This window comes from Pleurodeles waltl, chromosome 12 (genome assembly GCF_031143425.1).
Source record: "Pleurodeles waltl isolate 20211129_DDA chromosome 12, aPleWal1.hap1.20221129, whole genome shotgun sequence".
Classification (NCBI taxonomy): Eukaryota; Metazoa; Chordata; class Amphibia; order Caudata; family Salamandridae; genus Pleurodeles; species Pleurodeles waltl.
Window position 1 is genome coordinate 84,703,342 of NC_090451.1, and position 288,358 is coordinate 84,991,699.

At 46.3% G+C, this 288,358-nt stretch overlaps 1 protein-coding gene across 6 annotated transcripts; it reads left to right on the forward strand.

Annotated features, from left to right (window-relative positions):
• The first annotated feature begins 25,645 nt into the window (after positions 1-25,645).
• On the forward strand, positions 25,646-163,431 carry ZNF414 (zinc finger protein 414). Of its 6 annotated transcripts, XM_069217130.1 has the most exons (8): positions 25,671-25,803; positions 56,526-56,685; positions 61,495-61,602; positions 82,916-83,021; positions 105,632-106,167; positions 123,587-123,736; positions 129,249-129,352; positions 163,296-163,431. In XM_069217130.1, the coding sequence occupies exons 1-7, from the start codon at positions 25,801-25,803 to the stop codon at positions 129,326-129,328; spliced, it is 1,143 nt and encodes a 380-aa protein (XP_069073231.1). In that variant the 5' UTR covers positions 25,671-25,800; the 3' UTR covers positions 129,329-129,352; positions 163,296-163,431. The 6 variants fall into 6 exon arrangements, with proteins under 6 accessions (XP_069073232.1, XP_069073235.1, XP_069073231.1 ...); XM_069217133.1 differs by lacking the exon at positions 123,587-123,736; XM_069217129.1 differs by lacking the exon at positions 163,296-163,431 and having other exon boundaries at positions 129,249-129,737.
• Positions 163,432-288,358: the final 124,927 nt, after the last annotated feature.

The following is a 288,358-nucleotide window of genomic DNA, read 5'->3' on the forward strand; positions in this document are numbered from 1 at the left end:
TTGCGATCCCACCACAAAACGGAGATACTTCCTGTGAGATCTGAGGATCGGAATATGAAAATACGCGTCCTGCAAATCGACCGACACCATCCAGTCCCCTTCGTTCAACGCCAAAAGAACCTGTGAGAGGGTCAGCATTTTGAACTTTTCCTGTTTGAGGAACCAATTCAAAATCCTCAAGTCTAAAATCTGTCTTAGCCGACCATCCTTTTTGGGAATCAGAAAGTATCTTGAATAGCACCCCTGACCCCTCTCTTGCTCGGGAACCAACTCTATTGCACCTTTTTGTAATAGGGATAATACCTCCTGCTGTAACAGGAGAAGATGATCTTCCGAACAGAAGGATGGGTGGGGAGGGAGGGTGGGAGGAAATTCTCGAAAGGGAAGAGCGTACCCCTTCTTCACAATGTCGATGACCCAGGAGTCTGAAGTTATGACCTCCCACATTGGAAGAAAAAGGGAAAGTCTCCCCCCTACTGGAGACAAATGGACAGGGAATGGTGGAGGACTACAGCTGCTTTCCTTGCTGCACCCCTCCCGAGGAAGAGGCAGAGTGCTGCAAGGTGGCTCCTCTCGTACGGACTCTGGCCCTGCCCCTGTAGGATCTGTAAGGCAGGGTAGAAGCAGTTTGTTGTGGTCCTTGCAGTCTTCCTCGAAAGGAAACACGACCAAAACCTTTAAATCTGCGAAAGCCTCTAAAGGTGGATGAGGCCGACGTCTGGAGTCCCAAGGATCTAGCTGTTGCTCTGCTCTCTTTAAAGCGTTCTAAGGCAGAGTCAGCCTTAGAACCGAAGAGCCTTTCCCCATCAAACAGGAGATCCAGGAGCATAGCCTGCACATCTGTTGAGAAGCCAGATGATCTGAGCCAAGACTGCCTTGTAGAGACTATGGTCGTGCCCATAGCCCTAGCCAACGAGTCCGAAGTGTCCAAACCAGACTGGATGACTTGCGTCGCAGCCGCTTGAGCATCCGAAAAGAGTTGCAGCATCTCCTGTGATACATTAGGATGGCCCTTTGCCTCTTCCATAAGGGCATGTATGTAACGTCCCAGTATACATGTGGCGTTAGAAGATTTCAAGGCCATACTGCACGATGAAAAAGTATTTTTAGCCGTATGGTCCATCTTTTTCGACTCTCTATCAGCAGGAACCCCAGGAAACGAGCCAGAAGAGGATCTGGAGGAACATGATGCTTGGACAACAAGGCTCTCCGGAGTTGGTTGCCTGGAGAGAAACACCGGATCCCCAGGCGCCGTCCTGTAACGCCGAGCCACCGCCCTGTTGACTGCAGCGGTGGATACAGGCTTCATCCAAATATCCTTTATAGGGTCCAGCAGAGCCTCATTGAATGGAAGAAGAGGCTCAGCAGAAGCAGATGTTGGATGGAGGACCTCAGTCAGCAAATTTCTCTTAACCTCCGCGGTGGGAAGAGTAATATCCAAAAAGTCTGCAGCTTTACGAATGACCTTATGGAACGTAGCTGCCTCCTCTGTGATCTCTCCAGGAGAAGCTAGATCCCACTCCGGGGTAGTATCCAGGCCGCTAGCTGAGTCTAGACCCTGGAAGTCACCTGAGGGCTCAACAACTTCTCCTTCCTCCAGGTGTTGCCTTGCGTACTCTTCTTCTTCCAAGAGACGGAGGGCCAGACGCCTTGATCTAAGTCTGGACTCCAAACCTGGAGTCGACAAGGCATCAGCCGACGCCGAAGACCTCCGTCGGCGCCGAGCCACGGATCCGTCCGAAGCCAGAGGCTCCGGCTCCACAGCGATCCTAGACGTCGTTGGGATCCGAGGCGAATCCACCGGCGCCGTAACAGGTGTAGCCATCGGCGCCGCTTCAGATGCAGTAGACATAAACGGGGTGAACGGCGCTGACTTGAAAGACTCCGGAACACCCAAATCGTAGGCCAAAGGACCAGACGGACCTGCGTGACTTCCACCCGGCACCATGGAAGCAAAGATGTTAAACATAGCGTTCAAAAACGCTGCAGGATACGATCCCGGAGTCGGGAAAGCCGGGTACTGTTGTTGCTGCACCGGCGCCGGCAAAGCCTCCGAAGAGGGTCCGGGTAACTCCTGGCCAGGAGAACCTTCAGGCCTCTGGAGAGGCTCGACCTCAAAGACCGACCCGGGTGACGTCTGGGTCGTCGGAGGAGGAGGGGTGACGGTCGGGCTTATCTCCCACATCGGCCGACGCCGAGCCGACGGAGAAGCCGATCTAGACCTGGACCGACCCTTGCTCGATCGGCGCCGAGATCCATGACGGCGCCGAGAGCCACTATGATGGTGGCGAGACCTCGAGGATCTCGACGAAGACTCCCTCCTATGACGCCCCTCTTTCTTCTTCTTGGACCGAGCGAAGAATAACTTCGCCTCTCTTTCTTTGAGCGCCTTAGGGTTCATGCGCTGGCACGAACCGCACGCCTCGACCTCATGATCTGAACTAAGGCACCAGAGGCAGTTATCGTGGGGGTCGGTAACCGACATCCGACCCCCGCATTGGTTACAAGGTTTAAAGCCAGATTTTCTGAGCTGCGACATCGTAACCGTCAGTTGGTAACAGTAGCTCCCTGTGAGCCTCAAAGTAACAACCGTTATTCGGCCACTGAAAAAAGGGAACTGATGTCTGCACGTCGACGAGGGCTTCTTATTGCCTGGATGACGTCATGTGGCTTCGCGTGGAGTCGGGCGTTTGTGACGTCATCGTTGACGTGCAGAGCTAGAAGAAATTTCCGTCGAGGCTGGCGCGAGGGGAGAATTCTTTTGGTGAGGAATCCACAGGTAGGTGTATCCATCAGAAATCAAAAAGCTTCACGATGTTGACCTCCTATGATGCTTCAACGTTGATCTGCTCCTTGACGTTGTTCTCTATCAGCTCCTTGGTGTCAAATGACTCAACATCACTAAGAGTGTGTCTCAACGTCGACCTACTCCTTGGCGTTGATCTACCCCTATATGTCGACAGCGTGTGATTCCTCAATGTCGACCTACCCTGTGGATCCTATTCTCTTTCTCAACGTCGATCCAGACCTTGACAGCGAGCAAGTTGGTACCGTACCTTATCACCCCATTGATGCCCTCGACAGGCAGGGACTGACAGGGAATGATGTTGTTTCTGGGCTGGAAACCACTTTTTGGACCTTGCACATCCACCAAAGGTCGAAGACAGAGCCATGAAAGAGGACTGACCATCTCCTCGCTCTGAAGGCCAACTTTCAAGCTTTGTCTGCTGCCTGTGATGTTCTTCCACACCATGAAGGTGAATCTTCTCTCTTTCCTTCAGGTTTCACCTGGAAAACTTCCTGCAGCAATGACAATCTCAGGGACATGACTTGGTGGAAGACAAATAATGCAGACATAATGGGGATTTATTTTAGCTTTCTTTCTCCCATAGGCTTGGCATTTGTCAAATAAAGATGGCATTTTAATGACAAAATATCACAAATCCCTATCAGAAAATTGCAGAAAATGCAAGGGAGATGAAAAAAGTTGAATAAAGTCGTTTTCACAAAACTTCACAGGTGAATTTGAAGAGAAAGCCTAAAAAGGCAGAGTTTGGTGCACCCAGGTCCTGCCAGCAGGAGCTAGAAAAAGAGAACTGAAGCAACTGTCACCTGCTAAGCATGATGTGAAAGTGGGGGTCCCTAGGTTCTTAAAGGCACAACCTCTACTTGTAACTCTTGTAATGACAGCGTATGGGGCTGCACTGTCCTGCTCTCCTTCATCTCTATACTCTATTTAAAAAAAGGTTTTGTGAATGAAAGCGATTTATGCTGTTTTACAGAAACATTATGCATTTATATGCATATACAGTTCTCCTGGCACCTTTTTTAACTATAAGATGAAGAATTGGGCCACTGTAGCCTACTCCTATAGGCTGCATAAGTTTCTTTAAGTGACTCTGCAGGCCTTCCCGAAGAAAGGCGAACATCTACACTTAAGAAGATATATTGGAAAATGTGTTCTGGGTCCCCCACACTTGGGGAGGACTATTCAATGCTTATGACTATCAGTCAAGATCCCCTACAAGAGAACTGTTTTATAACAACCATTAGCTCCACTGATAAAGATTCACACCCAAAACTCAGTCTAATATGGAATAACTGATATGAGAGCTTCAAAGGAATAATGCATAAGGCATAGTGAAAATTCAGTGTAAACAAGCATTTGCAACGCAATAATTGCAATTCCTCCACCTTCCCTATTTGTCTCATCATGTCATTAGATGTTAAAACTATCTGGCACTAAAACATCAATGGTGGTAACACCCAAGCTAACCAAGTCTCTATAAGAAACAATAGTTGAACACAGTAGAGAGGAAAAAGGTTAACAACTGCATAGCAGCGTTTGAAAACACAGCGCTCATTATCGAGCATAGTTTTTAGCATGTTGGTAAGAGGATATTTTTTAAGCAAAGCTGAGAAGACTTACCCGTAAAGGTAATGACAGATTTTTTTCTCTTAAGTGGCTTATGGCATCTACTAGAAGAGCAGCCTTATTGGGGACAAGAGACAGCAAACACTCAGGAGATTTTTATATGAATGCTTATCACACTTGTGTGAATCTGAGGTGTAACTGTGCACAGACACACTGAGGCTGTATTTAAAGAGACTGTAGATAAATGAGAAAAACGTTCTGGATGAACGATTTTGTGTTGAAGTCAATTTCATTTAAGTCATGTGGCTATCCTCTTAATTTATTTTACTCTTATTTATTTTGTGGCTATTTTCCAAACAGCATATTTTTTCTACATTTACAAATACATCCATCTTTATTTTAAGCTACTTTTGGTCAAAATTATCTAGTGCTGGTACAAAATGAGATGTGTTATATTTTATTTTCGTTATGTAGATAAGTCTATTAAAGAGAGTCATAAACTGATCGTTAGGCTGTCAGGTACTCTGTTACAATGTTATGCATTAGATCTAGAGACATTAAGGCTTGGACATGGGGTTTCCATGTAGTGTGTATTATTCAATTTAGTCAAGCTGGAAATGGGTTACTGAAAGGGTGGGGCAGTACGATGTTACGCTGAAAATCTTCAGACTTTTGTGAAGCTGCATGTGGTCCAACATTTATTTCTACGAGATTGCCATCATGCTCTTGTATAAGTGGTCAGGATTTTCTGGCAATTAGGCGTATTTAGGCAGCAATTGTCTTTACAGGAGAACATGTCCTGCAGTGACCTCAGTGGCAAAATAAGAATTTGGTAGCAGACTCCTTGGTAGGTGGCTCTGCAGGCATATGAGAGCAGCTCAGGCTTAACAAACTTCCATTTCCAATGCTTAGTATATCAAGAAAGCAAGGGCCAGATGTAGCAAGCAGTTTTGCCCATTCTGTGTCTATGGGAAAATGTGTTCCTACATATGACCCTAATCTCTTACCTCCACCACCAGTATTGATGCTCTGGTGCCTTCAGTCATCAGCACTGACCACTCTTACTCTCAGAAAGAGTACCAGCTGTAGAAGTAGTTAGCAAATGTGCATCCTCATGGCTCAACTCTCTTTCCGCACAGGGATGAGCCACAGTATAGCTGATTAAATTCTTATAAAAAGGGAATTTCAGACAACTGATTAAGAAATGTAATTGTACAAAATTCAAATTTAAAAACACGCAAATCTGTTTAAAATTGGCAGGGAATGGTCATAACTAAAGGGGACTGACAACCTTATACGTCTAGGCACACTTTACTAGACAAAAGGGTTTTGAACAGACTTGAGTGTTTTCCTCTTTTAAGATATTAACATATACCATAGGATTAACCAAGGTATAGCAACACTTCTGAAATTAGAGATGCAAACACACCGTGCATGGCAACAAGAGATGAGCAAATGAAAAACTGATTCTCTCATGGATTTTTACATAATCCTATGCAGATCACCACAAGACTATGAATATCGACCAGATAGGATACTGATTATTATTTGTTTTTCTCAACATTGTGCTAGCAAAACAACATCATTATGTTAGACACTGCACATGGAGAACAGTGTTTGCTTTAGCAGTTAATTGGCCAAGAAGAAGAACATGAAACAAATCTAATTATCTATGTGCCTGAAAATGAGTTCTATAAACAATCTGAGGACACAAAAAGCAAACAGAAAGTAGGAAGGCAGTTAAATCAGCACAAGGAGAAAGAAAATGTAAATGCAAATCTTTCACAGTAACATAGCAGTTGAAATCAAATATTAGCTACTACAAACAAGAAGGAAAAAAACATCATACCATGCAACCAATGGCCTAAAGAGATAAACTCTTCTGCTGCAGTCATTATGATACATCCAACAGAATCACCAAAGAATCATGAGTTCATTCTACAGTGTGAAACTAGCTGCAAATTAGTAAACCATAATACAGCAAGGAAACAAAGACTGTTTGATGCCAAAGCAGTGGTGTGGAATTCATATAGCCCAACGTCCAGGACATATTGTTTGGGGTCAAGGACAATAAGTTTTCAGGTTTATTTTGTCCATGGGACAAGTAGGCCCAACCCCCTGCAGCACAAACCCTTTAGCTGCCAATTTACAGAACCACATTACAGAGCAGGGAAATAAATTGTCTGTAGTTGAGGTAATATAATACAACGCTTTTATTATTAGGGCGAGTGTTCTTAATACATGTTTTAAGCTCGGAATGCCATACAGACAGTAGTTCCAGAAGAAAAAAAAATGTGTGCACAAGTTTGTGAACTTTGAGAATATGAGGGGGTCATATTATGCTCCCTGAATGCACTTTGATTAAATGCAAATATTTGCGGAAGATTGAAAGCAAGATTAATGTTTTGTTTTTATTTCAAAACAAAATGTTCACAAAAAATGCAACTAGGAAAAAATGTTTTGCTAAACTACTGTGAAATTTTAGGTACCATTTGTTTGAAGCATCATTTAGAAAAATGTCTTGATGCATGCTAGTATTTCCCAAAAAATATTCATAATGAAAAGTCAGTGTAAACAAGCATTTGCAACGCCAACAGGTCTGACACTGGTGGGCAGTCTTGCTTTTGTCAGTGTGTGTCTTGTTTTGACATGGTTTTTGTAAAACGTTAGTGTGGGAGCTGCTGGGCCCTCACCATTGTAACAAATATTAGCAAAAAGAAAACATATTTTTTGGTCCTAAAATGCACACATTGCCACAGTAGTTCTTGGAACTGAGCAAAACTACCTTGTGTGTCGATATGCTCCTTGTGAATGAGCAGATTGCGAACATTGCAATGTAACATGGATTTGTAGAGTGCAGAACTTCTCACGCCTGAGGGTAAACAGGTGCTGCGTAGGAGCAAGTGAGATCAGTCACAGTGAAGCCAGCCGATAGATGGATAGAGAGAGATACAGAATTTTAAGAAAACAAAAAGGTCTTGGTTAACGCCAGACCTAATTAGGGGCCAATTATTAAATAAAGTCAAAAAGGTGCACCCATGGTATTTGTCTGTGCATTAGTGCAGATTTGCGTATTTCATGAATTCACAGGAATTTACAGAAGTAGACCTGGAAATCGTACTCTTAGAAAATAATTTTGATCTATACTTTAGCACAAGCAAATCTGTAGGTGCAGAATTGCTCATGTGAAAATCTGTTGAGCATTTGCAAGTTCACTTTCCCTTTAACCACTTTTTCCCCAACCCTGGAATAAGTTTACCTTTGACCCTTGTCAGGAGTACATTTTCAACTTTCTAAGTATGGAAAATGATTAGAGAAGAGCTGTGAAAAATGCTTAAAATCCGCAAAGCTGTAGGTTTACACAGACTCAAAAGGTCATTCTAACCCTGGAACAATTGCTTACCGCTACCTCCAGCCCTACTATGTAGACCTGAGGAAAATAAAAAAGCTGTTAGTATTCAAGTGAGTATTCATGCCTTACTATAGTATTGGCCCTGGCATAATCAGAGAGGCTCGTATCAGAGCTCTTATATAATGAGATTGGTGCCATAATTTGTTGCTGCACCACTTGGCACCAAAGGGACAAGTAGATTTTTTTAACAGGACAAGCAGATTTATAAAGTAACCTGTCCCATGGACATGTAGATATTTTATTAAATTCCACATCCCTGCCAAAAAAGCACACAATGAAAAACATATCTAGAGAAAAACTATGGAAATATAATAACATAAATAACAAAAAGTATCACTGTCTATAGAGGGAAGAAGGAACTAAGCAACTCCCAGAGGATTGTGTTATTCAGCATATGCTCACCCCGGATTATAACACATGAGAATGCTAAACAACGTGAGCAGATAAACCCAGCATGGAAATAAAAGTTGTCAGTTCCACAGCAGCTCACAACCTTGGAGTTTAGGGAAGGAAAGAGGGGGTGATTTCAACAGTAGCAATGCACTTACAGTTCTGAAGTGACCAGTGTGGCTCCTGTGCCTCTGTGAACATTGATCCTGTTAGTTTTTGCATGCTCTGTTCAAGTAAGATCAGGTGACTGCTGTTTCATAGCAGCACCTAATCCTGGAATTTCCTTGAATTTTAGATATCCTTACCACTATTCCCTTCACTTTTAAAACATAAGTAAAATGTGGCGTGTCTCACTATAGTGTATCTGTATGGTCCAAGTATTGTGCGATTCTTTCTTTCATGCTAAGAAACTTGGGAGGTAATGTTCACAGCAAATAACAAAACTGTCCATAATACTAGAGGTAACTGGCACATTTGTTTCACCCTTCCAAAACCATAGCTGGAAGGAAAATGCATGTGAGATATTAGGTCTGGAACGTACGATACCAAGAACTGGGTAACAGGTCCTGGATACCATAGGAATGGATGTGCACTGTAGGTGCTATATTCCCAATAACCACAACAAACTGCATTTACATGCTTTTTGACCATTACTGCTGTTAATGGTCTTGGATAACTTAGTGTTTTCTCTTGGTGGACAGGAGTAGGGCATGCACCAATAGGACTGTCATGTTATCAGAGCCCGCCTGTAAATCACTTCAGTCTTCACAACTAGGTTTCAGACTCTGATAGAAGTACAAACTTCCACATGCAAGAACAAACCTTATTTGTGAACTGATCTTAGGATGCAGCAAAATATGAGTGTCTCATTTGCAATGGTGTAACAGGCAGAATCAAAAACAAGCATTTGCAATGCAACAGGTCCCACAGTTGCTTGAGCTACAGCTATTGGCATTGTAAATATATAACTGGACTTTTCTTGCCACATAAATTGGTCAACCCTGCTGAAGGCATGAAAGTGATGGGTGTGGTCAAAGCCCACAGTACTGACTGCATGCTGACTAGGCTTGACCTAACAAGAGACCAAAATGAATCAGATGCCAATAGTGTGCAGCCATCAGGCGGAGATGCTTTCATCTCAGGAGCCAGTGAGCCCAGATGTGACCAGCGAGGACCCACTGGGCACATGTCCTGGTGAACTGACCTCCACCACTGACAAGTGCACGTAAAACTGATCGGAAGTGCACTTACACCTGCAGTCCAATCACCCCATGTAGCATTAATCATGGCAAGATCTCATTAACCCTTCAGCATGTAAACCCCGTAAAACATTTTTTAATGAAAACATTTGTTGGCACATTCTGTGACAAGTTGTGAAATTCTATCAAAGCAAATATTAATACATTCTTTTGTACCAAATTATGCAACTCCTGACTCCTTTATATTTTTATTCGAAATAAGCATTTCCGGTTTATATATCAATGTCATATCTGTCTTGCTCTCAGAAATGTGATAATAAATACATTATACCAGCCGCTGATATCTTCAAACATGAATTCCTCACGAGAGGTTATTTAAAAGTATCTTCATCTTAAACAAAAAGAAAGAATGTGGCTGAGATTACTAAAAGAGCTGAACCGTTTCGGTACAAAGGCATGCTGCGGCAGGCCCTTCATGTCCGGTTGTAATTGCAGAGAATGAACGAGCTCTGTCTCTGAAACTGCAAGCCAGAAGGAAGTAGGAAACTAAAGACAGCTCTTAGAAAAAATACAAGTACAACACAAGCAAGCCGCCTCGTATTCAATAGTCAGTCAATCTCTCCATCGTACATACAGCTCTTAAACTTTTCCATATTTATCATTCACCATCATTGGCCACAAGACGCTAACCATTACATTGACTGCATAACACATCAACGCATTCAATACACATGTATATTTGTTATGTCAGTCAAAGTTTCAGAAAACTTTAAATCTAAAGCAAACTGTATTTTTTTTTTACTTAAGTAATGAATTCGGGTCACAGTACATACGGAGAATTTTGCAGTGAGAAAAAGCACAACATGAGAGACACTAGAAAAAACAAGCATTTGCAATGCAATAAGTCTCGCATTTTCTTGAGATAGAGCTATTGGCACTGTAAATTCATAACTGGACTTTTGAATTGGTCAACCCTGCCTCATAATGTCATCTTTTCCTGCCATATAATTCCAGTGGCCCAGCGTTTAACTAAAGCACTTCCATTCATGTTCTTCCTCTATCTTAAAACATATTCAATTATCATATAAACCTTTATCAGAAATAAACTTTCGGCATTAGAGTGTAATGCTCAAAACACCATAACAAAAATATAATTTCGGATGGACTTGGGGGTGAAAGGAAAGAGGGAGTCTGGAGTAAAGACGAAGAGGACAAGTGGCGTAGTAACAGTATCATGGGCCCTAGAGTAAGAAAGGAAAACGGTTGACTGGAATTTCCGTAGGAAAATAGAGCAGTAATTAGAGTTTAGTGAGGTCCATAGGTATCCTGGCCCCAGTGCTACTGCACCTGTAGCTCCACTGATAACAAGGACTCAGGAGAGAAAGCTGATGGGACAGAAAAAGAGAACTGAGAGGAATACAAAGGACAAAAGGAAGAAAGAGAAGGGATCACAAAGAAATAAAAGAAAGAAGGGAAAGAAAGAACGAGAAAATGAAAACACAAGAGAAAAAATATAGCAAACGTGTGAGACAAAAGAAAAAAGGGAAGGAAGCTACCGAACAAAAGATAAAGACGAAAAATAATGAAAGAAGTGTGAAAAGAAAGAGAAAAACAAGCATTAGAGAATAAAGGAGATGGTTTGAGAAACAAACAGCGAAAGAACTAGGGCATGTATGTACTGACACATTTCCCCCGGACACAGAATGGGAAAACCAATTTGACACTTCGAGTCCCGCCAAGTAACTTGTGGCTTCCACATACAGTCGGGGAAAAAGGGATTTATAGTAAAACATAAATTGACAGATAAACATTAGAAAAACACCAGAGAAAGGAAGGAAGAGAGATCTAAAAAAAAAAAAAGCGAAACAATGCATACCGAGTCAAAGGAAAGAGCAAATAAAAAAATACAAAGAAAGAATGAAGGGAAGAGAAAAAAATTGTGAAAGAATGAACGCCTGATGAAGAAAAAAAGAGAGGAATGAAATAAGGAAAGAGATAACCAAGTTTTTGCAAGTTTGAAAGAGGAGGTAGGAAGAGGAAGAGGGAATTTTTTTTTTAAAAGGGAAAGGAGTAGAAATAAACAGCTGAAAGAAAGAGCAAACTTGTTAATATCTGGATTTTAAGAGCTGGAAAAAGAAAAGTGAGAGAGCAAAAAAAACTTTGAGAGTAAACAGAGTAAAGGAAAGAACGAAGTGAGTTAGGTGAAACAGACCTTCCCAAATAAAGATGGCAGCTAAGAATAGATTTAATTTGCTCCCCCACATACTCAAACAGAAGTCAGAGCGTGGAACAGCAGGGGACACTGCAGAACAGCAGGAGGTGCATTAACCGAGCTGTATGTGCACTCCAATACAGCAATACTGAGGCACTTCAGATCAGGATTGGGGGTATAGACAGAGCTGTGTCCCTGCCCAGTGCTGGAATAACAGAAAGGCAGCGGGTGAGGAATGAGAAACGGAGCACCGTGCAGTTCCTGTTATTGGAATAATGGGGCGCAGCAGGTTAGAGTTGAGGTGCACTGTCAGAGTTGTATGTGGGCTGCAGTACTGGAATAGTAACGACCACACAAATTCAGAAGTGAGGTATGTTACTCAAGATATATGTTGGACCTACTATTGGCCTGCCAGTGTTGCTGCCACTGAATGTTAAAATTGATGGATTCTGGTGGAGCTGTGGTGGTTCCCATCAACGGTGGTGCTGGATGTTATACTTGCGGTGCAATGGCTGGACTACGTTTTGCTCTTTTGGGCCCAGTTTTGGCTTGGCAGTGAGAATGAATATTAGAATTGAGCTGCTGTAACTGTATGTGAGCGGGTCCAACTTTAGGAAATGAGCTGACATCGCCAGGGAAGAACAGCAGTGTGTACTGACTGTAAGAAGTGAGGTGCCCTGACAGACAGCGTGTGTGGGGTTCCTGGCATGGGCACGGATGAGGGGCTTGGGGTGTGTGGACTGATGTGCACTGATGGAGCTGTGCATGAGGTCCCAGTACTGAAACAGCAGTGTGTACTGATTGTAAGAACTGAGGTGCCCTGGCAGACAGCGCGTGTGGGATCTGGCACGGGCGTCACTGCGGGGATTGAAGTGTGTGAACTAAGGTGCACTGATAGAGCTGCACCCGAGGTCCCAGGACTGAAATAGCAGTGTGTACTGACTGTTAGAACTGAGGTGCTCTGGCAGACAGCGTGTGTGGGGTTCTGGCATGGGCACCGCTGAGGGGCCTGGAGTGTGTGAACTGAGGTGCACTGATGGAGCTGCGTACGAGATCCCAGTACTGGAACAGCAGTGTGAAATGACTAAGAACTGAGGTGCTCCAGCAGACAGCGTGTGTGGGGTTCTGGCACGGTTGAGGGGCTTGGAGTGTGTGTGAACTGAGGTGCACTGATAGAGCTGTGTCAGAGGTCCCAGTACTGGTGCAGCAGAGTGTACTGACTGCAAGAACTGAGGTGCTCTGGCAGACAGCTTCTGTGGGGTTCTGGCACTAGCACGCTGAGGGCTTGGAGTGTGTGAATTGCACTGATGGAGCTGAGAGAGGAATTCCAATATGGAGCAGAAGTCAGCACTGTCTAAGGATTGTGGAGCCCTAGTAGAGCTGGGTGCCTAGGCTATAAACAATTACAAGCGATGCACCGCCCTCGGGACCACAGGCAGGCACACTTGGTAAAGAAAATCCATGCCAACGAAGAGCGGGAGCCAGGCAGCTGAGAGAGGGTGCAGAGTGCCCACAAAGACCAAATGTGACCAAGATAACAGCCTGATTTATAGCCTTGTTTACAGCAAAGCTCAGAGCAAGAATGCTCTGCAAATGAAAAGGGACGCTTCCCTGGACTGGAAAAAGAAGTCCCCTACAGACTAGATAAACAGGACAAAGCATAATTATATAGAAGCTGGCCCCTGCTCCCACACAGAAGAAGGAAGGACAAAGAGGCATGACTGACCACTAGCAAGCAAGGATATTTAAATGACACTGAAACTAACAAATGAAATAACTAGAAGCCCACAGAAGAAGAATACTTCAAAGTATACAAGAGATCGTATGCTTACACTTGACCTAACAAGGACGGGTGCCTACATGAGCAGGAAATGCAGCAACTGGTGAAACTTGGTGGGGGAACTGCACCGCTAGCTGAGGCAAAATCAACACAGAGAAGTGGTAGATGGCAGGGGAAAGAAGAAACACAGGCAGCATTTGACGGAAAACACAAGTGCCACGAGCAAAACAGTTAAAATAAATTTTAAAAAAATACTAAATCACAGCATGAACATGCCAATAACAAATAGAAAAACAGGCGGGAGGGTTTGGTGGGCACAGGTGCCATACTTAAAGATAAAGCACGGAGTGCTGTGCTGCAACAACTGCAAAAAAAAAAAAAAAAGAGTTTCCCCAACACCAGATGAAGAATACAAGCGGAAGGAAACTGTAGTTGAGCAGTGTTTGTCTGTGAAAAATGTAAGTGACGTATCGCTGCATGAACCAGTTAGAAGGCAGCAAAGAAGGGTGACACTGGACTAAACCAAAGGCAAGCAGCAGGTGGGAAGAAAGTCCTTTATTCAATACAACAGGTCTTCCAGACAGCGCATGCACGCTGCCTAGGCTCGACCTAAAAAAAGACGCTGCATTGGCAACAAGCATATGTAGGCATTACAAAGATGTGAGAAACTGATTTTCATGTAACAGGAGGAAACTCAAATGGCAAAACATGTACTAAATTTAAAGGACCGTCAGGTCCTGCGCCAGAGATTGCATTGATGGTGGAGTGATAGCAGTTTGTGATAGCTGGTGACATTAAACCACTGGCTATCAACAGGCAGAAAGATCCTGCTGATAACACAGGAAATAACTGGAGAAGAGTTCTCCTTTGAAGGAGTTATTCTATATCAAAAAAATATTGATGTACTCTACTGAACATAATAGGCCATAGGTCAACTGAAGTCAGCAACATGAACAATGTAGTCTACAATACAGGTTTGGACAGTTCTGTTAATACCTAGGAGAAATCAACAGTTGTATTAAATCAGCTCTGTCAGAGTTAAACAAGAAAAGCTTGTAGCTGCTACTCAACCTAGCACACAATAGTATCTGGTGTAGAAATACACCAGGACACGAAAAGTTAATTGTCACCTGTGGACTTCCGCACTTTGTATGCCATCCGGCAGAGTGACAAAAGATAACATGGCTTCAGGTCTACCATTGTGGACTGACTGCTGCAGTATAAAAATCTGCAACATGACCTGCCAGATTTCTGTCTCTGGGTTTGTTGTAGGTACAGTGCCTGTCTCAAACTGGACTTTTGTTTTAGTTGTGGAGGACACTAGGATTACCATGGCACACGCCCACTCCACACACCCACAGCGCCCAAGTACAGTGTGACTGAAGACATTTCCATCATGAAAATGCCCTAGCACATTTTGGGCCTGCCTATATTCTATGTATCGAGTGTAAATATTGTTGTATGTGTCCATTAAGAGGGTCTGCTTATTTTAATGGACACATATGTTACCTCTCAAAAAGAATACATATTTGTCACCATGGAGCTGAGTGACTATTATTTAAAACCTACACTGGCTCCAAAACAGCCTTTATATTTGATGGTGAACTATTGCACGCATTTACATTTCTTTCAGGTAGCAGGTACCTTAGTGAGAAGGCATGTTTCCTCTTCAGTTCTCTACTCTCTGTTTGACAGCACAGGAGCCATCCTCTGTGAGCGGGCAATTAATCCCCAGTTATGGCAGTCTTACTATGATAAAGAACATAGGATGCATTTTCCTTGCTAGCATTAGGGCCCAGCTCACCACTGCTGCACACAGAACAGGTTCCATGCAATTGGGGGAGGGGTTTACACAAAGAAGCAGAAAGCCTGTGTATGGTTTTTGGCCTAGAAGTAATGCTCTGTTGAGTGGGCAGTGTAGGCAGCCTGCTTTGCAGAGCTGTAGGTAGAATTGGTGGTGCTGCAGCTGAATTAGAGGCCCAGGGCATACTTCCTGTGCCAGTGTTTCTTTGAGCGTTGGAGCAATGGCCTAAGGGATGGGAAAAATGAACTAAAGGAGACATCTTGATTTGGGCATCTGAAAGATGAGATGGAGAGGGATGATGAGAGATGGGAGGGAGAGAGATGGTGTGAGATGGGGGCCCATGTTGTTAACAAAGGTCTGAGGCGACAGCCAGGCAATAGCTGTCATTAGTGGAACAGGTGCAGTGACGCTTTTGCCCAAGGGACCACTGCATCACAATTATGAATGTTTTACTAAAAAAGTGCGTATGGGGGCTCATTTACCTTCCTAGCATTAAAGCAGGTGACGCATGTGGCGTAAAAAGGGGGCCGCATGCAATAGTTAATTTTCTTTCACCAAAGAGACCAAACTTGTTTAGCAATCAAAGTGGTTGTCAGACATTGTAGGGAACGAGAGAAAGAAAGGATATAGCCTGCTTCTATGGGCTACATTCATCATTAGTGCAGCAGGTGGAGTGCTTTGGGGCCCACAGCATCCCAATAATTGGGAATAGTCTTTTTGATCAAGTCTGTTCTTGTCTGATATCGTTATTTATTCATATGTCCCACAATTATTGTGGATTATAAGCTACAGAAATGCACCCCTAAAATGATCTCATGATCCCGGCCCCCCCCCCCCCTCCCCTGCTATCATCGGCCCCACTCCCAAATTCTTGCCATATAGTTTAGAAGGGGGGCCCAACTTAAAAAAAATATATATATATTAGAGGGTCTCAGAGCAAATAGTGTGAAGACCTCTGTTTTAATGTATGTGTGTAGGAAAGTACCCTCTTTTGGCATGCTAATCCCCACTTTTTGCCTGCTGTCAGTGTGTTTTGACTATGTTCACTGGGTTCCTGCTAACAAGGCCCCCAGTGACTGTGCTCTCTCCCTCTAGATTTGGTTGTTTGGGACTTCACAGACCACACATTTGGGATACCAATCCCCCCCTCTAAGTCCCTAGTATATGGTACCCAGGGCACGAGGGGTTCCCCATGGGCTGCAGCATATATTATTCTACCCATGGGAAACCATGTAAAATGTGTCTGCAGGCCTTCCATCACAGCCTGTGTGAAAAGGTGTATGCACCCCTTCACTACAGGTCACTGAACCAGAGGGCAGGGTGCAAGTACCTGTGTGTGAGGGTACCCCTGCATGAGCAGAGGTGCCCCCACAAACTCCATCTCCATTTTCCTGGACTTCATAAATGCGGGGAAGCCATTTTACCTGTGGACTGGACATAGGTCACTACCTACGTCCAGCTACATAATGGTAACTCTGAACCTAGGCATGTTTGGTATCAAACATTTCGAAATTATACCCCAATACTGTTGCCAGTATTGTTTGTATGATTCCATGCACTCGGGGGCTCCTTTGAGGACACCCAGCTTTGCTCCTACTAGTTTGCAGGGTTTTCCCAGGCAGCCCACGCTGCTGCCATCCTACAGACAGGTTTCTGCCCTCCTGCTGCTTGAGCAGCTTAAACCCAGGAAAGGCAGAAAAACGGATTTCCCTTGGGAGAGGGAGGCAACACCCTCTCCCTTTGGAGATAGGTGTTACATGGCTTTGGGGGCTAGCCTCCCCAAGCCACTGGTACGCATTTATTGCCCTCCTTGCATAAACCCATTGTCCCTGATCTAGCGTGAAACTGGACAATGGAATGGGGAGTTACCACTCCCCTGTCCATCACCACCCCAAGGGTGGTGCCCAGAGCTTCTCCAAGTGGCCACTTGATTCTGCCATCTTGAAGCAGAGGCCTCTAGGAGCATCTGAGTGGCCAGGTCAGTAGGTGATGTCACAGCCCCCTCCTGATAGGTGGTCCCCCTGCTAGGTGACTAATCCCCCTTTTAGGGTTATTTAGGGTCTCCCTCTTGGAAGGGTCCTCAGATTTGACGTGAAAGATTCCACCAGGACTCCTCTGCATCGTTTACTTAGTCTTCTGGTCACTGGAACCGCAACTGGATTTCACAGGAACCTACAATCTGCAGCTCCAACAACAACTTCACTCTGCAATATTGTTTCTCCAGCTCCATCCAGGAACTGCAACATTTCCCAGGCTGTGCATCCTCTGAGAGCGGCACGTCTTCAGTCTGCACCAAGAAGCAAAAAGGAATCTTCGTTGGAGTGAAGGAGTCACTCCCCTGCATCTGCAGGCACCAACTGCAACAACTACCGGCTGTGTGGGCCCTCTCTCCTGCAACACTGCGCGGATCCTGCAACAAAGGTGGTGGGCTTGAGTGGTCCCCTTGGTCCCCTCTACCTGCTGTCCAACTTTGGAGGTGGTGAATCTTTGCCTCTCCTTGCAGGACAGTACGCCTGTGCACAGCGACTCTTGCAGCTACCAAGGCTTGTTGGCTCTTATTCCAAGGGATCTTCAGACTCTGTGTAGCCCCCGCCTCCAGCACTGTTCTCTGCAACGCATAGTCTACTGCCTGCTACTCCGGTGAAGTGAGACTCCTTTCTAGGTGTGCTGAGTGGGCCTTATTGCAACTCCTGAGCCAGCTGCCTGCGAGTTGCCTGTGGGGGCTGCATCCACGACTTCTTGCTCTCCTGACTGCTGGGGGTCTCCTAGGATTCCCTGCCATGGGTTGAGTCCCCTCGGACCTTCCTGGTCCATAGCAGTTCTGCAAATCTTTTCCTGCAACTCTTGCCTTTGCCAAGGCTTGTTGGTGGGTTTTCCACACCACTGATGGACTGCAACTCTTCTTCCTACGTGGGACATTGACTGCATCACTTCTGGAATGCTTCTTCTGCTCCTGTGCTGCATAACCGATTTCTTCTATGCTCATTCCTGACAACTGAGGTGTATATAATAGTGTGTTTCTTCACCTGCTAGTTGAGTATTTTTAGTATTTGTGTTACCATAATAAAGTACCTTTATTTTTGTAACACTGTGTGGTTTTTTCCTGTGTGTAAGTGCTGTGCAACTATAAGTGGTATTGCATAAGCCTTGTATGTCTCCTAGATAAGTCTTGACTGCTCATCCACAGCTACCTCTAGAGAGCGCTGGCTTTCTAGACACTGTCTACACTTCACTAATAAGGGGATTCCTGGACCTGGAATAAGGTGATAACACCACACACCAGGCCAGCTTCCTACAATGTGTATGTTTTAAAGCCAAGTAACAAGGAGAAGCAATCCAGGAGCCCGTGCATACATGATATCAGGTATATAATTTGGATTATGACATTTGTAAAGTATAAACATCTGTTAGACATGTGATAAACAAGTAAATACAATTCCATTCACAAGTTTTAAACGTGTTGTGTTTTACAGTGAAATTTATATTTTTATATTGCATCCTCCTCCCCACTACAGCTGATATTTGCAGGGTTATGGATACTGGAAAAGATGGTAATCACTGCACTGCAGGAAGAGGGCAGATGTACACCAAGTTGCAGCAAAGCTGCACGGAGAACGCAGAAACATCCCATCATACTCTAAGGCTGGAATGCGCAATGTCGTCTTACAAAAAAACTATTCGTAATCACGGCGTTAGAATTCATATTTTAGGTGGGAAAATATCCTTTCATCTACACACCTCCATGTTCCTATCACAAGCTTGAATTTTAGCTGAGTTGCTGCACCTCGTACATAACTCCAGTGTGATTTCACAGGTCTTCTCCCCAGGGCCAGACTGTGGGCCCAATGAAAATGTAAACAGGGACACACCCTTACTTACTAGTATGCCCTCAGCATTTTATTTTGTTTAGTGTGTTTAGTGCCTTCGCTGCCGGATATGCATACATTTTGATTTCTGTAGCAGCACAACATTTAAAAGAAAAGTCAGGCCGCTGTAATGTAGCAGAGTGCATCCACTGTGTCATGCTTAAGAATTAGTTTGTGCTGGCTCTCATTCCAATGTCATCCACAGACAGCCTTTACATAAACTGGCTGTTCTCACAACAGGTATCACTCTGGCTGTCTCCAAACTGAAGAACACACATGATCACAATGAAGGGTAAGATCTATGCACATTCTGTCATCAACCTTCCAGAACCAGTATGTAGGAACAGAAAAAAAGATCAGGCCTAGCTTCGTAAATGCCTCATTTAGAACAACAGAAACGGCTACCCTACCCCACAACCCAACCATCTACTAAATGACCGTGATCAGGAAGATATAAAGAGCAGCCCTTTACAAAGTCTTCATGGAATTTCTAAAGGTATCCTTGATGCCACCCTCTAAATTCAGTGTCCAAGTCTCTGCCCTCCAGCCTCAGTAATGCAGACAATACACTTCCACTGTGTCAGGAGGCTATCCTCACCATCATACTGTGCCATAATAAACCAGGGGCATCCAATGGGTCCCACTTTGCTTTTCTGATTAATACTGTGTGCTAAAGTTTAAAGGCAGACATCAGCTTCTGTGTCTGCAGAATTTCTTCTTTTGATGTTTTCATTATTTATTCCGTATATTCTCTAACACTGCTATGATCGTGAGCTTATAGTTTCCTTAGAAGTGCATCCTGAAGCCCTCAATAGCTCAGCGAGTATGTGTCCACCATTACTTTATGCTACCAATCCATTAGCTGTTCAGTGTCCTTCCAGAAATTATGGTCTTACCTAGAAGTGGACAGACAGTTCACCTGCTTCTAGTGCCCACCAAAGTACCTAACATAACATTGCCTCCTGTTTCTTTCTACGGTTTTGCATCTTCAAATTGCATGCCATCTCAAAAAACCTCCACTATATTCCTTAAATCCTGAATGAAAATCTAACCTAGACTTGAAACTTGTGATTACCACTTTTTCTTTTCTTTTTCTTATTTACCCCTTCACCTTCCATCCACTGTGTGTCTTCTCCTAGCGCAGCCTATTTTAAATCATATGCATATTAATCTTCCACAAAGAATGAGGAATGAATCTATGGAACTATTTTCTTGAGAGCACAAAACGAATGCCTGCCAGTAACCAACAATAACCACCAGATTAAACACTAGCAGCGGATTCCAAAGCCAGGATCGGACTGGGACACAAAGTAGTCCCAGGCACTAAAATAAAAGCAGCCCAATTAGTGAATCAGATAGCTAAAAACATGGACATATTTGTACACTGGGGCAGTTTTGAACTCGTAAAGAGAGGGTGTATAAGTGTTGTGCAAAGTATGGAAGACTACATGGATTTGTGCTTGCTGCAGGAAATGTTCGTTTTAATATCAGGGAAATCAACAGTAAAAATTGGCCCACCATACCATAAAACAGGCAGACAGCTCAAAAATGAAAATAAATAAATAAATAAATTAAAAAAACAGCCCACCACTCACCTCATTGCCAGCCTTTCAGGCACTGCCGATTGCTCTATAGGCCAGTCCAACCTTGTGCAAAGCAGTGTGCAGCCTGCCTTAAAGTGTTTCAATGCCAGTAGAGGTGAGTGAGCTTTCTTGTGGTTCCTGTCTGCTATCCTTGCTTTACCCAGGATGTGGCGTTATGGTCACTGATGCAAACAGTGGAACTGAGGAGTCAGATTTGAGTCTCAACTTTGGCTAAACATCTTAGGATTTTGGGCAAATCACATAATCTCCCCACGCCTATAAACAATGCATGTGACCTTGTGTTATGTAACTGGTGCTCATGTAAAATGCTTAGCCTTTGGATCAAGTTCACACTGCACTTAAAATCTGCAGAAAATGAACTAAAAGGTAAAGAAAACAAAGCCTTAACATAAAGAAGATGAATTCCCATTACCTGGCTGATTTGTACAAAGTGAAAACAGAAATCCTGGATAAATCATGGCTTCCCAGCTTAAACTGTGTGATCTTAGGCAAATATTTTATTTCATCAAAACTCTTTTTCTACATTATTGCGTATGAAAGCATTTTCAAATAAGTGGATTCAGACTACCAGTTGTACAAAACTACCACTGGTGATAACTGCACAACCTTGTGTCTGCAAGCAATAACCAACTATTTGTTGGTCACGGTGCGCTCTGACACTAGATTTAGTTAACCTTTTAGACACCGCTCTTAACCCCTTTGGTGCCGTGGATGTAATGGTTACGTCCTCGGCAGCACCACTCGGGTGCGAGGATGTAACCGTTACGTCCTGTACCTGGCCCAGGGGGGGGAGTGCTAGCGCTCCCCCTTGTGGGCCTCCCACCCCCCTCCCCTGGGCTGGGATGGGAGGGGAATCGCTTCCCCTTCCGCCCCCCAGTGACGTCTGATGAAGTCAGTGCGCAATTGCAAGCTGACCTCTTCAGACGCCGCCCCCATCACTCTGGAAGCTCAGCTTCCTGCGTGATGGGAAAATAAATGCTTTGCATTTCTCTTCTGATCCTGGGGGTGGAGGCAAGCAGAGGCATCAAAGGAAAGGAAAGGCCTTTCCTTTCATGTTTCTGAGCATTTCTGCAGCCTGATCGTGAAGCGATCGGGCTGCAGAAATGCCCACTAGACACCAGGGATTTGTGTAAATAAACAATGAATGGGAGCGACCACTTGAGCAAGGGGCGCTTCCCTATTCTTTTTTTTTTTAAGGCCTTTTCTTTTTTTATATCAGTTACACCAAAAGGGGGGTGACCCCTTAGCCAAGCATCGCTCCCCAGAGGGGGTGGGGGTGGATGTGTGTGAGGGCAAATTTATTTTAACTCATTTCTGCCCCCCTTGGGGTGGATCGGCCTATTTTAAGTAGGCCTATCTGCCCCCAAGGAGGGTTGGTGGAAACACTAGGCGCCAGGGATTTTTTTACATTTTTTTTTTACAGATGGGGAGCGACCCCTTAAGCAAGGGTTGCTCCCATGGGGCGGCAAAATTATTTTAGGCCATTTCTGCCCCACTTGGGGGCAGATTGGCCTATTTCTATTAGGCTGATCTGCCCCCAGGGATTGTTGTGTCTGTTTTCGTTTGGGGGGGGGGGGTGCAGACCCTTGGGCAAGGGTCGATCCCCATGGGGGCACATTACTGTTGGCCATTTCTGCCCCCTCCCCCCCCCCCCCAGAGCAAATCTGCCTATTTTTTAAAGTCCCATCTACCCTGAAGGGGGGCAGAAAGCCCACTAGACACCAGGGAATATTTTTTTTCAGAGAAAGAGGGCGGTGGTATTACCCACAATCCACTCCACGGGGAAGGGGCAGAAAGCCTACTAGATTCCAGGGAGTTTAAAAAATATATATATAGTGGGGTGGTGTCTACCAACCAGTATGGGCATGGTTATGCCCCACCCCAACTGAAGGGGGTAACAGTCTTTCAGCTCTCAACCCGCACATTAAAACATCTTATCCCATGCAAAGCAAGAGGATATTTGATTAATTTTGGGTTTTGGTTTTACATTTGGGTCATGAGAGCTTGCCTAACTCTCAAAATCTTCCCACTTGGAATGGTGAGGGCTACACTTTTTGGACTTTGGGACACTGCCATGTAGAAAAATCTACGAGACCTAGACACATCTGAAAACTAAACATCTTGGTGAGTCCAGGGTGGTGTGCTTCATATGGACCCCGCACCATTTTCCTACCCACGATGTCCTGCAAACCTCCAACTTTGCTTGAAATCACACATTTTCCCCACATTTTTGTGATGGAACCTTCTGGAATCTGTAGGAATCCACACAATTCCTACCACCTAGCATTGTCGCATCTATACAGATAAATATTCTGCCCCACTTGTCAGCCTAAAATCTTTTTTTTTCAAACTGCCATTTTGGACCCACTTTGGTTCCCACTCAATTTCGACATGTTTTTGTCTCTTCCCTGTCACAGGCACTTGGCCAACCCACACAAGTGTGGTATCATTTTTATCGGGAGTCTGAGGGGGAACACTGGGTGGTAGGAAATTTGTGCCAGTGGTGTGAGCTCACTCAGAAATGTGGGAAAAATTTGATTTTTTTTTTAGCTAAATTTGAGGTTTGCTGAGGATTCTGGGTAAGAAAGCACTGGGAGATCCACGCAAGTCACACCTCCCTAAACTTTCTTGGGTGTCTAATTTTCAGAAATGTCTGGGTTTGGTAGGTTTCCCTGGATGGCTGCTGAGCCCTGGACCAAAAACGCAGGTGTGCCCCTTTTTCCCCGCAAAAACAGGTAGATTTGTATTTGATAATTTTGATGTGTCGATGTAGTGTTTTGGGGCATTTCCTGTTGCGTGCACTAGACCTACCCACACAAGTGAGGTACCATTTTTATCTGGAGACCTGGGGGAATGCTGGGTGGAAAGAGGATTGTGGCTCCCCTCAGATTCAATAACTTTCTATCACCGAAATGTGAGGAAAAAGTGTTTTTTTTTTTGCCAAATTTTGAGGTTTGCAAAGGGTTCTGGGTAACAGAACCTGGTGAGAGTGCCACAAGTTACTCCATCCTGGATTCCCCTAGGTATTTAGTTTTCAGAAATGTCTAGGTTTGCTAGGTTTTCCTACGTGCCGGATGAGCTAGATGCCAAAAATCGACAGCTAGGCACTTTGCAAAAAACAGGTCAGTTTTCTTTGAGAAAATGTGATGTGTCCATGTTGTGTTTTGGGGCATTTCCTGTCCTGGGCACTAGGCCTACCCACACAAGTGAGGTACCATTTTTGTAGGGAGACTTGGGGGGAATGCTGGGTAGAAGTACATTTGTGGCTCCTCTCAGATTCCAGAACTTTCTGTCACTGTGAGCAAAAAGTGGGTTTTTTGGCCAACTTTTGAGGTTTGCAAAGGATTCTGGGTAACAGAACCTGGTGTGAGCCCCACAAGTCACCCCGTTCTGAATTCCCGTAGGTGTCTAGTTTTCAAAAATGCACAGGTTTGGTAGATTTCCCTAGATGCCAGCTGAACTAGAGGCCAAAATCCACAGCTAGGCACTTTGCAAAAAACTGGTCAGTTTTCTGTGGGAAAATGTGATGTGTCCATGTTGTGTTTCTTGTCGCGGGCACTAGGCCTTCCCCACACATGTGAGGTACCATTTTTATCGGGAGACTTGGGGAAACACAGAATAGCAGAACAAGCATAATTGCCCCTTGTCTTTCTCTACATATTTTCCTTCCAAATGTAAGACAGTGTGTAAAAAATATGTCTATCTGGAAATGCCCAGTAATTCACATGCTAGTATGGGCACCCCGGATTTCATAGATGTGCAAATAACCACTGCTTCTCAACACCTTATCTTGTGCCCATTTTGGAAATACAAATGTTTTCTTGATACCTATTTTTCACTCTTTATATTTCACCAAATGAATTGCTGTACAACTGGTATAAAATGAAAACCTATTACAAGGTGCATCTCCTTTATTGGCTCTGGATACCAAGGGCTCTTAATGAACCTACAAGCCCTATATATCCCTGCAACCAGAAGAGTCCAGCAGACGTAACGGTATATTGCCTTTGCAATTCTGACAAAGCAAGAAAGAGTTTGAGAGTAAAACGTGGAGAGAAATGGCTGTTTTTTTCACCTCAATTTCAATATTTTTTGTTATTTCTGTTATTTTCTGTAGGAAAACCTTGTAGGATTTACACAAATTACCAGTTGCTGAATTCAGAATTTTGTATACTTTTCAGAAATGTTTAGCTGTCCGGGATCCTTCATTGGTTTCCACCCATTTCTGTCACTAACTGGAAGGAGGCTAAAAGTACAAAAAATAGTACAAATAGGATATGTCCCAGTAAAGTGCCAAAATGATGTTGAAAAATGTGGTTCTCTGATTAAAGTCTGCCTGTTCCTAAAAGCTGGGAAGATGGTGATTTTAGCATCACAAACCCTTTGTTGATGCCATTTTCAGGGGGAAAAACCACAAGCCTGTAGTCCTTTTTCCCCATTTTCTTGAAAAAAATGAAATTTCCGCTGTATTTTGGCCAATTTCTTGGTCTCCTTCGAGGGAAACCCACAAACTTTGGGTAACTCTAGAATCCCTAGGATGTTGGGAAAAAGGGACGCAAATTTGGCGTGGGTAGCTTACATCGGCAACAAGTTATGAGGTCCTAAGGGCGAACTGCCCTAAATAGCCCAAAAAAGTCCAGGCAGCGAAGGGGTTAATTAAACCACACCAACACCCTTTTCATCCTAATTAAAGTATTGTTCAATTTCATTACCTGAAGCCCTGCTCCGCGCTGCTCCCCCTCCTTCAAAACAGCGGATGGGGGCAGCATCATAACCTAGCATGTACTAGACTAACCCAACCACGGGCTGAGAATAACTGCCCGCTTTAGTCCAAACTGGACTGCACCCGCCGACTGTAAAAACAACAGATCCGTCCATGTGCGGACTAAACAGCCAATCATCACTTCAGAATCCTAGCTAGCGCTCTGGGATTGGCTGAGGCGAACCAACGCTCCAATCTTAGGTCACCTTACATATTATCAGTACCAGCCATTCCCAGCAGATTCTGACAATATGTTCAGCTGTGGGGTTGAGTTTTCAGCGACCCGGAAGCCGTAAGATTATAAACAAATGACATCCGTGAAAAGATCAGCTCCTTGCGGGCTCACTGAGGGCCCGTGCAAGCGGCGGACAGGTGGCCACCTTGGGGTCGCACCTTATGGTAAGGCAGAATCGGGGTTAGCGGCTCTTTGTAGCTCTGTGCGCATGGTAATCCGAATGTTGCGCCAGTGGTTGTTTACTCCTGCATGGTGCCTAAAGTACTGCTGGTGAAGTATTACTTTACATTTAATCCTGACGCTTAATCGTGTCGTCACTAGTAGCATCTTCTATTGTTTCTATGGGATGAAGCAAATACAGTAAACTAGGCCGACAGACTACTACTTTACGGTTTACACGCAGCTGTTATTAATATCCGCCATCTGACGATCAGAAGGGCAGCCGTTGCTTCGCGGTTGCACACTCACGTTGTTTTAACTACAAATTGACAAACTCAATAAATAAACCACGCAAGCTGTAAACATTCACTCGTTTAGTTCCTTAAGTATACCCGTAATATGTTTCAGATAAATTAGTTCCAGCACCAGGGCTTTACATGTGATGCAAAAATAGAGGGTCCCTGAAAGGACCGTGGCCTTTGTAGTTCAGGGCATAGCTTAAAGTCGTATATTACTAAATTTCTGTGGTTTCCTCAGTCTACCAGTATTTTGGTGCAGCTCTGAGCTTTTGCGTATTGCATCCAGATAACACAACAAAAAAACATAGACCTGCAACCAGTCAGGACTATTGGCTTTGTCATCGATCGTTAGCTATGGAAGATAAATGAGTAACGCCAATAACTGTGTTGGAAATAATACTGAAAATGTCCCAACTCTGAAATTATGAAACTTTGAATTAAATACTACTGAGATCTTTTGAACATATAGTGGTCTTCAGTGTCTTAATCATTCTTGTTATGTTCATGCCGTATTAGTCCTGCACACCCCTTTTCTCTCCACCTCTCCCCACCGACGTGACACCTTATCTCTTTCCTCTTCAGCACACTTTTTGCTCCCTCCTGAATGCTCTTCCTCGCATCTCCTTCACTTACCCACAACACACAACGCCCCCACTCACCTGTAAGCATTACATTTTCTTTTATTTTCGCCTTGTCAACATTTTGACAGCCGTGCAGCTCCTTCAAGCACATTTGCTCAGAATCACAACTGTAATACGCGCCCATTGCTCTGTGTGCTCTGTAGAGGCCAAGGATTGGATGACCATATATTCTAAAGCCCTTCCTGGCCCACTGACAAGCGCTGTGAGAAACTCCCACCGTCCTTCGACCTCGTCGTGCCCAGCGCTGTCAATCGTGGCCCGATATAAACACAGCAGGAGGAGACTCAGTTCAAAGTATGCAGTTTACAAGGTTAACCTGCTAAACGGGAAAAAAAAAATGCAGAACACAATATCCTGGAAATAGCTATCACATTTTAGGGAATGCAAGGTTAAATAAAATAAAACCTATGAAATATAGATAGGAACTAATTCACGGACATGGATTACTTTAACGTTTTTGCATTAATTGTTGAGAAATTGATCAGTGTTTGGTCCAGTCCTGATAGGGACCCTTTCAATGTCCATTCTTAATTGCTAACCGGGCCCGCACCACTTTAAGTCCTGTACAGCACATAATAGGAGAAACGGGCCTTGAATATTCTTCGGCTTGCAGGTTAAAATGGCTTGTGCATTTTTAAAGAGTGCCTAATTAAATGAACCTGTATATTTAAAGTTAAAAAGCTGTAGTTTGTAAGTTGACACATACAACTTTACAGTTCTAAAATCGTTATAAACTCAGCTTTCTAAATAGTGAGAGCTGAAAATATTTTTTCAGTGGAACACCCACATCATGTCTTTTTCACCTTTTAAAAAGGTTCTATTTGTTTTTAAAGGCCACCACACAGTTCTATCAAACCAGTACACAGTGCAAACGTTCGAACGTGATTTTACAGTGATCTACAACGTAGCTCCCATCTCAACATTTCTTGAAACTACTTGCACTATCATGCACCTACCCACACACTGTTCTAGACTAAACCTACTCTCGATATTAATGCTGCCAGGCTCAGTTATAGATCAAAATATATTGGACAGAAACATGCCTCTCCATTTATATTGTATTGGCTAGATGTTCAAAAGACTCATACACAGGGCAGTGGATATTTGCAAAGCTGACTACTGAACCACTTACTTTGACAGTATTGTGAAGGCTGATAAAAGGAATGCGCAGTTCTGTACTAAAAACTCAAAATTTTGATAAACAGTATCCCACACATCTGAGTATTGGTATCACCAGAGTTGAAAGGGAGCCAAACCACTGACCTATTTGGAAGTAAAGACGGCCTCCACTGCTTTTAGTGTGTGTGTGTGTGTGTGTATATATATATATATATATATATATATATACACACACACACACACTAAAAGCAGTGGAGGCCGTCTTTACTTCCAAATAGGTATATATATATATAGACACACACACCCCAATCTCAGAGAATATGCATTTTTATGGAAGGTGCTGTAGACCTATTAATGGAAAAACTATTTTAATAAGCAAGATAGCCAAAATTAGAATAATTACATTGAAAACTAAAAAAGGATGGTAATTACGTTTAAACATTGAATTATCCGATATTAAAAGAGCAACAGTTTGCAATTTTTATGCTAAATTCACAGTCTACAAGGGCTTCCTACCTTTCCAGACCATTATTGTTTAGGGGGAAGAATTGAATACTACCCTAAATTAGTAGCTAAATAAATGTGCTAGAGGGATTGAAAAAATATTTTAACTCTAAACGAAAAGCACAAGAGTAAGTAGATGTCTGCAGAGTTGCTATTCTGAGTTACGTTACGTATTGTACTCTGGCAGACATAAGTATTATTGTCATGCATTGGTTTATTTTGTTTTCTATAGGTTGTGATGAATAGAGACTAAACCTAAGTCAGATCATTGACCCGTGACTTCAGAAATCAAGTATCAAATGTAATGGTATGGGCAGTTGAATTTAGATCTGGCGTAAATGTACATTTCATTATTGTAAACAGAAGAAAATTGGTGAATATGAAATGATCCTACTGATGTTTTGAAAATACAACTTAGATTAAACTGAACATAAGGATTGACAGAATCATCCTTTGAACTGTATTGATAATGATGATCATGTGGGCACTAACAAGGACAAGGTTTTTTTAGGTCGAGCATTCAAGACCTCTTGTCTATACTTTAGTATATACTTCTTTGTGAGCTCTCTGCTTTTTCACTGGTTTGTTTCAGTGTCCTTAAAAAATCCTTGCTTGCTAGTGGTCAGTCCTTCTTTGTCCCACCTTTCCACAGTGGTACACTCCCCTGGAGCATGGCCCCAGTACTTGTACCCTTCCATTTGTGCCAATGTAGCATGTGCTTAGGGACTACTTTATTCCTAGGCTAATAGCATTTGACCAGAGCGCTGGATGTTTTCAAGGGCTCCAGTCTGTTTCTGTTAACAGGGCTTTACATCATGTTCTTCTCTGATGCTGTGCATTCAAAGACCGAGGTCAAATGTTAAAAGGCTGTTTTATGAGGTGCCGGTTTCCACCCCCTGCCGCCACAGTGCACAGACAATCATCACAACAACTATGTTTACATTGATTTTCCTTACGCGCTGTCAATGCGTAGAGAAAATCGCTACCATTACAATATTTAATGTATATTCCCCCAATTTAAGATGGCCGCCTCACGTCAAGCGAGATGACATAATTGACGGCATGACGAGGCCGTCCCTATTCCTTCGCCGTTGCTTGTTACTTTTGCCACTGGTCATCGAATTAATTATTTCAGCAGGGCATGTGAACGTAGTTTGCCTAGTGTTTGCAAGAAGCGAGTGGCAGTCTTATAGCTGGTGCTATTTTAAAATGTTTTTAATGAGCAGTGTTTACAGTGGAGCATTTCCACAGGTAACGTATGTAATGGTCGCTAACAAATGTCATTAAAATATTAAGGCGGCTGCTTGCCCTCTGTCGGTGTCCTGCCTATCCATTTCCAATCTGTTCAAAATAAAATGTATTGGTCTGTGCACAAGATGAAAGTATGTTTCGTGACTTGACTGTGTGACGCTGCTACTTTTAAACTGCCTCAGGATTTGCAGTAAATTAGTTATTCACTAGCATGTGTGGAGCAAGGACATACCTTAAACAAGATGATGCATTTACTAATAGTAGAACATATTATAATTTACTGCCATTTTAAAGGAATTCACCTTCAGTATCCTGCTCCGAACCCAGTATGGAACCATTTTATTCTATTTCAAAATATTAAACTATTTTTGTGGGTGCAAATTGGCAAATAACTTTTGACTCTGGCTACGCAATGGTTAGTTTGAAATGTTTTTTTTTTTTAACCTTTAAAATACCTTGTTCATTGAAGCATTCTTGTGTATATTTAGGCTGCTATGAGCAAAGAAGCTTATTGATTAGGACTTTCAGGCTGCACTCTTAACAATGGCGCAAAAAATAAAAGTATATGCCAAAAATACCAATACCATGCTTACACGGGAAAAGCATTTTTTCAAAGATAGGGCATTTTGCATAATACTCTTGTGCAGGAGGTCGACAAACCCATTGTGATAACCCTTCAAATAAAATATCATGGCTACCGTCAGAGCAGGTAAAGATCGCTGTTTTACATAAAATGCTCTCAGCACATTATTGCTCTTTGGGACAACTCTTGAGGTAGTTATGCAGTGACATGGGCATTACTACTCCAAAGGACCTGAGAGTCTCTACTAGAATGAGGGACTCTAAAACAGGTGACCCTAACTTGAGACTGCATCACTCCCTGCAAAGATCGTGGGCCTGAACTCTGGGCATATTAAATAATATTTGTGCAAGTTTAGGCAGTAAATATCAGGTACAATCTCCTGTTACAGAGGTGCACTGCGGACCCCTAGATACACATGGCGCACTGAGTGGGCCCCCAATTCCTGTTCGCCAGTGGTTCGCTTGTCCAGAGGATAACAATATACCTGTAAACCACAGATCACAAAAAATATGAGGATGACATGTAAAGGCTCCATCCTCGGGAATTCTGAAATAAATGAAATATTTATCTTCAAGACTTTGAAATGTGCCAGAGAGATATTCCAAAATAAGAGGATACAGGCCACAGTGCTCAGAATGAACATATGTGTACAGTGTAGAACTGCTCAAGTGTGGCGTGGTTGTGCAAAATCAGGCAATCAAACTGACTTTGAGTCTGAACACACTCTACCTCTGGCGAGAGTCACGGAAATGAAATAAAATTCCATTGGAAACAAAGAAGATCCGTGCATTTGTGAAGCTCCTCTATTAATGCGTTCATACATGTTAAAACAATCTCTACATTTTGCATGTTTATTTCATATGTCCGTGTTACAAACAGAGAGAGTTGCACTGAAACAACTTTCCTGTGAACCTTTTCCATTACATTTCAAAACATATATACTGGGCCTAAATTATTTGTGAGATTTCTATATGTGGTATATGTATAAAAAAAAAACTATGTAATAGGCAGTGGAGTGCTGGACAGGGCCAAAGGCAAGCATACAGTGAAAGAGTGACAGGAGGGGTAGCTAGATTATGGGAGCAGAGTTGAACTGTAACTGCTTTGGAAGTAGTGTACTTTAAAGACTCTTTCAACTCTTTTCTAAATTAGAGCAGTGTTGTGTTAGAGATTTAAAAGATCTTCAGCCTTTTATTTTTAATTTCCAGCCTGTTTGTGTTTAGGTTGGGGTATGCCAGAGCAACCAAAGATTGTGAGCTTGGCTGAAAGATAAGCATGAATGCTTTCGATATGATACAGCCGGTTTTTATGGGCGAGCGCAAAGCGCTCTCTCCATTCTGTAATCTCTCTTTGGGCTTCAAACTACACCCATGTCACGTCAGTCACTTACATTGGTTTGTGGGCTTGCCTTTTAAAATCCGCTTGCTTTCATTTGTGAAAGGCATGCATACGTCATGCCTTTTCGGGTGTTTAGCCCACCTATACATCACCAGTAAACTACTAAAAACATACGAGGCTCGATGTTTTCAGCCTGGGGTCCAGATTACTTTATTTAAAAAGAAAAATAGGGTTGCCTAACACCTCTAAAATACTACTAGCCCACTAATTTCTGTAAAATTAACTTGTATGTAAATTCAGAAGTTTGTAAAATTTCCGCTTGTGGAACTCTAGCTCTGAGTAATAAAATATATAGGTATCAGAATATGTTGGCCATGTTTAGTAGCAACATGCTGGCCATCTTGCAGTGGTAAAACAATGATACCCTATGGACTGTACAGCATTCCATAATGATTTCCTGATTAACTGGAAGTGGCCGTGTCGGACGCGGGGCACTGCATATGAAATGAGTGGCAAGCAAGGTGACCAGTTGGCAATGCCTGGACAGCTGTAGTATCCTTTTACAAAACAAAGTAAAGAGTAGAATTAAGGAAGGGAAAGTGAAACAGAAAAGGAGAAAAATGAAAACTTAAGGACTGTCCAGCCATCCCTGACACTGAAGCCCAATCATTTTCGGATGCATGTATACATCTGATCAGAAAAGGACAACTTTAACTGGGCAAGAGAGCCAATGACTGATGTGGACTGGATCATTACTCCTTGCAGTATTCTGTCATGAATGGAAGCAGAGTGTAAATGATACCTAGACACACCAGTAGCAAAGCAGAGATGACCCAAAGACTCTCTAAGTATCTAGATGGAGATATAGATCTCACCACAAGAACCCCTCCAAGGAACACTCACATGGGGCAGATGATTGAAAATACCACTTTATTTGGCAAAACCATTTATTTCGGCAAATAAAGTAGTTTTAAACCATCTGCCCTGTGTGAGCGTTCCTTGGAGGAGTTTTTGTGGTAAGAGATTCATACAGGCACGTTCTAACGCTGTGGCCACAATGGCTCATGTCCCTTTTGGGGGCGGGGTGGAAGAGAGAGATTTTTTACAAGATTCTAGTAGACAGCTAAGAAGGTACACTAGCAAGAATATTTGCAGTGCAAATCTTCCACCTCTAGAGTTTGGCAGAGATGGTAGCCAACACCAAAAAGCTTCACTACAAAGGTAATCAATCTGATGTTTCATGTAACAAAAAATCTATCCGCAGGCTTTAATACAGAGAAATAACAATCCTCCTTTAAATGCTTACTGATTTTATCAAATACTATTCATAATCAGTATGCCAGGCATTCTATTAAATTGTAACTATTCTTAATAAACAATCGGGCCTATATTCTTTATTGTTAGGTTTTCACCATGACCAACTAGCTTTCCTTGAGGCTACCATCCAGCATACAGTCATAGAAGAACAAGTTACTTACCTTCGGTAACGCCTTTTCTGGTGGATACACTAGCTACCTGCGGATTCCCCACTCATTGAATTTTCCCCCTGTGTCAACTTCCAACGGAAATTTTCTTCCTAGCTTCTGCACGTCGACGAGGACGTCACAATTGCCCACGCGACGCCGTCTGACGTCATACAGGCAATAAGAGGTCCTCGCCGACGTCAATACCAACATTTTTTACGTGCCTCTGAGACAAACAGGCAAATACCAGCGAAATATATATATATATATATATATATATATATATATATATATATATATATATACACAATTCATACAAATACTTATACAACAATATTTAATTAAATCAAAAAGATAAAACATCAGCTCAAATATGGAAATATGCAAAAATATATATACATATAGACTATGTATAGCATCTACACAAATTCTTTTTTAAAAAAAATAGTTTTTTCTTTTTTTTATGTTAATACATATGAAAATAATAAAATACCAACAGGAGCTCACCCAAGGATAACTTGGTAAGACCAGACAGGCAACAGGGAGGCGGGTGGGACCGTGAGGAATCCACAGGTAGTTAGTGTATCCACCAGAAAAGGCGTTACCGAAGGTAAGTAACTCGTTCTTCTGATGGATACAACTACCTATGGATTCCTCACTCATTGAATAGAGTCCCAAAGCAGTACCGCACTCAGTGGAGGGTGCCTGAATGGTCAACCAAGAAATCCTGCAGCACTGACCATGCCAAATGGGCATCCCTCCTAACCTCCGAATCCAAGCAATAATGTTTTGCAAAAGTGTGGAGAGATGACCAAGTTGTGGCCTTGCAGATGTCAACCACAGGAACACCCCTAGCCAAGGCCGAAGAGGCCGACTTAGCTCTGGTGGAATGAGCTCTTATTCCATCAGGGTGTTCTTTCTTTGCCAGAGAATAACACAGATAAATGCAAAGAATGACCCACCTGGAGAGTGTTCTCTTGTGGACTGCCCTTCCTCTCCTCTTTCCCACGTACCCGATGAAGAGTTGATCCTCCAATCTAAACTCCTTCGTTCTGTCTACGAAGAAGGTCCGCGCTCTTCTCGGGTCCAAACGATGTAGTCTTTCTTCCTCTTTCGAAGGATGAGGTGGAGGATAAAAAGAGGAGAGAGTAATAGTCTGACCCATATGGAAGGGTGAAACAACCTTCGGCAAGAAAGTAGCCTTGGTCCTCAACACCACCTTATCCACATAGAAGGATGTATACGGGGCTTAACAGAAAGAGCCTGCAGCTCACTCACTCTTCTAACAGAAGTAATCGCAACAAGGAAAACAGTCTTTAAAATCAATAACCTTATGGGGCAAGAATGCATCGGCTCAAACGGTGAGCCCATAAGAAACGTTAAGACTAGGTTCAAATCCCACTGAGGCATAATGAAAGGAGTGGGAGGAAATTTATTAGTGAGGCCTTTTAAAAACCTCAATACTAAAGGAGATTTAAATAAAGAAGGCTGGTCTGGAAGACACAGAAAGGCTGACCGAGCCGACAAATAGCCCTTAACTGTAGCAACTGCACAACCCCTCTGTGCCAGGGACAACGCAAAAGACAAGATATCTGATAAGTGGGCACGTAAGGGATCAATTTGCTTCTCTCCACACCAATTCACAAATTTAGCCTACCTGCTAGCGTAGATAGATTTAGTGGAGTGTCGCCTGGCCGATAAAATAACATCCACCACCTCGGGTGGGAGAGAAAAGGAACTCGGGTTGCCCCGTTCAATCTCCAGGCATGAAGGTGCAGGCTCTGGAGGTGGGGGTGTAAAACCTGCCCCTGCGACTGCGAGAGGAGGTCCGCCCTGTGAGGGAGACGGAGCTGGGGGCACAGAGAGAGCTGGAGAAGATCGGAATACCATACCCTCCTTGGCCAATCCGGAGCTATTAAGATGACTCGAGCCCGGTCTCGGCGAATTTTCCTCAGAACCCGAGGAATCAAAGGTATGGGGGGGAAACGCGTAAAGCAACTGGTCGCACCAGGATATCTGAAACGCGTCCCCCAACGCTCCTTGCACCGGATACTGGAGGCTGCAGAACAACGGGCAGTGCGTATTCTCCCGAGTGGCAAAAAGATCTACTCGCGGGATTCCCCACATCTGGAAGATTTGCCGGACTAGATCTGGATGAAGACGCCACTCGTGATCGGTCGAGAAGCGCTGACTGAGACCGTCCGCATGCACGTTCAAGACTCCGGCTAGATGATTTGCTACCAAGCAAATCCGATGGTCCCTTGCCCAGGACCATAGCCGCAGAGCTTCTCTGCATAGAAAGTACGACCCTAATCCTCCCTGCTTGTTTATATACCACATTGCAGTAGTGTTGTCCATCAGGACCTGAACCGACTGACCGCGAAGGGAAGGGAGGAAGGCCCTGAGAGCCAGACGTATTGCCCGCAGTTACAACAGATTTATGTGAAACATCTGTTCTACTGGAGACCATTGACCTTTGACCTCCAGGTCCCCCAGATGAGCTCCCCACCCTAGAGTGGAAGCATCCGTAATCACTGTGGTCACTGGAGGGGGCAGCGAGAACGGCCTTCCTTGGGAAAGATTGCTGTCCGCAACCCACCATCTTAGATCCACTGCAGCGTCTCTGGAGATCTTTATCGATCCCTCGAGATCTCCTTTGTGCTGAGACCACTGCTTTCGGAGGCACCACTGAAAGCCCTCATGTGCCAGCGAGCATGCGTGACCAACCGAATGCAAGAAGCGAACAGACCGAGCAGACGAAGGACCTTGAGGACTGGAATGACCGCTCCACTTTGAAACATTGGAACCAACGCCTGAATGTCTTGAACCCGCGGAGGAAAGGCACGATTCAATGTTGTGTCCAGTACTGCCCCTTTGAACAGGAGGCGCTGAGAGGGCTCCAGGTGAGATTTGGGCACGTTCACCGAAAAACCCAGATCGAACAACAACTGGGTTGTCGACTGCAGGTGACGCAGCACAACCTCCGGAGACTTGGCTTTGATCAACCAATCGTCTAGGTAAGGAAATACTGCTATCCCCTTCCTTCTGAGCTCTGCTGCAACCACCGCCATCACCTTTGTGAAGACTCGAGGTGCTGAAGTAAGACCAAACTGAAGGACCGCAAACTGATAGTGCTGCGATCCCACCACAAACCGGAGATACTTCCTGTGCGACTTGAGTATCGGGATATGAAAGTAAGCAAGTCGACAGGCACCATCCAATCTCCTTCGTTCAACGCCAAAAGCACCTGAGCTAGGGTCAGCATCTTGAACTTTTCCTGTTTGAGGTACCAATTCAAAATCAGCAGGTCCAGGATTGGTCTCAACCGACCATCCTTCTTGGGGATCAGGAAGTATCTTGAGTAACAACCCTGACCCCTCTCCTGCTCTGGAACCAACTCCACTGCACCCTTTGAAAGGAGGACTAGAACCTCCTGTTCTAATAACAGGAGGTGCTCTTCTGAACAGTAGGATGGGCGGGATGGGGGGCGGAAACTCCCGAAAGGGAAGGGCATAGCCTTTCCCCACAATACTGGTGACCCAGCAGTCCGATGTTACTACCTCCAACATGTGGAGAAAGTTCATTAACCTCCCCCCTACAGGAGTGGTATGTAAAGGAATTGGTGGATGACTAAGGCTGCTTCCCATGCTGCACCCCTCCAGAGGAAGAGGAAGAGGCAGAGTGCTGCTGGGCGGCTCCTCTGGTTCGGATCCTACCCCTCCCCCTGTATGACCTATAGGGGAGGGCAGTGGCGGCCTGCTGCTGAAATCTGCCCCGAAAGGAGGAGGATGAGCCACGACCAAACCCCCTAAATCTTCTGAACAGTCTAGAAGAAGCAGAAGAGGAGGCTTGCAAGCCTAACTATTTCGCTGTGGCTCTACTCTCCTTAAATCTTTCAAGGGCTGAGTCCGCCTTGGATCCAAAATGTTTATCCCCATCAAAGGGAAGATCCAGCAAGGCTGACTGGACATCAGATGAAAATCCAGAAGAACGAAGCCAAGCCTGTCTCCTTGAAGCAACAGCAGTGCCCATAGCTCTGGCCACAGAATCAGTCGTGTCCAGCCCTGACTGGATTACTTGCGTTGCCGCAGCCTGAGCATCCGAAACCAGGCTCGACACCTCCGAATGGGACGACTTTATCTCTTCCATAAGGGCGTAGATGTACCTGCCCAAAATGCATGTGGCATTAGTAGACTTGAGAGCCATACTGCAAGATGAAAACGCTTTCTTGGAAGACTGGTCCATCTTTTTTGAGTCCCTGTCAGAAGGCACCCCCGGAAAAGAGCCTGGGGCAGTGCGAGATGAACATAAAGCCTGTACAACCAGGCTCTCTGGCGTCTGGTGCCTAGACAAAAAGCCTGGATCCGCAGGAGCCAAACGATATCTGCGTGCCACTGTTCTATTAATGGCCGAAGATGACACCGGCATTTTCCAGATCTCTAAAATTGGGTCCAACAGAGCCTCATTAAATGGCAGAAGCGGCTCTGCAACTGTCGAAGCAGGATGTAACACCTCCGTCAATATATTGGGTTTAGATTCAGACACCGGCAAGGGAAGGTCCAAAAAGTCAGCTGCTTTTCTTATTACAGAGTGGAAAGAAGCAGCCTCCTCTGTATATTCTCCAGGAGATGTTAAGTCCCACTCTGGAGAGGTGTCTAAACCACTTGCCGTATCCAAACCCTGGAGATCTCCCAGAGGTTCTTCAATCTCCCCTTCCTCCAGGGCCTGCTTCCGATACTCCTGCTCCTCAAGGAGGCGAAGAGCAAGCCTCCTTGAATGAAGTCTGGCTTCAATCCTCGGCATCGACCGGGCGTCAGCCGTCGTCGATGCCTGACGCGATCCTCCGATCCATCTGACGCCGGATCTATCGGTGCCGTGGACTTCATCGGCACCGACCGAGGCAAAGGATGAACAGGAGAAGAACTCTCCGGCGCCGGGACAGCAGATCTACTCGGCGTCGCAGGCTGTGAAGTCGACGCCAAAGGTACCGGCGCCGAACCAGCAGCTCCCAATGGAAGGAAGGGCGTAAGGAAATGCCCCCTGACTTTTTGCCTTTGCTGATGCCAAGTTATGATTTGAAAGTGTGCTGAGGCCTGCTAACCAGGCCCCAGCACCAGTGTTCTTTCCCTAACCTGTACTTTTGTTTTCACAATTGGCACACCCTGGCATCCAGGTAAGTCCCTTGTAACTGGTACCCCCGGTACCAAGGGCCCTGATGCCAGGGAAGGTCTCTAAGGGCTGCAGCATGTCTTATGCCACCCTGGAGACCCCTCACTCAGCACAGACACACTGCTTGCCAGCTTGTGTGTGCTGGTGGGGATAAAATGACTAAGTCGACATGGCACTCCCCTCAGGGTGCCATGCCAACCTCACACTGCCCATGGCATAGATAAGTCACCCCTCTAGCAGGCCTTACAGCCCTAAGGCAGGGTGCACTATACCATAGGTGAGGGCATAAGTGCATGAGCACTATGCCCCTACAGTGTCTAAGCAAAACCTTAAACATTGTAAGTGCAGGGTAGCCATAAGAGTATATGGTCTGGGAGTCTGTCATGCACGAACTCCACAGCACCATAATGGCTACACTGAAAACTGGGAAGTTTGGTATCAAACTTCTCAGCACAATAAATGCACACTGATGCCAGTGTACATTATATTGTAAAATACACCCCAGAGGGCATCTTAGAGATGCCCCCGGAAACGATACCAACTTCCAGTGTGGGCTGACTAGTTTTAGCAGCCTGCCACACACCAGACATGTTGCTGGCCACATGGGGAGAGTGCCTTTGTCACTCTGTGGCTAGTAACAAAGCCTGTACTGGGTGGAGGTGCTTCTCACCTCCCCCTGCAGGAACTGTAACACCTGGCGGTGAGCCTCAAAGGCTCACCCCCTTTGTTACAGCACCCCAGGGCACTCCAGCTAGTGGAGTTGCCCACCCCCTCCGGCCACGGCCCCACTTTTGGCGGCGAGGCCGGAGGAGATAATGAGAAAAACAAGGAGTAGTCACTGGCCAGTCAGGACAGCCCCTAAGGTGTCCTGAGCTGAGGTGACTCTGACTTTTAGAAATCCTCCATCTTGCAGATGGAGGATTCCCCCAATAGGATTAGGGATGTGCCCCCCCTCCCCTCAGGTAGGAGGCACAAAGAGGGTGTAGCCACCCTCAGGGCTAGTAGCCATTGGCTACTATCCCCCCAGACCTAAACACACCCCTAAATAGAGTATTTAGGGGCTCCCAGCAAGATAGATTCCTGCAACCTAAGACGAAGAAGGACTGCTGAGCTGAAAAACCTGCAGAGAAGACTGAGACACCAACTGCTTTGGCCCCAGCTCTACCGGCCTGTCTCCCCACTTCAAAAGAACTGCTCCAGCGACGCGTTCCACAGGGTCCAGCGACCTCTGAAGCCTCAGAGGACTACCCTGCATCTAAAAGGACCAAGAACTCCTGAGGACAGCGGCTCTGCTCCAAGAAAGAAGCATCTTTGCAACAAAGAAGCAACTTTGAAAGAACACACGTTTCCCGCCGGAAGCGTGAGACATTGCACTCTGCACCCGACGCCCCCGGCCCGACTTGTGGAGAAACAACGCTACAGGGAGGACTCCCTGGCGACTGCGAGCCCGTGAGTAGCCAGAGTTGACCCCCCTGAGTCCCCACAGCAACGCCTGCAGAGGGAATCCATAGGCCCCCCCCTGACCGCAACTGCCTGCTTCAAAGACCCGACGCCTGGTAAGGACACTGGACCCGCAGCCCACAGGACCTGAAGGATCAGACCTCCAGTGCAGGAGCGACCCCCAGGTGGCCCTCTCCCTTGCCCAGGTGGTGGCTACCCCGAGGAGCCCCCCCCCTTGCCTGCATCGCTGAAGAGACCCCTTGGTCTCCCATTGGATTACATTGCAAACCCGACGCCTGTTTGCACACTGCACCCGGCCGCCCCGTGCCGCTGAGGGTGTACTTTTTGTGCTGACTTGTCCCCCGCCCCCCCGGTGCCCTACAAACCCCCCCCCTGGTCTGCCCTCCGAAGACGCGGGTACTTACCTGCTGGCAGACTGGGACCGGGGCACCCCCTTCTCCATTGAAGCCTATGCGTTTTGGGCACCACTTTGACCTCTGCACCTGACCGGCCCTGAGCTGCTGGTGTGGTAACTTTGGGGTTGCCCTGAACCCCCAACGGTGGGCTACCTTGGACCCAACTTTGAACCCTGTAGGTGGTTTACTTACCTGCAAAACTAACAAACACTTACCTCCCCCAGGAACTGTTGAAAATTGCACTGTCTAGTTTTAAAATAGCTTATTGCCATTTGTGTGAAAACTGTATATGCTATGCTATTTTGCTAATTCAAAGTTCCTAAAGTTCCTAAGTGAAATACCTTTCATTTAAAGTATTGTTTGTAAATCTTGAACCTGTGGTTCTTAAAATAAACTAAGAAAATATATTTTTCTATATAAAAACCTATTGGCCTGGAATTGTCTTTGAGCGTGTGTTCCCCATTTATTGCCTGTGTGTGTACAACAAATGCTTAACACTACCCTCTGATAAGCCTACTGCTCGACCACACTACCACAAAATAGAGCATTATAATTATCTCTTTATGCCACTATCTTACCTCTAAGGGGAACCCTTGGACTCTGTGCATGCTATTTCTTACTTTGAAATAGTATATACAGAGCCAACTTCCTACAAAGGGCATGAAAGGTGCCGACGTAAATGAGCCGGAGCACCCATATTGAAGGCCAATGGCCCCGAAGGACCTGGAGCCATTTGTTGGAAAATGGCAAACATTGCATTTAAAAATGCGGAACTGTCAGCACCTGGAGCCGGGAAAGCCGAATACTGCGGAGCCTGAGCTCGAGGTGACAACGGCACCGGCCCCGGCGTCTGAGAAGCAGGTGAGAACTCCTGATGTTGAGAAACCTCGAAAACAGATGGTGGAGTCATAGGCGAAGTCGGCGAGGCCGGTGAAGTTGGTGATGCAGGAGGAGTCTGCGGTTGAGGAGTGATGGTGGGACTAACCTCCCATGTCTTTCAGCGTCGAACTGAAGGCGACCTCGAGCGTGACCGCTCCCTACTCGACCGGCGCCGAGATTCACGACGGTGCCGGGAGTCACAGTGACGCCGGTGGGACTTAGGTGAAGATGACTTGCGCTGATGCCGATTCTCCTTCTTTTTGGATTTCGCCTAAAAGAGTTTCGCCTCGCGCTCCTTCAACGCCTTTGGGTCCATACGTTGACAGGAGTCACATTTCTCCGCGTCGTGGTCGGAGCTGAAACACCACAAGCAGTCTACATGTGGGTCTGTCACCGACATCTTGCCTCCGCACTCCCTGCAGGGCTTAAATCCCGACTTTCGCGGAGACATCTTTTTTTCTTTTCGAAGAAAGAAACAGTAACTGTAACTACGCAGAGTAGAAACAGTAGCCCCCTCGAAGAATAACAGTCGTTTGAAGGCACGGAAAAAAGGGAACTGACGTCGGCACGTCGGCGAGGACCTCTTATTGCCTGTATGACGTCAGACGGCGTCGCATGGGCAATTGTGACGTCCTCGTCGACGTGCAGAAGCTAGGAAGAAAATTTCCGTCGGAAGCTGGCGCAGGGGGAAAATTCAATGAGTGAGGAATCCACAGGTAGTTGTATCCATCAGAAATGCACATGTATTCAAACATGCATAGTCTTAAAATTATGAAGTATACACAAGTACAGTCTGAGATTGCCTAATAAGGTTTATTGTAGTGCATATCTTCTATCCCACAGTTTGGGGGGGTGGGGGGAATCACCCAACAACAAAACCCATGTATTCTATCTATGAACTGTCATGTTACAAAATACCTGCCTAAATGTTTTGCCCAGGTGTATGACAATCCATCCTTAAAACCCTATTTTCTGATGGATACACCTACCTGTGGATTCCTCACCTAAAGAATTTTCCCCCACACGCCAGCTTAGATTGACATTTTTCTTCTTCTAGCTCTGCACGTCGACAATAACGTCACAATTGCCCGACTCCACGCGACGCCGTATAACGTCATCCGGGCAATAAGAAGCCCTCATCGACGTGCAGACGTCAGTTTCCCTTTTTTCCGTGCCTTCGAATAACGGTTTTTCTTCAAGGCTACCAGGGAGCTACAGTTTCACTTCGGTGTAACTATGTCTCAGACGAGAAAATCTGGTTTTAAACCTAGTAACCAGTGTGGGGGTCGAATGTGGGTCACGGACCCCATAAAAATTGTTTATGGTGCCTTAGTTCTGACCATGAGGTCGAGTCATGCAGCTCATGCCAACGCATGAATCCTAAGGCCCTTAAGGAACGAGAGGCAACATTGTTTCTTGCCTGTTCGAAGGAGAGGCGTCATCGGAGAGAGTCTTCTTCGCGATCTTCGAAGACTCATCGACGTGGGAGATTAGCCCGACTGTCACGCCTCCACCTCCGACGACTCCGGCTTCTCCGACGTCTCCTCTGTCGGTGTTTGAAGTCGAGTCTCATCAGGAGCCGACGGCTTCTCTTGAGCAGGAGATGCCTGGTCCATCATCGGCTTCTCCTCCAGCGCCGGTTCCTCAGATTTATCCAGCTTTCCCGGCGCCGGGTACGGATCCAGCTGCATTTTTAAATGCAATGTTTAACATCTTTGCCACCGTGGCGCCTGGTGGAGGGCATGCGGGTCCGTCAGGTCCTTTGGCCTTTAACGTGGGTGCCCCGGCTCCTTACAAGCCGAAACCCTTTGTGCCCTTTCTTCCTTCTGGAGCTGCTTCGGCGCCGATGCCCTTGGCATCGCCCAGAAGGCCTGTGACGTCGACGACGTCTGCTGTACCGGCGCCGATGGATTCGCCACGGATCCAGTCGACTGAAGTTGCCTGTGGCGCCGGAGGGTCCGGCGTCGGATGGATCCGAGGAGCGGCGCCGTCGAAGATCTTTGGCGTCGGCCGACACATTATCGACACCAGGGCTCAGATCCAGACTCCGATCGAGGAGATTGGCTTTACGGCTCCTGGAGGAAGAGGAGTATAGCAGGCAGCATTTAGAGGAAGGTGAGATTATGGAGCCTTCGGGGGACCCACAGATACAGCAAGTGGCCTGGACACTTCCCCCTGAATGGGATCTGGCTTCCCCAGGGGAGTATACAGAGGAGGCTGCTTCATTTCATGCTGTGGTGAGGAAGGCTGCACACTTTTTGGACCTTCCTCTTCCTGCTGCGGAGGTGAAGACAAACCTCCTGACCGAAGTGCTGCATCCAGCGTTGGCGGTGGCGGAGCCTCTCTTGCCTTTCAATGAGGCTCTTTTGGACCCCATTGAGGACATCTGGAAAAAGCCATTGACTTCGGCAGCCGTCAACAGGGTGGTAGCGAGATGGTATCGTGTGGCCCCAGGTGATCCGTACTTTCTCACCAAGCATCCAACTCCAGAGAGTTTGGCTGTTCAGGCGTCGTGCTCCTCCCATTCAGCTCCTGGTTTGTTCCCCGGGGCCCCTGCGGACAGGGAGTCTAAGAAAATAGACCAGGCAGCAAAAAAGATCTTTTCTTCTTGCAGCATGGCATTAAAGTCTACCAATGCGACTTGCATTTTGGGGCGTTATATTCATGCCCTTATGGATGAGGCTAAGGGTCACCCTGGTTTGCCACAGGAGGTATTGAACCTATTGTAGGATGTTCAGGTGGCGACCCAGGTGATTCTGTCTGGGCTGGACACCTCGGATTCAGTGGCAAGAGCTATGGGCACATCCATAGCGACGAGGCAGCAGGCCTGGCTGCATTCATCAGGTTTCTCCCCAGATGTACAGACTACTCTCCTGGACCTGCCATTTGACGAAGATAAACTTTTTGGGGCAAAAGCCAATTCTGCTCTTGAACGTTTTAAAGAGAGTAGAGCCACTGCAAGGTCGTTAGGACTTCAGGCAGCCACTTCGTCTACTTTTAGGTCTTTTAGGAAATTTAGAGGTTTTGGTCGTAGTGCCTCCTTTTGTGGCAGGCTCCATGCGGCAGGACAACAACCTGCAGGAACCCTACCTTACAGATCCTTCAGGGGCAGGGGTAGAGTACGAACTAGAGGAGCCACCCAGCAGCACTCTACCTCTTCCTCTTCCTCAGGAGGGGTGCAGCAGGGAAAGCAGCCTTAGTCCTCCACCACTCCCTGCTCACATGTCTCCGGTAGGGGGGAGACTTGCCCACTTTCTTCCCATGTGGGAGTCCAGAACATCAGACTCCTGGGTCATCGGCATCGTGAAGAAGGGGTATGCTCTTCCCTTTCGGGAATTTCCTCCTCCCTTCCCTCCCTGTCCCTCCTTCTGTTCGGGCGACCATCTTCTGTTATTGCAACAGGAAGTGATGTCCCTTTTGTCAAAAGGCGCGGTGGAGTTGGTTCCAGAGCAGGAGAGGGGTCAGGGCTGCTATTCAAGGTACTTCCTGATCCCCAAAAAGGATGGTCGGTTACGACCAATCTTGGACCTGAGGATTTTGAATTGGTTCCTCAAGCAGGAAAAGTTCAAGATGCTGACCCTGTCACAGGTTCTTTTGGCGTTGAACGAAGGAGATTGGATGGCGTCTGTCGATTTGCAGGATGCGTACTTCCATATTCCGATCCTCAAGTCGTACAGGAAGTATCTCTGGTTTGTGGTGGGGTCGCAGCACTATCAGTTTGCGGTCCTTCCATTTGGTCTTACTTCGGCACCTCGAGTCTTCACAAAGGTGATGGCGGTGGTTGCAGCAGAGCTCAGAAGAAGGGGGTTAGCGGTATTTCCTTATCTGGACGATTGGTTGATCAAAGCCAAGTCTCCGGAGCTCTTGCGGCGTCACCTGCAGTTGACAACTCAGTTGTTGTTCGACCTGGGATTCTCAGTGAATGTGCCCAAATCTCACCTGGAGCCCTCTCAACGCCTCCTGTTCATAGGAGCAGTACTGGACACGACATTGAATCGGCCTTCCCTCCGCCCCAGCGGGTTCAGGACATTCAGGCGTTGATTCCAATGTTTCGAAATGGAGCTGTAGTTCTGGTCCTCAAGGTCCTTCGTCTGCTCGGTCTGTTCGCTTCTTGCATTCTGCTGGTCACTCATGCACGCTGGCACATGAGGGCTCTTCAGTGGTGTGTCCGCAGGCAGTGGTTTCAACACAAAGGAGATCTCGAGGATCCGATCAGGATCTCCAGAGACACTGCAGTGGATCTCCAATGGTGGGCTGTGGTCAGCAACCTGTCGCAAGGAAGGGCGTTCTCGCCGCCTCCGCCAGTGGCCACATTTGTGACGGATGCTTCCACTCTAGGGTGGGGAGCTCATCTGGGGGACCTGGAGATCAAAGGCCTTTGGTCTCCAGTGGAACAGAGGTTTCACATCAATCTGTTGGAATTGCGGGCGATACGTCTGGCTCTCAAGGCCTTCCTCCCTTCCCTTTGCGGTCAATCAGTTCAGGTCCTGACGGACAACAGTACCGCGATGTGGTATATAAACAAGCAGGGAGGAGTGGGGTCATATCTTCTCTGCAGAGAAGCTCTTCGACTCTGGTCCTGACTTCAGGACCACGGGATTTGCATGGTAGCAAATCATTTGGCCGGAGTTTTGAACGTGCGTGTGGACGTTCTCAGTCAGCGCATCTCGATCGATCACGAGTGGCGTCTTCATCCGGATCTGGTTCTTTACATCTACCCGCAGATAGATCTGTTTGCCACTCAGGAGAACACGCACTGCCCGTCGTTTTGCAGCCTCCAGTATCCGGTGCAAGGAGCTTTGGGGGACGTGTTTCAGATGCCCTGGAAGGGTCAGTTGCTTTACGCGTTTCCTCCCATACCCTTGATTCCTCTAGTTCTGAGGAAGATCTGCCAGGACCGGGCCCAAGTCATCTTAATAGCCCCGGGTTGGCCAAGAAGGGTGTGGTATTCAGGCCTTCTCCAACTCTCTCTGTGCCCTCCGCTCTGTCTCCCTTACAGGGCAGACCTCCTCTCGCAGTGGCAGGGGCAGGTTCTACACCCCCACCTCCAGAGCCTGCACTTTCATGCCTGGAGATTGAACGGGGCAATCTGAGTTCCTTTTCTCTCCTGCCGGTGGTGGTGGATGTTATTTTATCGGCCAGGCGACACTCCACCAAATCGATCTATGCCAGCAGGTGGGCCAGATTTGTCAGTTGGTGTGGAGAGAACCAAATTAATCCCTTGAAGGCTCACTTGTCTGATGTATTGTTATTTGCTCTTTCCTTGGCACAGAAGGGTTGTACAGTTGCCACAGTTTAGGGCTATTTATCAGTGCTGTCGGCTTTTCTTTGCCTCCCAGACCAGCCCTCTCTGTTTAAGTTACCTTTGGTATTGAGGTTCATTAAGGGTCTCGCTAATAAGTTTCCGCCAACTCCGTTTGTTATGCCGCAGTGGGATCTTAATTTAGTATTGACATTTCTAATGGGATCGCCATTTGAGTCGATGCACTCTTGTTCCTTACGTTTCCTAGTTTTAAAGACTGTGTTTCTAGTGGCCATAACATCGGCCAGAATAGTGAGTGAGCTCCAGGCTCCTAGTGTAGAGTCCCCATATCTTTCATTTTTTAGAGACAAAGTGGTGTGAAGGACCAAGGCGGCTTTCCTCCCCGAAGGTTGTTACACCCTTTCATTTGGGGCAGGCTATTACTCTCTTCCTTTTACCCACTGCCTCATCCATCCAAAGAGGAAGAGAGGCTTCACCGGTTGGATCCACGAAGAGCATTGAGCTTCTTTGTCGACAGGACTAGGGAGTTCAGGCAAGATGATCAGCTCTTCGTTGGATACGTGGGGAAAGATGAGAGGCAGAGCTGTCCACAAGAGACAGCTGTCCAGGTGGGTCATTCTCTGTATCAAACTTTGTTATTCCTTAGCAAAGAAAGAACCACCTGTGGGGCTTCGAGCTCATTCCACCAGGGCTAAGGCTGCTTCATCGGCCTTGGCTAGGGGTGTTCCTGTCGTTGACATCTGCAAGGCGGCAACTTGGGCGTCCCGCCATACTTTTGTCAAACATTATTGCTTGGACTCTGATGTCAGGAGGGATGGCCATTTTGCACGCTCAGTGCTGCAGGATTTCTTGGTTTGACCATTCAGGCACCCACCTCCGGAGGTGGTACTGCTTTGGGACTCTATTCTTTAGGTGAGGAATCCACAGGTAGGTGTATCCATCAGAAGAACAGGTTACTTATCTTCGGTAACGCCTTTTCTGGTGGATACATTAGCTACCTGTGGATTCCTCACGGTACCACCCGCCTTCCCGTTGCCTGATTGGTCTTACCTCAAATTCCTTGGGTGAGCACCGTTTTCTTGTATATTTGTATATAATGATGACATGTATTTCTTTCTATATATGGTATTTTTCAAAGGAAACATGTTTGGATTTGAATATATGTATATTTGTTTCCATATGAGGGTGTTGTTTCCATTAGTTTCATTTTATATTATTGCAATAAATGTTGCTATATAATTTTACTTGATGTAATTATATTTCTCTGCAAGGTCAATGTTCACCTGTTCGCCTCAAAGGCATGTAAAAAATGGTGATAACTGACGTCTGCACGACGACGCGGGCTTCTTATTGCCTGGATGACGTCATACGACATCGCGTGTAGTCGGGCAATTGTGACGTCATCGTTGACGTGCAGAGCTAGAAGAAGAAAAATTTCCGTCGAAGCTGGCGCGTGGGGCAAAATTCTTTAGGTGAGGAATACACAGGTAGCTAATGTATCCACCAGAAAAGGCATTACCGAAGGTAAGTAACTTGTTCGTCTTTAACATATGCTTTTCACAATAATTAGGTGAGGCCTTCTGGCTTTGTCATAACTTGCCATAGTAAACGGATCATAGTTGTAGGAGGCTGGCCTGGCTTATAGTGGGCATCTTGTGGTACTTGCACCTTGTGCCAGGTCCAGTTATCCCCTATTAGTAGATTAGAAGTGTTCTAGCAGCTTAGGCTGATAGAGGTAGCTATAGCAGAGCAGCTTAGGCTGAACTAGGAGAAATGCAAAGCTCCTACTATACCACTTGTATCATATAGCACTATATCATAAGAAAACACAATACTCAGAGTTACTAAAAATAAAGGTACTTTATTTTAGTGACAATATGCCAAACGTATCTCAGAGGATATACTCCCTTAGGAGGTAAGTAATATACACAAAATATACACACACAAACCAAAATCAGGTAAGTAACAGTTAGAAAAGTAGTGCAAACAATGTAGAATCACAATAGAATGCAATAGGGTGAAATAGGCCTAGTGGCAACACAAACCATATATTCCAAAAGTGGAATGCGAACCACGAATGGACCCCAGGCCTAGTGTAGTGTGTAGAGGGTCACTGGGAGTGCAAGAAAACACTAAGGGTGTCCAAGATACCCCACCCCAAGACCCTGAAAAGTGGGAGTAAAGTTAACCTACTACTCCAGAAAGACAGTAAAGTCGAGATAGGGGATTCTGCAAAGACAACAACTGACTGCAAAGCACTGAAGACGGTTCCTGGACCTGTAAAAGAAGGGGACCAAGTCCAAAAGTCACAAACGTGTCCGGGTGGGGGGGGGGGGGCTATAGGGGCCCACTAAACCCTGGATTAAGGTGCAAAAGGGCTGCCTCCGGGTGGAAGAAGCCAAAGATTCTGCAACAACGGATGGTGCCAGGAACTTCTCCTTTGGTCAGAAGATGTCCCACGAGGTGCTGGAGGATGTAGAGTTGTTCCTAAGCAGAAAGACCGCAAACAAGCCTTGCTAGCTGCAAGAGTCGCGGTTGAAGGTTTTGGATGCTGCCAGGGCCCAGGAAGGACCAGGAGGAGGAGACGGAGGGGGCGCTCAGCAACACAGACAGCCCACGCAGAAGCAGGCACACCCGCAGAAGCACCTGAACAGGCACTTAGAAGATCTGAGGACGATGGTCGACTCAGTCACAAAAGAGGGTCCCACGACACCGGAGTCCAACTCAGCGAGTTGGGCAATGCAGGACGGAGTGCTGAGGACCTGGGCTAGGCTGTGCACGAAGGAATCCTTGCAAGAGTGCACAGAAGCCCTAGCAGCTGCAGTTCACGCAGTACACAGGATTACTGTCTGGCGTGGGGAGGCGAGGACTTACCTCCACCAAATTTGGGCAGAAGGACCACTGGACTGTGGGGGTCACTTGGATCCAGCTCCTGTGTTCCAGGGACCACGCTCGTCGAGATGAGAGGGGACCCAGAGGACCGGTGAAGCAGAAGTTTGGTGCCTGCGGTAGCAGGGGGAAGATTGCGTCAACCCACTGGAGATTTCTTCGGGATTTCTAGTGCACGGTGAAGGCAGACAGCCCTCAGAGCATGCACCACCAAGAAGCAGTCGAGAAAGCCGACAGGATTAGGCGCTACAATGTTGCTGGTAGTCTACTTGCTACTTTGTTGTGGTTATGCAGGCGTCCTGGAGCAGTCAGCGGTCGATCCTTGGCAGAAGTCGAAGAGAGAAGTGCAGAGGAACTCTGGTGAGCTCTTGCATTCGTTATCTGAAGAGAAACCCACAGGAAAGACCCTATATAGCCCTCAGAGGAGGATTGGCTACAGAGAGAGGTAAGCACCTATCAGGAGGGGTCTCTGATGTCACCTGCTGGCACTGGCCACTCAGAGCTGTCCATTGTGCCCTCACACCTCTGCATACAAGATGGCAGAGGTCTGGGACACACTGGAGGAGCTCTGGGGGGTGGTCACTCCTCTTTCCTTTGTCCAGTTTTGCACCAGAGCAGGGCTGGGGGGGGATCCCTGAACCGGTGTAGACTGGCTTATGCAAGGAGGGCACCATCTGTGCCCTTCAAAGCATTTCCAGAGGCTGGGGGAGGTTACTCCTCCCCAGCCCTTCACACCTATTTCCAAAGGGAGAGGGTGTAACACCCTCACTCAGAGGAAATCCTTTGTTCTGCCTTCCTGGGACTGGGCTGCCCAGACCTCAGGAGGGCAGAAACCTGTCTGAGGGTTCGCAGCAGCTGCCCAGAAAACCCCAGAGTGCTAGTTTGGCAGTACCCGGGCTCTGTGCTAGAGACCCGGGGATGCATGGAATTGTCCCCCCAATACCAGAATGGTATTGGGGTGACAATTCCATGATCCTAGACATGTTACATGGCCATTTAGTATTAGAGGGGTGAGGTATTGAGAGTGAACTGGCGCTCTTAACTTCCCTGTCTATGTATGTACCACTACAGAATTCAATTACACACGGTGCTCAAAACATAGGTTCCACCCCCAACAAGAACCTCACTCGATAACCAAAAGGATATTTGTGTTATCTATAACAAATGTATTCAGTTAAGGCACACGTGAAAATTCTCTTACAACAGTTGTTTTTTTGAGAGTAAAGAATAACCAATATATTAAATAATCTGAAATTCCCTAGGCTAAACTTTGGGAATAATATGTATATATTGAGCTTTCATTAATCCAGATCCTACAGTTTATTCAGAATAACTAATCTAATCCTCCATTTCATTTACAACATACATATAAACCTTCATTAACAGTCTTTATTCTGTAAATCATCCCAGCAGTTCACATAATTGTGTAAATCATCCAAACAAATCACATAATTGTCCATGTAAATTACTTATTGTTCCTCCCATAGGTAGCATAATCTTCCAAATGGATTACACATCAAATAGATCACAAATCCTCAAGTCCCAAATCAAAATGGATCTCAGGTCATGGATTGCGTATTCATCCAAATAAATCATGAATCAGATATATCACAAATCCGAAGTCAGATAGATCTCAGGTCCAAATCAGATAGGTCAGGTCTAGGTCAGGTCAACACGTGTTTCATCCGGGGTGTCCCCCTTGACTTCCTCAGGACCTCCTACAATAGTATCAGCTACCATTAATAATCACTAAACTCAATGATAATGTCAATGACAAAATTACTCAAAGTATTAGTCATAGTGTCAATTCTTATCTCCAATCCTGGGAACCAAGCAAGTGATCTTTTTTTTTTATAACATCTGATATTATCTTCCACATGATATAACAATACCACATTTTGACAAATACACCGTGGACACAATCACGCTGTGCATATGTAACATATTACTTATATTCCCTGATATCCTGCATGCGTCTAGTATTATGTATTATAACATAAGGGTGCCAACAAATTCTCCCTAGTTACATAATCTCCAAATGTTTTAACCCAAATAGTCCGTGTGAATTAGTAGGTGCGCATAATTGATATCCCCAAAGCTTTGAATATCTCATTTACCTTGTACGCTACTCCAGTTCTAGTTTGCTTTCATACATCCAATCCTTTGAATATATATGCTGAGAACATGTAAATAAATCCAATAATTAAAAATCTGTAAACCACCTGTCTACTCCAATCTTTTTTACTCGTATATATCAGTGCCACTCACCAATTGTTTACTATCGTTTCGTGCGGGCAATTAGTTCCCCCTGGTCCCGATTTGCGTTAAACGAACGTCTAACGCAAATCGGGTTGGACATAGAGGTCGGCGTACTCGCGACCAGAATAGCTGAATAACGGTAAGAAAGAATACAGACAATAGATAACAAAGACTTAATAGCTAGATAGGAGTGGAAGGGAATTCATGAAATCCCTCATATTATTTTAGATTTTGAATCGCACGCGGACCAGGGGGAACTAATTGGCCGCACGAAACGATAGTAAACAATTGGGGAGTGGTACTGATCTATACGAGTAAAAAAGATTGGAGTAGACAGCGTGATTGTGTCCACGGTGTATTTGTCAAAATGTGGTATTGTTATATCATGTGGAAGATAATATCAGATGTTATAAAAAAAAGATCACTTGCTTGGTTCCCAGGATTGGAGATAAGAATTGACACTATGACTAATACTTTGAGTAATTTTGTAATTGACATTATCATTGAGTTTAGTGATTATTAATGGTAGCTGATACTATTGTAGGAGGTCCTGAGGAAGTCAAGGGGGACACCCCGGATGAAACACGTGTTGACCTGACCTAGACCTGACCTATCTGATTTGGACCTGAGATCTATCTGACTTCGGATTTGTGATATATCTGATTCATGATTTATTTGGATGAATACGCAATCCATGACCTGAGATCCATTTTGATTTGGGACTTGATGATTTGTGATCTATTTGATGTGTAATCCATTTGGAAGATTATGCTACCTATGGGAGGAACAATAAGTAATTTACATGGACAATTATGTGATTTGTTTGGATGATTTACACAATTATGTGAACTGCTGGGATGATTTACAGAATAAAGACTGTTAATGAAGGTTTATATGTATGTTGTAAATGAAATGGAGGATTAGATTAGTTATTCTGAATAAACTGTAGGATCTGGATTAATGAAAGCTCAATATATACATATTATTCCCAAAGTTTAGCCTAGGGAATTTCAGATTATTTAATATATTGGTTATGTTACATGGCCATGTTTGGAGTTACCATGGTGATGCTACATATAGGTCTTGACCTATATGTAGTGCACGCGTGTAATGGTGTCCCCGCACTCACAAAGTTCGGGGAAATTGCCCTGAACGATGTGGGGGCACCTTGGCTAGTGCCAGGGTGCCCTCACACTTAGTAACTTTGCACCTAACCTTCACCAGGTGAGGGTTAGACATATAGGTGACTTATAAGTTACTTAAGTGCAGTGAAAATGGCTGTGAAATAATGTGGACGTTATTTCACGGTGGCTGCAGTGGCAGACCTGTGTAAGATTTGTCTGAGCTCCCTATGGGTGGCAAAAGAAATGCTGCAGCCCATAGGGATCTCCTGGAACCCCAATACCCTGGGTACCTAGGTACCATATACAAGGGAATTATAAGGGTGTTCCAGTGTGCCAATGAGAATTGGTAAAATTAGTCACTAGCCTGCAGTGAGAATTTTAAAAGCAGAGAGAGCATAAACACTGAGGTTCTGGTTAGCAGAGCCTCAGTGGTACAGTCAGGCACCACACAGGGAAGACATACAGGGCATAATTTATGAGCACTGGGTCCTGGCTAGCAGGAGCCCAGTGACACAGGCAAAAACAAACATACACACAAGTAAAAATGGGGGTAACATGCCAGACAAGATGGTACTTTCCTACATTGGTAAACAATTAAATTTGTCATGACGTTTCCCAATGAACCGATAAAGCCTTTACCCTTTACCACTGGCTTTTCACCGTACCCTGCACTGGCGAATTCAGGTGCTCATAAACTGTCAACCATCATCCATGAAGTTCTGAAACTGTAACTTTGAAGAAAAAGAAACCTTGGAAAACAATATATGAGACCCACCACGCTTTGTCAGAGTGGGTCGCCAATGTCAAAACCATCCACTGCAGTAATCCTTGAGATTACATGTAACAAAATACCACATTATAGCCTGTAACACAATTAGATGACAACGAATTATTAAAGGCGTACTGGATTTAACAATTCCTTGTCTTAATTAATAAGTTAGACCAACTGCATTTGTCATTCCTTTTCATAAGCAGATCTTACCTCTGGCATCGGACATAATGTTTTCTAGAGCACCAATCAGGCCTTGAGGGTAAGGCTTTCCACAAGGCGAGCCATTAGACATACCATCTTAAAATTAGAAAGTTACGCAAAATTACAGTTGGCTAAACAAAATACTCTCCCTCCTAAGAGGATCAAACAAGAACTCTCATATGGCAAACCTATAGCCACAGTTTGTCACCACAACCATTGCCACTATGGTAATCTTTCAAATTCCATGTAACAAAATACTTGTAGTAACCTTTAATCTAGAGTAATAATAGTCCACACTTAAATCCCTATTGACATTAACCTATGCTTTTCACAATAAATCAGTCCGTCTAGTGCCTTTAGCATAAACAGATCAGGTCTATAGCCATGCTCATTGGCTGGCTAACTGAGTCAGTCCCTCCGTATTGAGAATGTTTGCAAAACAAGCAGTCTTTTTAGGGGAAGCACAAACATCAGCCCAAGCCTGTAATCGGGTGAACAGACGTGGGTGGAGCCTAAAACTCTGCTGCAGCCACAGAAAAACAAATCGCTGCAGAGTCTCTCGTATCTAAGACAAACTAACAGCATTACAATGTCATGTCTTTGCCACGGAAAGTTCAAGCTCTGACATACATATTGCTGCTGGCTCATGCAGCTGAATCAAAACTATGTGAAGGGCTAACCACTTCTTTCTGTGGACCACACAGCTTCTGCCCAATCAAAACATGTACTCCTGGTTCCCAACATAGGAGTAGCCAAAGCCCCTTTCTGTATTACTCCTCAAAGCTCTTTTTTACGTTGATCTAGTGACGGCTGCACCGTCAAGGCCGACATAAAACGATAAACAACTGAAAGGATAAGGCATTTGCATAAAAATATCGCTTGCCAATAAAGTGCACTTTCGGTAGATGTGCACGTGATGCACTAACATGCCTTTACTCACAGTACAAAAGAGCCAAGGACTGCAGCATGCTGACCCACTGCCACATGCTGTATGTGGTGGTGTGGGGAAGCAAAATGTCAATAGACAAGCTGATGCAAAGCTCCTGTGTGTTTATTGTCGTGCTTGCATTTCTTGTTATTTAGGTCTGGTGTTAGGCAGCACATTTGATTTTACAAAAACTATTTTTAATATACTTACACAAAGGGCTTTCAGGCAGCCCTCTTCATCCATTGGTTTGATATTCTGCCATTCATATTAAAGAAGCTGGCTGCCATCCTTTTGGCTTTGTTTATTATTACAAAAGAATAACAAAATAAGCACAGCTAAAGGCTGGCAGACAATCCCAGACCTATTTGCTTTGACGGTGCTTGTTTAGTTAGAGGCTGGAACGGATATTGATTTTTGAAAGCAGCTCCTCGATATTTAAGAAGCCAGCTCTACTTTAGGGGAGAAAGTTGGTATTCGATATATGCTAATCATGGGACGAAGCCTGCTGTCCATTTTAGGACTGCAGAGTTGCAAGCAGGTATCTGTCTCATGAATGTTAACCAGGCAGTAGTTATTGCGAATGGGCATTTTGGGCTGCGACTGATTAGTACATCAGATGCAACCCAACGTGAAATGTGTGTGTTATCTGCAAAGAACAGATTAAAACCACTCCATTGTTTCCGTAGCTATGTTTGTGCCATTTAAATCCCCCTACGTACATTCATGGGAATGATAAATGGTTTATAGGTAAAACACGTGAGCAATTTCTAGTTTCCGCTACTTCATTCGAATTTCCCCTTACCTACTCACTCATTCCTGCATTTGCAGAAGGTAGGGACGCACAACTGACAGTTCAGGAACAACTCAGATTTAAACTTGCATGTGGTTGCTAACCCAAAACGATATTCCAGTTATCCTGGTCTACAATTTATATAGGATAGATGATGCCACCCTGCAGTTCGAACCACAGCCACAAACAAATACTTTAAAAAAACATTTTTTTTTTTTCATTTTTTTTGCTCTTGAAGCGTTTACTTCATCCTTGCCTAGGAACCAAAGTCTAGTCTGTACAACAGTCTTAAGCTTCGCCGCCTGATGCACACAAAACAATTTGACAGAGCCTGTAATATCAGATCACCAACCACATTACAGGACCAAAGCCTTACATGTATTTTTAAAGACCAACCTTGGTTGCGAGTAACTTATACACTGCTAATCCTAGGCAATCATTGTTTAAATTTTTTTTGGGCATTTCACCTAATTCTGGAAACGTAAGTGGGAAAATAAGCCAAACCGGCATGCAGAATGGGCACATTTTACAAAGGTCTATGTAAACCATAAAGTTCCTGTTTTTTCGGTGGACCCCCTATTGCGTTCCTAAATGCATCACAGTGCAACTTTTTTTTTTTTTTTTTAAACATCCCACCACTAACACAAAATCACTCATGAGTCGTCTTTTTTAAATTATTTGTGAGTTTTACAGTAACGAGTAATACAAACCATATTTTGTTATCCTTAATCCTCATATTGACTCAACTGTATGTATACATTCCTAATAATTGAGGAGTATCACACCGTCTCGTGGTGAAATGTACAGGCCAATGAGTCACCAGGTATCCCTGATCAGGGTCTAATACAATCAGTAACATGAGAGGTCCCTGCCGTGGCCTAGGAGAGAAACAGGTTCTGTGTAAGAACAGATGGTCAATGTGTAATGGTGGGACACTTCTATCCACGCATGGCACCCGAGTTGTGGGGGTCACTAGGGGGTCGGTTGTTGGTAGTCGGGGTTGGTTCCCACTCGTCTCCAGCTTTATCTTCATGGTGGTGATTGTCGTTGAGGGAGCGGAAGTAGGATATAAATGGTTCCCATATGTTTCTGGGGCAAAACTCTGGTGGCAGTAAATCCCCGTCACTTATGACTCTTAAAAACAAACCTACTTCCTGAGGTCCAACTAGGAATCTCGAAAGGGAGTGTATGAGGAGAAAATATATGGCTATTAGGATAAGAGGGCATATACTCACAAAGTTTTATGCATATGTGAGTATTGTAGTTATTGGTAGATCTTTCCAGCTAATTGGTGTTTTGAACTAACATCCACCTTGGGTGAATGTATGAGGGGAATTTTATTTTGTAAAATGTTTTTGTCAGAAACAACCCTTATGTTACTTTTTCCATTCTTAAACAGCATCGTCAGGAGAACACCGTCTCCTTTGTATGTGGAATAGAGAACCAGTCAACCACCAATCTGATGGTCAGTGAGTTAAGTGCCTCTTCATGGACAGACGAATTCCAAGGCAGTAAGGTAGAAAAAGGAGGCCTGCTGCCCCGCAAACTTCCTATGGGAAGTAAGTATGCTAAATGAAGACTGGTTCTAGGATCAAGATAGATTTTCTTAGCCAATCTGAAGTAGCAGACGTCCCTTTCTATTGTATTTTTGATGCTTTTAGTCTGTAGAGTTTTCCGGTTTCCAACCTGTTTCTAGGTAACTTTTTTTGTCTAATACACAAGCAAGCACAGCCTACCCCTTTATCAGTATGATAATTTTGCCCATTGCAAGTGATTTAGGTGGTAAGATGTTGGGAATAAAATAGCGCTTTCAGGCCTGGAATACCATTATAAGTAGAACTTTAACAGTCCTTCATTCTTACTCTCTCCAATTTACAACCTGTCGGTATATTCAACTGCAAGAGAAAAAGGGCCTATGGAGGAGGGAAAAGGCACCACCGCCATACATTTTGTGAAAACCGCTTTCTTTAATTACACATCCTCTCATGAAGAAGTATCAGTTTACAACTTGAGGATTAAAGAGGGGAGAGTAGGGTTCAGTGTTGAGGCACATGGGGCCTGTAACTCGCTAAGGCACCTGGCTGATGCAAATGGCCATTAAAAACAAACAGTTTTCCATGAGAACCAGTCGATTTGACAGGAGAACTCGCTGAAGGCCATTAAGTGAAAGCACTTGTGTATACTCTGTACCAGCACTAGGCTCAGGTCTTCCATGTCAGTATGAATTCTTGTTGGAGGATTCAAATACAGCAGGCTAGTCAGATTGCGTTTAAGGGCCTCAGGAAAAGGAATGCTTGGTCTATTTTTGTAGTCTTCACGGCTTCTAAGTAAGTGTACTGGTGTCAGTTTGCACACCTGCAAGGTACTCGTAGTATGGCATCTTAATTTATCCAGCAAGTTAGGGCTCTTGGTTTGGGTCGAGTAACAAAAACCCACAAGGTTTTAAAAATCACTCTATCACCTTTGGGCATACAATTTGAATAATTTAAGATTATTAAACCCACAAGGTCTCGATTGAACCTTTGTTATAAGTAGGAGTAAAAAGTATATTTTATGTAGAGATGTTTACATTTATTGCACAGACCAGGGTAAGTGGCTAACTAGACCAATGCATTCACTGCATTGGCTTGTGCTTGACCCCTTAGTCACATATTTACATCCCAGTGGCTAATAAAATGAATACCATGTAATGGAATTGTTATGTCAACAGTATCAAGAGATGCTTCATGGTGAAGGTTTTTTCCAAGTTTAATTTTCAGCTTGTGATGCAGTGGTGTTGGGTTAATCTTGTGAACGAGAGTTTGGGATGGTGCTCGTGCCGCCTCTCTTGCCCTTTCAGATGCACGACTATCATGACTGATTCTGCCCCATCAGCTTTTTAGATTTGATCCTCAATCTAACTGAATGTGCCAGCACTACTAATTCAGTAACAGTTGTGACCTGAAACGGAACCTGCTGTACCAGATTTTCACAAGCAAACGTCATATGATTCAACTTAGGTAGCCTTCCTGGTGTTTTACAGGTGATCCTTGCACGTGCTACTGCTGCTCTAACCTGCTAGAACAACAGTGGTAATGCCGACATGTGACAGACTCTGCTCAAAGCCTGTCAGTATTTCAGAGATAATCATGATGGGTGACTCAGGGCTGCCATGTTGCTCCTGTTTTGTGCTACACTTTCAGCCAGTCTGGACATTTCAGCAGTCAGCACTTATCACTGGCAAAGTATCTCCCTGTTACCATAGGTAACTTGACTTAAATTATAAGCAGGTCACTATCACTACGTTGTGCATCAGCTGTACCCTAAAATTATAAATCTGCTGCAACAAACCAGGCGCTCAAGCATAAGGAGAGAAACTATGTGCTTAAAACTGTGGGATGGAAAGGGCAATTTACAAATCTTATGTTGTAAGGTAGACCAAGGGTATCACTAGAGTGCATTAGAAGGCAGTTTGGGAGTCTTCTAGTACAAGGGAGACCGAAAAACTTGAGACAAAAAGGAAACTTGCAGGTGAACTTCAGGGACAAAAGAATACATTGTGGGGATGGCACCGCAAATACAGTGGGAATCTTTCATCCTTGTACATAGATTTCACTCCTGACTTTGTCCTTGGTTGTCCTGTCAGTCAAACCATTCTGTTCCATGTTCACTTGTGCGACCTGTTACACAGATGAAACACTGTTTAGTTCTTTTCCCTAAGCTACAGATAAGATGGAGTAGGAGGAGGATTTTGACATTTTAATTTGTCTTTATTGGTTGCCAGTACTGTGTTTTCAATATGGATGTTATGAGGTTAGACTTCTGTCTGTAGTTTGATTTGTTGTTTTGAAGGGGAATTTCCATAGATACCATTACTACAGTTTGCATAGGAATTCATTGCCATGAAGACGAATAAGATCCAATGTGATGAGCAACCTTTGGAGGACCCACTGAAGGTGGTAGAAAGCACTTTTCTGTTGAAGACAGACAGCCTTGATAATGAGCAATAGAATGGTACTGAATAAGATGCCTGTTGTCCAGGGGTCTCCAACCTTTTCAGTAGTGAGAGCTACTCTTGGTCTGTGAAAATCATCGTGAGCTACTAAATGCTAAGCAACTTGCACGTTAAACCCAGAGCGCTCCCACGCTCAGCTTCACTGATTAGGGATGAGGAGATACCCATCTAGTGTCTGCAATGCACAATTAAATGATCAATTTGAAACCAGAGAGCCTGGGATTAATCCCAGCTTCCCTCTTTAACAAATTGTGTGCTCCTGACCTATGCAGTAACCAGCTAAGAAGACTACAATCATAAGAAATCATACGAGCCTGCTGAGCTGTTCAAAGCTCCCAGCATACTAAAAACCATAAAATCCACATCTGTCAGGCTCACCTTTTCAACCCCACAGTACTACTTTCCATAACTCGGTAACCACACGTCAGTGGCCATCATGCACAACATGGAAACACTTTCCACAGAGTATCACAAAATAAAGACAACATCTTTCCAACCACTCGCTTTACATGTATTAGCCTGCTGACCATGTAGCTAAGTGCTTCATTGCCCCACATAAGGGTAGTAGGCATTATATAAATGCTGCAATGCAATTATTTTATTGCACCATGTCTCCTATTTTTACATTATCACACTACGGGACCTCTCCTGTCAGACTAAATTTGCTTCAAGTAATAAAAACCAATACCACATGTATTGTGCACATGACTTGTCACTTAGTTAATTAATATAGCATTTCCATCAGGGACGGTGGCAGTCCATGATTGATTCATGTTCAAACGTTATCACTTTTATAAATGCCTCTCAATGTAGTGGCATAATCTGATGTTCATATGAAATGTTTCTACATGTAGGAGAAATAAGCTTTGTCATTTATTTATTTTTCAAAAAGCTTCCATCATATTTATGTATGACTTTTATGTCACTATTTGGATTATTTTCAGGTCTTTGCTCTCAAGAACAGACCTAAGCTTGGCCCATGCTCTGTTCTCCTGGATAATGTATTAGCCTCGCTTACAGCTGAAAAATATGGTCACTGCAGGGGTCAGGTACTTTTTTGAATGGGATAAATCTAAAGCCAAGTGTTAAAGCCAATATAGCCATTGTGCCATAAAAATAACAAATAATTGTACATTTCTTCCATTATATCATCAAATTAGAGCATTTTTTTTTTTTAACTAAAGCACCTCTTGGAAGTTCTCTCTGGGCAAAAAACAGTGCCAGAAACGCAATTAAATAATGGGAGAAATGTAAAATTAACATGTAATCAAAAGACATGTAAAAATATGTTCCTGGTTCCAGTTTGTGCTTGGGAACAACTTGCAAGGTACCGTATTTATTTAAAATAAAAGATGCATGTGAAATGCTTTCACTTAATGATTAAATCAAAACAGTGTTTCAGATCATTTTAAAAAAAATAGAGTACTGCTCGCGTTTCAGATGCCTCAAATAAAGCACTGCACAGGCATCTTCTTTGTTTTTTTTAAATAAAATTAGTTTTTGCACAAACCTGATGTCTGTCTGGTTGTGCCTAAGATGGTAGTATGTAGAGAGAATTGTGACTTCACGGCTGCCGCTCCGGCTGCCAGGTCGCACAGGATCAAAGTGTGACACTGGGTAGCAGAAGGCAGGCATTGTGGCTGTCCGTGGGCAGGGTAACACTGCTCGTGCTGGGCGAACGTCAGCTGCTGTGCCCCACCCCAAATAGGCTCAAATAGCCAGTGAGAGTAGCTGATTTGTAAGACGAGCACAGACAAGAGGCCTGAAAAGGTCTAAAAATAAACAAAATGACGGCAACAGGGTACTAAAGTGATAGTTAGGCCATGAGCTACTGACAGGGTGTTGGCGAGCTACCAGTGGCTCGCGATCGACCGGTAGGAGACCCCTGCTCTAGTCCCTATCCCCTGCTGCATGCTGACTTTGTGCAGGCATAGTTTTTGTTGAAACCGCCTATTGTCAATGACATATCTTCTAGTCATTGATCAATATTTCCTTTAGAAAGCCTTGCAAATACTTCACAATTAACTCAATGAACTTCAATTCCTGGTTTGAAGACTACTGATGTAAAGCTGCAGAGTTAAGTATGATATTACAACACTACTGAATTTCCATCCACTGTTCTTATAGTTGGTTTGCATAAATGTCAAATCATAACTAAAGATGCTATGTTACTCAATATATTATTCCCTATTTTAAATGGAAACTGTCAGCTTTATATGCACTATGACAGAAACAAAATTACGATTACATTTTTTTTTTAAATCAATTATTGCAAAATTTAAACCTCCAGGCCTTTTTTATAACCTGTCTGTATGAAGTAATGAAAGAACATGCCACTTTTAGAATTCATTATAACTAATGCTGTTGTTTTTAGGTAAGCAATTTAAGTGTTCAACCCACGGATGTCAGTTGGCCTTCAACAACATGCAGCAACTGCTCCAGCATTCAAGAGTCCATAGCAAACCTATCCAGTCTCTGGCAGGTAAGGTGTTCAATTTATTGATTTTTGGAAGGTGAGTGTGCTGTGGTGGGCCTCCTTATTCTGTGGCTACATTACCTAGAAGTATCAGTGTTGGCAAGGGCTCAGCCGCCAATAAATTTTAACAGATACATGGTGACCTTACCTTCCGAAGTGTGGCCTACAGATTGGTAATTCACATAAGAATCTGAGTATTGTATGTACATTCTTCATCACTACCATCAAATCATCTGGGTAATCCCGGAGTCCAATTTCCTTTTGGCTGAAATGGATAATGGGAAAAGATATCTTGTTGAAATAAAAATACACATCCGTTTTACTGTATGAGCTCTAAAGGAAGAAGAGAAAAGGCACACCATCAAATATGCTTCCAGTACTAGTTTGTGGCTCTTTATTGAGTGTAGTTTTGTTTATATATTTACAAATAATAAAACAGTTTCTGCACCATGGGTAAAAAGTAGTGTATCTTCCTTACCTAATTCCTCCTTGGTAAGCCATGCTTGTAATGTCTAGTAAACCATAAAGCAAAGGGTACTGGAGCATTTACACTTACGTTTGTTCATAAACAGACGTAGACTAAAGAGAATACAATTTTTGTGCCGAAATTTGGAGATTGATTGGCATTTAAGTTAGTGACCCGACTAAGACAAATACAAGATGCCAATATTATTTTCTGATTATTTTCAGATGCATAAAACACACCCATTCTGTTCTACTTGATGCATTTTAGTATACATTTTAAACGCAAGAACTTCCCACCTATTTATAATTTCAGTTTATTAAATTTGTCTATTAAAATCACAGAGTGAGTAAAACAAATTCATTAAAGAATCCAATTTCCGGTTCATTAATATCCATTTTAATAAAAAAAAAAGCTATATTAACCTTTCTGGGCAAAGGATGGAACAAACACCAAAATAAGGATTAGAGTTTCTTTTTTGTAGCTGCATATGCCGCAACAAATTGAACAGTGTTTATATGCTGACTGCTGTCTGAATTCCATTAATGTGATGCATAAATGGAAAAAAAAGATGTCTTGTTGCTTTAGATCAAAAGTCTAAAAGAAACTTTGGAAGAATTTTTGATGTGACTCCGCAAAACATATTGTGTTATCCATTCTCTGTGTCTCTTAGGACAAGGCTTTCACTTACTACTTCGCCACCATTTTAAGATTCCCCACAGTTGAAGAGCCCCAAACTGCTTGCAAGTTCTGAATGTATTAAAATAATTTTACCATAGATTTTATCTGAATTTACCCAATGAAAGACCATATCAAGTGATAGTTTTAAAGGAGTTTACCATTGCGTGCAGCATCGTGTTGCAGCTAGCTAAATAATAATTAGTAAGTATTAATGATGGTTGCTGCAAATTTAATTCTAATCTGATGTGTTGTTAACTGAATCGATTAAAAATAAAATTTCCCTTAATAGATCACATTGCAGTCTACCTTGGCAGATATATATCTAGCCAGTGGGCCAAACTCACTGGAAAAAGAGAAAAGCCATAATCAGTGGATGGAAGTGGTTTTGCTAGAATGACAGAGTATTGATCAAAAGAAGTCCAAATTGTTGTTGAGGCGCTGGATAGCATAAGCCACATAAATGGACTGAGGACCAGATTACGAGTCTGACGGTCTAAAGACCACCAGACATGCAGTGGCGGTGTTGGCGGGCGGACCCGCCTACCGACCGACATCTCCACCGGGATCCAAGATTCCGACAGGCTGGCAGCGTTCTTGGTTGTGATCAGCCAGGGGAGCGCTGAACTTGGCGGCGCCCGGCTGATTAGAACCTGTTCTCCGCCAGCCTTTTCATGGCGGTCGGACCACCATGAAAAAGGTGGCAGAGAACAAGTGCAGAGGGCCACGGGGGCCCCCTCACTGCCCATGCCTATGGCAGTACAGTCCTTCTTGTCTATTTTGACTGAAAGCAGAAAGGACAGCTGGAAGAGGGGGGAAGGAAGGAAGGGAGGGTAGGTGGTGGCAGTTGCTTAAGGATGGCAGGTAATGTATTTGTATTTACATTTGGGTCAGGGAGGAGAGGCCGAATTATGTATGGCTCCATTACTCCTTTGCCTGACTCCAGCAGTTATATGCAGGGGCTTTAGGAGCCATACATAATATGAAGTTAAAGAGGAGTAAGTTACTGGGATGTTTTTCACCTCTGGATTCTGAGTGACATCAGAGACCACACAGACCAAAAACATGCCTGTGACTCAGTTACCCATCTCTAATTCTATATGACATAAATTTTGTTAGACAACTTCCTAATCTCCTTCACCTTCCACTTTAGCAGAAATGCACCACCCCTTTGCTCTATACCAGAGACTATTTACAAAAGATAACATAAAAAAATAATTATTTATTTTTTACAATATTGAAGGTTCATTCTCAAACTAAGTACAATTTGCACCTCTGGTTAGTACTAAACCCACTGCTCAAAAATGTAATACTTGGATTCTCAGTTGATTTTTTTCAAGCAACAAAACAATCTACGGATTCTGGACAGGACCTGGTGCTCAAAGAAAAGTCTCCCCACGCTTTCACAATCCTCAAATCACCAAGAAGAAAATAGTACATAGTGGGCAATTGTAAAAGACAAAATAAACAGCTGTATTAACGACCACAGCAATCTGATTAAAGGGTAGTATCTAACTCCACCACCTCCAACACAACCACTTCAACAGATGCAATGACTTCCCATCAGTGTTTTCTGTCAAGATCTCACAAATCTGAAGTTAGTTGTCTTCCTCAATAATTTTACTTACATATCTCTATTACTGTCACAATCCAATGGAACTCCTTCTCAGAGAGCTCTAACTATAATTTAGCAAATACTATTTGAAAAAACCAAACCAAGCTTTTAACATGATGGTGCTATTCCCTATTAAACAAAGGCAAATTTCACGTTTTCACCACCTTGTAGTTTCGCTCGGCAAAAGTTTCCTTGAAAGAGAGCATTTCCCAGAGTAACTCAAAATGGGACGACATATACACTTCCTTTAAACAAAAATAATAAGGAAGACCATCAAAACCATTTAGAAAACTATCAGCTTGTAAGCAACTTTCCTGGCTTTGGAGGAGGTGGGGCCTCGTGGAGGGGGGGCTCACTTAAAATGGGACAAAATGGAAAAAATATACACTTCCTTACGCGAAAAAAAAGGAAATCCAAGCCATTAACAAAACTATCAGCCTGCAACCAAATGCTCTGGCTTAGAAAGACCTTGTTAAATGTGCAGCTATATTGCTCAATTGACATACTGAGAAATATATTCTAGTTCCGTATCAATATGGGTCAGGAGCTAATATGGACAGAAGCCACAACACTGAAATTCTTAAAGACAGCCACTCTTTGTTCAACGATGACTGCCAGTTTCCGTCTATCAGACCTTAGCAACGTTGAACACAATTGATCACCAGGGACTACTGCAGGCTCTAGATCGTGAGCATAGATCGTGTAGAATTTAAATGATGTGCATCCTTTCTGACTCACTTAAAAATCCTACATCAAAAGATGCATTGGTAACCTTGAGTATTCCTCAGATCTACCTTAGTTCTGGTGCCACTTATTCTCTACGCAGTGCCGATCAGAATAAAGATAGAAGGTACAGGTGTCACTGTTCATCAACAGCTGATAACACAATCAAAAAACTGAAACTCTTTCTTCAGCTAAAGAGTTTCCGATAGGTAGTGCAATCTCTAATGCTCTCAAAAACAGACTATGAAAACTCTAAATCAGCTGAATGTGCCTTAAATCTCCCCCACCCCCCTCCCCCCAAAATACCCAAATCACAGAGGCAGTCCACTATGTGGACAGAATCATCTCCGGATCATAAAAATTAGAACACAACTCCCTTGTCCTTCATTTGCTCTTGTTGAAGTCCAGAATGAAATCCCAACTGATGTGCAATACGTTCAAGGTATTAAACCTCAACAGTCCTGCACGTGTAATCTCTAGCATCAAATGACCCGGAGATACCAAGATTCTAACCAGCTCACAAAATCTCACCTGTGAAATCAAGACATCCAGTACTCTGAAAACAATGGGCCAGATGTACAAAAAAAGCAATTTGCAACTTGCAAATTGCGAGTCCCTGCGACTCGCAATTTGCAAGTCGCAAATTGCTATGCAGTACGGTGTCTGAGACACCGACTGCAACTCGCAATGGAGTCGCAATGACCCACCTCATGAATATTCATGAGGTGGGTCGCAAATTGCGGCCCCATTGCGAGTATAGGCACTCGCTAACATGGAGGCCTGCTGACGTCAGCAGGCCTCCATGTTAGCGACCTGCCTTTTAAATAAAGCATTTTTTTTTTTTTTTTTTGAAGTGCAGCCCGTTTTCCTCACAGGAAAACGAGCTGCATTAAAAAAAAATCCGAAACCTTTAGTTTCGGATTTTTCAGGGCAGGGAGTGGTCCCTTGGACCACTCCCTGCCCTGAAAAATTAATATGGGGTCCAGTCACAAAGGGGAAGGGGTCCCATGGGGACCCCTTCCCGTTTGCGAGTGGGTTACCATCCACTTCAAGTGGATGGTAACTGCGACTCCATTTGCGACCGCGTACGCGGTCGCAAATGGAGTTGCATACCACTCCGACTCGCAAATAGGAAGGGAACACCCCTTCCTATTTGCGAGTCGCAAATGCATATTGCGAGTCGGTAACGACTCGCAATATGCATTTGTGCATTGCAAACCCACGTTTGCGAGTCGCAAACGGCGATTTTCGCCGTTTGCGACTCGCAAAAGGGTTGCTACATCTGGCCCAATATCTCTTTGGTGTAGCAGCCCCTGTGTGGAACTCCATTACCAACTGAAATGAGTACGAATGAATACTTAATGATCTTTATACTCAGTACCCATCAATATATATCCAAATAAAAGTCTCTTTTCATCTGTTTCCCTAACCCTCATATATTGGATATCATCGCATTCTGTTTAATGCTTCTACTTCACCATGTTGTACGCACAATGCACTTCTAGTCTTGATGGGTCAGGCTCTATAAGAATAAATAAATCTTTTAACCACTTGACCATTTGAATTCTAGAAGCACACCACCTTCACATATTGTGCATAAGAAGTTTGATACCTCAACTTCATTTGCCAGTATTCATATCCAGAACTCAAATATCACTCCATTCCAACCATAGAAATACTGTCCTCAGTGAGATTAAATTTGAATTATCTGCAGTTGGCTCACTATGGTCAGCAAATGGTTGTTTCCATTAATGATCCTGCATCACCGTTATTAGCAAATCTGTAATCTCTTGGCACGCTTTTAAATTTTGCACTGGGCTTAACGTGTTAACAGCTTGCCAAACAGCATTCATATTCTTTAAACATCACCGAAGTAATTAGCACTTGGACACCTTTTAGGCCCTGCAACCCATTTAATTTTGACCACCTTGATGAATCTGTATAAACTAACAATACCAAGAGTAAGCTAAACAAACCAAGTATCTGCCAAATTTCGTGCTCATCTACAGTCGGCTTTGATGTTACAACCCAATAAAACATATTTTCAACTAATAAGATAATCATAATTTTTAACCCATTTAAGAACTTAACACATTGTAATGATATTTTCCTCAAAACTACTGAAAGAATTTGCATCAAACCTAGCAAAGGCACTTTTCTCACTAAAGTCTTTGTTTCATGACAGGTTTGGTGTACTTCCCATTCAGCACCCTTTTTTTGTAGCGTGAAACTAATATTTCTGTGGACGTTACAATTGAAAACCCTGCTTTTTTCACCACACACTCATTTCCCCACCTTGTAAAATCGGCACAAAGTCATGCCATACCCAAAACCGGTAGGTTTTTGAAAGATTTGTGCAAATTCCATATATTTCGTAAAAACAAATTAGAGTTTTAATGAAACTATGATCTAATCATAACTACATGTTGACTACAGCCAATGTGAAAGTATATATGTGTGTGTGTGTTTAATATATATGTATGGCTGAACTGAATGGTTATGGTTAGCTTTCGTTATTACATATTCATTTAAGATGGAAGTCATAAGAATTGCATGGTGTGAGAATCATGGTTTGCATAGCTATTTTGTTAGGTACAGATTATCCTCCGGATTTTCAGTGATTTTCAGTTTTAGTTCATAAAACTACCCCTCAAGTGTATTTTGTTTTTGGTACATTTTTCTTTTTTTTCTTTTTAAACATACATTGAGGTATTTTGACCAAGCCTTCCAGTTTCCATTTTACAGATTATTATTGACAGAAAACTATTTATTTTCCTCTCCGTATTCATTTTAATTGTAGTAAAATCTTAAATTGGGTTGTTTTTCGAGTCCTACCAAATGCTGTCATAAATGAATTCCCAGACAGTTGCTGCTGTATTTGACATGTAACGGAGTTAGAGACACTTTCCCAATGAGGCTTAACCAGATGTCGATGTGCATGAAGCTGACACTAAAGTGGGCATGTTTTAATAAAAGTGTTTTGATTTATCATGTGTGGGTATGTACGTTATTAAAACTTGATAGGTTTTGCTTTTTGTTTTGCAGTAACTTTTTGAGGTTTTTATGGCCTGATACCGATTCTAAGAGTTCTCTGCAACAAAACCTCTGCAAACGGCCAAACTCTGCTGCGCACAGCTTCAGCATTGCAAGGCAGGGCCTCAGCCTAGGCCCTACGCTAATCCTCTGCGGGCAGCCAACATCTCCACAGCCATGAGTGGGCTCAGCCCTGCACATAATCCAGTAGGAGTGGCCAATTCCGGCAGATGCAGCCCTGGGCAGCAGGGTTGGCTACACAGCTATGCCATGTGCCCAAATCTCCGCAGGCTGCCAATTCTAGCTATGCATGGCCTTTGGCTGGGGTGGTCGCATCTCCTGGCCTGTGTCCAGGATCCGTCCCAGCCTGCCAAGTTGCGACAAATGGCCACACATTGCCATTTGCCAAGCCCTGCAGCAGTGCACCAAATTCTTTTTCTTTTTAAATGTTTTTATATATTTAGGCTTTGTGAATCATCAGGTGTGTGGGGGCACCAGGATTTAAAAATATATTAGCATATTACACTCTTTAAATCTGTGTGTGTATACACATATTATCCATATTAAACCCCTAACAAAATAAATATGCACATTCTTTCAATGTTGGTGCTCCTATAATTTATTATTTTACTAGGCACACTGGACCGTACCCATTGCTGCTCTGAACTCCATCCTTGATCTCCCTACTGGAGACACCACAAGATAAAATACGACAGTGTAAGCAGACTTTTGTGAATTTATATATATTCATTCACTGAAAAAAACAAAGGGTACAAGGATGTTATAGTTAGGTTCTGAACTTACCTGTACAAAACCATAAAAATTCAGCAGTTATAGTTTGTTATTTCAGTAACTATAACTCTTCCCCTAAGGTAACGATAACTCGTGCCCTTGCCATGCACAGTTTTCTTATCACTAATTGTATTACAAATGTTGCAGAGATAATATCAAAGATGCCATGGAAGATGTCATCAATGATATATGTATAGTAATTAGCTGAGCATGGCGAAGTAACGAATAATAGTTACCTTATGGTGTGAGTTATAGTTACTTGAAATAACTCTATAGCTGCTGAATTTCTATGGTTTTGTATGAGTAAATTCAGAACCTAACTATAACGTCCCTTTAACCTTTTTTCAGTGAATTTCCATACTTTATGTTAAAAAAACTCATTTTAATTACTGTAAACTAATCCAACCACAGCTGCACGCAGCCTTTGGCTGTGTGTGCCGGGAGTTGGCCCCAGGGCCTGGCCGCCCTTATAACCACTCAAACCCGCGCCACGCAGGCCTTTGCCCGTGTGCAGTGGGGTTGGTCCCAGGGTCTGTCTCTGTCAGTGGATCTGTGAGTGGGTGCGTGAGTATCTTAGTGAGTGTGTGAGTGGGCACATGAGTTTGAGTGCCTGTATGAGTGAATGAATTAGAGTATGAATGAGGCTGTAATCGAGAATATCCTTGAATATTCAAGAACATCGCACATGCTGAAGAAAAATAATTTTAAACCCATAATTTGTCCCTAAAACAGCACTGTATCACACTATCACACCTGTGGGGCCAGGGAACCTCCACCCTGACCACTTATAACACTTATTTCTATTTTCAACCCCAGGAACCCTCTCCCATACCATAAAATGGTGGCAGCAACTTTCTAGTCAGGTTGTGGCAAGCCAATTACAGTGCTTCTATTCGCATGCGCCTCTGCAAATATTTGCGGCCAGAGATATACAAATTTGGATGCACACCATATAACCAAAAGCACAATCTGCATACCAAAAGGCAGCTTTCTGCCAAATTTTGCGAAATTCCGTCCTGTGGTTCAATCAATCAATCAATCAATCAATCAATCGCATTTATAAAGCGCGCTACTCACCCATAAAGGGTCTCAAGGCGCTGGAGGGGGGGGGTCAGTGCTCGAAGAGCCAGGTCTTGAGCTGCCTTCTGAAGGAGAGGTGGTCAGGTATGGCGCGAAGGTGGCTGGGCAGAGAGTTCCAGGTTTTCGCTGCTAGGAAAGAGAAGGATCTTCCTCCGGCGGTGGCTTTGCGGATGCGGGGTACGGCTGCCAGGGCCTGTCCGGTCGAGCGTAGAGTGCGCGGAGGGGTGTAGAAGGAGACGCGGTTGTTGATGATTTTGGGTCCGAGGTCGTGGAGGGCTTTGTGTGCGTGGGTGAGGAGTCGGAAGGTGATCCTCTTGTTGACTGGGAGCCAATGAAGTCTCTTCAGGTGTCCGGAAATGTGGTGGTGGCGGGGTATGTCCAGGATGAGTCGTGCGGCAGCGTTCTGAATCCGTTGTAGTTTCCTCTGCAGCTTGGTGGTGATGCCGGCGTATAGGGTGTTCCCGTAGTCCAGGCGGCTGGTGACGAGGGCGTGGGTGACGGTCTTCCTGGTGTCGGTGGGGATCCAGCGGAAGATCTTGCGGAGCATGCGGAGGGTGTTGAAGCATGCCGAGGTCACCGAGTTGACCTGTCTGGTCATGGAGAGGGATGAGTCCAGGATGAAGCCGAGGATGCGTGCGTGGTCGGTGGGTTGGGGAGTGCTGCCTAGGGTGGGGGGCCACCAGGAGTCGTCCCAAGCGGCGGGAGTAGGGCCGAGGATGAGGACCTCCGTCTTATCTGTGTTCAGTTTAAGCCGGCTGTCTGTCATCCAGTTCGCTACTTCCTTCATTCCTTCATGTAGTCTGGTCCTAGCTGAGGTGGGGTTGTTTGTGAGGGATAAGATGAGCTGGGTGTCGTCGGCGTAGGATATGAGGTCGAGTCCGTGTTTGCGTGCGATGTTCGCCAGGGGGGTCATGTAGACGTTGAAGAGAGTGGGGCTGAGGGAGGATCCTTGGGGTACGCCGCAGATGATCTCCGTGGCTGTGGATCTGAAGGGGGGCAGGCGGACTCTCTGATTCGGGCTGTAGTCGTGTCTAAAGGTCCTATGGAAATTAACATGGGAAATGCAACTATTATAACCCCACCCTGCTTTTCCTATGCCCCCGATTGACGGGTCGCCCCGAAACATTCCGTGAAGATTTGTCAAACGGTGCCAAAGATGTAGGCAAGTCAAAAAACGATTTTTCAATGGCAACATGGTCCTAACTATAACTACCAAGGCGTTTGTTATTTTTCAGCTTGCTGTGGATGTCACTTGCTAATCCTATATTTAAAGACTCAAATGACAAAAGTCTTTGTCACTCTCTAGCTCAGCGTGGATGGCATTGTCCTAATCCTATGCTTAAAAACTCTGCTATAGAAACAGACATTTGAGATGAGCAGATTCAGAGGGTTGGTGGTGTTGTAGGGTGCTCCATTTAGGATCTGCTCTCCACCTATACTTGTGAGCTACCCAGAGTCCCATGCTTCTTTTTTTGCATAATTTATGCGGCAGCTCTAAGCTTGAAAGGGTAGTTTCTTTATATATGTGTGGGTAATTTATGTATTTATTTAGACAGCTAAAAACTTGCTTATGGTTCTGGTTCAGACACAAAAAGAGCACTGAAATTTATGTTAACCAACGCACTCAACACATGCCACCTGTGGTGTTGTTTTCCTGATAGGTGTTTTTGTATTTGTACTGTTGACAGATTGTTTTCACGGTATGTTATTTTCAGGGTTTAAAAAAAAATTTTTTTTAATTTTTTTACTGTACATATTTTCCAATCCCCGCTACTCATGGTTTTCGGCTATGTGGAGTTGGGTTGGGGATACCGGCAGCCTGAAGCAAGACCCTCTGCAACGAGTGACAAACCTCCACAGGGATTGGGTGCAGGACCTTTCTCCAACCCACAGCAGGGAGCCAACCTCAGCTTCCCATGGCATTTGGCTGTAAACAGAAGGGGTTGCGAACAGGACCTGTACCAAACTGTCCCTCCCAGAAGTCAAGCCCTTATGTGCATGGCATGGCCAACCAGAGCCCTTCCACCTGTTCCTTGTGATAGTTATAGTGTCTGTCTTTGGCAGTTAACCTCACCTTTATTCCCCCAACAGTGTGAAACTTATGCTTGATAATTTATTTGACAGTCATTCATAAAATGAGTTCAAATTTCACACCCAAAAATGGCGGCTCATAGTATTGTGATATTTATATAACTTGTAAGTCGCTTGCCGGTTTTGTATGTTCTTTCGGATTGTGGAACTTGAGTTTTCCATACCTCTGGATATGCCTAAGCCCAGTACTGTAGTTGTGCCCACAAAGGATACCTTTTTTTTTCCCTTGCAATGAAATCTACAGTTGTCTACAATTGTCATGCTGTGCCTTAGCAAACTACTCAAAGCAGTTGCCAGATTTTATGCAAATCTGTCAACCGGTCAAAAGATAGAGACAAATCAAAAATATCACCTTTTCAATGGAAAGTGCAGCTGAACCATAACTACACAGTAGTGGGTTTGCACAGGCATGGCCGGAGGTCATGCCGTGTGCCCAACGTCCGATGGACACTGACGAAGGCTGTGGGATTGAGAGGCTCAACTGTGGTTTGGCCGTCTGCATTGATTGGACATACATACAGACAAGGCCCTTCCTCCACTGCGCATGGCCAAAGATGGTTGGAAATTAAGTACATCAGTGAAAAAAAAAATATGAAATTCCTAGGAACAAAATTAAATGTTGGCTCAAACACGCAAAACCAAAGATATTTTCTAATTTTGGTTAACAATGTATACTACACATGGCATAACTCATGATTCCAGGCATGCTCAACAGGGTTAAAAAAAAAAAAAAGAGTTATTTTTAGGACTTACTCGCCCCTTCTGGAAAGTTGACAAAAAACAGGTGTTCTGTTCACTTGAAAAGCAGAGGGGCAATAAAAGAGGTCTTTAAATCTTGTTATGTCACATTTGCTCTGTGTTCACAGACGGAGGTTAACAGTCAGTTTGTCTTAGAATTAATTTTCCTTCTGACTGCAGAGTTCCAGGACTTTGTAAGGTGAACTGTGTGATCTGCTGTAAAAAGGAAATAGGGTGTTAGTTTTTTCCTAACACACAGCATTTAATGGACTAAGTCAACTGTGCAAACATTTCAAAATATATTTCAGTAGTTGTGAAAGCCCATTTTTTTGTATTTCTTTGTGATGAAAACATAAGTTAATAGGATGAAAACAAATCAGAATACTTTACGAGATGATGTGCAAAGGATATGTTTTCTGAAATCCAATTTTCATATTGTTAATATAGTTTTTTCAATAAAGTTGCAAGTTAGTGGAAAGTTTTTTTTCGATATTTCTTGGAAATTTACTGTGTGTAGACGACAAAATGCAACTACATCATAGTAGCATTAATAATAGCTATTAAAAGTAAGTGTTTAAACAAACTGAGAAACACTCCTGCCCTGATGGCAATGCTGTTTGTAAACCAAAAGTCATGGGTCATGTGTCCCCTATATGTGGGATAGATTCTTGTGAACTATTTGCCTAGGATCACACAATTTGAGACCCGTTTACGGGTCAAGAACAGTTAGGTTGAGTAGATTATTTAAGTTACTCGACCTGCAGGTCTAGTAACATTTTAATGATTTTTTAGGCCTGCTCAAAATACTGATTTGCCTGCGATGTACAAAGAAAAACCTGGAGCAAGTTAGGGTGTGGTTTGCGTGCATTGTTAACAATTGTTGAATTTCTTTAGCTTTACATTTTTGAGCCTGAACCATAACTCAGTTTTTTTTTTTAAGAGGGGAAAATATATTTACTGAAAAAACAACCATGGTTAAAGTGACTTTATTATTGGGTCTTGAAATCAGATAAAAACTATTGTTTAAAAAGCAAAAAAACTGAAATTCACCAGTTATAGTTTACTAAGGTAAGTATAACTTACATCCGCACCACACACTGCTTATCAGCACACATTTTACGTCACTCTTGACCTGCTAAATGATATCTTTGATGATGTTACTGATATGATGTTAAAAGTTATATGGTGCCTCATTTGAATATCAAAGTTTGGGGTGCAGGTGGTACTCCATGAGAAAGGCCAAAACTTCTGTTGCCAAGAGATCCACCCCTGCCCCCACCCCGAATCTTTTAACCTCTGGGACCGAGGTCCCTCTGTGTCCCCATACAACTGAGTGAAGGTCAGGGTGTCCCTACCGTGCCCCAGTATTCTCTTTTTAAAAAATCTTTTCAAGGGCACGAATTCTGTAATGGTGATAGTCAGATTGGCGGTCAGCCAATCAGATTGCCCAATACCAGAGCACCAGTACTGCAGCATTGAAATGGCTGAAGGAAGGAAAAGCTCCCTTGGCCGATAAGAAGGGACTTTTTTTTTTCTTTTTAAATCCGGTAATACAGGACCCTGCGTTAAGGTATGCCTAACTTTTTAACCCCTTCATGCCCAAGCCGCTACTTTCTTAAAAACAGCTGTGTGACTTAACACCAAATCACTAAACCACACTTATTATTACCTTTTTGCCAAATTAGGTATAGTTCCAGTCAGTTGTGTCTTTCTGTATCATACAGCAAAGTGTAGAATTAACATGGGAGATCAATGATTTGGGACCATCCACCCCAAAACCGACCCCTCCACCCCCAGCTTTTTCACCAAACTTATTAGTGAACACAAAATGCTCTTCCTATGGAACATTAACCTAACAATCACTACATACATACTGTATATGTATTTATTTTTACATATTTTGGGTGCTTTTATTGCTACAAAAACGCAGTAGTAAAAAACAAATATATACACTTCACAAAGAACCTCGAAATCTGGAAATATTGCACAGCTCGCTGTGAAATACTGGTTTCATCATCATGACTCCCCCAAAACTACTCTTTATTGTTGTCAGGCCACTAGAATTATGCAACAAGGTTAGCTAAGGCATGTGTTAAACAAGCATTGGCAAAGCCAATATGTCTCGGCAATGCCGATTGGGTTGGGGTATGGGGGTGCGAATACAGCATTAGTGAAGGGGAGCTTGGCACATTTTATACTGGACGACTCCTTTAAGAGGCTGCAAGAAACCACAAGGAATGTAAGTATCTTTGCCTTCCACAGTACACATGCCCGTGCACGCAGGGGCAGTCACTGTTTGCCATGTTCATACCTCGGGCCAGCTGCTTCAGAAGCATTTCTGTTCATTTTTAAAGCGATCCAGGACTGTTCCCCAGAGAAACCAGTAAATGTGCTATTTATAAACGTAAACAAGAAAGAGCTGAGAAATGCCTTAGCTGATACCTGTTGTTAGAAATGGGGCTTCTGGTTGGCTAGGATATGCATTTAAGCAAGGCAGAACCCACCACTCTAGTCAGGGCAGGTAAGTTACACACCAAGATAACCTGTGTTCACCCCCGGTAGCTTGGCACAGAGCAGTCAGGCTTTTTCCCCAGAGGTCATGTGTAAAGCGTTTGCACAACACAGTCACACCAGTGACACAATAAATACACCACAAAAGAGACTCCACACTAGATTATATAAAAATAGATTTCTGTATTATTATATGTATCAGTAGACCAACAACAATCTAAATCATCAGAACTGTGCATAAGGTACCACTCCCGTCATCCTGACAAGACAGGGTAAAAATGGCATAGCATCAGGTCACGAAATGCAGCAGTAAAGCATGTGGGCGGTAACTCTTGTGCCTCATAAATCATTACTGACAATAGTACTTGTTACCCCGAGTAAGGAAGTAATCTAAAGTTACATAAATCCCAAAACTAGGGACTACTCACGGCATGAGAAAGCAACAGTAAGATGTATGAGTCCTAGACATTGTGGGAATGAAGCATTAATGGGTAGTGATCACATAAATTGCCAACTCACCAGCCCCAGTATACCCCAGCACGTCTATTGCACACAATAGGTGCTGTTCTCTTCGTGCTGGGGGGGGAAGTCCTCACACTACCGGGCCCATGCCGTCTTCCATCTAGGGAGATTTGCAGAAGGTAGACTCCCCCCCACATACTACTTAATTACGGCCCTTAGGGACCGGAAACCAAAGAGGAGGAACTGTGGAGACCAACTTATGCAGGCATGGCCCCTAGACAAAGTTATTTGCCTTGGCAAGTTGCCTTTGATCCCCGCCAGGTATCGGAACTTCAGTCACTGGAGATTGCCAGGGGCCGGCAAGGACAAGCCACGTGTATGCTGCCAGCTGCGAGGAGCGCAGCAAACTTGTGCAGGACGCTCTGGCACACTACCAAACCACCCACAGATCCAGAGGTGTATTCCTTATGCTCCCCCGGAGCCTGACTCACTACAGTACTTTTGGAAGGAATGGGCTCTACTCTGTAGAGGTAGGCCCACAGGCCTTTGGTGTCCTTTCAGCTGTGAACAAATCAGCAGAGGCCCTTGCAGCGTCCCTTAATCAGCATGCTTGGGAGGATGGGGCCACACTGCAGAAGCTTTTGAGAGCAGCAGTCACTTTACTTCAGGTGGCACGCTGATCCGTCAGACAGGGCCTCTCTGAAGGGGGTTCTCGCTGTGCAGTGGTCACTTAAATGCAAGTAGCGTGCTGAGCCCATCAGAGGCGCTTTTCTCCCGGAGGCTCTGACAGACGAGAAGGGCTGGTGATCCCTGTACTTTGGAACCAGTACTACAGGCCTTGGATGAAGCACCCCCATACGCGCTAGCGGCAATGAAAAAGCTCCTCGCACTCCAATGAAAAAGCTCCTCGCACTCGTGAAAAGGAGCAAGTAGAAACTGAAGCGCTCACCATGCACTAGTTTAAAGAAGGGAACAAGAAAGGCAGACCCCAACACGCGCTGTTTAAGGGGACAAGTTGAATAAAAATAGAATGCTCTCACTGTGCGCTTTGTATTGTATTATATGTATTTGTAGAGCGCATTCCGGCCATAGCATCGAAGAGCTAAAGGAGAAAGGTAAATCGGAGAAGTCTTGATATGAGCTACACCAATCACTGAACCTACATAAAAGCAACATCCTTCCTAATGTGAAAACAGCCAGGTTTTAAGCCACTTCCAAAAGCGGAGGTATGTCTCCTCCTGCCCGATAGACAGCGGAAGTGAGTACCAAAGTCTTGCTGCGACCACCAGAAAGGCTTTATCCCCCCATCTAGCCCTACTGCAGCGGAGAACCAAGATAAGATGAAGAGCAGACGATCTGAGCTGACGACAGGGCAGGTAAGGCTGCAAGACGGAGCTGAGATAATGACAGTCTTCCTGATGGAGAGCCTTATGTGTGAGGCAGAGTGCCTTGACCAAAATCCGCTTTTCCACTGATAACCAGTGCAGGTGTCTCAGACTACTGCTGGCCGATGCTGAGCGCGGAGATCCAGAACAAGGCGAGCCACAGCATTTTGCATCGGCTGTAATCTATGTAGGGAGACCTTACTGATGTTTAACATCAGAGCATTGCAATAGTCAAGTTTAGAAATAACTTAGGCTAAAATTGCCATGATTTTAAGTTCTTCCTGAAATAAGGGAAAGATGTCCTGAAGCATTTTCAGAGACCAATAACAATGTTTAATGGTATGGTTCACTTGTTGCTCAAAAAAAGTCCTATCAAATGTAATTCCAAGGTTTCTGGCCGATGAACTGGGGACTGGGTGCTCATTACAGAACTACGGCCACCAGCGGGAGCTCCATAAACTGGTGTCTAAACCAAAGAATTTCCGTCTTCTCTCCGTTCATTTTAAGCCAATTATGGCTCATCCAATTGTTAATCTTACTCATGGAACTGTAGAATCTGTCTGCCACCTCCTCCAAGTTCTGGTTGACAGGAATGATCAGCTGAGTGTCATCAGCATAGGAGACCACATGAAATCGAACAAGCAGACCAGTCTGGCCAGTAGGGCAACATAGAGATTAAACAAAGTAGGGCTGAGTGAGGACCCTTGTAGAACCCCACAGGGAAGTCGAAACTGGGTTGTCTTGTAGTCACCGCAGCTAACCGTAATGGATCTATCCATCGGAAAAGATTTTAAGATATCAAGTGTCTTTTCTCTAACTCCTGCCTGGTAGAGGGGTTGGATCAACAAATGAGGGGAAATGGTATCAAACGCCTTTGAAAGATCCAATAGAACAAGAATGGTGCCCTCCCCCTGATCCACTCTAATATCAGCTGAAGAAACAAGAGTGGATTCCGTGCTGTGAGCTTTACGGAACCTTTGTTAAGAGGGATTTAGTCCGCCACTGGCCTGAAGAAAATCCGCCAGTTCTATGTTAAGATGTTTCTTGGCCATGGCAGGCAGTAAAGAGATGGGTCGTAGATTTTTCAGGTCATTTGGTGCGCTGCCCAGTTTCTTTGTAAGTGGAATCACAATGGATTCCTTCCAAGCGGGAGGGAAACACCCTTCCTTCAGAATGTCTAGGTAAACTGGTTCAAGAGCGACCGAGACCAGGTCAGGTACTAGCTTTAACAACCTAGGAGGGCAAGGGTCATTGGGAGATCCTGATTTAACTCCCCACAGCAATTCCTTAATTCTATGTGCATGTAAAGGTGAAAAACAGGTAAGCTTCGGTCCAGAATCTGGGACCAAAGCTGCCCCCTGATCTCCCCCACTCAGCTCCGGTGGGGGCTGCGCAAAGTTGGCATGAAGCTTTGAATTTGTAACACTCTTCCCACAGGCACTAAGTGATGCAAGGGCCAACAGCGCTCAGTAGGAATTAATTCAGACCCTGGGATTCCTTAGTGGGCAGGAGGGGCAGCCCAACAAGCCCCTTGAGAACACTAGGCCTAGGGTAAGAAACTGCAGGCAGGCCAGAACACACCCAGGCCAATGGCTCAAGTGGTGGTTCCTCCTGGCAGTACCCCAGAGCCTGGGGAGGTGTAGGGGGGGAGATAAGGGGGAGAGAACCACAGTCAGGGAGCAGTAGGGCAGCAAGCAGAAAAGCTATTCAAGAAGTCCTTTGTGCCACCCAGCAGCAACAGGCATTAGGGCAACAAAAGAGAAGCAGTCCAGATGAGTCCTTTTGCAGCTCAGCAGTCGTTCGGACAGAGGTTCAGTCCCAGTTTCAAAGTGCTCTGAAAATCATGGGGTGAGAGCCCCTGTACTTATACTCAAAAATGCTTTTGTTGAGAGAGTGACTTCAAAGAAACCCTTTCAAGTGAAACAGAACCCCCTTTCAACCCAGCCCTGTCTCCAGACATCAGTAGGGGGTAATCAGCCTATCGTGCAAGGGCAGGACACAGCCTATAGACATGTAAGGTGTGAACAATCCTCCCTCTCCCCAGCCCAGGATGACTATCAGCATGCAGATGGATGCAGATGCCTCTTCTGTCACACCCAGCCCCTTCTGTGTTATGACTGTCTAGAAAGTATGCACCAAATGGAGCTGTCACTCTGCTCTAAATGTGGACTGCAGTCAGGCTGCAGAGGATTAGAGTTATAAGCACAGAGAAATGCCCCCATTCTAAAAGTGGCATTTCTAAAATAGTAATGTAAAATCCACTCACACCAGTAAGCAGGATTTCTTGCTACCATTCCAAACATACCAAACATGCCCATGCTACTCCTCACAGATTAGAAATTACCATTAGACATACAGTATATAAGGGAATTACCAATGCAAACCTATCAGAGGAGCAGCCCTCACAGTAAGGAAAAATGAAATAGGCTGTTTGCCACTAATAGGACAAGTCACACATAAACGTATATGTCCTACTTTTCACATACATGCACCCTGCCTATAGGGCTATCTATGGCCTACCTTAGGAGTGACTTAAATGTAGTAAACATTAGTTGGAATTGCCAAGTCGGCGTGGCAGTAAATGGTGCATGCAGACACTACACTGGTAGACCTGAGACAAGTTTGAAAGGCTACTTCTGTGGGTGGAGCAATCAGTGCTACAGGCCCGCTTGCAGAATTTAATTTACAGGCTCTGGATATATGGTATACCACTTTACAAGGGACTTTGAGGTAAATCAGATATGCCAAACAGATTATACCAAGTTTTACCAATTTTAGGGGAGAAAGCACATGCACTTGAGCACTGACTAGCAGTGGTAAAGTGCCCCGAGTACTAAAGCCAACAAAAAGAGGGTCGGAAAAATAGAAGGAAAAAGGCAAAAAGTTTGGGGCTAACCCTGCAGGCAGAGCCATTTCCAACACACACCCAGATCCATTGCTACTATGCTGTGTGACATACTCCCACGGTGAAACCACAGAACTGCTGTGACCCGTTGTTCCTGCACTTCCCCAAGTGTAGCCAATAATGGACAGAGCGACAAAAAAACGGGACGGGATAATTAATAAAAAAAAATAAATAAAAAAAAAGGCAAACCGAGCGGAATAAAACCCCAGCACTCCTGAGGAGGGCTGTTGAAAAAAGAAAATTGTGTACTTAGTCGCTGCTTTCACAGAGGCGGCCGGCACAGTACAGCTGGCGGCATTATAAGCCTGCCTACCACCATGGTTTTTGTGGCATTAGCAATGCCACGAAAACCATGGCGGTAGGCCCTACCGGTGACAGGGAATTCCTTCCCTGTCACCGGTAGGTGGCTTCCCCCACCCCCCAACACACACCTGAAACCCCCAACACACACACACACTAACCCCCACCCCGATATTCACATACACCCCCACACCCCGGATCCAAACACAACCCCCACCCCATCTGATCCTCTCACTCACCCCCCCATACATGCACACACCCAATCTCTCACACTGGCATACACACATTCTTAAACACACTTGCCTACACGCATTCATGCACACATGTCCAGACATGCTCGCACACATTCTTACACACAATCACGCTGACATGCAGACACGCACTCACCTCACCAATCATAAACGCATTCATTCACACACATACAACCATGCAAACAACACAGACACATTCACACACTCACTCACACATTCATTACTACACACACACACACACACACACACACACACCCTCTTTCCCTGTCGGAAGCCTGACTTACCTTTGTCGATGAGGTCTTCCTACAGGGAACGGCAAGGGTGCTGCTACAGCCAGCAGCGCCCCGCCAGCAAAACACCGCCAGACCGGATCTCAGGTCATGATATGGCTGGCATCGTTCTACTGTCGTGGCGGTGCTGTTGGTAGCGGCGTCACCTTACTACCGTTCACCACCATGAACACTGCCGGATTTCCGCCCTTCTTGTGGCTGAAGTCCGGCAGTGCTCATAATATGGCAAACAGATGGTAGCCGCAGTGGCGGTATTTTGGCGGTCGTCACGGTGGTGGTAGGTGGTTTCTACTGCTAAAGTCAAAATGACCACTTAAGTATCTGTCAGATTTTATGCATAATCGTCAAAGTTATAAGCAGTTTAACAAACTGGCTTTTCATCTGAAAAGCTATACAAAAGGGTTAACCCATTCAGGCCCACAAGACCCCATTCTCAAAAACTTGCCTTGAAAGCTACTGAACTGATTTACACCAAATCTAAAAAGAAAACACCATGGCAGTCATGACTTTGGCGGCCTTCCTTGAAGACCGCCAAAGCCACGGGTGCCAGAAGACCTTCCACCCACATATTATGAGTACTGCTGGATTTCCGCCACACTTTGGGCAGAAATACAGCAGCAGTTGTGCTGGCGGGTGAAGACGCTGGGGAGGTTCCACCACCGCACCCGCCCCGCCAGAAGGACATCGCCCACCGTATTATGAGCAATAATACAGCCTGGCGGTGTCCTGACAGCGGGGCGCTGCCGGTGGTGGAAGTTCACATTCCCTGCCAGACGACCTCCTCCCCGGACCAGGTATGTTGATCGTCCGTCAGGGGAGGGGGGGATGGGAGGGTGTTGTGTGTGTTGTCTGCATGTGTGCATGAATGTGTGGTTGTATGCGTGTCTGAATGTAGACGTGAGTGCGTGTATGCATGTAAGTGTGTGTGTATGAGTGTTATGGTGTGTGTGTGTGTGTGTGTCTGTGTTTGGATGGATGTGAGTGTGTGTTTGGATGGGTGTGAGTATGCAAGTTCAGATGGGCGTGTGCTTGTGTGGTTGAATGCGTGTATGAGTGCTGAGGTGAATAAGAGTATGGATGCGTATGAGTGAATGCATGTATGTAAGTGTAGGTGATTGAGTATGTGTTGTGCGTGTGGGTGTCTGTGTGCGTATATGTGGGGAGGGGGTTGCTGTACCTGGAGGTGGGCGATCTAACTGGATTGTGCTTGCTGGGGGGGGGGGGGGAAATCTGGGATTAGTCTACCGATGACAGGGAAGAAATTCCCTGTCACCGGTAGCATTTCTGCCAGGGTTTTCGTGGCATTGCTACCACCAGGGAAACCCTGGTGGAAAGGCAGCTCATAAGACCGCTGGCGGTGTTCTATGGACCACCGGGTCAGAGATGCTCATCCGGCCCAGCGGCTCCGACCACTCTGGCGGTATGGAGGAGATGTGGCGATTTGGCAGAGGCCAACCTGCCACACTCATAATGTGGCGGTCTTCACCGCCAGCCTGTTAGCGGTGAAACCCCCACCTTTACCCTGGCGATCAGAAGACCGCCTGGGTCATAATGACAACCTACGTTCATGACAACTTTGAAGTAAATCTGTGCAGCAGTCTTTGTTCAATCTTTTGGAAAATCTGTAATTTGTAAATGGAGCTAAAATGGGAAGAATACACTTTCACCTCAGAAAACGCACTTGGTTGCCTAGTTGCATGCAAATTCGTCCAAGGGATTAACGTTTGCAGGCCACTCATATCTAATGATACAGGGTTTTTATTATACTCCTATTACATGTCCTTTCTTTAGCATCAGACACAGTGCTTAATTTTGCTACTTGCAACAGTTTGGACGCAAGTGCCATCCAGTTTACGTTCCTTTTAAAAATTCCATTAGATTTTATTAAACTGCTCCTATCCTATTACTTTGACTGGATGACCTTTAGAACATCATCATGTTGATGGAAGCTAAGTGATTTCTAACGGAATTATCTTCTTTTTCTGCTCCTTCTAACATTCAGGGAAGTTATTCCACTGCTCCACCTTGGGGTGTAAAGAGGTGCTACCAAGCATGCAAGAACTTTTGACCCATCAAAAAACTCACTACAAGCCAAATCGGTACTTTAAGTAAGTGCTCCGAACTATTGTTTTACATTATCTTGTTTGTGTATGAAAAAAAGTTTCATGCATACCATAAGATACCTTTGAACAAAATGTGAATAGCTCTATTTTAACTGCATGCTTGTGTCTCACACATGCACCAGTTATCGTGATGAAGAGCAGTGACGTTGGAGTTCAGAATTTTGAATCGAACACTATATTATTTGGGGCGGGAGGAAGAGAACATTAATAGGAATCTGTACAATTGAGCATATTTTAGTGTTAGCTGAAGTAGACATAGCCCTTGCAGTGATCGTGAATTTGCTTATGTATATGAAGCATAGATGCCTTGGCTAGCCATTTGTAAAACTTGATTTGTGCCTGGTTTTCCTTTCTGTTATAAAGTATAAACCACATTTCTCATCTTGTTCTAATGAGGGCTATTTGTGTTTTGGAGGAGCTCTGGTCACTTGAAATTGAATCCTTCAAAAACAGATTCACGTTACAGACTCCAATCACTCTTCATGACTCTCTAATCTATGCATGACTGCCGCACTCCATTAAGCGGTGTAAAGAACCTCATAGTCAAACAGGAAAGGAACATATTTGTAATCTTTCTGCATGACTATCTTAATTGAAGTCATAAACACTGAAAGTTTCGGCCCACTGGAGAGATCATGGAGCACGGTGTTTCTTCCAAGGAGATGCATTGTTTAAGAAAGGGAACAAAAGGCACCTGACTGTTCTCAGGAAGTTAGGCTCCTAAATTGTTCTGACAAAAAAATATCAACCTATCCCTTAAAACGGGACGTTCTTGCAAGTGAACTATCACATATATTGTGCTTGGATGGTGTGGTGTGACCATACCATGGTGCTTCGATGGTGTGGTGTCAGCATACCAACAATGGTAATGGGTAGGATTGTCTACTGGCTTAAATCCATTTGTCTTGCAAGAAAATGTTAATAGAGAAATAGGAGGGACATGATCATATCCACCATCACTGGCATATGCCTCTTTAAATTGCTCATGCAGATGATGCTGCTGTAATAGAGATACATCTAGCACTGGCTGTAAGGCTCTTTAGCAAAGTTGACTTTGAGCCTCTGAGAAACAAAATAGTCTACCACTACAGTATTGTGTATGATCCTTGAATAGGGCAAGAGTTGCTTTATACAAAGTTTGTAATATTTGGGATTGTCTTTTAGTAAGAATAGCAGGCTTCCTCCAGTTCAGAAAATTAAATAGAATGCAATACAGAATATGGGTAAATCAATTTTGCGTCTTCCACGGGATCGAAGGCCAGGCTAGGGAACATATAGTTTAATCAGTGTCTTGTGCTGCGGGCTGAAAGCCTTGTTTTTATTTTATTTTCACCAGTAGAGAAGCATTCCATTTTATCAGCTAAGTCTGTTTTGGTGCCCTCACTGGGTCTAAACCAAGCTGGTGGTCGTGAATGAAATGTTTTCATTCGAATCTCTCATCTCCTCCTTTTCCTTGATTTTGCTGAGGAAGGACGTTAGCCATGATTTTGAGATTTACACTTTTTTCCTCCGTGGGGATAGAAAGTGATGACATCATGCTATAGAAGGGTAGGCACAACTCAGGGCGAAGTGAGGCAAAGATCATATTTACAGTGCAAGAGATTTGAGGCATTGTTTAGGTAAATGGCTGAACACAGCTACAAGTTGTGTGCTTTTATTTTGGGTGCTAGACCGAGTTTCTCATCAGTCTGAAGGGATTTGAAAAAACTGAATGTATTTAAAAGTGAGGGTAACAAGGTGTGTGGGCATAAAGATAGTTCTGGAGTGTTAAAAGTGTAGTTGCATAGTTTGCATATGAAGAACTCTAATAGGTCGTCATAGTGTTATTGAGAAGCGAAATGACTAATTGGGTTTTAGGGTTCCAGGGTTTACCAGCTCATGATAAATGCTAAACAACTCTTTCAGTTTAATGAGTGTCTTAGTCATACATTTTTCACCGTATGTTTTACCTCTTTAAATTGCCCTGTGATCAAATTCCAATTTGGCATCTAATTTTTGTTCTCTTGGTTCTCAGACCTGCACATCTGGCATTCTAGGTTGCTGTTAACTCATTTCAATTTAGCCAGTTTTTCTGTTCAACACACCTGTTGAATCCTTTAATAACATGTTGGGAGATTCGACAGGAGCATGAATATCTCAGACACAGCTAAAGAAAATAAGTTACTTACCTGTAACTGGTTCTCCAGCTTGAATCATTCACTGTCGTCAAAGTGGGAGTCCCAAAGTAACCTAGAAAGCAGTAGATAACATTTTAACCATTGTAATCAATGGAAAAACATTCACTTTTACAGCTTGTTATTACTAATAAAAATGACCCAAAGTCCATCCAATCAGGTGACAGCACCCTTTAGAACCCTCATCACAGAAGCTCCAATCCCTCAGATTTCCCTGCACAAGGTGAGGTAGAATCAAAGAGCAATAAGGAGAGCCACTATGGGGTGGAGGGTGGATCACATGTGAATCTATGAAAGATGATAATACTGGTTACAGGTGAGTAACTTATTTTCTTCTCCAGTATTGGATCCATCATAGAGTCACATGCTTGAATCAGAATAGTCAGCAGTTTGTATAGGTAAATAGCAGTATTACCAAAAGGAAGCGGATGATGGGAAATAAGGAGTTCGATTTTGGCTTACCTTAATGGAATAGATGGCGTAAAACAACTTGCCCCACTGCATTATCAGACTTGTCAGCCGTGTCCAGACAGTAATGCTGGGTGAAGGTGTGTCTGCTGGACTGTGTTGCCATTCTGCAGATCTGCTGAATTGGTACTCCAGTAAACAGGGCTGTGGATGTAGATACGTATCCTGTAGAATTTGTGACCATCTTATCGGAAAATGCCATCCACCCATGATGCTTTCTGGTGAGTCAGCTTGCGTAGTACTGGCATTTGTGGTTGTTCCTAGTCAGAACTAGGTCTAGTCGCATTGTGCCCCATCTAGTGAAGATGTCTTGCAGGAGCTGATGGTCGAGCTCCGACTCGTGTCAAGTTGAAGTCAACCTGCTTAGTGTGTCTGCCAGCACATTTGATGCCAGTGGCAAATTCTACACCCTCAGTGGTATTTTTTCTTTATAGCCCACTTCCTGATTTCTTGTGCTTGTTGTGACAGGACTGTTGATCTTGTTCCTCCCCGTTTAAGGTGTGCATGCTGGTGGTTTTGTCCATTCTGATGAGGACGGATAAGGTTGCAACTCTGGGAAGTAATGTGACGAGAGCTAGAGCTATGGCCTTTAGTTCCAGAACATTTAAGTGCAGTTTCTTTTCAGAGGTGGACCGTTTCCTGCTGACTGAGAGATCCTTGAGATGAGCACCCATCCCTCTAGGGATGCAGCTGTTGTGATGAAAAAGTCTGTCACCAATGGTAGAAATGTCTATTCTCTTGATTTATTTTCTTTCAGAGCCCACCATTACAGTGATGAAACCGTTATTGGGGTAATTCGAATGATATCGTCAAAAAATCCCTGTGCTTGCGGCCACTGCTTGTCTAATTCTTCCTTTAACAGGCGCATGTGCAGGCTGCGATTTGGGATCAGAGGAATACAAGAGGATAGTATTCCCAGGAGCTACTTGGACAGTCAAACGGAAATGGCCTCTTTTTTTGGCAAGCTTTTGGGCCACTTGCTGGATCTTGTTCTGTCGTTCTAGAGAGACAGAAGCTTTTTCTGTTTCAGTGTCTAGAACAGCGCCAAGGAAGCTTAACCTTGTCTTCAGATTGAGAGAAAACGTTTGTATGTTTGTTGTGAGACCTTGTTTCTTGAACAGCGAGAGGCACAGGTTTGTATGGGCTGTGGCTATTTATTGGAGCCTTGATTAACCAATCGTCCAAGTATTGGAATACTTGCACTCCTTTCTGCCTCAGGTGAGCTGCCACAGGTGTGAGACATTTGGTTAATGTACTTGGGGCTGACATTAATCTGAAAGGGAGAACCTTGAACTGGTAGTGGGTGCCGGCTACCTGGACTCGCAAGTACTTTCAATGTTTGGGATAAATGGTGATATGGAAATACGGGTCCTGGAGGTTGAGAGCGGTCATACGGTCCCCATGATTGAGAAGGTGTAAAATGTCTTGACTGTGACCATCCAAAATGACAGTTTTTTTAAATACTTGGTTTAACTTCGAAAAGTTCTAAGATCAGGCGCCAGTCTTCTGCTTTTTTCCTGTTGAGGAAGAAACAGGAGTAGAAACAGATTTCCTTCCGAGACTTTGGAACCTTTTCTATTGCCCCTTTTTTTTTTTTTATCATAAGAAAAACTTCCATCAGTCACTGTTTTAGATGAAGCGGAGGTGGTCCTTTGGGTGGGATATTTGATTGTTTGTTGACACATTTGAGGGTATGTCCCCGAGCTATGACGTCCAGAACCTATTTGCCCATTGTTATAGCAGACCATTGATGAAGGAAATGGGAAATACAACCCGAAGATGTTTTGTTGGAGTGTAGGTGGTAGCCAGCACCGATGTAAGGTCACTGTTTCTTTGCAGTGGCTCATCCTCTGGTGGGCTGCTTCCCTCTTGCTGGCTGTCTGTAAGCTGCCTAAGGTGGTTGCACATATTGCGAATTATATTGACCCTGATGAGGATGATATTGCTGCCTATAGGACTGCAATCCTCCTCAATAGGATTACAATCCTCCTCGATAGGTCTCCTGCCCCAAGCTGCTCGAAAGGGTTGCCTCTTCATTTGCAATGTTCCCAAGGATCTAGCAGTATCCATTACAGTCTTGATGGCTTGGAGAGCATCACCATTATGTTTGCTGCACAATGCTTCGCCATCATAAGGCATGTCCAAACTTTTGCTCCATACCTCTGGTCTGAAAGATTTTGGTTTCAGCCAGGCCTGCCTGCTGCGAGCAGCTGCTCCCGCTAACTGCAGAAATCCTGTTCTGGAGATATCAATAGCGCAGTCTGTTATCTCCGGGGAACATGGCTTTTCCACATGGAGAATCTTTCTGGCTTCTTACTTAAATTCTTCTGGCAGAAGGTCTACAAATTGGGACATATACGACCAGATTTACCTGTCAAGTCTTCCTAGTATTGCTAGTAAATTAGCTGCCCGCACAGCGAGTGCTGTGATGCTTGAAAACAGTTTCCCAATTGAGTCAAGGTGACGCTAGTCTCAAACAGGTGTAGTGATACGTGCAGAAGGGTTCTTCAAGCACCTCAGAGCCGCTTGACTGATAACGGAGTCTGGCTTGGGGTGACCCACTAGGCATGTTGGTGTATCATTTGGCACCTTATTTTCTGTCCAGTCGGACATGACTGCAGATACAGTGGATGGATTCTTCACAGTGCAACTGCCCTCTTGCCAAATGAAATCTGTTGTGGGTATTGCCTTCACCCTTCTTCTTCATGGGCTCCTTAAAGTCACACAGGAAGCAGTTTGCCTGCTTGGTAATTTAAAGGTAATTGGAAGCACTTTGCTGCTGATCTTGGATATTATGGAAGCCACCTATATCATCTGCTGGCGAGTCTACTGGAGGTGGTAGAGGTGGAGATGTACAAGTTAATTACCTTCGGTAACAAATTATCTGGTAGAGGAATGTTCTAGTTGCATATTCCTTACTTTAGAGTTTCCCCTCCAGATGTCAGACTGGATCTTGAGATTTTTCTTCGAGCAGTACGCTAGTGCGCTGTCAGTGGACTGTGTGCTTCGTTGGCATCATGGTCACCGTGATGACATTGCGGTCGTATGTAGGCACCACCCCGGCGCACTGACGTCAGTTTCTTTCCACGCCAGTAGCGCAGAGCCATGAAGAGCACTGATATTGGTGCGCCAGAACTAGGGCCCTCCAAGGAAGCTCCTGTCCCTAGAAGTCAGTTCGCAAGCAGGGAGGATGGTTGGGTTGGTAAGGATTCTGCAACTAGAATCCGCAAAAATATAATTCCTTACCGAAGGTAATTCATTTGTTCATCTGCTAGAGACTTCTAGTTGCAGATACCTTACCTTTGAATAGATACCCCAGCAATACCATCCTCAGCTGTGGGATGCAAACCAAGATCAGACTAAAAAGTCCTGCACAGCCGAATGGACAAAGTAGCCGTCTCTGCTGACCTGACTGTAATGCTTTGTGAATGTGTGCATAGGCGTCCAGGTGCGAAACTCCGCGTGCCAGCGCTGTGATTGCAGCAGTAGCTCTGGTGGAATGAGTACGCAAACCCTCAGGGGGTTGCTCCTTTGCCAAAGCGTAGCACATCTCGACACAGAGTACAACACATCGAGAGATGGTCCACTTTAGCACCACCCGTCCTTTCTTCGCACCCACAAAACCTATAAAGAGTTAATCGTCAAGCCGGAAATGTTGTACAATTGAGGTATAACGCCAGTGCTCTTTGCGGATCCAGACGGTGGAGTCTCTCCCCATGAAGGATGTGAGGGTGAATAAAAAGTAGACAAAGTGATGAATTGGCCTACTTGAAATGCAGCGACCCTTTAGAAAGGAAGGAGGCCCTCGTACTAAGCACCACTTTGTCAGGATGGGCAGATTAAAATAGTGGCTTCGAAGAAAGAGCTCGAAGCTCACTCTCTTTGCAAGCAGAGGTGATGGCAATAAGGAAAGTGGTTTTCAGGGTGAGGAGCCGCAAGGGATGATCATGTAGTGGCTCAGAAGGAGCACACAAGGTATGTAAGTGCCAGGTTTAAATCCCACTACAGCATTATGAACGGAATTATAAAGAAAGGGAGCACACTGCCTACACTCCAGCAACAAAGTCCAACCCCAGTGCATCATGGTAAATGTAGTCTAATTCGTAGTCCATCCAGAAAGTAATAGTCTTTCACCTCTGTAAGCGTAGCAAGTGCTGTATATCCTTGTACACGTGTTTCTGGGTTTAGCCAGATATCAGCAGGGAGCAGCATGCTATAGGGGCTTGCTTGAAATGCCCCCAAATGTCTTCTCAGGTTTATGTACCACTCATGGCGCACAGGTGCCTCCCAAGGCTTGTCAGCTGTGGCTCAAGGGAGTCATACTTTGTTGCTGGAGTGTAGGCAGTGTGCTCCCTTTCTTTGAAACTGTCTTATTGACTGCGTCCTGCAAGTCTAACGTTACCATCCATTCTCCAGGGTCCAGGGCAGAAAGAACCTGAGCTACAGTGAGCATTTTGAACTTCATCTTTCAGAGTAAGAGATTTAGGGCCCGGAGGTCTAGGATAGGAAAAAGGCCCTTGTCCTTTTAGGGCACCAGAATATACCGGGTAGAACAACCACAACCTACTTCTGGCACAGGAATCCTCTCTATGGCTCCCTTGGTCAGGAGAGTTGCAACCTCCTCGTGGAGAAGTACCAAATGACCCATCATGAGATCGTAGGATGGTGGCATGGCAGGAAGGGAGTCTCGAAGGGGAGGAAGTAGCCCCTTCGGACTATTTGCAAAACCCACCGGTCTGTCATGATGGATTCCCAGTGGGGCAGGTGATGGTGGATCCTGCCTAGAACTGGTCCAGGATGGAGCGACAGACTAGGAAGGTTTGGAGGCTGCAGCAGGGGCAGTGGTGGACTGGGCAGGCTACTGGCTCCCTGATCCACAAGCACATGGGATCCCGCGTTCGTGTCCATGCAGAGGCTGTTCAGCATCCGTGGCTCAGTCGCTGGAGGGGAATGGACATAGTTGGTTTCCCCTTCCATAGCCACAAAAGGAGCATAAAGAGGATTTTAGGGGGGGTAAGGAGCAGCTGCGAGGCCAACGGACCAAGCCGTAGCCGGGACTCGTGAAAGCGTTTAAGCGCCTATTCCCCTTTGTCTCCTAAGAGACGGGTGCCTTTGAAGGGTATGTCCATGAGTGATTGTTGGACGTCACCCAAAAAGCCAGACATCTTCAACCAGGCGTGGTGCCATAAGGCCACCGTCAACGCAACCGATCTGCCCAGTCAGTCATGTCCAGCGTATTGTGAACTTGGCTGCATCCCTCCCATTTTTAACGGCTTTGGATAGAACGGCCCGAGCCTCCTCCGGGACCTGCAGCAGCACCTGCGCAAATGTATCCCAAATGGGATGGGAACAGCGGCCCAAAAGGCATGCAGTGTTCAGACCGCAATGCCAGACTAGAGGAAGGGAACATTTTCTTCCGAAAGTTGATCCAGTCTCTTTGATTCCCTACACGGGGGTGTGGAAGGGAATTTGATTCCCTACACGGGGTGTGGAAAGGAATGCACCAGAGGAAGAAGAAACCTGGATGTCAAGACTTTCAGGTGTAGGATTTTGGGTTAGGAATGTAGGGGCGCTAGGCGCAGGCCAATGGCGGGAGACAGTTTTCCTATTCACAGGATATCCTGTGCTGGGTCTGGACCAGGTACCCAGTAGGACATGAGTAAAGGCTTCACTAAAAGGTAGAAGGGGTTCCGAGGTGGAAGCCCCAGGCTGAAGCACCTCAGTGAGGAGGTAAGTCCTGACTGCCACAGATGGTACCTCAAGGCTGCGGACCTCAGCTGCCCTTCTCACCACCATAGAATACGACGCTCCTACCTCCGTAGGAATCTGGCCTGCTTGCAGGTAAGTATCTGCATCTTCGGAGGGGTATATAGGAGGGGCACAGTCCAGCACCAAACACACACCCTCAGCGGTGCACGGGTGACCAGATGCAAGGTGCAAACACAGCCTTGGGGTTCCCAATGCTTTCCCACAGGAGAACCCCGGGGGTCAAAAAGAAGCTGCAGGTGAAGTTTAGGGGGCCGGTTCCAGGCAACCAAAGGCTGGATAGGGAGGAGGGCTGCTTGCTGGACGTTGCTGCACCAAAGGTCTGATTCCCCCAATGCCAGGGGGCTGCAGGTGCAGGGGTACCATGTGGTGTCGGGAATCTGTCTGGTTCTGCCACGGTCGGGGCAGGGGGTGGGGGGGGGGGAGATCCTCTGGATACAGGCTGCAGGCATCGTCGTGTTGGACAGGAGTGGTCAACCCAGGGTGGACACTAGATCGGAATTGCCTGGGTACCAGCTCTAGTCGATTGAGCCACCCGGACACGGGTCGTGGGTGTAGAGTGGGCAGGACTAGCAGATCCAGGGCTGTTCTGGAGTAAAAACTGTAAACCTTTGTTGGTGTCTCTTTCCGGACTGGGCCACTGTCCACAGGAGTTCTTGGTCCTCTGGGGTGCAGGCAGTCCTCTTGAGGCGTTTAAGAGGTTGCTAGTCCTGCAGTATGCGTTGCCTTTTGGTTGCAGGGTTTCAGAAGCTGGAGACCAGCCTGTAGGGCTGGGGCCAGGTCAGTTGATGTCTTCAGGCTTCTCTGCTGGGAGTCGGCTTAGCGGTCATCCTTCTTTCCTTCTTTCCTCTTCTTGAGGTCGCCAGGAATCTGACAAGCTAGGTTCGGGGAGACCTTAAGTCCTGGATTTAGGGGCGTTCCAGGGGTCAAAGGGCAGTAGCCAATGGCTACTCTCCCTGAGGGTGACTACACCCTTCCGGTGACCTAACCCTATTTTTCCCTGCCTCCAAACCAAGATGGAGGATTTTGCAAGGAGTAGCATCACTTCAGCTCTGGACACCTTAGGGGTGGTCCCAGCTGAAGCGCACACTCCTTCTTGTTTCCCTAATTTTCCTGCCGAACTTGCCGCCAAAAGTGGGTCTTTGTCGAGGGGTGGGCATCTCCAATAGCTGGAGTGCCCTGGGGCACTGTAACAAGAGGCCTGAGCCTTTGAGGCACACCCGCCAGGTGTTACATTTGCAGGTGGGAAATGTGAAGCACCTCCACCCAGTGCCAACTTCGTTTCTGGCCACAGGGAGCACAAAAGCTCTCACCCCATGTGGTCAGAAACTCGTCTGGAAGTGGCAGGCTGGCACAGACTGGCTAAAATACAAGGGGCATCTCTAATATGCCCTCTTGGTGCATTTTTCAATAAATCCAACACTGGCACCAGTGTGGGCTTATTGTGCTGGGAAGTTTGATACCAAACTTCCCAGACTTCAGTGAAGCAATTATGGTGCTGTGGAGTTCGTAATGATAAACCCCCAGCCCATATACTTTATATGGCCAAACTGCACTTGCAGGGTCTAAGAATGGACTTAGACGCTGTAGGGGCATATTGCTCATGCAGCTGTGCCCTCACCTGTGGTGTAGTGCACCCTGCTTTAGGGCTGTAAGGCCTGCTAGAGGGGTGACTTACCTATGCCACAGGCAGTGGTTTATGCAAATGGCACCCTGAGAGGGGTGCCATGTTGACTTTGCCTTTTTCTCCCCACCATCACACACAAGCTGAAAAGGCAGTGTGCATGTGCTTGGTGAGGGGTCCCCCAGGGTGGCATAATACATGCTGCAGCCACAGGGCCCTTGGTACCATGGGTACCTTTTACAAGGGACTTAACTGTGTGTCAGGGGTGTGCCAATTGTGAAAGCAATGGTACAGTTTTTGGGAAGGAACACTGGTGCTGGGGCCTGGTTAGGAGGGTCCCAGCACACTCTCATACATGATCCCACAACCTTCAGTCTGATAATCAGAGACCTTAGCCACTAGGCCATAGGTAACTCTTTTACTTTGCAGTGCCCAGATGTAACTGTGAAATCCAACCCACAGATTTTATAAAGACATACATGTTCCATCACTACGAATGTTAAGCATTTAAAATACAAGAAATTATACAGACATATATCCATGAGATATCAGGATTTGAATCTTCAGCCTACTGAGTGACAGTCCAACAGCTTTACTAGTGGCCCACAAGTGACTCTGTGTTGCTATGCTTCAAAACTAAGTATAACATCTGAACCAAACATTTTGCTATAGTGATGATTTGAAGTCACTTTATGGAGAAACCATTGCATTATCAATCTCTCTCTTTCCTCCCATCACAGGGTGGAAGAGAGAGAGAGAGAGAGAGAGAGTGTGACAGGACCGCAGGGGGAGCCGGAAGGCCCCCATGGTCTTAGCCAGCTCCCCACGACCTGTGGGAGCTGGCATTGCTCCCATAAGCAGGGAGCTGCTTTTAATAGCAGCTCCCTGCTTGTGGCAGCAATGTTTTCATTTGTCTTTCCCACACACATTTCCGTGCAGGGAAGACAGATGAAAACTCTCCTTTCTGCAAGGGAGAGCTTTTTGACAGGGGACCCAGGGACATTGCAGGAGCCAGCCCTGGTGAATAGGGGTCATAAGGGCCATCTGTGGCTACTTGAGTGGGGTGCCTGACCCTCTCCTCCAACTCTGCATTTAGCCCCTCACCCCAGCATATAATTTTCAATTAGTTCCCTGGGGAGGTGGTGGTCCCTGGGGCTGTGAGGGGGTCTCATTTGATTCGAGCTGCGGGAAGGTGGAGGCCCCCGGGGCTGTGGGGTGACCAGAGCATCCCCTGCTAATTTAAAAGGAAAACACCTTTTTTTTTTTTTTTGGGTCGGGGAGGGTTGGGGTGTGGACCAGAGCTAAGGGGTCAGTGTGTCCCTACCCTGGCCCCTTTTCTTTTACCTTTTTTTCCAGACGTGGCTGAAGCAGAGTCCCAAGATGGCTGCCATTATTTCCTTGTTGAAGTGTTGGCACCCAATCGAATCTCAGCACAAGATTGTGAGGGGTCGCAGAGCCTTTGTGTCCCTATATATACAAATGTGTTTTCCTTTACTTTCTCTACAACTACTGAATGCATTTATACCGAAGCACAAAATGGTCACTTTCTGGACCAAGAGCCACCTTTCTGCCAAATTTGGTGTAATTCCGTCCAGTGGTTTGGTACTATTGCTGTTCAAAATCCCAATGGAAAAATGAATGGAGAAAAGTGCCCCATCCCCCCCCCCCCCCCCCCCCCCCCCAAACCTTTTTTTTTTTCCCCTTGGCCCCGCTTGACGGATCACCCCACATTATTTTCTTTGGCCGGGGGGGGGGGGGGTGAGGGAGGGAGGATATTTTGTGAAGATTCGTCAACTGGCGTCAAAGATATAGGCAAGTAAAATAAGCTTTTTCTATAGAAACTAGGCAGGGATGTGGAATTCCTATCGCCCGGGACATATTGTTTGGGGTCAAGGGCAACAAGTTTTCATGTTTATTTTGTCCTTGGGATAAGTAGGCCCAACCACCTGCAGCACAAACCCTTTAGCTGCTAGTTTACAGACAAGGGAACTGTCTGCAGTTGAGGTAATATGTATGGCCATATGTTAATGCTGTTTGAACTTGTATTTATGGTAGTAATGAAAAGCCTTCATTGTTAGGGTGAGTGCTGTAAATAAAGGCTTTAAGGTCACACTACACTAATGACAGTGATTCCAGTATTTAAAAAAAACAAAACGTGTACACACGTTTGAAAAGTTAACAATATGAGGCTAAGTATAATGCTCCCAAAATGCTCTCTGATTATGCAAGTAGGAAAAAACCGTTTTGCTACTATGAAATTGTAGGTGTTATTTATTTGAAGCATCATTTAGTAAAAGCACAGCACCTGCCCTGAGTGAGTCTTGGGGGTGGGGGGGGGCAGCTCCATGTCCTTTGCAATAGGGCTCCTTCCAGTTTCATTATGGCACTGATTGCCACAGTAGTTCCTGGCACTGAACAAAACTACTTTGTGTGCCAATATGCTCCTTGTGGAAGAGGTGAATGTGATCACTCACAGTAAAGCCAGCCGATAGCGAGAGAAATAGAAGTTTAATAAAAACAAAATGTCTTTGTTAACACCAGACCTAATTAGGGACCCAATTCTTAAAGAAAGTCACAAAAGTGCACCCATGGTATATTACTTTAAATTAGTGAATTAAGTTAGTAGGTTCGCCGACTCAAAGGCATTCCAGCCATTGAACTATTGCTTACTGCTTCCTCCAGTCTCAGTATGTGGTTCTGCAGAAAGGAGTAAAAATATCAAAATTGCTATAGTAGGGTTGAAATAGCAAGTATTTGATCCCTACTATAGCCCAGGCATAATCTGAGGCTAGTGTCAGAGCTCTTACATAATAAGATTGATGCCATAATTTGTCGCCGCACTACATGGCACCAAAGGGACAAGTAGATTTTTTTTTTTACTGGACAAGTAGATTTAAGGAGGAACCCGTCCCATGGACAAGTAGATATTTTATTAAATTTCACACCCCTGCTAGGGGTAGCTAACTGTAACTACCTAGTTAGCATGCGGGCAGGGAAAGAGATGAAAAACATTGATTCCACGCTAAGGGAGCTGCTATTTGAAGCCTTCTGGCTCCCCGCGGTGCCCATATCCTTACACTGGGTGCCCTGGGCACCCAGTAACATGTGGCCAGGCACGGGGGATGGGGTCACTGGGGCCAAAATCGTCCCAGGAGAGGCTGAGTCCTTGAATCCCATCCCCGTTTAGAATTCTTTTTTTATAAAAAGACCAAGGGAGGAGGTGGTCTTCAGGGGGAAGTGGGGCAGATTTATTTTTCTTTTATGTTGTCCGGGGGAGGTGGTGGTCCCCCAGAGGAGGGTCCATGTGTCCATCACCCCCCTTATGTTTGTTTATGTTGTCCCAGGGAGGTGGTGGTGGTCCAGCTGTTATAGTAAGAGTTATTTCAAGTAACTATAACTTGTGCCTTCAGGAAACTATAACCTGCGCCCTCATCATGCACTGCTTAATACCCCAGATGTTACAGCACTCATGACATCTTTTATAACATCATTAATATTGTCACTAACATTTGCTGTACAATTATTGATGAGATAACTGTGCTTGGCAGGGGCAAAAGTTACAGTTACCTTAGGGTACGAGTTCTAGTTATTTGAAATAACTAACAGCTGAATTTCTATGGCTTTGTACGTTTAATGTGTTGATCTATGAAAGATGTCAATGCTCTAGAACCACAGTGTACAGGTAAATAACTTGTATTTCTCTACTATTGGATCTTTCTTTGATTGAAGCATGTGAATCAGAATAGTAAGCAGTAACAAGCTTGATCCACTGTAGATGTTATGTGAAGGTGGGAAAAAAATTCCTATGCATTGTATTCTTATATCTACAATGTACCAATCATCAAAATAATAATTACTACGATAATGTTTGTAATAAATATAATAATAATAGTTGTAAAGTAGCTCACCTCATTGAAATCCATTAGGAAATTATGCTGCCTCTGTATGTGCTATTTTGGTGGAAGATAATAATGAATTTGTAGTCAAACATTTTTTTAAAAAAATGAATAGATTAGGAAGAGCTGCTTGACCCACTGCAGCGTCCTGGTTGGAAGTGGCATCTAGACAGTAGTGTCTAGTGAAGGTGAGCTTGTTTGTCCAAGTTGCAGCCCTACATATGGCAGGTAGGGGTACTCCAACAAAAAGTGCTTTGGAAGTTGCCACACTCCTTGTGGAATGAGGATGCACTGTAGCTGTAAGTAGTCTTCCTGCATTTTCATGGCTGCTGATGCTCATCTTTCTATGCTACTTCTCGACAAGTCTTGCCCTTTTCACGGAGGTGCAAAAGCAACTAGAAGTTGGTCAGATCTCTGAAAGCACTGTGTTCAATATGACATTTTCAAGCATCTTTCAACGTCAAGAGTATGAAGAGTGCTATCTGCTGCATTGGATGTATTTTGGAAGTATTCTTTTATAATAATAGGTTTGTTAAGATGAAAAGCTATTGGCACTTTAGGTTTGAAGTAAGGATTAGTCCACAAACCAACTGCCATGTTTGTAATTGCTGGTATGGCTTTTGCATTGTAATTACCTGTAGTTCACTAATTCTCCTTGCTGAAGTAAGGGCCAAGTGTAGAGCCGTCTCTATGAAAGATACTTGATTTCTGCTTTGTGTATAGGCTCAAAATATGTGTTAATTAACTGAGCCAGTACTGTGTTTAGCTGCCATGTTATTGGTGGTTTCTTAAATGGAGGGCAAACTCTAACCAGTCCAAGTAAAACTTCTTTCTCTCTTAGTCTATCTGACAATAGAGACCTTTGATTCCAGGCCCTTTTGAATCTGGATAGTGCAGCAAGATGAACGCTGATGAACGTTGATTGAACTATGTGATAAGCACAAGTGAGCTAAGCTGAGCAAGCCCAAATGAGCTAAGCTGAGCAGGTATGATAATATCTGCACAAAGGTTGAAGAAAAAGGATGACAGTTATTCGAAGAACACCAGTTACAGAACCTTGTCCATTTTGCATTCTAGGATTTATTTGTAGATTTAGCTCATTCTTTGGCTAGTTTGTTTCTGTGCTGTTGTGAAATATTCAACTGGTGGAACTTGCTGGATTCAGGAGTTGGGCAGGTAAATTGAGTGATTCTGTATTTGGGTGAATCACCTGGATACTCTTCAATGAAAGCAGCCCTGGGACTGGTTTGAGTGGAATGTGTTGCTGTTATGACTTGAGGATAAGTTCTGTGTACCAAAATTGTCTTGGCTACGCCAGAGCTATTAGAATAAGTTGATACAGTTCTCTCTTCAACTTGTTGAGGGTCCACAAAATACGACGAATTGATGGAAAGGCGTATGCAACAATTCCTGTCCATGCAATCTGAAAGACGTTTCCCCAAGATTCCTTGTGGAAAAACCTGCTTGCGTAGTATTGGCATTTACAGTTGAGTGGAGTCGTGAATAGATCCAAGGTTGGTCTTCCCCACTTGCTGAATATCCTTGAAAGTTGCATTTGTGATAGTTCCCATTCGTGGCGTTCCTTTGACGATCGGCATAAATCATCCTCCCTCTAGTTGTTTATACCCTGCACATGCTCTACGTTCAAGGAAAGAATGTGACTCAAGCACCAATTCCAGATTTCTTGCGCTTCCCTGGATGGCGCCTGCAACCTTGTTCCTCCTTGCTTGCTTAAGTAGAACTGTCGTGTTGTGTTAATACCTTGCTGGGGCACATATATTTTAGCTTGCCTTAGGCCTGCGGCCTTGTGCCCTTTTACCTAGATAATATGCTCTATTCTCATTTATTCATTTTAGAATTGCTTGCTTTTCAGTGGGGATGTTTTAGTTTTCCTAGTCAGCTGCTACTCTGCGAGAGCCTTATTGTTATTATTATGCATGACATTTCTCATCATATTCCTGACCCAAAGTTGCCAAGGAACAGTACGAGACTAACATGAGATAATGTTTGGTATTGCCACCACAAGAGCATGCACACAGTCTAACACATTAATACTCAAAGTACGGCCTGGGGGGGCGCATGCGCCCCCCCTGACCTTTACATGCGGCCCCAAGGTAAAAAGCATCAGTGGGCTGAATCAGCGCTAACACTGAGCAAGCAGTTATGTAAAGGTTAGCTGAAATTAAAGAAAGGAAGTAACTAGGTTATCCTGCACTGTTAATCTTTAGAAACACCTTTATTTTTAACTCAATACTGTAAAAATATGATGAAATCCACTCAAAATTCAGAAAGTGTATTTCATTAACATATAAAACCGTTTCACCTTCGTACTTAACATTTTATCAGTGCATTGAGAACTATTTTTTTTAAAGCAATATTTTTTAAACATGAATTTACAGTCTTTTTCCCTCACCTTGACAACAGTGTCAATAGTGAGCTAAGATGCATCTCAACTTTTAGGTGCACCCTGTGGGTTGGGTTCCTGTTATACACAAACATTTTAGTTTATTAAATCAAACACAGGAGAAGGTTTTGCACATTCCACATCTTGAAGTAATGTATTTCAACATCCTTTTGTATGTGATAATGAAGAAAAAAAGGGAAAGTGGAACAAAACAAGTGCCCAGGATCACACAATTTGATCAAGTGAGGAAGCTAGGATTAATTCTGGTTTGCAGCTGTTATGTGTTTCGCTTCCAGTACCCCCACTTTCTGGCACCACTCCTTGGAACTTTCTCCTCATGAGTGCTACATTGCTGGCATCAACGCGGCCCTCGTCACATCATAGACAAAAAATGTTGGCCCCCGGGAAAATGTTTGTGAGTACCCATGGTCTAACACTTAGACATATGCCCACATTATAAGTACATATTCATTGCAGTATGTTGGGATTGTTCATCTTTTTCTAACTAACCATCACGATCATAATTTTGTTATGCCTCATTTCTCTAATAATTGCAGCTCATATTTTTTTTATTGCACATTGCAGTGTTTGATTGGTTGAGAGAGAGAGAGAGAGAGAGAGGAAAAAAAAAAAAAAAACACGCTCTGTTCACCGCAACTTCCCCGAGCGGTCACTGGAGTGTCATGCAGTAGGCTGCCACAGGTCACCTTCCCTTCTTCGGTTGGGTGAGGTGCAGCGAGCAAGGCAGTAAGGTTGGACCAGCAGCCGCCAACTGGTGTTGGAATGACTGTCAACCACAAGTGGTGGTGTTGCCTTCCCAAGTCCAGCACTCTCATTTGAATAACGAGAGTACTACGTAGATCCTTTTATTCTTCTCACAAAAAGCGCAGAGCCCCAAAGTCACCACTCGATTCCAAGAAGTATATATACATCTTTTCCCAGCTCGTTAATTTGCAACTTAGATTCAGGTATTGGAGATGGGCTTCCCAACCTTCCATAGACTCATCTGTTGTGATCACATTGTTTGGTGGTTTGTTGAGAAACTTCAAGCCCTTGGGATATTGCCTTTTTTCATACTCCATGTTATCACTGCCATGTTACTTTGATAACATCAAGATAACCGGTTTCCAGTATTCATTATCTTATCTGTCTACTTAATCTTGCAGTGGTCTCATAAATAGACAGTTGGGGATCAATGGAATGCAAGATGATGTCATCCCAGAAGCGATTTGTACTGTCTGACTAAATGGATTTTTTTTTTTTTTTTTTTTTGAGAGGGTAAATGCTAGAGTTATTACCTTTGCAATTCTCTCTTTTGTGGGAAACAACTTGCAGATCCTTACGTCAAGGATCACCCCTAGAAATGTAATTGTTTTGCTTGGGGTAAGGCAGAATTTTTCCTGGTTTAGCTTGAGACCCACGTTTTTGAATGTCTGGAGGCAATGTTCTGCCGAATATACGGCAGCCTTGAACGAAGCTGCTTTTATGAGCCATCTTGAATGACTTCTTTTGAAGGTATTGGTTTAGCTGTTTCAGACCTAATACTTGTCTCCACTTCAATTTTTTTTCCCTTTAGGGGGAAAAAATTATGAGTAAAAACCTGTGCCTGTGGAACTTCTTTGATAGCTTCCTTGAGAATAAGAGACTTGATTTCCTCCTTTAATAGACAAATATGCTGACGCACTTTTATGCAAGGTGAATTCCAAGGAGTTTTTTTTGTAAAATTTAGGGTATGATCCTTTTTTATAATGTTCAGTACCCATCAATCTGAGCAGATGGCTCTCAAAGCATCATAATCATTGTAAAGAAAGTCTTTTACAATCAACTGCACTGTTTGTAAAGAGGTGACCGGATTGACATAGTTGTCACTGCCATCTGGTGGGCTCATACCCCCATCCATCCTGCACCTGATGGCTTTCTTTTAATAGGCTGTCTGGAGTAAGCTGCAACTCGTTGTATTTTATATCCCTGTGTAAAATGCTGTTGGTAACCCTGCTGGGCATGACCATAAGGCTGGCCCCTGTTGGATTGAAAACATCCTCTAAAAGTGTTTTGACCTCTGCCCTTTGTACCAAGAAATGTCTGCAGCACTTCCAATGATCTTGCAGTCGCAGTATCCGCTTTAATTGCTTGAAGTGCATCATTACGTGTTTTCCAGAGAGAGCGTCTCTGTTCTAAGGCATATCCAGTATTTTCAACCACACTTCTGGGTGAAAAGAGGCTGCCTTTAGCCATCCCCGTCGGCTTAAGACTGCTGCTCCAGTCATCTTCCTGAAGCTAGTCAAAGCCACATCCATTGCTGCATCAATCATTTTGGAGGATGAAGAAGAGACTTCGCCTCCCACTGTTTGTCTTCTGGCAGGTGTACTATAAAGGGCGCTAAGTCTCATCTTACCACATTTTGCAATCGTACCTGCCCAGTATGGCTAAAGTGTTATATTTTCATGGTCATAGCGGCCATTGTAGAAATAAAATCCCTATATTATCTAACCTTTTTATTAGGAGGGGCTGTGCATGGTGTAGTTGGATTTTTAGATCTGATGTGCCACCTGCATCACTGCTGAATCTGATTTAGGATGTCCTATCAAGCAGGTGGGAGCTCTTTCAGGAGCCCGCTGTTACAGTAACTGTTACAGTAGCTGGGTTGTTCATGACCGTAAGGTTTTCTGCCTCGAGATAGTTGACTATTGGAATTGATCTCACTACTTTCCCTGCTGTTCCTTTGAAGTCGTAAAGAAAGCAGTCTGTTTGCTGAACCATTGCTGGCAGGTCAAAACGTTTGGCAGCCCTTTCCAATAGAGCATGGAAAATCCCAATGTTGTTCTTTGGAGAACTAGCTGCTGGAAGCATTGGAGGGGCTGATACTGGAGCCACATAATCATCCCATTTGCTTCCTGTATTTGTAGCCTGGTCATTACCACCATCCCTTTGACCTACGTAGTCGTCATGAATTAGGAACCATCTGCCTTGATTGGCGAAAAAAAACTTTGCTGTGTGACTTGTCTTTTTTTCCCTGGCTCAGCAGTCTAGGAGGTTGTGAAGAATATCCTGCTGAGGATGCCAAAGTTTGCTGTTGTTTTGGTGGAATGTCACTTTCTGGTAAAACAATTGTAATAATCATTAGGCATTTGGTAAAGGTCTGAGACTAGAGGAATAGGAACCTGCATCATTGGTTCTTGGAATGACTGCTCCTCAAATGCTACTTTAGAAGGATCATTTTCATGAAACTCCTCATAAGACCTTTCTCTATCTTGTTATCTGTCTCTAAGGGAGAAATCTCCAGTTATGCAAGATGTTTCATCTTGCTCATACTCATCTGTTTCTTGACATATTTTACATTTATCTGGGAAGGGCTACTTGCAGCCTCAAAAGGTCCTCATCCGTAACCCCATTTCCAATATTCAGACTGGTTGTAAACGTGACACCTTACTTGGTGAGGTCTGATTTGATCATTTAACAGTTGTCAAAAGGCCCATCGTCTGTGCTGTCCTTGATGAGGCAAGAGAAACCTCAATTATCAGAGTCTAATAGCCGACGCCGAACTAGTTAACTGGGATGCCAACACAACACTCATCGACGAGGTCGTAGACGGAGTAGCATTCGCCAATTTGGTTGATTGAGTTGCTGTCTGCCTTCTCGTCATTCATCAGTACTGATCTTGCTGACAAAGAGATTGTCATCATCGTGGTGGTAATTGTTGACTTCATGCCAGCAGATGCTAGGGCAGATTCAAAAGGAGTAGAGGGTTCTGACCTTGTATTCCTTATTTTGGATGAGTCCTAAGGCAATAAATGCCACTTCTTTGACTGGTCTGAACTCTTGTTAACCCTGATTTTCTTCTTTTGATATTTTTCTTGGTGGCTATTTACCCAACTCCTTTACAGATCTTTCTCTCCTTGTTTTATTTGGTTGGAATTGGAGATCCCCCTTTTCCAAAGGCTGGAGTTCCTATGGTTTCTTCTCTTTTGAAGCCACAAAAGGAGCCTTGGCTCCTTGTCCTTGAGAGCTTTATGCTCAGGGTATAATCAATAAAAGCACTCCTTGTAAGGGTCCTCTGAAAATAGCCTTAGCTCACCACAAGACCTGAAGTGCTTAAATATGCCCTTATTTGATCCCTCTGATCTGATGGATCTCTGGTGGCTTCAAATACAGGGCAACTGAAGTCAAAGTAACCGTTTCTCTCAAAGAGCTGAGCAGAGCTCAAGGAGACTCCCTTTAACACAACGTGCAGTTTGAAATCTGAGGTGTAGTGGCTCTGAAGGTGAGGAATGAGGCAGGAGCTGCCATTTGGTTCTATCTATAATGATATGGATTGGCATACAATCGCCCTGGTTTTGGTTTTACTGTTTAAGGCTATGCTTTATACTACTAATTTTAATTACCATGGGACTCCCCCTTCGACGACAGGGAATACTGAAGCATGTGAATCTATGAAAGATTCAATACTGGAGAACCTAGCCTTATATGATATAAAAAAATAATGAAGGCTTGTGGCTGGTGCTCTCGGGGTTGAAATAAACCTCACTGACTTTAAAATATTTCTTTTGAAGAGGAGATGCACTTTAATCTGCTCTTCTTTGATTTCCCAATTTGTAGTTTTGGGTGCTTCCAATATCCATCCTCCGGCTGGGAATCATTCTAAAGTCAGAGTTTGGGAGTATAATTTTTAATTGAGATTGATTATCCCAGACATATAGAAAAGTGGACACAATAATGATGACCAGTCTTTCCACTTGGACAATTTATTGAAACCCAAACCACCTAGGAAAAGATAAATACCCATCAGATTCATTGCACTCTTACAATAATATTCTGCAGCCTGGCTAAGAAAAAAGGTCAGCTGCATAAATTGGACCACATCTGGAAAAGCCAAGGTATTCAGACTCATTCTGGCTCTGCCCTAAAGAAGTTGATGCAGTGGTCACTGGACAAGATATCCGAATCAAGACAGGAGAAGGACATTATATTACCAAATTAGATCAGAGACAGGTACTGGCACAGACCATGTGACTGGGACACCACTTTTCCTGTCTAGGTCTTTTCTCTTTTATAAATAGTCCTATGAGCTCCATTCTAATTGGTCTGATTGACCCAGTGCTATTTTCCCCTGGGTGTAAAGAGTTGTTAACTCAAAGCCAAAAACTTGGAAGCATGAGGCCTCTGATAGGGAGCCAATGGTTCACCCGAACAATATATACAAACATAATAAAAAGCTGTGCTTTCCCAACAGTAAATATTATATTTCAAAGGACTACAGATTAGTTTCAATTCAGGTTTTTCAAATTGACCACACTAGATTCAGGTGTAGGGGAGAAAACTGTCCTGCCAACTCTGTGCCGCCCACCAGGCAAAATCACTGCTGTCATTACCGGTTAAAAAGGTTTGAAGGATAAATTGGTATTCACTGAAGGATTACATTTAAATATACATATACAAACCAAACATCTTTCAAACAGCATTAAACTAGATATCAATAGATGATACCAGTTAAAATGGAAGCATTGCTAATCCATGTGGACTGACCCTGTGTGACACAAGTGCAACACCTCTTCACCGAGATCCTACTATGTAGATCCAGTTGTCTCACAAAGTTGGTCTGAGAAAATCCTTTCAGGAGGAATGCATAGTGTATGTTCCATATTAATTTACTATATTGTTTCAGATTATCTTTTTGTCTCATCCCAAGACTGTGATTTTAAAATATATTATTTTTAAATGGCACTTCTCTGTGGGGTTCCTTATTTTTAAGAACTCTTCCTTCCCCCTAGAATTGTAATTAATGTGAGCATGCATCAGATTATTGTGTAGGCAAGAATATCTTGCTATGAGGATTGTCTGAGCATGAGAGCAAACAAACTAAATCTTTCAGTTGGTCAGACCTTAAATGGACGCATACATCATTTTTGTTTAAAAAGTGAAAATTTTTTGTATTTTATATTTTAGTGGCCACCATTGTAAACGAGAAAGGCCAGGCCCTTAATATATATTTTTTCACCTCGCACTGTGGAGACTTACAATTTGAAGCAGACATCATTAGAGGAATATGCAATTCAGTGGTATCTTAGTGGGCATCAGAGTAACAGGGAAGGGTCAAGACGAAAGAGTAAGATGACCCTTACTCACTGAGCAGTCAACACTGGGCTAGGTAAGCAATTGTCAGGACTTGCATTCAGCCGAATATTTATATTACAGCCCCCTATCATACTTAAATAATCTTTTAAGTGACAGTAATTTTCTAAATGATTTCTCTTTAACTTTCCTAGATGTGAAAATTGTATGGTGCGTTTTAGATCACATCGATCCCTCTTCAAACACCTCCATGTCTGCTTTGATGTATCCACTAGACCGTCTACACAGAGAATGGAAAAATCTAAGCTGGACTCTGCTGATGGGCTAGAGGCTTCTGTTAAGCCCCTACTGTTGGAGGGTCTTCCTAAAATGCAGAGCGTCATCATACATCCTGAAAAGAAGGCCATACTTCCCAGTTCAGGGGCTGTCACTACAACAACCTCCACCACGGTCACCTCATTGCACCCAGCAAGCTCACTTGATAATGTGCTTCCTATTATCCAAAATGACACCCCAGAGATTGAAAGCAAATTGAGCTCGTCCCCAATGAATTCTCCAATGCCCCAAACTTTTTCTCCATTGGAATCGTCCATGTTTGGGTCATCAACTTTGCCTCAATTGTGTGGGGAAGCTCACAGTCCTACATCAGAGCGTTTTATCTCCTATGGGCAACCTTCTCCACATAACTCATCTCAAACAGTCTCCAACGCGACACGGAAGAAAAATCAAGGTAAAACTAATTTAATTTTTCTGCTATATGTGTTTCATACTTCAGTATAGCTTTAAGTGGTCTAAGAAATAGTAAATTTTCTTTTGTGATGCTTCAATACTAATTTTTACTTGATTAATGTTTGCTGACAAGAGTACCTTAGGCAAATGGTGTCCTGTTCACTTGATTAGCTTTGTGTCTCCTCCCTGTTGTAATTTTTCCTTTTCATATTGTTCCTCCGAACTTTTTCCATGTCTGTAATATCACTTTTCACTCAGGTTTAGCTGTGTCTGCACAAAAGGTTTCATAATTTATTCTCCTTCATACTTTTTCTGGATTGTCTAAATTTAGAGCTCAACATCTTTAAGCCTGCAATAGCTTTTAAACTTCACACTGAAACGCATGCCATACATCCCAACTGTTTCTGTATGCTATGCTGGCCACAATGTAACAGCTACAGTTCACAATTGTTAATTATTTCTTTACAATCAGACACTGCATTTATTCTGCTCGGGGAGTGCCTGGGCGAAGCAAAGGATATAACTTGGTCAGCAGGACTTGGAGAGGGATGTAAAAGTAGTAGAGGGATGAAAAAGTAGTAACCTGACTGATTTTGAAAATCAAAAACAACCAGAGGGATTGGGATGCGGCACTAGCAATTGCCAGTGGCTGAAAGTAATTCAGGCATTCCCTCATTCACCTTGTTGTTTTTGCAACAGCCACTCTAAGTGCTCTTGGTATGCCCAGCCGTGGGTCTTGGGCTCACTGTGCCAATGGATTCAAGCTAGCCTGGCCGATAAGGGGTGATACCCCGAAACCAGTCCCAGGATGCTTGTTTCTGGTCAAGGGAGGACCTGGCCTGGCAGTTCGGGCTGGACTGTTCCCGTGGGGAGCAGGGTCAAAACGGATTTACATATGGCTGGGTCCAAATTGGGGTGGCATTGTGGGCTAAAAAACAAGGGATTGGGACGCAGCCCAAGCAATTGCCAGTGGCTGAGATTCATTCAAGCATTCCATCCATTACCTTGCTGTTCTTGCATTTGCCGCTCTAAGTGCACTGGGTATGCCCAGATGTGGGTCCCAACCTCACTGTGCCACTGGATTCAAGCTAGCCTGGCCAATGAGGAGTGATACCGCAAAAACAGTCCCAGGATGCTTGTTTCTGGTCCAAGGTGGACTAGGCCTGGCAGTTCCGCTGGACTGTTCCCAAGGGGAGCAGGGTCCAGGCTGAGTTGCATATGGCGGGTCCAAACTGGGGTGGCATGGTGGGCAAAAAAAAACGATGGATTAGAATGTGGCCCGAGGATTGCCAGTGGCTGAGATTCATTCAAGCATTCCATCCCTCATCTTGTTGTTTTTGTATTTGTGATTTGAAAATCAAACAACCTTGGTTAGAAAAGTAGGATGCTACCACATGTTGAGCAGTGCGAGTCTAACCCACAAACTGTGCATACATTTCACCGTCCCCTCAACGAAATGCTCATTGGAATAGTAGTTCTCCAACTTCTCTATCTTCATTGAAGTCTTAAACAGTATGCATTTGAATCCTGGTGCAAGCAGATATTTTTCTCACTTTATTTTGTGATAGATATGATAGCACAGAGTTTATGGATATTAGTCAGTTATTCTAATTAGAATGTTGTAACCCAGCTGTTAGACTTGGAAATAAAACTCAAGACTAAATTTCCAGGATTTAAATCAAAACACCAGCGTCTGTGTATAACCCTCTGCAAAAGGTAGAAACTGTGACTCCTTCATAGTTTCTAAATGGCACTCTTGCTCAGTCAGCATGTTCTCTCAGAGACAAACCGCGTCCCACACCTGCAATCAAAAGGAAAATGTCAGTGCAAAAAGGATGCACTGATAAACATCTAAAACTACGTTAACAATTGCAGGGACAAAAACCTCTCAAACATTGGACCGGACTAAGTGCACAGAAAACCATGGTATGTTCTTTTGCCAGAGGGCAATCCAGGGGCTTAGTAAGCAAGTGAACATAGCCTAATGTGTGTTACTCTCCAATGTACAGTGGGGAAGGGGACCCAAGAATTTAGTGGGGATTGAAAACCACTAATTTACAACAGTGCTACTGCTTCGCCAAACTCTTATTTTGAACTCTACATTATCCACCAGAAACAGCATTACCAAATGTAAGTAACTTATTCTTCCGATGGCTACATCTTAGTTCAGGTGCCTCACCTCAGTCCCAAAGCTGTACCCGCAGGGAGATATGACAGAATAGTCTCTATACAACTAGAGTCATGCGGAACAGCTCTAGCCAAACAGCCAATACAGAACTGTTGAATGAAAACCAAGGGTCTGCTTTGCAAATAACCGTCATGGGAACACGCCAGGGCTGTAGAATCCACCACAGTTTTAGTGGAATGTGCTTAAGTGCTTTCAGGTGTATCTTTCTTTCCCAAGGTGTAATGGACCTTAATTCAAAGTGTGACCCAACAAGATAAGTTACAATTGGCACTTCTTTACCATTCTGTGAACCAGCAGATCCAATGAAATGCCTGTCATGCACTTGATCTGATCTCCAGTCATGCACAGGAAAGCCAACTTCGGGTCCAGCATGTTCAATCATTCCTCCATGGAAGTGTTAGGGAGGAGAAAAGATTGAAGAGCACATAAATGAAGGTTACCACCAGTGGCAAAAAGTGGGGCAAGTACACAGAACCAACTTATCCCGGTTAAGCATAATAAATAGTGGCCAGACCAACAGTGTCTCTAAATCACTGTCCATACAGGCTGAGGAAATCAGCACCAGAAACCCCACTTTCAGAGTCACAAGCCAAACACAGACTGCATTGACTCATACGGTGATGCCATAAAATGGTCAGACCCAAATTTAAATCTCTGAGTAATCATGAAAGGCCTAGGTGCAAACACGTGAAGAACCTAGAACCAAGAAACAAATGGTACAAAGGCGGCTGGTCACGAAGGCAAAGAAGGGCTTCCATGTCAATGAATCTCTCTAATCTCTGCGAGGGAGAGAGCAAAGCACAGAATACCCGACAGGTGAGGCTTGCCAAGCCCTCATTCTGACACCACAATACAAATTTGCACCGTCGCCCAGCGTAAGTATATTGGCTGCAGGTTTCTGTGTGGCAAAAAAGAAAACCGCCACCTCCGATATTAGACTCAAAATCACTACTTAGCACTGCTCAATCTCCACACATTATATTGAACAATCTAAGGAATGGGGTAGATGACCCGGCCTCCTGCAGTAACAGCAGATCATTTGTATCTGGATGAGAAAGGCAAACACACCTCCTACACAGCAGCATTACCAAATTGTCCTCCCACAGTCGGGCAATGGGAATACGTTGCCCAGTCTTTGCACACATTCTGTAGCTCCTGCAAAATGAGCACGATCAGAAACAACACATAACAGGAAGCCATTTGTCCATTTCAAGTGGAAGGCATACCCCAGTGAGCCATGTGGAAGCAAGTGCCAAGCATCGAGGCAAGGCACTTTATGTTGAGGTATGTGCACTCATCAGACAAACGTCATGTGTGAGAGGCCACTACCTTAGATGCGCAGCCTCCCAGCAGAGATTCCAGGTCCTGCTTGCAAGTTGAGGTGGTAGACTACCGTAGTGTTGTCTGAGTAGACAGATAGTCCTGAAGGCATTCTTTTCCACTACCTCGTGCTAAGTGGGCTTCCCACAGCTCCAGCAGGAAAATGTGCTGTTGTAAATCTTCTGTGGCTGAATGGCCCTGCACCATAATGTCCCCAGATCACTTGCCCAGTCTCAGAAAGAGGTATGTATCACTACGCAGTTTGAGACATGATAGGTCTACACTCTAGCAGGAATAATACCCTGATGCAGTTATGCAGACATAACTGGAGGGAACTCATTCTCAACCACAGCTAGAGCATCAGAGTGATTTGAGGCATCCTACCCAAAACGCGTATGTCTTTCAGGATCGAAATAGGTACTGGAATTCGAACCATTGGTATCATATTAATAAAGTCGCTGTTATGAGTAGAAAAAGCCCTCATGCAAGCAGTGCCCAGTATCTCTAGGAACAGATATAAAAGATTCAGGAACTTTGGCTCGGAGGCCCTTGCCTTTCTTTAAAAATAAAAAATAAAAACTGGGGGAGAAAAATCCTATATCCCGCTCCTCCAAAGGCTACCTTTTGATGGCCCCTTTTCTCAAACAAGGCCAAGACTTCCATCTCCAAAAGCAAATCCTAGGCTGAAGGAAACCAACTGACAGTTGGTGTATGTTTTGTCGGAGTGGCTACAAAGAGAAAGGACATGGTTTTTACACAGCAACTGATAAGGACATCGGCTCATGGTAAAGGCATCTTTGTGTACCTGAAAGCAGAAGCCTTCCCCTGCTCAGACATTGATGGTCGATGGAGGTCTGTCAGGATGCAATAAACGTGTTGGAATGCAGCTATAGCAATGCACTCTTAAGACTTTCACTGTCTCCACCAGTCACCCTACACAGAAATATGTGGTCCAGTGGTAGAAACAAGGAAGGTGGGATGGAATAAAAGAGAAAACAGAGAAACTGGACTCCACCACACAAACGCATCACTTCTGTTGATCCAGGATGTCCTCCGTATACAGTGAAGATATATAGTGTAGAGATTTCTCAACTAACTTGCAACAGTAGGTTCTATGCTTTACTCTAATAGTGAAATGGACATATATATCTTAGCAATCACGTATGTACTTTAATGTAGAACTTGTAATTCTTAAAAACTAAACCCACAAACAGTGAATATATGTTGATACATCTCCCAATGACTGAGTCATAGTTTTACTTGGTTCTAGGAGGATTACGAATAATGTTAATATTCCGTTGTTCACTAGCCTTGGTAATTGGTATGTACATTTATAATTGATATTCCTACATAACGAGATATGTAGTCCAGTCTAAGAATCCTTTCTGTTCTATCACAAGATAGTCTTGAGTAAATCTAATAACCCACAGTCTTCGAGTTCAGATAAGTGTTTAACAATATACCTTTCTGAATACTCCTGTGCATTCCAGATGCCCTTCAGTACTAAGGCCCTCATTATGAACTTGGCGGTCGCAGTGGAATTTACCACCACCGGCATGGCTGTCTTGACCACCACATAATGAAGACAGTGGGGACCGCCGCAGGCAGCCTTCCACCACCTCCAGGCTACCTCCGACAGGCAGCCTGATGATGGCGGAATTCTTCATCTGACAGGGCAGCGCCGCAAGCAACGCTGCCCTGCGGATAAGGAACCCTTGTTCCGCCAGCCATTCCCTCACGGGTTCACCCACCAGGGAAAGGCTGGCGGAAGGGGTGCTCCCGATTTACGGGCAGTGATCTGCGCAACGGGTGCTACTGCACCCGCCTCACATCACCATGTGGAGCCGTCAGCAATGTCCTGGCCACAGCAGAATGTATAATATTCGGCCGGCGGGGTCCCAAGGGGGCTGGCGGTCTGTGATAATACCACCAGCATGAACACGGCGGGGAATCCCGCCGTGTTCATAATGACCCCCTAATTCCTAGAAATCAAACTGGTCTTGGCAAATAAATGAAACATTACATAGCAAGGTCTGGCTGCAGTATTATTGTAACACAATTGCCTAGCGAAGACGTCATGGCCAATGAGAGAAGTTATACCCAGATATCCTGGATTGCGGCTATGTTCTAAAACACAAGAGTTCATGGCCAGCAAGGAATTTACTTCATTTTCAGAATGTTGCTGGGTAGCAGTGCACAGCCTCTGTCCAGGCATCATCAGCACTGTATGATGCCTGCCATCCTTTCCTTCGCTGGGGAAAAAAAGTAAGTGCCAGCAGTTTTTAATTAACACTCACTCACAATGATCCACTATCAAGCTGTAAGTAACTGCGTCCAGACTCTCGCCCTAACAATTGCAAACAATGGCAGCTTTGCAGACACAATCAGTGGTTTGGGCCTACAGGGTGTGGAAGCTGAAGTTGCCTTTTTCTGGGGATTCTGTAAACCTAAAGATTTATGGTGCATTTTGCTTTTTGCCCTGTACAGTTAAATTAAGATCAAGTCAATGTGGTTTACCAGATTAGTTGCCTTTCTGGTTTAGCACTGGCTTGGGCGACACTGTTGGATGATAACCAACTGGGATACTTGTTTATAGTCTAATGATGAACGAGTATGATATCCAGCAAGGAAGAATTGATGTATTGACATATGACTCTTTCCTTCAGTCTGCAGTTTAAACTTGGGTTGAAAGAATTCAGATGACATTGTATTATGTGGCCTAAATTAGGAAAATATGGATGACTGAACTAAACAGATTAACTTAAAAATATTGATTTTAATGTAGATAATGAGAAAGGTGATGTAAAAAAAGATGAAGAGAAAGAAAAAAAGCCCCATGGAAGTTACTTTAATTTTTCCTAGAGTCCCTTCGTCTAGTTAGTCTAAGAACCCTGTGTCTCAGGAATAGCCACTACAAGTTAAAGCAGCAAAGGATTCCTTCAGAGTGAGAGTGCAGCTGTGAGGCTGGTTTATGCCTATTTAGTGGTGATACAGACCATATATTACTGTTCTGTGATAAACTGGCTTTGAGGAATGCTGGAACATTTCAGTCTTCTCAGAAGACAGTTCTGTGGTGGCTTACCTATATAGGACCTTCTGTAAATAATGTTAATAATCAATTGTCCGTCTTACCAGCTGTTTAAAAGTACCAGCGAAGGGAAGATAATAATTCTTCGGCTTGTTTAGTGGTGCCTGTAAGTGTTCTTGATCAGGACTGGGCTACTATAATTCGTATTCCAAAGATTCCTGAAGGACTAGAACAGTTGATTGATCAGTATTAACTGCAAGTCCAACTTTAGAAATCTCATCTTCATTGCAAGTCTGTTTTTGTGAACATACAGAAATGTTACCATTTGATAATATTGCCTCTTCTAATGACGCTGTAATATTTAGAATTCCGTAGTTGAATAGCATAATCCATATGTAGGTAAATCAGTCAACTCGGATTTCTAGAGTGCGTCCAATCACCCACAAAAGTATCCACGCACTGGGTTGCTAGGATCAGTTGATAAGCCAGGTCTTGAGTCCCTTTCTGAATTCCGGGAGAGAAGATTGCTTGGAGATGGAGGAAAAGATCATTCTAGGACTTGCAGCGTGGCAGGAGAAGGATCGTCCTCCACTGTAGCTTTGGCGGATGAGGGGAGTGTATGCGAGGTAGGCAGAGAGCAGGTGTCCGGAGGGTTGGTGGAAGTTCAGTCGGTGGTTGATGTATGCTGAAAGGACTTCTAGGCATGTATCAGCATTTCGAATTGGCATGTTTTCTGGATGGGGAGCCAGTGGAGGTTCCTGAGGTGGGAGGTGATGCAGGTCGATTTGGGGAGGTCGAGGATGAGCCTGGCAGCTGAGTTCTGTATCATCTGGAGTCTCTTCAGGAGTTGGGCGGTGATTCCCGTGTAGAGTGCGTTGCTGTAGTTCAACTGGCTGGTGACTAGGACTGGAGGGACGGTCTTCCAGGAGCTGACTGGGAGCCATCTGAAGAGCTTTCGGAGCATGCCGAGGGTGTGGAGGCAGGCAGAGGAGACTGCGTTGATCTGGCTTTTCATGGTGAGTTTGCTGTCCAGGATGATACTGCAGTTGCAGGTGTAGTCTGTCTGTGAAGGTGTGGGTCTGTGTTTGGAGGGCCACTAGGTGTCATTCCACGGTGAGGTGCTGTTTTTAAAAATCAGCACTTCAGTCTTCTCCGTGTTGAGCTTCCAACAGTTGGTCCTCATCCATTTGGCAACACCGTCCTGCAGCTGTGGAATTTGGTCCTAGTAGTGGAAGGCTCTTCTGAGAGCGAGAGGATAAACTGGTTGTCATCTGCATAGGATATGAAATGGAGGCCATGGGTTCGGATGATGTTGGCCAGGGGAGTCATTTAAGTGTTGAACAGGGTGGGGCTAAGGGATGAACCTTGAGACAACGTACATGGTGCTCTGGGTTTTGAGGTGAAGGGTGATAGCGATGCAATACATTTGAGTGTGTCCCTGGATCCCGATGCAGTGGAGTCTCTTGATGAGTAGGTGGTGGGATATGGTTTATTGAATGCTGAGGAGAGGTCGATGAGGATTAGGGTAGCAATTTCCCCCCAGAGGGTTGTGATGTCATCAGTGGCAGCGGTGAGGGCAGTCTTGGTGCTGTGGTTGGCATGGAAACCGGATTGGGAGGAGTCTAGCAGGATGTTTCTCTCCAGGTGTTCGGTGAGTTGGTGGTTGATGGCCTACTTGAGGACTCTGGCGAGGAAGGGGAGTAGAGAGTTGGGGTGGTAGTTCTTGAGTTCGCTAGGGTCGGCGCAGGTTTTTTTGAGGAATGGTGTAACCTCTGTGTATTTCCTTCCTTCAGGAAAGGCAGCCGTGGTGATGAATGCATTGAGAATGGAGGTGAATTTGCGGCTGATTTCCCTGCTCTCAAGGTTGAAGAAGTTGTGGGGGCAGGGGTCTGTGGTGTTCTAGAGTTGATGGAGTTCATGGTGGCTGTGGTGCTCTGTGTGGTGAGCTGTTCCCATGCTGTGAGCAGGTGGTTGGGTGTGGCATCAGTTGTTGTGAGGAGGTTGGTGGGTTCAAAGTTACTGTAGATAAAAGATATCTTGTGGAAATAATGTGACAGGTTTTTGCAGGGTTCCTGGGAAGGAGAGATTGTGTTCTTGGAGGCGGACGGGCACGAGAACTCTGACGATGATGGAGAGTTCCTTGCTGTGATTGGAGCTTGCTTTGATGTGGTTTACCAGGGCACTTCTTTTCATGTCTTTTAGGCATTGGTGTTATTTATTGAGGGCTGACTTGAAGGTGGCTCTGTCTGTGGGATCTTTGCTGGTGCGCCATCTTCTTTCTAGCCAATTTCCATAGCGTTTTATTGTCCTATGTTCTGGTGTATAACCACTGACTTGTTTGGTGGATCTGCTGGTCTTGGCTGGCTTGATTGGGGCGACTGTTGGCACAGTTGGTGATCCAGGCAGAAAAATTCCAGACGGCTTGTTTAAGGTTGGTTGCAGAGTCGGGCTGGGTGGTGTTGCAGGCGTGCGGCCATTGGTTCTCTGTCCCATTGTTCCAGCTTCGGTGGGAGGAGATGGGGAGGGGCCTAGTGATGGTGCATAGGGATCCTGCGATGGTGAAATGGACAATGACGTGGTCGGTCCAAGTCAGTTCAGTGGTATGACTGTATCGCTAGTGGTGAAGATCGAGCCCAGCATGTGTGGGGTCAGTGACCAGCTGGGTGAGGCAGATGTTGCTCATGCTTTCTGGGAGGTTGGCGAAGTTTGCTCTTTGTGGTCAATGAGGTGGAAGTTGAGGTCTCCGAGGAAGATGTAGTGCCTCGAGTCAACAGCGAGTTGGGTGATACATTTGGGGATGGTGTTGCAGAAAAAGGAGTGTGGTCCTGGGGGGTCTGTAGGCTGGGGTGCCTCTGATGGTAGATTTGCCATCAGCTTGAAGTTGGAAATTGAGGTGTTACATGATCAGTGTGGTGTTGTCTTCATTGGTGGTGCAAATACACACAAATGATGGATGGAATGCAGAACCAATCAAACATTCTTCCCCCCCTCCCGAACCCTTCCACCCCTGACCTGCCAATCCCCCCCCCCAAGTCACAGAGGTTGACTCCATCAATTTGTTTGCTCACCATGCCACGTCAGTATGGATCCAGCCAACTGCAAATCAGTCTTGACCCTATTCCCCATGGGAACAGTCCAGCTCGAACTGCCAGGCAGGTCCTCCCTGGACCGGAAACAAGCATCCAGGGACTGGTTTCAGGGTATTCCCCTTCATCAGCCAGGCTAGCTTGAATCCAGTGGCATAGTGAGTCCAGGGCCCACGTACAGGCATACCCAGCACACTTATGTGACATAAGCACACAAACACAAATGATGGACGGAATGCGGAACCAATCAAACATTCACTCCTAGTCACAGACCTGGGTTGAATCCATCAATTCTTTTGCTCACCATGCCACCTCAGTATGGACCCAGCAATATGCAAATTAGTCTTGACCTTGTTCCCCATGGGAACAGTCTAGCATAAACTGCCAGGCCAGATGGTTTCTTTGCGGATGAGGGCAATACCTCCTCTGTGTTATAGTCAAGGTGAATCATCTTCTAGCTGCTGGGCATGGCAGTGGCAATGTCTGGTGTGGCAGACGGGTTGAGCCAGGTTTCTGTGATGAAGAAAATATTGGGGGTGAGTTTGGTTATGGTGTCCCAGATTTCAGTGGCATGTTTGCAGAGTGATTGGGCATTGAGCAAGGAGGCAGTGGAGTAGTTCTGGGGTGGTTGTGGTCAGTGAGGGTCTCGGTGAATGCGATAGGCCCAGAATTGAAGGTGAAGAGGCAACAGTGGTAGGTGTAAGATCCTACCATTGATCTATGAGATGTGATACAACAGTTGTTGTTGCAGCATTTGGGGTCCAGGGCTCGGAGCTCTGTGGAGGAGTACCTCTGGGTAGCAGGGGGCCAGGGTTCTTGGCACTAGTCACAGTCCAGCGGCAGACAGACGCAAACAGGTGGCTAAGTTGTGCTGCAACCTCTATTAACTAGGTGCATGCACCCATTTTCACTACAGGTCACTGCACCAGGTCACTATAAGTCACCCTATGGTAGGCGCCCAGAGGGCAGGGTGCAGGTACCTGTGTGTGAGGGCACCCCTGCCCCCCACAAACTCCAGATCCATTTTCCTGGAGTTTCTGAGTGTGGGTACGCCATTTTACATGTGTACTGGACATAGTTCACTACCTATGTCCAGCTACATAATGGTAACTCAAAACCTGGGCATGTTTGGTATCAAACATGTCAGAATCATACCCCAATACTGTTGCAAGTATTGGAAGTATGATTCCATGCACTCTGAGGGCTCCTTATAGGACCCCCAGCATTGCTACCACTAGTCTTACAGGGTTTTCCGGGCAGCCCAAGGTGCTGCCACCACTCAGACAGGTTTCTGCCCTCCTGCTGCTTGATATGATCAAGCCCAGGAAGGCAGAACAAAGGATTTCCTTTGGGAGAGGGGTGTTACGCTCTCTCTCTTTGGAAATAGGTGTGACTGGCTTGGGAGGTGTGCCCTCCCCAAGTCACTGGTATGCTTTGAAGGGCACATTTGGTGCCCTCTGTGCATAAACCAGTCCACACTGGTTCAGGGACCCCCAGTCCCTGCTCTGGTGTGATACTGGACAATGGAAAAGGGGGGGTGGCCACTCCTCTGTCCATCACCACCCCAGGGGTGGTGCTCAGAGCTCCTCCAGAGGATCTCTGGGTTCTGCCATCTTGTTTCCAAGATTGGCAGGGAACTCTGGGAGCATCCAAGTGGCCAGTCCAGGCAGGTGACATCAGAGCCCCCTCCTGATATGTGCTTACCCTGGTTAGGTGACCAATTCCCCTTTCAGGGCTATTTAGGATAGCTTTCTCTCTTGGGTGGGTCCTAAGATTCGGCTTGCAAGATTCCATCAAGACTCCTGTGCAAACTCTGCTCCAGCTTCTGGTCTCCGGTACTGTGAAGGGAACATCCAGGACCCAACAAACTGCCTCCAAGAAGAACTCTTCTACAACGTTGTTTCCAGGGCTCCTGCCAGCAATTGCAACATTTTCACTGGCTGTGCATCCACTGAGGGCAGTGTGTCTTCAGTCTGCAAGGGAAGAAAGAAGGAATCTCCCTTGGAGTGAAGGAGTCACTCCCCTGCATCCACAGGCACCTCCTGCAACGACGACCGGCTACGTGAATCTCCTCTCATCTTTGCTGCATGGATCCTGCATCACGGGTGGTGGACCAGAGTAGTCCTCTTGGTCCTCTCTACCAGCTGTCCAACTTTAGTGGAGGTAAGCCCTTGCCTTCCGACGCAGGAGAGTGCCCCCATGCACCACATCTCCTGCAGCTGCCAAGGCTCATTTGCATTTCCTCCAAGGGATCTTCATGTAGCTCCAGATCCCTGCACTCCTTCCTGCGACGTACAGCCCTCTGCGTGGTTCTCCTGCGGCGTGGGATCCCTTTCTGTAGTGTTGTATGGGCTCCTTCTGTGACTCCTGTGTGTGCTGCATCTGCTCCTGTGGATTCTCTGCAATCCTGACGTACCCCTGTGACTCCCCCTCCTGGAGAGAGTCCTGGGCATTGCTGGTCCCCGGCAGCACCACTTTTCCACTGACCGCAAGTTTGCCTTTACCAAGGCTTGTTGGTGGAATTTCTGCACCAACACTTGTCTGCAATCTTCACTCTAGCATGGGACATCTTCTGCATCCATAAGGAACTCTTCACCGGCTGCAGTGCTACCTGTTCTTCATCACCATCTAACAACTCCTGAAGTACAGCAGGGTGGGTAGTAGCTCCTACTCCTCTGACTCTTGGACCCCTCTCTCCACAGATCTTATGTCTTCAGGAATCCACGGGTGGTTTCTTGCAGTCTGGCCCAGGTGTCTTCTTTTCCTCTTCTTCCTCCTTTTGGGTGGTCTGGGGAAACTCCAGTGATTTACTCCTGCTTTCTTGGTTGCTAGGGGGTGTTGTGTTACTTACCTCTGTGGTTTTCCAGTACCCCCAGCTCCCCTCTACACATTCCACTTACCTAGTGGGGGGGGGGGGCTGTATTCTCATTCCATTTTTTCAGTATATGGTTTGTGCTCCCCTATGGTCACTGTTGATTATTACTGTTTTCTAACCTTTTACATGCCTATTTTTGATTACTAGTGTATGTGTGCAGTGTGTTACTTGCCTCCTATTGGATGGTTGACTTACTAGTATTTTGTGATATTGTGTTCCAAAAATAAAGTACCTTTTATTTTTGTACAACTGAGTGTTTTCTTTCATGTGTGTGTAAGTGCTGTGTGACTACAGTGGTATTGCATGAGCTTTGCATATCTCCTAGATAAGCCTTGGCTGCTCATCCACAGCTACCTCTAGAGAGCCTGACTTCTAGACACTGCCTACACTTCACTAAGAGGGGAGACCTGGATCTGGTATAAGGTGTAAGTACCTTGGGTACCCACCACGCCAGCTTCCTACAGGGTCACGTGGTACCTCGATCAAGTAGGTCCTGGGAGGCGTAAGGGTCGCTGGGGGCAGGGCCTGCGGGAAGTGGGAGGGAGAAAATGGCAAAAAAGCGAGCGGGCAGCACAGGCAACAAAAACAGAAAATAAACAAAATTAAGGCAAAGTAGAACAAGAGCAAAATGGGCAAACAAATACAAAGTAGAACAAGAGCAAGTCAGGCAAGCAAATACCAGGCGACAATCAGAGGTAGCAAGTGGGAGCATATATACGTATATGTCAGCTTGTCTGCTCGAACCATATTATTCTCATCAGAGGTTTTTTTCTGGCAAATGTTTGCTACAGTAAGTTGTAGGTCACCAACTGGGAGATGAGAAAATCCACATCATTTTAATAGTGGTAAATCTTTCTTCAGTGCCAGACTCTTTACTAATTTTTCCACAAGCTGACATTTGTTGACAAATGAATGTGGTGGTGCTTTTTGTTGGTCACATTTATTCTTAAGGCAGAGAACAAGATCCTAAAGTTTGAAAGAAAATTAGGTATCAGCAGTTATTTTTTGAAAGGATACTTGCTCCATTGGTTACCCCACTCAGATCTGATGCTGTGCCCAGACTATCAATTCTGTTACGTGACTTTGATATCAATATGCTGGCCTCAGTCAAGTCCTGGCCAGATATTCTATTCTGCATGCTACCTTCTCTTCCCCCATTGAGCACATCGTTATACAAGAGTTTTCATTTTCCTTTCAGAGCTATATCTGCTAAAACATTCTGGACTGGCATAGAATCCTGACATTTATTTACCAAATAATTAGTCAAATGGATCAATTGTGTCTTCTCCACCGCTGCTTTTTATATCTAAGTTACACCAAGATCTCTGATCTTCTATTCTGAAATCAAGATGAAGGAGTAGGAGGACAAATTCAGATCAAATTTTGGGGAGATCTTATTTCTGACTATAAATCCCCTAGAGCATACATTTTCTCTCTAGAAGTCAGCAACGCCAGCCAAACAGTGTGACAAATCTTCAGTGGCTCCACTCTCTACTAATGTTAGACATGCTTGTTAATGTATTTTCCTGATATAGGAACAGGAGAAACTATCACATGTTACCATGTGTTGCACCCTGAGTTAGGAGAAACAAAGTACGAGTATTAGAGCATAGCAGAAGGATGAACACTTGTGCTGTCGCCACTGCAACCTTTTTTTTAACAGCTGGAAGCTGTAGGATGCATTTGGGTTCACTATGAGACATGGCCCTCATGCAACAGTGAAGTAGCATACACTCATTGCTCTTGTACAAATTCTTTCACTTTAATAGAGTTTAAGTTGTTCCTGGGGTTATGGCCAGTATAGGGGTTGAACAATGCAGTGGGACTCCCTCCACAGTGGGGTATTACTTTGGTCATGGCTAAACCTGTGTTGAAGTTGCTAAGGAATCTTTTAGCATCACTTCTTTTCCCTTTCAAGACACTATCATAGATTTTCCAAACCAAGTTATTGTCTTTACAAGCCACATCTCATGTTGTACTTTAGGCGTACAGCTAGATAATCTTAAGTGTTATGTTTCAGTAATAGTCGCATTAATATACGGACAATGCTTATAGATGTTGTTCCGATTTGGCTGCTGTAATAACCATCAACGTAAGTACATTTCCAATGCTTGTCCACATAGAATACTTAAGAACGTCCATCAGTTAAGAATTCTGTAAATAGATTTTGGTTTCTGGCACGGTGTGATTACTTACTGGAAATAAACAATAGAGCAAGCCGAATGCAACATCGTCACTGTGGATAAATTGCTTATCTGTAATCCTTGTTCTCTTTCAAGAGAATCCTCAAAGTCATAAATACAAAACAGTATCCCCCACACGTGGGGACCCCAGAGCACTTCTTAAATATATGTCTGTTGCATATAGAAAGGGTAAAAATGGCCAGATTACATTTACTTTTTTATTTTTTTTTAAACCCTCATAACTCGATACAATTCATGCTAGTAATGAAAAGCTGACCATAGGAAGCCTTCCACAAACCTTTATTTAAAAGGAAAAGGAATTTGGGTTGCTTGTTAAGCAATAGCGTGCCATTAAAATAGTAAGCATAAAACTGGCACTATCCTTTAAGAACCTCACAGTATCCCCCTGTATTCCATTATGCCCCACAGGTGACAGGTCAGTTCATTTTTATGGCTCCTTCTGTTAGGATCCTGGAGCCGTAAGCTCTCCTTATTTGACTTAACCAGTCAGAAAAAATCTCTTTCAAGCGGTTTTAAACCAGTGATTCTTGAGAGTTGCCAGTATCTGATACACTGACCACCTTTGTTTCTGACAAAAAAAAAGTTTTCTTATTTTGTCACAAGTGCCTTCACTTTTTGTGAAGTGTCCTTCCTGTGGGAAGAAGAAAGCACAGACTGACCCTCATGAAGGCTGCATTGTCTGCCTGCCGGAGTCCCACCATCCTGACTCCTGTCCTCACTGCCAGAAGCCATACTGTAAAGGACAGAGAGAAGATAACTCCGTCGACTCCAGGAGAGAGAATCATTCATAAGTAGTTTTGAGGAATGTCTGGCCTCCTTCAAATAGCCCTTCTCTCGTCCAAAGGCACATCAGAGAGGCAGCTCAAGAGAAACGGCCTAAAAACAGGTCCTGGTTGATGTCGAAAGGAAGGACATTGAAAAAAATACCTGTTTGTTCGCCATTGAGGACACTGTCAAAAGTGGGGTTGGCATTCCGCTCAACTTCAGAGCACACCCGACGTCGTAAGTCACGTTACTGACTAGAAGACGTCACCCATTGGCATCAAGACACTCCTCAGGCCAGAGAATCTTCGGCATCAACATCGGCAATAAGGATTCATTCATCAACATTGTAAACTCACACGACGTTGAGACATGTCACATCCTCAAGGCAGTCTGTGCTGCACAACTGTCACTGACAACGATATTGAGGCCTAAAGAAACGACTCATGACATCGAAAGGAAAACGGCGGTCGACTTCTACACACCTGTGGCAGAACAACCTCAAATACCATCCTCAGAGGTCCAAATCTTTAGAGGGCTTGGTGATACCTTGAACACCTAGAATATATTTAAGAGGTGCTCCGGGGTCCCCACGCGTAGCTGGGACTGCTTATGACTTTGTATTCTTCATGTGTCCCTTGGAGACTTTGTTTTTTTTTTTGCACATACTAATTCGCTAATTAACAAGATAACCTTTACGAAGTGGCGCTCATTATGCAAGGTGAGTGTACGGACAAAAAGTGAATCAAAGGGCTGTTTAGCAGAAGGCAGAACTTCACTGTTCGGGGGCATCAACTTTTACCTGTTTCTGGAGTTGGTCTCACTCAAATTGTGAGCCCCATGACAATGATTACTTTGTAACTAATTGGGCCATGTCCTCTAGCTGTTACAATATTTATTTGTTAGGTTTTTTCTAATGGTACACCCAATAGCGCTTTTAAACATAATCAGATAGCCCTAAGAAAACGAAACAGGACTAAGTAGTGCTTGGAGATCAGTGAGGTAAAATAAGTCTGTGGTCCTTTGGGTCATTGAGTCTGGCTGCCTGGGTGAGTTAATTGACGGTAATGTGATATGGGTGGCGAGGGAGGAGGAGGAAGAATAATAAGTCACTGTGCACTTAGGTTTACCTAACATCGCAAGGTCAAATTTCACCCTAAATTTTTCATTGGAAATTTCACTGTCTTGCTGAAAAGATAATCATGCGAAGAGTCTTCTTCCATTTGAGGAGTTTTTGCTGGTATGCATGGTGCAAAGAACCTACATTTATGGATATTGGGGGTATTTTCATTTTGGGGGTCATGCCATCCCTATTTTATTTTAGAGAATGAGGCTAATGTTGCTTCTTGGTCTTGTACGCTCTCCAGCCTTACTGCTAGATTTCTTATGGGAGGCTTATATACACCACACCTAATCTGTTTCTTCAGTTTTGCTTTGCGTCCTGCTTATAATAGCTGATAGGACACTGCCTTATTCTTCGAAGCACTTGATGGATGATGAAATATAACACACAGTTTTGTTATATAGTTACAATATTGTAATAAATTAAGTAACTATATACCGTGAGACAACACAATAGATTTATCTGATAGAAAACAAAATCTTGAGTTGACAATGCCTTCCTTTTTCGCAGCTAGCGAATACAATGGAACTCCTTTTGGTCATGCATCCTACATATTAACATGAGTATAATGTCAGAGTACCATTTGCCACAGGAAACCTTGCATCCTTCGCACAGTGGGGCTAATTGAGTCCATTAAACTGACAAACCACCCTCCCATGTCAGTTGATAGGGATACTTGTACCAGTATCTTGTCACAGCTCTTCATCTCACTTTCATATAAAAGAGGAAGCATGGAATCCATTACACTGATCCAGCCATGCATACCCAGTTAGACTATTAGACTCTGTTGTCCTGATAAGTGAATGACTGTTGGTTTTTTAAAACCCCGTGCAGGCTACTCCACGAACAGCCGCATAGTGTGGGAACATACAAGAGGCCGGTACAGCTGCATGCAGTGCCCATTTTCAACAACCATGAGAGACGAGATGACCAGGCACGTGAAAGACCACAAGAACCAACCAAGCAGACTACAGAGTGAGATAGGTGTGTTCCACTGAATTCTCAAAGGGTGGAAAATGGGTTTCCTCCTTCACATCCACCTTGTCATCCACTACTTGCATATTTGACAAAATAATCTAAGCTAGTTGAAGCGTCAGTGGATAAAGAGAACAATGTTTTCTAAAAAGTAATAGTTTTTCATCCAAGAGAATGCCATGAAAGTGATGAAAAACATTATTTTGCTTGACCTTGTAATGTCCACAAAATAAACATACTAAATATGTAATTCTCTCCAGTTAAAATGTATAGATAATCTATTAACGTCGTAACAAACCTAAAACAAGCAAAGTTAAAGCCGTCTTATGAAAAACAGCTGGAAGCACACAACCTAGTGCATTCACAGACAAGTGGGGAGAAAGTAGGGCAGTTGTTCCACCTGCTCAGTTTATACGCTGCTGATCTTGAGGCAGCATCCTGTTTCCTATCCATGTTGATTGCACTTAGGATCAATGAAACATGGCAGCAAATAAAATCATAGAAAGGGCCTTCTGCCACTGACTGGTTTCTCTTCTTGAGGGCCCTATTAGGCAAGTGAAAAGATCTCGGGTTGGGGAGAGCTGGGGCCTGGTTTTTGAATAAATATATATGTTTGTGTTTGGTTCTGATTGGGTAGAGCAATATTATCTGGTATAAAGGAAATTAGCTGCAAACAGATATTCTTATTGGAACCAGAAGCTTCTGTCTCCGGTGTAATAATCAGTTTATGTATGTATGTATTGGTATTTATATCGCATGAACCTAGCTGGGAAGTAATAAAGGGCTATGTATTATTGGATTTGGGAGACTATTTTCCGATCGTGCACGTCAAGTGAGGATTACACAAATACAGGTAACACATTACACAATTCTATGTCATACTTTAGTTCCAGGAAGTACACTCAACGAAAACAAATTGAAAATACACTACAAACCTCCACTAGATATTCTAGGGTTAAAATGATAGAGGCACATGTGCACATTCAGCCTTTCAACCCGGAAGTACTGGATATTAGGTAGGTAATGCGCTAGTAATTCTCAAGAAAAATGTCAAGAACTTACGAGGCATTTGCCTTGGCATATAACATGGTGGGGTCAAGAATACTAAAAAGATTCTATATCCAGTAATTAACCATGCTTTGATTAGGTTTCCAATTTTATGATCACATCCTTTTCAAAGTTATAGACACATTACGACACTAATTGATAATGAATGGAAAAAGTATTCCCTTATGAAAACTAAAATGCCAAAATCTTAAGGGGGTATCCATTTGTCCATCGTACAGTGCAATCGACTTTCATTTCTAGCCCATAATTCAAGATGGGATCATAGTTTGGGGGTCAAAAGTAATGACTCTACTTGCTTAGAGATTAAAAGACCACTGCAGACACCGAGTTCAGAAATTACTCTATCTATTCTTCCAACATCACATTCTCTACCACCAGATCGTTTGCAAATGGCACAACTGATGAATAATTATCAATGTAGGCATCTTTGATTAGAAAATATAGTAAAGTGGAAACATTTTGTAACGGTGATGTGGTAGCAATACCTTAACAGAAGAGTGCTTAAGACCTCCCCAAGCCAGATCGAGTAAGCATGGAAATATTTGAGAGGTTACCATTAAAGTGAATTTAGTTCTCCTTAGTCTTGCACTAGTGGCATTACATTTTAGAAACGCCCATTCCGCCCCATTTCCTTGTTGCCAAACTATTGCCTTTATCTATCCAGTAGATCCAATAAGCTATTTCTTTTGAGGGAGTGAACGTTTTGAAATGAAGCTAACAATCATTCCACTGGTGCTGCCTAAGGGGGGCATTATCACAAATTCCAAAGCATTCCATTTGTGTTAAGCAAGATCATCGTCACCAAAGAGACTGCCTTCAACTTTATGCAATCATCAGTTTCTTATTCAATCTGCTGCCTTGGAGGTTCAGGCCATGATTCTCCATTGGCACTGAAGGTTGGTGTGTAATTGCTAGAACTAATCCGAGTACAGGTATCAGCAGTAAGTTTAAAATTAACAAGGAAAATGTATTAGGTTGGCCTTGCTGTAGTGGAAGTTGTCAACGAGGTTGGACTTGTGAGTAACAAATGTATTCCTTATTTTGACAGAAAGAAGACATTTCCTGTGGAGGCAGGCACATTTTCCTCTTATTCAACATAAGAGCTATCATTACGACCTGGGCGATTTTGGTGGACGAAAACTAGGGGCCAGAATCTCTGATTCTGGCCATTATCCCCAAACCAGGAATTTTAAGTGCAGGACTCTGGAACACTTGTGATCTGGCAGAGTGGTATCTCCAAAAACAGTCTCGCAATTGGAGGTTTTCTTTTCATAACCTTTTCATCTGCAGTGGTAGTTGAGGTTCCAGTTGCCTTCCCTCCATCAGAGCAAACGCCTGCCTTCTCCTTTCTCTGTGAAGAGAAAGACTGAAGGATATGATTCAGATGTAGACAGTACATCTGTTCAATGATGCTGGTCAGCTGCTTATTTTTTTTATTGAATCACACATCTTGAAGGGATCCTTATGTAATTATAGGGGTGCTCGTTATTAATGAAAAAAACATTTATTTCCCTTTCCCTGGAACCAAGCCACAAAGTACCGGCAAGGCTACCACAGAGAGAAAGAATCGGGCATGAAGAAAGGCGTTGTCTGTTCTATTCTCCAGAGGTCACTGCATACGTCCTAGGGCCCCATAACAAACTAGAGGGTAAATTATGATCCATGCCATACCACAGTTAGTGTGGAGATCAGAATTGGGGGTTGTGCAAACATCCCATCCACTAGGTCTCTTGGCATTTCACAGGGAAAGATCAGGTGAAATATTTTAAATAGTTTTGGGGGGGGGGGGGGGGGGTATTAGGAGGTGTCCTGGAATACCACCATGGTTCAACGCAACCATACTTACAATTTTAATGGTTCATATTATGAAAAACACAATTCAGTTGAGGGAATGTGAAGACTACCATTGCATACACAAAATAAATATAAATCCATGGCACAACAGTCTTACAGAAAGGCAAAAAAAGTAAGGGTGTGTGTGTACACATATTTCAGTGCTCTTTTGTAACAGTTTGAGTCACTACTCCTTTTCCATGCATACTAGAAATGTATAACTTAACTCATCGGAATGCAGGGATGGTGCAATTTGGAAAATAGATTTAAACATTCATGGGAAAATATTTAGAAAGAAGTCTTCTTGTTAAATATGTACCCCCGCTTTATTCCACAGACGAAAGTTCATATTACAATGTCATTTTTCAACACCCGCTACAATTGATTGGTCTAAATTACAGGTTAGTGGACCATCTGGCTGTTAATAAAAATATGCAAAATTTTGCAAACACTTTCTCTCAAGCTAGTCAACCTTCGCAATGTCATCAAATAACACAAAATTGAACGTGATAAAATATAATTAGTATTTTAGGTGTTAATCGCAGACAGATAGAAATGCCCACACTGCATAACATAGTAAAATCGTCAGTGATAGTTTGTTCTGTGCCAAGATACAATGTGATTCTGCTTAAATTTAACAAAATAAGAATACAAACCACAAGTGGGGTCCCTGCCAAAGAATAACTAACAAATGGAAGTCTGCAAGACTGTAATTACCTAATAAGTGCATAATGGTAGGATGACATACAGATGTTTACTGACTGTCCTGGACTTTATAAAATTTTAACTGACAGATACCGCTTAAGACCCCTTTGACATATACACTCACACGTGCAGCATGCAGAAAAGTGTACAGGAACCAGAAAATAGGGTTCAGGGCTCCGCAGACAGACCAAGAATACTCCGAATTAGAGGGGACATTATTAATACAATATAGGGCTTTGATAGCCAGTTGGCCTAATTGGGTGTATGATAGCTCAAGTTTTTCAGGGCAGACAATCACCTTATCCTGAACAACGTATAGTTTTTTGTTTTTTTTGTAATGTGAATCTTTTTACTGCAGCACATTCAAAGAAGGGACCTCCAATCGATCACGCTTCTTTCTCACCTGATCTGATTTAACTCATTTGTAGTAAGCATCTACAAGCCACTTTCCTCAGGCCAAACAGCAACTCTCTTGGTGCATTGAATGTGCCCCTCTGCTGCTGCACTATGCCAGGACACCTTCAGTTGTACGTGTAATTGGTGTTTTAAAAAAAAAGATGGTGTGGATCACTGCTAGACCTACTGCTAGAATATCCACGGATACTATCCTTGGCAATAGGTCTTTGGTTTGTTTACAACATACCATTATCTTCAGTATTTTCATTATTGTGATCTTATCATTATGGTTCACATCATTCACTTTTCAAAGAGAATACCTGACCACTAACAAAAAAACAAAAAAAACATTGCTTTACATATTTTACAATTTTATATAATACAATGTTAGTGTGTGTTGTGGTCAAAGAACCTTAGTGTTTAGGGAAACATTATTTTAGTTAATAATACATTTTTGTAGTTTGGAGCTGTATGAAATTTGGGAGATTTTCAACCAGTCTTCCACGGGTAGGTCCTGAAATATTTGGTGCGGATTAGTCAAGGTGACAAACTTTATGGTCTAAGAGGAGGCCCTTTTTTCTTTTTGTACATCTATGTGTACACCATAGCCATGGCCAAAACATTACTGTGAGAGTTTGCATAGTCCCAAACTGGTGGAAATTTTTTACAGCCAGATTAACATGAAAATAGAGCTCTAGTACGACTACACCTATATTACAGCTTGGGGCTAAACTGTTAAACTTTTTTCAAAAACACATTTTACTTGGTTTTAAAAGTACAACATCATTACAACTGAAAGGAATAAGTTGTCCTGTCCCTCCCTTGCCACCCCTAATGCCTTCCAACAACAATCCATAGTGAACACAGGATAGTTCGGTTCTGTACAAGGAGCCTTCAACTCTACGAGCATAGGCTTTCAACTTTGCATCCTCGTGCTTCATCATCTAGTATCCCATTCAAAGAGCCATTTGGGTCTACTGTAATCGCACTGTATCGACCCCAGGCCTCCATTATTTCATTGGATGGTCAACAGTTCAGGTATTCCTGGGAGTTATACTATTAACTTAATAACTCTGTCTGGGTATCAGAAAGGAAATCTTAAGAAGTGAGAATACTGGGTTTTCAATCACACCAAGCAATGTAACAATTTGGACAAGGCAGACCAAAAATAGCTGAAGACGCATCCAGAGGGTGAGTGTGTATGTATTACTCAGAAATACTCATGAAACATATACTAGGTTTGAAAACTCAAAATGTAATGTTTGCAAACCTTTGGGGTAAAGCACCACTGAATGAGAATACATCGGCTTTGTGAACCACATTTTGTAGTTTGTGACTTATTGGAGGAGAAAAACTGAATATAATACTCTGTTCATTAACTAGTTCACAAACTTCATTCAGCAAACCAACATTCATGTGCCAAAGATTTTAAATGAACCATTGAAAAGATGTTTTAAATAGTGTTGAAAAATATTAAAGTTGATGATAAACTTAACTATTCGTTTTTGCTTCCTCACAGATTGCAGCGAACCCCTGCTGAGCCCTCTTCACTCGAAATTAGCACCAGATCTGGAGAATCCAGTTTACAGTCAAACCTGATGGCACCTGGGCACTATCTGAAATGTACGTTGCAGGCCTAGGCGCCTCAGAAAGCAATAACTTGACAGTGTTTTCAATATTTTTTAGTGGCAGTGATTACTCGGATGTGAGGTGACGTTAGGCTTTGAGTTCTTGAAATTTCAACTGTTCATCCTGCTTAAAGTGATTTCAGTGTTTAGAACTCAGTAGAAATCCTCAATGTTCTTTGGAATTCACCTATGATTCTACTGTTCTCGATCTTCATCAAATTTTTTTTATATACACATGTGACCTTTCCACCCACAGAAAAACATAAAACTTGCGTAAACATTTACAAATACATTGTGATTTGCACATGTTTTTCTTAAGGTAAGAGTGTTTTTTCTTGTTAATGAATTATATTTGAAATAAAAATAATAGTTTGAATACATTCATTTGGAGATTTCCCTTTCTTGTGGTACATGTCCACAGTACTTTTCTTGGCTATTATTCCACAGTGTTACTCATACACTAAATGGGCTTAAGAGCAGATGAATACTGAAACACGCTTACCACGTGGATGTTTCCTCATTAGGTACCATCTAAATATCAACCAACACATTATTTGCCATTACAACTTTATGTAAGAAACATTTTAAAAGTTAAATCATGCATTTAAGTTGTATCAAATCTAGTATAAATGCATAACATGGAATACAACTGAAACAAATAAGAACATTAATAACACAAAATTAATTTCTTTGGAGCAGAGCCTTCCAAGTTAACATCTCCTTGCAGAGGAGCATGGCTCCCTTTCTGGGACTGGCTTAGTGCAGCCGGAGACTAGATCTGCTGAAGATTTCTAAATGCGGCCTTAAAAATTTGACTCCATCCATAGTGGGAAAGCAGGGGGGACTACAGTTTACCTTATATCTAATGGAACAGCCATTCGGAAAATGCCCACTGCTGCTGGCCTGGTGTAGCAACGAAGACAATAGCTGATTAAAGAATTATTTTTGCAGCCTTGCTGAATTAACACAGAAATGGGGAAACAGGGTCGCCTCTGTGTGGCCCTTCTAGGTCTGCAGAAGCCTGTATCGCCAGCATAAGTAGACTATTCCAAGTTTCCCCAGGCCTCCCAAGGATCATAAACCTTAATGGAATTAAGGTATTGTTTTGCACATCATCCATTCTATATTCAACAACACTGTGCCGATTTTGTAGAGACACCAGCCTGACCTCTATATCCCGAAGAGAATCCTAGCCAATCACCTCTATCATCAATGATAATGATAAAAAGGAGCTGATGACTGAATCTAATTGACAGGAGCTAGAGGTAAAGTTCAGCATAGGGAGAAACATTTGTGGGGTTTGAAGCAAAGATTGTTGTACATGAACAGTTGTTTAGTTTGCAGGTGGGCAGAAATGCAAGCTTTTAGCAAGCATTGCAAAACCTGACACTAAAATGTACAGTGGTTCCCAACTTGTGGTCCAGAGACCCATGGGGGCCCGCAAAGCCTACTCAGGGGCCCGCACTGGTTAGAAAATTATATAATATTAGAAGATTAAAGGGTTTATACATTTAAAAAAAAAAAAAAAAATGTAAATGTAAATCTGAATATTTTACAATGGTCCATAAATGTGAATGAATTTCAAATTGGAGGCTAAAAATTAAGTTGGTGTCCTTATTTTGATCAGTGGAAGCAGTGCAAGTGTATCAAACAAAATGCAGTAGGAGTGAACCAGTGGCCTCAACTAAATTTAGAAAAGATCCAACCTTCCCATTAAAATTTAGATTTTTTTAAATATTTGTTTGAGAATTAAATAAATGATTAAATATTTGTTTGATAAATGCTTGTTTCCGTATTTTTTGTGTATTTTTTTGGGGTGCAAATCATCAACAATCCTTAGGCTGGAGTCTCCTGTTTCCAGTAATGACTCAGTGGGGGTCCTCAGATTCCAACTGTGATTCATTGGGGGGTCTCTGGGGTTCTGTAATGATTAAGCGAGAGTCCACAGGAGTCAAAAGGTTGGGAACCACTGAACTAGGCAATATGGCCATGAAGAGTGAGGTTTTGTTTAAACTAAACCCGAACAGCTTTGCACATGGGATGAGTAAATTCTCAGAGGATGCAGAATGACACCCATTTTTAAGACTGGGGTGGCTTGTCTGAACCAGAATCCTCTGACAATTTCTACACTAATTCTGTACTGAGTAGCAGCATCAGAATTTCTAGATTCTCGAGGAAAAACTAGATATTATGTAGGACATTTTGTCTACTCAAGGTAAAAAGAAGGGTCATCAGCATATTGGTGAATAGAGATGTTTTTGAAGAATTGTGTCCAGAGGTTAGGTATATAAATTGAACAGACAAGCTAAAAGGTTGGATCACTGTGATACACCCTGTTTCACTGGAGGTAAGCGTGATTTGAAGAAGTCTAGTTTCACAAACAGATCTTTGAAGAGTGAAATGACAAAAAACAGCTGAATACAGTTCTAGACAGCTGTTTGGGGGTGTTGGAAGATGCTCCGCAATTCCTGGACAGCAAAAAGGCATACCTGGAATGCTGCAGTATGAGACTCTTGTGGCTTGGATATCAGGGGTGTGGAATTTATTAAAATATCTACTTGTCCACGGGACAGGTTGCTTCTCAAATCTACTTGTCCTGTAAAAAGATCTACTTGTCCCTTTGGTGCCATGTAGTGTGGCGCCAAATTATGGCAGCAATCTCATTATGTAAGAGCTCTGATAATAGCCTCTCTGATTATGCCAGGGCTACTACCATAGTAGGGCTTGAATACTTGCAGTTTCAATCCCTACTGTAGCAATTTCCTTATTTTTCCACCTTTCTGCAGATCTGCATACTGGGGCTGGAGGAAGCAGTAAGCAATAGTTCCAGGGCTGGAATGCCTTTGAGTCTGCAAACCTACTAACCTGCATGTTTTAAAGATCTTCACCAGCTTCTCTCTAATATTTTCCCATAATAAGAAAGGTTGGACATTTACTCCTGACAATGGCAGAATTAGAACTTCTTCCACGGTTGGGAAGAAAGTGGCTGGAGGGAAAATGAACTTGCAAATGCTCAATAGATTTTCACATGAGCAAATCTACACATGCGTATTTACCCATGCTAAAATACAGTTCACAAATATTTTATAGGGGTACGACATATACCATGGGTGCACTTTTGTGACTTTCTTTAAGAATTTGGGGCCACATGTAGGTAGGTTCAGATTTGCGACCCGCAAATTGCGAGTCGCAAATCCGAATGTAGGATGGTGTCCCTGACACAATCTGTGATTCGCAAGGGCTTCGCAAATGCCCACATCATGAATAATCATGAGGTGGGTCGCAATTTGCGACCCCCTTGCAAATGGCGGCCTCACAGGGATGGTGGCCTGCTGGAGACAGCAGACCACCATGTCTGTGACTGCTTTTCAATAAAGCAGTTTTTTTTTTTTGTAATGCAGCCCGTTTTCCTTAAAGGAAAACGAGATGCATTACAAAAACGAAAAATTAAACGTTTCGTTTCATTTTTTCAGAGCAGGCAGTGCGGACCACTGCCTGCTCTGAAAAAATGTTTACAGTGACATTCACAATGGGGAAGGGGTCCCAGGGGGACCCCTTCCCTTTTGTGAAAGTGTTAGCACCCATTTGAAAAGGGTGCAAACTGCGATTGGTTTGCGCCCGCGTTCGCAAAACAATCCTACATTGCACTGCGAGTCGCAATTAGGAAGAGAACACCCCTTCCTAATTGCGAGACGCAAACCTGTTTTGCGATTCAGTAACCAGGTTACCGAATCGCAAAACTGGGTTTGTGCACCGCAATGTGCTTTTTGCACGTCGCAAACAGCGAAAGTCGCTGTTTGCGACATGCAAAAAGCTACCTACATGTGGGTCTTGGTCCCTAATTAGGTCTGGTGTTAAAGACATTTTGTTTTTATTAAACTTCTATTTCTCTCTCTTTCGGCTGGCTTTACTGTGAGTGATCGCATTATTCTCTTCCACAAGGAGCATATTGGCACACAAAGTAGTTTTGTTCAGTGTCAGGAACTACAGTGGCAATCAGGGACGTAACGAAACTGGAGGGTGCCCCTTTGCAAAGAACATGGAGGAGCCCCCTCTCCAGACTCACTCAGGGCAGGTGCTGTGCTGAAGGGCCCCCCTGGAGGGCGGCTGCGGGGCCTTTGTTATGCCACTGGTGGCAATGTGTGCTTTTAGAGTTCAAAAACGTTTATTATTTTTTTTGCCAGTGTTTGTTACAATGTTGAGGGCCTGGTAGCTCCCACAACAATAAAGTGTTACAAAAGCCATGTCAAAACAAGACACGCATTGATGAAACTAAAAGACTTAGAAAAATATGTCAGATCAGTTGGCTTTGTCAGTGTTTGTTTATTTTCATGCTTCCCATAATCGTGTTGAAAATGGTTACACTGATTTTCCATTAGAAATATTTTTGGGAAATACTAGCATGCATCAAAACATTTTACTAAATGACACCTCATTTGCATCTAATCAGAGAGCATTCTGGGAGCATTATGCTTAGCCTCATAGCCTAAACTTTTCAAACATGTGTATACACGTTTTTTTTATTTGTACTGGAACCAACGTCAGTAGTGAAGTGTGACCTTAAAACATTTATTTACAGCACTCACCCTAATAATGAAGGTTTTCAAATAATGAACCATAAATACAAGTTCGAACAGCATCATCTTTTGGAAACACATTACCTCAACTGTAGAGAGTTCCACTCTCTGTAAACAGGCAGCCAAAGGGTTTGTGCTGCAGAGGGTTGGGCCTGCTTGTCCCAAGGACAAAGTAAACATAAAAACTTGTTGCCCTTGACCCCAAACAAGATGTCCGGGGCGTCGGGCGATAGAAATTCCACATCACTGGATATGTTATAGCTGTGTGGTGTAAAAGTTCCCAGTACACCCAGGATGTTCAGTGACTGTATACGTAACACTGTGTTTTAATTTCCTGCTCTGAGTCACACCTTTTTCTGCTTTCTCTCCCATCTTCATTCACAAGTGAATGAGTTCTGGGATTGAGTGTTTGTTTGCCGGGTAGCATGGGTAAAAAAGGAATCTCTTTATTTGTGGTAGTCAGGGTGTCAAGGAGGAAATCCTCTTCAATAGGGTCAGTGTGCAGCTGGACATTGTGGTATGCGGCTGCCCTTGCTATGACCTGCTGATCCGATGTTGTGTCTTCAGGTGGTGATGGCCGTGCTGGATATAAGTCAGTCATTTGGCAGGATGGGAGCAGGGTGGTATGAATCCCATATGGGTCTGTGTCCTGTGGTTTGTCACCCAAATCATCTCCTTGAGGTGGCGGTGAACCCTGTGGTGAAAACTGTAATGTAGGAGACTGGGGAGGTGGTGGAAGAGTAGAAGGAAGCACTGGCGAGTGTGGTGGAGAAGGAGAGGATGAACTGGAGCCTTGTCGACTTTTTTTTTAGGTGGAGGAGCAGTGTCCAAGGCCTCTTCAAAGGTGAGATTCCTTTTGACTGGAATAGGGGGAAGCAATTATTCTCCCTGTTCCTTTCGGAATATGGAATTGGCGCTGATGAGTCCATTATTTCTAAGATGGGCTCCACTGGGGAAGCTGCCTCGGAGTCTCTAGAAGGCACAGTCTTATGTTCTGAAATTTTCAGAGCCGAAGTCTTGTGTCGAGTCGAAGCTGTTGGCTCCAAAGTGGCTGTGGAGGCTTTTTGCTAGGTGCAGATACCCTAGGTTCAATGGATCTGCTCGATCCCGAAGGTGCCTGTGATGTTACTGAGCCAAAGGTCGATGCCGAAGACGTCTTGGTTGTCTTTGGTGCCGAACATTAGAGCGGGGCATCCGAAGGTGATTTTCATATTGATCCATGGCCCGAAGGCAGTGACGGTCTGGCGATCTGCTTCTGTGGCTTCTTCAAAGTCTTTGTATGGGGAGTAGGGGTGTTCTATTCACAGGTTGCAGAGGTGACTGGCTAGCTTCCAATGTCGGATTGGATGTCCGATGGAGAAGGCCTCCTCCTGTGCATTTTCTTCCCCGAAGATATCAGAAAGCATTGTTTGGTGTTTTGGACACCATCTACAACCTACAAGCTTTTCGGAACCGGAGAGTCTTCTTGGATCAAAAGAAGTGGCATCGAGGGCAAAGGCGAAATGGAGTATGTTCCATTAGCCCTGCATAGTCTGACACCACATGGAAGATAAGGCCTGAAATGAGTGTGGATGCCCCAAAGGGCAGTAAGCTGGCTCCTGGTGCGCCAATTCGGACTAACCGTAAAGTATATATAAAAAACGATCAAATTACAATATTGTCTCTGAAAGAAAAACAGAAGAGATCAGTTCGGAATAGACCGAGCTGAGGAAATACCAGAGCAAGAGGAACACACGTCAGAACCCGACAGCAGAGAGAAAACAATCTAACAATGGACTCAATGCCTATGCGCAGTATCACCAAGAGGAGGAGTTGCTCAATCCCGTGACTCCAAAAGATTCTTCGAACAAAAACAACTTGCAACACTCTGGAGCAAACACTAAATGGCGGACTTATGCAAAGAATGTGAATATACAGCACTACATGCCACAAACAGATGTCTACTGGGTAAGTAACATCTCTCACACACACACACACACACACACACACGTAACATCACACACACACACACACACACACTTTTAAAGACCATCCACAGGAGCTTGTTACATTATTTAAAAAGCAAGCTATTCTCAGCGTATCATTCTGCAACAAACTGACAAGCCTTTGCACTTACCCAGGGAAGCACTTATTTGGAATACCAACAGAAAAAAACAAAAGTGACAGAATCCCATTTGTGTTGACAATCATCCATCAGCTCCCAACTACAGAAATATAATACAAACAACTTTTCCCTTACTATCACACAGCTGTAACACATGCAGGAGTTCATTGCTGTGATTCTAAAAGGTGCATCACATGTGAATATCTTTTACAAACATTATCAGTAACTAGCTCTGTTACAAGAAGGGCCTATGGAATAAGACAGCATCTTACATCTCGCTTAACATGCATTATTTATGTGATTCAGTGCCAACGCCAAAGCTGTAAAAAACAATATGTAGTCCAAACAGTGAATGACCTCCGTACACGATTCAGGAACCATAAATTGGGAATAATTAACAAGAAACCTGACCAACCTGTAGCCAATCATTTTAACCTTGTGGACCATTTCCTATCGGATTTGAAGACTTTCCCTGTGGAACATGTCTTAAAGGAATAACTACTGGACATCAGAGAAAACTTCTGGATGTACCTTTTAAAATCACTGCATCCAGATTGACTGAACATAACTGACAATACCACTTGAGTTCCGCATATCTGAAGAGTTCTCAGGACTGCACCGATTCCACATTCCAATTGGAATCTTCACTCATGATGCTTTTTGAAAATCCTGCAGTGTCAGGTTTCATCTTCAAAACAGGAGGGAGATGAAGCAGACATTAGACCCAATGTTGAGGTCATGGACCAAAAACAAAGGAGTATTTAAATCCAGAGAGAGACTGGAAATATTATTGCCTCTCCTCCTCCAATTACAAAGAGGAAATTACCATTCCAGGAGAGTTTGGATTCTGGCCTTTCACTGGTGAAAATATTTAAACGTAAGGAAAAGCCAAAGACTGTTTAGCTTTCTCTACTACATTTGCCTTATCTTTCTTCTCCACCACCTCACACTCCACCACCTCACACTCCTCCACCACCACCACCAACTTCACCCACACAATCTCATGATCTTCACATGGGGACTATATGGGTAATGGTATTTATAACATGGATCCATGGGACATTTATGACTCTGCCAAAATCCCACCCAATGATCATGATTTGTATCCCACAAGACCGTTTCCACTCGAGGATACCACAGCCTATAATCAGGTCATTTCCAGAGCACCCGCCTATCGGTGTACAGATGCACTCTGAGCCATTAGAAGTGGATTTTCTATTTAATACTGTTTCCTTAACTCCCAAGCAATATACATTTTTGCCAATGTTACCTGGTATGCTAAAACATGCCAATTACATTTTTAAAGAACCAGTGAAGGTCAGGGTGTTAACACCTAGAATAGATAAAAAATATAAAGCGGCACCAACTGATCCAGTCAGATTTCATCGTAGTCAGTGCAGCCAGAAAACAGGAAAATAGCCAGTCCACAGGGGATGCTTCTCCCCCTGATAAAGAAAGCCGCAAATTTGATGCAGCAGGCAAAAGGGTAGCAACTCAGGCTGCAAATCCGTGGCGAATTGATAACTGAAGCTCTTTTAGCTAGGTATGACAGGACACATTGGGACGAGATGCAGGAGTTCCTGCACTACCTCCCAAAGGAACATCAGAAACGAGCACAGCAGGTAGTGGAAGAGGGACAAGCCATAGCTAATAATCAGATATGATCAGCACTAGATGCAGCTGATACAGCAGCTGGGGGAATAAACACTAGTGTCACCATTAGGAGACATGCTTGGTTGAGGTCCTCCGGCTTTAAGCCTGAAATAGAACAAGCGGTCCTTAACATGCCTTTTAATAAGCAGCAACTCTTTGGACCGGAGACCATTGATAAGTTAGAAAAGGGCTCTGAGATGACAGCAAAGGCCTTGGGAGCCCGTTATACAACACCTTTTCGGGGCTCATTTCGCAAACCTCAATTTAGATGAGGTTTTAAGCCACAGACTTCAGAGGCCTCTAGGTCCAACAAAAACAGGGACAACAATATTATCCCAGGGGATTTTTCAGGGGCTCTTATAGAGGACACAATTTTAGATCCAGAGGTAAATCCTCTGCCATCAGAGGTGCCTCCACCTCATCAAAGCAGTGACTTTCCCTGCACCCCCAAACAGCATACATCTCCTGTGGGAGGAGGACTGAAATATCTCCATCCTCACTGGCAACAAATTACAACAGATCAGTGGGTACTGTCAATTATCTATAATGGTTATTGCCTAGAACTTATCTCCACTCCACCAAACATTCCACCCCATTCACACAGGCTTTCTCTCGAACACATTGCCCTGTTAAAACAAGAGGTAGAATCTCTTCTACAAAAGGTGCAATAGAAATGGTTCCCATCAGCCAGCAAGGGACAGGAGTATATTCTCTATACTTCCTCATACCAAAAAAGGGTGGCACTCAGACCAATTCTCGACCTGAGACTAAAAATCTATATATCCTGTCAGAGCATTTCCACATGGTCACTCTACAGGATGTCATTCCCTTGTTACAAAAACAAGATTACATGACAGCAATAGACCTAAAGGATGCTTACTTTCACATTCCTATACATCCAGCCTACCACAAGTATTTAAAGTATTTAAGATTTGTGATAGCATGCAAGCACTATCAATTCAAAGTACTACCCTCTGGAGTAACAGCTCCAAGGGTATTCACAAACTGTCTAGCAGTAGTTATGGTATACCTCAGAAGACAGTACATTCATGTCTTCCCCTATCTGGACAACTGCTGTTGGCAGTTTCGAATGGTGCTGACTTTTATTAACCACACACAATAGATACCCTACACAAATTAGGGTTCACAATCAATTACCAGAAATCTCACCTTCAGCCAGCATAGATTCAACCTTATCTAGGGACAATTCTGACCACTCTGTGTTCTTTGGCCCAACCAAATCCGCAACAAATCCCAGCGTTTCACACTCTCAAATCCCAATTGCAGGTCAATCGAACCTACAGTGTAAGGTTTGTCATGAAGCTATTGGGAATGATGGCATCATGCATAGCAACAGTGCCCAATGCACGTCTAAACTTGAGACCACCGGAACAGTGTCTCTCGCAACAAGTGGTCTCAGGCACAGTGTCAATTACAGGATCTAGTGTTGTTGGACCGCCAAACTTACAAATCTCTGCAATGGTGGAATCACACCAACTTAGCAAAAGGATGGCCATTTCAGGACCCTGTGCCACAGACCATAATCACCACAGATGCATCATTGACAGGCTGGGGAGCCTATCTCAACAATCTTACAATACAGGGAGAATGGGACTCAATCCAGCAAATTTACCACATAAACCACTTGGAATTGCTGGCAGTGTTCTTAGCCATCAAAGCATTCCAGCCACAGATTATACACAAAACAGTCTTAAGGTCAGACGTGACAAAAATGTATTATCTGCAAAAACGCGGGGTGGGTGGAATTCATCCCAATTGTCACTTCTACTACAAATAATTTGGAAATGGTCAATTCACAATCACATTCACCTGCTAGTGGAATACATCTCAGGGATACACAACCAGCTAGCAGACCTCTTAAGCAGGACGCAGCAACAAATACATGAACGGGAGATTCACCCACAAGTAATTTAATATTACTTTCAGATGTGGGTGGGACACCAAACATTCTCCCCAATGCGCTGCATTCAACAGAAAACTTCTTTCCAGCTCTGCACGTCCGCGAGGACGTCACAACTGCCCGACTCCTTCTGACATCATCGTGCCGGTGTATGTCCCGATGGCGGCAGGAGTCGCCTCTGAGTCGGACGGCGTCAGTTGGGCGAGATTGGCTATCCACGGCACCGATGGATACAATTCCGGCATCGGATGGTTCCGGAGATCTGATTATGTCACCAACTCCACACCGATCTTCGATGTCGGTCAACTCTTCATCGACTCCGAGGCTGGAGACCAGATTACATTCCAGAAGAAAGGCCCTAAGGCTATTGGAGGAAAGAGTACCGGAAACAGCTCCTTGAGGAAGGGGAAATTGTGGAACCTCTGGGTGACTTTCAGGGGTTAGACTCTGCCAGTGGGCTTGACACTTCCCCGGAATGGGACTTAGCCTTGCCAGGGGAGTTTACCGAGGAGGCAGCCTCATTTCATTCAGTTGTAAGGAAGCCTGCAGATTTCTTTGATCTCCCACTTCCTTCAGCTGAGGTCAAGAACAATATTTTGACAGAGGTGTTACATCCAGCCTCAGCTGTTGCAGAGCCGTTGCTGCCTTTTAATGAGGCTCTCACTGACCCAATTTTGGATGTGTGGATAAAGCCGGTTTCTTCACCAGCAGATAGTAGATCTGTTGACCGGAGGTATAGAGCGGCTCCAGGGGACCCAGGGTTCCTTTCTAAATATCCGTCTCCGGAGAGTCTTGTAGTGCAGGCGTCATGTTCCTCGAGGTCTGCTCCTGGCTCTTTCACTGGTGTGCCTTCTGATAGAGAGTCCAAAAGAATGGAGTAGTCGGCAAAGAAGGTGTTTTCATCATTCAGCACGGCTCAAGTCGACGAACGCAACCTGCATCCTGGGTAGATACATTTATGCAAATATGGACACGGCTAAGGCTGTGCTGCCTGAAATGCCCTAGGACTTGCAGGGACTTCTCTCGGATGCCCAGGCTGCAGCAACGCAGGTCATACAATTAGGACTGGACACCACAGACTTGGTTACAAGAGCCATGGGTACCTCCATCACCACCAGATGACATGCTTGGTTACGATCGTCTGGGTTCTCTACAGATGTCCAAGCTACTTTGTTAGATCTGCCCTTTGATGATGGAAAGCTTTTTGGCGCTAAAGCTGATTCTGTGCTGGATCGCTTCAAGGACTGTAGGGCAACGGCGAAGTCCTTGGGCCTGCAAACTGCTTTGACCCCATTTAGGTCATTTAGAGGATTTGGACAAGGGGCGTCCTTTCGTGGAAGATCTCAGCAAGCAGGCCAGCAGCCCTCAAGTCTGCCTTACAGATCTTTTAGAGGGTGGGGTAGAGTCCGAACTAGAGGGGCCACCAACAGCAGCATCCTGCTTCTTCCTCGGGGGGGGTACAGCAGGGGAAGCAACCTTAGTCTTCTCACCATTGCATCCTATATCTCTCCTGTAGGGGGAAGATTATCTGTTTTTCTGCGCATGTGGGAGTCGATCACATCAGACTCTTGGGTCATCAGTATTGTGAGGCAAGGCTATGCCCTTCCCTTTCGGGAGGCTCCTCCTCCCTTCCCTCCCCGTCTTTCTTTTTGTTCAGAAGACCATCTCCTGTTGTTGGAACAGGAGGTTCTATCCCTATTATCAAAAGGTGCAGTGGAGTTGGTTCCGGAGCAGTAAAGGGGTCAGGGATGTTATTCAAGATATTTCCTGATCCCCAAGAAAGATGGTTGTTTGAGACCTATCCTGGACCTGAGGATTTTGAATTGGTTCCTCAGACAAAAGAAATTCAAACTGCTGACTATCACAGGTGCTTTTGGCACTGAACAAGGAGGATTGGATGGTGTCTGTCGATTTGCAGGATGCTTATTTCCATATTCCCATTCTCAAGTCGCACAGGAAGTATCTCCGGTTTGTGGTGGGGTCGCAACACTACCAGTTTGCTGTCCTGCCTTTTGGTCTTATTTCAGCACCTCGAGTCTTCACGAAGGTGATGGCGGTGGTTGCAGCAGATCTCAGAAGGAGGGGAATAGCGGTTTTCCTTTATCTGGTCGATTGGCTGATCAAAGCCAAGTCTCCGGAGCTTGTGCTGCATCACCTACGAATGACGACCCAGTTGTTGTTTGTTTGATTTGGGTTTTTCAATAAATGTATCCAAGTCTCACCTAGAGCCCTCTCAGTGCCTCCTGTTCATAGGGGCAGTACTGGACACAACATTGGATCGGGCCTTTCCTCCGCCACAGCGGATTCAGGACATTCAGGCGTTGATTCCAATGTTTCAAAGTGGGGCGGTTGTTCCAGTCCTTTGTCTGCTCGGTCTGTTTGCTTCATGCATTCTGTTGGTCACTCATGCACGCTGGCACATGAGGGCTCTTCAGTGGTGTCTAAGCAGGCAGTGGTTTTTAGCACAAAGGAGATCTCGAGGACTCGATAAAGATCTCCAGAGACACTGCAGCGGATCTACAATGGTGGGCTGTGGACAGCAACCTTTCCCAAGAAAGGCCATTTTCACTTCCACCACCAGTGGCCAAAGTTATAACGGATGCTTCCACTCTAGGGTGGGGAGCTCATACGGGGGACCTGGAGATCAAAGGTCATTGGTCTCCAGTGGAGCAGATGTTTCATATCAATCTGCTGGAATTGCAGGCGATATGTTTGGCTCGCAAGGCCTTCCTCCCTTCCCTGTCAGTCGGTCCAAGTCCTGACAGACAACACTACTGCGGTGTGGTATGTCAACAAGCAGGGAGGAGTAGGGTTATACCTTCTCTGCAGAGAGGCTCTGATGCTTTGGTCCTGGGCTCAGTACATATATTGATATTATTTGTTATTTAGATTTGAATAAAATTTGTATAAAGGTTTTCGTTGATGGAATTGTAATGAATAAGTGATGTCTGTTATACACCTATTAGCCTCAAAGGGACATAAAAAATGGTCAGCACGCTGGCGAGGACCTCTTATTGCCACGATGACGTCAGACGAAGTCGCGTGGAGTCGGGCAATTGTGACGTCCTCGCCGACGTGCAGAGCTAGAAAGAAGTTTTCCGTCGAATGCTGCACATTGGGGAGAATTCATTAGGTGAGGAATCCACAGGTAGTTCTATCCATCAGTATTACAAATGTCTGCAATGGTGGAATCACACCAACTTATCAAAAGGATGGCCATTTCAGGACCCTGTGCCACAGATCATAATCACCACAGATGCATCATTGACAGGCTGGGGAGCCCATCTCAACAATCTTACAATACAGGGAGAATGGGACTCAATCCAGCAAACTTACCACATAAACCACTTGGAATTGCTGGCAATGTTCTTAGCCATCAAAGCATTCCAACCACAGATTATACACGAAACAGTCTAAATAAGGTCAGACGTGACAACAATGTATTATCTGTAAAAACGGGAGTGGGGATTTTGGGGGGGGGGGGGGGGGGGGGGGGTAGCATTCATCCCAATTGTCCCAATTGTCACTTCTACCACAAATAATTTGGAAATGGGCAATTCACAATCACATTCACCTGCTAGTTGAATACATCTCAGGGATACACAACCAGCTAGCGGACCTCTTAAGCAGGACGCAGCAACAAATACATGAACGGGAGATTCACCCACAAGTGATTTAATATTACTTTCAGATGTTGGGGGGGGGGGGGACACACCAAACATAGACCTTTTCGCAACAAGCGAAAACGCAAATTGCCAAAACTTCACGTCCAGATTCCCACACCCTCAATCCAAGGGCAATGCTCTATGGATCAATTGGTCAAGGATATTTGCTTACGCTTTTCCCCCCCTCCCCCATTAATTCCGCTTCTGAGATCCGTCACACTGCCATCACTATCACCGTCGGTAGTACCACATCACAAGCTGTCAAACTGACCAGACCTATTGACTCAAAACAAAGGTCAGATCAGGCATCCCAAGCCCAGTTTGCTCAACCTGGCGATTTGGCTCCTGAGGTCACAGAATTTGGATATCTACAGCTTCCACCAGAATGTATGGACATTCTAAAACAAGCATGTGAACCTACAACCAGGCAGTGCTACGCAAATAAATGGAAACGTTTGTATGTTACTGCCAACCTTAAAACATTGATCCACTTAAAACATCAGTACAGGATATTGTATGTCATTTGCTTCATTTACAGAAAGCAAATCTTACATATTCATCTATTAAAATTAATTTAACAGCAATATCAGCCTACCTCCAAAACAGACGACATACCTCTCTGTTTAGAATTCCTGTCATAAAAGCTTTTATGGAAGGTCTTTAAAGAGTTATTCCACCTAAAGTTCCACCAGCTCCTGCTTGGAATCTAAACATTGTACTCACAAGACTTATGAGTTCACCTTTTGAACCCATGCATTCTTGCGCTCTTCAGTTTCTCTCATGGATTGTTGCTTTCCTAGTAGCAATTACTTCCTTAAGAAGAGTAAGTGAAATTCAAGCATTTACTTTAGAAGAACCCTTCTTCCAAGTCACAAACACAAAATAGTACTTAAGGCAAATCCAAAATTTTTACCCAAAGTGGTTTCACCATTTCACATTAATCAGTCAGTGGAATTGCCAGTCTTCTTTCCACAGCCAGATTCAGTTGCTGAAAGAGCTCTCCACACTCTTGGTCTTAAAAGAGCTCTCATGTATTATACAGACAGAACAAAAGACTTTAGAAAATCTCAACAACTTTTTGTGGCTTTCCAACAACCTCATAAGGGTAATCCCATTTCCAAACAAGGATTGGCCAGATGAATACTAAATTGTATTCAAACTTGCTATCTTAAAGCTAAAAGGCAACTATTCGTAACTCCTATAGCACATTCAAGTAGAAAGAAAGGAGCTTCAATGGCATTCTTGGGAAATATTCCAATGGCAGACAAATGCAAAGCAGCCACATGGTTCACACCACACACATTTACTAAACACTACTGCGTGGATGTTTTATCTAGACAACAAGCAAATGTTAGTCAAGCAGTGCTTAAAACACTATTTCAAACTACTTCAACTCCTACAGGCTAATCACTGCTTACTTGGGAGAGGGACTGCTTTTCAGTCTATGCAGAGCATGTGTATCTGCAGCTGCACATGCCATTAAACAGAAAATGTCATTTACCCAGTGTACATCTGTTCGTGGCATGTAGAGCTGCAGATTCACCCCTCACCGGAAACCTGTAGCCGTTGTAGTACTTTATTATGTAAACATATATATGTACTATATACATTGCATAGACATCTTCTTTACTTTCTATACATATTTGTACATATTCTTCACTCCTTACTTCACCCTTCTGCGGGAAAACAATCTAACAAAGGAGTCGATGCCTATGTGCACTATCACTGAGAGAAGGAGTCACTCGATCCCGTGACTCGAAAAAAGCTTCTTTAAAGAAAAACAACTTGTAACACTCTGAGCCCAACACTAGATGGCGATATATGCACGGCATGTGAATCTGCAGCACTACATGCATTGAACTGATGTACACTGGGTAAGTGACATTTCCATATATATATCAGCTGGCATTATGTACTGTCACAATAAGGCTGTTCAGCCAGGACCTGGGGCACCGTTGGAGAAATGGTCCATGACAAAGATCCGAAACCCCCTCGACAGGGCAAAATGGACAAATATACCAAAGTCATCCCGTCCCTGTCACATGATAATCTGCTGACTCTCCCTGATAATGCAGCCATACTCACGGCCATACACTCTTCATGGGAAACCCTAGAGTGTAAAGTGGGAGAGGTGTGATCAGAATTCTCCCTCTTAAGATAAGACTCATGAAATGTGGCAGAGAGAGTAACAACAGCAGAGACGAAAATCTCAGAGCTCGAAGACACAGTAAGAGATCTCTGTAAAGTGGTGTTAGAAACCCAGGCTATCACTAAGACACTGTCCTTTGAGGGTGGGAAATGCAGAAAATCAAGCCTGGAGAAATAACCTAAGATTTGTGGGTTTTCCTGAGGGGGTTGAAGGCTCCAGCATGACACAATCCTTGGAAGAATAGCGGAGGTGCACCCTGCCCCCTGCTCAAGTCTCCTCCTGTTTTATCATTCAAAGAGCCTCCCCCCCCATGGTGCTCTCGCAAGAATGGTAATAGTGAGGTTCTTGAACTTTCAAGACCGAGAAATGATCCTCACTGAAACACGCAAAAAAAGACATCTGACACGAGAACTTGAAAATTCTAGTGTTTCCTAATTATAGAGAAGTACAAAAGCAGAGGAGGGCCTTTGATTCCATAAAAGTAAAATTAAGGGGACTCAATTTACGATACATGCTCCTAGTCCCAGTGAAGCTGAAGGTACGGTTTCAGAGGAGGTTCTTTTTCTTCCAAACTCCGGAAGAGGTCTAGGAGTGGTTGGAGGAACAGCTTACATTGTCTTCACACCCAAACCAGGAAGTATGTACTAATGCCTTGTTGCAGGCACAGACCTGTCAGGATACATGGCAAACCCCAAGAAGAAAAAGTAGACATCTATGCCCACACAAAGAAAGGTCACACTTTAAGACCCAGAGAACAAGATCACTCCTCAGACTCACAGGGAGGCCAACCAGAACGCACCAAGAAAACCAGAAGAAATACCTGGGCAGGGGTTCTAGAGGAATGAGACATAGGGAGTGCCCCAGAGACAGACACTGATACCCCGCATCCACTAGCATCAGCAGTTGCAAATCTGGAGCGCAAACCACCGAATCCCTTCCAAGAAGATGAACTTGGGATTGGAAACGATATACAGGGCTGAATGAAACTACCATCTACACTCACAGCCCGGGTGTTAATGGCCCAGCAGAGCACAAAAGGATGCTTTACAAACAAAGGGAGCTACACCACGGACAGCGGGAAAGAGATTTCCCCCCCCCTCCCCCCCCCCCCCCCCCCACCCAAAACAAATGCCAGTAAATTCCGAGCCAGACATCTATTCCCCCCTATTGCTACTGAGAAAGAGTACCCGAGGATGATTGATGGGTGAATGTGGACTGAGTGGAAAGTTGGAGTGCACAACAACCGCCAAGTGCATGAGGAACTTGACTGGAAAGAGATTGGGAAGAGTAGAAAGGATTGTTGAGTTTTTCTTTATTCTTCTTTAGCGTTAAAAGCTAGTTGTTTGGAGATTTGGGAGGGGGGGCAGCAGATCTTTCAAGCTTACCCCAGGATGCAGATATGTTGTTACGCATCCATGGGGAGCAGAGGGTAGGGAGAGGATCAGGGAGTTTATAGTTCTTAACATCAGGACACTAACACTGTGGAGGCAGGCTTGCCTTCACAAAAACATTAGCAAAGACAGTTTGACACAAAAGAGTCGGAGTAGTGATGGGACCTAAAGAACTGGAGCAGGGCTCCACTACTATGTTATCGTGGAATGCAAAGGAGCTGGGTAACAATTAAAAGAGGACTAGTGACAACCTATGTAAAGCTTCTGAAACCTGATGTACTTTTCTTACAAGAGATGCACTGAATGGGGACCAAGAACTGCTTCCTTAACAAAGGAGCCTACACCACTGTTGCATAGGACAGCCACACTTCGGGCACATGGGGAGTAGCTCTACTCGTTAGGAAACCCACCCCATTCAAAGTCCAAAAGATATGGACTGATCCTAATGGAACTTACATAGCAGTCAGGGGCTTATTGTGTGGACAAGATGTCACACTGATGTATATGCTCACCCTCACCCCCCTCCCCTGAGACTGCAACATGTGGCATGACTGGAATACTACTGGAAACAGATTCTCCGCCACACATTGTTGGAGGTGACTTCCGTGGTGTCATGTTACTAGAAAGATCACTCTACCCCAAAGCCCAAGAGAACCACACCTCTAGCCGACTTTACATAAACACTGGGTCTTACTCATCTCTGGTGCAAGTGCCACGTGCAAGACTGCAAATATTCTTACTATTCTGCTAACCACAAAGTCTATGTGTTTGCCCTGGCTGGGGAAGACACCAAAATTACAAAAACTATTTGGTGAGCGGAATCTCAGGTCACTCTCCACTTCTAATCACCTTGGGGCCTATAAGACGCAGACCAGCTGTGGAATGGCATCTAAATGCCTGGGAGTTGAAAGACACCCAGGCCATGAAGGAACTAAAATTAGATACAGAGCTCTACTTTAAAGAGAACAATGATTCAGTAGGCTCTGCAGTTACAATATGGGAGGCCTATAAAATGGTATTCCGAGATCCAGCACAGAACATCATAGTGAATAAACGAAAAAGAACTGAATGAACTGGGGATTACGGAAGTGAAACTTTGGCCCTAGAGTGGAAAATAGGAACAGAACTGGAACCCCGAGGCACTCTGCACCCTGGAGATACTCTGGGATGAATATCGAGCTCTGGCAAATAAAGTAGTGAGGACAGATTTTAGCAACACAACATAAGTTATACGACGCAGGTGATAAGGCGGGTAGATTACTAGCCTGGTTAGGGCGAAAGGAAGTGGAGACCCACCGAGTGCATAGGATAATAGACGACAACCACACTATTCAGGACACCAACAAAGCGATAGTCCAAGTGTTTGCCCAATACTATTTAGATTTCTATAGAGCACGCCCACTGGCAGATGCCAAGTAAATGGATGAATACCTGCACGGCATCCCATTGCCAACCCTACCGATAGATGACCGAAATACTCAGAGAGTGTGATTTCATCTTCCAGAGGTCAAAGATGCAATACCACACCTCAAGCCGGATAAGGAATCTGGCCCAAATGGGCTTCCGGGCAGAATTCTTGGAGAGAAACGCTGAAATCCTAGCACCTCATCTACTCCAGCTTTATAATAGAGCTTGCCAGGATGAGAGCCTTCCGCCAGATTTGCAGAAAGCAATAATAGTGGTCATCCCAAAACCTGGGAAACAATCGACACAGTGTGCATCCCATCGTCCAATTTCCCTCCTCAACGTAGAAACCAAGATACTGGCAATAATACTGGCCAAGAGATTGATACCCGTGATTCGCAGGATCACACCTGAGTTTGTGAATTGGAGGAAAGGCTGTTTGACAGTGAAAGCCTGAATGTCGCTGACTCTTTTGGCTGAAGTAAGAGCTAGCAGTAACGCTGTTTTCCATGAGATGAATTTTAGATCAGCTTTGTGGATCGGCTCAAAAGGAGCTTTCATGAGCTGCATCAACACAACATTCAGGGACCATAATGGCGGTGGTTTTCTAACTGGCGGGAAAACTCGAAAAAGGACCTTCATGAATTGCTTGACAATTCTTGTGGAACATAATGACTTTGTGTGGTGATCTGCGGTACCTGGAGATTGCTGCCAGATGTACCTGAATGGAGGAATATGAAAGTCCTGACTTTGCCAGGAGCAGGAGATTATGGAAGTACCTGTTCTGGAGGAGCGGACAAAGGATGTATATCTTCTGCTGCACACCATATACAAAAACGTTTCCATTTAAGTTTATAGGTTTTGTTGGTAGTGTCAGCTCTAGCTTTTGCCAAGATGTCTCTACACTCCGGGGAAATGTTGAGATTCAAGTATTCATTGTATTCAGGAGCCAAGCCGACAAATGAAGAGATGACGGATCTGGGTGTCTGACTTGTCCCTGGTGCATCGTTAAAAGAGTCGGACTCTGTCTGAGTCGTAGATGTGGCCGTTCGGAGAGCATGAGGAGCTCCGTGTACCAGACTTGTCTGGGCCATCTGGGAGCTATGAGCAGAAGGCGACACCCTTCTGTCTTCAGTTTGTTGATGACTCTCGCATTGAGCGGGATCGGAGGAAAAGCGTAGGCATAAACTCCGGATCATCTCATCGAAAACGCATTCCCCCACAAACCTTTTTGGGGAAGCCAACTTGCGTAGAACTGGCATTTCTTGTTCGAGAGTGGCAAATAGGTCTAGGTTCGGTTTGCCCCATAATAGAAAAAGGCTGAGAGTTTTTTGGTCTAGCTCCCACTCGTGATAAGGAATCACTGTCCTGCTCAGGGCGTCTGCTAGAACATTGGTTTGTCCTGGCACATGCTCCGCCTTGAGTGAAATATTGTGCTTGATGGCCCATGTCCAGATTTGCTGTGCTAGCTGCGAGAGTTGTAGGGATCTTGTGCCTCCTTGCTTGTTTAGATAAAACATGCTGGTTGTGTTGTCTGTCCTGATTAAGACGCTTGAATTTTGTATCTTTGGCAAGAAAGCTTTCAGAGCTAAGTGTATTGCCTTGAGTTCTAGGTAATTGATGTGGAGCTGAACCTCTTTCGCATTCCAGGATCCGCTGATTTGCAGGTCCTGGCAGTGTGCACCCCATCCTTCGAGAGAGGCATCTGTTGTTACTATGTAACTGGGTGTTTGAAGAAGGAATGACAGCCCGTTTGACAAATTGGTTAGAGTCGCCCACCACCTCATGGTGTTTTTTATTAGAGGCGTTATGCGAATCTTGTCTTCAAAGGAACCGTTGATTTGGGTCCATTGTATTTCCAATTGCTCTTGCAGGGGTCGGATATGGAGCCTGCAATCTGGGACTAGCGGAATGCATGATGAGATCATCCCTAGCAATGATTTGTAGATGCGGACTAAAACTAACTTTTTTCTGGAGAGCTTGTCTGCCAAGGAGGTTAACTTTTGTTTCCTCTCGTGAGATGGGTACGCTTTGTTGCGGACTGTGTCTAGTATTGCTCCCAAGAAGTTTAATACCGGTTTGGGGTGGAGCTGAGATTTCTGGTAGTTGACTACAAACCCCAGGCTGTGTAACAGTTGAAGGCAATAGGAGATATGACTTATTACTTGCGACTTTGAGGGTGCTTTTATAAGCCAGTCGTCCAGGTAAGGAAAGACCTGGATACCTGACTGGCGGAGATGTGCTGCTACCGGAGCCAACATTTTGGTGAAGATTCTTGGGGCTGATTTGAGACCGAATGGGAGAACTCTGAATTGGAGGTGCATACTTCCCACTCTGAACCTTAGGAATTTGCGGTGGTTGCGATATATGGGGATATGAAAATAAGCATCCTGGAGTTCTAGGGATGCCATCAGATCTCCAGCATTTAACAGACGCAGGACATCTTGCAGTGTTACCATCCTGAATGACCGTTTCTTTAGAAACGTATTCAGTGCTCTCAAGTCCAGGATGGGGCGCCAGTCTCCTGAGGGTTTCTTTACGAGGAAAAAACAGGAGTAGAATCCTCTGTTCTTTTGAGATAAAGGGACTACCACTCCTTTCTCAGCATCACTCTTACTTCCTTGAGGAGTTGGTTCATCCTCTGAGGCGGTGGGCCCGATGGAGGAACAATTGGTGGTGTTTGTGTGAATTCCAGAGTATGACCTCTGGCCACTACATCGAGTACCCATCTGTCCGATGTTATAGCCTCCCATTGGGGGAAATAGGAAGTGATGCGACCTCCGACCCTCAATGTTATTGGGTGGGGAAGTGCTGAGATGACTGGCGGGTCATTGTTTTCTGCCGGTATCTCTTCCTCGGGCAGCTCCTCTTCCTCTAGCTGGATGTTTGTAAGCTGCGGCCGGTGGTAACCTATAATGCTTCTGTTGCTGGTGGTACTGGTGTCGTGATCCTGTGGAGGAAGACTGATATTGGGATCTATATTGTTGGTATCCACCTCGAATGGAGTAATTTCCTCTTCCTCTTGCTCCACGAAAAGGTTGTTTTTTATATTGCAGGGTACCTAGGGATTTTGCCGTATCGGTATCCGTTTTGATAGCCTGCAACATGTCGTCGACATGTTTCCTGAACAAACTTTCTCCATCAAAAGGCATGTTGAGGACACAACTCTGGACTTCCGGTCTAAATGAAGTAGCCTTAAGCCATCCTTGCCTGCGCAGGACTGCTGCGCCAGCTAATTGTCTGAAGCCAGTGAGAGAAATGTCTATTGCGCTGTCTATAATCTCTGCGGAAACCCTTTCTCCCTCCTACAACACCTTTTTTGCTTCCACCTTGACGTCTTCTGGCAGTAGATCTAAAAAGGCAGACATGTCTGCCCACATTTGGCGATCGTACCTTCCCAGGATGGCGAGGGAGTTAGCCGCCTTAACTGTGACCGCTGCAACAGAGGAGAATTTCTTGCCGATATTGTCTAATCTCCTTCCTTTTTTTTCTGGGGGAGACGCTATAGGTGCGGAGGGGTTTTTGGAACGTCGCTGAGCCGCCTGTGATATGACAGAATCAGGTTTTGGCTGTGAGACTAGACAGGCCGGAGAATCATCTGGGGCCTTGTACTTTTTCTCCAGTCTTGGCATTTGTGAAGGCATTGTTGCCGGATTCTTCATTGCCTTCAAACCCTCCTGTCATAAGAAATCTACAGTGGGTATAGCTCTTACCGATCTCTTTGATGGCTCTTTGAAGTCGTACAAAAAACATTTGGTTTCATGAGAAACAATTGCAAGGCCAAAACGTTTTGCAGCTTTCTCTATTAAATTATGGAAACCTCCTATGTCCTCTGGAGGAGAATCTACCGGACCTGCTGGCGGTGGAGATGGTGTGGGGACGAGATAATCATCCCATTCACTAGCCGCCGAATCTCTTAGCTCACCCTCTTCCCTTTCGTCGTCTGACGACGGATGAGCTTCCTGAGTTTGGCTAGTTACCGGTATGCTAGCCTGTGGTGTTTCCGAAAGATTAGTAGTCAGGGTTTGCCGAGGTGTCTGGTAGCTTTCAGGTCTAGGTGGCGTGGTCTGAGTTGATGGTGGAAACCCTTTATAGTAGTCATTCAACATATATTGTAGGTCTGCTACTAGTGTGCTAGGCATGGCGAGGGGCGATTGTTGTTCTGCCTGTGAATAGGATGTGGAGGCATAACTAGCCTGGTAATGCTGTTCCTCCTCATCAAACTCTTGGCATTTGACATTGAGTTGGGACGGGCTACTAGCTGCCCCAAACATTGCGTCGTTTTGAGAGTATGCATCATCGTCATCTAAAAGATGTTGTGGTGGGTATGGCAACACTTTACTTGGTGAGGTATGCACTGGCAGAATATTAGACGCCTTGTCCCCCATGGTAATAAGTGAAAGGGGTAAGAACCTGGTGGAGTCGTCCTGATGATATGAGGATTGGTGCGGCGAAGTATCCAGGTAGGTTGATGGCTTATACACTGTTAGTGCTGTGGACGATATGATCGGTCGACGGTTCCCTCGTCGACGGTTCTCTCGTCTTCGCTGACGGCTCCTTCGTTGACGGGCCCTTTATGGACGATGGCTCCTTCGTCGACCGTTGTTTCGTTGACATATCGTCTGTAGGTGCCGTCGTCGGCAGTGTCTTTTTAAACCTCATTGAGAGGTGCTTCATAGATGGGAGTTCCCTGGTCGATTGGTGAACCCAGGAGGCCTCTGCCGTCGACGATGTGGTTGCTGACGAAGCTTTCTTAAAAGATTTTGCCGTAATTATCGTCGTCGACGATAACGGCGACGATGTCATAATCATCGGTGAGACCGCTGTTGTGAACGTCGACGATACAGTAGTAGATGTTACCGTCGACACCGTCGTTGGTTGTTTTTTCCCTGAAGAGACTTTTTCTGGCTCTTTTTGGGGTGACAGAGACAGGGAGGCCTTTTTTGAGGTGCTTGTGACCGGGCGTTCCCGGCACAGAGCGCTCCCAGTGACATATCGGACGGTGCCAATACGTCATTTCCGCGTCTCCCCGTTGTTGGGGAAACGCGACGAGAGCGAGGCTGGACGAATGCCGTTGCCAGGGAAACCGTTATGGTTTCCCGGCACGGCAATAGTGAAAAGGGGGACGCGCCGCAACCAGAAGGAGACCCCGCCTGGGAAACTGAGAGCAGGAGACCGGAGGAAACAACCAGCGAGCAGGAACACCAAAGCGGAAAACTAACGAAGACGGAAGAACGGGCAAAGCCTGAAGACCCCGAGGAGATCGAGCGGAAAGCCCCTGGAAGGAGAGAGCAGCAGGAGGATCGCTACAACGCCAGCCACGGCCCTGGAGGGTCGTGGCTAACCAAGGTACGGTCCTTGTGGACACAGAAAAAGGACACCACTAAAAAGGGGACTGGGGAGGGGGTATAGAGGAGGGGTAGAAAGGGAGGATTAAAAAAAGGGCACCTCGACCAGCACTTGTGTGGCACCTGTACCTCACCAATATTAGTTTATGCTCACATTCATGTCCCCACCTCCTCACGAACACCAACCCCCCTCTCTGTGTCTTTACCTTTTCCCCAGTCCATGTTAGAGAGAGAGAAAAAACCCTATTATAAGACCCCATACTTACCCGAGCGTTTTGTCCTTCTGTTTCCGGTATCATCCTGGATCCACCTGAGAGGGCAAGCCAGCACACCACCTGAAAAGACAACAAGAACAATTAGAAGAAAACACCAATCCGGGGAAGTAGACGAACAAGACTACAAGTGCGGGGAGACCAACCACCTCTGTTATAACACTTTATTTCTACCAATTACTTAGAATAAATCATCTACCTAATCAATTCCATACCTCTCCGTTGCCTTTATACTGTTCGATCTGTCACAGTGGTGTCAGAAGTGGGATCTCGTTTAGGACCCCGTCTCAGACAACCGAACAGTATACATCATGAGCGACACCCCCTCGTTGGAGGATATGATAAAACAACTGGCCGAAGGCCAGCGACACCTGCAGCTGGTGTGGGAGGCCCACCAGCGAGAAGCAAGAGGACAGGGAAGCCTTGCAGTCGGCTTTGAAAAGCCAGGCAACAATCCTTGCAAATAATCAACTGGTCCACGAGACGGCCATGAAGAAATTAACTGAGACTATTGCTGTCAGTAAGGTGCACCCCAATGTCCCAAGTTCTGTGTTACAGAAGTATAAAGAAGGTGAAGACCCCGAAGCCTTTTTCACTAATTTTGAAAGGGTAGCTTCCTCTGCTCAATGGCCTGAGGATAGATGGGGTCAGTATGTCGCGCCCCTACTTACAGGGATATTACAAGCAGCATATCAAGCAGCAAATCCGGGTGGAACCACGCCATACCAAGAAATAAAGACTAGTATCCTAGAACGGGTGGGACATGACACTGAATATTATAGGGTCAAATTCCGGAAAATCAAATGGGGACCGAATGAAGACCCCCGAACCTTTTACTATCGTGTAAAGGATTTGGCTTTGAAGTGGTTGGGTCCTTCCGGGAGTAGTAGAGAAGAAGTGATCCAAACAATCGTTCTAGAACAATATCTAGATGCCTTGCCTACGGCTACAAAACAATGGATTCGTCAACATCCAAAAGTGAATACGGACATGGCAATCGATCTAGCATGTGCCTATCACCGCTCACTGGATGTACGGAGTATACCAACCCGACCCAGCATAAAACCAGGGCCATCTAACCTTAAAAGCACTCCCAGAGCCCTCCCCGACGAACCCGTTCCTCGCAGGCTAAGCGACCATCCACCAGTAACTGGACCCCAATGTTACAACTGTGGGGAATGGGGACACATCGCCCGCATGTGTCCAAGGAAACAGGATAGTAGTGAGCCAATGGAGATCGGAGTAACCCGGCGACGGGTACTGTGTACAGGCCGAGGTAACCTGAAGTATAAACATACCCTGAACATCAATGGACGGGCGGTATGGGCTCTTATTGATTCCGGGTGTAGCCAATCCGTAGTGAGGAATGAGCTTGTAAACATAGCCGACAAGGAAGTAGAGCGTTGGGTGAATATTTGCTGTATTCACGGGGACAAAGAGCAATACCCCTTACATGATCTAACAGTGGAGTGGAGAAATTACCGGGATGTCCTACCTATGGGGCTAATGACCGATCTGATCGAGGAATGTATCATCGGGACGGATTATGAACATTTCCAAGAACTCCTGGATCACGTCAGAAAACCCAAATGGACACAGGACTGGTGGGGGAAGCTCCCTTTTCTGACAGCGATATTGAAGGTCCCATAACCCGTAGGAAATTGTCACGTAGAGAGAAGCGGGCAGAAAAAGCGAATCATCAGGGAAGAGAGGGATCAGGACAAAACCCAGGTCTTGTTGCCGAAACACATGAGGTAGCTGTCAGTTTTCCCCAGCGACAGAGAGAAGATCCTTCTCTTGCCCAAGCTTGGAAGTCTGCTAAATCAGAAGAAACCGAGGAGGTGGGTCCCTACTTCTTAATTAAGAAAAACCTTTTATACAGGGTAACCACCACTCGTACAGGGGACCATAAACACCAATTATTAGTGCCCGAGCATTATAGAGAACATGTTCTCACTTTGGCTCATTGTCAACCGGGTGGGGGTCATTATGGGAGGGAAAAAACCGAAGAGTACCTCCTTCGGCGGTTTTATTGGCCGGGAGTTTTCGCCCACATACGCAAATATTGTTCTCAATGTCCCAGGTGCCAACTTATTGAACCAGGTAGACTTAAGAAAGCCCCTCTAATGCCCCTACCCATCATAGACATCCCTTGTAGTAGGGTGGGAATGGACCCGATTGGTCCTGTGGTACCCTCGACTAAAGGTCACACGTATATCTTAGTTATGGTTGATTATGCCACTCGATACCCCGAGGCCGTTCCTCTAAAAAGTATGACAACCAAAACAGTTGCCCAAGCTATGATAAATGTCTTTTCTCAAGTTGGATTTCCACATGAAATACTCACTGATCAGGGAACCCCTTTTATGTCTACACTTATGAAGCAGGTGTGTAAGACATTAGGTATTTCCCACATTCGAACTTCGGTGTACCATCCACAGACGGATGGACTGGTGGAAAGGTACAACCGAACAATAAAAACCCTACTGAGGAAAGTAGTGGAGGAGTCTGGGAGAGACTGGGATCAGAAGTTACCATTAGTATTATACGCCATACGAACTCATGAACAGGCCTCAACAGGCCATAGCCCTTTTGAACTCGTGTTCGGAAGACAGCCACGGTCCCTTTTGGACATGGCCATTGAAACATGGGAAGAAGAGGCGGAGGAAGGGGGAAGGGGGAAGACCCTTATTAGAATATGCCCACAACTTACGTTCTCAACTACATGATTTATGGGAAACAGTCAGAGTAAATATGGAACGAGCTCAACAAAACCAAAAACAGTATTATGACCGAGGAAGTAAGTTAAGGGTTTTACAACCCGGAGATAGAGTATTAATTATGCGTCCCACGTCTGAACAAAAACTGGTGGCCAAATGGCAGGGTCCCTATAAGGTTTTACGAGCCGTTTCTCCGGTCACTTACCTAGTTGAAATCTCGAACGCTCCCCAGAAAACCCAAATTTATCATATAAATCTCTTTAAAAAATGGGAAGAACCAAACAACTCCGACTCTGTCGAAGCAATGGGCCGATTCCTATGTCCTAGCAAACACGGGCATATTGAATTCTGCCCAACCGAACACAATGAGGGGGAGGGGCTACCCGCAGTAAACTAAACCTTAACGAAATCAGAAAAGGAACAGGTATATAGCTTACTAAAACCCTTTAGAAAGTTCTTTTCAGAAGTGCCAGGTAAAACCCCCATGATAACCCATAAAATAAGGACTACCCTGGGTAAAATTGTTAGGTTAAGGCCGTATCGTATCCCCGAGGCAAGAACACAGATTATGGAGGATGAAATCCAGAAAATGTTAGAACTAGGAGTGATAGAGCCTTCTACTAGTCCCTGGTGCTCCCCAGTTGTTCTAGTACCGAAACCTGATGGTACTATTCGATTCTGTATTGACTTCCGGAAGCTTAACGATAATTCCATGTTCGACACACATCCCATGCCTAGAGTGGATGACGTACTAGAAAAACTGGGAAAGGCAAAATATATGTCCACACTAGATTTGACTAAAGGATATTAGCAAATTCCATTAGCCCCAGAGGATAAGGAGAAAACGGCTTTTGCCACTCAGTCCGGTCTTTATCATTTCACCGTGTTACCGTTCGGACTGCATGGAGCCCCGGCTACATTCCAACGGTTAATGGATAGGCTCCTAAATCCTTTTCAAACGTTTACAGCAGCTTACCTAGATGACGTAGTTATCTTTAGTGAAACCTGGGATGACCATCTAATACATTTGCAAAAGATATTTCACACTCTTGCAAACGCTGGCTTAACCGCCAACCCAAAAAAATGCGTTATAGGACAGTCCGACATCGCATACTTAGGATACAAAATCAGTCAGGGAAGCCTACAACCTCAAACTAAGAAAGTAGACGCCATTCTGAATGCACCTAACCCTACAACAAAAAAAGATTTGCGCTCATTCCTAGGGTTGGTGGGCTACTATCGACGGTTCATACCCGACTATTCCACCCTAGCCGCCCCCCTCACAGATCTTCTGTCTAAATCCCATCCTAATCGGTTAGCCCCTTTTTCGGAGCAACAGAATGCGAGCTTTGAACAACTGAAGTCCTGTCTGACTAGGGACCCAATACTACGGTGCCCAGATTTCTCAAAACCCTTCCATCGCTACACAGATGCCTCTGATGTGGGTTTGGGGGGAGTGCTAACCCAACCCGATGGGGAAGGTAGGGATCACCCAATAGTGTATGTCAGTAGGAAGCTGTTTCCCCGAGAACGCCACTATCCTACCATCGAAAAAGAATCTTTGGCCATTAAATGGGCCGTGGAGACTTTACAATATTACCTTTTAGGTCGACCTTTTATACTGTTTACGGATCATGCTCCCCTCACCTGGTTGTCCGCTCATAAGGATACAAATTCCCGGATTTTGAGATGGTTCCTTGAACTCCAACCATTTTCCTTTCAGGTCCGTCACATACCAGGACCCAAACAGGCCCCGGCTGATTATTTGTCTAGGTTCCCGGACTCTACTGCGGTCCTCGAACAGGACCGTTCATGGGGTGAGGTGTGTGACCGGGCGTTCCCGGCACAGAGCGCTCCCAGTGACGTATCGGACGGTGCTGATACGTCATTTCCGCGTCTCCCCGTTGTTGGGGAAACGCGACAAGAGCGAGGCTGGACGAATGCCGTTGCCAGGGAAACCGTTATGGTTTCCCGGCACGGCAATAGTGAAAAGGGGGACGCGCCGCAACCAGAAGGAGACCCCGTCTGGGAAACGGAGAGCAGGAGACCGGAGGAAACAACCAGCGAGCAGGAACACCAAAGCGGAAAACTAACGAAGACGGAAGAACGGGGAAAGCCTGAAGACCCCGAGGAGATCGAGCGGAAAGCCCCTGGAAGGAGAGAGCAGCAGGAGGAGGATCGCTACAACGCCAGCCACGGCCCTGGAGGGTCGTGGCTAACCAAGGTACGGTCCTTGTGGACACAGAAAAAGGACACCACTAAAAAAGGGACTGGGGAGGGGGTATAGAGGAGGGGTAGAAAGGGAGGATTAAAAAAAGGGCACCTCGACCAGCACTTGTGTGGCACCTGTACCTCACCAATATTAGTTTATGCTCACATTCATGTCCCCACCTCCTCACGAACACCAACCCCCTCCCTGTGTCTTTACCTTTTCCCCAGTCCATGTTAGAGAGAGAGAAAAAACCCTATTATAAGACCCCATACTTACCCGAGCGTTTTGTCCTTCTGTTTCCGGTATCATCCTGGATCCACCTGAGAGGGCAAGCCAGCACACCACCTGAAAAGACAACAAGAACAATTAGAAGAAAACACCAATCCGGGGAAGTAGACGAACAAGACTACAAGTGCGGGGAGACCAACCACCTCTGTTATAACACTTTATTTCTACCAATTACTTAGAATAAATCATCTACCTAATCAATTCCATACCTCTCCGTTGCCTTTATACTGTTCGATCTGTCACAGTGCTTTTTTGATGCAAAGGCGCAGTAGGTTCTGAATGAACCTTTTTTGGCAAATGTTTTAATGTCTGAGTGGGAAACATCCTTTTTTGCCTCAGTAAAGACTTGTTTTGTCTTTTTGGGCACCTTCCTTGGTGGCTCATCAGACCCTCTACTTCTCTCACCTGTTCTTTTCTGAGGGCGAGAAGCCTGTGATGACGCTTCGCTGTCATCTGAGGAAGGATGTTCTATGGTTTTCTGTTTTTGCAGCCATAAGAGAAGTCTACCCTCACGGTCCTTGAGGGTTTTTTGACTAAAGGTGGGACAAATTTTGCAGTCTCTCACCTTGTGGTCTGGATGGAGGCAGTAGATACATTTCTTGTCGGGGTCATCAACATACAGTCTCTTCTTCCCACAATTGTCACAGTCTCTGAAGAGACCCTTCTTTGTCTTTTCAGACATGGTAAAGCTGTAGAGCTAGTTTCCTGAGAGAAACAATCTTCAGTCAGAAATAAGGAAAAAACTGAGCAGAGCTCAGGGAGACCCCCTTCACACGACGTGTGGTAGAAAATCTGAGGGAATTCAGCCTCTGTTGGGAGTGTTTGGGAGGGGCTGAATCCGGATTGTTTTGTGAAAAGACCCAAACTTCAGTATCAACCAAAGTGGATAGACTGTAAAATACTCTAGGAGGCCTACTGGGGCCTACTTGTTTAAAATGTAATGACTTACTGCTTTATGTATTTAAACTTACCGTGAGGCTCCCACCTCGACGACGGGGATGATTCTAGCATGTGAATCTATGAAAGATCCAATACTGGAGAAAAATTAATTACCTTTGATTCCCTTAAACAACACTATTCGTTACATGCCTCACAATATTATAGAGCTGAGAACATAGACGTGCAGGACATCCCTGATTATAGCCCCCTGGAAGGTAGACTACACCAGGAGGAATTGCAAGGGAAGGCTATCTCCTATACCTACAAAACCATCAACAATAATATGCCAGACAAGCTAAAGAAACTGAGGGAACGATGGGAGGTAGAAGTGGGAAACCTAGATGTTACAGCCTGGGATGCAACCTAAGGGAAGTGGCAATCAAATGAAGACTGACTGATCCAAAACAAGATCCTTCATAGCGCCAACACCCTCGCCCCTCTCAAGACCTCTACAACCAACCACACCAACAAGAAAGCCGCCTGGTTCACTGAGGACCTCCGGATCTCCAAGCACACCTGTCGGAAGCTGGAGAAGAAATGGCTCCACGACCGAACACCAGACAAGCACACAGCCCTCAAGAGCGCCACCCGCAGACATCACCAACTCATCAGGACCGCCAAGAAGACCGCCTTCAAGGACTGCCTAGACAACAACGCACACAACACCAAAGAGCTCTTCAGCATCGTGAAAGAACTCTCCAACCCCAGCTCCATCACCAACGACATCCCGCCATCTCAAGACCTGTGCAACTCCCTAGCCACCTTCTTCCACCGCAAGATCACCGACATCCACAACAGCTTCAACCCCGACCCCCAGCACCCACCACCGAGTCCACCACCCCTGCGACTACCACTCGCACCAGTCGCCTGACCGTCTGGTCCAGTGTCAGCGACGAAGACACCATCAAAACCATGAACTCCATCCACTCCGGATCCCCATCGGACCCCTGCCCTCACCACGTCTTCAACAAAGCCAGCGCAGCCATCGCGCCCCACCTCCGGAAAACAATCAACTGTTCCTTCGAGACAGCAACCTTCCCAGAAAGCTGGAAGCACGCAGAGATCAACGCCCTTCTGAAGAAGCCCGAGGCGGACCCCAAGGACCTCAAGAACTTCCGGCCCATCTCCCTGCTCCCTTTCCTGGCAATAGTGACCAAGAAGATGGTCAACAAACAGCTGACCCGCTACCTCAAAGTCAACAACATCCTGGACCCTTCCCAATCCGGTTTTCGCAGTAACCACAGCACCGAGACCACCCTCATCGCCGCCACTTATGACATCCGGACCCTGATGGACAAAGGAGAAACAGCCGCCCTCATCCTCCTGGACCTATCAGCAGCCTTTGACACGGTCTGCCACCGCACCCTATCAGCACGCCTCCATGACGCCGGTATCCAAGAGAAGGCCCTGGCCTGGACCACATCCTTCCTCTCCGGCAGAACCCAGAGCGTCCGCCTCCCGCCCTTCCGCTCCAAAACCACAGAGATCATCTGCGGCGTCCCACAGGGATCCTCCCTCAGCCCAACAATGTTCAATATCTACATGGCCCCCCTCGCCCACGTCGCACTACAACACAACCTCAACATCATCTCCTACGCTGACACCCAGCTGATCATATCCCTCACCGAAGATCCCCACACCGCCAAAGCTAACCTCCACTGAGGAATGAAGGCCGTAGCCGACTGGATGAAGGACAGCAGACTGAAGCTGAACTCGGACAAGACGGAGGTCCTCATTCTCAGACCCACCCCATCAGCCTGGGACGACTCTTGGTGGCCCACGTCACTAGGCACAGCCCCTGAACCCACGGACCACGCACGCAACCTGGGGGTCATCCTCGACTCCACTCTCTCCATGACCAGGCAAGTCAACGCCATCTCTGCGTCCTGCTTCAACACCCTCTGTAAGCTCTGCAGGATCTTCAAATGGATCCCCCTCAACACGAGAAAAACCGTTACCCAGGCCCTCATCACCAACAGACTCAACTACGGGAACGCCCTCTACTCAAGAACTACAAACAAGCTCTTGAGACGACTCCAACGCATCCAGAACGCCTCGGCTTGACTCATCCTCGATGTCCCCCGCCGCAGCAGCATCACACTCCACCTGAGAGGCCTGCACTGGCTCCCCGTCAACAAAAGGATCCCCTTCAAGCTCCTGATCCACGCACACAAAGCACTGCACAACACCGGACCCACCTACCTCAACAACCGACTCAGCTTCCACACCCCCACCCGAAGCCTCCGCTCAGCCAACCTCGCCCTCGCCACAGTCCCCCGCATTTGAAAAAACCACCGCCGGCGACAGATCCTTCTCCTACCTCGCCGCCAAGACCTGGAACACTCTCCCCACCATCCTACGACAGACCCAGGACCTGCTGGCTTTCAGAAGACTCCTCAAGACCTGGCTCTTCCACCAGTAGCATCCCCCACTCCCCAACGCCTTGAGACCCTCGCGGGTATGTAGCGCGCTTTACAAATGCAGTGATTGATTGATTGATAGAGCCTATTATGACCAGGCATGGCTATATCACTTTGGAAGGGCAGTAGAGACACCGAACTGCTTGACATGTGGGGAAACCAGGGAATCATTGTGTCCACACATAGTGGGAACGAAGTACCAAATATATAATTCTAGGTATTCCGACAGAATGGGATGTCCCAAGAGTCCAACTCCTTTTTTGCAACCTAGCATTGAAGGTCGCGAAAAGAAATATAGCAAAACTTTGGGGAGCCCCAGAGATGCCCACTTTAGCGCAATGGCGCAGGGGGTGGACCAATATATGGTGGCAGAACAGGTCACATACAGGGAAAGAGGTTGCCCAAAGAAGCTCAACAAGATCTGGGGGCCATGGTATAAATACTCTAAATTGACTGTGTTTACTGAAATATCTATGGAGACATAAAACTGAAACCTTTGATTGTCATGATATCTGGGTCAGAAAGTAAAGAATGAGATGGTGTGAACTAGACTGAGATAACTGTTAGCGAGAAAAACAAACTGACATGAGGTATGTCAAACAAAGGGAATGGGGATTGAAGACCTGATGTGTTTTGTATACTGAGAACTAAAACTAATAAAAAAATCTTTAATTAAAAAAAAAAAAAACAGTAGAGCAGCAAAAGCAACAAGCATTGGCAAAGCCAATAGGTTTTGCCTTTGTTTTTTCTTTCTAAGTGGATTCTAAAATATTAGAAAAATGTTAGAATAATATTTGTTTTAAATTAAACCGTTAATGTTTTTCAAATTTAAAACAAACATTATAACATTTTTCTAATATTTGTAATCCTGTTAGGAAGAAGAAACAACAGCAAAATCTATTGGAATGACGGCATGCGAAGAAGAAAAAACATGGTAGTGAAGAAAAAAAGCTGGTATGCAGTAAAGACGCATGCGGTAAAGAAGATGGCAGTGAAGAAAGAAGACGGCATGCGGTAAAGAAGAAAGATGGCAGTGAAGAAAGAAGACAGAAGATGGCAGTGCAGAAAGAAGACAGAAGACTGCATGCAGTGAAGAAGAAAGAAGATGGCAGTGCAGAAAGAAGACAGAAGACTGTATGTAGTGAAGAAGAAAGTAGATGACAGTGAAGAAAGACGGGATGAAGTAAAGAAAAAAGGCGGCAGCAGTGAAGAAAGAAGACCGGAGACGGCATGAGGTAAGAAGAAAGATGACTGCAGCGAAGAAAGAAGACAGCATGTGGTAAAGAAGAAGCCGGCAGTCAAGAAAGAAGACGGGACAGGCTGGAAAAGTTGTGCGCAACTTAGCAGCAATGATGCTTCTTGAGCAGCAGTCTGGCATCTACAATCCCTGTGAGGGTGGACTCTTGCTGGTGCAAAGGAATTTGTGCTGACCGCACAGCACAGTTCAGCCTGCACACAATGTGTTCTTCACAGCACCACTTCAGGTAGTGTGGAAAGTTTGCATTTGTTTGTGTGAGATTGATGGCCCTGTTAAGTAAAATTCTGCTTACAAGCCTGAGATTGTAGGACCCTGTGAATATCATCCTTTTTATGTTGTGGGTGATCTGTGTTAACCTTCTGCTCTGGCTCATGAGTCCATGTTATTGCAGTGTGTTGGTCGTAGCTGTCCACGTGTGAGTTTGCGATCTTGCTTGGCTCCTGGTGTTTGATCCAGCTATAAACGTGTGTCACTGCCTAAAAAGTTTGTTAATGTGATCCGTCTATCACAGGGTGTGTCTCGGCTGTCTGTTTGTGTGGCCCAGTCTGTGCTTGTGTGTTTGCGATTTGTCTGTCTAAATGTGTGTGTCGAACGGCCGTCCCTATCGGTGCGTGACAGCCGATTCTGAATTGCTCTAAAGTGAGAGACCTGTCTCAAATGTGTAATACCCCACCTTTTTCAATATTTCATTGTGTGCCTGTTCTCCCATATAAACATTCATAGGTGGTCATTACAACCATGGCAGTCAGTGTTAAAGCGGCGGTAAAACCGCCAACAGGCCAGCGGTAAAAAAAAAATGGAATTATGACCGTGGCGGAAACCGCCAGCATAGACAGCCACTTTAACACTCCGACCGCCACGGCGGTACAAACAAACACCGCAGCAGTAACCGACAACAGACAGGCGGAACATAATGTACCGCCCACAGTATCATGAGAGGCCAATCCGCCACCTTTTCCGGGGCGGATTCACCGCAAACAAAAACACGGCGGAAACTGGACTTCGAAGGGAAAACGCTCACCTCTACACACCCTACGAGGAACCAGGACGCCATGGAGCCAGAACTTCAGATACTCCCAGCCTTTATCTTCCTGCTCCTCTACCAGGAGCAGGAACGCCGGCGGCGAAGACCACGGTGAGTACTGCACCTACAACACAGGGGAGGGGGGGAAAAACAGTGACACACACACACGCAATACGCAGCACCCCCACCCCACCCCACCCTCACCCTCACCCTCACCCTCACCCACGACAACACACACACCAATACATATTGATACATCACAGTTACACCCCCAACCACCCCTGGAAGAATGCAAGGACCAAAGGAAATGAATCGAATGATTGTAATATTTTCAAATACAGCAATCAAAAATATTTACATATATACACATATTTACACTATGAACAATTATATACACCAAGAACACAAGTCCAAGGGATTCCACCATCATAGTCCGTGGACCACTGGACCCAAAAGGCATGGGTGAGGCTCACACGCAATACCTAAACAAGACGGAGAGAACACTGCAGGGGCATTAGATAGAAATAAAACAGGCACCTCAGGGGGAAGGGAGGGGGGGGGGGGGGCACCTCAGCCAGATGAGTGCACAACACCAGATCCACGAGGGGGCTCCATGCCCATTGATGTATCATGGGGAGTGCAAAGCCACAGTCTCTCAAGTCGATAACAGTGGGTGGGTTGCCCACTGTTCAATCCTGGGGAGTGCAAAGCCACAGTCTCTCAAGTGGATAACAGTCTCCATTGGTTCTGGAGGGGGCTTTGTGCCCAAGTGCTTCATCCTGCCAAGGACTGAGCTAGTGGATGCTTTTCTCCACTGGTTCTGGAGGGGGCTTTGTGACCAGAGTGCTTCATCCTGCCAAGGACTGAGGTAGTGGATGTGAATCTCCACTGGTTCTGGAGGGGGCTTGGTGCCCAGAGTGCTTCATCCTGCCCGTGGCGGCCTCAGTAGCGTAGTAATCATAGGCGCTCACTGTCCTGCGGTGGTGCTGGCGGTCTTGTCCTGGGCAGCGGGGCGGCTGCTGGCGGTCCTCTCTTGGACAGCGGGGCTGCTGCTGGCGGTCCTGTCTTGGGCAGAGGGGCTGCTGCTGGCGGTCCTGTCTTGGGCAGAGGGGCTGCTGCTGGCGGTCCTGTCTTGGGCAGAGGGGCTGCTGCTGGCGGTCCTGTCTTGGGCAGAGGGGCTGCTGCTGGCGGTCCTGTCTTGGGCAGAGGGGCTGCTGCTGGCGGTCCTGTCTTGGGCAGAGGGGCTGCTGCTGGCGGTCCTGTCTTGGGCAGAGGGGCTGCTGCTGGCGGTCCTGTCCTGGGCAGAGGGGCTGCTGCTGGCGGTCCTGTCCTGGGCAGAGGGGCTGCTGCTGCCGGTCCTGTCCTGGGCAGAGGGGCTGCTGCTGCCGGTCTTGTCCTGGGCAGCAGGGCTGCTGCCGGTCTTGTCCTGGGCAGCAGGGCTGCTGCCGGTCTTGTCTGCCGTGCTGATCTTCCCAGACTTGCCGGTTTTAATGTGCCACTTCCCCAGCTTGGATGGTGTCGCGGCTGTCTCCCCACTCCCAACTGTACCCCTGGGAGCGGCTTTGGTGACTGATTTCTTTCCCCTCTCCCGCCGCGCACTGGCCAACTTTTTATGCTTGACAGGTGGGGGACTGTCCGTTCTCTGGCTCCTTCCCACACTGGCTGCCCTGCTTCCTGGTGCACTCCATAATCCGGTGACTACTGGCACCACTGGTCCCGCCTATGTTGTGGCTGAGGTGCTAGGTTGGGATCTGGAGAGTAGGGCCCTAGGAGACTGAAGGGGTGGAGAAGGTGAGGGAAAGAGGTCAAGGTTGGCCAGTAAAAGTTTCTGCGGAACACTGGGACGGGTAGCTGGAGGGGGTTTGGGAGTGGAGGAAGAGGTAGTGGTTGTAGGTGTACGTTTGCTGACTTTGGGTGACGGTGCATGGGCTGGAGGCTGTCGTGAGGTGGATGGCTGTTGGGTGGGTGTGTGGCTGCGTTTGTGTACCTTGGGAGGTGGCCTCACAGACACACTGGGAGAGGACACAGGGGACGTGTGAATGGTAGTGGGGATGGTAACTGCACGTGAGTGGGGTGTGGTGGTGGGTGTGCTGGACGTAGTGGCTGAGGATGTAGTGCATGCAGGTTTGAGTGGAGACGAGACAGGGAGGGAGGAGGGAGACGAGGAGGAGGGGGACACAGTGGAGGCAGTGGATGTTGGTGTGTCTGCATGGGTCTGATGCTTGCGTGAGTGCCTGTGGGATGTGTGGTGCTTATGTTTGCCTGAGCTTCCCTTGTGTGTTGAGGTGTGTGCATGCTGGTCTGATGGTGTGCTTGGGATAGGCTGAGGTACAGGGGTGTGGGTCTGGGTGGAGGAAGTTGAGGGGGGAGGCTAGACACAGGGACAATGGCTGCCATCAGTGCTGAGGCCAGAGTCTGAAATGCTCGCTGAAGGGCTTCCTGACCAGAGTGAATGCCCTCCAGGTATGCATTGGTTTGTTGCAACTGCCTCTCTACACCCTGGATGGCATTCAAAATGGTAAACTGCCCAACAGTGAGGGACCTGAGGAGGTCAATGGCCTCCTCACTGAGGGCAGCAGGGGTGACTGGGGCAGGGCCTGAGGTGAAGGTAATGCCCACCCTCCTGGGTGAGCAGGTACGGGGCAAAAGCTGAGGGTCTGCTGGGAGGGCGGTGATGGTGGCGGGGGGGGCGGCTGTACCTGTAGATGCAGGGGGCACAGATGGGCCCGCCACCGCAAGGGAGCTCCCATCAGAGGAGGAGTCTGTATCGCTGGTGTCAGCTCCTGTCCCCGCCGTGGAGCTCCCCTCGCCCTCCGTCCCACTGGTGAATTCAGACTCCGTAGTTTTGCCCTCCAGGGCCATGTGGGATGCAGCTCCCTCCTGCTCCGGTGCCACTGCTCCTCCACCTGATGATGCTAATGCACTCAATAACAGGGAGACCACAAAAAAGGAGGGGAAGATAGAAGAAAGACATGTTGAGTGCATGCAATACCGCTACTGTTGGCGGACACGACAGACACAGAAGCCCCCTGCACTACGCAGCACACTTGGAGTCCACTATTCAATCCCAGGGACATGGGTTACAAGGCTATGGGCGATTTCTGCACACATGGATGTCACAGGAGCCTGACTAGGTGTAGTTGGCACTGTACACAGGTGGGGTGGGGTGCCACAGGGCCTGCCTTAAGTAGGGTCCTTGCATACTAAACTCGCCCTGGCCTAAGGGAACCCACAGCCCACCTCCCCCACCCAGACACCTCCAATGTGCGCTGAATCAGCAGAATAAGAGTGTACTCACCCCCTTGTTGCTGCTGTGATGCCCTCAAGCGCCCATCCAACTCTGGGTACACCACCACCAGGATCCTGAAGATCAGGGGGGGTCATGGTGCGATGGGCACCCCTCCCACATTGGGATGCCATCCCCAGCTGGGCCTCCGCCGTCTTCTTGCTCCAGCGGCGAATGTCCTCCCATCTTTTCCAGCAGTGGGTGCTCAGTCTGTGGTAGACCCCCAGGGTCCGGACTGCCTTGGCGATGGCACGCCAAATGTCCTCCTTCTGGTGGGTGCTGACCTACAGGAACGGTACAGGGGAAAAGGAGAAGATATTACTGTCCGTACCGTCACAGTAATTGGCCCGCATCCCTACCCTTGCCATGATGCACATGCACTCACCGTCTTTTCATGCACGCCTCATTCTCACCCCCCCATCTTTCATCCACCCCACTCCACACAGGCATTGCCCATACAGCATGCTCACAGTGTACTTACCTGTTTGTCTGGAGGACCGTAGAGTAGCATGTACTGGGGGAGGACCCCATCCACGAGTTTCTCCAACTCCTCCGTGCTGAAGGCAGGGGCCCTTTCCCCAGACACATGAGCCATTATCTCTTCCAGACTGAGGTCACAGCAGCACTTGCAGTGCAGGTCCTCTCCTATTGAAGATCAGGTATCTGGTGATTAAACAGAGAGAAAATGGCAGTCAAGTCCGCGGCGGTGCGTACCGTCACTGCCAGCGTACATCGTCATTGGCTGCTGGGACCCATAGGGTCCAATGTTAGCCAATGCAGGATTGCGCAGCGGTGTTCGACCGCCTACCGCGACGGTGTACAACACCAGCGCAGTTACCTCATATCCCCTTGTCCCACTTTACAGGTCAGGCAGCCGCCATTTCATGGGCCCACATGGCATTATTTTTGACTGCGTCACACATATGTAGGCCTTGCTTAAACACTCATGCAGGCTAATTTCGAATTGGTAATATTTTCAGAGTAAGCTGTGTCTACGTACCTCAGAGTTGGTTGACTCTCTGCTCGCTGTTCTCCTCCATAGGCACCGTCCGCTGGGGAATGTGAGGAGATGGCGGCATCCTCCGGTGTACAGACCGCTGGTGGACCTGCCGACAATGGAGGAGCGACATATGATCATCACCTACAGGTTTGATCTGCCACAATCCAGGAACTGTGTGCCCAGTTGGAGTCAGACCTGATGTCAGCTATCCGCCATCCCACAGGAATCCCCCCTCAAGTGCAGGTGCTGTCAGTACTCGATTTCCTAGCAAGTGGGTCTTTTCAAACTACAGTGGCCATAGCATCAGGGATGTCCCAGCCTATGTTTTCCAACATGTTGTCCAGAGTGTTGTCTGCCCTGCTGAAACACATGCGGAGCTACATAGTTTTCCCTCAGGTGGAGGATTTGCCTACAGTGAAAGGTGGTTTCTATGCCCTGGGACATATCCCCAACATCATAGGTGCCATTGATGGGACACATGTGGCCTTGGTACCCCCCGCAGGAGTGAACAGGTGTACCGAAACCGGATGAGTTACCATTCCATGAATGTGCAGATGGTGTGTTTGGCAGACCAGTACATCTCCCATGTTAATGCCAAATTCCCTGGCTCAGTGCATGACGCTTACATCCTGCGGAATAGCAGCACCCCTTATGTGATGGGGCAACTCCAGAGGCACCAGGTGTGGTGAGCAGTGGGAATAGTTGTCTGGGTCTGTGGATGTCCCTATGAGTTTGTGTGTGTCTAACAGTTGCCCCTCGCCATTTGCAGGTGACTCTGGTTACCCCCAACTTGTCATGGCTACTGACCCCAGTGAGGAATCCCAGGACAAGGGCAGAGGAACGCTACAATGAGGCCCATGGGCAGACTAGGAGGATTATAGAGCGGACCTTCGGCCTCCTGAAGGCCAGGTTCCGGTGCCTCCATATGACAGGTGGTTCCCTATTCTACTCACCAAAGAAGGTATGCCAGATCATCGTGACCTGCTGTATGCTTCACAACTTGGCTTTGCGACGACAGGTGCCTTTTCTGCAGGAGGATAGTCCGGATGGAGATCTTGTGGCAGCTGTGGACCCTGTGGACAGTGAAGACGAGGAAGCAGAAGAAGAGGACATCGACAACAGGAACACGGTGATCCTGCAATACTTCCAGTGAGACACAGGTAAGACGACAACACTGCCTGCTACATCGGATTTAAATGTACTACCTCTCTACTTTGTCATTTTCACCCAGTGTATGGTCACTGAGTTGTCACTTTCCCTTAAGATTTCACAGATGTGGGTCCCACTGTGTTACATCTGCTTTGTTTCATCATGGACTATAGCTGTGTGACATAGGTATGTTGACATTACATTTGAATGAGCATTTTGCCACTGTAATTGCTAATACACAATTTCGAAATCACAGACAGACTACTGATTGTTTTGTGCTTTAAGGGTGTTTATTTAGGTGCTGAATATTGGAGGGGGTTGTAAAATGGTGAGGGGTGATGGAGGAGGAATGTCCATGGCAGAGTCAAGTCTATTAGTCTCACAGCTGCATTGTCCAAATGGGCATAGGAAGTGGAGCTGGGGCAGTTTAAGAATGGACAGGGTGACAAGGTGGGACAAAAGGATGACAATCAGGGTGGTCTCATTTCTTAGCGGGGGTCTTGGCATCGTTCTAATACTGTTCCTCCTGCAGCCGCTGGGTCTCCTGAAACTTGGCCAGTACCGTTGCCATCGTCTCCTGGGAATGGTGGTAGGCTCCCATGATGTTGGAGAGGGCCTTGTGGAGAGTGGGTTCCCTGTGCCTGTCCTCCCCCTGTCGCGCAGCAGCCCTCCCAGTTCCCCTGTGTTCCTGTGCCTCTGTCCCTTGAACAGTGTGCCCACTGCCACTGCCCCCAGGTCCCTGGTGTTGGGGTGGTGGGTTAGCCTGGGTTCCCTGTAGTGGTGAACACACTGCTGCTCGACGTGTCCTGGGGTCAGAGGTATGGGCCCGCTGGGTAGATGCTGTGCTGGTGTTTCCAGAGGGGGGGGGGAAGGTCTGTAGTGGCTTGTGCCAGTGTGAGGGGAACCAACTATCCCGAGGTCCAGATGGGCCGGGCCGGGCTGGTCATCTAGATCCAGTTGGACAGAGCTGCTGTCATCACTGTGGGCCTCTTCTGTGGGTGGAGTGGACATATCTGGACCCTCCTATCCGGTGACGTTGGGTAGGGGTCCTGCTGGGGTGTAAAAGCATGATTATTGCATCTGTGTGTGCCATGGTGTGCAATGGGTGGATGACTGTGTACCCCAGTGCTTGCATTCCTATGTAGGACCTTGTGTGATAATGGTTTTGGGGGATATATGGGTATGTGCAGTGGCTATGCTTTGGTGATGGGTGTCCATGCTTTGGTGTTGCATGCAGGGCTTGGGTTTGGGATGTGTGGTTTGTGATATTGGGACATGTGTGAGGAGTTGGAGTGATGGGAGTGAGGGTAAGGGTGGGGGTATGTGATGGCATGCAGGTAGGGTGGTGGATAAGGAAGTAAAGATTTGTCTTAACAGAGTCCATTTCTCCAGCTACTCCTGCAAAGCCCTCAGGATGCAGTATAGCCAAGACCTGCTACTCCCATGTTGTTAGTAGAATGCGGTGGGGGTCCGCCGCCAGTCCTCTGTAACGCGATGTGGTGTCTTGAGACCACGGAACGCACCTTCCCCCGTAGGTCGTTCCACCTCTTCCTGATGTCATCCCTAGTTCTTGGGTGCTGTCCCACTGCGTTGACCCTGTCCATGATTCTTCGCCATAGCTCCATCTTCCTAGCTATGGAGGTGTGCTGTACCTGTGATCCGAATAGCTGTGCCATGGTGTGGTGTGGGTGACGTGTGGGGTGGTGTGTGTTGTGATGTGTGGGGTGATTTTAGAGGTGTGTTGTGTGAGGTGCGTGGATGCTATGTGGGTGATGGTGTTGAGTGCCTGTGGTTGCTCATTTGTAGATGGTGGTGTCTCTCTCTGTGCTTCTTTCTCAATTGTTTTCGTAAGGGTTTGTGGGTGATGTGGGTGTGTGTTTTATATTTTATTGGATGTGTGGGAGTGGTGTGTGTATCAGGTGTGTGTATTTCGAATTGTCCAATGTGGCTGTGTTTTGTAAATGTGTGTGTATTTTGAGCGCAGCGGTGTGTACCGCCAATGGAATACCGCGGTTGAAAGACCACTGCGTGGATTCATGGGTCGTGATAGTGTGGGCGTATTCCTGCGTGACGGTGGAGGTTTTGTTATCGCCAGTTTATCACTGACCTTTGGTGTGGCGGACTTGTGTGGGTGTCTAGATTTTGGCGGATTCCGGGCTTTGGGTCATAATGACTGTGGTGGAATTCCGCAGCGGTGTGTTGGCGGTCTTCTGCACGGCGGTAAGCGGCTTTTACCGCCAATGTTGTAATGACCCCCATAGTGTTCCAAGTCCATGCTTCTGTTGTGACACACCCCCTAACTAGTCTCGAATATAAAGCAGGGAAAGCAGAGGAAATTCTTCTTGGGGGGGTGGAGGAATGCATACTTTCACACAATGTAACAGAGCCTTCCCCATGCCTCCGGAGATGCCTCGCAGGGTGGGGTTTTTGCATCTGATATAGATATCGCCATTCCAAATTCTTTCTCTCTCGTGCTTTTAACACCCCACAACATTCCGCTGAGAAAATGTAAAAAATGAAGGGGGGGGGGAGGTGGGGGAGGATTTTGGGAGAAGGGGTAATTTAAACAGCAAAAAGAAGCATCCAGTTGCCGCAAATGGAAGGAGACGAGTACTGGAAGTAGTACTTGGGCCAGAGGCCAGTCTCCACAGCATGATGATTGAAGCTAGGAGGAGTTGACCACCAAAGAGCCTCGTGGGAGCCAGTCAGTGGTAAGTAATGTGGATTAGGAGCCATGTGGGAGCCAGCCAAAGGTAAGTCAAGGTAAGTCAAGGTAAGTAATGGGTGGGCTCTAAGCCGCCTTTAAGATTTTTTTTTTTTTTTTACACAAAAGATTTTGCTAGCACAGTGCAAGCGCTGTGCATGTGAAACCTAAAAAAGAGACAGGATTCAGTACAGAATTTGTTTTAAACCTGCTTGGAAGTACAGATTGTCTTGATTCATGCTGCTGTGAGTATTACAAGGTGTACAGCTGTACTTGGAAGGTTGGACTAGCATCATGGATTGGTCAGTGTGCCTGGACTCTAAAAGGTGGCTCATTGGCTTTAAGGCACCTGTGTAGAGACATTATCAGCTTAATTGCATGGTGAAGGTCTTACACTAAGAACTATTACCACTTAACATAATGCATACAGAATTAATAATTATTACTTAATGCATTGTGCTTTTACCCTAAAATATTGCTGTCCGAATGGAAAGTAGTTCACAAGTTGATTTATTCTGTGGTGTTCTCCGTAACCTCCTGAACTGAAAGGCCTTGGTCAGGATAGTCCTAGGATTTCAGTCAATGTTTTCAAAGCAAAGCACACTTCAAGATCATGGTCAAAAGCAGTTTTCAGGGGTAAAGAGCTTCCCATTATTCTGAGTTAAGTTCCAAGTATTAATTTAATGCAGATGTGAGGTGCAATTAGTTTGTTTCTGCACTGCCTGACCTTCCTTTGCACCACCATGTAACACAAAGAGTTGGTCGTTTACCTGGAACTCTTTAGTGCAGTGAAGGTAGAATGGTAAACGCTCTTTTTGGGTCCATCCGGTGGAGTCGCTCCGCTTCCTTAGAGGGATGCGGGGGAGCAAAGAAAGTGGGCAGGGTGACAGTCTCCCCACATGGCGCCAACCACCTTTGGGAGGAAAGAGGCATGGGTGCAGCTCACTCACCCTCCAGGCAGATGTTGGTGCCACTAAGAAGGCTGTCTTGATAGTAAGCAGCTGGAGGGGACAACTGTGTCGTGGCTCCAAGGGAGCACCCATAACTTATGTGAGAACTAAGATCCCACTGAGGCACGATAAAGGGCATAGGGAGAAACATATGTAACAAGCCCTTTTAGAAACTTATTAACAATAGGGTTGGTCAGGCAGCTGGAGAAAAGTGGATAGCACAAACAGATAGCCCTAACGAGTGCCCAGAGCAGAGCCCTGCTGGGCAAGAAACAGAATGAAAAGAAGCACGAGAGAGAGAAGCAGAAAGGGGATCTGTACAATATTTTACAACTCTTTGCCAACAGATGTATATCGTTTTTGTGGAGGAACACCTGGATGCAAAAATTACATTACAGACTTTGGGATGAAGGTCGAAGGCAGGTGCAGAGTTGACAGGTTCGGGTGGAGAACTCTCCTCTAGTGCTGCAACAGAAGAGCCTCCCGAATGGGCAGCCTGATCGGAGAATCAATGCTCATTTACAGAAGCTTTGGATACAAGACTCTCGGTGCCCAGTCCAGAGCCACAAGGATTACTTGGGCCCAGTTGTTCTTGATCTTCTTGAGAACTCTGGACAGGAGTGGTATGGGCGGAAACGTGTACAGGAGGCCAGAGACCCACTTGCGACGAAAAGCATTGCAGTCGATTGCCACCTTGGAAACTTCAAAGGGCAATACTGCTGACATTGCAAGTTCTCTACGGAGGCGAACAGATCTACCCAAAGCTCTCCCCACTGCTGAAAGAGACTTTGTACCAACTACGGATGGAGACAGCACTCGTGATCAGCTAGGCTTCAATGGCTGAGTTTGTCCTCACTGGCATTCAGAGAACCTGCCAGGTGTTGAACCACCAATGTTATGCCCTGCTGTTCCAGCGATGTCTAGCGATGCAGGGTCTCTTGACAAAGGGTTAAATACTCTCCTGCATGCTAGAGAACCACACAGCGGTGGTGGTGTCCGTAAACGCCTACACTAACTTCCCCTTGACAGAGGGAAAAAATACTTACAGTGCTAGCCAGATCGCCAGTAACTCCAAACTGATGTGGAGTCCAGATTCCACTGGAGACCAGAGTCCTCTGATCTCCACCTCTCCCAGATAGCTGCCCCATCTCAGGAGTAGCGCATCTGTAACTACTGTGAGATCTGGTTGGGGAAGGGAGAGGAGTCTGCCTCCGACCCAATCACAATTGATTGGCCACCATTGCAGGTCTTATGCTTTTCCCTCAGATCTGTACCATATCAGAGAGATTTCCCTAATGCTCAGTGGAGCAACAAAGATCTCCGCGGCCCCTGCTGTGTGGGGGCCCCCCCCTGAGCTCCAGGGGGGCCCTGTAGCACAGAACACTGTGCATGGACAGCAGGCCCATGACTGAGTCGAGGGGGTAGGGAGGCCCCCTCCAGGTAATTTGCAGGGGGCCCCTCAAATTTCATTACGACACTGCTGATGCTGCACCCACTGTAACTTCAGGTCCCACTGCGGAGCCCGCATATGCCACCTGGAATGATTTACCAGCAGGGGTAGGAGGCCACGAGGTACAGCAACCTCAGAATCAGTCTCACCGAAACCCAAGATAGAAGCAGAAATATCAGTATCATAGCCTGAATATCTTGCACAGGAGGATAAGCCCAAAATTGCATTGTGCCTAGAACAGCTCCTATGAAAGAGAGAATCTGAGAGGGAGTCAGCTGTGACTTTGGCACATTTATAGTGAACCCCAGGGAATGCAGAAGGTTCGCTGTAGTCGGGAGGGGGGGGGGGGGGGGGGGGTGAACAACTGCCTAGGGTGAACCTACCTTCAACAGCCAGTCATCAAGGTAGGGTAAGACTGTAACCAAAGATCTGCGCAGATGAGCTGAGCTGTGACCACCGCCATCACCTTGGTGAACACTGGAGGGGTACTGGTAAGGCCAAATGTCAGCATGGTGAACTGAAAGTGTAGTGGCCTACCTTGAACCACATGTAATGCTTGTGGGCCAGCAGGATGGTAATATGAAAATACGCATCCTGTAAGTCCAGCGATACCAACAAGTCTTCTAGGTCTAAGGCAGACAAGACCTGAGCATCTTGAACTTCTCCTTATTGACAAGGAGATTTACGTCTATAGATCTAGAATAAGATGAAGACCCTTTTGGGTATCAGAAAGTAGCAGGATTAACAAACACAGCCTACTTCTGATATCTGGACCCTTTCTATGGCTCACTTGGCCAAGAGAGCTGCAACTTCCTCTCGGGAATTAAACAAATGGTCCTCTGAATGTTGGCGGTATGGAAGAAGGAAAGGATTGGAAAGGTAGGGCATAGCCATTCCGAATGATATGCAGTACCCATGCGTCCGATGTGATAGACTGGCAGTGGAGGAGATGATGATGAATTATCCCTCCAACTGGCAGGCATGGTCCTGCAGAACCAAACTAGAAGGGCTTTGAGGCGGAGGCTGCAGCTGACAGGTGCTGGATGGCGGACGACTTCTGCCATCTAGACCCTCTAGGCTTGAAAGCACCACACCAACGTCCTCGCATAGCCTGGGGTGGTTGCATAGCACGGTGGCTGGCATAAGGCTGGTACCATGCCATGGCCCTTCCTTAGCCATGAAAGGCAGATGGTGGATGAAGGGTCTCCGAGCGGCCCAAGGACTTGGCCATAGCCAGAGAGTCCTTTAAGCGTTCCAGTGCTGAGACTGCATTTTCGCCAAACAAGCAAGTCCCATCGAAGTGTATTTCCATAAGATTTGCCTGGCCATCCCCTGAAAAAACAGATGTTCTCAGCCAGGCGCGGTACCGTGAGGCCACTTTCAATGCAACTACTCTGCCTGAGTCAGTTGTATCCAAGCCACACCGAATGGTAAACTTCGCTGCGTCCCTCCTGCCTTTTACTGCTTGGAAGAATATGGCCCTGGCCTCTTCCGGGACCTTGGGCAGCACTTGCGCAACAGTATCCCAAATGGTGTGTGAAAAATGGCCCAATAAGCAAGAGGTATTCACTGACCTCAGTGCCATCCTGGTGGAAGAAAACATCTTCTTGCCAAGATGGTCCAGCCTCCTGGATTCCCTGTCCAGGGAAACGGAAGGGAATGTGCAATGGGACGTAGAGGCTTGGACTACCAAGCTGTCAGGGGTGGGGTTTTGGCTAAGCAAAATAGGGCTGCTCAGTGCAGGGTGATTGCAGCGGGCGATCGTCCTATTTAGAGGAGCCCCTGGAGAGGTGGGCTTGGACCAAGTTTCCACCAGAATGCCGGTAAGTGTTTCTTTAAAAGGGAAGAAGTGGTTCGGAAATAGAAGCCCCAGGTTGATGCACTTCTGTCAAGATGTTAGTCTTCAAAGCCACTGCGGGCAATTCGAGGTTGAGGACCTTCACTGCCCTATGCACCCCCACTATGTAGGAAGCTCCTTACTTCAAAGCCACAGTGAGGGAGGGAGAGCAAGCCAGTGTGTGGAGAGGTGTCCAGACCATTGGCCTCTCCTAGTTCCTCATATCAGTCAAAAGATCTCTGAATTTGGGGTTCATGCCTGGCTGTGAAAAATGAGGCTCAGGCAACAATCCTCAATTAAATGATTATAACTGTAATAACTTAATTTAGCTTGGGTTCACAGGAGGCAGGGCTACACACTGGAGCCCCAGAAAAGGAGGCACCCCTACAAAAATAGCTAAAGCAGAAAGAGCATTCAGTTGAGCAACATTGAAATGACTACTTAGGCCAGATGGTCCAGCTCAGAGGGTAAATATCAGGGCTCTTAGACATTCCAGGCCTGTACTGTAGGTATATCGCCTTGGGGTGAGGCTGAACAACAATGAGCAGTAGTTTGAGTGGCCCAGTACATGCTCTTGGTGTCAGTAGTGCTTCAGTAGGAGTGTTGGGCTTTGCAAGACCATCCATCTTTGTCTTCTTCAAACTTACAGGCCTGTCCAGTGTCTTGACAGTCCAAATGAACAGTATCAGTATTTCCCCCACCACTGATGAAAAGAAGTAGTGGGGAACACAGATGGCAGTGTATGGGGGTAATTTGTGTGTGCAGAGGGGGCAGAAGCGGAGACTGGTCATTAAAATGACCAGCATTGCCCAGCCTTAAAACGGCTAGAACTACTTACAATTCACAAGTGGGTAAGCCTGAGACATGTCTACTGTGCCAGGAATTCTTGCCAATTTATTTTCAGGTTTGAGTCATGTGACCCAGGCCCCAACAATAAGTTGTGAACCTGGCTCCCATGTTCTCTCGCTGGCTTTACCATCAGGCAGTTCTACCATTTCACTTAACAGCATTTTTGAGGCTCTACTTGCAGTATTAAAAGAGAAACTCCAAGTCCCAGAATTCAAGCCCTGGAGGCATTCCACTTATGAATCTTGCTGCAGCTTGTTTTACCCCAGAATCAAGGCACATACAAGAGCGGGGGTTCTGCAGTGTGGCTGGAATACTGCAGAATGAAGGTGCACTGTAGGAAAACACCTATTTTTGGCATGGATACCCCCACTTTTTACCTGCTGTCAGTGTGTATTGACTGTGTTCACTTGGATCCTGCTAACCAGGGCCCCAGTGTCTGTGCTCTATCCCTCTAAATGTAGTTGCTTAGGACTTCGGTACACCAGTATGCCAATTGTGGGGTGTGCTATGTAAGTCCCTAGTATATGGAACCTAGGTACCCAGGGCACTGGGGCACCAGGGGCTCCCCTTTGGGCTGCAGCATGTATTATACCACCCATGGGAGCTCATACAAAATTTGTCTGCAGGCCTGCCATTACAGCATGCGTGAAAAAGTGCATGCACCCTTTCACCACGTCACTGCACTAGGTCACTGTAAGTCACCCCTCTGGCAGGCCCTCCTAACCCAGAGGGCAAGGTGCAAGTACCTGTGTGTGAGGGCAACCCTGCACAAGCAGAGGTGCACCTACAAACTCCAGCTCAATTTTCCTGGACTTTGTAAGTACGGGGAAGCCATTTTACCTGTGTACTGGACACCGGTCACTACCGGTGTCCAGCTACATAACAGGAACTCCGAACCTGGGCATGTGTGGTATCAAACATGTCAAAACCATACCCCAATACTGTTGCCAGTATTAGTTGTATGATTCCATGCACTCTGGGGGCTCCTCAGAGGACCCCCGGCATTGCTCTTACCAGTATTCTGCAGTTTTCAAGGAAGCCTGCGCTGCTGCCACCCCACAACGAGGTTTCTGCCTTCTTGCTGCTTAGCCTGCTCAAACAGAGGAAGGCAGAACAAACAATTTCCTTTGAGAGTGGGAGGCAACACCCTCTCCCTTTGGGAATAGAGGGTATATGGCTTGGGAGGGGTAGCCACCCAAAGCCATTGGTATGCTTTGTATGGCACATTTGGTGCCCTCCTTGCATAAACTGGTTTGAGTCAGTCCAGGGAGCCCCCTGGATCATGCTCTGGCGTGAAAATGGACAATGGAAAGGGGAGTGACCACTCCTTTGTCCATCACCGCCCCAGGGGTGGTGCCCAGAGCTCCTCCAGGTGGCCTCTTGATTCTGCCATCTTGAATCCAAGGTGGGCAGAGGCACCTACGAGCATCGGAGTGGCTAGGTCAGGCAGGTGACATCACAGCTCCTCTCCAATAGGTGGGCACTCTGCTAGGTGACCAATCCCCCTTCCTTGGCTATTTAGGGTCTCCCTCCAGGGTGGGTCTTCAGATTTGACGTGCAAGATTCCAGCAGGACTCCTCTGCAATGTTAACTTCATCTTCTGTCCACCGTGACTGCAACTGGACTATCCAGGAACCGACAATCTGCAACTCCAGCGACGACTCCTCTCCGCAACCTCTATCTCCATCTCCATCTCCTTCCAGCAACATTTCCCTGATTGTGCATCCTCGGATGGCAACGAGTCTTCAGCCTGCACAAGAAGCAAGAAGGAATCTCCCTTGGAGTGAAGGAGTCACTCCCCTGCATCCGCCGGCACCAACTACAACGACGTTATGCTGCATGGATCTTTTCTTCTGCAAAACTGCGTGGATCCTGCAACACAGGTGGTGGTTTGGAGTGGTCCCTTCAGTCCTGTCTGCCAGCTGTCCAACTTGGGAGACTGAGCCCTTGGCTCTCCTTGCACAACAGTACCCCTGTGCACCGAGACTCTTGCAGCTACCAAGGCTTGTTTGCTCCTCCACCACGGGATCTTCAGGCTCAGTGTAGCCCCGGCCTCCAGCACTCTTCCCTGCAAAGCACAGTCTCCTGCCTGCTGCTCCAGCAACATGGGACACCTCTCCAGGTGTGCTTAGTGGGCCTCACTGCAACACCTGTGCCTGCTGCCTGTGAGTTGCCTGTGGGTACTGTATCCTCGATTTCAGACTCTCCTTACTGCTGAGGGTCACCTGGGATGCCCCTCCTTGGGTTGAGTCTCCCTGGACCTTGGTGGTCCCCAGCAGCTCTGCAAGTCTTCATCTGCGACTTTTGCCTTTGTCAAGGCTTGAAGGTTTTCCAAAAACCACTGACTGGCTGCAACTATTCTTCCACCATGGGATATCGCCTGCATCACTCCTGGAACTCCTCTTCTGCTCCAGTGCTGCACAGCTGACTCTTCGTCTCCACCGTCGACCTGGTCCTCTATCTCCAGAAAGGTGGGAAGTGGCTCCTGCCCCAACTGGACACTCCAACTCAAACTGGACTTGTTCCCCTTCTTTTGCAGGTCCTCCTCTGTCAGGATCCACCTTTGGTTTCTCCCAGTCTTGCACAGTCCTTTTGCAAAGTTTACTTGTGGGTTTGGGGAAAAACCAGGTACTTACCTTTTCTCTCCTGGTCGCTGGGGGGCACCCTGGTACTTACATTTTCGGGTTCCTCCAGCTCCCCTCTACATATTCCACTTCCTAGAGTGGGGGACTGCCTTTCGCATTCCACTTAGTATATGGTTTGGTCTCCCTTAGGGCCTTCACTATTTTCTACTCTTTTACTATTTGCTATTGCTTTCTATGCTGATCACGGACTTCATAAGTGTGTTTACTCACCTCCTAGTGGAGTATTACCTATACAATATTTTAGTATTTGTATTACTATAATAAAGTACCTTTATTTTTATAACACTGTGTGGTTCTTTCATGTGTGTAAGTGTTGGATGACTGTAGTGGTAGTGCATAAGGTTTGCATGTCTCCTACATAAGTCTTGGCTGCTCCTCCACAGATACCTCTAGAGAGTGTGGCTTCCTAGACACTGTCTACACATCACTAATAGGGGATACCTGGACCTGGTATACGTTGATAACACCATTGGTGCTCACCACACACCAGGCCAGCTTCCTACATGCACAATGTGTGTTTTTTTCACATGCAGATATGGATAAGGATGACTCCTTGTGTGTCAAGGTGATATACTGTAGACCGATATTACACTTGTTTAGTCTTAACCAGTGATTAGTATTATCGAAAGACGCCTACAAACAATCCCAGTTATTCAGCAATATAATTTCACGCGCTGGTATTTACAGGCTTGGTGACACAGTAAACTGAAACTGCACATAAAAATGCAAAGTGCTGAATCGCCCATGGGTTATGGTAAAATGTTTATGACTTTCGATTGCACCGTTTAAACTCAGCCCGGCCTGAACACCAGCTTACTTGGGCTCATGACAAGTCAAAACTTGTACAATAACTTGTTGACGTTGTAACTTTATTCGTTAAACTTTTAAAAGGTGTGGATGATTCCCATTTAGAAGGGGAGTCTGGAACTGTTTTGTCATCTGCCTTTTGCTGCTGTCTAATAATTGGAAATATACTAACAAAGAGGGAGAATGAGGTTTTTATAGAGCTGGGCCTGTCCTCCTTAGAACCTATATACTTTTACAAAAAGGCCCAGTTCAAAGCAACTTCCAAAGGCTGGAAAAAAGCTTTTTTTGTGTTAAAAACCCTCACCCACCAGAGTTTCCCCATGGTAGCATGCTTCATCATTAGGTTCCCTCCCGTTCTGGTACAGAACAAGGAGTGCTGCAACCGACGGAATACGTGGGAGCACTTGTTATAGTTTTATCAATGTGAATACTAAGAGGGATAGGAGTGGTGGGGTCTTAGGTGTGTTAAAAATACCTACCTCTGGATGGTATTACTAATTTAATATGTCTCACAGGGGTGGTATGGTTAAAAAGGGGTGTTGGGGGGGGGGGGGGGGGGCATATTATGTACCTTACCTCCTAAGTGGTCTACATGTTTCGGAATCTACCCCTAGACTCCTCATTAGGTCCAAGGTGGACTCCCTAGTGTCACTCCTTGAATAGCTACCACTAGTAAGAGCACTTACCCTAAATGCTCTGTGGTGTGGTACATAGAATTAAAATAAAGTAATACCCATTACTGTCTCAATCCTTCTGGAAAACTTAGGCCCATATTTATACTTTTTGACGGAAAACTGCGCCAACGCAGTTTTGCGTAAAAAAAAATTTGCGCCGGCTAACGCCATTCTGAAGCACCATGCGGGCGCCGTATTTATTGAATGACGTTAGGCGCCGTCTGGTGTGCGTTAAAAAAAACGACGTACACCAGGCAGCGCCGGCGTAGGGGGATATGGAGCTTGGGCGTCAAGAAATGGGGCAAGTCAGGTTGAGGCAATTTTTTCGCCTCAACCCGATTTGCGCCATTTTTTTTTCACTCCCAACCCCCATAGAAATGACTCCTGTCTTAGCAAAGACAGGAGTCATGCCCCCTTGCCCAATGGCCATGCCCAGGGGACTTCTGTCCCCTGGGCATGGTCATTGGGCATAGTGGCATGTAGGGGGGCACAAATCAGGCCCCCCTATGCCACAAAACAAATATTTAAAAAACACTTACCTGAACTTACCTTAATGTCCCTGGGATGGGTCCCTCCAGCCTTGGGTGTCCTCCTGGGGTGGGCATGGGTGACAGGGGGTGTCCCTAGGGGTATGGGGGGGCACCTGTGGGCTCCTTCAGAGCCCACAGGTCCCTTAATGCCTGCCTTTTGCAGGCGCAAAAAAACGGCGCAAAAGCGCCCGTACGTAATTTTTTTTGACCTGCCCACTCCCGGGCGTGATTTTTGCCCGGGAGTATAAATCCCACGCACATGCCTCGGAGCCGATTTTTTAGACGGGAACGCCTACCTTGTATATAATTAACGCAAAGTAGGTGTCCACGCAAAAAAATTACGCTAACTCCATGGACTTTGGCGCTAGACGCGTCTAACGCCAAAGTATAAATATGGAGTTGTTTTTTTTGACGCAATTTTGACGCAAAACTAACGCAATTTCGGCGCAAACGGAGTATAAATATGCCCCTTAGTGTCTAGGCTATTAGCTTCTTAGATCCTCCAGGAGGGGTGTGTGCTTGTAGTCACACATTCGTCAAAGCGACACTCGCGCTTTCAGCCTAATTCTCACCTCCCGGGGTGTTTTCCCACCCCTGTGAGACATATTAAATTAGTAATACCATCTAGAGGCAGATCTTTTTTACCCACCTAAGACCCCACCACTCCTATACCTCTTAGTATTCACACTGATGAAACTATAACAAGTGCTCCCACGTACTCCGTCGGTCGCAGCACGCCTCGTTCTGTAGCAGAACGGGAGGAAACCCAATGATGAAGCATGCCACCAAGGGGTAACCCTGGTGTGTGAGGGTTTTTCACAACAAAAAAAAACAAAAAATACTTATTTCCACCCTGTGGAAGTTCCTCTGGACTTGGCCTTTTTGTAATAATTGGAAATGACTGAAACATGCTCTTTAACACCTGGTTACCACAAACCCCTCACCACCCCTGCTGCGGTTCAGTGCAACTAAAGGGGCCCAACCCTTTCACTGTGTGTTATGCAAACCGGCCCCTCACAATCTGTGGAGACAGGTACAACACAAAACAAACAGTCCCCTCTGTGGTACAAAGCTGCAGCCTGTCTCCAGACCTCTGGTGCACTTGCCTTCTCACATTTTTAGCAGGTAGAGCTCTCAAAAGTCCCCCACAAAAGCGCAAGTTGTTCACCCTGTCGAGACTTTTGCTTTGCATTCTGGGCCTAGAACACAAGTTCCTGCCCCGTCAGGTGCCAGGACAGTGCAGAAGGTAGGCCCACCTCCTCTATCCTGACCTCTGATAGGACATAGGGATGAGGAGTGACAAGCCCCACTGAAGTTTCATTAGCAGACATCCTGCACTGCTCGAGGCTAGTGCTTCAGGTCAGTTATGTATTATGAATGTCTGATGTGGGCTGAAGAAGCCACAGCCTGACACATGCGCAGTTCCAAAGGGTCAGTGCAGCTCCTTTTGTTGCTGGCATGATGTTGCACTTTCATTTGGAAACCAGCATTGCTTTCCTGTTAAGGTGTAACATCATATCGGCAGCTAGTTGCAGACAAGGAAGGCTTGGGCCATTTGCTTGTGGGTCGACGCCCTGGCTCCCCCTATGAGCGAACCACCACTGAACCAACGGCTTGTACATTGTACAAGAGCAGAATGGTGTTACTCACAGTGATGTCAGCCAGCTATTACATAAATAGTCAGATAGATATATAGATATAATGTAAATAAAACCAAAAGGTTAAAGGCTAAAGTCAGGCCTAGTTAGGTGTCCAATTCTTAAAGAAAGCCACACTTATAGTATATGTCCTTGCTTTAGACAACTTTCACACATTCACAACCATTTACATTAGATGGCATGGAAACTGTACTCTTCGAAAATGTTTGTGAACTGCATTTTACCACGAGCAAATATGCAGATGTAGATTTCTTCACGTGAAAATCTGATGAGCATTTGCAAGCTCACTTTCCCTACATCCCCTTTTCCCACCCTTCAAGAAGTTTTACTTCTGCCCTTGAGAGGTACACTTCCAACCTTCCTCAGAGTGGTAAGAGATTAGAGAAGAGCTGATGAAAACCCTCAAACACGCAAGTTTGTAGGGTTGTATAAACTCAAAAGATAACATTCCAACTTTGGAACTACCTCTTTCTGCTACTTCCAGCTCCAGTGTATAGATTGGCAGAAAGGTAACAAAATCAGCGAATTACTAGTATCCAAGCCTGCTTCGAGATAAACCCTGGCATAATAAGAAAGGCTATTATCAGAGATTTGATATAATGAGAATGCTGAAATAATTTGTCACCTCACTCCATGGCACCAAAGGGACATGTGGATTTTAAAGGACATGTAGATTTATGAAGCTTCCTGTCCCATGGACAAGCAGATATGTTATTAAATGCTATACCTGTGGTGCTACCTCCCCATTGTGAAATCAAAAAAAGAGGCTAGTTCCATTGACAAATTGTAGCCTTACCATATGGCTATCTCTCCCAATACTGCACAGCTGCCTCTTGATGGGTCAGCCCCAGCCACCAGCATAGCAACTCCAGGAGAGGGCCAGAACTGATCACCATCTATGAGCGGACTACTTCTCTGTATAAGGCAAAAGAAAAAGAAATGGAGTAGAAGTGAAAGTTAATGTGAAGTCAGGTTAACATAATCCACATTTAATAGCACTGGTACCAGATTCTGAACCTTGCACTAAAAATAGTACAGACAGAAAGCTAGCAGTATTAAACAATTCTGCCTGAACAATAAAAGAAATCTGCTTTGAAACAGTATGTGTAAGCCAAAGAGATTTTTTTATCTGTATGTGTAAGCCAAAGAGATTTTTTTAACTGTATGCACAACCATATTGGAGATAGGTGTGGGTAAGCATGTTTGTGAATATTTTCAGATTATGGATTGCACTAGTAGTCTTTGTTTTTCAAATGGTGCTTGGACACTACCTTTCAGATTTGGACAATGGAGCCGGTCTGTGATAAACTGCAACCTTACTATTCAGTAAGTCTCACAAGATGCAGTGTTTTTCCTAGTCCTACAGTGAACTTGGCAGCTTTTCAGCTTCAAGATTATATCTATTGTGGAAAAGTTTCAGTATCCGATTCTGGGACTCGTGGAGACTGTTGAAATCATAAAGCACATTCAGGATTAACCAAGACGACGACATATTGCCAGGTTCTCATACTAGTGATTGAAATATTGAGGTGAGTGAGAGACTGTTTAAGAATCTTTAGTCCTATGCAACTTTTCCTGAAGGTGATCCAAATATGAATGCTAGCAAATACAGTTACCTCGGTCACTACAACAGGTACCCTGAAATGTATTTACATTGAACCAGAACTGTTAGAACACTTTAAAAAAAATAGTTGAATGGGATCGCTGTGCTATGCCTGAGAAGAAGGTAAGTTTTATGTTAAAGTTTCCATATTTTACGGATGTAAACAATTCTGATTCTGAAATGTATTATTTCAATACATACGGTGAAAATAAAAGTTAGTTGGAATTAGTTGAAAATAAGTCTTCATAATTCTAATTGTAACGGATTTATAAGTATGACACACCCTGTTTACCTGAAATGTAAATCATTGTTCAAAGGACAAAGTGGAAATGACTTAAGTGACTCATTTATATGCCAGGAGATAATACTACAATAACCTTACAATGGGTCATCCTTGGGTGACTGGTGCATTTCAATAGCTTTAACTAAGCCTGAACTACCTGAAATTAATACTATTTTGGCAAATTGGGTCACATCTACTGAGACACAGACCTAATTGAAACAAGCACTGGCATAGCCAATGGGTCTTGCCTATGGCTTTGCCAGTATGCGTTAGCAAAGTTGTTCACTAGTGTGTCTACTTTTCAGTATGGCTAAAAGTTATTGGTGTAAAGAGGCATGTGTGTGAAGTGTTGTAAAGTGTAGAAGAGTGTACTGTTATGGAGTGGCATGGTCTGGTGTAGAGCAGAGTTTAACAATATGGTGTGTTATTAAGTGGCGCGTAGTGTTGTGGATTGTAATGTTGGAAGTATAGTGTTGCATAGTGAAAGGGCGTAAAGTTGAGTGGAGTAGAGTATTAGAGTGTTAGAGTGGTTGGAAGACAGGGTGCTACTGTTACAGCTTTTGGAAATAGTGGTGCTCCCAATGGTAGTCTGTGCAGAGGAGCTCCCCAGCCTGAGCTAACAAAAGAGATTCAGGAAGTTGTCACCTCCAGCGTCAATCCAAGATGGGAACACTGGTGATCGAGCAGTACATGGCAGCATTCAAGTGGCACTAAAACTTTGAGAGGCCTGGGTCCCTTAGCCCCCAACGTTTTGTTGAATGTTATTATTATATATTATCCTTACAATATGCAAGAATGTTTAGTGAAGAGCACGGTTTATGATAAACTGAAGCATATTGCCCTTCCAGCTTTTTCTGTTGGCTCTGGGACCACTTTCTGCAGCAGTACACTTTCCGGAGAAATTCATGGTGTGTATATATATATATATATATATATATATATATATATTACACACACACACACACACACACACACACCATGGGGATTAGTAAAAGCATTCCATTATATGGACAACATATTACCAAACTCACTACCCGAAATCTCCCTACCAGCACCTACTGTTGGTGTACACATCTCATATTCCATCCACATCACCATTCACAGCTGGTCCACGCTCTCCACAGAAGAAATAGTCAGCATCATGAACAGCACCCACTCCGGAGCCCCCACGGACCCCTTCCCGCACCACATACATCTCAGCCAGCGCATCTATCGCCCCTGAGCTCCAAAACACAATCAACTGCTCCGTCAACACTGGCACCTTTTCCGAGGTCTGGAAACATGCCGAAATATGACCTCTCCTCAAGAAACCTTTGACCAACCCATCAGAACTAAAGAATTTCTAGTCCATCTCACTACTACCCTACCCCGTCAAAGTACTGGAGAAAGCAATCAATGTACAACTACGGAATTTCCTCGAGGCCAACTCCTCCCTGGACAGCTCCCAGTCCGGCTTCCGCCGCAACTACAGCACGGAGACAGCACTCCTGGCAGCCACCAACATCCGATTACTACTAGACTGTGGCCACACCGCAGTGCTCATACTCCTCGACCTCTCAGCAGCTTTCCACACGGTCTCCCACAGCACCCTGCACAATAGACTCCACAACATAGGAATCCACAGAAGAGCCCTGGAATGGATCCACTCCTTCCTCTCTGGGAGAACACAGAGCACCAGACTCCCGCCCTACACATCCGGAACCACAGAAGTCAACTGCGGAGTCCCACAAGGATCCTCACTGAACCCCACACTGTTCAATGTATACATGGCCCCTCGCAGCCATCGTCAGAAGCCACAGTATGAACATCGTGTCATAAGCCGATGACACACAACTCATCATTTCCCTCACCGAAGACCCATACACTGCCAAAAGGAACATCCACTCAGGAATGGAAGCCATCGCCACCTGGATGAGAGAAAGCTGCCTCAAGCTCAACTCCGACAAGACAGCTCATCATCTTCGGAAACGCCAGCTTGAGACAACTCCTGGTGGCCCACACTCCTCAGCAGCCCCCCTACTCCGACTGAGCATGCCTGCAACCTAGGCATTGCCCTCGACTCCTCTCTATCCATAATCCGCCAGGTAAACTCGGTCGCCTCCTCTTGCTGGCACACACACTCTGCAAACTTCGGAAGATCTTCAGATGGAACCCAGATGACTGTCGCAGGACAGTCACCCACGCCTTAGTCACAAGCAAGCTTGACTACGGCAACGCCCTCTAAGCCGGCACCTCAACTAGAAACATCACGAAACTACAACTTATCTAGAACACAGCCGCAGACACATTCTGGGCCTCCCACACCGAGAACACATCTAAAAAAAAAAAAAACTGAGGACCCTCCACTGGCTACTGGTTGAGAAGCGAATCACCTTCAAGCTACTCACGTACAAGGCCATACACAACACAGGAGCAGCCTACCTAAACCACTGAGTCTCCTTCGATATCCCCGCCAGATCCCTCTGCTCTGCCCAGATGGCCCTGGCCACCGTCCCTCACACCCCGCAAAACCACCGCCGGAGGACGATCCTTCACCTACATTGCAGCAAAGAGCTCGAACAACCTCCCCCTGCAACTTAGACAAAGCCCATGACTCACCATCTTCAGGAAGAACCTGAAGACGTGGCCCTTCGGATGAGGCCCCTTCCCCCAAGAGCCTTGAGACCCTCACAGGTGAATAGCCACGCTTTACAAAAACTGATTGATTGACTTTTCCCTATAGTATTACTTGGGACACATGCGTATCACATCATGCAGTAAAATCTGTATGTATACAACATGAGGTGGTTCCTAAATGGCCTCTAGTATACTAGAAGGTTGCCATTTACATGGGCTGGAAAGGAGAATAGAATGTCTTCTATTGCCCCTCATTATGAAGATTTTACTCATTGGACATAACAGAGTAAAAAAGATAACAAAAGATAACATTTACTGATGCAAAACATCATTGGGTATCAAAAGATGGTGTGCATGCACATATGTATCATCGCACATATGTATCATCGCACATATGTATCATCGCACATATGCAAAGACTGCTGGCAATTCAGTTTTTGTTTTTAATGTACCATTCCAACATGGTGTGAGTAGCATGAACAGGACAAACAAAGGAGCGGGGTGAGGGTTGTAGTAATAAAAAACAAAAAGACAGACCTGTGGGATGGGCTGGGTTAGAGGGTGACAATGAAAACATGGAGAAGCTGAGGGAGAGTGCAGGAAAACATGCACTCCTATGAAATGCAGACAGAAAAAGAAAACAAGTTGAGAGATACAAGCTCCAGAAACTCAAAGGCCTGTATCACATTTTTCAAACTGTCATCTTCTTGGTTGTTATGCTTCTGTAAATAGGTCGCAGTAATACTGTGCAGGGTAGCCCCACCGACTTCCTCACAGAGTCAGAAAGCAAGTTGTAAAATGTGTATAGCTCTGTCTTTCATGGCTTCCTCACTGCACTGGGACAGTTGTCCTTGTAGCCACCTTTCTTCATAGTACACAATGTAGTCCAGAAAAAGTTGTTCAGCTGCTTCAGTGTTTAGCACTTCCATTTCTTTTCCAGATTGGTGCTTCATGAAATGTAATCTGTTTTTCTGTACTTACAGCAAAACTCTAAACAAGGAAGTTGTATGTTTTAGCTCACTTCTTCCAAGTTTACATATGCTACATAGCCACTGACTAGCTGATAGTAGAGCATTGCTATAGGCTCACCTGCACTGCTGTCAATCCGTTCTAAGATATGTACTCTCTAGATAAGGATGCTGTAAAGCAAGAGTGAAACTTTGAAGGAAGAGTTCTCAACCACAAGCAATACTCAGTGGATTTCTTTGCCAGTTCACGTGCAGTGTACAGACACTTAAAAAAAAAAAAAAAATTACTGTTAAAGCCAGCAAGCAGCACCTGAAAAATCTTTAAAAAAAATGAATCGGAAAATAAATTATTATAGCGTGAAAGCAGAAAATACACACCTTGGTAAAGAGAGCAGGGGGAATAGGAGGGTGGTAAAAGAAATAGCAGATGCATCGCAGAGGACAGAAACAAATCAAGTGGAATTAATATGTGCTTGGTCTGTGCTCCTCCGCTAGGAATAGAAGTGACATATCAGCTGTGCAAACCAATTCGAAAGCAGCAAAGAAGAGCGACACTGGAGGAAGCCTGTGGTAGGCAGCAGGCGGGATCAAAGTCCTTTACTGAATACAGCATGTCTCGAAGAGACAACGCATGCGCTGCCGAAGCTTGACCTAAAAAGGAGTAGCAGGCATTTTATATATGAACAGGAAAAGTTGAGTTTTGCTACATTAAGCCCCTTTCTGACCAGGCACAGCTAGGCTCACGGATGAAGTCAACATAAAGCAGTTAGCAACAGTCATTTCACTTCTCAAGTTCGAGAATCTTTCACATTTGCAGGAGATACGTATTATGCTGTAGTCCGTGTATAAAAAGTCACCCATTTACTAAAAAGGTTTGCACAGACTTTTCAATACTATCATTCAACACAACAGACTCATAATTGGGCCAGGGGGAGGGGCTTTCATTCCATTTTAGTTCCCCGCCTGGACACAATATGTGGTTTAGCTTAGGCTTGCAGCCTGTGTCCTTTTACCCAGATAATATGCTCTGCTTTCATTAATTCGATTTTATTCATTTCAATATAGTTTGTTTTAGAAGTGATATTTCATTTTCACTTGCTATTCTGCAAGAGCATAATTCTCAGTGTTATGGATGACATATTTTTAATCTTGTTCTTTTACTCCAGGTTAGCCGGAACAGAATGCAAGCCACACAGGATAATATTTTGTATTGCCGCCACAAGGCTGCGTAAACAGTCCTGTGCATACCCATTTCAAGCTCCTGTGCAAGAACAAAACATGTCCCCTATATAAACATCTTGTGGGACAAAGGGCATAAATGGGGGTTGCAGACAGGATTTTTCATCCATACTTCATGGCAGTATGCGGCCGACCTCAGCCTTTGAGTCTCTAAGGAGCCTGATCTAAAGACGGGATGCCTGACCTTGTAATAAGGTAACTGGGAGGGGGGGGGGTGCTTCTCATGGACACTGCACGGCCAGATTTGACTTACACCGCCATGCTGTCGCTAAGGGGCTAGAGATTAGATTTTAGGTAGGAATTATATATTCATGGTAGTACAATATTTGGGGGTTGTTCATAGTCACAGCTTTGATTTTCACAATCCTGATTTTGTTATTCATCATTTTCCTAATCATTGCAGCTCATGCATTTTATCATAGATTGCAGTCTTTTTAATAAATGTATTGAAAACTATTCTGCATCTCTTTCTTTGCCTAGGTGTGTTTAAAAGACTTGCATGTGGAGAGAAAATGGTAAGGCTTGTTCACTGCGACTGCCCTGGAGTACCATGAGCTAGGCTGCCCCACAAATCACCTTTACCGTTTGGGTGAGGTGTTGCTAGAGGGAGGGGGAGTGGTTGGGTCGACATCTACCAACTGGTGCAGGAGTGACTCAGTCCCCTGCAAGCAGAGTTGCTGAGGACCCAAAATCCAGCAGTCTCGTTGAGATACAAGAGTCCTTACGACAACACCAGCTGCTGAATGCTGTGATAGAACCGGTAAGTACCTGACTTTGCCATCGTGAGGAAAGCAGTTTCACATATGGTGTTGTTGTGAGACTTCACCTTCTAATAAACTCACCTCTACTGGGTCCGGTCAGATTTGTTTGAAAAACCTTAGCTCATTTCTGGGTAGCTTGGCTCTCAGCAGCCAGGCTTGATCACATGAACAAAAACAGCTGAATAAGAAACAAACAGTACGCAATAAAATCTGACACCAATTTATAAAAATAGTTTACATTTTTAACTTTAAATACACACCCCAACAACAAAAAAATTGATTGGAGAGCTATGGAGGTATGAAATTTTAAAGGAACCATAAATAACAGTTTTTTCACTCAGTGCAATAAGTCATTGTCATGGACTGCAGTTGTAGTCAACTTTGCAAACCTTAGAAAACTTCTATAAAGTTGTAAACTACTACTCCAGTCTGCTTTGGATGGACCAGTTCCAGCAGGGAACAAGTCACATGGGCCAAAGAAGCTTAGCTGGACAGCTACCTCACAGTCAAGGTAGTCTACAGTCCAGTTCTAAGCACTACGAGCAAACCACCATAGACTTCAACAAAGGGGACCTGCTGCAAGAGAAAAATGGTGCTGAAGATGCTGATCCTGGGGCGTACGGGTTGTCCGTCCTCTGGCTACTGCTCGGTACACGAACACAATGGGGAGAGTCCCACCACAGGTGTTGGTGTCCTTTAACGTCCAATTGAAGTCCAACCAAATAACAGTAGCCTACAGGTCTTCGTTTACAGCTAAACTAACGGTTCCCTTTAACTGGTGATAACTTTTGTCTTGGGTTACCAAACTGCAATTTGAATTACTCTACTGGGTCCAGCAGACTCAGGTGCAATATTTGAGGGTCAGGCCTGTGTCTCCGAAGTCCTATGCTGATTGTCAAGCGTTCTTGGCTATCAACTCCCCAAGGTAAGCTTCTTCACCTTTTGTAGTGCTGTAACAGGAAGGAAGTCATCTAACTCTTCAAGTCACTTCTGTTTGAGGCTCAAGATGCCTTGCCTTGAGCAACGCACCACAGGCATAGTCCTCTTGGCTAGCCCAAGGAGTAAGAGGTGCTGTTCTGTTTTTGTGCAGCCTCTCATTACTTGGTCCAGGAAACAGCAGGCCAGTCCTTCTTTGGTCCACTCTTCAGTACAGGTGTGATCTGAGGTATCGGTGCCAGGGCCTGCCACTTTTATGCCAGTGGACTGTCAGGTCCCCTCACACCTAGTAATGACTTCTAGTGTGACATCTAGCCAGTGTAGAAAGCACCATTCTGCCCATTTCCAAGATTAAAGAACAATTCTTTTGGTGTGTAGACTTCCCTAGCCCACTCCAGAGGTGTTGCTACCTGGGGGCTACATGCTCATGGAAGAGGGGGCGCGGCCAAGATGGCGGCCGGAGCAGACGCCTAATTCAGGAGCTCCGCTCTCGGCCCACCGATTAATCAGATATCCTGATCCCTGATGCGCGACACCTCAAGGAGGCTCCCCCCTGTTTTCTAGGGGAAGCCCAGCACGTGAACGCCGTGGATCGGCGGCGTCCCTGATGCGGGGTGCAGAGCGGGACGGGCGCGAGGCTCCCGGCGCCGAAGAGCGGCCGCACCGGAGGAGGTGAGGAGAGGAGAGCGCCACCCGTGGTCCATGGGGCGTCCGCTGCGGCCCTGATGCCTGATGGGGCCCGCGCGCTGCCTTCCTGATTGAGCTGATCGCTTCGACGACCTCTGCCCCGGTCTACTGGGGTGATCCCGGCCCGAAGCGGGAAGCGCCGACCCGCCGGCCTGACTGTCTTCACGCGGGGCGGCCCGCGGGCCCTGGTGCCCCCGGAGGATCGGGCCGGGGCCGCGCGCGGACCCGGCTCTACCCAGTCGGGGCCGCTCGCCCCTGGAGTGGCCCCGAGCTGGGCGGAGCTGTCTGTGGGGGGCCCGGGGCCCCAGAGACTCTGCGGCGTGCCCCAAGCGGACCGGGGCAGCCCAAACTTTGCTCTTTGGGCCCACTACGACCAGGCCGGAAAATATGGCCTACCTGAAGTGACTGCCCCTCCCCCCACACCAAGAAAAACAAGAGGGCCTGTCCAATGCTTGGGATAGCAACAAGGAACGAGCAAATATAATCTTGAGAAGGAGCCCGTGTGTGCGCCAGGACTAGCCATAAAAATCACTTTGGAGAAACCCAAAACAAAGAAAAACACAAACGGACAAAAAAAAACAAAAAAAGGGAGCAAAGTCGAAAAAGGGGAAAAAAAAAAAATTCTAATTAGATACCAGAAAAATTAAATTCCTTAAGAAGTAAGTACTTGGTGCACGATAATACCTTTGTTCTCCAACAAGCGGAGGCTGCTGCTGCAGGGGCTGCACCAGCGAGGATATTGCGGATTGCGCAGGTGAGGCAAAGGGGGAAGAAAAAAAAAAACTAAGCCCACACTAATAACACAATCTCAGACAACATCTGGCTCCACAACAGTACCAAACTTCGCGCTTCTACTCATTGTACCACACAACAGTAGTACCGAACGCTGCATCTCTATATCACGCACGAGTTGTCTGGCTTATTCCTCCTGTAATCCCCCTCTGGATCCTACCGGACTTTACTTATCCCGCCCAAAAAGAGGGCACCATGGTCAAGCCAAAGCTCCCCAAACCGGGACCCCCCACTGGAGGGGAATCCCTTCATGACACCGTACACCCTGACACGCAAGCTGCAACACTGCTCCAACTGAGCAAAACTCTATGAACACATTCCCAACAGTTCGACAAAATCATGCAAGCAATAATGGAGACCAAGACCTCGCTGGAAGGGAAAATAGACGCAGCGGCACTGGAGGTCTCGCTACTCCGCGACGATCACCGCAAACTGACAGAGTGCACAACACAGAATCAACGTTAAAAATGGTCCAACCAGAGATAGCAGACATGAAAAACAAAATCCAACAAATGGAAACGGAACTGCCGCAGCTGCACCGCAGGACTGAAGAAGCAGAAGGGCGCTCCAGACGCAATAACATCAGATTTGTTGGCATCCCGGAGCGCCTGGAACTACCTATAGCCGAAGATTTCATAGAGAATTGGCTGAAAAACATTATGGACTTACAGGACACCGCCAAAGCCCCCGTAATAGAAAGAGCCCATAGAATACCGGGCAAACCCCCCCCGACCCGAGCACCGCCACGCCCACGGATAGCCAGGTTCCTTAACCACAGGGAAAGAGATTCCGTCCTCGAGCACTTCAGAAACGCTAATCCAATCATCTTGGAAAACAGCACGATCTCCGCTTACCCAGACTACACAATGGAAGTGCAACGTAAAAGAGCGGCATACGTCAAGATAAAACAACTGCTGCGGGAATATAACATCACCTACTCACTAGTGTTTCCAGCCCGCCTGCGTATAGACACCAACGATAAAACACTCATGTTCCCCACTCCGGAGGACGCATGGACATGGATTCACGCAAAGGGCCTGGTCGACTCGCCCAAGGGAAAAGAACCAACGGAAGAATGGGTCCCCCCCAAATCCAGAAAGAAAAAGAAACCCAAAACAATATCTCGACCAACAAAATCGCAGATGGAAGCTGATCAAGCACAAAGCTTAAAGGAAACTAGCACATTCACCCATTTCCAAACCGACACCAGAAGCGAGGCAGACAACACTGATAATGGCTCTCCCGGGGGGGGGGGATCCAGCCCGTCCCTCTCCCGGCCGGCCCAGTCTTCACCCCACGCTCGGCTGACAAACTCTATTGCTTCTACACGAGCTGGAACCGCGCTCTCTCCAAATGCCATGCGTGGGGGGGCTGGACCCCCCTTCCCACGTAGCCACGAATGGAGCCGCGCAGCCGCCCTGGACTGTGGCCGGAGCTGCTTCCGCCCCTCCGGCTCCTCGCTGGACTGCCGCCGCGAGACGTGACCACTACTTCACGCACACAGGGAAAGAACTATCCTGGAGGTGGGCCACTGGAGGTCCAACCTCATTTAACCCACGCTTCCCATCAACCTCATACCCGTATGGAACTTAACCTCCTGGACTGCTGTTTAGGCACCGGTTGTGCCACTTTGTTTCAAATCGGGCCTTACCCGAAATATCCTTTAGTGTGGTATTTTGTTTTCCCTCTCTATTTTTCCCACTCCACCTCTGCACTATCTCCCCTTTCCAGGGCTGGGGTGGCCTCCGTGCCGGTGTGGGACGGGGGAAGGGGGCTCGGGCTGGGGGTGCACGCGCCGTTCTGACAGCGTTACATAGACGACACTGGGGATGGGATCCCGGGATCACTATGCTGACACGTTAAACCTCAAATTAACATAATGAATAAGGAACCAATATACAATATAATGACTTGGAATGTAAAAGGCATGGCGGGAATAAACAAGCGCAACAGAATTCATGCACATCTAAAAAGACATCGCATCCACATAGCCATTCTTCAAGAAACACATATCCCCTCAGATGAGATCCCGCGGTTGGTGAAATCTTGGGCGGGACAAGTCTATGGCTCTGGCAATTCATCCTTCGCTAGGGGGGGTTTTGATCTGGGTAGCTCCAGGGGTTCCCTATGTGGTACAACGCAGCGTAACACACAGATGGCAGGTACATACAACTAGTAGGCCATCTCGACGGAGAGATGTTGAGGATTAACGGACTATATGTCCCGAATGCTGGTCAGGGCGACTTTCTACAAAGAACGATATTGCATATAGCAAACGACTCACTCTCAGCATGCATCTGGGGTGGGGATATGAACTGCGTCCCACAGATAGACACAGATATATCACACCCCCCCCCATAGCAGCCACCCCGGTAGCTAAAAACTCTCAAATTCTGCGACTATGGATGTCGGTTCACCGCTTGATAGACTCTTGGAGACATTTACACCCTCAAGACAGGACATACTCGTACTACTCCCCAGTACATCTTCTACATACTCGCATAGATCTCATTCTCACTACACAAGACTTGATACCACACAAGCGCCGAATACACTGCCAGAGTAATTTCAGATCATTCCCCACTTATCGCACATATCAAGTGGGGCAGGCCACGCGCTTGTATTCCAACTTGGCGCCTACAAACACAGTTATTACAGGACCCGTCATTCAGAAACGAACTAGCCACACGCATCTCCTCCTATTTCACTCACAATGATGGATCAACGAACACAAGAGCAAATGAATGGGACGCCCACAAAGCAGTTATAAGAGGTGCTTGCATATCTACAACGGTAGGGGTACGCCAAACATTGGTATGTGAGCTCCGCAAGCTCGAGGATGAAGTCCACTCCTCAGAATGTAAATTTGCCTGTGGCACAATTACCCAAGCAGAGCTCACCGGAACACGCGCACAATGGCATGAAACGGATAAGCGATTAAGGCTCTTCAATTTCAAACACCACACGGCGCGTACGCATGCGGAGGGAGATAAGTCAAGCAAACTTCTGTCATGGCTCACGCGTTCCGAACCAAGGAGTTCTCCTATAGGGGCCATCCGCCTAGACACAGGACTAATAGTAAACACGCAAGTCGATATAAACTGCGCCTTCAGGGAGTATTATAGTACACTATACAAAGCTCACCCACCACCTCCCACAGAATCACTGAATGAGTTTTTTTAATGATATCACACTGACCTGCCTGACCGCCCCGCAAACAGTTGACCTAGACAGGCCAAGAGACATTATGGAAATACAACAGGCCTTACAACAACTATCACAAGGCAAGGCTCCCGGCAGCGATGGGTTACCCCTAGAATATTATAGCACGTTCCTTACTCAAACATTAACTCCATATCTCGCTATGCTATCTGAAGCCCTGAAGCGCGGCCAACTGCCTGACACTTGCTGGGAGGCCCTAATAGCGGTACTCCCAAAAACGGGCCGTGATCCACTAGATGTACGCTAATACAGACCACTTTCGTTACTTAACACAGACTGCAAATTATTAGGAAAACTGTTAGCCAATCGATTACTCCCATATATGACATATCTGGTCCACCAAGACCAATCCGGCTTCACACCAGGTCGCAGCACCTTCAGCAACATCCGAAACTTACTGCGCCTAATGGCAAACTCTCCAGAGGGTGATTACCACCGTGTTGCCGTGTCACTAGACATAGAAAAAGCTTTCGACACGTTGGGATGGCCCTTCCTGATGTACACATTCGACACATGGGATTCGGACGGATATACACAGACTGGGTCGGGGTGCTTTACGCTAACCCCATCGCACGAGTCAAAACTGGCGACACGATCTCCCAACCATTCAACATAGAAAGGGGAACCAGACAGGGATGTCCACTGTCACCACTCCTGTTTGCACTTGCTATCGAACCACTAGCAGCTCGATTACGAGCGGTTGCCCCTTTATGGGGCATCCGCGACGATCACACATACCGCATAGTATCTTTATATGCTGACGATGCCCTTATTTTCCTTCGTAATCACAATGAAACTCTGCCGGACCTATTGGTACTATTGAGTGAATTCGGCGCACTAGCCGGTTTAAAGGTGAATTGGACAAAGTCGTGTATATTCCGTATGCGCCCAGTCCCTGTAGCACTCAGGACGCCTCCCAGCTCGGGCGATCTGAAGTGGTGCAGTAATACTTTCGAATACTTAGGCATAAATATATACCACGACACACGCGACCTCAGGGAGGGCAACCTAGGTCAAGCAATCAGATCCATCAGAGGCTCCCTGCCCTTTTGGTGCTCGCTCCCGCTCTCGCCCCTGGGCAGAGTGGCAATAGCAAAAATGATAATCCTCCCCGGCTACTATACTACTTTATGGCCCTCCCACTGATTTTACCAGCATCCTTCTTCAAACCACTGAATAGCCTATTAACAGCTTTAATTTGGGGCACCGGCCGGCGTCGAGTAGCACTAACTAAAATATACCAACCATTGAACGTGGGAGGACTGGGAGCACCCAGACTTGAACTATACTACGCAGCCGCCCAAATACAGTGGACATCCACCTGGCTTGGGTGCCCTGATAGCGCGGAATCACAGCTCCTATTGGCCAGGGGGATTCCAGTTAAAGGCTTAACCACATGGAACTCCTTTGTAACAACCATAGAAAACAAAGACGACGAACGCCCACCATGAATATCCTACATAACGGCAATCCCCGAGACTCTACACTATAAACCCGTTAACACTACCTCACATTAACATAAATGCAATAAGGATGCGTCTCAAAGCACACAGAACCACACGGTCCCATGGAAAGCTCAACACACTTCTGTCAAAGGAACACACAATAATAATGAACAATAATAGTAAAAAAAAAAAAAAAAGCGGATCTGATCCTCCTCCCCCCCTTGCGTGCCCCACCCCCTCTGCCCGTGGCGTTCGTCGGCTGAGCACCCCTCGACCTGAGATCTCCCCTATATTTCCCCTAGTAATAGATTTTTTATTTCTCAGGGTCGATCAGATAAACGTTCTCCCTGTGCCCCGCCCTACCAAACCAGCACGCGCCAACCCCTGATCATTCGTACACGGGCACCACTGGGCAGCTCTATCTGGAGGTACCTGCTCGGATTGCTGAGGGCTGCGCAGAACGTGTCATTACTTGTCATGTAACTTGATCACCTGTATCTATATCTTCTTTTTATGCTTATTTGCTACATATTAAAACAATAAAAATATATTCAAAGATATGCTCATGGAAGAAACTGTGTGGCCATGGCTTCACCCCCCTGTCCTGGATGCCAATCTTTCTTCAAGAACAAAAAAAGCCCCTCTTGTGTGTGTCCACTATTTGAACTTCAAATGTGGCTTTTCCTTTTAATCTCACTTTTTGGGTTCACACCCTTTTGAGCTTTCTGCCAGGGCAAGGTCACCTCTTCCAATGACAGGTCCTTTAACTTCCTTCCAGAGAGTCAATCGTAGGAGGGCTACTAATGTTTGTGTACAGTGTGTCTGCACATTATCGTTACAATAACAATCATGACATGGGTTCCTATCTATATTATTTAAATAAATATATTGTTTACAGCCTTGAAAATGTCCAAGAGACGAAACAGATGTCGGCTCCTGCTTTTTGAGAACTCGGTTATACTGATATTCCTCTGGAATATAAACCAGCACTTTGTTAAGACATGATCTTGTGACTGTTGGACTTATTGCATACTACTTTCAGTGTCCTCCAGTACCTCTTAACACTACTTTTACATCCTGTATGTACTAGGCCGGACACTTTCTTCATCCAGTGACAGGGTGATTTGTACCAGGCAAGCAACTGCATTATGTTTATGGGCACCACTTGAGTCCTTTGTGAGAATACCTAACCCCATTACATTTAGCTACTTTCAGATGTGCGGGCTCTCCAGCATTGTCACCATTTTTTCTTGATGTGTTTCTCACATTTGCTGCCTTGCACTCTTTGTCTGTGAGGGTTTCTACTTTGGTTTGGGTATATTGTGTAATTTTTCAGCATGTCTATGTTTGACGATTATAGAGACACACTATTAGAAGAACTGTTTAAAACTACCACCAAAACTACAACCAATGCTAGATCAGATGCCAGCCAGGAGGGCCTCAAAACTAAATTCACTAGACTGGAGATACTCAAAAAAACAGGAGCTGTCCTGCTGATGGGACTTCACTATTTTAAAGAATTACGTAGATAATAAATAGATACCTAAGGGGTCTTAGGGTGGTGTTCTTCCCATCCTTTGAAGACTTGGATGAAGACCTTCTTAAGGAGAGGGAACAACTTTTACTTTCATCACCATTTCGCATGATGGATGTACTAATAAAGAATGTGGTTCGAAAAAGAAACCAGCTCTTAGAAGAAATAAGGACTCTTGATGAGATTAGAAACATGAATCATACAGAAGTGGCAGATAAGAACTACACTATCCTCAAGGACGTTTTGTAGGAACATCAACTTTATATCAAAGACAAAAGATGTGCAAACTGCGCAGAGACGAGAATGATTACAAGCATGGTTGGGTATTTACATATGCCTGAAAATTTGACGACATTAAGACTGGGCATTAGCAGGGTCTCTTGAAGCAATGGAGGGTAAAGTGACTCAAAAAGTCTTGACTAGCGAATCATATGTTTCCAGTATCCTCAATCACACTAGTGGGGACTCCTCAAATATTAAAGGAGCTCCATCAACTGTCCATGCCATTATTTTTTTTTTTTTTTAGAAGAAATGGAAAAATATCGGAAAGGGACAAGTCTGAAATTTGCAAAGCAGGATACAGGCCTGTTAGAAATGGGGTCTCTAGTTCGCAGTCGGTTTGCACGCTGTCCAAGTAGGGACACTCACTCTAGTGAGGATAAGGGAGATACCTGCTCAGATAACCCCTGCTCACCCCCTTGGTAGCTTGGCACGAGCAGTCAGGCTTATCTCAGAAGCAATGTGTAAAGCATTTACACATAACACACAGTAATAAATGAAAACACTACAAAAGGACACCACACCAGTTTTAGAAAAATAGCCATTAATAATCTGTGTAAAACAAAGCCAAAACGATAAAAAATAAAAAAAAAATCAACATACAGTGTTAAAGATATTAATTTTGCAAGATTTACTCAAAGATACAGTCTCTTAAAGTCAATAGCTCCACCTGGTGCTATCATGGCATAGTAAACTGTAAAAAAAAAAAAAAACTGTAAACTTCGCACTTGTATGCCTGGTGATGACACTGGAATCGATTATGCTGGCGTGGGTGGACTGGGGCTGCTCTGCGGGACAGTGCTTCGTGTACCTCACAACCTGTGTCCACAGGCCACGGTGCAGGCAGCGGAGCCGGTGTCAGCAGGAGCGGCGTTGTCGGGGATGCCCAGGCTGCGGTGTGAGCAGGTGATGCCAGAGTGCAGGGCCGATAGGTCACGGTGCGAGCAGCAGCTCAGTGAAGTCATCTGATGCCAACATCGGTGAGACCAGGGTCGCAGTGCGAAGCATGGCAGTGCAGCGTCAGCAGGTCACGTGCAGGCCAGCGGCTTCATTGGCAGCGACGCAGTGGTTTCTCCTCTTGAACGGCACAAACAGTTCCCACTGCTGCAGATCAAGGAAAGTAAAGACTTTGGTGTCCCTGAGACTTCCAACAGGAGGCAAGCTCTACTCCAAGCCCTTGGAGACCTCTCTCAAGCAGGACACCTAGAAAAGTTCACCCTTTGCACTCTTTTCAGGCAGAAGCAGCAACTGCAGGCCAGTCCAGCAAAGCAACACAGCAAGGATGGAGAGATGAGGGGCACATTTGCTGGGTGGTAGTGAGTGAAACCGAGGAGGAGGTCATGGGGAAGAGGGGGCCACAGTAACTGTCGCACAGGGCGCCACCAGTCCTAAAGCCGGCCCAGTTGGTGGACTTCCCTGCTCAGGGCAAAAGAACCTGGACCATGGCCCATTACTGTAGGGGCTGATCCCTCTGTCAACACTGTCAGGACCCACTGAACTAACCCTGGTGGAATGCTTCTCCTCATCTGAGGACTCCATCTGTGCAGCACCTAACCTCACCTTGCTCACAGATGCATCCCAGTAGGCAGACACTACCACCGAGGCCAACAGTGTTATGTGGCCCCTTCCACACCTTGGGTCTGACTTCAGTTCCCCTCCCAGGGAAAACCACCAACAGAGGCCACTGACAGCTGTCAGTGTCAAGAGCCAGGCCCCAGGCCACCCTAGGGACTCTAGTCTCTGATTTTCAAAAGTGTGGGGGGTGGGGGGGGGGGGGGGGGCAGTAACCCCAGGTGACTAGCACCCTTTTTCCACTTCACCTCCCCCTAGTTCAGGGATGGTATCCTGACACTCACCTTTGGGTCTGTACCCTCACGCTGAGTAGGGGACAGGGGTGTGCGCTCCCTCCTCCTGTCCCTCTTGCTGGGTTCCTGTGCCTTCTGCCTTGGAGTGGTACCCCCAGACAACTGAACGGTGAGGGAGCCTCTGGGGGCCACCCCTCCCAGTTCCCCTGACACCTGGGGCAACACATTCTCCAGAAGGCAGTCTATGGGCATCTTGGGACGGACTATAACCAGCCTCTGGGTCACCTCCCCACCCCACTCTAGTGATACCAGGGCCATATGGCGGAAGAAGTCCTGCCCATGGGCTGGTGTCGCCCTATACATCTGGCCGGTGTACTGCTCTGGGAGACCAGCCTTTCCACCATCATGGTATGGCTAGCCCCACTGTCCCTCAGAGAAGTGACTGGGACCCCATTCGCTGTCACCTGGTGGAAGTGAAGACCCCACCTTCAGGGATCACCAACTTACCCTCTAAGTCCACCTCCCAACTAAGGGATATCATGGCATGGTCTATGACATTCCGCTGGGGGATACCTCCCCCCAGGGCCACCAGTGGGGGTTGTCTTAGGGCAGACAGAGTCCCCTTTCATGTGTCCTAACTGGGAACACTCCAAGCACCGGAGTTGAAAATGGGGTGCCCTGGGCCACCGCCTACCAGAACTTCCCTCCCCCTTCCTGTCAGAAGGGACCTGCGACTCATTTTCTCTCTCCTTATCCTGGGATCTGTCTGCGTCTCCCATGACTTCCCTCTCCTTCTTCAGGGAACCCTGCCCACCTTTGAAGGAGTCTCCCCCATAAACCTTCTTGTGGACCCTGGTACTCACCCAGCGGTCCGCCTCCAAACCAAGCTTCCTGGGGTCAGTCAGCTTACTATCAGTCAAGTGCTGAAGCAGCTCTGCAAAACACAATCTAGAAAAGTGCTCTCTTGCAAATTAAGTTGTACAGCCCCTGAAAATCTTTCACATTACTGCCATTCACCAAACCATCCAGTGCTCTGCAGAAGGAATCTACACTAAGTCTGCCTAAACTTGTCAGGAGTGAGATCATACCGAGTGAGAATGGCCTCCTTCATGTCAGTGTAGGTGAGGTTGTACCCCTTACCCAAGCTAGTAAAATGTCCCTGCTCTTTTTCTGTGAAGTTGTTCCTCAATTCTGCTCCCCAGTGCTTCTCAGGGAGCCCATTCATGTGGAAGGGATGCCACATATCCCTGAAACCACCTCTGTATGTCATCTCCCTTCTTGTACTCTCTCCCTACGTTCTTAGGAATGTGTACAATTCTGTCTGGCTGCACTGAGGTATTGCTGCCATCATCATTGCTAGACCTGCTCCCACATCCAGCTCCTTTACTTTAAGTTCATGCTCCAAGAGCATTTTCTTCTCCTCCATTTTCAATCTCTCTAACTCAATCTGGTGCCTCCTGGTTTCTCTCCTCTCCTCCAGCTACGCTGGAGTCAGGCTCTTAGAACCACCACTGCTGCCTGACCCATGTGGTACCTCCCCCCTTAACAGCTCCTGCACCCTCAGCACATCTTCTCCTGTATTTGGGTCCACAGACTCTCCCATTGGATCTACGGACTGGCCACTGGCAGTTCTGGCTGCTACCCAGGCCCTCAGCGCTTTTTGTAGCTCCTCCTTTTTGGTGAGGCCTCTGAAATGGACTTTGAGGCTTTTACAAACTGCCTTCAGTTCCTTCACGGTATAGGTTTCCAACCTATCCGCCTCAAAAACCAAATCCTGGGATGCAACGGACGATGCTCCTGACTGAGACATGATGTCATTGGAGTTCACTTGAACTCAAGATCAAAAATAGGTCAAAGAAAAAAAAAAAATCAAAAACAAAAATCTGTATGTGGCACGTAGTGGTCTGTGATATGGTAATAGTGTACACCAATCACTGTCGGTCAGGTGCAAATGCAAGTCCTATCCTCACTGCTGACAACCAATGTTAGAAATGGGATCTCTAGTTGGCAGTCAGTTTACACCCTGTCCAAGTTGGGACCCTCACTCTAGTCAGGATAAGGGAGCCACCTGCTCAGTTAACCACTGCTCACCCCCTTGGTACTTTGGCACGAGCAGTCAGTCTTATCTCGGAAGCAATGTGTAAAGCATTTGCACATAATACACAGTAATAAGTGAAAACACTACAAAAGGACACCACACCAGTTTTAGAACAATAGCCAATATTTATCTGTGTAAAACAAGGCCAAAATGATAAAAATCCAACATACAGTGTTAAAGATATGAATTCTGCAAGATTTACTCAAAAATACAGTCTCCTAAAGTCAACAGCTCCACCTCGTGATCAACAAAACCAACAGTTCAGGCCAGCCGCGGCATCGCAGGCCAGCTATGGTGTCGGGAAGACACACAAACAGTAACTTTGGAATTGCAGCACGTCATGATCCTCATGGTGATCTCTGGAGAGCGGCGTCGCAATGACGGTTCCGGAGTCAGTGCGGGAGTCGTCAGGCCCTTTAAGTCACACGCCTTGCGGATCGAACTACGGGCTGATGAAGTCAGAAGCACTGGCGTGGATGGCGTCGGGGCTGCGGTGCGAAGCGGGACGATGCGACGTGCGGTGCCCACAGGTCACAGTGCAGGCAGCGATGTCATAGTTGCTGAAGCGCTGTCGTCTGTAGGCCCAAGCCAAAAGTGGTGGATGGGACGGTGCTTCTTGACCCTCACGAGCGGTGTCCATAGGCCACGGTGCAGGCAGTATGCCTGGTGATGACACTGGAATCGATTATGCTGGCGTCGGTGGACCAGGGCTGCGGTGCGGGACACGACCGTGCTTCGTGTACCTCACAAGCGGTCTCCACAGGCCACGGTGCAGGCAGCGGCACTGGTGTCTGCAGGAGCGCTGGCATCGGGGATGCCCAGGCTGCGATGTGAGCAGGCGATGCTGGAGTGAGGGCCCACAGGTCGTGGTGCGAGCAGCAGCTTGGTGAAGTCGTCTGATGACGGCATCAGTGAGACCAGGGTCACAGTGCGAAGCAGGGCAGTGATGCTCCATGCGGCGTCAGCAGGTCGCGGTGCAGACCAGCGGCTTCTTTAGCGGCAGCGTAGAGGTTTCTTCTCTTGAAGAACACAAAACACACAGTTCCCACTGCTGCAGGTCAAGGAAACTGAAGTCTTTGGTGTCCCTGAGACTTCCAACAGGAGGCAAGCTCTACTCCAAGTTCTTGGAGACCGCTCTCAAGCAGGACACTTAGAAAAGTCCACCCTTTGCACTCTTTTCAGGTAGAAGCAGGAACTGCAGGCCAGTCCAGCAAAGCAACACAGCAAAGGGACAGTACTCCTCCTTCAGCTCTTCTCCTGGGCAGAGCTTCCTCTTGATTCCAGAAAGATTCTAAAAGGCTGGGGTTTTGGGTCCTCTTCTTATACCCCTTTCTGCCTTTAAAGTTGGCAAACTTCAAAGCAAAGTCAAATGTTTGCAAGATCCTTCCTTGTTCAGGCCAGGCCCCAGACACACACCAGGGGGGTTGGGGACTGCACTGTGGGAGGGCAGGCACTGCCCTTTCAGGTTTAAGTGACCATTCCTCCCTCCACTTTAGCTCAGATGGCTCATCAAGATATGCAGGCTACACACCAGCTCCCTTTGTGGCACTGTCTAGAGGAGTGGTGTGAACAGCCCAACTATCTAACTGACCCAGACGGGGAATCCACAAACAGGCAGCGCCACAGAATGGTTTAAGAAAGAAAATGCCTACTTTCTAAAAGTAAAAAGAACAGTTGATGGACGGAATGTAGACCAAATCAAACATTCACGCCCTGTCACAGATCTGGGTTTAATCCATTCGTTTTTTTTGCTCACCATGCCATTCCAGTTTAGACCTAGCCATATGCAAATCAGTCTTGATCATGTTCCCCATGGGAACAGTCCAGACTGAACTGCCAGAGCAGGTCCTCCCTGGACCAGAAACAAGCATCCTGGGATCGGTTTTAGGGTATCACACCTCTTCAGCCAGGCTAGCTTGAATCTGGTGGCATAGTGAGCACAGGACCCACATCTGGGCATACCCTTCCTACCTGGAGTAACAAATGCAAAAAGAAAAGTTGATGGACGGAATGTAGACCAAATCAAATACTTTCTAAAAGTGGCATTTTCAAACTCACAATCTAAAAACCAACTTCACTAAAAGATGTATTTTTAAATTAAGAGTTCATAGACCCCAAACTCCATATTTCTCTCTGCCCTCAAAGGGAATCTGCACTTGAAGGATATTTAAAGGCAGTCCCCATGTTAACCTATGAGGGAGATAGGCCTTGCAATAGTGAAAACTGAACTTGGCAGTATTTCACCGTTAAGACATGTAAAACACACCAATACATGTCCTACCTTTTAAAATACACTGCACCCTGCCCATGGGGCTATCTAGGGCTTACCTTAGGGGTGCCCTATATGTAGTAAAAGTGGGTACACTTGCCAAGTTGAATTGGCAGTTTAAAACTGCATTCACAGACACTGCAGAGGCTGATCTGAACCATGTTTATAGGGCTACTTATGTGGGTGGCACATCAGTGCTGCAGGCCCATTAGTAGCATTTGATTTACAGGCCCTGGGAACCTCTGGTGCACTTTACTACAGACTTACCAGTAAATCAAATATGCCAGTCATGGATAAACCAATCAACAGTACAATTTACGTAGGGAACACTAGCATCTTAGCACTGATCAGCAGTGGTAAACTGCATAGAGACAATACACCAGCAAAAACGGACCTGAAAAATTAGGAGGAAGAAGGCAAAATGTTTGGGGATAAGACTGCAAAAAAGGCCATTTCCAGCAAGGTCAAAAAAGACTAGAAGGGGAAAATCAAAGTGCAAGGGTAAAACAAACAACAAGAGAGGTGATGACAAGGTCTATCTCACGCAACCAGAGGAAATAGGAATCAACACAGGAAGACAGGGCCCATGCACTCCAGCAGAAGATGTAAATGTTGTTAATCTGTCTATGTTTTGAATGCACGTGAAATTAAAAACCTGAGGTTTTTGCCCCCCATCATTACCCGACTTTGTTGGTTTACGTACTGACTGACATGAGAGAACAGCACTAAATGGGCTGGCCACTAACTCTAACATTGCTACCAAAGAGCCCGATAGAGGAGGCAACATTGTAGTAACGAACAGAGATGACTACAATGGTGAAATCGTCAGACAACTCTTTGACGAGGTGGCATATGAGAGACTTACAGGTGGCTGTATGATTGACATCAACTGGACAATTGAACAAATGCCCTCATTATGAACACAGTGGTAAACACCGTCGACCGCCGTGGCAACGGCAAACGGGAGACCGCCATAGGCGGTGAACAGAAACCCGCCATATAATGATGCAAACATTTGAATCCGACAAAAATCACCCTTCCACCAGTCACCACCAGGACCTGGTCGGCGGAAATGCTGGACTTCCCACCCCGCCACCGCATAGCATACCAACACCCCACCCTCCAAATAATGATGCACAAATCACTGCGGCGGTCAGTGGAAGCCGAACGACCACTGGCAGTGCAGACCGCCACGGGCGGCAAGTGGACCAAACAGTAAGAAGTGCACACATTGAATAAGTTAGAAACCCACACACCTGACACACATCGACAACACTATAAAACACACAGATACACCCCACAATCCTTTGCAATGAAAGTAGGCCAACTAAGACAGAGAACACCAGAAGCAGACACCGAACGCCGCAATCCACAATTCTTACACCCAACCACACAAGAGCACCCTCACCTAGATTCACACAAGACACCATACCCAACACTCACCATGACCCCCCCCCCCCCCAAACACCCACACTTCACAGAAAGGGAGCTAAGGACCATGGTGGACGAGATCCTGAAGGTCGAGCCACAACTATTCGGGACACAGGTGTAGCGCACACCCATCGCCAGGAAGATGGAGCTATGGCAGACAAAAGTCAACAAGGTCAATGCAGTAGGACACCATCCATGCACCAGGGACGACATCCGCAAGAGATGGAACAACCTGCAGAGGAAGGTCGGGGCCATGGCATCTAGGCACCACATTGCAGTCCAGAAGACTAGGGAGGACCTCCACCAACACCACCCGACTACACCGACTGGTGGGCCTTACTGGAGGAATGGACTTGGGTAAGTCATCTACAATTACCCCTTATCCATCACACCTGCAGGGATGTGGAATTCCTATAGCCCGACGCCCGGGACATCTTGTTTGGGGTCAAGGGCAACAAGTTTTTATGTTTACTTTGTCCTTGGGACAAGTAGGCCCAACCCCCTGCAGCACAAACCCTTTGGTTGCTTGTTTACAGAGAGTGGAATTCTCTGCAGTTGAGGTAATGTGTTTCCAAAAGATAATGCTGTTCGAACTTGTATATATGGTTCATTATTTGAAAGCCTTCATTATTAGGGTGAGTGCTGTAAATAAATGTTTTAAGGTCACACTTCACTACTGACGTTGGTTCCAGTACAAAAAAAAATAAAACGTGTACACACATGTTTGAAAAGTTTAGGCTAAGAGGCTAAGTATAATGCTCCCAGAATGCTCTCTGATTATATGCAAATGAAGTGTCATTTAGTAAAATGTGTTGATGCATGCTAGTATTTCCCAAAAATATTTCTAATGGAAAATCAGTGTAAACATTTTCAACACGATTATGGGAAGCATGAAAATAAACAAACATTGACAAAGCCAACTGATCTGACATATTTTTATAAGTCTTTTAGTTTCGTCAATGCGTGTCTTGTTTTGACATGGCTTTTGTAACACTTTATTCTTGTGGGAGCTACTAGGCCCTCAACATTGTAACAAACATTGGCAAAACCCCCCCAAAAAGTTTTTGAACTCTTAAAGCACACGTTGCCACCAGCGGCATAACAAAGGCCCCGCAGCCGCCCTCCAGGGGGCCCCTCCAGCACAGCACCTGCCCTGAGTGAGTCTGGAGAGGGGGCTCCTCCATGTTCTTTGCAAAGGGGCACCCTCCAGTTTTGTTACGTCACTGATTGCCACTGTAGTTCCTGACACTGAACAAAACTACTTTGTGTGGCAATATGCTCCTTGTGGAAGAGCAGAATGCGATCGCTCACAGTTAAGCCAGCCGAAAGAGAGAGAAATAGAAGTTTAATAAAAACAAAATGTCTGTTAACACCAGACCTAATTAGGGACCAAGACCCACATGTAGGTAGCTTTTTGCATGTCGCAAACAGCGACTTTCGCTGTTTGCGACATGCAAAAAGCACATTGCGATACACAAACCCAGTTTTGCGATTCAGTAACCTGGTTACCGAATCACAAAACGGGTTTGCGACTCGCAATTGGTAAGGGGTATTCCCTTCCTAATTGCAACTCGCAGTGCAATGTAGGATTGTTTTGTGACCGCGAACGCGGGCGCAAACCAATCGCAGTTTGCACCCATTTCAAATGGGTGCTAACACTTTCGCAAAAGGGAAGGGATCCCCATGGGACCCCTTCCCCATTGTGAATGTCACTGTAAACATTTTTTCAGAGCAGGCAGTGGTCCTGCGGACCACTGCCTGCTCTGAAAAAATTAAACGAAAACGTTTCATTTTTGTTATGCATCTCGTTTTCCTTTAAGGAAAACGGGCTGCATTACAAAAACAAACAAAAAAAACTGCTTTATTGAAAAGCAGTCACAGACATGGTGGTCTGCTGTCTCCAGCAGGCCACCATTCGCGAGGGGGTCGCAAATTGCGACCCACCTCATGACTATTCATGAGGTGGGCATTTGTGAAGCCCTTGCGAATCACAGATGGTGTCAAGGACACCATCCTACATTCGGATTTGCGACTCGCAATTTGCAGGTCACAAATCTGAACCTACCTACATGTGGCCCCAAATTCTTAAAGAAAGTCACAAAAGTGCACCCATGGTATATGTCGTACCCCTATAAAATATTTGTGAACTGTATTTTAGCATGGGTAAATACGATGTGTAGATTTGCTCATGTGAAAATCTATTGAGCATTTGCAAGTTCATTTTCCCTCCAGCCACTTTCTTCCCAACCCTGGAAGAAGTTCTAATTCTGCCATTGTCAGGAGTAAATGTCCAACCTTTCTTATTACGGGAAAATATTAGAGAGAAGCTGGTAAAAATCTTTAAAACATGCAGGTTAGTAGGTTTGCAGACTCAAAGGCATTCCAGCCCTGAAACTATTGCTTACTGCTTCCTCCAGCCCCAGTATGCAGATCTGCAGAAAGGTGGCAAAATAAGGAAATTGCTACAGTAGCGATTGAAACTCCAAGTATTCAAGCCCTACTATGGTAGTAGCCCTGGCATAATCAGAGAGGCTATTAATTGCTGCCATAATTTGTCGCCACACTACATGGCACCAAAGGGACAAGTAGATCTTTTTACAGGACAAGTAGATTTGAGAAGCAACCTGTCCCCTGGACAAGTAGATATTTTAATAAATTCCACACCCCTGCACCTGTAATGCATGCACCACCTCACCCCTCCAACATTCACCAGAACCACTACCCCATCCAGCCCACAAGTACTTAATCCAGTTCCCCTGCATGCCCACAAACCCACTAACAGGCCCACATTCCTCACCCTGCTCACAGTCACCTACCCCTGCAAAGAAACACAATGGCCTATAACACCCACAGTGCACCTCCACATCCTAAGCTAAAAGCAATGCTAACCTCACCAAAGCATCCTGCATGGTCCCAAAGTGTGTAAGCTGCACAAACCCGCCCAGGCCTCTGCACCCCATCTGACCATGCTAATGCAACAGACATGTCCATTTCCCCCAGCAGGCACCACCACCCATGCCACCACCACCCATATATAAACAACGAACAGAGGCTGTATATGTTTCAATATTGAGTTTAATAAAAATGACTGCATCTTTAATGGCAAAGCATGAGCTGCAATTACCAGGACGACACAATACGACAGTATTAAAATTGTGACGAGAAGAGTGAAGCTTAAAAGAATGCAATCATATTGTCACTATGATCGATGGACTATTTCCTATCAAAGCTATAATATGAGCACAGCATATTAAGCTCTAGTTCTGCCTTTCAGGTTCCCCCTGGAAGACATCAAGCCTCATACCTGAGCAAAGGCCTGTGGTCTGCGTTAGCATCTTTAGCGAAGCATTCAGCAATCAGCATACAGTTGTGGTTCCCTGGCTGAAATCTCCCTCTAACGTGTAAGGGGCAAGGAAGTGTTCATATAACAACACAGCTGATGTTCTGAGAAAATGTCCTTACGTAAGGATGTGTATTTTCTACGAATGTTGGAGACTAAACTTCTACCATGTTCACCAGCAATGTCCCGAACAGTAGCCTTGAATGAAGCCCAGAGTGATCAAGAATGTCTTGTTTGAGAACAGAGTGCTGGGCTAGGCAAAAACAGTTAGATAGATGAAAATAAAACAAGACTGTAAAAATGGTTATTGTAGAAATAACAATGCGAAGCCTAATAAAATATATCTAGGTTAAAGTGCACAGTGGGCTAATGTGTTAAAATAACGTGCATGGAGCTATAACTAAAATGGCTACACAACAATACACATGGAAACACACCAACATCCACTTCCCCCAGTGTGCCCACCTCTTCCGCCTCCCTGTGTGTCCCCTCTACATGCACACCCCCAGGCACTGCACCTTCATTCACTGTTGCTGAGCCTATTCCTGCAGTCACCACAATAGCACACATCCGTTCATGCACCCCAGACACCACATCTGCACTCACCACAACTACTTTAGTTGACACATGCAGCACACTCACCAGATTTGCAGACACCCAAACATAAATTCACACTGGCAGCCTGTCTTGTCCCACTGTGCCCACCCCCTCCTCCCAAGACACTCAAATGCACCAAAACACCCACCCATCACACATCCACCACACCTCCACCACCTCTACCTCCACTCCCACGCCTTCCTCCAGGTCCACCCCAATTACACCAAAGAAACTTTTCCTCTCCTGTGTTGACCTATTCCAACCCACTGGCCCACCCAGTCTCGTCCCTAAACATGCACACCTCCTTGCCCTGTCCACTCCTTCCACGTCACAGCCCGCCCCTGTCCGCCCTTCACATTCCCGTGCCCCTTCCCCAGAGAGGAAGAAGCCCCGTGCTGAACCTGTTCCATCTGCCACCACCCGGTCCAAGCACACTCCCCCACCTTCCAAGGCCAGACCCAAACCCCCTTCACCTTCCGAACGAAAATCTAAGCCTCATCCCGTCGTAAATCCCCACCACCCCAAGGCCCTGTTCTCTGAGGTGCCTGGATGCCCCATTGTTGCCCCTATTAGGTGGAGTACTGGGAGTCAGGCTGGGGCCGTTGTGGCCCATCGGACTTGTCTTCAGACGGACTGGCCATTGTCCTTATATCCACTTCGGTTGCTAATAAAGGTTAATGTGTGGCCTGTGTTATTGGAGGCACACTCTGGATCTGTGGTCTCTCGTTTCATTGTATGTGGGTGTGGAGCACATATATGTACTTTGTGCAGGTTGGATTTGCCTTGTGTCGGGTAAGTACCTCTTGCTGTGGGGTGTATCGCTTGGGCTGCTGTGAAGGGTTGTGGGAGCGTTGCAGGGTGTGTAGAGAGGGTGGGTAGGTAACTGCGCCCTTTCGTCCCTTGTTTAGTAGGTTGTGGTACTTACCGTCGTCGTGGGTCTCGGTCGTGGAGGTATATGGCAAGGAGCAGGGCTGGCATGATCTGCAGCTCTCTATCCATGTCTGCTTCGGCGTGTTGTGTGAGCCTCCGGTGAGTGTTTCCTTATATTTAGTTTGTTTCCGTCTGGCTTTGCGTGGCAGTGGTTCCCGCCCCAGAACTGACAGCGGTCTTGTGGTTCATTATTTGATGGGCAGGTAGGGCCTTTCCGTGGGCCTGTGGGCGGGCTCTGCCGTCATTGTCGGCACTCCTCTGGTGGTGGTGAGTGGTTTTCAGGATGCCTGTGTTTCACCTGGTTCATTATTTGGCGTTACGGACCGCACGTCTGTTGGCGGTTGTTACCACCGGCGGTGCGGTGTTTACCGCCATGTTCATAATGAGGGCCTTAATCACTGGAGGAAATGTTGTTTTATTTCTGAATCAGAATATCGTTACATGTACATTCCACACCCAGAGCATCATGTATGTACATCCTGCCCAAGATTCACAAACAAGGAGGAGGTTTTCCTCAAGGGAGGCCAATTATATCTGGCATGGGCCCCCCAAATGAGAAGATATCGGAATGCATAGACCTATATCTGCAACCACTGGCATGCAGCTTTCTTTCATACATTAGGTACACAAAGAACCTATTTAAAAAAATCTTGTATAATGAGTCGACAGAAGGAAAGTTATTGATTACACTTGATGTTAAATCGCTTTATACATATATCCCCAAAGACAAGGGGATCTTAGCTGTTCAGCATTATTTGGAAACATGTGAGGCCATTCTCTATGAGCACACAGAAATGTTACTGAACCAAATAAACACTGTTTTAGAAAACAATGAAACAATGTATTTACCATAAAGGGGTTTGGTATTGTCAAACACAAGGTGTGGCTATGGGGGCAACATTTTCACCGTCTTTTGCCAACCTTTACATGGGATGGCTTAAAAAGAAACATGTTTGGTCAGATTGACATATTGAACTCATGGAACATATCATATATTGGGGTGATACCATGTGATTTTAATGTATTGTTCTGGCAGTGACGAATTGACACTATTTGTTCGGCACCTCAACAATAATCCCTTCAACATCTCATTTTCACACCAATACAATCTGCATAAAATTGATTATCTGGACATCACGCTGAGCATTACGGGTCATGCAATCTGTTCTGAACTATTTAGAAAAAAAACACAGCATGCAATGAGATTTTAGATGCTACAAGTGCGTACCCCATTTCACATATTCAAGCTATACCCTATGGCAGTGGTTCCCAACCTGTGGGACGGGGACCCCTGGAGGTCCACAAAGCCTCCTCAGGGGGTCTGCAGCTGCTTAAAACATTTAATAATATTAGGTCCCAGCTATCAGTAATGGCTCCTCGGGGGTCCCCGTGTTCCAATAATGATTCAGTGGGGGTCCCCGGGCTCCAGTATTGATAAAATGGGGGTCCACAGAAGTCAAAAGGTTGGGAGCCACTGCCCTATGGTGAATTAACCAGAATTAGGCGCAACTGCAGGGATAAGTCGAAGTTTATGTAGGAACTACAAAAGATGGAAACCAGATTTAGAACTAAAGGGTAGCCTGAAAGACTACTGGTGACTGCTAGGAATAGGATCATGAACACCAAACGAGGGAGACTACTGACTTATAAAAATAGAATCAAGAATAAAAGACACAATAGACTGAGACTTATAACACCTTACAGTCCACTCAGCCATAACATTTAAGGATTCCTTGACCGACATTGGCACCTTCTAAAAATGGATGGGACTCTGAAGTGTTCCATTTCAGCCAAATCCAGTATTGCACACAGCAGAGGCAGGACACGTAGAAATATATTGTGTTATAGGTTCCAGAAACCTGTCACCCGTACTTGGTTGCCTTTACCACCTAAAGGCTTCTAAAAATGTAGTTGCTGTAATGTCTGCCGCTTTGCTCTGGATACAACTTGTACTTTCTAATACAATACTGGTACATAGTTTGAAATTTATTAACTGCAACATGAGGCTTGTTGTTTACAGTATTATCTGTCTTTGTAACTGTATATAAATTGGGAGTACCATTAGACCTTTGAACAAATGGATCCAAGAGCACGTATGTGCTATTAGAAAAAATGACAACTCCTACCCTCCAGACTACAACACAGTACATCACCAGTGTGACATGATCAACATTAAACTTCATGGTATTGATACTATGGAACCTCTACAACAAGGTGGCAAGACAGCTTGAAAGCAGATGGATCATTTGCTAAGAGCTGTCAATGTGGGTCTCAATTTGGACAAGGAATTGCATGTCTTACTGTTAGTATTCAAGGCATACATCTGTTATGGTCTGTCTCCTGCACTGCTCTGTCATTAGTGATGTACCGTCTACAATGGTCTTTGACCTAAATCCTTTAGTATGTTTACATCTAACCATGACAATTGTCATTTGGGCTACTTCGGATGAGATTACTATTACCTACACTCTGTATTGCGATTACAGTAGTATCCTGGTACATGCTATCGCTATTGAATTGCGTTTATGCATATACCATTCATAGGGTCATGTTATATCTATTCTGTTGTTCCATTTTTTATGGATTTATCCATATGTATGTGTACTTTTTCACTTGAATATGTTTACCAGGCTAACTGGGACTACGATCTGTATTACAATTATGACCTGAATATCTGTTCTGTCAACAGGGAGATGCATTTGGCACCTGGGCTCTCGTACTTCTGCCTTTCATACTTAGCTCGACTATGCCTGGACACATTACGGACTATACTCGATAGTCTTACATCGTTGATCCACTTATGTTACGGCTGTTGGTCTACTTTTATGACAATATTTTAATTCCCCTCTCACTTTTTACTGAAATTGAGGTTTGTGATTTTTTAACAACACCTGTGGTAGTTATACAGAGTGGCTTCATTCCACTATGGCAATCATTTTTACTTTCTTTTTTGTCCTCGCTCAGTTTCTAACTTGATGGAATTACTGCTGCGTTTACAATACATAACTAACGCCGCAAGTGGCGATCTTTGCTACCTTGGAGTTAGCATTATTTTCAGTGCCCACCATAATGTCAGAGCCTATCCTCCATTTGTGCTTTTTATAAAAACTTTTGCTTCTACTGTTTCGATTTACTTGCCACCATCATATTATGAAAGCCCCTCCCTCACTTCCCCACTCACCTAATCTGCTAGTCCTTCCTTAGTTTTGTCCTGGATTTAGCAGTTGTGGCATATATAAACTGACATGCTGCGCTCTGCGTACAAAAGGAAGGTGATCTTTCATTCCTGTATTCAGCTTGAGGTAAGGGATTTTTAATTAATTTGTCTTGATAACAACTACTTTACCCGTTCCTCTCATAGTTTTGAGACCTCCAATTTAACAGTAGTTTTTCTTTCTAGGCTTATCATGCCATGTTTCTTACTTGAAACTACATTTTTGAATGTGATCTTCCTACCATGCAACATTTTTTCTGGCATTCAGATGGGTGCACCTCAGTACATACTGGACAGAGCTGCTGCATTATTTGACACCGCACTCAGCGCAATCCCTTTGTGATAAGGTTACTCTTTAATACTACTGTTTTCAAACATTATACGGCAATCATCAGCTTTCCTGCTCCGACCCATTCTAGTCATATTTATCATAATTTACTTTGGTTTTGTAAGCATATATGGCCATTGCTTCTCTGCATATTTACAAGCTATGACAATAGGCCTGGGCCACTCCTGATTATTACAGGTTATCTATTTCATTTATATTTCTTTGTTCACGCACACTATCTCTGCAGTGCATATCACTCTAGAAAGATCACACTCATATTTGGTGTTATGATTTGATGGTATCCCTTTTCTTTTTTTTTTAGCAACTCATTCGACAACTCTTCGACCTGATAACTCAGGTTGCTTCTTTGCATCTTATTAGAAATATCAGTTTTCCCCACATGCAAGCCCTCTGTCACTCCACAGCGAACCACTTTAAGGGTAAAATGAACACGATTTATTAGAATTTCCCCAAAATAGCTGATCTACACAGTTGGCAGTCTACTCTAGCTCTCAGCTTTCGATTCCTGATCTCGCTTTTGGCAATTTCAAGCCATTTTTGCCAGAGACCATTCAGAAAAAATTGACTACTGCCAAATCAGGGTCTCCTTCAGGTCTCTGACCTTCCCGTATTGGGGTGGCCTTGTCCTCTCAACGTCCCCCCCGCCATATGCCCGCTATTCAACCTGTCATCACCACAGGGAATTTCCCAGTGCTTGGAAATCAGCACAGGTCATTCTAATAAAAAAGTCCAACATGTAACCAATGGATCTTTCTAATTGCCTAAATATTTCGCTACTTCCTCTAATAGGCAAGTTGTTGGGAGGTCAAATAAACTCTCAACTTATAGACTATCTTGAAATGAATAAACTGCTGGACCGGTCTCAATCAGGCCATGCTTAGTAAGAGACCACTTTAATCGCAGGACAGCGCTGTCTGGACCAATATATTCCTGCATGGTTTGTATTGCTGGATCTATCTGCAGCATTCAATACCTTATCTCATCCCAGGTTGCTGCAAAGACTGCAAGAGATAGGCATAAACAGCACAGCATTAGCACGGTTCAGGGACTTTTTATCCAACCGTACCCAGAATAGCAATCTGGGTGTCTATAAATCTTGCACCCTGAAACTTGACAAGGAAGTGACTCAGGGCTTGTGTCTCAGCCCTACACTTTTCAACATGTTCCCCCCCCCCCCAATGTGGTTAAACAGTCTGGCTTTGAACCATTGTCATGATGATACACAACTAATCATCACTCTTGGTAATGATCTGAATAATGCTAAAGCTCGCTTCTCAGCAGGTATGACAGCTGCCTCCAACTGAACGCCAATAAAACAAACATGCTGTTTGGCAAGGCCCAACAGCTTTAGACTTCCGACTGGTGGTCCTCTAAATTAGACCCAGCTCCTACTCCCAAATAAGTTGTGGAAAACCTGGGCGTTCGTCTTGACCAATCTCTCACTAAGAAGGATCAGGACTGGACCACAATTGGCACCTGTTTTCATATGCTCCTCCTTTTACAGAGAGTCTTTCTCCTTCTCCCCTACTCTGTGAAAAAGACCCTGTTCAAAGCACTGGTTACTAGTTTCTTGGATTATCAAAATTCTTTATTGGCCTCTTCCAATGAGAGTCTTGAATAAACTGCAAGTTGTTCAAAATACAACAGCACATCTCCTCTGCAATCTGCCAGCTAGGATGGCCTCCTCACTCCTTCTGCACTCTCTCCACTGGCTGCCTATATGCAAAAGAATTGTCTAAAGTTTGCAGTTTGATGCACAAGTCCCTCAATGGAAAAAGCCCGAGCTATTTATTCACTAAGCTTGTTCAGTATCGGGCAGGCAGATCCTTAAGATCTAGTGACAAAGCCTTCCTCACAGTCCCACGAATTAGGAAGGCCAGATCAGGAGGAATATCCTTCTCATACTTAGCACCTCTGCTTTGAAATAAGCGTCCATCCCAGCTACGGCACTGTACGGACCACTTCAAATTTAGGACACTTCTCAAAACCGAGTTGTTTGTGGCCTGACAGTTCAATATTCTGTCAGTGATATGCGTGGCGCCGAGATACCACCCCCCCCCCCCCCCGGGTGATTCGTGTGCTGTATCAATTAAATTAACATAACAATGGGAAATAATTGTGTAACCAATTTCAAATTTGGGAAACATGGAAATAAACAATAACCAATAGATTCAAAATTGGTAGTCAGTCTTTTGGTTTTGTACATGCGTTTCTTGTTTTGACATGACTTTTGTAAAACGTTAATGTTGTGAGAGCTGCCAGATCCTCGCCATTATAACAACCATTGGCAAACAAAGCTAAAATATTTTTTGGTCTCAAAAAGCACACACTGCCACAGTAGTTCCCAGCACTGAATAAACTACTGTGTGACAATATGCTCTTTATGAAAGAGCCGGTTGCTATCACTCACAGTGAAACCAGCAGGCACATGAATAGAGAGAAGAGAGAATGAAAAAAAGGTATTGGTTAAAGCCAGACCTAGTAAGGGGCCCAGTTCTTAAAGTAAGTCACAAAAGGGCACCCCTGGTATTTGTCTTTGCCATTAGTACATATTTATGTATTTCATGAATTCATAAGAATTTATAGAAGTAGACCAGTAAATCTTACTCATAGAAAGTATTTGTGAACTATATTTTAGCACAAGCAAATATGCATGTGTAAATCTGTTCATACAAAAACCTGTTTAGCGTTTACAAGTTCACTTTTCTCCAAGCCCTTTTTTCCTAACCCTGGTAGAAGTTTTACTTCTGTCCTTGTCAGGAGTAAATTTCGAACCTTTCTCAGTATGGGAAGAGAGATTAGTGAAGAGATGGTGAAAATCCATGAAAACATGCAAGTTAGTAGGTTTTCACAGACTCAAAAGGCCATCAAACCCTGTTACTATTGCTTACTGCTACCTCCAGCCCACTGGAAAGGTAGCAAAATAAGGAAATTGGTAGTATTCAAGCCCTACTGTAGTATTAGCCCGGGCATATTCAGATAGGCTATTGTTAGAGCTCTTATATAATAAGATTGCTGCCATAGTTTGTCGCCGCATGTGAGAAAAGGCCTATTCTTACACGGTAGCCCCCCCAATTTTTGCGTGGAAAATTATGTGGTTTAAAATCTTAAGTGTCCCGGACTCTTGCTAAGCAGGTTCCCAGGGCCAGATCTCTTCCCCCAAAACCGTACTATGCTTTGAAACTTCAGCCACCCTGGTAAGTCCTTAGTAAACTGTACTCCTGGTACCTAGGGAATGGGTACTGAAGAGGGGCCCCCCAGAGCTGCAGCACCAATTGTGCCAATCTGAGAGGACCCACACCAGCCTCATGCAGACTGCCATTTCAAGTGCATGACAAGGTGTATTTAAAAGTTGCAAACTCAACATGGCACTCACCAAGAGTGCCATGTCCACTAATACTGCATGCACTATAGGTGAGTCACCCCTCTGGCAGGCCTTGCAGCCCTAAGGCAGGGTACACTATAATGCATGTGAGAGCATATGTGTGGATGAGAAAATATGCTCCTACTGTGTCTTTAAAAAAACCTTAAGACATAGTAAGTGTACAGGGAAGCCAAAGCAAATACATGTGCTGGACACTGATCATTACGAGTTCCCCAGTTATATGATTGCATATCTGAATATTGCATTGTTTGGCATCAAACAACCCACAATAATAAACTCACCCTGATGCCAGTGTTGTATGTCTTATAAAATGTTTACAGAGGGCACCTTAGAGGTACCCCCTGCAAAACCGAACTGCCCAGGCATGGTTGCTGACTGGTTTTTACCAGCCTGCCACCAACACACAGAAGTCTGGACTTCTGGAGTGAGAGCCTCTGTCCTCAGTATCCCAGACAGGCACCCTGCACCAGGATAAGTTTCAAAGGATTTAACAATCTGACCTCTGACTCTGCTGCTAGAAGCAGATAGCTGCCCAATGGTCTCCACCCCCCCACCAACTTTGAGCGGGAAAACCGATGGGAAGCTTAGCCAGAGTAGGAGTGGCCACCCCCAGCCTGCACCACCCCTCAGGTGTGGCAAGTGAGGTGACCACTTATTAGAAATGTGGTTTCTGGTTGGCTTAGGGTAGGCACCTCAGCCAGTCAGAACCCACCACTATAGTCAGGGCGAGTAAGTTACACACCAAGGATAACCTGTGCTCACCCCCGGTAGCTTGGCACAGAGCAGTCAGGCTTATCCCCAGAGGTCATGTGTAAAGGGTTAGCGCAACACACTCACACCAGTGACACAATAAATACACTACAAAAGAGACTCCACAATACGTTATGTAAAAATAAACTGTATTGCACAGAAAACATTAGACCAAAAACGACATAAATCAGTAACACTGTGCCAAACAGGCACTTGTCAAAATCATCATAGTGCAACCACCCAGAAATACTCCCACATTTTATGTGTCACATGAAACATCAACACTGTCACGCGGCATCATGTTACAACTTTACAGTAATGTGTCTGGAGAAAGGTATCTTGGTTGCCCATACCCTAAACACATCCTTCCTATGCAAGTAATGCAGATCCTTAGTATAAATGACAGACAGAATCACATCAGGCCAGGGAGATGCAGCATAAGCAATTAGGGACAAGAATAAACTGGGGAACTGCAACCTGCACAGCACTCCACCCCCATAAACACCTTCTATGCGAAGGTCCCAGAGTGTATGTGCTTTCTTTACACAGTGGGCGTTAATCATAAATCCCACAAGTTGGGCGCAGGGGCTCCAGCATGCCCACTACGATGAAGGTGGAAACAAGAGGCTCCCATGATCCGTACCTCAATGCCACTGTAGCAGGTCATAAAAGAGGTGGATGGGCGCATCTCCACTCCGTGAAGACTGGCAGGGAGACCTCTTCCTGATCTCCCCATGTGCAAAGTGATTTTGGTGGATGCCCGTGAGCGTGGCACAACACGGCCCTCCTTTGCCTCTTCGGAGTGCTTCCTCCTGCTGTTTTGAGGGGGGACGCACCCCCCTCTGGCCCACATGGGAAACCCCACCAACCTGGGGAGCTCCTGGTGCTCCTGCAGCGCAGCCGACAAGGTGCATGAAGTCCTCTGGAGCACGGTGTCGCTGTCTCGGGCTGCTCAGAACTAATGAACTGCCTACTTGTGCCCCCCAGGGCCACTGGAGAGTGCATGTTGGCCCTCACTTGCTCGTCACTGCCGGATAGCAGTGTTATTCTCTCCTCCTCTACCAGGCTACTCCTCACGGGGATGGGAGGGAACCAGGGGGTCAATGAAGCTCTGTGAAATGGCAGTCGCAATGGCCCAGGCCCCTCTGGGAACAAAAAAGTCCTCGGATCGCACTGTGGAGGCAAAGGACAATGAAGGGCAGTACTCACCATGCACTCCAGGAACCACCAAGTCCAGCGCTCATCACGCATTAGTGGAAGGGTGAAAGCAAGGCGGCTTGGTTGAGCTGGGCAAACCAATCCCAGGAGAACACTTGCAGATGGGGCAAAGCAGGCAGGCCAGCACATGTAGGTTACTATGGCGGTTCCTCCTGGCAGTCCCACAGGATCTAGGTACCCCGCAGTCAGGAGTGCAGATGACAGCAGGGCAACATACCGAAAAGCAAACCAGATGAGTCCTTTGGGCTACCCAGGAGATAGCAGGGAGCAAGGCAACAAACAGAAGAGCAGTCCAGCTTAGTCTTTTTGTGCAGTCTAGAAATCCGTCTGACAGAGGTTCTGTCCTAGTCCCAAAATTGCTCTCCCAATCAGGGGGCAAGCCACTCCTACTTCTACTCAAAAATGCCTTTCTTCAGGGGGCAATGTAGGGGAGTCCTTTCAAACCAAGCACAACCCCCTTTTCACCCAGCCCTGTCTCCAGACCTCATTAGGGGGCAATCAGTCCATTGTGTGAGGGCAGAACACAACATATTCATATGGAAGGTGTAAACGACCCTCCCATTCCCCAGCCCAGGAAGACTATCAGTATGCAGATGCCTCTTCTGTCACACCCAGCCCCTCCTGCGTGATGGCTGTCTGGAAAGCATCCACCAAGTGGAGCTGTCACTCTACCACAGATGTGGATTAGATTCAGGATACAAAAGCATAGTTATAAGCCCACTTTCTAAAAGTGGCATTCCTACACTGGTAATAAAAAAATCCACCTAGACCTATAAGCAGGATTTCTCACTACCATTCCAAACATACTAAACATGCCCATGCTATTCCTCATAGATCAGAAGATACCACTTAGAGAGAAGGCAGGGCATTTCCAATGCAGTCCCATGAGAAGAGCAGCAGTCACAGAAGTGAGACACTATCTAAATGTTTACTACTAAGACATGTAGTACATAAAGACACATGTCCTACCTATTACATACACACCACCCCGCCCATAAGGCTAGCTAGGGCCTACATTAGGGGTGACCTAGGTGTAGCAAAAAGGGAATTTAGGCCTTGGCAAGTACTTTGACTTACCAAGTCAATGTGGCAGGTGTAGGAGGCTGGCCTGGTTTGTAGTGGGTACCAAGGGGTACTTACACTCTGCACCAGTTCCAGTTATCCCTTATTAGTGTAGAAGAGGTGTTTCTAGCAGCTTAGGCTGGTAGAAGGTAGCTATAGCTGAGCAGCTTAGGCTGAACTAGGAGACATGCAAAGCTCCTACTGTACCACTGGTGTCATATGCACAATATCATAAGAAAACACAATACACAGATATACTAAAAATAAAGGTACTTTATTTTTATGACAATATGCCAAAAGTAACTCAGTGAGTACCCTCAGTGTGAGGATAGCAAATATACACAAGATATGTATACACAATACCAAAAATATGCAGTAATAGCAATAGAAAGTAATGCAAGCAATGTACAGTCACAATAGATTGCAATGAGAGCACATAGGTATAGGAGCAACACAAACCATATACTCCAAAAGTGGAATGCGAATAAAGTATGGACCCCAAACCTATGTGAGCTTGTAGAGGGTCGCTGGGACTGTAAGAAAACAGTGAGGGTTAGAAAAATAGCCCACCCCAAGACCCTGAAAAGTAGGTGTAAAGTGCACCTATATTTCCCAGAGAGCACAGAAGTCGTGATTGGGGAATTCTGCAAGGAAGAACAACACCAGCAATGCAACCAAAGTAGATTTCCGGACGAGAGTACCTGTGGAACATGGGGACCAAGTCCAAGAGTCGCGACAAAGTCGAGATTGGGCAGATGCCCAGGAAATGCCAGCTGAGGGTGCAAAGAAGCTGCCACCGGATGGTAGAAGCTGTGGATTCTGCAAGAACGAAGTGGACTAGGAACTTCCCCTTTGGAGGATGGATGTCCGACGTCGTGAAGAAGCTTGCAGAGGTGTTCCCACGCAGAAAGACCGCAAACAAGCCTGGCTAGTTGCAAGGGTCGCGGTTAGGGTTTTTGGATGTTGCTGTGGCCCAGGAGGGACCAGGATGTCGCCAATTGCGTGAGGAGACAGAGGGGGCGCCCAGCAAGATAGGGAGCCCTCACAGAAGCAGGCAGCACCCGCAGAAGTGCCGGAACAGGCACTACGAAGAAGAGTGAACCGGAGCTCACCCGAAGTCACAAAAGAAGATCCCACGACGCCAGAGGACAACTCAGGAGGTTGTGCACTGCAGGTTAGAGTGCCGGGGACCCAGGCTTGGCTGTGCACAAAGGAAATCCTGGAAGAGTGCACAGGAGCCGGAGCAGCTGCAAATCACGCGGTACCCAGCAATGCAGTCTAGCGTGGGGAGGCAAGGACTTACCTCCACCAAACTTGGACTGAAGAGTCACTGGACTGTGGGAGTCACTTGGACAGAGTTGCTGAGTTCCAGGGACCACACTCGTCGTGCTGAGAGGGGACCCAAAGGACCGGTGATGCAGTCTTTTGTTGCCTGCGGTTGCAGACGTAAGATTCCGTCGACCCATGGGAGATTTCTTCGGAGCTTCTAGTGCAGAGAGGAGGCAGACTACCCCCACAGCATGCACCACCAGGAAAACAGTCGAGAAGACGGCAGGATCAGCGATACAAGGTTGCAGTAGTAGTCTTTGCTACTTTGTTGCGGTTTCGCAGGTGTCCAGAGCAGTCAGCGGTCGATTCCTTGGCAGAAGGTGAAGAGAGAGATGCAGAGGAACTCTGATGAGCTCTTGCATTCGTTATCTAAAGAATTCCCCAAAGCAGAGACCCTAAATAGCCAGAAAAGGAGGTTTGGCTACCTAGGAAGGAGGATAGGCTAGCAACACAGGTAAGAGCCTATCAGAAGGAGTCTCTGACGTCACCTGCTGGCACTGGCCACTCAGAGCAGTCCAGTGTGCCAGCAGCACCTCTGTTTCCAAGATGGCAGAGGTCTGGAGTACACTGGAGGAGCTCTGGGCACCTCCCCTGGGAGGTACAGGTCAGGGGAGTGGTCACTCCCCTTTCCTTTGTCCAGGTTCGCGCCAGAGCAGGGCTGGGGGATCCCTGAACCGGTGTAGACTGGCTTATGCAGAGATGGGCACCATCTGTGCCCATCAAAGCATTTCCAGAGGCTGGGGGAGGCTATTCCTTCCCAGCCCTGACACCTTTTTCCAAAGGGAGAGGGTGTAACACCCTCTCTCTGAGGAAGTCCTTTGTTCTGCCTTCCTGGGCCAAGCCTGGCTGGACCCCAGGAGGGCAGAAACCTGTCTGAGGGGTTGGCAGCAGCAGCAGCTGCAGTGAAACCCCGGGAAAGGTAGTTTGGCAGTACCCGGGTCTGTGCTAGAGATTCGGGGGATCATGGAATTGTCTCCCCAATGCCAGAATGGCATTGGGGTGACAATTCCATGATCTTAGACATGTTACATGGCCATGTTCGGAGTTACCACTGTGACGCTATACATAGGTAGTGACCTATGTATAGTACACGCGTGTAATGGTGTCCCCGCACTCACAAAGTCCGGGGAATTTGCCCTGAACAATGTGGGGGCACCTTGGCTAGTGCCAGGGTTCCCACACACTAAGTAACTTAGCACCCAACCTTTACCAGGTAAAGGTTAGACATATAGGTGACTTATAAGTTACTTAAGTGCAGTGGTAAATGGCTGTGAAATAACGTGGACGTTATTTCACTCAGGCTGCAGTGGCAGGCCTGTGTAAGAATTGTCAGAGCTCCCTATGGGTGGCAAAAGAAATGCTGCAGCCCATAGGGATCTCCTGGAACCCCAATACCCTGGGTACCTCAGTACCATATACTAGGGAATTATAAGGGTGTTCCAGTATGCCAATGTGAATTGGTGAAATTGGTCACTAGCCTGTTAGTGACAATTTGGAAAGCAAAGAGAGCATAACCACTGAGGTTCTGGTTAGCAGAGCCTCAGTGAGACAGTTAGTCATCACACAGGGAACACATACAGGGCACACTTATGAGCACTGGGGCCCTGGCTGGCAGGGTCCCAGTGACACATACAACTAAAACAACATTTATACAGTGAAATATGGGGGTAACATGCCGGGCAAGATGGTACTTTCCTACAGCAGGAAACAGCACACGTAGGCCCTGCAGCGGCAGGCCTGAGACAGGTTTAAAAGGCTTCTATGGGTAGCGCCGTCTGCGCTGCAGGCCCACTAGCAGCATTTAATTTACAGGCCTGGGCATATCTTATACCACTTTACAACAGATTTATAGGTAAATTAAATAAGCCAAATGGGTGTAAACCAATTACACCAAGTGGTAGAGGAGAAGGCACATGCAATTTAGCACTGATTAGCAGTGGTAAAGTGCCCAGAGTCCTAAATCCAACAAAAAGAGGGTCAGAAAAATAGGAGGAGAAAGGCTTTTGCCCTCCCTGCAGAAAGGGTGATTTCCAACACCACTCCATTTAATTTTCCTCCATCTAGGATGGTAGGGAAATAGCCAATCAGGGTTAGGGATGTGACCCCTTCCCACAGGAAGGGGTCACATAGTGGGTATAGCCATCCTAAGGTAGGAAGGCCATTGGCCACTACCAGGTACTCCCACTACATGCAGTATTTAGCAGGCATCCCTAGACCTACAGATCTGATTCAACAGACACAAGAAGACCAGCAACAAAGAAGACCCAAGGCACGAGCACAGAAGTCCTGCTGCAAGAAGAAAAAGGCACCAAACATTGCCTGCTGCACCCAGGACTCGACAGTCACTGCTGATGGGTTGACTGGACAACTGAAGGATTCTAAGAAACCCTGGAGGACCTCCAGCCTTCTGAAAATTGCCAAGAACCTCCCTCTGATTGAAGGCAACACTTCCTGTACACTGCAGGCAAGAAACCAGTGAAGTCCAGTTCACTGACCGGCTGCTGACCAACAAACCGGACACAGCAGCCCGAACAAAAGCCACCGAATTACCTGAGAGGCAAAGCCTACCAGTGCGCCAAGCTTGGTGGCACTGCGACCTCGGAACCCGAGACGCCCCAATACCCGGGGTACTAAACCCCCAATATCGGACACCCGGAAGGAAAGTCCACTCCGTACTCTCCAAGGATCAGAAGCAAGTGAAAGTTCCTTCTGTTGCTGAGATGGATTTTGCACCTGCTGTTCTGAAACAGGAAGAAAATGAACCTGATGCAAAAGCAGAGGGGGACAGCCAAAAAGCTGGGACAGTCACTGCTATGTTTGCTCTGCAACCAATGAGAGTTTTGCCAGCAAATTCACTGAGAGCTGATCTGGAAAGTACAGCTCAGAGAGGTACAGTCAATGCAGGTGTCAAGATTGATACAAACTGACATGTTAGATAATGTGTCCGCTTCAAGTTAAGGCTCATTTAAAGGACTAGTATCGTCACTTCTCACAATTGAAATATATGTTCTTGCTCAAAGAACTGTACACTGTGAATCCAGAAATAGGTTTTGCCACATCAGCAGTAATTGTTACTGACACTTCTAGGGAGATTGCTGGTCAGGAAATTGGAAAACTGGTGGAGTTGAACACTGATCCACAGGTGACAGAAGGGTTGCTCCTCTGTGCTCTGTAGTGAACAGCCTCAGCTCTAACCCCGGCAGGTCTATACTCTCTGGTACTGCAGGGAGGATGATGGCAGTGTAGTGGTTGACGTTCGAGTGGCCTGTCTTTAAGAGCTGAAAAACCATCTTCCTCTAGCTGGACAGATGAGTATTTGTGCTCGCAAGAGAGCTGCCGACTGGCCTCCTGTATTTTACTGAACCCTGCTTTTTGACAGTGTTTTGAGCATTCCATTGCTCTATGATGGTCCAACTTGTTCCCAGGATATATCAGCTTGTGAATGTACTGCAACACAGTCTATTTTCTGCAATTTACCCTGCTTATTAACGTGTTAGATGCTGATGACAGTTTTATTTTGCAAGCCTGTGTGCACCTAAGGCCTGCCCAATCTGCTTCTACTCAAGAGCCTTGGAGTTAGTGTGTAAAAGCAGAAAGCAGAGATAAGGGTAATCTGACTTTCTTCTAATCTTGCCTGCAGCCAAAAGCAACAAGACATTTCTGAAAATGGTTAAAAATAATGAAGGCATGCAGGCACAGTTAAAAAAAGATGGACTTGTGCAGTCTAAATCATGTTGTAACCATGACCTGATCCTCATGCTGGATGCTCCAGAAGCCCATCGTAATTCTTGGAGGGTACTCACATCGCCCATAGGCAATGAACTGGCTGTGTTTAAGGATTTTACGACCTCACTAGAGTAATGGATACATAGTTTCACCTGGGTACTGCTGACGCCAATCTCTTCAAAGTGTCCAAGAGAGTGCTGAGGAGGGCCACTGCAACTTGCAAGGAGTCAAACAAGAAACTTGTGATTGAGGCCAGGCATTTCACCTTAATGACATCTGGAGAGGGGGCTGGATTAAGGCAAAACAACTCAAGAACAGTGGGAATGCCAGAAAAGACAGAAGGCACAGAAAAAGGGATTGTTGCTTGACAAATTAATTACTACCATACTCAAAACAGTCTTGTATAATTTCTTGATAGTCCCAAGAGCCCTGTGCCCTGCCACCTGAACTACCCAACTGGTGTTCTTATGGGGCAGTCACCACTTGAGGCTACTCATAGCATGGGGCGACTGGCCTAGAGCACCACAAGGAAGATAAAGATGGACACCCTGAAGGAAGAGACCTTCCATCTGAATCTGGCTAGAATGATAGGTACGTACTTCAAGGATAAATACTGTTCCATTGCCTCTGAAGAGAAATGATTAAAGTAGTTGTAAAGAGATTGTACATTAGAAAATGTATAGGCACTAGGCAGGAACTGAAAGGGAATCTTACTCTGTTCAAGACCAATATTGCAGATGTAGAAAAAAAGCGAAACAGATGTCAAAATTGCCCTGGGTAACCTGGCAGAGTAGAAAAGGAAACTGTCAGGATAACTACAAGAATGAGAAATGTAGATAACTTATACTGAAGAAAGCTGACATTTGGAGTGCTTCCATACTGTGTTTTAAACATAGATGTTTGGCACTCCCGTTACTCCCTCTTTCCCTCTCTCAGAATGATAAAAGATATGTTTATGGCTCCTTTGTATTTCTCCGCAAGAGGGAGTCTAGGAGCATGATGGTCGGCCCCTCCATGATTTGGAAGACAAAAATGTTTAACAAGTTACCAGTTACCCGAATGTACAGGCTCATAGCATGCCTGATTTTTGAGAATCAAGTGGTGGATGCCCCTCACAAATACCTTAATGAATTAAGGGAGCATGTGTTAACAGAGGAAACAAATAAAAAGGCAGAATCTGCAATGGCACCATTCGACACAGAGAAAGCATTCAACACTGTTGCTTAGCAGGGTATGTTTAAAGAGTTGAAGGCTTCATATCTGGTCTGTAATTTATCAATGGATGAAGCTAATCTACACTAAACTGCAGACCTGTGGTAGACTGGTTCGCGACGGTTAGCAACTGGGAGGGGGACAGTATACAGTAGCTTGCTTCTCCAGCCTTTCACCTTGGTGACAGAACTGCCTGACTGACTGTTATGGAGACACATTTATTTCCTGGTTGTAGGGGGGAAGTGAAGCATGCTGGGCCCTATGCAAACAGGTTGGTCTATTTGAATGACTGGGTCTGGCAGTGCCTAAGGTGTCTGAAGTGGTCATGATTCCGCTAAGATTAAAATTGAACTAGAAACATTCATCCCTTTCCTGTTCGGCTCATTGAAGGAGGATAGACCAGGGATGGTTAACTCTGCCATGAGAAATATCAAAATTTAGAATAAAGGTTTAGCACTAGGGAAAAAAAGTGTTCTAAACTAAACATGTGACAAGTTAGATAGACTTCTGGGCAACTCACTCAAGCCACGGAATAAACTGCAAGATGTTTGCACATACTCAACGCTATTTCAAGAATAAGAATACTTACGAAAATGGTGTAGAGGCAGGTATTATGTATCAAGACAAAGCCTAAAACGTTAACAGTGAGATTTGGGAGCTGGTTGGCAATCACCCAAGAAGGCGTGGCTTTACTGGGCTCCAGCTGAAGCCCCATTTTATTGCTGCCTCAGGAAGATCTTAGATGAGCTGACCCGATACGAGGAATGCCTCCCACTCAACAAACAAGGGGGGCAGGTTGCAGCTAGGTATCATCAACACAGACAGTGAATAGGGGGAGATAAAAGGCTGCCAGGCGAAGATGGATGTAATGCCGATGGAAAACCTTTGAAATGTGCAGTGGAGGCCATAGTTACTTGTGCAGGTGTGCTGGAGAGAAGAGCAACATGAAGGTACAAACAGTTGACCCTGTGTCATCCAGGTCTCTGCTGTACTGTAGGCCCACTTTAAAGGATCTGATGACCCCTGGAGCAGGAGCAATGTTCTTACCTTCTTTTCCTTGGTTTCTGCCAGACGTAAAATCATGCTGACTTGTTCCACTTGAGGAAGAAACATAATGCAAGGACATTATATTGCAATATGTATGGACAGATGGGTAAGACATCCTTTTGCCGCATAAATGATCTAGTTGAGAGAAAGGATGCCTTTGTTTGTCATGCAAAACACCTTATTTTATCGCTGGGTGAGCCATCTACAAACTGTTCAGTAGTCTGACAGTGAGAAGTCAAAATAAGCTGGGGGAGATGTTAAGCTGGCAACAATAAAATTATTAAGCGATGTTCCATACATTGTCTTACCATCTGTCTCCATTCTTCTGTTTCTTTTCAATGGAGAGGATTAAAACAATAAAGATGGAACTTTAATAGTGCTGCGCTGTGGGGGGTAGGTTTTTCAAAAATGACTTTCATTTGGTACTATTGGATTTCCATCTTAGTGTTTGATAGAGTTGTTGGTTGACTCCAGCAAACCTACAACTAAAGAGTCTATACTTTGTTGTCATTAATCATACTGCACTTTCTCACTACTTTTTAGAGACCTCACTGAAGGAGTGCTGTCATCATTATGGGAAGACCCTTAATGGAACAAAATCAGATGTCAAGGAATACATGCTCAATCTATTCTGGTACCGGGGATGATAATACAGGACAATAAAACAGCTATAGAAAGACACACAACAAACATCTACTATGCCCTGCGTACTTATGTTCATAAAAAATTCAAACCTATTATCTGCTAGAACCAGTTTTTGGTTTCCAAGAGGGTATCATGCAGGACTGGTTTTAGGGTGGTGCGAGCGGTGCCCTGTCCTGGACTGGATGGCACTGACCTCGGGGGGGGGGCTGTGTTTAGCAATAATTTATGAAACTTGTGATTTAAAAGCACCTGCTGAAAAGTTCCTTGTGCATTCAGCCTTCAGGAAGCAATTAAAATGTCAAGATAATACTTGTGAATAATGTTCCTTTTAGGGAGAGAGATGGGAGTTTTGCAAGTGGCAGCTTTGACTCACCATAAAGTAGCACAGAGGGTTAAAGTACCTACTGCAAATAACAGAACTATATTTTATGTGGACACCTGAGTGGATTAGTAAAGCCAGCCTTTACAAGCGCTTTAAAACAAATGAATGTGAGTGAAGGGGGCTATGGAGAGATGAGGGGCAGATTTGCCGGGTGGTAGTGAGGGAATCCGAGGAGATGGTAATTGTGTGGGGGGGCGCCAAAAAAGACTGTTGCACAGGCCACCACCAGTGCTAAAGCCGGCCTTGGTACCGTGCAAACTCAAGAGAAATGAACCAACCGGCTCTGGTTTTATTTTACCATTCTTAGTACACATTCATGCCTCTATGGGTCTTTCCAGGTGAGCCACAAATTTACAGAGCTGTGCAGTCACACGCTTGTATTACGATGCACATCTTCAGCTAACTATTGCTGTTATCACACTGGTGTGTGTAATGTTATGTACAGTCGGGTTTTGTATGATGTCATGTACTCATGCACGTGCATGTTAAGAATTTCCATGTATTATCTTTTGTTCATGTGATTGTTTGAATGTGGACTGGCTCTCGGCGATTAACTCCTGGTGCGTTCCGAACGAGAAACGTCAGTTTTCGCTCGCAAGGCACAGGAAGAGGTTGCTACGCTGTGGGATCCTGTTTTAATTAGAATAAACTTTAATTCAAAGTTCAACCTTACTTGCTTCGGAACATTTGTCTACTACTCGTACTTTTCGGTGTGTCACAGAAGATTGAGCATAGGTTCGCCACAGTACTTAAGTGGCAAGGCTGGTGATTTCTTGCCCTAAACATTAAACAACCTAGGAAAAGAGACCGTACTTTTATCACTTTAACTATAAACACAAATAAGTGGAAAACGAGTCAAACGTAGCTTAAATGCGGGTAAACTGATCTTCAATTATTATACAATTGAACAAAGACAGAATTTCCACGTTAAAAACAGGAGCTATTGCATGCATTGTTATGGAAGTAAACGTCTCTGGCCCATTCACCAACACAAACATAAAGAATTTACTTGTGAGAAAAGTGTTACTTTGAGACCCGTTTGTTAATGGCTAAGCAGGGCTAAAGGTCCCAGCTTGCACACCAGAATCACCAAATGGAATTGGTATTCGTGCATGGAACTGGACGCTTGAATATTCATGCGAGCAATGTTACTCCTCGAACGATTCCGAGGTAAAGGACTAGGAAGCAGACCTCGACACACTGCGCTCAGGAAAAGTGTCGAATTTGCTTGCTGTCTTCCTGTAAATCTGAGCTTCATTGATGTCGACCGCACTAATAGGCCTACTTGTCGTAAAAACAAACATACACGTCACTGAAGCTTACCGCTCTCTGATCTGACCCAAGCTCTGCTATCCAGTGATAACTTCTATGGTCACAACGAGAACAAGTGGAAACCTGGAACGCAGCTGTTTTACTCAGGATTTATTTGCGGCGCGCAAAACCATGTCGCGAAAGTCTGCCATTTTAAGTGGCGGCGAGCGTCAAACGTACGGAAATGACGCACTTGTGGGCGCGCGGCCACGTGCTCTGCAGAGGTGAGATGTGCGCTGGGGCGGCCGTTATTCTCTATTGAGGTGTCAGCGTGGTGCGGTAGGAAAATCTGCGTTGCGTAGTAGAAAACAAGTGAACATGTATCACCTTTGTAAATTTTGGAGGTGAGTTCACTGCCAGCGTGATTTCTAGGTTTTCACCTTTTTTAATTTCACAGCCTAAGGTAGGTTGAATTCAGTGAATGGTTGACAAGGGAGCAAGTAGACCCAACTTTGGAGGAGGGGGGAATCACTCATTTCTAGCAGTGTGTATAGAGCTATCTTTATTGCCAATATGAGGAAAAGTAATGACAAACTCTGTAGTTTAACCCCTTCGCTGCCAGGCCATTGCCACCTCAGGAGCCAGGCCTTTTTTTGGCTATTTGGAGCAGTTTGCGCTTAGGCCCTCACAACTTTTTGTCCACATAAGCTACCCTCGCCAAATTTGCGTCCTTTTTTTCCAACATCCTAGGGATTCTAGAGGTACCCAGAGTTTGTGGGTTCCCCTGAAGGAGACCAAGAAATTAGACAAAATACAGCAAAAATTAAGTTTAAAAAAAAATGGAAAAAAGGGCTGCAGAAGGCTTGTGGTTTTTCCCCAAAAACAGCATCAACAAAGGGTTTGCGGTGCTAAAATACCAGCTTCCCAGCTTTCAGGAACAGGCAGACTTGAATCAGAAAACCCAATTTTGGCATTTTACTGGGACATTCCCCATTTTTACTATTTTTTGTGCTTTCAGCCTCTTTCTAGGTAGTGACAGAAATGGGTGTGAAACCAATGCTGGATCCCAGAAAGTTCAACATTTCTGAAAAATAGATAGAATTCTGAATTCAGCAAGGGGTAATTCGCGTAGATCCTCCAAGGTTTTCCTACAGAAAATAACAGCTGAAATAAAAAAATATTGAAATTGAGGTGAAAAAAACAGCAATTTTTCTTAACATTTTACTATGTAACTTTTTCCTGCGATGTCAGATTTTTTTAAAGCAATATACCGTTACGTCTGCTGGACTCTTCTGGTTGCGGAGATATATATAGGGCTTGTAGATTAATCAAGAACCTTAGGTACCCAGAGCCAATAAATGAGCTGCACGTTGCAATGGGTTTTCATTCTATACTGGGTATACAGCAATTCATTTGCTGATATATAAAGAGTGAAAAATAGGTATCAAGAAAACTTTTGTATTTCCAAAATGGGCACTTGATAAGGTTTTGAGAAGCAGTGGTTATTTGCACATCTCTGAATTCCGGGGTGCCCATACTAGCATGTGAATTACAGGGGATTTCTTAAATAGACATCTTTTTTACACACTGTCTTACATTTGGAAGGAAAAAATGTAGAGAAAGACAAGGGGCAATAACACTTGTTTTGCTATTCTGTGTTCCCCCAAGTCTCCCAATAACAATGGTACCTCACTTGCATGGGTAGGACTAATGCTCACAACAGGAAACGTAACATGGACACATCACATTTTTACATTGAAATCTGATGTGTTTTTTGCAAAGTGCCTAGCTGTAGATTTTGGCCACTAGCTCAGCCGGCACCTAGGGAAACCTATCAAGCCTGTGCATTTCTAAAAACTGGACACCTAAGGTAATCCAGTATGGGGTGACTTGTGGGGCTCTCGCCAGGTTCTGTTACCCATAATCGATTGCAAACCTCAACATTTGTCTAAAAACACTTTTTCCTCACATTTTGGTGACAGAAAGTTCTAGAATCTGAGAGAAGCCACAAATTTCCTTCCATCCAGCGTTCCTTCAAGTCTCCCGATAAAAATGGTACCTCACTTGTTTGGGTAGGCCTAGTGCCCACAACAGGAAATGCCCCAAAACACTATGTGGACACATACAAATAATCAAATATTAAACTACCTGTTTTTGTGGGGAGGGCCTGCCTTTTTGGTCCTGGGCTCATCAGCCATATAGGGAAACCAACCAAACCCAAACATTTCTGAAAACTAGACACCCGAGGGAATCCAGGGAGGTTTGACTTGCGTGGATCCCCCAATGTTTTCTTACCCGGAATCCTCAGCAAACCTCAAACTTTGTTAAAAAACACATTTCCCCACATTTCTGTGTGGGATCACCGCACCGGAACAAATATCCTACCACTCAACGTTCCCCTCAGTCTCCCAATAAAAAGGATACCTCACTTGTATAAGTGGGCTAAGTGCCTGTGACAGGGAAGAGCCAAAAACATGTCGAAATTGAGGGGGAACCAAAGCGGGTCCAAAAGGGCAGTTTGAAAAAAAAAACATTTTGAGTCTGACAAGTGGGGTAGAATTTTTATCTGTATATATGAGACAATGCTGGGTGGTAGGAATTTTATGGATTTCTGCAGATTCCGGAAGGTTCCATCACAAAAATGTGTGATTTCCAGCAAAGTTGGAGATTTGCAGGGCATTGTGGGTAAGAAAATGGTGCAAGGTGCACGTGAAGCACACAACCCTGAAATCACCCCTATGTTTAGTTTTCAGATGTGTCTAGGTCCTGTGGATTTTTCTACGTGGCAGAGTCCCAAAGTCCAAAAAATGCATCCCTCACCATTCCAAGTGGGACGATTTTGAGAGTTAGCCAAGCTCTCATGGCTCCAATGTAAAACCAAAACCCAAACTAATCAAATGTCTTTTTGCTTGCCGTGGATTAAGATGTTTTAGTGAGCGGGGGGAGAGCTGAAAGACTGTTACCCCCTGCACTTGGGGTGGGAGCATAACCAGGCCCATACTGGTTGGTAGCCACCACCCCACAATTTTTTTATGTTTTTAAACTCCCCGGCATCTAGTAGACTTTCGCCCCCTTCCCCCGGTGTGTGGATCGGGGGTAATTGCCCCATCTGCCCTCCGGTGGGCATAACAACTTTGGCCCCATTTATTTGGGGTGGGGGTATGGCCATACCCCCACCCTCTTATTTTGAAAAAAAAATCTTCCCTGGTCTCTGGTGGGCTTTCTGCCCCCCCATGGGGGCAGATGGGCCTTCCAAAAATAGGCTGATCGACCAACAGTAATGTGCCCTCATGTGGAGCGACCCTTGCCCAAGGAGCTGCCCCCCCAAACAAAACACACACACCATTCCCTGGTGCCTAAGTGGTTTCTGCCCGCGCACCCACCGGGGGCTAATTGGCCTAATATAAATAGGCCGAGAAATGCCCACTCGGGGGAGCAACCCTCGCATAAAGGGTTGCTTCCTTTGCATGAAATTGGTGCAGACAAAATAAAATCCCTGGGTCTAATGGTTTCTGCCCACCTTGGGGGCTGATCTACCTAATAAAAATAGGCGGAAATGGCCTAAAATAAATTAGCCCCTCAGGGGAACGACCCGTGCCTAAGGAGTCGCTACCCTTGCTTGAAATTGAGGCAAAAAAATAAAAATCCCTGGTGTCTAGTGGTTTCTGCCCCCCTTGGTGGCAGATTGGCCTAATAAAAAAAAACAATATGCCCCCCCAGGGGAACGACCCTTGCCTAAGGGGTTGCTCCCCACATAAAAAAAAAGAAAAGAAAACAAATCCCTGGTGTCTAGGGTTTTCTGCCCTCCCCGGGGGCAGATCGGCCTAATTACAATAGGACGATCTGCCCCCAAGGGGAGCAGAAATGGCCTACAACAAATTCCCTCCCCCCTCCCCCCCCCCACGGGAGCAACCCTTGCCTAAGGGGTTGGTCCCGTCATGTGAAACTGACAAAAAAAAAATCCCTGGTGTCTAGTGGTTTCTGCCCCCTTTGGTGGCAGATAGGCCTAATAAAAATAGGCCGATCTGCCCCCAAGGGCCTAAATACAATTTGCCCCCCAGGGGAACGACCCTTGCCTAAGGGGTCGCTCCCCATACATAAAAACATAAAGGAAACAAAAAATATATATCCCTGGTGTCTAGGGGTTTCTGCCTCCCATGGGCAAATCGGCTTAATTATAATAGGTCGATCTGCCCCCGGAGGGGGGGGCAGAAAAGGCCTAAAAATATTTTGCCCTCCTGGGGAGCGGCCCTTGCCCAAGGGGCCGCTCCCCTTATGCGTAAGTATTTAAAAAAAAATCATTCCCTGGTGTCTAGTAGGCATTTCTGCTGCCCGATCGCTATATGCTTGCAGAGACATAAAAGGAAAGGAGAGGCCATTCCTTTCCTTTCATGCCTCTGCCTGCCTCCTCCTCCAGAGCAGAAGAGACATGCTAAGCATTTCTCTTCTGCATCGCGCTGGAAGCATGCTTCCAGCACGATGGGAGGTGACCTCTGATGAGGTCAGCATGTAATCGTGTGCTGATGTCATCAGACGTCAATGGAGGGGAATGGGGTGGAAGGGGAAACAATTCGCCTTCCATCCCTGACAGAGGGTGTAGGTGGGCCAGGTGCAGGACGAGCTGGTCTTGTCCTCAGCACACGAGCGCCGTGGCCGACGATGAGACCAGCTCGACCAAGGAGTTAAACAAACCCAATCTGTATGTGATTGAAAGATTGGAGTCTGTGGTTACTATGGTCTCTCACTTGGCTGAGTTGTTTGGTTGGCAGGCCTGGTTGCTGAGGTCATCTTGTCATTTTGTCCATTCACTGCATAAGAATATTTCGATTTGTAACATTTATTTTCCTGTGATTAGAGATCTTCCTTTATTTGACCATTTGAGGCATTGTCCATTTAAGTAAAAAAGTCAGATGTGTTTTCATACTTAAATGTGATTTATGTTCTATCTGCATACCAGTAATAGTTGAAATTGATGAAGGAGATTAGATCCAGTGTAAAACGAAGGCAAGTGCTATAGAGGAAGTAGAACTATTAGGTACATTAGTTGTGGATTGAATGGAGCTGAACTGTAGGGATAAACTGAGATGACGGTCTGTCTGATAGAAAAGATGCAATCTGCTTCAGTTCACCCCTGTTTGTTTCTGTAGAAGATTGGGATTATGAATAGTATCAAAGGCAAGGAAGAGTTCAAATAATAAACATGCCAATACTCCAATGCAAATATTTGTCTTAAAGCAGATCTTTCTATCTTTTCTGACTAAAACAGCCTGTTATTGGGCAGAAGTAATAAGCATTTTCAATGCAATATGACTCACATTTTCTTTAGTTAGAGCTATTGGCATTGTAAATTAATAACTGGACTTTTCTTATCACATAAATTGGTCAACCCTGCCTCATAATTTCGTCTTATCCTGCCATATAATTCCAGTAGTATTTAACTAAAGAACTTCCATTTACCTTCTTCCTCTATCTTACAACACATACAATTATCATATAAACCTTTATCAGAAATAAACTTTTTGCATTAGAGTATATTGCTCAAAACACCATAACAAAAATATAATTTGGGATGCATTGGAGGGTGAAAGAAAATAGGGAGTTGGGAGTAAAGATGGAGGGCACAAGTGGCGTACTAATGGTGTCATAGACCCTGGAGTAAGAAAGGAAAATGGTTGACTGCAATTTCAGTAGGAACATATAGCAGTAATTAGAGTTGTGTGAGGTCCATAGGTCTCTGGTCCCCCAGTGCCACTGCACCTGTTGCTCCGTGGATAACTAGGCCTCAGGAGAGAATGCTGATGGGGCAGAAAAAGAGAAGGGAAAGGAATACAACAGATAAAAGGAGAATGAGAAGGGGTCACAGAGAAATAAAAGAAGGGAAAGAAAGAACGAGAAAATAACACAACTAACAGAAGAAATAAAGCAAACGTGTGAGACAAAAGTAAAAAGGGAAGGAAGACACAGAATGTGAAAACCACTTTGACACTTCGGGTCCCGACCAGTAACCTGTGGCTTCTACACACAGGCAGGAAAAAGAGGGATTTATAGTAAAACGTAAATTGACAGATAAAGATAAGAAAAACACCAGAGGAAGGAAGCAAGATGCAAAAAAAAAAGTGAAAGCACTGTTAGAAATGGGGTCTCTAGTTGGCAGTCGGTTTGCACCCTGTCCAAGTAGGGACCCTCACTCTAGTCAGGATAAGGGAGATACCCGTTCAGATAACCCCTGCTTACCCCCTTTACCCGAACAGTCATGTTTATCTCAAAAGCAATGTTTAAAGCATTTGCACGTAACACACAGTAATAAGTGAAAACACTACAAAAGGACACCACACCAGTTTTAGAAAAATAGCCAATATTCATCTGTGTAAAACAAGATGAAAACGACAAAAATCCAATATACAGTGTTAATGATATGATGTTTGCAAGATTTACTAAAAAGTACAGTTCTTTGAAGTCGATAGCTCCACCTGGGGCTGTCACGGGGTCATGCTCAACAAAACCAACAGTTCAGGCTTGCTGCAGTGTTGCAGGCCAGCTACAGTGTTGGGGAGACCCGCAAACAGTACCTTTGGAATTGCAGGGCATCGTGATCCTCGCAGTGAGCTCTGGAGAGTGGTGCAGTTAGCGTTCCGGTGTCAGTTCTGGAAGCGGTGCGAGGGTTGTCGGCCATTGAAGTCACACATGTTGCAGATTGGACTCCGGGCTGATGAAGTCAATAACGCTGGCGTGGATGGCGTCAGGGCTGCTATGCAAAGCGGGACGACAGGCCACAGGTCACGGTGCAGACACCGACTTGGTGATGGCATCCAGCGGTGTCGGTGAGACCAGGGCTGCTGTGTGAAGTGGGGCGGTGCAACATGCAGTGTCACCAGTTCACGGTGCAGGGAGCGGCGGTGTGGGACGGTGCCTTGTTACCCTAACGAGCGGTGGCCATGGTGCAGGCAGAGATGCCTGGTGACGACACTGGAGTCGATGGTGCTGGCTTCGTGGGCCAGGGCTGTGGTGCAGTACGGTGCTTCGTGTACCTCACGATCGGTGTCCACAGGCCACGGTGCAGGAAGCGGTGCTAGTGTCAGCCGGAGCGTCGTCATCAAAGATGCCCATGCTGCGGTGAGAGCAAGGCGATGCCAGAGTGCGCGGCCCACAGGTCGCGGTGCAAGCAGCGGCTCGGTGAAGTCATCCAATGACAACGACTGTAAGACCAGGGTCGCGTGCGAACGGCACAGTGCAGCTCTGTGCAGCGTTGGCAGGTCACGGTGCAGGCCAGCAGCGTCGTTGGCGGTGTCCCGGTGGTTTCTCCTCTAGAATAACACAAAACATACAGTTCCCAGTGCTGCAGGTCGAGTAAACTGAAGTCTTTGGTGTCCCTAAGACTTCCAACTGCAGGCAAGCTCTACTCCAAGCCCTCTGGAACTTTCTCAAACAGGATACACAGCAAAGTTCACCCTTTGCACTCTTTTCAGGCAGAAGCAGCAACTGCAGGCCAGTCCAGAAAAGCTACACAACAAAGGGACAGTACTCCTCCTTCAGCTCTTCTCCTGGGCAGAGGTTCCTCTTGATTCCATAAAGATTCTAAAAGTCTGAGGTTTTAGGTCTACTACTGATATCCCTTTCTGCCTTTGAAGTTGGCAAACTTCAAAGCCAAAGTCTCACATGTTTGCAAGATCCTTCCTTGTCCAGGCCAGGCCCCAGACACACACCAGGGGGTTGGAGACTGTATTGTGTGAGGGCAGGCACAGCCCTGACAGATGTGAGTGACCACTCCTTCCCTTCCTCTCAGCACAGTTGGCTCATCATGATATGCAGGCTACACCCCAGCTCCATTTGTGTCACTGTCTAGAGGAGAGGTGTAAACAGCCCAATTGTCAAACTGACCTAGACAGGGAATCCACAAACAGGCAGAGTCACAGAATGGTTTAAGCAAGAAAAGGCCTACTTTCTAAACGTGCCATTTTCACACTCACAATCCAAAAACCAACTTCACTAAAAAATGCATTTTTAAATTATGAGCTCAGGGACCCTAAACTCCACATTTCTATCTGCCCTCAAAGGGGATTTTGCACTTTGAAGTTATTTAATGGCAGCCCCCATGTTAACCTATGAGGGAGATAGGCCTTGCAGCAGTGAAAAACGAATTTGGCAGTATTTCACTGTTAGGACATGTAAACACACCAGTACATGTCCTGCCTTTTAAATACATTGCACCCTGCCCTTGGGGCTAACCAGGGCCTACCTTAGGAGTGCCTTACATGTAGCAAAAAAAGGGACGATTTAGGCCTGGCAAGTGTCAAAATTCCTGGTTTAAAACTGCATACACAGACACTGCAGTGGCAGGTCTGAGCCATGTTTACAGGGCTACTTATGTGGATGGCACAATCAGTGCTGCAGCCCCACTAGTAGCATTTGATTTATAGGCCCTAGGCACCTCTAGTGCACTTTACTAGGGACTTACTAGTAAATCAAATATGCCAATCAGGAATAAACCAATCAACAGTACAATTTACACAGAGAGCATATGCACTTTAGCACTAATTAGCAGTGGTAAAGTGCCCAGAGTCCTAAAGCCAACAAAAACTGTTCAGAACAATTAGGAGGAAGGAGGCAAAAAGATTGGGGATGACCCTGCAAAAAGGGCCAGGTGTAACAAGGATGCATACTAGGTCAAAGTAACGCCTGATGAAAAAAAAAGAGGAATGAAACAAGGAAAGAAATAACCAAGTTTTTGCGAGTTTGAAGGAGGAGGTAGCAAGAGGAAGAGGAAAGTAAACCAATAATTTGCAATGTAATAGGTCTTGCATTTTCCTGAGTTAGAGCTATTGGCATTGTAAACTGAGAACTGGACTTTTCTTGCCACATAAATTTGTCAACCCTGTCTCATAATTTCGTCTTTTCCTGACATGTTTTGGTGGTCACTGGTGACTACTGACAGCAGAAATATTTGAACAGAAATTGGAAAACAAGGCTGTAAAATTATTTTCCTTTTATTTGAACAGAATGAAAAGTCTTGCAAGAGTTCTTGCCTTGCATTTCAACAGAGCTCTAATGAAGTTAACAATAGCAGAGCAGCATGAGAAGATTTATGGCCCCAATAAAGGAGATAAGCAATGCCCTGTGTGCGATGTCCTGAGTGCTGGCAAGGAGGGGCCCTGGAGAGAGAGACTCTGTGAAGCAAAGCAAGTTTCACATCATTGCTTCTAGGTTTAGCTACATTCTACCAGAAAGGGCATATTGTGGCTTTCGGGAGCAGTGAGCTAAATTACTGTGTGTTTCTTTTGTAAAATAAGCATATTTTAGGAGCCAGAGGTAAACGAGGACAGTACTAGAATAAAGCCAAAACCAATGTCAGTGACATGGGAGGAGGTGGGAGGAAGGGAATGCTGCAATAAAACAGGCAGCTACTAGCCTAAAACACCTACAGTGAAAAAGCAGCAGCAAAGAAATAACAAAAAAAGTCAGTCATAGCAACAGATAAAGAAACCAAAGTGGAATAATACAGTAGTTGGTCATTGCTCTGAAACAGAAAAAGGAGGGAGAAAAATTTAGAACTGACCACTAGCGAGCAAGAATTTTTAATAGGCACTGCAACCAACAAATGAAATCACTTTAAGCCACAAGAAGTATACACGAGGTTGAACACTAACACTCAACCTAAAAAAGGGAGAGGGATATAAATAAACAGTTGAAAGAAAGAGCAAAACTGTTAACGTGTGAATTGTAAGAGCTGGAAGGAGAAAAGTTGGGAAGAAAGAAAACATTGAGAGTAAACAGAGTGAAGGAAAGAATGGAGTGAGATAGGTGAAACAGACCCTCCCAAATAAAGATGGCAGCTAAGGATAGATTTAATTGGCCACCCTACGTCCTCAAATAGAAGTCAGAATAGGAAACAGCAGGGGGCACTGTAGAACAGCAGGAGGTTCATTAGCAGAGTTGTATGTGAACCCCAATACAGCAATATTGGGGCGCTACAGATCAGGATTGGGGGTATAAAAAGAGCTGTGTCCCGGCCCAGTGCTGCAATAACAGAAAGGCAGCGTGGGAGGAATGAGAAACGGAGTGCTGTGTAATTCCTGGCACTGGAATAATGGGGGCGCTGCAGGTTATGGTTGAGGTGCACTGACAGAGTTGTATGTGGGCTGCAGTACTGGAATAGTTAATAATGTTAGTGGAGCTTTATGGAATCTAGTATTGGCGTGCCAGTGTTGCCGAGTGTTAGCCTGGAGGTGCCCTGGTGAAGTAGCGAGTGGGGCCCAGTATTGGAGTGGCATTGCCTCTGAACCACAGAAGCGAGGGGTGCTGAAGGGCTTGTGTGTGAATTGATGGATTCTGGCAGAGCTGTGGAGGTTCCCATCAACAGTGGCGTTGGATGTTAGATTTGAGGTGCACTGGCTGAGCTGTGTTTTCCTCTTTTGGGTCCAGTATTGGCTTGGCAGTGGAACTGAATATTAGAATCGAGCTGCTGTAATGGAACAGTATGTGAGCTGGGTCCCAGTATAGGAAAGGAAGTGACCTTGTCGGGGTAGAACTGAAGTGCACTGATGGAGCTGCACCCAAGGCCCCACTACTGGAACAGCAGCGTGTACTTATTGTGAGAACTGAGGTGCGCTGGCAGATAGCGTGAGTGGAGTTCCTGGCATAGCTGAGGGCTTGGAGTGTGTGAACTGCAGTGCACTGATGGAGCTGCGCCTGAGGGCCTAGAACTGGAGCAACAGCGTGTACTTATTGTGAGAACTGAGGTGCGCTGGCAGATAGCGTGAGTGGAGTTCCTGGCATAGCTGAGGGCTTGGAGTGTGTGAACTGCAGTGCACTGATGGAGCTGTACATGACGTCCCAGGACTAAAGCCGCAGAGTGTACTGACTGCGAGAACTGATATGCTCTGGCAGACAGCGTGTGTGGGGGTTCCTGGCACTGGCACGGCTGAGGGTTTGGAGTGCGTGAACTGCTGTGCACTGATGGTGCTGCGCCTGAGGGCCCAGTACTGGAGCAGCAGAGTGTACTGACTGCGAGAACTGAGGTGCTGTAGCAGACAGCGTGTGTGGGGTTCCTGGCACTGTCACAGCTGAGGGCTTGGAGTGCGTGAACTGTGGTGCACTGATGGAGCTGCGCCTGAGGTCCCAGTATTGGAGCAGCAGAGTGTACTGACTGTGAGAACTGAGATGCTCTGGCAGACAGCGCCTGTGGGGATCCTGGCACTGGCATGGCTGAGGGCTTAGAGTGCATGAACTACGGTGCACTGATGGAGCTGCACCTGAGGTGCTCTGGCAGACAGCATGTGTGGGGTTCCTGGCATTGGCACGGCTGAGGGCTTGGAGTGCATGAACTGTGGTGCACTGATGGAGCTGCGCCCGAGGTCTCAGTACTGGAGCAGCAGAGCGTACTGACTGCAAGAACTGAGGTGCTCTGGCAGACAGCATGTGTGGGGTTCCTGGCACTGGCATGGCTGAGGGCTTGGAGTGTGTGAACTGCGGTGCACTGATGGAGCTGAGAGTGGGATCTAAGTATTGAGCAGAAGTGGGCACTGTAAGGATTGCAGAGCCCTTGTAGAGCTGGGTGCCTAGGCTATAAGCAATTACAAGCGATCCTCCACCCTTGCCGTCAGCACTCAGGCAGGCACACTTGGTAAAGAAAATCCAAGCCAAGGAAGGGCGGGAGCCAGCAGCTGAGAGAGAGTGCAGAGAGCCCACAAAGACCAAATGTGACCAAGATAACAGCCTGATTTATAGCCTTGTTTACAGCTAAACTCAGAGCAAGAATGCTCTGTAAATGAAAAGAGAAGCTTCCCTGAACAGGAGCAGAAACAAAGTGGAATCAAAAAGTCCCTTACAGACCAGATAAACAGGACAAGGTGTAATTTTAAAGTAGTTGGTCCTTGCTCCCACACCAAAGAAGGAGGAACAAAGAGGCACTAGGAAGAAAGGATTTTTAAATGACACTGAAACTAACAACCGAAATAGCTGGAAGGCCACAAAAGAAGTATACTTAAAAGTATACAAGAGGTGGTATGCTTACGCTCGCCGTAATAAAAGTATTCAAGAGGTTGTACGCTTATGCTTGACCTAAAAAGGATCTCTTGATTCAAGGCCTGTTTGTTTTAGGAAGGGTTTATATAAGACATTTAGAGTTCCTTTGGGAAGATATCTGTATTCTAGAAGTTGTGGCCAGTTCTGGATGGATTGTCTACAGAGCTATTGAAGAGGACATTTGTCTGCAGGGACATCGTTTAGTTGGTGGAATCCGGGGGATGTGAAACAAGTGGGAAAAACCAACACAGGTGTAGCAGACCTTATTCTGGGCCCCCAGACCCAACTGTCAAGCCAAGAGTGCATTTGTTTAGGGGAGGAGTCCCACCCCATACACCCTCCCTGAAGCTACGTCCCTGTTGGTCTGCAGGTAATTCTGCTGGCCTACACGTTTTTGCAGTATTGATGAAGTCTTCTGTGGTCATGAGGTTAAAGTGGTTAACTGTAGTTGTTTTCATGTTTTGTTATCTGGTAAACTTAGCTGGGCTGCTAGAATTGTGGTTGAGCAGTGGAAAAGCAGGGAGGGAGACTGACTCTTGTGGGTAGGAAGCATTCCAGATGTGCTGTGCATTCAGCAAGGGTCAGTGATGATGTGTTTTGCTGTGTTGTCAAGAAACCAAGATGCCCTAAGGTTCTACTACTTAAGGTATTGCGGTTGAATGGCCCTTTTTTCTCTGAACTCTTCTAGATGGGTTGTTGTTTATGACATTTAGGGCCCTGCATCCGGTCTACAGATCTCTCACAGCTCTCCCTATTCAGCTCTACTTTCCTGTGGTATATGCTCTAGGCAACTGTCAGCTCATCAGGGCATAGGGCAGGTCTCCCTGAAGCAAGGCAGACATCAGGTATGGTGGTTTCTTAACTTTACTTGCTCCAGTCAGCTTTCCTCACTACTACCCTCTCCAGAAGAAAAAAAAATGAAACATCCACCTTGCTCACCATATAAATGCTGTGGAGTGACTATTACCGCACGTGTGCATGTAAATAATGTATATTTAGACCAACAACTTTACATTGAGATGCCCATATGCACTTGTTTAGTATCCACAGAACATTAGATTTACAAGAGTCAACTAAACATGTACAGAGTGAAAAGACAATAGGAGAGGTCATATTAATTTAAGTAAACATAATAGTGCCTGAACATGGTGTTCAGATGGGAATGTCTCCTGAGAGGTATACAGTCATGTTTCCTATCCTGAATGCAAACCTGTAAGTATCTAGTTTCCCAGACTATGGGCCTGATCACGACTTTGGCAGAGGGGATTACTCCATCCCAAATGTTACGGATATCCCGCCCGCTGAATTATGAGTCCATTATATCCTATGCAACTCGTAATACGGTGGGCGGGAAATCCGACACATTTGAGACAGTGTAATCCTCTCCGCCAAAGTCGTAATCACGTCCAATGTCTCTAGCCTCATGCTAATCTGGTGTATATAAGCCTATACTGTCCCTTGGCATGACTGAGTTTCTAGATCTGTCCTGTGACCTTGAGGGGCACACTAAGCATGTCCCCAATTTGCTGACAGTGGACTACTGGCTTGTACCATGTTTAGGGTCGGACTGGGACAGAAAATAAGCTCAGGCATAAAAATAAAAGTGGCCCCTATTATTGAATTCGACAGCTTAAAAAGTGTCCCATATTCGCAAATTGGGTCAGTTTTCAACTTGCAAAAACACTCTGTATAATTATTTTTAAAGATATGGAAGGCTGCATGGATTTGCCACAAGCAATGTTTATTTTAATGTATAAGAAATCTACAGTAAAAACAGGCCCACTGACAGAGAAAAAACAGTCCACAAAGTGATCTTTCAGAGCAGCCTGTCAGGCACTGTCTGATTGCCTTATAGGCCAGTCCCCCTCTGTACAGGTTTAGCATGTAGATCAATGGTGCCGTATACTGTGTTTCGTGAATCCATAGTTATGGCCAGAAATTTTTATCCGTGTCACTGGAGTGGTTTAGAAACCCCTAACCTGCTCCTGTGCACAAGATGGAAGTAAGATTGTTTACCCAGATGGTGGAAGTGTTTTCCATACATTCCTGAAGCTGGAGGGAGGAGAATGAAGTGGATACAGAGAAGACTAGACCCCTTTAGAAATTCACAGAGGCCATTTTGCTGGGAGGAGCTGCTGATTAGTCTTTCTGCAGTATTGCAGTGTGGAATATGGTAGAGATGAAGTTTGGGACTGAATTCTCTTTTCAGTGTGGAAAGGATCTTTTTAGGTGAGCCAACCTTTTGTATTTCCCATGATCATTGTACAGTGTGGGTGTTGATAAGTCAGAAATAGAAAGTGCATGCCTATTTGTTGTGGGCACTCCAGGCTGGAGACTACCCTGCTATAAGGAGCATCACTCTGCTTTGCAGCATACTGATATGGCTGTTGTGCACCCAAAGCTGGTTTGTCACTGGCATCCAGCTTCTCAGGTGGGAGGGGTTATTCTCTGGAGTTTTGCCTAACTGGAAGAACTGTATCTCTGAATTTAATGTCTGGAAGCCTGCCTGCCTATTAAGAGAGGGAAAGATCCAACCAGCATGTGGCACTGAGGGTCTACCCAGGGAAAAGGAGACTGCACAGACATATTGATGAGCCTGACAGTATGAGTGCAGTCTATCCAGAAGTGAAGTGCCAAGTGGGAATTGAGGATTGGCGGCTAACCTCGCTGCTGTGCAATAAGAACAATTGAGACTGAAGCGATTGAAGCCAAGGCTTATGCCTGTAGCTGTCACCACAGCTGCCAGCATGCCACTGTGTCCACATGGCTGCCCATCTGCTGATCAACACCAAGTGACCAAGAAGTGGGCGCAATACATACTACCTGTCCCCACCAATAACAGTATCTGCGTTCATCAAAGAGCCCTAGGCTAACACTGTGGCTATTAATCACTGGCAACCCTTATGTACTCTCATGAGATGCACTATTTTCCAATGCAACCAGTAAGCCCCAAGTGCTGAGGAGGATGTACTTTATACTGTTTGCACAGCTACAATAGAGGATACTCCTGAACATCGGAGGCAAACAACCCCAACACCAAGGATGAGACCCAATAGCCCATGCTTGCCCCATGGTCCACTGAACATGGCCTTACCGGTCCTCTAATAGAAATAGTATGCATTCAAACTGATCAGCTTTGCACTGTGTGCCTCCTAACCCTATAAATTCACTGCAGTCACTTAATACTAAATTTTCAGTGGGGGGCTAGGGGTCAATGGGTGCATAAAGATTTTCTGCACTAAATGCTTTAAGGCACACGAGTGAAAACAGAGCGAGTTTAAATAAAGCTAATAGAGTTATTAAAACCAGTTCACTGATCCTGGATACCACGATGCAGGCCACTGGGGCACAGATGGTGGTCTACATTGTGGATTCAGAAGCAGCAAAAGGGGTCTAGCCACTGGTGACCCACCACCTCCGTCATTCACAGCAGCCAGTATGAAGGTCAACAGGGCTAAAGTGTAGGATCAACAAGTAGATCTACAACCTGTGCCCACACACACATACTTAGCATGCAGCCCTCACTCAATTCTCACACCAGTCCACAGCCTCAGATGCAGTGCTTCACTCTTAGAACTCCAGCAGCTTTTGCCTGCATTCCCCTCCTGTATGTACCTCAATACCACTCCCTTCTGACTCTTCCCCACAGACTAAGACTGATCTCGCCCCCACACCAGCCCACTCAGCCTTGGCCAGTCACCCTTTCCTCTTGCACCCGCCCTGTAGTCCTGTGGTTGTGGATGTAACTAAATAGGCATCTAGTACTACGGGAAGAATAGATATTCTGTAAGTTCTTTTGTGGACGTATGTGCATGTTTGAGTGTTGGGTAAATTAATGTGCAAAATGTGAGAGGTGTTCCCATATAAGTGCGGAGTGACTGTGAGTCGTGTGAATGCATTTTAGCATTGCGAGTGCTGAGTGAAAGGTGTGCCTACGTGAGTGCTGAGTTAGTGGCATGCCCATGCGACAGCTGGATGACCATTGTGTGTATGTCTGTATGTGAAGGGAGAGTGAGCTGTGTGATCAATGGTTGAGCGGATAGCCATTGTGACGGCATGATGATGTATCTCAAGATGCTTTTGAGGAACTCACCATGTCATTGACGGTTGACAAGTTGGGTTTCAGGTGTAATTTAAACTAGGGTTATCATTATGTCACTCAGGGACTTAGGGTGGAGAAAATAAATTATTAGGTGATCCTGAAATAAAATGTCAGCTTTTTGGACTAATTCACTTTTCTAGAGGTGTCCGAGCCACTGAGCCAAATCTAGAACTCTGACTTGGGAACATGTATTTTTTGCACCTTGAGCCAAGCCTTCGTGTGGCCTCTGCCACCCACCTCCCTTTATCAGTAACCAAGCCTCATGCCTCTTCATCTAGTGGCTAAATTGTGCAACATGAAACAAGGATCCCAGTTTACCTGCTGGATTAAATTGTAGGATCCTAGGCAATTACCGTATTTTAAGATGCCTCCTTTTCCTTTGTCCTCTCATTTGAGTGTACTTTAAAAAAAACTCATTTTAGCATGCATGCTCTACAAAACCCCCACTTATATATGTTTGATAGATTTTAATGCTGCTCCATATGTTATTAAAACTCTTGCAGGGTTAACATATTAATTTACATGTATCTTGGTTCACTAATAGCGAAATCATTGGAGGCATTAATATATCTAGGTTTAGGTTTAAAAACTATGAGGCAGATTTCCTAAAAACCCTTGCAACGCAGCACAGCAATCAAAGTTGCAGAACTCCATTGCGTGAGAGTAGAGAGCAGGAGAGCACCATATCTGTCACTTTAGCGTTGATGAACAATCCGTGTAAGACACACATCTTTGCACAATAGTGCAAGTGTGTGTGAGCAATGTCTGGCGTAGGTTATGTATTGTGGACAAAATACTGTATCTAGGCAGAATTTAAAACTTTTCCCCACTTTGGATGCATGCTGTACTCTGCAGCACAGATGCCAAGTGAGAAACATTTGGCGAAACAAAAAATATTTTTTCCATTTTAACACTTACCTCAAAGAGGTAATATTTTTTGGCAGATAGCCCTCTCTACTATAGTTAGTAGACAGGACGTTGAATTAAAAAACATGGAAACAGACCATTCATGCACTGCCCTTGGAACAGCACTTTGACATGAAATAAAAGAAAGCAGAACAAAGCGCTGCTTTGCATTACTTTCAGAAAATTTGCAGTGCAAAACAAGTTTTGCATCCAAACATGAATTCCAAATAAACATTTACAAACCCAGTGCATAACTTTAGTAAACCTAATACATGTCTTCTGATAGAAGTCACTTAATGCAGCAGTTCATTCTAGTGCTCTGGAGTGAAAGATTTTGACATTAAATAAATACACTTTTAAAAGAGTCTTTAGCACATTTTTTACATGACCATTTACATACCATGCTGAGTGCTTGTTTGCATTATAGCGCTTAGAGCCAAGACTGATAATTTGCTGGGCTCTGGCTTTGGCTCCCGATTAATAGTATGCTTACCCACCTCTATATTGTCCCTGAAATATACTCAAGGCCACTGGAATTATGCAATTGTGCAGCTGCTGCGATTTTCGCATAATTGTCGATTTACCCCATTTGTCACCTAATCCATCATCTGCCACATAATCTGCAGATTTTAATTAAAATATAGTTTCTAGCTCAAACGTTTCAAAAGTTACTAAAAATGCAGTGACACGAATTGTTGGGCAGTGGAAGGTGCATTGCAAAGGTTGACTGGTCACCTTTCTGTAGCGTGTTGCTATATTTAAATTTTAAACTGGTACTAATGAGGTGCAGCTAATTCCCGGACAGTGTTAGCAAGTTTGAAAATGGCACAATAATGAAGTAATGCGATCACAAAATGTGCAGCATAATTTCCCTTCCCTTGCTGCACTATTTACTTAACCCTTCTGGATGATTTGGCCATCCCCTGCCGCACAATTCCAGCGGCCTTAAATATACTCCCTCACTATGACAACAACATCCCTTACAAGAACAGGGACGGCAGGGAGCACAGGATGAAGTGAAAGCAGACAGAACACACATTTACAATTAAATGGCCTTTTGAAGACTTGCAAAATTCTATGACTGCGTCTCAGGTGAAAGCCCCATCCCAGCCCGGCCCACAACAGCTCAAGAACTGCCTGTGTCCTTGAAGCTGAGGCTGCATATCCTGGGCTACAGCAGACGATCGGGGCGGGTGAAGCAGGAAGGTAAGGCTCTTTTAGGCCAATGGGCATTGCGCGCCTGGTGGTTGAAGTGCATAAACAACGCTTGGGAATTATAATATGGAATGCCACAGTGCGGGGTCAGTAAGTGGCCAAAAAAGAAGAAAATATTCAGCAAATTATTATTTTTATTTTTTTACCTTCAGGTAACTTCATATATAATAAAGTAGGACCTCAAATGGGAAATAAATGCAAGTTAAATTGATCCATTTAAAAGGCACTCCAGTGTTGTGAAACCAATTGGTTACTTCATTCACTTCTCTGTGCATAGGCTAAAACCTCCAGACACTCCAGTTGTTGAGAGAGTGGTGGACACTTTGCTTGATCGATATGTGAAGTCTCCCAGTCTTGCATGCTAATCTCCACCATCACCAAGCACTTCTACTGGTCTCAGACTGTACCAGAAAATTAAATCATTGAGGGGGTCATTCTGACCCTGGCGGTCATGGACCGCCAGGGCCAACGACCGCGGAAGCACCGCCAACAGGCTGGCGGTGCTTCTGGGGCCATTCTGACCGCGGCGGTAAAGCCGCGGTCAGAAAAGGGAAACGGGCGGTTTCCCGCCGGTTTCCCGCTGCCCCAGGGAATCCTCCACGGCGGCGCTGCAAGCAGCGCCGCCATGGGGATTCCGACCCCCTTCCCGCCATCCTGTTTCTGGCGGTTTTCACCGCCAGAAACAGGATGGCGGGAACGGGTGTCGTGGGGCCCCTGGGGGCCCCTGCAGTGCCCATGCCACTGGCATGGGCACTGCAGGGGCCCCCTAACAGGGCCCCATTAAGATTTTCAGTGTCTGCTTGGCAGACACTGACAATCGCGACGGGCGCAACTGCACCCGTCGCACACCAGCAACTCCGCCGGCTCCATTCGGAGCCGGCTTCCTCGTTGCTGGGGCTTTCCTGCTGGGCGGGCGGGCGGCCTTTTGGCGGTCGCCCGCCAGCCCAGCGGGAAAGTCAGAATGACCGCCGCGGTCTTTTGACCGCAGTACGGTCTTCTGGCGGTTCCCGCCAGGCGGGCGGCTTCCGCCGCCCGCGGGGGTCAGAATGACCCCCTTTGTCTTTCATGCTCCGTGTTATGTAAATATAAGTCTTTTGTATTGGTGTTCTTTTTTCCATTACTTGACTCCCATACTTACTTTCTATGTATTTGGAGAGGGAGGGAATTATCCTCATGGAAACACAGTGGGTTGAGAGTTAAGATTATACGTTTGTGGAGATGCTTATTTTTTTTTTTTTTTTATATCTAAGCTGTTTGTGTGTGTGATCATTAGATATAGTGGTATTGGTGAATTTCCCGTTGGGTTTTAGAGGGTCCCTTACAATGAAGAGTAGTGAAATCACTAGTGTTCATGATAATCTAGTTTAGTACAGATTTAGGCCCTCATTACAACCCTGGCGGTTGGTGATAAAGCGGCAGTAATACCGCCAACAGGCTGGCGTAAAAAAATTTGAATTATAACCATGGCGGAAACCGCCAACACAGACAGCCACTTTAACACACCGACAGCCACAGCAGTAGAAAGAAACACCGCGGCGGTAACTGCCAACAGACAGGTGGAAGACAATGTACCGCCCACACTATTACAAGGCACCAATCCGCCAGCTTTTCCAGGGCGGTAGCAACACCATCAAAAGCACGGCCGAAACAGAACACAGAAGGGAAACCACTCACCTTTTGACACTTTACGAACAACCAGGACGCCATGGAGCCCGAGTTACAGGTCCTGCTGATGCTGGTCTACCTCCTCATCTACCAGGAACATCAAAGATGGCGGTGACGACCATGGTGAGTACTGCACCTAGCACACCAGGGAGGGGAGGATTGAAAAGAGAGTGACACACACACACACGCAACACCCGCAACACCCGCACCCCCCACCCACAACAACACACACACACATATCCAATCACATCACAGATACATCCAGTCACCCCCTGGAAGAACGCAAGGACCAAATTAAATGAGTTTAACAAGTGTAATAATCGAACAGTCAGATAGCCCAAGATAACTTATAATCATTAGTATATACAAATATTAGCAGCAAGTACACAAGTCCGTACACTGTCCCATTAAATGTCCTTGGACCATTGGTCCAAAAAAGCATGGGCGAGGCCCACACATGACACCTGCCTCAAAACGGAGAGAACACTGCAGGGGCATCAGGTCGAAAACACACAGGCACCTCAGGGGAAAGGGGAGGTGGGGCACCTCAGCCGATGATGGGACGACGACGCTGCTCCTCGAGGGGGCTCCATGCCCACCGCTTGCTCCTGGGGAGTGCAAAGCCACAGTCTCTTTTAAGTCTCTCAAGTGGGTGGGTTGCCCACTGTTTGGTCCTGGGGAGTGCAAAGCCACAGTCTCTCAAATCTCTCAAGTAGGTGGGTTGCCCACTGTTTGGTCCTGGGGAGTGCAAAGCCACAGTCTCTCAAGTCTCTCAAGTGGGTGGGTTGCCCACTGCATGGTCCTGGGGAGTGCAAAGCCACAGTCTCTCAAGTGGATGCTTTTCCCCACTGGTTCTGGAGGGGGCTTCGTGCCCAGAATGCTTCATCCTGCTAAGGACTGGGTTAGTGGATGCTTTTCTCCACTGGTTCCGGAGGGGGCCTGGTGCCCAGAGTGCTTCATCCTGGTAAGTACTGGGTTAGTGGATACTTTTCTTCACTGGTTCTGGAGGGGGTTTGGTGCCCAGAGTGCTTCATCCTGCTAAGGACTGGGTTAGTGGATGCTTTTCTCCACTGGTTCTGGAGGGGGCATGGTGGCCAGTGATGTTGCACCTGAGGTGTGGCAGTTCCCATTCCCTCACCTGGGTGTCTGAGCCACAAGAGGTTCCGGTAACAGGTAGCAAGATACTCCATGGAGGCAGAGACACACTCCACCTTGCGACGATTTACGCTGCAAACTGCTGGTAGTGCCAGTGCTGGTGCCTCATGTGGTGTGTGCAGGGTCCAGGACGTCTCCTGCAGCCTCGGACAGCTGCCCACTGGGGATGGTGCAGATGTCTGCTGTATTGGCACTGCCTGGGCACGTCGCGGAGCAGGTGGCGGTGGCTGCGGCAGTGTCTGCGACGGAGATGCTGCCGGTGCTGCCTATGGTGCAGGTGTCTCTAGTAGTTGAGGGAGACACCAGGCCATCCGCTGCAGCCCCGGAAGGCTGCCCACTGGGGATGATGCTGGTGACTATAGTTGCGGCAGCTGCCATGCAGGTGGCGGTGCAGATGGCGATGCAGGTGGCGGTCGTTGCGGCGGGGCTCACCGCGGGACAGGTTGCTGGGCTGTCCTGAGAACTGGGGGTCACCAGTCCCTTACCCTGAGGCTCCATGCCTTGAGGTGACTTTGCTTTGCTCTTGTCTCCCTTCCCCACCTTGGAAGTCGCTGCTGGGACCTTGGCACTGTCCTTTTTGGTTCTGGATGAGGCCTTGCTGGGTGGGTCGTGCGGCTCTTCTCTTCTGCATGCTGGCCCCTTCTTTACCTTGGCAGGTGGCAGAATTAGGTGGTCCTTGGCTTCAGTAGGTGACACACTGCCAGCCCTGATGGGTGCCCCCTTCGATCCTCCTGGACTTGCAGGGACCACAGTGGACGACGATTTGGTGGCTGAGGTGCTGATCTGGGCTCTAGACAACTTGGCCCTAGGGGAAGGACAGGGGGGGTGGTTTAGGGAAGAGGTCAATGGAAGCCAGGAAAAGTTTTTTAGACACACTGGGACGGGAAGATGGAGGGGGTTTGGGAGTGGAGGAAGAGGTAGTGGTTGTAGGAGGTGTACGTCTGCTGAGTTTGGGTGAAGGTGCATGGGTTGGAGGCTGTTGTGAGGTGGATGGCTGTTGAGTGGGTGTGTGCCAGCGTCTGTGTACTTTGGCAGGAGGGCTCACAGACACATTGGGAGAGGACACAGGGGACGTGTGAATGGTAGTGGGGGTGGTGATTGCATGTGAGTGGTGTGTTGTGATGGGCATGCTGGTGATGGAGGTAGTTGCTGAGGATGTAGTGCATGCAGGTGTGAGTGGAGATGAGACTGGGAGGGAGGTGGAGGACGTGGAGGAGGGGGAAACAGAGGAGGCAATGGATGTTGGTGTGTCTGCATGGGGATGGTGCTTGTGTGAGTGCCTGTGAGATGTGTGGTGCTTATGTTTGCCTGAGACACTTTTGTGTGTTGATTTGGGTGAATGCTGGTCTGAAGGTGTGCTTGGGATACGCTAGGGTTGAGGGGATTGGGACTGGATAGAGGAAGTTGGAGGGGGGATGCTAGACCCAGGGACAATGGCTGCCATCAGTGCTGAGGCCAGGGCCTGACATGCTCTCTGTTGGGCTGCCACGCCAGAATGAATGCCCTCCGGGTATGCATTTGTTTGCTGCAAATGCCTATCGATACCCTGGATGGCATTCAAAATGGTTGACTGCCCAACAGTGAGGGATCTCAGGAGGTCAATAGCCTCCTCACTGAGGGCAGCAGGGCTGACTGGGGCAGGGCCTGAGGTGCCTGGGGCGAAGGAGATGCCCACCCTCCTGGGTGAGCGGACACGGGAAACACGCTGAGGGGCTGCTGGGAGGGCAGCACTGGTAGGGGGGTGTCGGCTGTACCTGTTGTTGGGGTGGGCACAGAGGTGCCCGCCACCGCAAGGTAGCTCCCATTAGAGAAGGAGTCGCTGTCGCTGGTGCCCCCTCCCGTCCCCGTAGTGGAGCTCCCCTCACCCTCCGTCCCACTTGTGCCTTCAGACTCCGTACATTCACCCTCCTGGGCCATTGTGGGTTGAAGCTCCCTCCTGCTTCGGTTCCACTGCTCCTCCGCCAGATGATGCTAATGTACACAAGGACAGGGTGAGAAAACAAAAATGGGGGGGAACACAGAGGAGACACATGGTTAATGCCAGCAACACCACTCCCGTTGGTGGACACAACACACAGGGAGCAGCCCTATGCACTAGGCCATGCACTAACTGTTCGTAGGGAAATCACCTGCCCATGGGGGACTATGCCTAAACCCATTTGCTGTAAACCTGGAACCCACAGGAGCCTGACTGGTTGTAGATGGCCACTATTGGGGTTGGAGTGCCACAGAGCCTGCCTATCATGGGACCTACCCTACCAAGTTTGCCCTGGCCTAGGGGAACCCACAGCCCACATCCCCCACCCAGACACCTCTTAAAGCACGCAGAGTCAGCTGAATGAGACTGTACTCACCCCCTTGTGGCTGCTTTGATGCCCTCAAGCGCCCATCCAACTCCGGATAGGCCACCGCCAGGATCCGGAACATCAGGGGGGTCATGGTGCGACGGGCACCCCTTCCACGTTGGGAGGCCATCCCCAGCTGGGCCTCCGCCGTCTTCTTGCTCCACCGACGCAGGTCCTCCCATCTCTTGCGGCAGTGGGTGCTCGGTCTATGATAGCCCCCCAGGGTCCGTACTTCCTTGGCGATGGCACACCAACTACCCTCCTCCTGGTGGGCGCTGACCTAGAGGAAAGGTAAAGTAAAAAAGGAACTTACTCCCCCGTCCGGTTCGTCACACTCATTGGCCACCAGTTCCCACCCATGCCCTGACACACATACACTCACCATCCTCACATGCAGGCCTCAGCCCCCCCACAACATGTATCTACCAGCCACACCACTCCATACATTCATGTCCCACGCATCATGCTCACAGTGTACTCACCTGTTTGTCTGGAGGACCGTACAGTAGCGTGTACTGGGGGAGGACGCCATCCACTAGTCTCTCCAACTCCTCCACACTGAAGGCAGGGGCCCTTTCCTCAGAGTTTCGAGCCATTGTCGCTTCCAGACACAGGTCACAGCAGCACTTGCAATGTAGGTCCTCTCCTGTTGAAGGTCAGGTGTCAAGTGAGTGAACAGCTAGAAAATGGCTGTCATGTCCGCAGCAGTGCGTACCGTCACCACCGAAGTACATCGTCATTGGTTGCTGAAACCCATAGGGCCCAATAATAACTAATGCAGAATAGCGCGGCGGTCTTCAACCACCTTCCGCCACGCTGCACAACGCCAGCACAATTACCTCATTTCTCCTTGTCCCTCCTTACAGGTCAGGCAGCCGTCATTTCAGGGTGGCACATGGCAGGGCACCTAACTGCGTCACAGCACATTTGGGCACAAATACGGACAGACAACGCCACACACCGATTTAATCACATTAGTGCAAAACCCTTGTGCAATCTATGTGATACATTACCCTCTGCTCACCGTTCTCCTCCATAGGCCACATCCGCTGGGACAGATGATGAGATGGCGTCATCCTTCGGTGCACAGACCCCTGGTGGACCTGTCGACAATGGAAGACAGACACATAATAATCACCTACAGACTTGATCGTGCCACAATCCAAGAACTGTGTGCCCAATTGGAGCCAGACCTGATGTCAGCTATCTGCCATCCCACAGGTATCCCCCCTCTAGTGCAGGTCCTGTTAGTGGTCCATTTCCTGGCCAGTGGTTCCTTTCAGACAACAGTGGCCATGGCATCAGGGATGTCTCAGCCAGTGTTCTCTAACGTGTTGTCCAGAGTGTTATCTGCCCTGCTGAAACATATGCACAGCTACATTGTTTTCCCCCAGGTAGAGGATTTGCCCACAGTGAAAGCTGACTTCTATGCCCTGGGACATATCCCCAACATCATTGGTGCCATTGATGGTGCACATGTGGCATTTGTCCCCCCGCAGGAATGAACAGTTGTACAGAAATCGTAAAAGCTACCGTTCAATGAATGTGCAGATGGTGTGTTTGGCAGACCAGTACATCTCCCATGTGAATGCCAAGTATCCTGGCTCTGTGCATGACGCTTACATTTTGAGGACTAGCAGCATCCCTTATGTGATGGGCCAACTCCAGAGGCACCGTGTGTGGCTAATAGGTGAGCCCAAGGTCCCCACACAGTGTGAATAGGTGTCTGGGTATGGGGTAGTCCCTAAGGGTTGGTGTATGTCTAACAGATATCCCTCAACATTTACAGGTGACTCTGGTTACCCCAACCTCTCATCGCTACTGACCCCAGTGAGGAATGTCAGGACAACGGCAGAGGAACGCTACAATGAGGCACATGGGTGAACTAGGAGGATTATTGAGCGGATTTTCGGCCTCCTGAAGGGCAGATTCCGGTGCCTCCATCTAACAGATGGATCCCTATACTACTCACCCAAGAAGGTGTGCCAGATCATCGTGGCATGCTGTATGTTGCACAACCTGGCTTTGCGACGCCAGGTGCCTTTTCTGCAGGAGGATGGGCCTGATGTTGGTCTTGTGGCAGCTGTTGAACCTGTGGACAGTGAGGAAGAAGAGGCAGAGGAAGAAGATATTGACATGGGTATAACATTGACTGATAACATGTCTTGGAAATCACACATAGGAAAGCAAGCCTTAAAACTAAAGCAAACAACAGGGGTACTATCAAAAAACTTTCACCTCTCACACACAAAACCAATTCACCCAGCAATACAGATATACGAAGCCCAGGCCATGACCTCAGCACTTTACGGGGCTGAACAATGGAGTTATGCTAAAATCCAAGACATAACCATCGCTGAGAACAACTTCCTGAGAAACCTTGTGTCCCTTCCGCCAAGCACTCCACTGTTCCCCCTTTTTAAGGATCTTGGCATAAAACGCATCGGTCATAAAGCCCGCCTACGCCCTCTGCTGTATTGGCAGCGTCTCTGGACTACCCCAGAGCTTGAAACTTTTACTGAAGCCCTGCAGGTTATTGTAAAAGCTGATTATCTTCACAGAATCCCCTGGCTACGATACATCAAGGGGTCACTTTACTCACTCGGGCTCAGTGAACTCTGGAATTCACCAACCACCTCTGTCTTTCCTTCGAAAAGCGAACTAAAGAAACTATATTGGCAAATGGCAGATCACAAAGATACAGGGGCCGCACTTCACACTACATTATCTTGTGATTTTGTTAACTTAAAAGAGACATGCAAGTATGAGGCTTTCTGATGGATACAACTACCTGTGGATTCCTCACCTTATGAATTTGATCCTTGCGCCAGCATTCGACGGAAAGGCTTCTTCCTAGCTGTCTACGTCGACGAGGACGTCATAATGGCACGTCAACGTGCCAATAAGAGGTCCTCGTCGGCGTACTGACGTCAGTTTTTCCTTTTTCCGTGCCTTCGACGCCAACGGTTTTTCTTCCTGGCTCGTTGATAACTGTAATGATTTTTGAAGGTTACAGTGTCGCCTCCGAAGAAGTCCGGTTTCAAGCCGTGTAGAGAATGCGGGGGTCGGATGTCAGTGACCGACCCCCACTCGGACTGTATTTGGTGCCTTAGTTCAGAACATGATGTAGACGGTTGCTCTTCGTGTCAGAGCATGAATCCAAAAGCTCTGAGGGAGCGTGAGGCGAAGCTCTTCTTAGCTAAAGCAAATAAGAAGGGCCATAAAAAGGATTCCTCCCATGCTTCTCCCAAAAAGCATAAGAAGCGCAACATCATGATTCTTGGCGCTGTCATGACTCTCGGCGCCGTTCGGAGCGGAGCCGATCGAGGAGCCAATCGAGGTCGAGGTCTCGTTCTTCACGACGCCAGAAGACATGGGAGATGAGTCCTACTGTCACGCCTCAGCAGGAGAGTCCTATTTTGGACTTGTGGAAAAGGCCAGTGTCATCTCCTGCTGAGGTAGCAGTTTTTCCCTACCTGGACGATTTTTTGATCAAAGCCAAGTCTCCAGAGCTTGTGTTGTCTCATCTGCGAATGACAACCCAGTTGTTGTTCGATCTGGGTTTTTCTGTAAATGTGCCCAAATCTCACCTAGAGCCCTCTCAACGCCTCCTGTTCATAGGGGCAGTACTGGACACAACAAAGTTGTGGGCCTACCCCCCGCCTCAGCGGGTTCGGAACATTCAGGCGCTGATTCCGTTGTTTCAAATTGGAGCGGCAGTTCCAGTCCTCAAGGTCTTACGCCTGCTAGGTCTGTTTGCTTCTTGCATTCTGTTGGTCACTCATGCTCGCTGGCATATGAGGGCTCTTTAGTGGTGCCTCCGCAGGCAGTGGTTCCAGCACAAGGGGGATCTCAGGGATTCAATAAAGATCTCCAAGGACGCTGTAGCGGATCTTCTTTGGTGGGCAGAGGACGGCAACCTTTCCCAAGGGAAACCGTTTTCACTGCCTCCTCCAGTGACCACAGTGATTTCGGATGCTTCCACTCTAGTGTGGGGAGCTCATCTGGGGGACCTGGAGATCAAGGGTCATTGGTCTCCAGCGGAACAGATGTTGCATATCAATCTGTTGGAGTTGCGGGCGGTACGTTTGGCCCTCAAGGCCTTCCTCCCTTCCCTTCACGGTCGGTCAGTTCAGATCCTAACAGACAACACTACCGCAATGTGGTATATAAACAAGCAGGGAGGAGTAGGGTCGTACCTTCTCTGCAGAGAAGCTCTGCAACTCTGGTCCTGGGCTCAGCACCATCAGATTTGCCTGATAGCAAATCATTTGGCCGGGGTGCTGAATGTACGAGCGGACGGTCTCAGTCGTCACTTCTCAGTAGATCACGAGTGGCGTCTCCATCCGGATCTAGTCCTCCACATCTTCGGGATGTGGGGTACCCCTCAGGTGGATTTATTCGCCACTCGGGAGAACGCTCATTGCCCGTTATTCTGCAGCCTCCAGTATCCGATGCAAGGGGTGTTGGGGACGCGTTTCAGATGTCCTGGAGCGGCCAGTTGCTTTACGCGTTTCCCCCCATACCCTTGATTCCTCGGGTTTTGAGGAAGGTTCGTCAAGACCGGGTCCAAGTAATCTTGGTGGCACCGGACTGGCCGAGAAGGGTATTGTATACAGACCTGCTTCAACTCTCTCAGTGCCCTTCGCTCCGTCTCCTGCTCAGGGCAGACCTCCTCTCGCAGTCGCAGGGGCAGGTTCTACACCCCCACCTCCAGAGCCTGCACCTTCATGCCTGGAGATTGAACGGGGCAACCTGAGTTCCTTTTCTCTCCCACCGGATGTAGTGGATGTTATACTATCATCCAGGCGACACTCCACTAAATCGATTTATGCCGGTAGATGGGCAAAATTTATGCTTTGGTGTGGAGAGAACCAAAAAGATCCCTCAAAAGCCCACCTTTCAGATGTACTTTTGTTTGCTCTTAGTCTGGCTAAGAAAGGCTGTGCGATAGCTAAAGTTAAGGGTTATTTGGCGGCTCTGTCGGCGTTTCTTTGCCTTCTGGACCAGCCATCTTTATTTAAGTCTCCAGTTGTAAACAGGTTCCTTAAGGGTTTGGTGAATAGATTTCCTCCTACTCCCTTTCACATGCCTCAGTGGGACTTAAATCTTGTTTTGACATTCTTAATGGGTTCGCCTTTTGAGCCCATGCATTCATGTCCTTTGAGATTTTTAGTCTTTAAGACCGTTTTCTTAATAGCAATCACTTCTGCCAGGAGGATTGGAAAGCTTCAGGCACTTTCCGTTAAGCCTCCTTTTACCATGTTTTTCCCTGATAAAGTGGTTCTAAAAACCAGGGCTGCTTTTCTGCCGAAAGTTGTCACCCCTTTTCATATAGGGCAAACTATCACTCTACCTGTGTTTTACCCTCCTCCCCACCCGTCTAAAGAGGAAGAGAGGCTCCATAGGTTGGACCCTAAGAGGGCCCTGAATTTTTACCTAGAGAGGACTAAGGACTTTTCGATAAGATGATCAACTGTTTGTTGGGTATGCTGGACAGCGAAAGGGCAGAGCGGTCCAGAAAAGAACACTCTCCAGGTGGGTCATCTTGTGTATTAAGATTTGTTACTCACTGGCAAAAAAAGTCCCTCCTGAAGGTATCAGGGCCCACTCTACTAGGGCTAAGTCTGCATCCTCGGCCCTAGCAAGAGGAGTTCCGTTAATAGACATATATATATGTAAAGCGGCAACTTGGGCGTCCCTCCATACTTTCGTGAAACATTATTGTTTAGACTCTGAGATGAGGAGGGACGGTCATTTTGCTCGCTCAGTATTGCAAGATTTCTTAGTGTAATCAGGCGGGCACCCACCACCGAGTGCGGTACTGCTTGGGACTCTATTCATAAGGTGAGGAATCCACAGGTAGTTTTATCCATCAGAAGAACAAGTTACTTACCTTCGGTAAAGCTTTTTCTGGTGGATACACTAACTACCTATGTATTCCTCACGGTCCCTCCCGCCTCCCCGTTGCCTGCCTGGTTACGCTCTTATCTTGGATTAATATTTCTTCTTATATTTATATATTTGTATATATATATCTATATATTTTTGTATATTCATGTATTTAAAGTGATAAGGTAAATATATGGTTTCAATGGACAAGATTTTTGTGTTCGTATATATTTTTATATGTCAATTTTCATGGTCGGTTTACACCTGCTAGCCGTAAAGGCACAAAAAAAATGAGGTGAAACTGACGTCAGTACACCGACGAGGACCTCTTATTGGCACGTTGACGTCAGACGGAGTCACATGGAGCCGTGCCATTATGACGTCCTCGTCGACGTAGACAGCTAGGAAGAAGACTTTCTGTCGGATGCTGGCGCAAGGATCAAATTCATAAGGTGAGGAATCCACAGGTAGTTAGTGTATCCACCAGAAAAAGCGTTACCGAAGGTAAGTAACTTGTTCTTTTGGGACATAATCACGGTCCCAAGGGAAAGGAAACTGTACTTTCGGCTCCGCATTGGATCGCTACCATTAAGACTTTTCACCAGCCGCTGGTCACACAAAGAATCAACCGCCTGTCCAGCCTGCAAAGCTCCTGTCGAAAATCTCCCTCACGTCCATTTTGCCTGTCCCGCATACACCCCCTCACGTAGGAAATGGCTGGCCCCGACATGCAGACCGCTGGGATTCCGCAGCTCTGAAATAGCCCTGCGAATCCTAAGATCAGACACTAGGCCAACGCTAGTGATCGTCGTTGCCAAGTTCCACGGAGCTAGCTGGTTTGTCAGAGGGAAATTCTTATCTGTTTAATGATTCCAACAAGACTGTCCCAACGCACTGTGTGAGTGTATTTTATCTTTATTCCATTTTTATCATTATATGTATTGTTATATTTATTACCTTGTGTATTTATTTGTATTTATTGCTGCTATGCGCTTTTATGGCTATTGTAGCCGAAATAAAGTTTCTTTGACTTGGCTTGACTTGATATTGACAACCGAAACAACATCATCATGCAGTACTTCCAGTGAGACACAGGTAAGAGACTTGCACTGCTCATCTCATATCTGACTAATGTAGGACATTGTATAAGTCTGCCTTTTTACCTCTGTGTATGGACCCTGACAGTTCACTTTGGCTTCCCTTTTCACAGTTCTGGGTACCACATTCTGCCTTCTGCTATGTTTACTGCTGCCCAACAACTGTCATACTTTGGTATGTGCAAATGAACATTTCAATTGATATTTGTCTAAGAGGTTGTAATTATACTTTGTGAAATTACAGACGGACTCGAGATTGTTTTGTGATTCAATTGTGTTTATTTAAGTGCTAATAAGTAGAGGGGGATGTGCAATGGGCTGGGGTGATGGTGGAGGAATATCCATGGCAGAGTCCAGTCTGTTTGTTTCACAGGTGCATTGTCCAATGGGGCATAGGAAGTGGAGCAATGTCAGTTCAAGGTGGACAGGGTGACATAGTGGGACAGAAGGGTGACAATCAGGAGAGTCCTATTTCCTGGCGGGGGTCTTGGCAGTGTTCTCTGTCTTGTGCCTGGATTGCAGGGACTGTTTGCGGGGTGGTTCTCTTTCTGCTGGGGGTAGGGTGCTGGTGGCCTGTTGTTTCTGTGACGGGACCTCCTGTCCACTAGCGCCGGTGGACGTGGAAGGCTGTTCATCGTTCGGGCTTGTGTCAGGGGCCCAGGGGTCTGCCACTTTCTCCCTCATGGTGTTGGCCATGTCTGCCAGCAGCCCTGCAATGGTGACCATGGTGGTGTTAATGGACTTCAGGTCCTCCCTGATCCCCAGGTACTGTTCCTCCTGCAGCCGCTGGGTCTCCTGAAACTTGGCCAGTACCGTGCCCATGGTCTCCTGGGAATGGTGGTATGCTCCCATGATGTTGGGGAGTGCCTCGTGGAGAGTGGGTTCCCTGGGCCTGTCCTCCTCCTGTCGCACAGCAGTCCTCCCAGCTTCCCTGTTGTCCTGTGCCTCTGTCCCCTGAACCGTGTGCCCACTGCTACTGACCGACCCAGGTCCCTGATCGTCCTGGGTTAGTGGGTTTGCCTGGGGTCCCTGTAGTGGTGGACACACTGCTGATTGACGTGTCCTGGGGAAAATGGCATGGGCCCGCTGGGTGGGTGCTGTGCTGGTGTTTCCTGAGGGGGGAGGTTCAGTGGTGGGTTGGGACTGTGGCAGGGGAACCGACTGTCCAGAGGTCCCTGATAGGCCGGGCTGGTCATCTTGATCCAGGCGTGCAGAGCTGCTGTCATCACTGTGGGCCTCTTCTGTGGGTGGACTGGATATGGCTGGCACCTCCTGTCCAGTGAAGTTGTGTAGGGGTCCCGTTGGGGTGTAAATGCATTGTTATTGTATCTGTGTGTGCCGTCCCGTGCAATGGGTGTGTTTCCCTCCATTACTGTGCTTGCATTATCGCGAGTCTCTCTACTAGGCATGCTGTGGTGATGGGTGTCCATGCAAGTCTGTGATGGGTATCCATGCATTATTGTCACATGCAGGGCTTGGTATTGGGATGTGTGGGTAGTGATAGTGGGGTATCTGTGCGGTGTTGGGGTGATGGGTGAGAGGGTAGGGGTTGGGGTTTGTGATGGCATGCAGGTAGGGTGGGGGATATAGAAGTAAAGCTTTGACTTACCAGAGTCCTGTCCTCCTGCTACACCTGCCAGGCCCTCAGGATGCTCCAGTCTTGCTCCTCCCATGTTATTAGTTATGGGGGAGGAGGTGGGGGTCCACCGCCAGTCCGCTGTACCGCTATCTGGTGTCTGGATACCACAGAACGTACCTTCCCCCATAGGTCATTCCACCTCTTCCTGATGTCATCCTGTGTTCTTGGATGCTGTCCCACTGCGTTGACCCTGTCGACAATTCTCTACCATAGCTCCATCTTCCTTGCAATGGACGTCTGCTGCACCTGTGATCCAAATAGCTGTGGCTCTACCCAGATGATTTCCTCCACCATGACCCTGAGCTCCTCCTCAGAGAACCTTGGGTGTCTTTGAGGTGCCATGATATGGTGTGGGTGATGTAAGAGGTGATGGTTGATGTGATGTGTGGGGTGATGTGATGTGGTGGGGTGTGTTCGTTAAGGTACGTGGATGGTGTATGAGTGATGGTGTTATGTGCCTCTGGATGCTGGTGTTGTCTTTGCTTTTCTGTCTCTCTGCTTCTTCCAAAATTGTCGTTGTGAGGGGTTGTGGGTAACGTGGGTGGGTGTTTTATAGTATTGTGAGTTTGTGGGTGTGGTGTGTGTATGTGTGTCAGGTGTGTGTGTTTTGAATTGTCCAATGTGGTGGTGTTTTGTAAATGTGTGTGTATTTTGAGTGCGGCAGTGTGTACTGCCAATGGATTACCGCGGTTGAATGACCGCCGCGTTGATTCGTGGGTCGTGATAGTGTGGGTGTAGTTCTGTTGGCATGACGGTGTGGGATTTGGTACCGCCATTTTATCACTGACCTTTGGTGTGGCGGACTTGTGTGGGTGTCTGTATTGTGGAGGATTCTGAGTTTGGGTAATAATACCCGTAGCGGATTTTGCACCACGGACACGGTATGTTGGCCGCAGTCTGCACGGCGGTCGGCGGCATTTACCGCCAGGGTTGTAATGAGGACCTTAGTGTTTTAGTCCCATTTATGTTAGCATGTCGGGATTGCTCTTGAATGAGAATGTGGTTCTTTTGGTGATTGTTGTTTGGATGTATTTTAGGGTCTTGTTTAAGTGAGGATGCTCTTACTTGATCTCTGTCACTGAACTGAATTTTTTTTGAGGCAATCCAGTGGTTCCTTTCTAAGTATGTCGCGAAACACAAAGTAGAATCATTTTCAGTGTGGATGCTAATCTACGATAGTACAAGTAATCTGGGAGAAATAAATAAGTTGTTGCACTGGGTGTGAGTCAGGATCAGTCTCACTGGTTAAGCCCACAGCCTATCATCCTTATTCATCACCTGCCTTCACATCCTTTAAATTCTGTAATCATGACTAAGAACCAATCGTTTAAGCTCCGTCTCGGGTTCATGCTCATTGTTTTACTGTATTTGTGTTGTCTTTTCTGATGATTGTTAATTATGAGAGTGCAGTTCTAGTTAATTATGAGTCAAGTTCTACAATCATCTGTGAAAACACAGAACTTCTTTACTTACATAATTTACCTTAAGGATTGGGTGGACAACTGACATTTTGGGAAGGTTGAGGAAGATTTGTTATTTTCTTCCAGGTGTTGGAAAGTGGGTTATTGGTAGTGATAAATATGCACCTACCACTGCCAATAAGGCCACCAACACAATACAGGGTCAGTAAACGTCTCTGTAAATTAGCTCTTTGCGCATCCCTTGGTAGCTACAACTGAGCAGGCAGGCCTCACTTAGGAAAGACGAGTGTTAAACAAATAAGTAAGACACAACACACAATAAAAATACCACACCAATCTATAAAAATAAGAATAAACACTTTCTAGTGCTTAGAAAAACAAAATGACAAATCATGACATCTGGTCGCAGTATAACTGGCCAAAGTCAATGTTTGAGGCCGACCGCGATGGAGCCCTGGCCGTCCGGATACACTAAGCGGGAGGCCTCCGTCAAAATTTTACCTTCATACTTAGAAACTTTTCTGGGGCTTTTTCTTCTGAGGGGCCTCGATGCTCTTAACGAGGCCTGATTTGGTGAGGGTTGGCTGGCTTGATTTTCAGGGAGCTACCAATCAAATCCTGGAAGTCAGACCGCTGTAGCTTTTCAGTGGAACAAACTAGAAATACAGACTGGATTCGGTGAGGGTTCGCCAGCTTGACTTCCCGGCTCAAGTCGGTCACCTCCGGGGCTTTTTTATCAAAATTCTCCAAGCTTCAGGAGGTGTTTCCTGAAGTCCTCCTTGCAGGTTCAAAGGGTCCAATACACAAATCCAAGGGCCTGGAATCTCCTGAATGGTGCTTGGAAAGTTGGGACCACAATTTCCACAATGCACCTGGCCAATTTTTTTAAAGACCACTGGATGCCCTCCAGACTGGGGACTCTTGCTGGACATAATGCAGGTGAATCTGTTAACCTGTAGCTACAGGGAGTTCACTCCTGAGTCCTTCTTTAAGCAAGGCACAGTCCCCAGTCCTGTAGTACCAAATTGTGCAGCAGGCACAGTTCACTCAGAAGTGCAGGCCAAGGGTGCAGATCAGGATTCCAGCAAGACGGTCCTTCTTTCTCCTGTAGTTTCAGGCAGCAGAACAGAGAGGCTATGCTTCTCTCATATATTTATTCACAGATCCTGGGCATCAGGAAGGGGGCACCCCTGACCAATAGAATGCAGGGTGACACTCAGGTGCATGACCAATTCCTCCAAAGTATGTCATATGCCTGTCCCAAAAAGCACCATTCTTCCGAAATCCATGATGGCTGGAATTTCAGCAGAGCAGTCAGAGCTAACTAAACCAACTCCCAGTGTGGCTCATTTGCGTAGCTCCCCTCCTCCTAATATCTGCAAATTCCTCACTTAAGCCTGCTACCTGGCTGAGGGGTGCAGGATGTGGGGTAGGAGGCCTGGCATTCTCTGCCTATCCTGTCCTCCGTTGATGCTGGATGTTTTATTACCCCTTTCCCTGATCTGGCATTCCTGTGCAGCTGCAGAGCTCCCTTCGGCGGATAGCCTTTCCCCTGGACAGCCACTTATCACCTAATCAAATCAGCCTTGCTAATCCTGTTAGCACTGACCAATTAGGGGAGACCCGCAGAAGGCTGGATTTTGGCTTACAGAAAAAATGAAAAGACTCATAACTTCTTTTCTGTATAAGTTATAATACATTCACCAATGGCAAATTGCTGGATTTATCAAAACAAATCTTTAAAGTCCTGGAATGATGTGTCTACGCCTTTCATAACAATATTTACAATCAACTACAATATTGCAATATTAGCCCATGGAGTCCAGTATCTACAATCGGGGACAATTGAAATTAGCAGTTTTCCCTCACCAGAGTGAAACATATTTTATAAGAACTCTGCTTATAGTTACATGACCCCCCAGCCCTGGGACACCTAGGGGAGACTCTGGAGGTACCTAGTATGTAAACGTAATGTAGATTATCACTTTTAAAGTGTGCATAGCACCAAAGTCGAATTGGTACAACATTTCCATTTAAATGCAGTCTGCATAGTCAGGCTGCATTTAAAAATGACAGAAAACCTCAGAGCAGTGCCCACATGCAAAGGGCAGCAACATGCCGGGCCTCTAACTTCCATGTCCTATTATCTACTAGGGTCTTATAGGTAGTTGGTACCCCCTTGCCCTATTACTTACTAGGGACTTATAAGGGCTGTCATACAGATTGCCGAAGTAAGCCTCAGCAAAGCCTACTAGTGCAAGGGGTTTGCCCTTCTCTGCACAATGTCCTCAGACCATATAGGAAGAAGTTGGCACAGAAACTGAAATAAAAGACTGTAGGAGGCTGGACTGGCTTGTAGTGAGTACCAAGGGGGAATTGCACCTTGCACCAGGCCCAGTTATCCCTTATTAGTGTATAGGGTGCCTAGCAGCATAGGCTGATAGATAATGGTAGCTTAGCAGAGCAGCTTAGGCTGAACTAGGAGACGAGTGAAGCTCCTACAGTACCACTAGTGTCATATGCACAATATCATAAGAAAACACAATACACAGATATACTAAAAATAAAGGTACTTTATTTTTATGACAATATGCCAAAGTATCTCAGAGTGTACCCTCAGTATGAGGATAGCAAATATACACAAGATATATGTACACAATACCAAAATATGCAGTAATAGTATTAGAAAACAGTGCAAACAATGTATAGTTACAATAGAATGCTATGGGGACACATAGGGATAGGGGCAATACAAACCATATACTCCAAAAGTGGAATGCGAACCACGAATGGACCCCAAACCTATGTGACCTTGTAGAGGGTCGCTGGGACTATTAGAAAATAGTAAGGGTTAGAAAAATAGCCCACCCCAAGACCCTGAAAAGTGAGTGCAAAGTGCACTAAAGTTCCCCAAAGGACATAGAAGTCGTGATAGGGGAATTCTGCAGGAAAGACACAAACCAACAATGCAACAACGATGGATTTCCAGTCGAGGGTACCTGTGGAACAAGGGGACCAGGTCCAAAAGGCACAAGCAAGTCGGAGATGGGCAGATGCCCAGGAAATGCCAGCTGTGGGTGCAAAGAAGCTGCTACTGGACAGTAGAAGCTTAGGTTTCTGCAGGAACAACAAGGGCTAGAGACTTCCCCTTTGGAGGACGGATCCCTCACGCCGTGGAGAGTCGTGCAGAAGTGTTTTCCTGCCGAAAAACCGCCAACAAGCCTTGCTAGCTGCAAATCGTGCGGTAAGGGTTTTTGGATGCTGCTGTGGCCCAGGAGGGACCAGGATGTCGCCAATTGCGTCAGGGGACAGAGGGGGCGTCGAGCAAGACAAGGAGCCCTCTCAGCAGCAGGCAGCACCCGCAGAAGTGCCAGAAACAGGCACTATGAGGATGCGTGAAACAGTGCTCACCCGAAGTCGCACAAAGGAGTCCCACGTCGCCGGAGAACAACTTAGGAGGTCGTGCAATGCAGGTTAGAGTGCCGTGGACCCAGGCTGGACTGTGCACAAAGGATTTCCGCCGGAAGTGCACGGAGGCCGGAGTAGCTGCAAAAGTCGCAGTTCCCAGCAATGCAATCTGGCGTGGGGAGGCAAGGACTTACCTCCACCAAACTTGGACTGAAGAGTCACTGGACTGTGGGAGTCACTTGGACAGAGTTGCGGGATTCAAGGGACCTCGCTCGTCGTGCTGAGAGGAGACCCAGGGGACCGGTGATGCAGTTCTTTGGTGCCTGCGGTTGCAGGGGGACGATTCCGTCGACCCACAGGAGATTTCTTCGGAGCTTCTAGTGCAGAGAGGAGGCAGACTACCCCCACAGCATGCACCACCAGGAAAACAGTCGAGAAGGCGGCAGGATCAGCGTTACAGAGTTGCAGTAGTCGTCTTTGCTACTTTGTTGCAGTTTTGCAGGCTTCCAGCGCGGTCAGCAGTCGATTCCTTGGCAGAAGGTGAAGAGAGAGATGCAGAGGAACTCGGATGAGCTCTTGCATTCGTTATCTAAGGAATCCCACGAGACAGAGACCCTAAATAGCCAGAAAAGAGGGTTTGGCTACCTAGGAGAGAGGATAGGCTAGCAACACCTGAAGGAGCCTATCAGAAGGAGTCTCTGACGTCACCTGATGGCACTGGCCAGTGTGCCAGCAGCACCTCTGTTTCCAAGATGGCAGAGGTCTGGAGCACACTGGAGGAGCTCTGGGCACCTCCCAGGGGAGGTACAGGTCAGGGGAGTGGTCTCTCCCCTTCCCTTTGTCCAGTTTCGCGCCAGAGCAGGGCTAAGGGGTCCCTGAACCGGTGTAGACTGGCTTATGCAGAAATGGGTACCATGTGTGCCCATGAAAGCATTTCCAGAGGCTGGGGGAGGCTACTCCTCCCCTGCCTTCACACCATTTTCCAAAGGGAGAGGGTGTAACACCCTCTCTCAGAGGAAGTCCTTTGTTCTGCCATCCTGGGACAGGCTTGGCTGGACCCCAGGAGGGCAGAAGCCTGTCTGAGGGGTTGGCAGCAGCAGCAGCGGCAGTGAAACCCCGGGAAAGGCAGTTTGGCAGTAATAGGGTCTGTGCTACAGACCACTGGGATCATGGGATTGTGCCAACTATGCCAGGATGGTATAGAGGGGGCAATTCCAAGATCATAGACATGTTACATGGCCATATTCGGAGTTACCATTGTGAAGCTACATATAGGTAGTGTCCTATATGTAGTGCACGCATGTAATGGTGTCCCCGCACTCACAAAGTCCGGGGAATTGGCCCTGAACAATGTCGGGGCACCTTGGCAAGTGCCAGGGTGCCCACACACTAAGTAACTTTGCACCCAACCTTTACCAGGTAAAGGTTAGACATATAGGTGACTTATAAGTTACTTAAGTGCAGTGAAAAATGGCTGTGAAATAACGTGGACGTTATTTCACTCAGGCTGCAGTGGCAGGCCTGTGTAAGAATTGTCAGAGCTCCCTATGGGTGGCAAAAGAAATGCTGCAGCCCATAGGGATCTCCTGGAACCCCAATACCCTGGGTACCTCAGTACCATATACTAGGGAATTATAAGGGTGTTCCAGTAAGCCAATGTAAATTGGTAAAATTGGTCACTAGTCTGTTAGTGACAATTTGAAAGAAATGAGAGAGCATAACCACTGAGGTTCTGGTTAACAGAGCCTCAGTGAGACAGTTAGGCATCACACAGGGAACACATACCTATAGGTCACAAACTTATGAGCACTGGGGTCCTGAATAGCAGGGTCCCAGTGACACATAACAAACATACTGAAAACATAGGGTTTTCACTATGAGCACTGGGCCCTGGCTAGCAGGATACCAATGAGACAGTGAAAACACCCTGACATACACTCACAAACAGGCCAAAATTGGGGGTAACAAGGCTAGAAAGAGGCTACTTTCTCACAAAGACAAAGTTTATTAAACCTCATGAGGTGGTACTACAGTTCAAACAGCAACCTTCGGTAATGTTTGAAGTAGCACACTGAACTAAGAGAGCATGGTCCTTTTATGCCCACGCAGGGGCTAAAAGAAGGTGGTACAATTATAGAAGCAAGACTTATATACATATAAGGTCATATGGAAATGCACAGTCAACAGGTAGGAGGGGCTAACAGTTTTCAAGGACTAGTTGACACCTTACTGTCTGTTACTAATTACTAACAGCTGCAGATCTTACTGGGCATGTGCGAAAGTGGGAGATGCTAAATATAACTTGTCACTAGACAGATTTTCAAGAGTAGTTAACAGGAAGGTAGGACAGAGCACATAGCGAGCACATGGTAGTGTCGCGTGGGCTCTTATTATCCTAAATGAGACTACTGGATTTCTAGGCAGCAGGATCGATAACGGTGTGAGGGACTGAGTCTGACCCACGTGTAAAGAACTCTGTCACCCTAAATCCGTTTTTTGCTCCGGCTAACTAGCAGTGCCTCATTTCTCCCACGGGGAAGAGATGATTGGGCGGCCGAGCGCATTACATCTTTGGAACTTCTCAGGGAAGTCGTGGTCACTCAGATCCAAACCAACTCTCATTTACAGTATGATCTCATATACAAATGACAAAGGCAGTATAAGTTTTATATAATGTTTTAATAAAACGACTGCATTTTAGATAATAAGGCGTGAGCCGCAATAACCAGAACCATACAACACAGTAGGATTGAAATAGTCACCAGGAGAGTAAAACATAAGAACAAAGCTATCATTGTGTCTAATAGTTTCTACTTTCCCTTTGCTTGTTCTTTTTCGAGTACAGCATGTTAAACTTCTAACTTGCCTTTCTGAATCACTGGGGAGACATCAGCCCTTATACCTGAGCAAAGGCCTGTGATCTTGGTTCAGCATCTGCAACGAGGCAGTCAGCGTCTAGTTGTGGTTCCCTGGTCGGAATCTCCCTCTTGCGTGTATTGGGACAAGGAAGTGTTTTTATACGTGAACACAAAATGTCCCTACGCAGAAATGCCAAAGACTAAACTCCTACCACGTCTATCGGCAATGTACCAGACTGTATCCTTGACTGAAGCACAGAGTGAACAAGAATGTGTTATGGAGAACTCCAGTGCTGAAGTAGGCTAAACAGTGTGATATGAATATAAAACAAGACCGTAGAACTGGCTATTTGAAAAATAACAGTACGAAGCCTAATAAAAAGCATGTAGAGCAAAGTGCACAGAGGCTCTAAGCTGCAAGCAAATGAATAAAATACATCCAGGGCAAAGTGCACAAAGGCCTAAAGCCTGAAGCTAATGCGCAAAAGATATGTAAAACTAACCACACTGCAGTAGCATGTGGCAGAGATAATGGCTGCCATGAATACAAAATGGATTCCGCGAAATGTTCACAATAGTTGCTAAATACGATGTCTTCTGCTAATGCTTAATCTAATCGCTACTAAATTACAACACAATGGTAAGAATGTGCCGTTTAAAAACAGAAAAGGACAGAAAGCCCACAGCAGTGTAGGGACTTATAGACAGCTTCTACTGCATTGCCCTATTAGCTACTAGGGACTTACAGGGTCTGTCAGGCCACTTGCTAGGGTACCCTAATAACAAGTGCACTCTAGTACATGTGTGTGTTTTAACATAGCACTGGCCTGGGCCTGGCTAGCAGGGACCAGGGCACAATCAGAGTCAGTTACCATCAGTACCAATCAGCAAAAAATAAATGGGTGTGAACAGGGCAAAAGGATGACTTTGCAACACCAGCCATGTTTTGTTAGGTGGATACTGTGAGAGTTTGGGTTTTTTAATTTGGGAAGAGAAACTCCCATCAACTGAATGCAACTATATCCTGCTAGCTCAAAACAAACAGTTTCCATGAGAAAACAAAACCTTAACCCATGTTACCTATGGCCTAAATAAAACGTTTCTCCAGAGAAATGTGTATTAGCTATTACAGCAGCACCAAAAAATATTAAAGTTAGGAAACAAGACGACAACATTTGCGAAACAATTTAGTAAAAAAGAAACATTGAGATATGTTTCATAAACAAAATGACACAATAAATTTCAAAACTGAATTGAGAACCTGAGCTATTAACATTTAGGTTTTAAGGCAAAATGCTTTAAGAAAACACAAAACTCTTAATACAAGTCAGTGGACGGGGCTGATTTACAACTAGGCTAGATTTCAAGCCGACTTGAGTGCAGAAGGGTTGCATAAGCTTTGGGAGTCACACAGGTCAAACTTTTTACCCTGTTTTATTTTTTTGTCAGATTCCTCTACTGGGAGAAGGCATGATGCTGTACCTAGTGTAGCTAGTAAGGTCCACGGACGTGCCAAAGCTGTCAGTTTTGATGCCAAAATCTGAAAGCCGGACAAAGCGGATTCTGTAGCAGCTGCAGTTTCTTTGACTCTAAGGTAACTTTGCCAGATCTTGTTGTGGGAAGCAAGATTTACTTTGCATACTTGGTAGTGATTGTAGCAACCTCTATGCCATTCCCAGAATTCGTCCTGCTTACATTTCAGCTATGCTTGCTTGCTGTCATGTAAACTATTCCAGAATGCCCTGCTCTGTTGCCTTCTGGTATATTCTTCATGGAAACGTCCCATCCCATCCTCAACTCCTCTCTTAATATTACAATGGACTGAAATTGCGGGTGGATTATAGCTGCCATAAGTAGCCAGAATGTGATCAGTGAGTCCCACAACAGGCTAATAGTGACTCTAATGAGTCCCGCCCTTCTCAGCGCCCTGGCCTACTCCTCTCCATGATTTAACATACAAAGACAGCAAGTTACACAGATGCCCTTGACACACAAAAATTCTCCCTCCTACCCTATTATTTTTTCCTAAACACTTCCTTCTCCCACTCCTGTCGTATGGACCCTTGCATCTCTACAAGACTGCTGGATTGGGGGTAGCAGCACCCCTGGCTGCAGGCGACTGAGTCACTCCCACACCAGTTGGCAGGTGTCGGCCCAACCCTTCCAGCTTTCTAGCAGCACCTCACCAAAACACAAACAGTAAAGGGGATTTCTGGCAGCCTAGCACATGGACTCTGGAATCCTCTCAGGGGAAACGCAGTGCAACAAGTCTCACCCTTTTCTCTCATTAGAAATGAGTCTCTCACACACACAGGCAAGAAAGAAGATGCAGGACAGGTTTCAATACATTTATTTATTGAAAAGACTGCAGGCTATGATAAACTGCATGAACTTTAATGATTAGAATAATGACAAGAGACAAAATCACGATTGTGAGAATAAAGGATGTGAATATGAATGGTCTGAACATTTTGCAATAAACACGAATATACAAATTCCTCCCTAAAGCGTATTTCCTACCCTAAAGAGAGCAAAGCATGATAAACCTAATCTGCCCAAGCTATGTCCATGAGAAGCGCCCCAACCTCTGTTACCCTAGAACAAGGTCGGCCTCCAGTCTCCAAATCAGGCGGTGTAGAGACACAAAGGCTGAGGTCTGCTGCAAAGTGACATGCAGTGTAGACGGAATATCCTGGGTGGAACCCCCTTTAATGACCTTGGTCTCAGAGTGTTTTTATAAGGCCCATGTTATTGTCCCTGCAGACATCCTGATGTGGGTATGTACCTAAGTGTTAGATTGTGTGTGCAAACTTGGATCAGCAATAACTTAGCAAAAATGCCTGACATGTTCACATTCTGTTCTTGTCTAACATAAAGCAAAGGTACATGACAATCCAATATGTACATTACTGATAATGACGATTTCACGGAATGGCAACTGATTATAAAAGAAAAAACATTTCTCATAAAATGCAAGAACTGCAAGCAATGCTAAAATGAATAAAACTGAATAATAAAACAGAGCATTTTTTAGGTAAAAGGGCACAGGTCTGCAAGCTGAAGTTTAGCTAAACTCCTATACCCAAGCAACTAAAATGGATACACAACACCCTCCCCTATTACTGAAACAAGAGTGCTAAATCCAAAGTTTAAAAATGATCTAAACTAGAAATCTAAAAGCAAATTTAAAATCATACATAAGAGATATAGGGGGTCATTACGACCCCGGTGGATGGCGGAAGTTTGGCGGTAGTACAGCCAACAGGCTGGCGGTGTCCAGCAGGCGTATTATGATCATGGCGCATCCGCCACGGTCATACCGCCGGTCCCACAAGGATACCGCCAGGCTGCACCGGGGTGGTCATAATCCGCCAGCCTGTCCATGGCGGTAAACACCTCCATGGAAAGGCAGGCGGTAAGGGGGATTCGGGTGCCCCTGGGGGCCCTTGCACTGCCCATGCACTTGGCATGGGCAGTGCAGGGGCCCCCAGGCACAGCCACATTGCGCATCTCACTGCCCGAATAACAGGCAGTGAAATGTGCGACGGTGCTGCTGCATCCGCTGCACATCAACATTGCCGCCGGCTCGATTACGAGCTAGCTTCAATGTTGATGTGACTTTTCCGCAGGGCCAGCGGGCAGAAACGCTTCTGCGGAAAAGTCATAATAGGGGGCCAAGCATACCGCCAGCAATAGTGGTATGTTGGCGCCCTCAGCTTCGGCGGTCTTTTGACAAGACAGCCGAAGTCGTAATGACCCCCATAATGTCAACAGTGACAAGCAAAACAGGCCAGCAAACAGGTCGAATTGAAAGGCAATTTGGTGTCACACTTTATACCTTCAAAAAGCCAATGGTCAAATTAACAATAATTATGATAGTGCAAAAGATCGCTGATGTCATCAATGGAGATTGAGACCGGAAAGGACTCCACTTCGGCAGGCGATAGATTAATCAAAGGATTGCAGAGGGGTCCACAGAGCAGAAGTGTGCCAGAGGGACCCACGGAGCAGAAAACTGCAGGAACCTCAAATGCAGAATGACCTGCAGAGGCAGCACCATCCATTGTGCCAGATGTTGTTGGAGCCAGGAAATCCACAAATAGTGGCTCATAAGATGCCTCGCAAGTCAACCTCAGTCTCAAAGGGCATGTCCGTGGTTGAATCCCCATTGAGAACATTAACAGATCCTTGTCTGCAGGAGGCACAGGCTGCATAGCAAGGCACACTATTGGTGCGCATTTGAAGGTGCACCAAATGTAGTGGAAGACTGGCTGCATACAGGTTAGGACAGGTCTGAATGTCAATGACCAATCATGCCCCAGCTCTTCCTGCAAGGAGGCTCCGAATTACTGCATAATGCGATCACAACACAGCCAGGACGGTGGCAATTCCACTGAAGTAGGGCAGCCACTGTGTAGCAAAAATAGTAGCAGTTAAATATCGCCAATCACTGCCAAAGTAATTGGGAATCTGCCGAAGACACTCGAAAAAAAAGTGAGTGTCTGGCCGAAGGTATGACTCCAAACACAGGGGGTCATTCCGACCCTGGCGGTCATGGACCGCCAGGGCCGGGGACCGCGGATGCACTGCCAACAGGCTGGCGGTGCATCCTTGGGCATTCTGACCGCCGCGGTCAGAAACGGGAAACCGGCGGTGTCCCGCCGGTTTCCCGCTGCCCTGAGGAATCCTCCATGGGGATTCCGACCCCCTTACCGCCAGCCTGGTCCTGGCGGTTTTGACCGCCAGAACCTGGCTGGCGGTCACGGGTGTCGTGGGGCCCCTGGGGGCCCCTGCAGTGCCCATGCACTGGGCACTGCAGAATGACAGAATGACCCCCACAGTCTGGAAGGTGCTGACAAACCAAGAATCAACAGCCTTAAAAAAGTCCACAATCCCTTCAGTGCTAGAGGTGTTGGAAGTTCTGCTGACCAATTCTCCAAAGGGTCTGGGGTAATTGGTATTTAATAGGGACTGTATCTCAGCTGATGACCTTGCTATCTGGAGATCAAACGTCTGCCAGGCCTATGTCAGGGTCACTTGTTTCTGAAACACTAATGCCTTTAGTCTGCTCAGCTTGTCAAAATTTACATTAGAAGTAGCAATGTGAGTCACGAGTCTGCTACTCTTATCTCATGTGTGAGAGGGGAATAAAAAATGGCAACAAGTTACAATTTGAGAGACTAAAATGACATAGGAAATTCCAGGCATCATACCGAAGCAGCTTTCATCGTTAATAATCAAATACCTTCCATTTGAAAGTATCTAAAATACTGGGCGAATCAAAGGGACAGGAGTACCCTTCAGATGGCAAGCCAAGTTTGCGACCTCCTCGTTGCAAAGGCCGTGCAAGGACACCTGCTTACAAATCATAGAATGACTAACAGTAGTTTCACTTTTGCTTCTGCTAAGAAAAACCTCTGTTTTGCCGTTCAGTCATTTGAAATTGAAAGGCAACTCTCACACCTCATGCATGTAACAGTCTCCTCGCCGCTCATATCTGTGTACAGCAAACTGTTTCAAGCAGTTTGTGAAACGAAAGGTGGAAATGGGCAGATTTATAACTCCATGTATCAACCATGCTGCTGAGGGAATATCTGCCTCGGTAAAAGGCAACTTTTCTAACTTTTCAGTGTTAAGCATGATGTAACTAGCTTCTTTTTTAGCCATTGTCTGTTGTTCCCTAGATACATTAAAAGTGGCAAATATTTGCTACTGTTTATGTGTTTCCATGGCACACAACCATGTTTCAAAACTTGCAATGTCCAGCCTAACTTCACGATGGAACGCAGTTGACTTTACCCATTTTCTAAAAAGGACAAAAAGGACATGTCATCCTGAATGATGTCAGTCGCAGATGACGCAATATTATTTAAGGTGTAAATTCTGTTGGACAAAGTGTTCATGCCATTATCAACAACAGCTAAAGCTTTTTCCATGTTTTCCTTATCTATCTGCCTAAATGTGCAGCAGCCTCATTTGAGAAAGCTTCTAAATCTCATTATATATGGCATACAGGAATTGTTTTGAGCGTGGCTTCCTAGATCCTAACAGGAAATCATGTAAGTATATTTCCTCAGAAAAGAGACTAAGGGGGTCATTCTGACCTCGGCGGTAAAAGGCCCTTACCGCCGGTCAGAAGTCCGCCATTCTACCGCCGCGGCCGCGGTAAACCGCCACGGTCATTCTGACCCACAACGGCGGAACCGCCAAAATCCCGACATCCAAGGAAGGCGCCACATCAGTGGGCCGCGGAAAACTGGAGATGACCAAACCTCCACCGCCACGCCAACACAAACACGCCCATGCCATTCTGACCCACGAATCCACGCAGCGGTCTTTCAACCGCGGTATTCCATTGGCGGGACACACCGCCGCGGTCAAAATACACACACAGCTCCAAAACACTGCCACATTGGACAATTTGAAATACACACACCTGACACACATACAAACAACACTCCCACACATCCAACCAACTATAAAACACACACCCACATCACCCACAAACCCCTACGACCGAAGATCATAGACGAAGGAGAGAGAGACACATCACAGAATAGAGAGCTACATCACACAGAGGCACACTACACCATCACACACACCACATAGAAGCACAAAGCACCACACACCAACACACTCTTCACCATATACACCACCCCACACCTCATCCACACCACCCCATGGCACCCCAAAGGCACCCACGCTTTTCGGACCAAGAACTCCGGGTCATGGTGGAGGAGATCATAAGAGTCGAACCCCAGCTCTTCGGCTCACAGGTGCAGCACACCACTATAGCCAGGAAGGCGGAGCTATGGCAGCGGATCGTGGACAGGGTCAACGCGGTGGGACAGCATCACAGAAATCGAGAGGACATCCGCAAACGTTGGAACGACTTACGGGGAAAGGTGCGCTCGATGGTCTCGCGACACAACATCGCAGTGCAGAAGACTGGCGGGGGACCCCCACCCACACCACCCGAATTCACAGCATGGGAGCAAGAGGTACTAAACATCCTGCATCCTGATGGCCTCGCTGGAGTACACGGAGGAATGGACTCTGGTAAGTACAATCTCAACTACTTCACCCCCCCCCCCCAGCATGCCAACCCCCACCACCACCCTCACCCCCAACCCCCCATCACACATCCTCCCTGAGAATGTCTCCCCAGCACAACCCACCCAACACCAACCCCTGCATGCCACCACAAACTATGGACACCCATCACCTAAGCATGACCACTGCACATACCCCCCCCCCCCCCAACACCCCCACAACACCTCCCCCAAGGGAATGACAGCACTGGGGGACAAGGGCACCCATAAATCGCACACAATAGCACACACAGAAACAATAACCATACTCTCTTACCCCATGCAGGACCCGAACGCCAACACACCGGTCAGGAGGGTCCAGAAATGTCCATCCCCCCCCCCCCCCGGAAGAGGCACCCAGTGATGACAGCAGCTCTGTCGACCTGGAACCTGACGACCAGCCCGGACCATCGGGGACCTCTGGACAGTCGGTTCCCCACACACAGGCCACAGCAGACCCAACCCCCTCTGGGAACAACAGCACAGCTCCCACCCAGCGGGCCCATGGCTCTGTCTCTAGGACAGGTCAAACAGCGGTGTGTCTGCCACTACAGGGCCCCAGGCTAACCCACCACCCCAACAACAACAGGGACCTGGGGGCAGTGGTAGTGGGCACACCGTCCAGGGGACAGAGTCCGGGGGAAACAGGGCAACTCGGAGGGCTGCTGTGCGACAGGGGGGGGAGGAGAGGCCCAGGGAACCGACTCTCCAAGAGGCCCTCACCACCATCATGGCAGCCTACCACCGCTCACAAGAGACGATGGTGACGGTACTGGCCAGGTTCCAGGAGATCCAGGCACAGCAGGAGGAACGCTACATGGGGTTCAACAATCATCTCACCACCATCTCTACCGCCATGGGGAGCCTAGTCCAGGCCCTCCACCGGATAGTAGACACGTTGCGGGACCATGTGGCACCACACAGGGCCCCTGTCACTAGCCCGGACCAGGAACAGCCTACCACCTCCGCCGGCGCTAGTGGACAGGAGGCCCCACCACGACAGGCCACCAGAACCCCACCTCCTGCTGAAGAACAACCACCCCGCAAGAGGAGCCTGAGATCAAAAAAATCGACAGAGTAGGATGTCAAGACCCCCGCCAGCATGAGATACCCCCTGAAGTCATCCCACTGTCCCACATTGCCACCCTGTCCAACCTTGAACTGCCCCTGCTCCATCCTTCCACAGGCATATGGACAATGCACCTGTGAGACTGAGAACTGGACTCTGCCATGGCCATTACTCCACCCCCACCCATCACCGTGTTTATATCATGTACCATAATCTAGCACCAAAAATAAATCACTCAATGCACTGAAATCATGCTGGAGTCAGGCTGTATTATTTACAAATGTAAAACACATTACCGATCAATTATGTTCTGTAAACTTTGTGCTGAACACATACCGAGATCAATAAGCATTAGTCCATGGGCTAACCAAGCAGAAGTCACGCAGTGGGTCATACAGCACTGAAAAGGGAAGGGAGAATCAAACATCAGTTTCAAATAACTGGGGGGTCATAGACAAAGTTGAGAAAAACGAGGCAGTCAGGAAAATTAAAATGGCGTGTGTGATTCTTACCTGTGTGCTACTGAAAATACTGTTGGATAACTCTGTCCCTGTTGTCTGGGTCGTCCTCTGAGTCTTCCTCCTCTTCACTCTCCACAGGCTCTACAGGTGCTTCAACACCACCATCTGGACCATCCTCCTGCAGGAAAGGCACCTGACGTTGCAATGCCAGATTGTGAAGCATACAGCAGGCCACGATGATCTGGCACACCTTCTTTGGTGAGTACATCAGGGATCCCCCTGTCATATACAGACACCTAAACCTGGCCTTCAGGAGGCCAAAGGTTCTTTCAATGACCCTCCTAGTTCGCCCATGGGCCTCATTGTACCGTTCCTCAGCCCTGGTCCGGGGATTCCTCACTGGGGTCAATAGCCAAGGCAGGTTGGGGTAACCAGAGTCACCTATTAGCCACACACGTTGTCTCTGTAGCTGTTCCATCACAAAAGGGATGCTGCTATTACGCATCACATACGCGTCATGCACTGACCCAGGGAACATGGCATTCACATGGGAGATGTACTGGTCAGCCAAACAGACCACCTGGACGTTCATCGAATGGTAACTCTTCCTGTTTCTGTACACCTGCTCATCGTCTTTTGGGGGGACTAAGGCTACATGGGTCCCATCAATGGCACCAATTATGTTGGGAATATGTCCAAGGGCATAAAAATCACCCTTCACAGTGGCCAAATCAACCTCCTCTGGGAATATAATGTAACTCCGCATTTGTTTCGTCAGGGCAGACAACACTCTAGACAACACCTTAGAAAACATTGGCTGAGACATTCCAGATGACATGGCCACTGTTGTCTGGAATGAGCCACTTGCAAGAAAATGGAGGACTGACAGCACCTGCACCAGAGGGGGAATTCCTGTGGGTTGGCGGATGGGGGACATCAGGGCTGGCTCCAGCTGGGCACACAGTTCATGGATGGTGGCACGGTCAAGTCGGTATCGTAGTATGATGTGGCGTTCTTCCATTGTCGACAGGTCCACCAGCGGTCGGTACACGCGAGGATTCATCCTTCTCCTCGCAAATCCCAGCGGACGGTGCCTAGGAAGGACAACATGGAGCACAGAGTCAAGATAATCACTGGTACGTTCACCACTGCTTGCATGGCACACGGTTATCTAGGTATTGAAAGGCGTGTATGTGTGGCAATGCCAGGCCTAGGCCTGTGTGTCGCAGTAGAAATTATGCCATGTGGGCCCTTGAAATGGCGGCTGCCTGACCTGTGAAGTGGGACAATGGGATGTGAGGTAACTGCGCTGGCGGAGCACACCGTGGCGGTAGGCGGTCGAAGACCGCTATACGGAGCCGCATTGGATAACATTGAAGCCTATGGGTTTCAGGAGCCAATGACGATGTGCGCCGGCGGTCGCGGTACGCACCGCCGCGGTACGCACCGCCGCGGGCGTGACCGCCATTTTCTATCTGCTTAATCACTCGAGACCTGATCATCCACAGGAGAGGGCCTATACTGCAAGTGCTGCTGTGAACTCGGTCTGGAAGTGACAATGGCTGCTGCGACTGGGGAAAGGGCCCCTGCCTTCACGTCTGAAGAGTTGGAGAAGCTCGTGGATGGGGTCCTCCCCCAGTATGCGTTACTCTACGGTCCTCCAGACCAACAGGTGAGTACACTGGGTGCACATGGAATGGGCGATGCCTGTGTGGAGTGGGGTGGATGTAAGTTGGTGGGGGGCGAATGAGGAGTGCAACGCACGACAGATGAGAGCATGTGCTATATTGCAAGGTTGGGGAGGGGGGGCCAATCACATCTAACATGCAGTAAGTTGATGATTGTTTCCTTCCCACCCTGTACATGTCACATAGGTCAGCGCCCATCAGAAAGTTGGGATTTGGCGTGCCATCGCCAAGGAAGTCCGGGCCCTGGGGGTCCACGTCAGACGGGGCACCCACTGCCGCAAGAGGTGGGAGGACATCCGCCGCGGAACCAGGAAGACTGCCGAGTCACTGCTGGGGATGGCCTCCCAACCTAGGAGGGGTGCCAGTCGTACCCTGACCCCCCTGATGTCCCGGATCCTGGCGGTGGCCTACCCGGAGTTGGATGGGCGCTTGAGAGCATCACAGCAGACACAAGGGGGTGAGTATCAGCACATTCAGCTATCTTTCTGCGCAGTGGAGGCGTCTGGGTGGGGGAGGAGGGTTGGGGGTGACATTAGGCCAGGGCGCTTTCTGTAGTGTAGTCCTCTCCCTTAGGCGTGGCCCTGTGCTCCCGGCCCCCACCTCCGTAGGGTGACAAGTCCAGCTATTGATGGTCCAGCCTCACACATGTGCGCGCTTGTCGTCTCCTGACCTGTTGTCCGAGTCAGAAGTACTGAGTAGTGTGCCCCGAATGCGCGGCTTAGTGCATGCGGCTCCTGTGTCTGTCCTCTCCGCCAACAGTGTTGACATTGCATGCACTCAACCAGGTCTTCTCTTTCTCCCCCCACCCTTCTTCTTCATCTTCTTGTGCATGTGTGCATTAGCATCATCAGGCGGAGGAGATTTGGCATCGGAGCACGAGGGAGCTGCAAGCCACAAGGCCCCGGTGGGCACAGGAACAGACACCGAGGGCCCAAGTGAGCCGGAGGGCGAGGGGAGCACCACGACGGGGACCGCTGGTGAGAGCAGCGACAGCGACACGTCCTCGGATGGGAGCTCCCTAGCGGTGGCGGCAACATCCGGGCCCCCCGCCTCTACAGGTACAGCCGCCGCCCAGCGCACCAGCCCCGCCCTCCCAGCAGCCCCTCAGCCTACGCTCCGTGCCCGCTCACCCAGGAAGGCGGGCGTCTCCTTCGCCCCAGGCACCTCAGCCCCTGCCCCTGTTACCCCTGCTGCCCTCAGTGAGGAGGTCATTGATCTCCTCAGGACACTCATTGTTGGGCAGACTACCCTTTTGAATGCCATCCAGGGGGTAGAAAGGGAGGTGCATCGGAGCAATGCCTACCTGGAGGGCATTCATTCGGGTCAGGCTGCCCATCAACGATCGTTCAATGCTCTGGCCTCAGCACTGACGGCAGCCATTGTCCCTGTTTCCAGCCTCCCTCTTCTGACTGCCTCCACCCTGTCTCCTGTTCCTCAGCCTATCCCATCCACACCATCTGACCAGCCTGCACACACCTCAACACCCAAGGGCAGCTCATCCAGACACAAGCACCACAGATCCCACAAACACTCACCCAAGCAACACACAGATGCAGACATCCCAACAGTCACTACCACCCCTGTGTCCCCCTCCTCCTCGTCTCCCTCCTCCCTCCCTGTGACGTCTCCACTCACACCTGCATGCACACCAACATCAGCCAGTGCTTCCATCACCACCACACCCTCCTGTACAGTCCGCACGCGTGCAGTCACCACCCCCACTGCCATTTACACGTCCCCTGTGTCCTCTCCCACTGTGTCTGTCACCACCCCTTCCAAGACACACAAACGCAGGCAGACACCCACCCAACAGACATCCACCTCACAACAGCCTACAGCACCTGCACCTTCACCCAATGACAGCACACCTGACTCTCCTACAACCACATCCTCTTCCTCCACTTCCATCTCCACTTCTCCTACCTTTTACCTTGGCCCTAAAAAACTTTTCCTGGCTAATCTTGACCTCTTCCCCTCCGATGACCTACCCCCTCCATCTGCAAAGAGTCCCAAGAGCACCACAGCCACCACCAGCCCAACTTCGGGTGTCACTGTTGTGCATGGGTTCTGGAGCCCACCCTTTGCCAGCAGTGACACCTCCATCAGCAGCAAGGACACATCCAGCCCCCCCGCAAGAGGACCAGGAAACACAAGGGCCGCCGTGCGAAGCCTGACACGGCTGCCCCCAAGGAGCAGAGTTCGCCCACTTCACCAGCCACAACGTCTAGGGGAGGCAAGGGCCCGAGAGCCCCATCTAAGGAGCGTAAGGGCAGCAGGGCGGAGACGTCAGCCAGCAGGAGCGCGGAGCAGGTGGGCCCCACATGCCACATCCCAGCTGGAAAGGAGGACACCAAAGGGCCCAGGACCCCGTCACTGAAGGGCCCAGGAACATCACGGCCGGAGGGCGTCTGAGCACGGAGTCCAGGCCAGGTCTGGCTCCCTTGAACCTACTGGATGTGCACCGCTGAACAGGGCCCGCCGTGGAGAAGAGCACCGCTGAACAGGGCCCGCCGTGAAGATAGGCACCGCTGAACAGTGGCCCGCCGTGCAGAAGAGCACCACTGAACAGGGGCCCGCCGTGGAGAAGAGCACCGCTGAACAGGGCCCGCAGTGAAGATAGGCACCGCTGAACAGGGCCCGCCGTGGAGAAGAGCACTGCTGAACAGGGCCCGCCGTGAAGATAGGCACCGCTGAACAGGGGCCCGCTGTGCAGAAGAGCACCGCTGAACAGGGGCCCGCCGTGGAGAAGAGCACCGCTGAACAGGGCCCGCCGTGAAGATAGGCACCGCTGAACAGGGGCCCGCCGTGGAGAAGAGCACCGCTGAACAGGGCCCGCCGTGGAGAAGAGCACCGCTGAACAGGGCCCGCCGTGAAGATAGGCACCGCTGAACAGGGGCCCGCCGTGCAGAAGAGCACCACTGAACAGGGGCCCGCCGTGCAGAAGAGCACCGCTGAACAGGGCCCGCCGTGCAGAAGAGCACCGCTCTGCTGGGCCCCTTCATCTCAAGCACCGCTCCGCTGGGCCCCGCCGTCTCAAGCACCGCTCCGCTGGGCCCCTTCATCTCAAGCACCGCTCCGCTGGGCCCCGTCGTCTCAAGCACCGCTCCGCTGGGCCCCGCCGTCTCAAGCACCGCTCCGCTGGGCCCCTTCATCTCAAGCACCGCTCCGCTGGGCCCCTTCTTCTCAAGCACCGCTCCGCTGGGCCCCGCCGTCTCAAGCACCGCTCCGCTGGGCCCCTTCATCTCAAGCACCGCTCCGCTGGGCCCCTTCATCTCAAACACCGCTCCGCTGGGCCCCTTCATCTCAAGCACCGCTCCGCTGGGCCCCTTCTTCTCAAGCACCGCTCCGCTGGGCCCCTTCATCTCAAGCGCCGCTCCGCTGGGCCCCTTCTTCTCAAGCACCGCTCCGCTGGGCCCCGCCGTCTCAAGCACCGCTCCGCTGGGCCCCTTCATCTCAAGCACTGTTTATGGTTCACTGTGCCCACCATGCCTCCTCCTTGACCAGTGGAGACTGTTATCCACTTGAGAGACTGTGGCTTTGCACTCCCCAGGATGGTACAGTGGGCAAGCCACCCACTGTAGAGACTTGAGAGACTGTGGCTTTGCACTCCCCAGGATGGTACAGTGGGCAAGCCACCCACTGTAGAGACTTGAGAGACTGTGGCTTTGCACTCCCCAGGATGGCACAGTGGGCATGGTGGCCCCTTCGTGGATCTTGCGTCGTGGACTCATGTGGCTGTGGTGCCCCCCCCTTCCCTTCCCCCTGAGGTGCCTGTAGTATTTTCATCAGATGCCCCTGCAGTGTTCTCTCCAAAGGACTCAGGTCTCCTGTGTGGGCTTTGCCCTTGTGTCGCTACACTGTAGCCCACGGACTGTTCCATTTGGCTTGGATGTAGCGGACTAATTGCCTCGGTTCGCCATGGCAGTGTGTATAGTATTATTTTGTTATGGATATTTTGCATAGTTGCCGATACGTCTCAGAGTCTATTTTTTATATAAAAATTTGGTTCACAATTTAATTATGTCTTTGCATTTTTCAGGGGGGTTTGGGTGGTGTCACTGTGCATTGTTGCTCTGCATTGGTGTGTACATAGTTTGGGGGGGTGGGGGTCGCATATGTGTGTGCCCGTAACCTTTCCTCCTCCCCCCTCCCGTGTGTCGTAGGTGCAGTACTCACCGTTGTCGTCTGCGCCGGAGTTCGTACTCGTGGTAGATGAGCAGGTAGACGAGTGCAGGTAGGATGTTTAATTCGGGTTCCATGCTGTCCTCCGTACTCGTGGAGTGTGTTTTGGTGAGCGTTTTCCCGTCCGTAGTCTGTTTCCGCCGTGTTTTTATCGGCGGGGCTCCCGCCCCGGAAAAGGGGGCGGATTGGTGAGTTGTGATACTGTGGGCGGTACATTGTCTGCCGCCTGCCTGTTGGCGGTGACCGCCGCGCTGTTTGTCTGTACCGCGGTGGCGGTCGGAGTGTTAATGTGGTGGGCTGTGTTGGCGGTTCCCGCCAGGGTCAGAATTCCATTTTTTGGACCGCCGGCCTGTTGGCGGGTTGGCCGCCGCTTTATCACCGACCGCCAGGGTTAGAATCACCCCCTAAGTTGTTGTTTTACAGCTGTAAGGTGGAGGAACATAACCATTGTTGGCACAATACCCAATTGTTCCCCCAACACATAGCAAGGGTCTGGCTGGCTTGCTTTTAAACCGCCCAAGGAGTTAACAAAATGTGCCTGGCAACCATTTGTGTCCCTTGGCCACAATAACCACTCGCCGGGACTTGAAAGTGGGGAATCAAAGGTACCATTCTGAACCCAAGCCGTTAGTTGATCTTCAGTGACATTTAAAAGTGTTTGTGTGGGAGACTTGGTCGGAAATAAGGTTTCAGAGTCTTGATATGATGTGAACTTTTGGCTGTTTTTATTTCTTTCAAGTTGTGCAATAATAATGGACAAGTATACTGCAGGATGTTCTTCACAGGGATACTGGTAGTGATAGTAATGTAAGCTTCTGGAGCTGTTCTGATCTTTGAAGTTCTAACCTTCTTCTTTTTTGTATTTCCCTTTTAGGCGTACCAGTGCAGGCCAGGAGTGGTGACTACCGGTGGAGTCTTGTCACGTGGGAACCTAGAGAGAAAAGGAAAAGAAAATCCTGTGGTAAGTATACCAGGAAAGCTTATGGGCATTTCCCTTTCATCCAGACACCAGGCAGAAGTGACTACCTTAGTGAGTTGAAGTGATCCTATAGTCTCGTACAACAGATAGGCATGGGGAAAAAACTCACGTAGTAGAAGAGGTGCTTGTGACATCCCTCAAAGAACCTTGACAAATAAAGGACTGTTCGCTCACCTGCCCACCTTAAAAAACAATTCTTAAGGTGTGTAAGCTTTGCCGAGTGCTTCTCTTCACTAGAGAGATTTCAGTCCACACACTCATATAGAGGGAAAAAAGTACCAAATTTAATTGAGTCTGGCATCCCTCTTTCCCCCCCTTTTGCTGTTCTTTATCTGTATTGTGCATAAAAGACCTAGTTAAGATAGTGCTCTCTTGTTTTCATGCCCCCCTTTCCTTTTTCCAACCCAGGCCACTCACCATGAGTGCCATGGTTCTACAGAACCGTGGTGGGCACCTTGGCTTCTCCGGCAGAATCCCAGGAGTCTGCTTCAAACCACTCTTCTCGCTTCTCATCTTTG

Bases quoted from the DNA above. Each gene is read 5' to 3' on its own strand.
- ZNF414 (XM_069217130.1), top strand. The intron at 83,022-105,631 runs GTAAGTGCTCCG...TAACTTTCCTAG, and splicing joins AAGCCAAATCGGTACTTTAA to ATGTGAAAATTGTATGGTGC. The intron at 123,737-129,248 runs GTGTGTTCCACT...GCTTCCTCACAG, and splicing joins CAGACTACAGAGTGAGATAG to ATTGCAGCGAACCCCTGCTG.